Below are 287,747 nucleotides of genomic sequence, written 5' to 3' on the forward strand. Positions count from 1 at the left end.
GGAGACTTCAGGGAAGTTATATAAGACTTATTTTTTACTTTTTTTGTGGGGGACGGGGAGTGTGGTCTCTTTATCCTGATCAATGTCATAATCAACTCCTTTACATCCTCTTTGTATTTTTTAAAGGTAGTGGTAACCATTTACCACTTGATGGTAACCCTTCTTCTTGCATCCCTGAAACTCACGTGCCCTCCCTGGAATGCTGTCATTTACGATAGCAGTTTCTATCCAACATGAATTTTGAAAGCTGTACTTCCAGAGGCCAAAACTATTTTAGCATCCTTTTAGCAGCTAGTATGCTCTTCATGAACACTGAGTGTTCTCTCACTGTGATTCTGAAAGCTTACAAGAGCCCGAAAGGGGCTCTGCAGTTGGTTTTTTAATCTGGATTTTGAATTCTTACTGCATTAAAGAAGCCCAGGAAGAGATGAACAATCCGTAGTCTTATACAGGATGACTGTGGTCTTTGGGGCCTAATACTGAACTGCTTCGGGTCAGAAACTTCTCACTGGAATCGGCTGCAAAATGTAGTTTTGGTACTTGGCACGGAGCTGCGCTGGTGCGGATAACATTTGTTACTCCAAGGCTGATGACCAAGCACACGACGTGAACTAAAGAAGCTTTGCTTCTTTTCAGACCCTGTTCTAAATCCCCTGACCCAAAACTCCTTTCAGATCCAGCCTCTCGAAGTAAATGCAGAGAAGTTTGTCAGTAGGGAGTGGGAGGAGGGGTCCATCCAAGAGTGCAATCACCTGCAAGGTCTTGGACCATGAAGGTGTACGACACCCAGAATGAATCTACCCTAGTACAACACTACTGACGGTGCGATTCTTTCCAAAAGATGAAAGTGAGCCTATGGCACACTAAGCATAAATGGTTGAATAGGAAAAACAGTTCTGACTTGGCCTCTCTGGAGATGTCTTTTGCCATCTTCTGCCTGGAAGAAGCAGCAAGTCCCAGACCAAACTTCCTCATTCAGTTGTTTCCTCACTTAAAAAGAAAGAGCGGGCTTCCCTGGTGGCGCAGGGGTTGAGAGTCCGCCTGCCGATGCAGGGGACACGGGTTCATGCCCCGGTCCGGGAAGATCCCACGTGCCGCGGAGCGGCTGGGCCCGTGAGCCACGGCCGCTGAGCCTGCGCGTCTGGAGCCTGTGCTCCGCAACGGGAGAGGCCACAACAGTGAGAGGCCCGGGTACCGCAAAAAAAAAAAAAAAGGAGCAACTGAGATCCCTCCAGCTATATCGATTTTTGATTCTAAATTCTCAGTCCCTTGGTTATGGCCCGATGGGCCAAAAATTCAGACTTTCGCTAGAGGGCTGGGAGAAGGCGAGTGCCATTAAAAGAAGGTGGTGTTTCCACCACTTGAGATACGTGCTTGTATCACTTTACATCATTACCATCGTGCTTCACACCAAAAGGCTGCGGCGCTAACTGAAAAAGAACGCAAACTAATTTCTGGGCAGAAGAACAAATCACGGAGAAAGACCTATAACTGAAGAAGAAATGGAAAATTTCAGAAGGAATCAGGAGAGTTGCTCGCTTGGAAACACTCCAGTGGAGAGTGAATTGTGACTTATTACACACAGCCAGCGGGTCCTCCAGCAGCATTTTCCAGGAACTATCTTTTGTGAAGGACCTAGCCCTCATCGTAGCTATGCCCACTCACACATTCTGATGAGTTTATGCTCACTCGGAAACTATGAGCCCAAAACCGTTTGCCAAAGGGACTGCAACAGAAGAGCCACGTCACAACTTCCCCCCCTCCCTGCTCCACCTGTCCTTGGGGAAACAAATGAAAAGCCTCCTTTCAAAACGCACACCTCAGGAAAACAGCCTTCGTTTCATTTGTTTCCAGGCTGCACAAAATCAACACTGACTGGCTTTGATCCCAAACAGGGCCAACTGCGGACGCCGAGATTCTGCAGCCTCCGGCGCCCTCCCCCCAGCACATTCAACTTCAATTACGTGGGAACAGGCCCAGGCTGGGGGCTGCCGCCAGATTCTCCTGGCCCGGTTGAGGAGGCCCCGTGCTGTGGCCCAGAATCTTTCCTAAAAGTCTATACAGGACCTCTTGGTTGCTGCCAATGCTGCACTTTCTCTTTGGCGAGATTCCTGGCTCTGCTTGGCCACAGTCAGGCTAAAGCTCTCTCCTGTTCCTTTTTTTTCCTGTATGCCGGGATCTCCTCTCCCTGGGGCCCCACTGCCCCTCACAGTTGTAAATAAGGATGTTCTGCTGCTTTTCAGAACCAAAATAATCCCAGAAAGATAAGCCCCACTAAGCAGCGTCTCTCTTCTCCGTTAGCCCGCAGGAAAGGGCTGCCTTTTTGGTGAACTCTTAAAAACACTTTTCTCTCACCTTCTGAGAGAACATTCTTGTGGGAAGGGAGGTAACTGATGCCAGAGAACGCTGATTGGATTATTGTTTGCTTGTGTGAACCCAAGTAGACTAGAAAAAACCTAAAAGAACATCCCCTTGAGAGACCTCTTTTCCAGCCCTGGTTACCTCAAGTACACAGTCCAGAGGGGCAGACCCCCGATCTCTGTTTTCTTTGGTAGGACCCAGAGCTGATAGAGTCACCTTGCTCTTGCCAAGAATTAGAAGCGGAAGCAAGTCCTGTCTTTGTTGAGGCGTTTGATTCCAAGGCAAGCTGGCATTTGTTGAATTCCCAACCATGTACCAAACTACAGTTACTGCGTTGAGTGTGCTTTCCTTGTACTCAACACCAGTCTGTAAGGTAGGTAGAGTTATCCCATTTTACAAATCAGGAAACCAAGGCTCAGTGGGGGATATTTCAGCATTGACTTGAGGTCACATAGCTGAAACATGTGAAAAGGGTAGCGCCCCATCTCAGCATTGTCTGACCCCAAAATCTGGTCTCCTCACCACTCTGCTCTGCTGCTCCCCTAACATTGGAACTTGGGAACAAAGGACACAGCCCCCAGTTTTGTGATCGCTTTGGGAAAAGAGCAGAGTACTGAGTTGAGATTACTTTTGTGTGAGGACAGCAGTTCTGCACACCCACCCTCTGCAAGCCTTCCCCTCTCCTCATGGAACTTTCTGACTTCTCCCTGGCTCTCTCCCGCTTTAGCAGGGCCTGAGCCAGAGCTAATAAAGAAGGACGAAGAAAACAATGCCACTGCTTCCCCTGTTACACCTGAGGGCTGGCTCTGGGAAATTGCCTGTCGTGGCCCTTCACCCTGGGGGACTCGGGGTCCAGGCCATACCAAATAAGTAAGCTGACATCTCAGTTCTTTTATATGGAGCTTCATGGGAGCCGAGGTGCTTCCCCAGCTGGAAAAGTTGCTTCTGGAACAAAACTATCTAGACCCTAAAGAGTCCTTTCTTTGAGCGTGTAGACTCAGTAACTGCCCCCAAAGGCACAGTCAAACAGGCATAAACAGGCTAACTGGAAACTTTAAATTCTGGAGGGATCAGCTTAATTTGTGGCTTCAATTTATTACAGAATAAATAGGGGAAAGAGAAAGCCTAGAACAAGATTTTTATAAACTACTGAGGGATATTATAAAGCAGTGTTAATTTGGCAGGTATAGACTGGTATATGTGTCTGTGCACAAATATTTCCAAGAGTTTTTTCTGTTTTGTTTTAATTGAAGTATAGTTCATTTACAATGTTGTGTTAATTTCTGGTGTACAGCAAAGTGATTCAGTTATACACATATATACATTTTTAAAATATTCTTTTCCATTATGTTTTTTTAAATAAATTTATTTATTTTATTTATTTATTTTTGGCTGTGTTGGGTCTTCATTGCTGCGTGAGGGCTTTCTCTTGTTGTGGCGAGCGGGGGCTACTCTTCATCGTGATGCGTGGGCTTTTTATTGTGGTGGCTTCTCGTTGCAGAGCACGGGCTCTAGGCGCGTGGGCTTCAGTAGTTGCAGCACGTGGGCTCAGTAGTTGTGGTTCGCAGGCTCTAGAGCACAGGCTCAGTAGTTGTGGTGCATGGGCTTAGTTGCTCCACAGCATGTGGGATCTTCCTGGACCAGGGATTGAACCCATGTCCCCTGCATTGGCAGGCAGATTCTTAACCACTGCGTCACCAAGCGAGTCCCTCCATTATGGTTTATCTCAGGATATTGAATATAGTTCCATGTGCTATACAATAGGACCTTGTTTATCCATTCTATATTCTTATATTCTATAAGAGCTTTATTTCTTCTTTTATATTATCACAAGTCAAATTTAGTTTATTTATTTATTTATTTATTTATTTTGGCTGTACCGGGTCTTAGTTGTGGCACGTGAGATCTTTGTTGCAGGTTGCAGGATTTTTAGTTGTGGCATGCAGGATCTTTAGTTGTGGCACATGGGCTCCATAGTTGTGGCACATGGGCTCCTTAGTTGTGGCATGTGAACTCTTAGTTGCAGCATGTATGTGGGATCTAGTTCCCTGACTAGGGATCAAACCCGTGCCCCCTGCATTGGGAGTGCAGAGTCTTACCCACTGGACCACCAGGGAAGTCCCCAAACTTAATTTATGATAGAGATTCAGTACCAATTTTTGTTATGTACCTCATATCTCCACTTATTTCTACTTATCCTACTTACAATTACATATTCTAACTGCTGTACAACAATAGTAGGAGCTTTCTCTTCTAAAACACATGAGTATTGGACTTCCCTGGTGGCGCAGTGGTTAAGAATCGCCTGCCAATGCAGGGGACACAGGTTCGAGCCCTGGTCTAGGAAGATCCCACATGCCACGGAGCAACTAAGCCCGTGCACCACAACTACTGAGCCTGTGCTCTAGAGCCCAAGAGCCACAACTACTGAGCCTGCATGCCGCAACTACTGAAGCTTGCATGCCTAGAGCCCATGCTCTGCAACAAGAGAAGCCACCGCAATGAGAAGCCTGCGCACTGCAACGAAAAGTAGCCTCGCTCGCCGCAACTAGAGAGAGTCCACGTGCAGCAACGAAGACCGAATGCAGCCAAAAATAAATAAAATAAAAAATTTATTAAAATACATGAGTATATTGTTTGTATGTTTATTTTTTAATGAGATGTAATTAACATATAACAGAATACAGCCTTTAAGCATTCAGTTGGATGAGTTTTGACAATTGTATACATCTGTGTAACTGCCACCCAAATCAACATGTAGAACATTTCCATCTATCCCCAAATAGGATGTTTTACTTTTAAAGCAGAAAAATAGAAAGAGGAAAATTAAAAGTACCCTTATCTCAACACAGGAAGTCATTGTTTCTTCCAAGATTTTCTATACATATTCTTTTTTTATGGTTTATTTGTTCTTTCAGTAATTAGAGGGCCTACTAAGTGCCCGATACTGTCTAGGTTCTGAGGATATGATGGTGAATACAACAGTCCCAGGCATCGCCACCCTAAAAACAAACAAAGTTGGGTAAAGTTTCAGATAACAGTAAGTGCTAGGATGGGAGTTCCCTGGTGGTCTAGTGGTTTGGACTCCACGCTTTCACTGGGAAGGGCCCGGGTTCAATCCCTGGGTGGGGAACTAAGATCCCACAAGCTGTGCAGAGTGGCCAAAACAAAACAAAACAGTAAGTGCTAGGAGAAAAAATGAAAGCGTATAAGGAGATAGGAGGGAAGGGCCATTTTAGGTTGGATCGCTGGAGAATGCCTCATGATTTACTGTGTGCCAAAAATGCTTGATTCAGACCTCTGGCCTCCAGAACCGTGAGAGAACCAACTTCTGTTGTTTCAAGCCCCTCAGTCTGTGATACTTCATGAAACTAACCCCCTGCTCTGTGCTTCTGTTTCCTCCAGCAGCTACACCTTCCCCCGGCCAGCCCCTATGTGTGCAGTCAACCGACTTTAACTGCCGCCTCCTCAGGAAGGCCCTCCCTGGTCTCCTGGGCCGGCCTGGCAGCCCCAGGCCTTAATTTCTCCCTCACATCAGCAATCAGGCCTCCTCCTCAGTTACACCAGCCCCCCGAAGTAGGGGATTCTCAGGGCTCAATCCTGGCCTTCCTATTCTTTCTCCTCTCTCTCTAGGTGAGCTCACCAACTCCTGTGATGTGAAAGACTACCTTGATGCAGTCAAATCCCCAAATTTCTACCTTCAGCCTAGACCCTGCTCTGAGCTCAGAACTCACAGATCCACCTGCTTGCTTTATATCTCTATTGGGATGTTGCATCTGTTATCTCAAACTTCACGTGTTTGAAAGGAATTCATTCTCCTCCACAAATCTCCCCCCGACTCCCACATCTGGTCTTTGACTCAGAATAAGAACCATCCCCGGGAATTCCCTGGCGGTCCGGTGGTTAGGACTCCACACTCTCTGCCAAGGGCCCGGGTTTGATCCCTGATCCAGAACAAAGATCCCGCAAGCCATGAGGCGTGGCCCAAACAAGCAAACAAAAAACCATCTTCATCCATCCAGGCGTCGCCATTGATTCCTCCCTTCTCTTTCCCCCTCACTAACCGTCCAGATGGACCTGGCCCTCAGATGTCTCTTCTTTTTTTTTTGGCTGTGCCGCACAGCCTATGGGATCCCAGTTCCCCGACCAGGGATCGAACTCGGGCCCTCGGCAATGAAAGCACGGAGTCCTAACCACTGGATCACCAGGTAAGTCCCTATGGAACCTCTTCTGTCTTCTAGACCCCTGTGGCCACCACTTGATCCAAGCCACCATCTTCTCTCACTGGGATAATTGCAGTGGCTTCCTTTCTGGTCTTTCCGCTGTTACTTTGCTCCCTTCCAAATCATTCTCTACACAGCATCACTTCTCTGCTTATGACAGTTTGAAAACCAATCCATGGTTTTCCTGGATCTTAGAGTAAAATCCGAAGTCTTACCCGAGCCTGAAAGGCCTTGTGTGATCTGGCCCTGACCTGCCTTTCCCATCTCACCTTCTACCACACTCCCTCTCCTTTCTGTCGTCCCAGCTACTGTGAGACGTACATGGTGTATTGCTTTGCTGGGGCCACAGCAACAAAGTGCCACAAAACGAATGGCTTAGACAACAGAAATGTATTGGCTCACAGTCTGGAAGCAAAAGTCTGAGATCAAGGTGTCTACAGGGTCGGTTCCTTCTGCAGGCTGTGAGGGAAGGCTCGGTTCCAGGATTCCCTCCTATCTTGGTGTTGCTGCCAGTCTTGGGCGTTCATGGCTGATAGAAGCATCATCCTGCTCTTGCCCCACCCCCATCTTCTGGGTGCTTCTCTGTTTGCAAATTTCCCTTTTTAAGGACACTAGTCATGGGACTTTCCTGGTGGCACAGTGGTTAAGAATCCACCTACCAATGCAGAGGACATGGGTTCGATCCCTGGTCCAGGAAGATCCCACATGTCGTGGAGCAACTAAGCACGTGCGCCACAACTACTGAAGCCTGCGCACCTAGAGCCCGTGCTCCTCAATAAGAGAAACGACTGCAAGGAGAAGCCCGCACACCGCAATGAAGAGTAGCCCCCACTCACTGCAAGTAGAGAAAGCCCACGTGCAGCAACAAAGACCCAATGCAGCCGAGGAAAAACTAAGACACTAGTCATAAATCGGTTTAGGATCCACCCTAATGAGCTGATTTTAACTTGACCACCTCAGGCTTCCCTGGTGGCACAGTGGTTAAGAATCCGCCTGCCAATGCAGGGGACATGGGTTCGAATCCTGGTTCAGGAAGATCCCACATGCTGCAGAGCAACTAAGCCCGTGCGCCACAACTACTGAGCCTGCGCTCCAGAGCCCGCGAGCCACAACTCCTGAAGCCCACACGCCTAGAGCATGTGCTCCGCAACAAGGGAAGCCACCGCAATGAGAAGCCCGCGCACTGCAATGAAGAGTAGCCCTCGTTCACCACAACTAGAGAAGGCCTGTGCGCAGCAACAAAGACCCAACGCAGCCAATAAATAAAATAATTAATTTTTTAAAAAAACCTTAAAAAAAAATAATAACTTGATCACCTCTATAGAAACCTTATGTCAAACCAAGCTACATTTTGAGGTACAGGGGGTTAGAATTTCAACATATGAGTTTGAAAGGGAAACACTTCAACCCATAGCACGTGGTTTTGACTTGCCCAGCATTTTCCCACCTCTGCATGTGCTGTTCTCACTGTGCAGAAGGCCCTCCCCACACCTTTGAAGGACTGGGGCCATCCCTTCCTGTACCCCTCCTCGGAGAGGCCATCCCTGACCCTTGCCTCCCGCTGGATAACGAGTGCTCCCGAGCTACCCTGGGCCCAGCCATTTGCTTTATTCTTTGTCTCAACTCTGTTTCCTTCATAACATGTAAGACAACCTGCCACAGTTTTATTTCTCTGTCTGTATATACATTTTTCCTGTCTCTTTCCAGTGACTGGAAACTCCCTTGAAGCCAGGCTTCATGCTCTCTCCTCACTATGTCCCTAGTTTTCTGGAGAAAATGACTGAATAAAAGTAAAGTTTACCTCGTCACACCACAGAGCTAGAATCAGAACCCAGATCTCTCACCTCTAAATTTCCATGGCTTCCCACATTCCCTGCCTAAGAAAGTCCCTTTCCAATTGAGCATTACTATGAAGTGAGCCTCCAAAGAAGCTGTTTTGCATAATCATTACAAATAAGTTATTAAGCATCTGTGGTACCTGGGTTCAAATCCCAGCTTCTCCCCTTACCAGCTGTGTGAGCTTGGTCCAATTCCTTACCCTCTCTGTGCTTCACTTCCATCTCTGTAAAAGGCAGGTAATAATACACACCTGTTAGGGCCAGTATGAAGACTGAGTTAGTCTGTAAAGTCCCTAGCGTGAGTTCAGTAAATGTCAGAAGAAACAGGCGATCTCTTGAATCAATATTAACATTCAGGAAATAATATTATCTCCTTGAATATTCAGCTAGTGCTCTCTAAGTGCAAGGTGCTCTGGGGGACACAGACGAGCAGCACGGGGTCCCTGCCTTCAAGGAGCTCACTGTGGATGAGCAGAGATCTGGCAAGTAGGCCACCGAGCCTGAACAGGCGGTGTGGTGCAGAGCTTATGTGCATGGGCCTGGAGTTAGCCTGTCTGGGTTCAAGTCCTAGCTCAGCTACTGTCTAGCTGTGTGATCTAGGGGAAGTTACTTGACATCTCTGAACAGTGATTTCATCCCCTGCAAAATGGATAATAGTGTCTGCCCTTACATGACTTTTGGGAGGATTAAAGGAAGTAGGTCTTAGCTCAGTGGGCACTTTTTTTTTTTCTTTTTTGGCTGCGTTGGGTCTTCGTTGCTGCACGCAAGCTTTCTCTAGTTGCGGTGAGTGGGGGCTACTCTTCGTTTCAGTGCACGGGCTTCTCATTGCGGTGGCTTCTCTTGTTGCAGAGCACAGGCCCTAGAGCATGTGGGCTTCACTAGTTGCAGTGCGTGGGCTCAGTAGTTATGGCTCATGGGCTGTAGAGTACAGGCTCAGTAGTTGTGGCGCACAGGCTTAGTTGCTCCTCGGCATGTGGGATCTTCCTGGACCAGGGATCGAACCCGTGTTCCGTGCATTGGCAGGCAGATTCTTAACCACTGCACCACCAGGGAAGTTCTCAGTGGGCACTTTCTGTGGTCTCTGTGTTAGAGCTTTCCCCACCCCTATTCTCCTCCAGGCTGTGTTAGGGGCCCCTATCCTGCTCCCTGGTGGCCTGGCTAGACAGCATGCATTTTGCAGGTGGGGACCATTTTCCTTCATCTGCACAAGGCCTGGCCCAGAGAAGCCCCTCAACAAAGGACTGTTGGGAGCAATAAATGAAGGAATGAATGAACAAAGGCCAGGCAGAGTAAACCCAAGCAGACTTCGCACAGCTGAAGGCAGGCACCGGGCATGTTCACCCATATGATGCTGGCACCTAGCTCCTCCCCAGGAAGGTACAGTGCTTTAAGAATCCAGGACGGGCAATGAGAAGAATGCACAAAAATGCCGTGGGATTCAGAAGAGGGCAGGATGACTATGACTGGGCATGCCAGGATAGTCTCTAGGGACAAGGCTGCAGTTGAGATGGACCTTGGAAGGACAGAGCCGGCTGGCCCGCCATGTGCCCTCTGTCTTTGGAGCCCTAAGGCAAGTGTGCAAAGTATTGCCTCGAGCGAATTCTGCCTGAGTTAGAGGATAGTGAGGATGCCTCCAGCTGCAAGTAATAGAATCCCAACTCAAAATGACTCATAAAATAAGGGGATTGATTATTTCACAAAACAAGAATGGAGTTAGGTCAAGTTCTGGATTGGTTAAATGAGCAGCTCAACAACCTCACCAAAGACCTGGTACAGAAGCCCTCCCAGAGACTTTCCCCCACATTCCATGAGGGTGATCATGACTCACCTCCCAAGACTGGGGATGGGACTCACCAGCCCAGAAACTCAGAGAGGGTGAATATCTGGACAGCTGTGCTGCTCTCGCAGCAAAGAGGTGAATCATGATTGGTCATAGTTGATCATGTCAATCCTATTCCCCTGTGCAAGAGATCGGTCAGAGATGGTCAGGTGACTTTATTTTGTCCAATGAGATGGAGAAGGAAGTCTGCTGGGGATTTCTGGAAAAGGTTTTACCCCCTGAAATGAAAAACACGAAAATGAGAAAGCTGTTTTTGCTCCTGGCCCCTTCCTTCTTTCCGTCCTTCTCAGAATGCCTCTAGGCATTGTGAGGATATGAGGCTTGGTGTCACAGCAGCTACTTTGTGATCCAGAGGGACAATGCTGCTGACAATGCTAAGGATGGCAGAGCAGAAAGAGAAAAAGAACCTGGGCCCCTGGCATGCAGGGAGAGCCAAGCTTGGAATTACTTATCTCCAGACAACTAATATATGCAATAAATAAACCTTTATCATTTAAGTCCCATCAGTAGGGTGTTCTATTACTTACACCCTAAAGCATTTCTATGTTTTCTTTCTATGTTTTTTTCTTTCTTTTTCTTTTTTTTCTTTTTGATGTGGACCATTTTTAAAGTCTTTATTGAATTTGTTATAATATTGCTTCTGTTTTATGTTTTGGTTTATTTGGCCACGAGACATGTGGGATCTTAGCTCTCTGACCACGGATTGAACCCGCACCCCCTGCATTGGAAGGCAAAGTCCCAACCACTGGACCGCCAGGGAAGTCCTAAAGCATTTCTAATTGATGGGGTCTCCAACTCTCTATCTAACCTTACTGCTCTCTACATACCACACATTCCTTCTTTGCTGGTAACAAATACATTTGGGGCTGCTGGTGACCATCTTTTCTCCCATGTGGGAAGAGACCACCCGAGAATAAAACCAATGCAGAAAAATGCAGAGGAGAGAGATAGAAAGGGGCCAATCCCTCATGTCATTGTCTGAGCTTCTGGATCCAGCTATGCCTGAAGTCAGACCTACTCCTGGACTTTGCAGTTACATAAGCCAATACATTCCATTCCCTTATTTATTTATTCTCTTAATCCAGGTTCTCTTGATTTTCTGTTACTGAAGGAGTCTTGATTAATATACTGTGCCCCAAAGTGCCACTTCAGGGCCTTCCCTCACATCACAGATCATCATAAAGTATTTGTATAGGAGATGAACTCACTACTTTCCCTCCTCATTCCTGCTTCCCAGACTTTTGAATGCTACCTCTATCAGTATCATCAGTATCACTCCCTCAAGAGAAGGGCAGGAGAGGTGAAAGGAGGAGACGCCTGGCACTTCAGGGCAGTGGGAAGGCACCGTTGCTGGGTTTCCATAGCGTGCAGAGCGTTACACCATGAATCCTTACAAAGGTAAAAGGTGTATTAGTCAAGATTCATTCAGGTACAGGTGTCAGAAATCCAACCCCAACCGATAGAAGCAGAAAAGAGAATTGCTTAGCTCTTACCAAGGCCAACTTCAGGGGTGGAGCTGGCCTTCAGGACCGTTGTCCCACATCTACCATCTCACTCACTGCCCAGAGCTCTCTGACTGCTGGAGAGCTTCCTCCAGGTGGAGGGGGATGGGAGCCGCAGGGCCCTAGAGAGCCCCAGGTGCTGCTCACACGAGCTGGGGGGCTCCTTCTCTCTCCAGCCTCTGTGGAATATCCCAGGACTTCATTCTCTTTAGCCCGGTCTGGGCCACACACCCCTATCTGGGATGATCACTCTGGCTCTGACTGGCCAGGCCTATGCCATGTCCCAGAGCACTGTGGCCTATAGGGCCGCGTAACCACCTTGTGTGGGGAAGGGGAGTCCCCAGAGGAAGGATGGACGGGAGCTGTTATGCAAACAAGGGGGTCAGGAATGTCCACTGGGCAAGGTGACACAGCTGACATCCACCGTAAAGCCATCCCTCTACAAACTGGAACTTAAGAAATCTTAATGCATTTCACTAACAGTTGTTGGATTCAGCAAATATATTTTTGCACTCTATTAAATGCCACGAGCTATGTGTTGGGAGCCTGGGGCAATAAAGATGATCAAACAAAAAAGCCCCTACTCTAAAGACTTCAAGTGATCAGATCAAGTGATCAAACAAGTGATCAGATAATGTAAACCAGCTACTGTGATTCAGTGTCATAAAATGCTAGGCTCTGGGAACAGGAGAAAGGGTGTGCTTCATTCCACCTGATTTGGGGGTTAAGGGAAGCTACGAAAGAGAAGTGCAATTTGAGCTAAGCCTTGAGGAAGTGCCTCGTGGATCCTGAGAGTGGCAGGGGATGCCCAGCTGCCTAGAGCAGCGGTGTCACCTGTTTGAGTGACATGTAGGGTGATGGACCCTCAAAGATGTCCACGGCCTAACCCTCTGAACCTGTGTGAATTACCTTACTTGCTAGGTACTGTTATCAACTCCATTTTATAGATGAGGAAACTGAGACAGAAAGAAAAGTGAGGACTTCCCTGGTGGTCCAGTGGTTAAGACTCCATGCTTCCAATGCAGGAGGCACGGGTTTGATCCCTGGTCGGGGAACTAAGATCCCACATGCCGCATGGTGTGACCAAAAAAAAAAAGAAAAGTGAGATAACTTGCCCATGATCACCCAGCTAGCAAAGAGTAGAACTGGCGTTCAACCCAGGCAACCTAGACTTGGGAGTGAAGTGATGCTGGCCAGCAGGAAGGGTAACGCCTGTGCTCTTGGACATGCAGGTCTGAAGGTTCTGCAGGACTTCTAGGTGGACATGAATAGCAGGCAACTGATGGGATGGGTCCAGAGCTCAGAGCAGGAAAGATTGGGGGACTCATCATTGTACATGTGTGGCCAAGGCTATAGGTGTAAGAAAGAATGCCTGGAAGAGAGTGTAGATGTAAGACGACATGAAGGCTTAAGACAGAGCCTGGAGAACAATGGCAGTTGGGCAGGAGTGAAAGAAACAGAAAAAGAGCATCCTGAGAGGTCAGAGGAGGGCCAGTTGGGAAGATGTCCAGAAACCACTCTTATCAGGGGAACAGGAAATGGTGGTTAGTGGTTTAGTATGTAGACAAGAGGCCAAGCAGGATAGGGACAGAAGGAAGGCCACTGCACTGGGTGTTGGGTCACTGATGGCCACTGCTGGAGCACTTTGAGTGGACTGGTGGGGCTGGAAGCCTGGTTATCCAGGACTGAGGAGGGCACAAAAAGTTGGGAAATGGAGCAGCCTGTGTAGACTAGAAGTTTGGCAGCAAAAGGAAGGAGAGCGATCTGTAGAAGCTCGGGGGAGATGCTATTGTTCTGTTGTATTTGTAGGTTGGAGGAGACTTGGACATGTTTACAGGGAGCAGTAAAAGATGTTGTTTTCACTTTCTCGCTCTTCTAAGCACAGTTTTCCTTTGGGAAACTGTCTTTCTCCCAGTCCTTGATCTATAGCCTGCCTCTACTCTGGAAGTAGTCATGTGACTCAGGTCTGGCCAATTGGGACATTGACTCCCCAGCTACAGTGATAGGTTCATGAAACAACATGGGACAGTTCTGCCCAAAGAGCATTGGCCCCAGGACTTATTAAAAAATATTTATTGACTTATTTGGCTGCGCCGTGTCTCAGTTGCAGCACACATGATCTTCGTTGCCTCGTGCAGGATCTTTTAGTTGTGGCATGCGGGCTCTTAGTTGCAGCATGTGGGCTCTAGTTCCATGACCAGGGATCAAACCCGGGTTCCCTGCATTGGGAGCGCCCACTGGACCAACAGGGAAGTCCCGGCCCCAGGACTTTTTTTTTTTTAATTTAATTTAATTTTTTTTTTTATACAGCAGGCTCTTATTAGTTATCTATTTTATACATATTCGTGTATATATGTCAATCCCAATCTCCTAATTCATCCCACCACCACCACCACCCGCCACTTTCCCCCCTTGGTGTCCATACATTTGTTCTCTACATGTGTGTCTCTATTTCTGTCCTGCAAACGGGTTCATCTGTACCATTTTTCTAGGTTCCACATATATGCGTTAATATACGATATTTGTTTTTCTCTTTCTGACTTACTTCACTCTGTATGACAGTCTCTAGATCCATCCACGTCTCTACAAATGACCCAATTTCGTTCCTTTTTATGGCTGAGTAATATTCCATTGTATATATGTACCACATCTTCTTTATCCATTCGTCTGTCAATGGGCATTTAGGTTGCTTCCATGACCTAGCTATTGTAAATAGTGCTGCAATGAATATTGGGGGGCATGTGTATTTTTGAATTGTGGTTTTCTCTGGGTATATGCCCAGTAGTGGGATTGCCGGGTCATATGGTAATTCTATTTTTAGTTTTTTAAGGAACTTCCATGCTGTTCTCCATAGTGGCTGTATAAATTTACATTCCCACCAACAGTGCAAGAGGGTTCCCTTTTCTCCACACCCTCTCCAGCATTTGTTGTTTGTAGATTTTCTGATGGTGCCCATGCTAACTGGTGTGAGGTGATACCTCACTGTAGTTTTGATTTGCATTTCTCTAATAATTAGTGATGTTGAGCAGCTTTTCATGTGCCTCTTGGCCATCTGTATGTCTTCTTTGGAGAAATGTCTATTTAGGTCTTCTGCCCATTTTTGGATTGGGTTGTTTGTTTTTTTAATATTGAGCTGCATGAGCTGTTTATATATTTTCGAGATTTGTCTGAGGGTTGTCTTTTCGTCTAGTTTGTAGTTTCCTTTGCTTTGCAAAAGCTTTTAAGTTTCATTAGGCCCCATTTGTCTATTTTTGGTTTTATTTCCATTACTCTAGGAGGTGGATCAAAAAAGATCTTGCTGTGATTTATATCAAAGGGTATTCTTCCTATGTTTTCCCCTAAGAGTTTTATAGTGTCTGGTCTTACATTTAAGGTCTCAAATCCATTTTGAGTTTATTTTTGTGTATGGTGTTAGGGAGTGTTCTAATTTCATTCTTTTACCTGTAGCTGTCCAGTTTTCCCAGCACCACTTATTGAAGAGGCTGTCTTTTCTCCATTGTATATTCTTGCCTCCTTTATCAAAGATAAGGTGACCATAGGTGTGTGGGTTTATCTCTGGGCTTTCTATCCTGTTCCATTGATCTATATTTCTGTTTTTGTGCCAGTACCATATTGTCTTGATTACTGTAGCTTTGTAGTATAGTCTGAAGTCAGGGAGTCTGATTCCACCAGCTCCGTTTTTTTCCCTCAAGACTGCTTTGGCTATTTGTGGTCTTTTGTGTCTCCATATAAATTTTAAGATTTTTTTTGTTCTAGTTCTGTAAAAAATGCCACTGGTAATTTGATAGGGATTGCATTGAATCTGTAGATTGCTTTGGGCAGTACTGTCATTTTCACAATATTGATTCTTCCAATCCAAGAACATGGTATATCTCTCCATCTGTTTGTGTCATCTTTGATTTCTTTCATCAGTGTCTTATAGTTTTCTGAGTACAGGTCTTTTACCTCCTTAGGTAGGTTTATTCCTAGGTATTTTATTCTTTTTGTTGCAATGGTGAATGGGATTGTTTCCTTAATTTCTCTTTCTGATGTTTCATTGTTAGTATATAGGAATGCAAGAGATTTCTGTGCATTAATTTTGTATCCTGCAACTTTACCAAATTCATTGATCAGCTCTAGTAGTCTTCTGGTGGCATCTTTAGGATTCTCTATGTATAGTATCATGTCATCTGCAAACAATGACAGTTTTACTTCCTCTTTTCCAATCTGTATTCCTTTTATTTCTTTTTCTTCTCTGATTGCCATTGCTAGGACTTCCAAAACTATGTTGAATAATAGTGGCGAGAGTGGACATCCTTGTCTTGCTCCTGATCTTAGAGGAAATGCTTTCAGTTTTTCACCATTGAGAATGATGTTGGCTGTGGCTTTGTCGTATATGGTCTTTATTATGTTGAGGTAGTTTCCCTCTATGCCCACTTTCTGGAGAGTTTTTATCATAAATCGGTGTTGAATGTTGTCAAAAGATTTTTCTGCATCTATTGAGATGATCATATGGTTTTTATTCTTCAATTTGTTAATATGGTGTATCACATTGGTTGATTTGCACATATTGAAGAATCTTTGCATCCCTGGGATAAATCCCACTTGATCGTGGTGTATGATCCTTTTAATGTGTTGTTGGATTGTTTGCTTAGTATTTTGTTGAGGATTTTTGCATCTATATTCGTCAGTGATATTGGTCTGTAATTTTCTTTTTTTGTAGTATCCTTGTCTGGTTTTGGTATCAGAGTGATGGTGCCGGCCCCAGGACTTTTGCTGGAATCTTGTCTTCTGGGATTGCCAAGCTGGTCAGAATGGAAGCCTGGATCTTTAAGGGGCCATCTTTGCTACCACGGAAGGAGGACCTACCTGGGAATGAAGTCAACAAAGACGATAACAGAGCTGAGAAATGGAGAGGAACTTAAGTCCCAATGACATCATTTGAGTCCCCAAGTCTAAAACATTCCTCAACCAGTTTGTGCTAGGTTTTTGTGCCACTTACAACAGAGAGTCCTGGCTTAAATTCGGGAAGAGGGGTATGAGTTGTACTGGATAGGGGTGACACCTGTTCTCAAGCTCACATGTTTGTTGGCCTCATTTCCTCACTGGCTGTCGTAGGCGGCTTTGGCTCCTTGCCATGTGGGTATGTCCACAAGTTGTCTGAGTGCCCTCATGACACGGCAGCTGGCTTTCCCCCTGAGTGAGTTTTCTGAGGAAGAGACAACCCAAGATGGAAGCCACAGTCTTTTTAATAACCTAATCTAGGAAGTAACATACCATCACTTCCATCATATCCAATTTGTTTGAAGCTAGTCACTAAGTCCAGCCCAGTCACAAGAGGAGTAGAATTAAGCTCCACTTCTTAAAGGGAGGCATATCGGGGAATCTGTGGGCATATTTTTTAAACCACCACACCACCGGTCAAGCTTTCCCCTAACATATCATTCATGAGATTTGGGTCACATGGTTATACTTGAATCAGTCACTGGTAAGGGGAATAGATTATTCTAAGATTAGTCACTTCTGGGGCTGGGGACAGCTTCCTGGAAGCGTAGAGCTGTGTGGGGGAAGGGAGATGCCTGAATGAAATCTGGGAGAAAGAAAAGAATAGATGCTGGTGAGGAACCAACAGTGAGTGTTGCAGGCAGTCTGCTGGGAGTGAGTAACTGTGATAGGGAAGATGTTTCAAAGAAAGAGGAGCTAAATTTAATACTTAATTAAGTCCCAGATTCTTTAGTAGTATATATTTACCAGAAGGAGAATAAGATGAATGGAGTTTCCTTTCTGACTTGGAACTCTGTTTTGTCCCCTCTGCCCTAGAAATTTTGTAATTTGTGTTCTCTACAGAGACACACAATCCTTTTTATCACTGGGTCGTTGCAAAAATGCTAACTATTTCATAATGGAAGTCAAGGTTATGCAAATTAAAGGATCTAACATGAAGCAAAGACAGGGTTTTTTTCTTTTAATTGAAGTGAAATTCACATAACATAAAATTAACCATTTTAAAGTGAAGAGTTCAGAGGCATTTAGTACATTTACAATGTTGTGCAACTACCACCTCTGTCTAGTTCCAAACCATTTTCATCACCTCAAAAGGAAACCCCGTACCCACTAGCTGTCACTCCCCAACCTCCCCTTCCCCCAGCCCCTGACAACCACCAATTTGCTTTCTGCCTCTCTGGATCTGCCTATTCTGTATATTTCCTAGAAATGGAATCATATAATATGTGGCCTCTTTTTTTTTTTTTGGCCGTGCTGAGTGGCTTGTGGGATCTTAGTTCCCCGAACAGGGATCAAACCCAGGCCCTCAGCAGTTAAAGCTACGAGTCCTAACCACTGGACCGCAAGGGAATTCCCAATACGTGGCCTCTTGTGTCTCGATTCTTTCACATAGCATACTGTTGTTTTTTTTTAAAGGAAGGTATTTTATTTATCTATCTATCTATTTATTTATGGCTGTGTTGGGTCTTTGTTGCTGTGCGTGGGCTTTCTCTAATTGTGTTGAGCAGGGGCTACTCTTCGTTGCGGTGCACGGGCTTCTCATTGCGGTGGCTTCTCTTGAATTGTGGCTCAAGGGTTCTAGAGCACAGACTCAGCAGTTGTGGCGCACGGGCTTAGTTGCTCCACAGCATGTGGGATCTTCCTGGACCAGGGCTCGAACCTGTGTCCCCTGTGTTGGCAGGCGGATTCTTAACCACTGAGCCACCAAGGAAGCCCCGCATAATGTTTTTGAGGTTCATTCATGGTGGTATGTTTCAGAACTTCATTCTTTTTTTTTGTTTTTTTTGCGGTACGTGGGCCTCTCACTGTTGTGGCCCCTCCCGCCGCGAAGCACAGGCTCCGGACGCGCAGGCCCAGCGGCCACGGCTCACGGGCACAGCTGCTCCGCGGCATGTGGGATCCTCCCGGACCGGGGCACGAACCCGCGTCCACTGCATCGGCAGGCGGACTCTCAACCACTGCGCCACCAGGGAAGCCCCCAGAGCTTCATTCTTTTTTATGATAGAATAATATTCCATGGTATGGAATATTACATTTTGTTTATCCATTAACCCAGTTATGAACATTTGAGATGTTTCCACATTTTGGTTATTGTGAATAGTGCTGTTATGAACATGCGTGTACATATATTACTTTGAATACCTGCTTTCAATGTTGGGGGTTTATACCTAGGAATGAAATTGTTGGGTCATATGGTACTTCTATGTTTAACTTTTTGAGGAACTGCCTGTCTTCTAAAACATCTCCACCATTTTACATTCCCACCAGCAATGTACAAGGGTCCCAATTTCTCTACATCCTTGCTAACACTTGTTATTTTCTTTTTTTTTTTTTTTTTTTTGCGGTACGCGGGCCTCTCACTGCTGTGGCCTGTCCCGCTGCGGAGCACAGGCTCCGGACGCGCAGGTTCAGCGGCCATGGCTCACGGGCCTAGCCGCTCCGCGGCATGTGGGATCCTCCCGGACCGGGGCACGAACCCGTGTCCCCTGCATCGGCAGGCGGACTCACAACCACTGCGCCACCAGGGAAGCCCAACACTTGTTATTTTCCATTGTTTTCAATGTGGCCACCCTAGTGAGTGCAAAGTGACAAGACAGATTTTAGAGGTGCCCATCAATTTCCTAAATATTTATTTCAACAGGGTCAAAATCTTGCATTTGATTTTTCTAAAAAGAAAAAAATATGCAAGGAAAAAAAAACTAGGCTTCTACCTTTCATCCATTCCAATAAGGCTTGGATTTTGAACAATTTGAGGTTGGAAATACCCTCATAAATGCCCTTATGAGGTTAAATTCACTGAGATGTGCTTAAAAACAAAAACCAACAAAAGAAGAACAGTGGAAACCTATACTGACAACTTTGAACCCGGCTCCTAAATAACTATCAGAATAGTGGAAAGAATTGTGATATACTTGTTACAACTGAACAAAGCAGAAAAGAAAAGAAAAAATCCAGAAGCCAACCTGTTACATATATTTGTATTAATTTGACCATGATCAGAAGAATTTAATGGAAATGGACTCAAATATTTATCTAAAGTGTATATTTATCTGCCTATCTATATAAATATGGATACATACAAATATAGATGCAGATACAGATATAGCTATATCTGGGTCCATTTCCATTAATCCCTGTGTGTTGTCTGTATTTATACAGATAGATATAGATAAATGAATATATCTTTTTTACTTTGTCAATCATTTTCCTGGTTCTCTAGGAGTGCATTCAAAAAGCACAACCCACAAACACACACACAGAACTTCATTTAAAATCCATTAATTTAAGTATTCATTAACTCAGTAAAATATTTGTGGAGGGGACTTCCCTGGTGGCACAGTGGTTAAGAATCTGCCTGCCCATGCAGGGGACATGGGTTCAATCCCTGGTCTAGGTAGATCCCACATGCCGCAGAGCAGGTAAGCCTGTGTGCCACAACTACTGAGCCTGCGTTCTAGAGCCTGCAACCCACAACTACTGAGTCCACGTGCCACAACTACTGAAGCCCGCGTGCCTAGAGCCTGTGCTCCGCAACAAGAGAAGCCACTGCAATGAGAAGCCCGCACACCGCAACGAAGAGTGGCCACCGCTGGCCGCAACTAGAAAAAACCCCGCATGCAGCCACGAAGACCCAACGCAGCCAAAAATAAATAAATAGAATAAATTTATTTTTTAAAAAATTTGTTGAGCATCTATTAAGTGTCAGGCAGTGTTCCAGGCACTACAAGCAATAAAGTTCCTGCTTTCTAGTGGGAGGCAACAAATGATAAAGGAAAGACCTAATATATATTTAGTAGTGATAAGTGGTATGAAGAAAAATGTAGCAGGTTAAGCGGGTACAGAGTGATGAGGTGGGTGCAATTGTATATAATAGGGTGCTCAGGGAAGACTTCTCCAGTAAGAAGAACCCAAAATGAGGTCAAAGATCTGAATGAAGGGCATGGCCATATGTATACCCGAGGGAAGGATATTCCAGCCAGAGGGAGCGGCGCATGCACAGGCCCTGAGGCGGGGGTGGCCTTGGCAGGTTGGAAGACACTCAAGGAGGCCAGTGTGTCTGGGCTTGGGTGAGCAAGAGGAAGAGTGGAAGGAGTGGAAGATCGAGGAGGTAGTGAATGTTCAGATATTTAAGACCTTGGAAGTCAAGGTGAGGCATGCGGCATTTACTGTGACATGGGAGCCATCTGAAGATTTTTAGCAGGGGAGCCACGCGCCATGGCTTGTGCTTTTAAAGGATTGCTCTGGACATTATTTGGAAAAGAGACTTAATGAGGGTAGGAGTGGAAGCAAGGAAACACATCAGGAGATCCCAGCAACCATAAGGTTGAGAGATAATGGTGGCTTGGACTAGGGTGTGAGTGATGGAGGTGGGAGAAATGGCAGATCCTGGGCATGTGTGAAGGTGGAGCCAGCAGGATCTGCTGAGGCACTCGGGGCGGGGAGTGAGCAAAAGAGGGGCCAAGGACAGTCCATTGGTGGTGGTGGTGGTGGTGCACCTGAGCGGCTGAAGAGTGGTGGTAGAGCTTCCTGAGGTGGGGGAACCGGGACGTGCAGAGTTGAGCTCTGGAGACATGCTGAGTATGAGAAGTCTGTGAGAAATCTCAGTGGGAGATGTCAAGGAAGCAGCCTGTCAGGGTCGGGGCTGGAAGAAACAACACGGGAATGTTCGGGGACTTTGTGGTACTTGAGGCCTTAAGTGTGATTGGATGAGAAACCATCTAGGGTGTGTGGAGGGGCTGACCCGAGGGTGTGTCCATGCTGAGAGGTCAGGGAGGTGAGGAGGGACTAGTGAAGGAGCCACAAGTGGGGGAATGGGGAGAACCATGGGAGAGTCAAGGCCAGGGAGCCAGGTGACCAAAGTGTCTCCAGAATGAGGAATGATCCATAAACTAAAAAAAAAATTTCATCCATGTTGTGGCCTGTGTCAGAATAGCCTTCCTTTCTAAGGCTGAATGTTATTCCATTGCATGGGTAGAACATGTTGTGTCTATCCATTCATCCACTGATGGACATTTGGGTTGTTATTGCTACTTTTTTCACTTAAAAAAAAATCAATACTTGGGCTGTGGGATGGATTACAAAAGGGCACAAGGAAACTTTAGAGGGTGATGAATATGTTCATATCTGGATTGTGGCAATGTTTTATAGATGTATATATGTCAGAGGTCATCAAATGAAACACTTTAAATATATGCAGTCTGTTGTACGTCAGTTATACCTCAATAAAGCTGTAAGAAAAGGCAGTATTTAATTAATTCAAATAGTGCCAAAAGGTCCCCAGTAAATGACAGGTCTCCTTTTTTCTAATCTCCAATACTCCTTCCCAGGGAGCAACCAATGTTCGCAGTTTGTTGCCTTCCAAAGGTAGCCTAGGCACACGTGACCTTATGTTTATGTTATTTCCTGCCCTACCTTTTCGAAAACCTTAACGTTAGCAGCCCACACTCACTGTTTTGTACCTTGTTTTTTCCTCTTGATAACATCCTAGAGACCTTTCCTTATTTATCTAGATACAGCTGCTGCATTATTTGCCACGTGTGCATCCTATTCGGCTGTTTGGGCGTCTTACACTGTGTCTAACTGGTCCCCTGCTGATGGGCACTGAGGTAGTTCCTGGTTTTGGTTATTGCAGTGCTGCAGGGAATATCTTGGTGCAAATGTCTCTCTGTCCATGGGTACAGAGGAGTTCAGATCTGAAACTCAGCATCCCATAACCTTTCTGCGACTGAGTTTTCTCCTCTGAAATACAGGGAAATAGTGGGTTGTGATATATACACAATGGAATTTTATTCAGCCTTAAAAAGGAATGAAATTCTGACACATGCTACAACATGGAAGAACCTTGAAGACATCATGCTAAGTGAAAGAAGCATGAAGGTCACATACTGTATGATTCCACTTATATGAGGTCCCTAAAGTAGTCAAATTCATAGAGACAGAAAGTAGAATGGTGGGTGTTAGGAGCTTAGGGGAGGGGGAAATGGGTACCAGGTGTCAGTTTGGGATGATGAAAAAGTCCTGGAAACAGATAGTATTGACGGTTGCACAACAATGTGAATGTACTTAATGTCACTGAACTGGACACTTAAATATGGTTAAAATGGTCATTTTTTGGGACTTCCCTGGCAGACCAGTGGTTAAGACTCTACGCTTCCACTGCAGGGGGCGCGGGTTTGATCCCTGGTCCAGGAAGATCCCACATGCCGCGGAGCAACTAAGTCCATGCGCCACAACTACTGAGCCCACGTGCCACAACTACTGAAGCCCGTGTACCTAGAGCCCGTGCTCCGCAACAAGAGAAGCCACTGCAGTGAGAAGCCGGCACGCAGCGATGAAGAGTAGCCCCCGCTCGCCGCAACTAGAGAAAGCCCGCGTGCAGTAGTGAAGACCCATTGCAGCGAAAAATAAAAAAATAAATCAATAAAAATAAATAAATGACATCATCTATCTGAAGTACTTAGAAGAGAGCTTGGCAGAGCATATCAATATAGATCAAAAGATCAACGCTTGTTATTTGTTGGATGAATTCCTAGTGGACGATGGTTGTGTTATTTTGTGCTCCCTTATCCTTTGCAATGAAAAAGGCCGGTTCCAATTTCTGTATATTTTTGGTCATTCTACTCCAACATTAGTGCAGAATAGATAAAGGGGGTAGAGGTGGTAGTGGGGAGCACCCAGTGGAAGCGAATGAGGGTGTCACTATTACAAAGAACAACCGACAATATGTGAACCTCCTTGCACAATGCTCAGGTCAGCCTATTCAAAAGCAGTCCACAGAGGCTGCTCCCCAAGCGGGAGCAGCTCTCGAACACCAGGCTTTGGATGGGGGTTGAGATTTTTGAACCCGCCTCCTCAGTCCTGGCTATGTGGGGCTTTCCCAACAGGTCAGTTTCACCTGAGTCACTCCTGTCTGCCTGCAGAACATGGAACAGAACACTCAGCGCTCTGAATGCCAGGATACCCAAAGCCTCCTTAGGCCTGAGGTGGGTAAGGTCAGAAGGGCTTGGCCCTGAGGGATACATGCAGGCACAGGCCGCTCCACGCCCCCGTCATCTCTCCCTTCCCCACAGCCTCTCCTCTGTTACTCTCTCCCCGGGCCGTGTAGGATACAGAGGCGTAAGCTCAGCCTAACTCTTAGTTTTCGTTTGGAAGGAGATGGTGATGAGTGTGAATGAGTCCATTACTCAATTACTAGAGGTCAATCTAGAAAAAAATCACTCTCAAAGCTTGGTATAACTCCAAAGGGTTACAAACTATATGATTTACAGTATGTATGTATGAAATGACAGGCTTGTAGACATGGGGAACAGACTAGTAGCTGCCAGGGGTAAGGGGACCATGGGTGAGATAAAAGGAGGTGTGGCTAAAAAGGGCAGCATTAGGCATCATTGTGGTGATGGTAAAGTTCTGTATCTCGACTGTATCAATGCCAACATCCTAGTTGTGATTTTGTACTATAGTTTTACAAGATGTTACCATTGGGGAAAATGAGCAAAGGTACATGAGATCTCTGTATTCTTTCTTACAACTGCATGTGAATTTACAATTGCCTCAAAATAAAAAAAAGCAAAGAAACAAAACAAAGAAAACCTTGGCATAATACAGCCCGAGTTAAAATGTAGTCTATCCACACTTTGGGGAATGATTCAGCCTCAAAAGAGAAGGAAATTCTGACACCTGCTACAACACAGATGAACCTTGAAGACGTTATAGTAACTGAAAGAAACCAGACACAAAAGGACAAATACCATATGATTCCATCTATATGCGGTATTAAAGCAGTCGAAGTCAGAGACGGAAAGTAGACTGCTGGTTACCAAGGGCCGGGGGAGGGGGAACTGGGGAGTTAGTGTTTAATGGGCAGAGAGTTCAGTTTGGGATGATGAAAAAGTCCTGGAGGTAAATGGCAGTGATGGTTGCACAATAATGTGAATGTACTTGATGCCACTGAACTGTACACTTAAAAATGCTTAAAATGGTAAATTTTATGCTATGTATATTTTACCACAATAAAAAGAAATAGCCCAAATGTCAGAAAGTAGATTAGTGGTCGCTAGGGGCTGGGGAAAGGAGGTAATGGGGAGAGATTGCTAATGGGTATTGGATTTCTTTGGGGGACAATGAGATGTTCTAAAATTATACTCTGGTGATAGTTGCGCAACTCTATATATGCTCAAAACCAGTGAATTGTACACATTTATTTATCTGTATGATTCCGCTTTTTTTTTTAATTGGAGGATAGTTGCTTTACAATGTTGTGTTAGTTTCTGCTATACAGCACAGTTAAGCAGCCATATGTATACATATAGCCCCTCTTTTTTTGGATTTCCTTACCATTTAGGTCACCACAGAGCACCGAGTACAGTTCTCTGTGCTATACAGTCTGTTCTCATTAGTTATTTATTTTATACATAGTAGTGTATATATGTCAATCCCAATCTCCCAATCAATCCCACCCCCTCCTCCCCTCTTGGTATCCATATGTTTGTTCTCTACTTCTGTGTCTGTCTCTATTTCTGCTTTGTAAATAAGTTCATCTATACCACTTTTCTAGATTCCACATACATATGTTAATATACGATATTTGTTTTTCTCTTTCTGACTTACTTCACTCTGTATAACAGTCTCTAGGTCCACCTACGACTCTGCAAATGGCGCAATTTCATTTTTTTATAGCTGAGTAATATTCCATTGTAGATATGTACCACATCATCTTTATCCATTCCTCTGCTGACGGACATTTAGGTTGCTTCCATGTCCTGGCTATTGTAAATAGTGCTGCAATGAACATTGAGGTGCATGTATCTTTTGAATTATGGTTTTCTCTGGGTATACACCCAGGAGTGGGATTGCTGGGTTATATGGTAGTTCTATTTTTCTTTTTTTAAGGAACCTCCATACTGTTCTTCATAGTGACTGTACCAATTTGCATTCCCACCAACAGTGTAAGGGGGTTCCCTTTTCTCCACATCCTCTCCAGCATTTATTGTTTGTAGATTTTTTGATGATGGCCTTTTGGACCAATGTGAGGTGATACCTCATGTAGTTTTGATTTGCATTTCTCACTTCTCTTTTTTAAATTGAAGTACAGTTGATAGACATGTGGCTAAGTTGTCCTTACCATCTGCAACTGACATAGAGCCAACTGCCAGACATGTCAATGAGACCATCCTAGACCATCCAACCCCAGTCAAGCCAGCCCAGAATGGAAGAATTATTCAGTCAACCCACACAATTTTAAGAAATTTTAAAAAGTTAATTGTTTTAAGCCACTATGTTGGGGGTGGTTTGTTACACAGGGAATGCTGATACACAAATACTCAGAATGTTTTTTAAAAGGCTTGTGTAACTTAAAAAAAAAAATCATGTGTCTAGATCATTAGAAATTGCAGTAATAGGATTTCTGAGTCATTTCCAGGATACTAGAAGCCTGTCAATTGCTTACTGCTGCATGAAGACTTGTCCTGTATTGACCCTCTGAGGACAGAAATGAGCCACATGTGCAATGGAAGAGAACCCTGATCAAAGGAGAGTGAAACCAACTCTCATAGGGACTCAGCTGCGACCTCCTTCAGGCCTACAGAAGGCTGGTGACTTAGAATAGTTCCCCAAAATGCCCCTCATGGTTTCTTGGCTCCAATGCCTACAAGACCACATTACAAGCTATTAACTGTAAGAGAAGGAAGCTTTATCCAGTGGGTGAGTGCAAACTGGGCAAATCACATATGATGGAGACATGTGCGTAAGGAAGGCTAGCTGTTCAACCGTCCCCATCACTGCCTGGAAATGCTTGGGTCATTAGGGGGTGACCTTGATGTTGGCCCCATCATTGTGGCCCATGGCTGGTAGCCATCAGCAGGTCTGAATAGGAAGCATATGCCATTTCAAGCTCAAAGAAGCAAATGTGTATAAACTGAGAATTAGTCTCTGTCAAATCAAATCAGCTGAAGTTTATTAAGTGCTTACCACATACAGATGGACTCTGTTTGGGTGGTGGGAGTGAAGGGTTCTACCTGTTTCTGCAGCTCCTATATTTGACCAATATGGCATTTCAGCAGAAAACAATACAAATGTGGCAGAAAGGGATGCAGGGGTGAAAAGTTCCTGAAACAAGCCTTTCTTTTCCATTTCTATGTGACCTAGGATTGACTGCTTAGAGTTTGAGAATGGCAGTTTGTGGCTGAATAAAACAAAATTAAAGTGGTAGAGATAGTAATTGATCTTACTTTGGGAAATGAGAAAGGGCAGTACCCAAGGTTAGCAGCGAGTGACCTTGGATAGCTCATGCCACTTTTCTGTTCTGGTGTTGCCATCCCTATAATGGGGTCAGTGCCAAAGGAAACAATGCAAATAAAAGGGCTTTGTGGGAGTTCCCTGGTGGTCCAGTGGTTAGGACTCAGCGCTTTCACTGCTATGGCCCTGGGTTCAATCCCATAGGCCTCCCACAAGCCGCGAGGCATGGCAAAAAAAAAAAAAAAAAAAGTGCTTTGTAAACCACAAGGTGCTATACAAATATTAGTTATTCCTACTGATGTCCTAACATGTTTTTTTTTTTGGAAAAGGTAATATACAAGGTATAAAAGGCATGGTAAAATAAGTTTTCAAACAGTGTAAGGGGTCCCTAGTCCCCTAGTGTCAATTTTTTGTGCCTCATTTAGAGATATTCTAGATGTATGCATATATACACAGTAAAAAAAAAAACCCCACACACAAACACACACACACACGCTCACACATACTTCCCTTTTGTTTAACACAAGTACGTGTATACCATACAAAATATTCTACACATTTATGTTTTGTTGTTTTGTTTCATTTTTTAATTTTCTGCTTTTTGGCTTACCAACAGGTCTTTCTTCTCCTCAGCTTTTTTGAGGTACAACTGACAAATAAAATTGTATATATTTAAAGTGTACAACGTGATGGTTTGATATTTGTAGACTTTCCAAAGTGATTACTGCAATCCAGTGAATTAACACATCCGTCACCTCACATAGTTACCCTTTTTCTTTTTTTTAACAACAGGTTTTAAAGATCCTTTCAGATCAGTGTAAAGATCTACGTCTTTCTCACTGAACAGCTGAGAATATTCCATATTCCATTGTATTTGGGACACCCTACAAGGCATTTATCTGTCTGCCGCTGATGGAGTTTCTATTCTTTGTTCCAAACAACACTGCAGTGATTATCCTTGTACATTCATCTTTTCACCCTTATTGGGCCAAGGGGAAGGTGCAGTGTCACTTTTGATAGGCACTGCCAGCTTGTCTCTTGCAGATGGTGACTTTTACAATAGTCAGTTATTTCTCTAATCAGGAAACAGGCAGTAATCTGTGGTGCCAGCTCCCCAGAAGATTGCATTTGATGAAACCAAGGAGATTAGTTTATTTTCCCAGAGAGCCAGCTTGGGCCATCACTATTTCAAATAGCAAAGTGGTTTAGAGTCCAGATGTTGGAGACAGACTGCCTGGCCTCAAATCCCAGCTCTGTCATTTAATGAGTCTAAGTTTAGGCAAGGTGACTTACACTCTCTGTGCCTCAGTCTCCCCATCTATCAAATGGAAATATAACAATCCTGTCTACTTCATAGGGTGAATGCAGGGTTTCTCAACCAACCTCAGCACCACTGACATTTAGGGCTGGAAAATTCTCTGGTGGGGGCTGTCTTGTGCATTGTAGGGTGTTTAGTAGCATCCCTGGTCATTACCCACAGGATGCCAGTAGCATTTCCCCTTCAATTATGACATCCAAAAATGTCTCTCAAGATTGCTAATGTCCTTTAGGGTGAGGCAAAATTCTCCCCTCCTGACAAGAGTCAATGGATTGTTGTGAGGATTAAATGAGTTATTATGCAGAAAGAACATAGAACAGAGCTGGCACACGGTACCTGCTATAGAAGGAACTACAATTATTTTCATCATTAACATTCTCAAGTCCTGGCTTACCTTATAGAAAAGAAATAGTTTTGATAATATGGGATCTTAAGTAAGACAGTGGGTATTGTTAAGTCTGTATGTGTTCCACTTCCAAATAAGAATCTAAGTCCCTCTTCTAAGATCATAGGTCAGCAATGTTAGTATTAATTATAGTCTGATCCCTCTGGGGTTCCACTGTAGGGCTCACAGTATCCTGTAGCAAACTAACAAGATCACATGCTAAAGGCCAGCTCAGCTGTCACCGGTGCTGCACGCATCCATTTTAAATCCCATCCTGCATTCTCCAAATGGTGCATACCTCACATCTTTGGCTTTCCATAAACCTGTGGACCCTGAAATAACAGGCTGCCCAGGAAATTCACCTCCCAAAAAGAGGGTGAATGAAAACAGAAAGGGAGAACCAGGAAAAACAAATGGCCGAGTTTCTTTAAATTTCTGGCTCTGCACAGCACAAGCATTTCCAGTGAAAAATAAAGAATTCTTTCTTTTGTGTCTATTTCAGCCGGCATCCAGCTTTTGCCTTGTGAATAATGTCACTGCATCATTATTCTGTCCCACAAGGTAAAACAAAACGAGCAACTTAACAACCAGAAGTGTGCTTGTGTGGAGGAAATGGCTCATTTAAAAGCTTTTCAAATAATGTTGCTGTGTTCCCTATTTTGTCACCCTCCTCAGTTTTTTCAAACCTATGGGAACGTCGTTACTTTGCACACAAGGTGTGTAAATAATGCCCTCCTGGTAGCATCATACCACACTTCCTTCCTTCCTTCCTTCCTTGCTTCCTTCCTTCCTTTCTTTCTTTCTTTCCTTCCTTTTTTCTTTCTTTCTCTTTTTTTTTTTTATCGCCTTTAGTCTTTTGGGATTCCTGGAGTGTCTACAAATAGATTAGCCTCTAAGAATTCTGAGTAACCATGGTTAGAAAAAAAACACTGGTTTAATTAGCGATGGTCCTATTTTTGAAATTACATCTGCTCTTTTTTCTTTTTTCAAGTCTATGCAAAAACTTGAAGAGGATGGGTTTTGGGGGGGGTGCACGTTAGTTTTGATTTGAATTAATTTTCATGCTTTTGAAAGAGAAATCAAGAGTATTGAGTGAATAATGTATCATCATACATTAAGCATGTTCAAATGAAGAGAGCTGAAAAGAAATGATTGCAGAAAAATGAATTGCTGGAAATACTGGATCATCTGATGTGTGCTGCTGTACTGAGTGATCACAAATCACTCTTCCCATTTCTGTTTTGCATGGCTACATCACTTTTTCATCTCCAAATCCTCAGACTTGATTACTCATTGCTATGATGAAAATTAAAGGGCCGTGTGGCTCATTGAAGGGTCACTGAAAATCAGAAAGCAAGTATAGAATCCACAGGACTGGATTCCCAAGTTTGAAAGTCTTTCTTTATATGGTTTCTCACTTGATACTTCTTTCAGTTCTGAAATAGTGGTTGAAATGGCCACAGCTATTTTTGAAGTATTTAAGCAATACTTTTCTATATCTGAACTCTTTCAGAACAATGTTCTTCACTGTCTTCAATGACAACTCCCCAATGACACTTGTTGGTTTTGTTTAAACGGCTACCTGAAAATCATTTGGGGTGGGGGAAGCATTCAAAAATTCAACTTCTATTGGATACAATGTTAGTTCCTGACTTCAGCATTTGTCTTTAAAGAATTCTGAATGCACACAGAAATCATAGGAAATGCACTTTTTTGGGGGTTGTGTGTATTAGTTATCTATCTATTTATTTATTTATGGTTGTGTTGGGTCTTCGTTTTTGTGCGAGGGCTTTCTCTAGTTGTGGCGAGCGGGGGCCACTCTTCATCGCGGTGCGCGGGCCTCTCACTGTCGCGGCCTCTCTTGCTGCGGAGCACAGGCCCCAGATGCGCAGGCTCAGTACTTGTGGCTTACGGGCCCAGTTACTCCGTGGCATGTGGGATCTTCCCAGACCAGGGCTCGAACCCGTGTCCCCTGCACTGGCAGGCAGATTCTCAACCCCTGCACCACCGGGGAAGCCCATGTTATCTATTGCTGCATAACAAATTATTGCAAAACTTAATGACTTAAACAACAAGAGTTAGGAGTCTGGTACAGTTTAGCTGAGTGTCTCAGGCACGGGGTTTCTAAGAAAGCCTAATAAGGTACATTGACCAGGGCTAGAGTCATATCAAGGCTTGATTGGAGGATGATCCTCTTCCAAGCTCACTCACATGGCTTGTTGGTGTCCATCAGGTTCTCACTGTGGTTGGAGACATCAGTTCCTTGCCATGTAGGCCTCTCCATAGGGCAGCTCACAACATGGCAGCTAGCCTTCTTCAAAGCAAGTGAGAATGTGCAATCCAATACAAAAGGCACAGTTTTTGTAACCTAATTTTGGAGTGAAAACCCGTAATTTTTTCCAACTTTTTGTTAGAAGGAAGCCACTAGGTCTTGCTCATATTCAAGTGGAGGGGATTTCACAGGGTCTGAACACCAGGACAACAGGATCATAGGGGGTCACTTTAACGGCTGCCTTCCACACTATTTTGTCTTTTTTTTGGAGGGGGCTGGATTAGTTCCCCGACCAGGGATCAAACCCAGGCCCCCAGAAGTGGAAGCTCTGAGTCCTAACCACTGGACTGCCAGGGAATTCCCACACACCATTCTGTCTTACGGTGCATTATCCTGGCATTTTCATCTAAAGCTAAAGCCCTCTGACATCACAGTTGTTGTTAACCATGTCTTCAGAGATCCAGAATTCAGATGAAGGGTTTGCAATAAGTGATATTACTTCATTTTGGGTGGTGATCCTCCTTCCACAAAGAAAAAAAGAGGGTTGTATAGAATAGAATCAACAGTAGAGGTTCCCTTGGTTTCTATTTTAATATAAAAACAGAAATCAAAAAAAAATTTTTTTTTTTTTTGGCCATGCCGCATAGCTTGTGGGATCTCAGTTCCCTGACCAGGGATTGCACCCGGGCATGGCAGTGAAAGCCCAGAATCCTAACCACTAGGCCACCAGGGAACTCCTGAGAAATCAAATTTTAATGATAAACTCTCAAACATTCCAGGTGTGGATGTATTATGAAATGGCACAGTCACTTTGGAAAAGAGTTTGACAGTATCTTTAAAAAGTTAAATTTAAATTTACCATATCACCCAACATTCCATTACTAGGCATCTGCTCAAGAGAAATAAAAACATATGTCTACATGAAGACATATATTTACAAATGTTCATAGCAGCATTATTCATAATAGCCCAAAACTTGAAACAATCAAAATGTCCACCAACTGGTGAGTAGATACACAAAATGTGGTATAGTCATCCCTCAGTATCCTCAGGGAATTGGTTCCAGGAACCCCATGGATACCAAAATCCGAGTATGCTCAAGTTCTCTGTATAAAATGGTGTAGTATTGCACATAACCTATATACATTCTCCCGTATACTTTAAATCACCTCTAGATTACTTATAATAACTAATACAACGTAAATGCTATATAAATAGTTGCCAGAGCTTAGCCAATTCAAGTTTTGCTTTTTGGAACTTTTGGGAATTAAAATTTTGGGGGGGGGGAACTCCCCGGCGGTCCAGTGGTTAGGACTCAGCACTTCCACTGCCAGGGGCCTGGGTTCGATCCCTGGTGGGAGAACTAAGATCCAACAAGCCGCACAGCGTGGCCAAAACAAACAAAACAAAAGACAAAAACAAACCAAAAAAACCTGTAAGAAAAAAATTTTTGGGGGGGCTTCCCTGGTGGCACAGTGGTTAAGAATCCTCCTGCCAATGCAGGGGACACAGGGTCGAGCCCTAGTCCGGGAAGATCCCACATGCCGCGGAACAACTAAGCCCGTGCGCCACAACTACTGAGCCTGCGCACCTAGAGCCCGTGCTCTGCAACAAGAGAAGCCACCGCAATGAGAAACCTGCGCATCGCAACAAAGAGTAGCCCCCTCTCACCGCAACTAGAGAAAGCCCGCGCGCAGCAGCGAAGACCCAACGCAGCCAAAAATAAAATAAAAATTTAAAAAAAAATTTCTGTTTCGATCCATGGTTGGTTGAATCCAAGTATATCCATACAATGGAATACTACTCAGTGATAATAAGGAATGAAACCGTGATACATGCTATGACATGGATAAACCTGAAAAACATGTCAAGTGAAAGAAGGCAAAGAACACACTGTAAAATCCCATTTATAGGAAATGTATACAGCAGATAAATCCACTGAGACAGGTAGATTAGTGGCTGCTGGGGCTGAGGATGTTCTGGGAGTAACTGCAAATGGGTAAAAATGATTCTTTTGGGGTGATGGAGATGTTCTGAAATTAGTTGTGATGCAAATTTACGGAGAATCACTGAATTGTACACAAAATGGGTGAATTTCATAGTAAGATATATTTCAATAAAGCTGTTAAAATATAGTTTCAATAATAATAGGTGAAAACTTCAGCTTTCTCAGCATAATTGAAATCAAGTTCAGCTATGTCAGCTTCAGGTCTTCTTATTCCACTTTCTTTTTTCCTTCTATCTGTGGAATTTGGTCCTAGCATTGAATTTTGGGACCTTGGTCCCAGATATGGCTAACTGTCAAATCATTAAACGAGAGAAAGTTGATTGTATTTCTATTATGGTCCTTCTATTTTTTTTTTTTCCTCATCCAGTTTTTTAGTCTCAGTTTCCTTTGGGTTAATTTTTCAAGGAGTTTGCAACTGTTGGCTTAAAAGAATGCTCTTTCTCTCCTCAACCTCCTTTCTACCTCAGATGGAAGATAAAGTTGATATCCCACTTTTCAACTGTTTGCAGAATATGATAATCATTTTTGCCCAACTATCTAGGAGATTTTCAATTTGGCTACTGGAGGCTCATGGCTTAATCATTTTCTAAGTTTCTCTATGTCTTTACCTTTATTTGATAGTTCTGGGAGACTGAGGTACATGTTGGTGTTTCCTCCCTATCATTTCCTGAAGTAATTTCACTTTTTAAAAAACTAGATTCTTCACCAAGGGAAACAAAAGTTACCTAATCGCTTCCAATTTAATTGCAACACAGTAAAAAAAGAAAAAGAAAGAAAGAAAGAAAAGAAACACGGATTACTGTGCTGGCTACCAAGCTAAGTTAAAGTAAAACTTCTAAAGGGGCCAAGGTCTAAAGTTCGCACATTCTTGTGAGATCTGTCTCCACCGAAGGAAACCCCATTACCAATAGCTCTACCAATCATGTACACTTCTTTTTGAGTCTCATGAAGGAGGAAAAAGAAGTTCAAAGTGAAGGAACATGGGTTCAAATGAAGGTCAGATACCCAAAAGAGTTTTCTGGTCAGTGGTGCCGGGGTTGGAAAAGCGGGGAAAAGGTAATCAGATGTGGGTGGCCCCGGGAGGTTGTTCGATTCCTACCCTGTTGGTCTTGGCAAGGGAAGACAGGACGGACTGTCTTTGACACCCGGCTGACACAGTGAGAGCCTACTGTGTGCCAGGTGCCGGGGATACAAAGAAAACTATGGGAGGCTTGTGTTCCAGGTGCTTTATATGTAGCAAGACAGTCTCCGCCCTGAAGACACTTGCAGTCCATTTTCGAAGTTGCATCAGGTGGGGCAAACACGGATTCTCCTAGCAGCTTGAGAACGGTGAACGCTGCGCGGGTGAAGGGCGCCCAGAACCACTGCGTTTGGGTTCTCTACACTAGGCCGGCCCTGCAGGCGAACATAGACACTCCCTCTCCGAAGAGCAGACCCGCCTCGAAGAGGGCGGATCCGGGCAGGGCCGGCCGGCGCCGGGCCCTCACCCGACCCCAGCGAACGCGGCCCTGCGCGGCGCCCGCTCCTCACGTGTCCCTCCCTGCCCCGGGCCGCCTCACGTTCTGCTTCCGCCCGACCCTTCCGACTTCCGGTAAAGAGTCCCCATTCCGCACCTCCGCGCCCATCCGGCGTCGCCACGCGGCACCTCTGTGTGCCCGACCGCCGATGCGCTCGGCGGCCGCAGCTCCTCGGGGCCCCGCGGCGGCCATCGAGCCTCGTCGCTTCGCTGCGGCCAGGTGGCCCGGGCGGCGCTCGCTCCCGCGGCCGGCGCGGCGGGGCGGCGGCAGCGGCGGGGCTCCGATACCGTATCCCTCCGCCGCCCCTCCCCCGCCCGGCCCCGGCCCCCCTCCCTCCGGGCAACGCTCGCCTCCCTCCGCCTCAGACTGTTTTGGTAGCAACGGCAACGGCGGTGGCGCGCCCCGGCCCGGCTCCCGGCGGCTCCTCGGTTTCGGCGGGCCTCCCCGCCCCTTCGTCGTCCTCCTTCTCCCCCTCGCCGGCCCGGGTGCCCCCCCCGCCGCGCCGACCCGCGCCTCCCCGCTCGGCGCCCGCGCGTCCCCGCCGCGCTCCGGCGTCTCTTCGGCGCGCCCGGCTCCCGGCTGTCCCCGCCCGGCGTGCGGGCCGGTGTATGGGCCCCTCACCATGTCGCTGAAGCCCCAGCAGCAGCAGCAGCAGCAGCCCGCGGCCGCCAATGCCCGCAAGCCTGGCGGCGGCGGCGGCGGCGGCCTTCTCACGTCGCCCGCCGCCGCGCCGTCGCCGTCCTCTTCCTCAGTCTCGTCGTCCTCGGCCGCGGCTTCCTCCTCCTCCTCCTCCTCCTCCTCCTCTTCCTCGGTGGCGGCGGCGAGCGCAGGCGGCGGGCGGCCGGGCCTGGGCAGGTGGGTGTCGCGCCCCTGCCCCCTACGCTTAGGGGCCTGGACCAGCCCGGGCCTCGCGTCCCCTCCCCCGCGGCCCGCACCGCGGTCCCCGCCCCGTGACTGCCTGGGCTGGGGGGGCGGGGTGGGCTGGGGGCCTTCAGTGGGGGTGGCGCTCCTGTCTAGAGCCTGGTGCGGTAGGGTGAGGGGGCGCCGCGGAATCCCTCTGGGAATGTCAGGCGGTGTCCATCCTCCTGCAACATCCCCACCCCCTCTCTCAAACGGTCAAGATGGAAGGACTCGGCAGCCTCCCCCTCTCCATTTAAGTGTTCGGGAGGCTTCACAGGTCTCGGCGATTGTCAGCCCTCGATCACGTTTTTTAAGGCTCCTCTGCCCCCAGTGAGGGGGATGCTTGGGCAGCGCTCCCACCTCCTTTAAATATTAACGTGGAAGGGTCTTTAGGTTTAGGTTGTCTCCCGAAACTTGCCAACTCCCCCGTTTGGGAATAACGAGGGAGGGGGGAAAGTTAGGGCAGTGTCTCCCCCCCCCCCGCCTGTTAAAGGGGCAGCCACAGCCTCAGCTGGAGTCATGAGGGTCTGTGCAGTCTCCTTACCCACGCCCTTCTCTGCCCAGGGAGAGATCGAAGGACCGGGTGGAGGTGGGTGGGCAGTGACCCCCGCAGCCCTTCCCATTTAAGTCTGAGGCGGCGGCGGGGGCTCCAGAGCTCCGCGGGAATCATGGGGCTCTGTGCGGTTTCCCGCAGCGTTCCGCCCTCCCCCACGTGCGGAAGGGATGGGGGAGTGCCCGACCCCCTCCCGGCCTCCCTCCTTCCCCCGCAAGGCCTCTCTGGCGCGGGTGGCGGCCGAGCCGCATTGCTGTTCCGAGGCCGCGGAGGAGAAGGCGCCTTTGAATAGTGGTGGGCGAAGGCCGGCCCCAGGCGCGGCAGCTCGGGCCGGACCGGGGACGTAGCGGGCGTTGGCGGCAGGGGGCGGGCACGCTGTGTGTTTTTTCCCAGTCCTTGCCCCGATTTATAAATTTCCAGAGGAGAGGGATGTCAGCAGGAGGCACGGTGGGGTTCCGGAAGGCAGAAATGCGGTGTTTACTTGCGTCGCCTCCCCCACTTCACTTTGACCCAGGTTTGTGGTACAGACTGGGGGCTCACGTCGCCTCAGCCGACCGGGTCTGGCTCTGGAGGCCTGGTGCCGGGTGCGTGGGGGGGGGGGTTGTCAGTTCGCATTTCGCGAACTAAGAAAATGCTTAGTGTTCAGACGGGGCAGCAAATGTCAATAGATTGCGTTCCATTGTGGCCAGTGCCCTTAACTTGGGGATTGCCGCCAGAGATCACCAAGGGCAGGCCAGTCCACGTCCCCTGTGCCCCGAGCCCATCCGTGTTGCCGGCACTACCGGGCCTCCCCTTAGGCCTAGACGGGGTTGGCAGGCTCGGTGATGAGAGTCCTCAAGTAGACCTCCTGGCTTTAGCAGGTGGTGGGATAAGGGTATTTTTTGATGCAGAGTTTTCTCTTTTTCTTCTTTTTTTTCAGTTTTCTTTTTGAAAACAGGTTTTTAGCAATCCATTTCCAAAGAATTATCATTTATGGCAGGATAACTTATCCATCAAGATGATTCAGAGCTGATTTTTTTTTTAATAAATTTAAAAATTTTATTTTTGCAGCGCGCAGGCACGGGCTTTCTCTAGTTGCGGTGAGCGGGAGCTACTCTTCCTTGCGGTGCCGGGCTTCCCATTGCGGTGGCTTGTTGCGGGGCACGGGCTCTAGGCTCACGGGCTTCAGTAGTTGTGGCACGCGCGCGGGCTCTAGAGCGCAGGCTCAGTAGTTGTGGCGCACGGGCTTAGTTGCTCCGCGGCATGTGGCATCTTAGTTCCCCGACCAGGGCTCGAACCCGTGTCCCCTGCATTGGCAGGGAGATTCTTAACCACTGGACCACTAGGAAGGCCCCAGAGCTGGTTTTTTAAGGAGTTCTGCCTTCAGTGTGGGACAGTCAGGAACACTGGTTTTTTCTTGACTTCTACCCTACCCACCCACCCCCGCCCCCCACTCCCAGTTTTGCCTTTGAAGCATCTACAGTTGCTACCTATCAAAACTAGTTAAAATGAAGTGCTTATTTTCCCAGCTCTGTCCACATACAATTCTGTAACTTCAGTTCCCGTTTTCCAGTGGCATCCATAGTAAAAAAAAAAAATTCTGGAAAAAATTTAAGTATAATTTTTATAAAGAAGGATGCACTGTTTTTTCCTTTTTGGGATCAGATAGAAATCTGGCAGATATATTCAAATTGTTTAAATAATTAAAAATGAAAACTAAGGTTTTTAGATTGCATCAGTTTTCCTTAGGCTTAAAAATTAGAGAATTTGTTCAGAGTGGCTTGAGTGATCAAAAATATTTGGAATGTTTTAATACCACAGATCTTTTTTGTTTCTTGAGACTTCACAAACATTTAAGATTAATTTAGATTCTTGCTTGCTTTAAGTTCTTTTCTTTGAGTCATAAATTGTATGTAGCCCTTATTCTTTTTGATGAATATGTGAAGTTTCGTTTAATGTATTGGATTCATATAGTGTGAAATTTTGTTCTTGTACACGTTCTTTAGTTAATGTACTTGTGGAATTCCTTTCCATTTTGAATCGCTGTTACTGGGTTCTTTATAAACCAATTACAGTTTCTAGAGTTTCTTCACGTATGCTTGTGTGTATCAGCAGTTCAAATGTGTTTCTGGGACCAAAGGTGAATGAAAAAAATGCAGCATTGGGTTTGCCATGTTTATAGACAGCAAAATATTCTTGAAAGTCTAGAAACTCACATGTCTCCTTTAAATAATACAGCATTTCATATTCGAATTTTTTTGTTGTAAACTGGATTTTCATGGCTTTCAAAAATTTATTGTCTTTAATTGTCATACGCTTTAGAAGGTGGCTGTTTTCTCTTAGATTAATGTAAACACAGTGTTAAAGTGTGAACGTAATTTTACCTTAATCCAATTCTTATTTTTGCCGCTTTGATTTTTATGTGGCTTTAGTGATTGTGTATGTTATTTTGTGTTCAGCTTTTTTCTTCTTAGCACTGCATTATAAATTTTCTTTTTAAAGTTTCTGCTTAACCATTCTATTGTGGGGATTTGGGTTTCCACATTTTTGCTATTATAGATGGTGGTGCAGTAAACATCTTTATACTAAGAGCATTTTGCTTCAGTCTAATTATTTCCTTAGAGAAAGTTCCCAGGAGTGGTTTTACTAGGTCAGAGGTCTTCAAGTTTTTTATGGCTCTTGCTAGCTGTGCCATAATACTCTTCAGGAGATTTGTGTTAGTTTCCAGTGCTGAAAAGGTGGTTCTTTTATAGAACGGTTTTTTGTAGTTTGTCGAACACTTTGGGGGATTTTGAAGGGAAAAGTTGCATTTATTGTCAAGTGCATACATAATTAAGTGCTTTTATTAGTTACCTGTTTATCTTTCACTTCGGTTTCTCTGAGGATTTAATTAATGAATGTGAAGGTGGTTTGAAAATTGTAACTGTTAATATTAATGAGGATACATGGTATATCTATTGTGCTGATACTTCTGCTACGTAGAGGAATGACAATCCTGAGGAACTTATTCTGAAACTTTGTTTTTGGTTAACCTTCCTCGTTCATCTAAAAGTATTTTTTATTAGCTGCTAGTATAAGATGAAATTATTTTTTAGTACCTTTTTTTGTAATTTCATAGCACTATTGGGAATTATCACTGGTTAAGCCGTATCTCTTTCTTTTCCATGTTCCCTTCCCTGTTAAAATATATGTGTTGCATGTGTATGTATCCATAGATAGATAGATGTAGATACAGGTTTATAATCCTATTACTGTATTCCAGACCCTAAAATAATACAGTATTAGAATTTCTTTGGATACAGGATTAAGTGTGAATGAAAACTTTCTTAGTAATTTTCAGCTTAGTACTTTCACTGCTTCTTTCTCTTAAGGCATTGCAACTTAGAAATTATGCTGCAGTTCATTGTAATTGTTCATCATGCTTCCATTTAAATATTGGTGAGATTTTTGTCTCTTTAAATTAAGTTTCTTATAGAAGAGCCTAAAAAAACTACATTCATTCAATACATAAATGTATTGAAAATCTGTGTACAATGGAGAGGTAGGTGCTTGGGATATATTAATGAATAAAAGGAAAGATAGCTGCCCTCCAGTCGTTTACATTCCGGTGTGAGGAACCAGACAATAAATGAGACATTAAATTAGCAAACTGTATATATTAGTTAAGAGCCATAGGATTAGAGGAGAGCAGATTAAAGATATGATATGGGAGTGTGGGGGAAGGGAGTGGGTTGCAGTTTTAAATGGGTTAGCGGAGGCCTCTTGAAGAGGTAACATTTGAGCAAAGTTTTGAACGTGAGGTAGTTAGCCATTTGCTTTTAACCTAAATTAATTAATCATATGGCCCCAGTTGTAATTTATAAGGTTTGAACTGCATCATCCCTTGCTAATTCATTCTTTTATGTGGATTAATTAACAAATTAATCCACAGGTAAACTGTAGATGGCTGTTAAAAGAGGTACCTTTTTGTGTTTCTACTGGGCTTTTTAATTTTACCTAATCAGTTTAATTTTCATCCCAAGTACCTAAGGAAAATATACTTAAAAAAATTTTATTGGAATATAGTTGATTTACAATGCTGTGTTAGTTTCAGGTGTACAGCAAAAATACACTGTTTAAGATTGGGCAAAAACCTGCAACAAATAGCTTATCTTTGACAAAGGTAAAAGTAAGCCTATAGTTGCTTAAAGATTTTGCATTTTGAAAAGTCAGCGCATTGCATGGTATCAGTCATGGTGTTTCTTTTTTGGTTAAATATAAACTTGCATTTTCTGTGTTTCTATACTTTTACACAGGGGATGTTAACTATAGCTATTTAATAGCCATATGTTTCAGCTTTAAGGAGTTTTTTGTCTAAATAGATACAGCTGTGTTAGTACTTATTTTCACCATTGCAAAGTGTTTACCTTGAAAAGGATTTTAAGTTTTTATAGGATTTTTTCCCTAGAATTGTAATTTTCTATTTTGGCTAGATAATAATAGTATTTTGATATCATTTTAAAGAGTTAAGCCTAAACAAAACTCTCTCTTTGTAGCTATTTCAAATGATTGTGACTTCAGTGGAGATACAGTTTACTAACAGGCCTACCTGCTACTGTATTTTTTTAATTGAAAGTACTTGCCTTTTTTTTTTTTTTAGCCTATCTGGGTCATCTGTGAGTGTTAACCATACCAAGATTTAAGAGGTCCATATATTTTAGCAAGAGTGTCATTAAAACAAAAGTAGATTGCTCTTTCCTCTTGAGGTCTTTTTACCTCCTTAGATGTTAGATTTCAAAAATAAGGATGTGTTGGGACTTCCCTAGCAGTCCAGTGGCCAAGACTGTGCTTCCAGCGCAGGGGGCACGAGTTCTATCCCTGGTTGGGGCACTAGGATCCTGCATGCTGTGGGGTGGCCAAAAGGGGAAAAAAGGGGGGGGGCTTCCCTCGTGGTGCAGTGGTTGAGAATCTGCCTGCTAATGCAGGGGACACGGGTTCGAGCCCTGGTCTGGGAGGATCCCACATGCCGCCGAGCAACTAGGCCCGTGAGCCACAACTGCTGAGCCTGCGCGTCTGGAGCCTGTGCTCCGCAACAAGAGAAGCCGTGATAGTGAGAGGCCCGCACACCGCGATGAAGAGTGGCCCCCGCTTGTCACAACTAGAGAAAGCCCTCGCACAGAAACGAAGACCCAACACAGCAAAAATTCATTAAGTAATTAATAAAACAAAGGACTAGTCTTTAAAAAAAGCGGGGGGGGGGGCGGAGAGTGTTCGTCAGAAAATTTACTCATCAGTAAATATGAAGCTGGTATCAAGCTTTTGAAAGATTGTAGCACGTAAATCTAGAATTTGTAATGTAGACACTTTAGATCCCATAACTTTACTAACATTACTCATGATTAGAAACAGGTTGACCTATATCTTAGGCAGATTTTTTTTTTTTTTTTTTAGAAGATGTTGGGGGTAGAAGTTTAATTTATTTATTTTTGCTGTGTTGGGTCTTCGTTTCTGTGCGAGGGCTTTCTCTAGTTGTGGCAAGCAGGGGCCACTCCTCATCGCGGTGCGTGGGCCTCTCATTATCGTGGCCTCTCTTGTTGCGGAGCACAGGCTCCAGACGCACAGGCTCAGCAGTTGTGGCTCACGGGCATAGTTGCTCCGTGGCATGTGGGATCTTCCCAGACCAGGGCTCGAACCTGTGTCCCCTGCATTAGCAGGCAGATTCTCAACCACTGTGCCACCAGGGAAGCCCCTGACCTATATCTTAATGTGTTTTTTTATATCTTTAAAGTATACTTTTCTACTCAAAACCAATTTCTTTTATATGTGTGTGTGTGTGTGTGTGTATGAAATTTAACACTTTGGGGCATACAGACATGTACAGAATGTGGTCCACACTGCTTATTCTTATAATAGAGATAAGAGCTGTACTTAAACCAGTGTCCAAAACAGATTCTTTCTTCAGATTAATAAATTGAGAAAGTCTTTGTATAAGTATTACCTCATTTGTATTTGAAAGTTCTGTCTTTTATAATTTGAAAAACAGTACGCTTTAAATATTTAATGTAGAAGAGTGCACAGAATTTAAAAAAAAAAAGCCCAAACTCCTTTAAAATTAAAATCTCCCACAGTCTTTCCTTTGAGGTAACCACTGTTAGAAATTTGGTGAACAATTTTTCAGACTCTGAAAATGAGATCATATGGTGCCTACTGTTTTGGATTCAAGAGTATATATTTTCTTTTTAAGGATTTATTTTTTCCCTAAAACTGTAGAATTTTAGAGCATAACAAAATAACAAAGTCTTAAAATAGAAGGGAAAAAATTTTAAGCTTTGAGAGGTGAGGGGATTTGCTCAAAGCAACATATTTGTAGAATTTTGTTACATCCTTCCCATTAAATAAATGCAGAGATAAACAAGATCGTACTGTGTGGGACTTCCCCGGTAGTCCAGTGGCTAAGGCCCCGAGCTCCCAATGCCTGGCGCCCGGGTTCGATCCCTGGTCAGGGAACTAGGTCCCACGTGAGCATGGCAACTAAAACCCAGTGCAGCCAAATAAATAAATAAATAGATCATGCTTTGTATTTTAAAGAAGACACAGCCACAGACAGTCCTTGCCCTTCAGGATAGCTTTTGTAACCTTGAATTCGGCTGGATAAAATAGAAGGTCTAGTTCCTTTTAAAAATATATATATAATTTTGTACATATGTGGTGTGAAATCTACTTAAATGTGAAGTCCTTGGTTTTGTTAGTTGTAATTGTTTAGTATTGTGGATCTGGGGGGTTTATGAAAATTTGCTACAACTATTAACCTTAGGTTTTATTTGCTAAAAATTATTTGCAGTTGTATTCATGTGAAAATTTGAAATTCCCTTTAATTTAAAATAATACTTACGTAGATTGCTTGTACTTTAAGCCTTGAAATTTAGTCAAGTGGCCATACAATAACAATTTCATGCCATGATTAGTAGCTAAATGCATTTTGGGAACTGGATAAAATGGCATGCTGTAATGGAGTCTTTGTAATTCTCACCAGTTTGTGGTATGTGGCTTATTTTTATTAAGAGTTTCAGAACTGGGGGCTTCCCTGGTGGCGCAGTGGTTGAGAGTCCGCCTGCTGATGTAGGGGACACGGGTTCGTGCCCTGGTCCAGGAAGATCCCACATGCCGCGGAGCAGCTAGGCCCGTGAGCCATGGCCGCTGAGCCTGCGCGTCCGGAGCCTGTGCTCCGCAACGGGAGAGGCTGCAACAGTGAGAGGCCCACGTATTGCAAAAAAAAAAAAAAGTTTCAGAACTTTAGAATGTTGTCCTCTTAAAAATATTACCTTGAGAGACTTTTTAACAGGTTGTCAGTGTCAGATATTTTTGATTGCCACTTTATGTTCATATTGCTTTTTATAAGTCATATGTTAAAAGATACTCTTAGCAGTAATTGTTGTAAATAGAGTATCTTGATTATAGTTTTATTTTTATTTATTTTTAAATTTTATTTATTTATTTTTAAAAGTTTATTTACTTATTTGGCTCTGCCGGGTCTTAGTTGTGGCACGCGGGATCTTCATTGTGGCATATGGGATCTTTAGTTGCGACATGCATGTGGGATCTAGTTCCCTGACCAGGGATGGAACCTGGGCCCCCAGCACTGGGAGTGCGGAGTCTTAGCCACTGGACCACAAGGGAAGTCCCAGTTTTAGTTTTAAAGAAAGAAAAGGCTGGTTTTGAATCAAATCGTGCATTCTTCTTTTGGGACTCATAAACATTTCTTGTGGACCTTGTGTAGTTACCTCTTTTTCAATCCTGAAACACATTTGAAAATCAGGTAGAGAAAAAACTTAAGGTTGAAGCTTGTGCAGATTACAGAAAGGTGAGCGCTTTTGGGCCTTTTTCACTTTATATGTGATTCTGCTTAGCTTGCTTTTTTGATTTACAGATTGCCAGCAAGTAGGTAAAACTTTCAGGGGCAAACACACTGGTAGCGATGAGAAGTAATAATAGTATGATAGAAGGTTAAGAGATGGGAAAATTATAAAAAAACACACAAGAGCTCAAAAATTTACCATCAAGGGCTATAAGTGTATAGCTCCATGCCTTAGTAGACCCCAGAGGCATTACTGTTTTATGGCATAATATGTTTAATTGATGTGCTCATAATGGTGACTCATAAGACAAGGTTAAATTGTTTTTCATATCTTTCAAAGAAGTAATTTCTCAAAGGTTAGGTGATGACCCCTTAGTAGATTGTAAAATCACTTTAGTGGGTCATGACAAGCATTTTTAGAAAAAATGAAAAAAATAGAAGATATTACAGTGCATTGCATTTTAAGGGTAAGAATTGTTTTAAGGAACTTCTGTAACGTATATATACTGTGTTGCAATTTAAACTGTAATTTTTCATTGGTGTAGTCAAAGTCACTGATTTAGAGGCACCGAGATGCAGTAAAAGGATTGAGGAAGGGTTTTGGAGTTTTTTTCTACTCTAGGGTTGCCAGATTTAGCAAATAAAAATACAGGATGCCCAGTTAAACTTGAATTTTTTTTTATTTTATTTTTTAAGTATAGTTGATTTACAATGTTGTGTTAGTTTCGGGTGTATGGCACAGTGATTCAGATGTATATATTCTTTTTCAGATTCTTTTCCCTTATAGGTTATTATAGAATATTGAGTATAGTTCCCTGTGCTGTACAGTTGGTCCTTTTTGGTTATCTATTTTATATATAATAGTGTATATAGTTTAAAACTCGTAATTTATTCCCCCCCTCCCCAACTTGCATTTCTGATAAACGACGACTGATTTTTTGGTATAAATAGGTCCCAAATTGCATGGAACAAAATTATTATTTATCTGAATTTCAAATTTGACTGGGTATCCTTTATCTGGTAACCCCAGTCTGGGCTAGAATTGGGATTCACCCCCTGGTGACTAAAATTTAAGCTCTGTGAGGGCAGGAACTTCATTTTGTTCGCTATTGTATCCCAGTCTCCTGGAACAGTGCTTGGCACTTAGTAAGTGGTCAGATGTTTGAGTGAATGAATGGGCAGGTTACTCTCAGGCTCAGTTTCTGTACTTATTAAAAGGGGGAAATAATACCTTCTTTAAAAAGTGAGATACTAAATTTTTATTACATGTCATTCTTGACACATATTAAGCTCTGAGTATTTTATTTGTTTTGGCACGCCACGCGGCTTGCAGGATCTTAGTTCTCTGACCAGGGATCGAGCCTGGGCCCTTGGCAGTGAAAGCACGCAGTCGTAAACCACTGGACCGCCAGGGAATTCCCTCAGTGTTTTAGAAATACAGATCTGGAGTTGGAGGTGGCTCTGGTGAGTATTTACTTCTCATTCTCTTTACTGATGAGGAAACTAAGGCCACAGAGATTATTTGCCAAAGTTCTGCCATCATCATTGGCTGCATAGCTGGCTTTGGAATCTTGTTCCCTCTTCTTTGTAATATGTTTCTTAAGACTTATTTTCAAAATTTGATACTCATTTAGTAATCTAAGAAAAGATCCACCTGTCCAGAAAAAAATTTTCTAAGTATTTCAATTAGCAAAGGGTCTACTGTGCTATTTTTTTAAATTTATTTATTATTTATTTTTGGCTGTGTTGGGTCTTCATTGCTGCACGCGGGCTTTCTGTAGTTGCGGTGAGCTGGGGACACTCCTAGTTGCAGTGCGCGGTCTTCTTACTGCAGTGGTTCTCTTGTTGTGGAGCACGGGCTCTAGGCACTCGGGCTTCAGTAGTTATGGCATGAGGGCTCAGTAGTTGCGGCATTCAGGCTCAGTAGTTGTGTTTCATGGGCTCCAGAGCACAGGCTCAGTAGCTGTGGCGCATGGGCCTAGCCGTTCTGCGGCATGTGGGATCTTCCTGGACCAGGGCTCGAACCCATGTCCCCTGCATTGGCAGGCAGGTTCCTAACCACTGTGCCACTAGGGAAGTCCCCTACTCTGCTATTTTTTGTTTTCTGTCACATTTAAGTGGAAGAGTGTCTCTTTAGTCCTTTTAACTTAGGAACTTGAATCCAAAATGAAGTTCCTCTGTTTCTACCAGGCATTCCTTTCCTCTGTGACTGTCCTTTCTTAATCTTTAACCTAGCTGGCAAATAGGTTTCACTTTATCTGGTAATTATGATTGATTGTTGTGTTGTTTGAAGGATTCTGAGATTTCATGTTGTTTGGAGGATTCTGAGATTTCGTCTGGCTTTAGAGAAGAGATGTAGATAGAGAAGGGGGTGGGTTGAGTCTTTATCATGGGCACCGGAGGGATTTGCTGACTGTAGCTTAGCAGACTTTCTGATTGGTCTCTTTATGCCTAGACACTTCCTATATACTCTATAGCCATAAAAATCGTCCCCTCCACCCCGCCCCGGCAAAAAAAAAATCTCCCCCAAACATCTTTCATTGTGTACTGTTTCTATTAAGAAACTTTTAGTAGCTTTCATTACTAGCTGAATCAAATCGAGACTATTCATGAATAGTTTTAGTCAAGTCGCTCCACAGACTGTGCATACTGTATTCTCCAGAATAAATCAAATTATGTCAATCTAGTCATCTTGTCCTCTTAAGCATAGGTTTTTGAAGGCTTAGCACAGATCTTTTCTTACACAGTCCCTCACCATATTTACCCTAGGAAAATGGGATTCTTCCTGTGCCCCTGTGATTTTTGGCAAGTATCATTCCTGTGGCATTCAATGTACAGTGTGTTTTTTCCCCCATAAATTTATTATTTATTATTTATTTTGGCTGCGTTGGGTTTTTGTTGCTGCACGCGGGCTTTCTCTAGTTGCTGTGAGCGGGGGCTATTCTTCGTTGCAGTGCAGGGCTTCTTATTGCGGTGGCTTCTCTTGTTGCAGAGCACGGCCTCTAGGTGCATGAGCTTCAGTAGTTGTGGCTCACGGGCTCTAGAGCGCAGGCTCAGTAGTTGTGGCGTACTGGCTTAGATGCTTCGTGGCATGTGGGATCTTCCCGGACCAGGGTTCGAACCCGTGTCCCCTGCATTAGGCAGGAGAATTCTTAACCACTGCGCCACCAGGGAAGTCCCTCCAATGTACAGTGTCTTGCATTTAAGTGCAGCAGCTCCTCCACTTACAAACTTTCTCAGGATGAACTCTGAGATTAGGAGTAGAGCTACACCACAGATCAAAAGTGGGTTCATCCCACCGACAGATGGCCTTTTTTTTGTTTTTTCCTTTTTTGGGGTGGTTTATGGTCATTTTGCAGTCAACCATTCTTGTCATTTTAAAATTCTCTATGTGTTTACTGTGTTTGAGTTTAGTTTATCGTTGTTAAAGCTGTCATTTTCAAAAAGTGCAGCATCAGTGAGTACTGATAGTGCCAGTCAGAAGAAACAACTTAATTATGGTAGAAATTAGAGATTTTTAAAAATTATAAGTAGTAGGAAAATGATGGCTTGGGATGGGATGAATTATTCTGAAGGACAGAGAGCAAAAAGTACCATGCATATTTAGTCAGTAATAATCAACAAAAGATAAGGAGAATTAGTGGATGAAATGGAAAAACTTGGAAGTTGCAGCTAGTGGTGTTAATTTGGGAGAAGGCTAAAGTAGTTAAAATGCTATTACTGAAATTTTTGTCAAGACCTACAAACAGTGCTACGGGTTCAGAGTACTTTGAATAAAGAGTCTAAGGAATCTCCAGTGACATTGGAAAAGATTATTAAGAGGTTGTCTTTTGGGAGAAGATGCCAAATAGAATGTTCATATATTGGGTCTATAAGCGTTCAAACTTCCTCCTGTCCATTTTGGACTTAGGATCACATGGATGTACAGAGGAAACTTTAAAAATTTCATTGTTCAGTGTGCCGTGATTTAGCTTAAATTGCTAGACAGTTACTGTGATAGATTGTATTTTAATTAGACGTATTGAAATATAATTTACAAAAAGTAAAGTTCACCCTTTTTAGTGTATAGTTCTTGAGTTTTGAAAAACGTACAGTCTTATATCACCACCACAATCAGAGTATCATCCCATAAATTTTCCTTGTGCCTCTTTTCAGTCAGTCCCCTTTCTCCAAACCTGGTAATCACCGATCTGTTTCCTAACATTATAGTTTTGTCTTTTCTAGAATGTCATATACATGATATTATACAGTATACAGCCTTTTGTGTTTGGCTTCTCTCATGTAACATAATGCTTTGAGATTCATTCATGTTACTGTATGTTAACAGTATCTTCTTTTTTTCTTGCTGAGTAGTATTCCATTGTGTGCGTGTACAATGTTTATCAAGTGATGCACTTTTAAGTTGTTAGCAGTTTTGGGCTATTATGAATAATGCTGTGAATATTGATGTACAGGTTTTGTGTGGTCATAACAATTTCATTTCTCTTGATTAAATACCTAGAAATGGAATTGCTATGTTGTATGGCAAATGTTTATTTAAATTTAAAAATAATTGCGAAACTTTGCTAAAGTAACTGATTTCTAATTGCTCTAATTTCTTGGCAACACTTAGTATGCTAGTTTTTAATTTCAGCCGTTCTAGTGACTGCAGTGGTATTTCATTGTGGTTTGAATCTGCATTTCCTTATGTCTAATGATATTGAACATCTTTTCATGTGCTTGTTTGCCATTTGTTTATCATCTTTGGTGATGAGAAACTATCAGTATTTGGGGTCTAACTTGTTTGAAAGTAAAGGAGCTTCTGTATTTGCATTGCCTGCCTTCTAGATTTAGAACATCTTGAGGATAGGGACGAGTGCTTTGTACCACTTTGTATACTTAGTAAGTGGTAAATTTTTTATTAACTGCATGAGCACTGATCTCATTATTAAGCAGACGAGTTTACCCTGCCAAGGAAAAGTTGTCATCTCAAATGGAACATGGCATTTATTTTATAGGCATACCATAGTTAAACTTTTTGAGTACCTCCTGTTTGCCAGGCTCTGGGGACACAGTGGTGAACAAGCCAGATGAGGTCTCTCCCTTCCTGGAGCTTATGTACTAGTAGGGGAGACAGGGCAGAAAGTTCACACCTTTGCTTCCCCTTATCACTAACGCTTAGCATGCTTCTATCTTACACAATATGGCAAATCTTTTAGATGAAGGGAGAAAACTTACTGCTTTATCAGAAGATAGGTCCTCTTATGAGAGTAGTCTAGTATGTTGCTAAGGTTCTTATTCCTTTCAGTGCTTTTGGGATAGCTACTCACTAGTCATAGAAATCAGTATGTTAGAGAAGCCTCCTGGTCTAAGCTTGTGAAAGCTGACTAGGGTCATAATTGAAAGGGAGAGGGAAAACTGTATTTGAGTGGACCCACCATGAGCTTGTTCTGCTAGGGCATATACATACATTTTACATATATATAATATATATACATTCTTTCTCATTTGATTATCACACAGTCCTGTTAGATAATCTGTTGCCCCATCCCGTTTTACCCATGAGGGAGCTAAGGCCCAGAGACGATAAGTGACCTGTTTTAACGTTACTCAGCTAGAAAGTGGCAGAGATGGAATGACTTACTATTGTTGTATTTAGGATCTCTGAAAAGGTGTATGCAAGTGAGAACAGAAGAAAACTGGTGATGGATTTAAGGAATGTTACAATTAGTTTTTTACTTTAATTGACCAGAAACCTGAGTCACTAGCTTCCCTGGGTGAAGGAATGTAAGTCAACAGGCTCCTTAGGATGAAAAGTGGAAAAGAAAATGAGGAACTTGCATTTGTGACAGATAAGGAATTTAGTTATTCATAGTCTGTGAATGTTATATAGGAAGTCTGCATTAGTTTTAACCCAATCTAAAAGGTTAGAGAATAAATGAGAATTCTTATTTATTACTAATACCTTTTTTCCTGTGTAAAACATGTTAGAAAAAACTAGCATTTCTGAGCCAAGTAGAAGCCATTTTTCTGAAGAAAAAAGTTTAGATATGTATGTATGATGTGAAAACAATTTATGGAGAGCTTTCTGTTTATATAATGTTGGTTACCATTTATTTTGTGCCTGTTAGGTTTCAGGAACTGTGCCAAGTGCATTACTTATATATCCTTTAATCCTTACAACAGCCCAGCCTGTCAGGTTGGTAGTGCCATATCTATTTTAAAGATGAGGGAATGGCACTTCAGAGAAATTAAGGAACTTGCCCAGGGTCAAAGGGCTAGGAAGTGATGAAGCTGAGATTCTAACCCTGTAAGACTTCAGAGCTTTTGCTTTTTAGTAACTGTGCTCCACTGCTTCTAGTTAAGCTCTATGGCAAAACTAAAGCAGATAAAAATCAATGAAGAAAACAATTCAGTCATTATTGTGAGCCATAAAATGGCTTCCACTACCCATGCCTTAATCCTGGCAGTTCTATTTATAAATGAATCTGGTTCCAAAAGCTTAAGATTTTTATTTTAAAATTTGTAAACAGTGTTATAAATGGTGGCTAGTTTTCTGCACCTATTTTATCAGATAGTTGTTACGCATAATTAATTTGAACTAAGGAGTAGCATACTATATTGTAGGTTAAGAAGGCATTTTTGGCTTGATCTAAGAATTCCAACACCACTTAACGATGTTTCTGTAGGAGAATTAGAGTGCTAGAACCCACTTCTCCACTCTCCCTTTCTTAGTCAAGTTGGAGGCTATATAGCCCTGGGGCTAGAAAAACACACTGAATAAGACTTATGCAGCACACATTAGTCCTCCAAAGAGAAGGGATTAAATAGTTGAAGAAATGATTCCTATATTTTGTGGCTTTAGGGAAGTTCCTGGCTATGCTGCAGTTATTTCTATGGGCCAAACAATCATGTTAGGCAATCATACATTTTATTTGTTTTTTTTAAATATTTATTTATTTATTTATTATTTTGGCTGTGCTGGGTCTTAGTTGCAGCATGTGGACTCTTAGTTGCGGCATGTGGGATCTAGTTCCCTGACCAGGGATCGTACCTGGTCCCCCTGCATTGGGAGTGCAGAGTCTCACCCACTGGGCCACCAGGGAAGTCCCCATTTTATTCTTAACTTTTGCAACACATTAATTGTGCCCACCTGTTTAACCTAGCCTTCCTTTTGCTATTAGATTTAAACTCTACTTTTTTTGGGTAACCCCTCTGCTCAAAAATCATCCTATTCCCAAGCCTAAGGTCCTTTTCACTCTCAAGGCTTTCCATGATCTAACCCAGGGGTTGGCAGATGTCTTCTGTAAAGAGCCAAATAATAAATCTTTTAGGCCTTGCAGGCCACATGTAGTTTTTTTGCATATTCTTCTATTTAAAAAAAAACAACTCTTTAAATGTAAAAAGCATTCTTAGCTCTGAGCCATATAAAAACAGGCCACAGGACCATGGACATTTGCCAACCCCATTTTATCTTTCCGGTCATGTTTTCCATCAACTCTTCAAAACATGGCCTCCATTTAAATCAACATGGCCTCCTTTTCTCACTGCCTCTGCAGGTATCAAACTCAGCCTCTACTGCCTGCCTGCCTGCTCTTCCATCAGTATTCTCCTTTTCCACATCTTCATACTTATCCTCTAAAATCTAGTTCAGATCTTCCATGAAGCTAATTCTCATTTATTTTTCTTTTTATTAACTCTTGGTAGAACTTAGCTTGTCCCATATGTTAGCTTTCTTATTTGAGAACATGTTCCATGTTTTTTCATAGTAGCTTGCTATAAACTACAAGAATAAAAAGATTCACATTTTCCCTCAAACAATTTTCTGGTGAATGTCTAAAGTTACTATTTCTTTTCACAAGACAGTGTTCCTTCTATGTGGCATCCTATACTCCTCCCCCAAATCTGAATTTTAGAATTGGAAGCTAGCATTTGAGATCATCATGACTCATCCTCTTTATTTTGGACAGGAGCAGGAACTTTAAATGACTTGTCCAGAGTCACACTCAATTTATTTAGCACCCTAGGCCTTTTCTTACTTAGTGGCTTACAGCAGGTTATTTCACTTGTGCTTGAGTTTCTTCCTCTGTGAAATGGGGGTGATGAGGATTAAATGAATTATATGTGTAAATTGCTTAAATCAATGCTTGGCATGTGGTAAGTGCTCAGTAACTTTCAGCTGTTACTGTTAGCATGTTTGGAAATCAGTAAAGGGCTTCCCTGGTGGTGCAGTGGTTAAGAATCTGCCTGCCTAATGCAGGGGACACGAGTTCGATCCCTGGTCCGGGAAGATTCCACGTGCTGCGGAGCAACTAGGCCTGTGCCCCTCAACTACTGAGCCTGCGCTCTAGAGCCCATGGGCCACAACTACTGAGCACACGTGCCACAACTACTGGAGCCCATGTACCTAGAGCCCGTGCTCCGCAACAAGAGGAGCCACTGCAGTGAGAAGCCTGTGCACTGCAATGAAGAGTAGCCCCCGCTCGCCACAACTAGAGAAAAGCCCGCGCGCAGCAATGAAGACCCAATGCAGCCAAAAATAAATAAGTTAAAAAAAAGAAAATCAGTAAAAACTACCTGAGCAAATTAAGGCTGAAAACTGCTTGTTGGTGGGTTTGGGGTAATGCTATATTAGTAGACACAGTTTAGCATTTTGTTGAGCTTGTATGCATACTGTTGATTAATTCAGTAAACGTTTGAAGCTATCAGAATGGGATAGTTAAAAGATGAATGAAGCATCTCTGCTTCCAAGTTAACCAGTGAGTGTAGTGGGGGAGGGCAGGATGCAGGTAGTATAAACTGGTAGTACTGAGAAGCGAGTAAGTGACTGCTTTGGGTGGGTGGTGAAGAAAGTGGTGAGTATTGAGATGGATCTTAAGAAATGATAAGCAGTTTCCAATGAGGCCATGGAAGAGAAGAGGAAGTTCCAGGCAGGGAGAAGTTTGTGCCAAATTACAGAGATGCTTGTAAACATGGTTGTGGGTTGAAAAATTTGCTTCACAGTGTGGTAGAAGAATTGGAGGAAGTAAGTATTGAAAGCAGGGAGACAGGTTTGGAAGCCCTTGTAGTTAGAGAAGAAACGAAGTGAGCTTGAAATAAATGCTAAAGAGAATTTTTTTAATAAGAATTTTTTAATAGAAATTTCAACATAGATAAAAATAGAACAGTTTAATGAGCCTATGTATCTGTCACTCACTTTCAGCCATTATCAGTGAGTGATTCATCTTGTTTCCCCTTATTCCCCTCTTCCCCATTACCACTTGTAGTCTTTTGAAGGGGAGTGAAGTTGTTTTGAGGCCCCAGGAAAGATTAATGACCAGTGGGTAAAACCATTGGGAGAGAGAGTAGAGTTCACTATAAGGAAGCACTCTTGGTGTATTAGAGGGGATGGATGCTTTGCAAGGTAGATAGCACCTACTTCTGGAGAAGCTCAAAGAGAGGACTGGAACTGCACTGTCCAGTATGGTAGCCACTATCCATCCACATCTGGCTATTTACATTAAAAAAATTTTTTTTTAGTGTGGCCCACATTTTAAATTTGGTTAATTTATTTTTGCCTGCACTACACGGCATGCAGGATCTTAGTCCCCCCACCCCACCCCAGGGATCCAACCCGTGCCCCCTGCAGTGGAAGCATGGAGTCTTAACCACTGGACCTCCAGGGAAGTCCTGCTATTTACATTTAGAATTAAGTTAATTAAAATTTTAAAAAAATCAGCTCCTCAGTCACACTAGCCATATTTCAAGTGCTCAGCCACCACATGTGCCTAGTGGCTACCATATTGGGCAACATGATTATAGAACTTTTTTTTTTTGTGCAGTATGCGGGCCTCTCACTGTTGTGGCCTCTCCCGTTGCGGAGCACCGGCTCCAGACGCGCAGGCTCAGCGGCCATGGCTTACGGGCCCAGCCGCTCTGCGGCACGTGGGATCCTCCCGGACCGGGGCACGAACCTGTGTCCCCAGCATCGGCAGGCGGACTCTCAGCCACTGCGCCACCAGGGAAGCCCCTAGAGCTCTTTTTTTTTTTTTAATTCATTATAGAAAGTTCTGTTGGACAGCACTGGACTTGAGCACCCAGGATTCCTTTTTATCCGAGTCTTCTGGAGCTTTTGGTATGTCTAGGTCACATCTAATTGTGCATGACTTTATGGCCAAGCCCCCTTATCCCTTCCTCGAAGTAAAACTTCATTTGAAGAGTTGTCCCTGCCCCCCCCCCTCGCTGCACAATTCTAGTGTGTGCTGTAATATGAGGAAAGTAATTGTATTAGCTAACAATTATTAAGCAGTTAATAACGTGCCAGGCATTGTTCTTAAGCCAAGTTGTCTATATGGAATATCATTTAATTTTCACAACCTAATGAGAAGGTATTATTATTATTTTTTTGAGAACGTACTATTTTTGTCACCATTTTGTAGATCTTGAAATTAAGGCACAAAGAGCTGAAGTCATGAGGTTAAGGTCACAGAGCTAGGAAGTGATAGGGCCAGAATTTGAACCCAAGGAGTTTGCAGCAAACTGAAATAAGTTCTTGTGGGGATGGTTCTTGAAACATTGATTCTAGATGATTATGTGGCTGCATTAATTTGACGGTTGTTCTGTGTGAATTTAGAGTTGCCAGCCCTCAGTTTGCTAAAAAAACTCTAGCTTTTTACTAGGTTTGGGTTGTCATGACCTGCTCCCTACTGCCATCTTGTTTGACTCATCTTTTCAGTGAGGAAGTATTCAATAAGTATTAGTTATAGAATTTCCCTTTCTAATAAAAAGACTGAAATGGGAAGAACAAAATGACTCACCTAATTGAGTTAACTTTAAGAACTGGAATTAGATTTCTAGTTTTTAGTTAATCGTCCTTTCTCTTGACAGCTGTAGTTTTTCTGTACTATAAAGAGAAATTGAATTAGTCAGTATTTGTCATAATTCACATAAATTATACTACATACTTAATTTATTCAACAATTCAGAGTACTTACTTTGTGCCAGGCTCTGTTCTTAAGCCCTGGGCACTCAGTGGTGAATGAGACAGAAGTGTTTGCCCTCATGAGGTATATATTCTGGAGGTGAGGGATGGACAGAGACAGAAAGAAAATAAAGGAACATGTAATAAACAAAATTTCAGGGTTTTTTTTTTGTTGTTTTTGTTTTGCGGAACGTGGACCTCTCACTGTTGTAGCCTCTCCCGTTGCGGAGCACAGGCTCCAGACGCGCAGGCTTAGCGGCCATGGCTCACGGGCCCAGCAGCTCTGCAGCACGTGGGATCTTCCCGGACCGGGCACGAACCCGTGTCCCCTGCATCGGCAGGCGGACTCTCAACCACTGCACCACCAGGGAAGCCCAAAATTTCAGTTATTAAGTGCTGTAATATACTAAGTATTAGTTACTTAAGTACTAAAGCAGAGTGATATAATAGTAGTTGGGGAGCTACTTTTGATGGGTGGGTCTGGGTAAGCCGCTCTGAGGAGGTGACATCTAAGTAACAAGAAGCAGTCAGCCATGTGAATATTTGGGGGAACAACATTATTACAACTCTATTGGAAGGGAGTTTGAGGTATATAGTATTCTTACTATGCCAAAGAGTATCAGTTGTATCCGTACAAGTAGTCTGGTTCTAGAAATTTGGATCAATGTAGTATTTTGGGTATTTGTCACCCAGGCTTGTTCAAATAGTTGTAGAAAATGGTGAATGACATGTATAGGTGCTGTGTTGAAAAGTGGTGATGAATGACCAGAATGGTGAAAAATGAAAAAGTAAACAGTTTTTCAATTACATTGCCTGTTGGCAGTACCAGTAGAAATTGCATGCCCTTTGCATTTTAGTATGCTCTCTGGTGTCCTAGTGCTTTCAGTTTCCCTTAGTCAGGGAATGTCTGAAATCTTTATAATTTATCCACAGTCCCTTCTTACTTGTTTCTTTTGCTCTCGGTGTATTGATGATGTCCTTTGCAGCAAAAAAGTTTTAAATCTTGATCTCAAGTCCCGTTTATTTTTTCATCTGTAGTTTGTGCTTTTAGTGTCATATCTAAGAATCCATTGCCAAATCCATTGAAGATTTATTCTCATGTTTTTTGCCTTAAGAATTCTATAGTTTTAGCTCTTACATTTACATCTTTAATCCATTTTGAGTTAATTTTTATATATGATATGCAGTAGGGGTCCAGATACATTCTTTTGCAGGTGGATATCCAGTTGTCCCAGCACTATTTGTGAAAATACTAATCTTTCCCCATTGAATTGTCCTGGCACTTTTCTCAAGAATCAGTTGACCATAAATGTAAGAGTTTATTTCTGGACAGTTAATGCTATTTCATTGATCTGTATGTATGTCCTTATGCCATTACCATACTGTCTTGATTACTCTAGCCTCCCTAGATTATTTTGAAGCAATTCCTGACATCATGACATTTCTTCTGTAAATATTTCAGTATAGTATCTAAGAGAATGGAAACCATTATCACATTTTTTAAAATTAATTCCTTAGTATTTTTTAATGTCCTATTAGTTCAGGTTTTCCCTTTTTTGTCTCTTAAAAGAAAAACAAGGGCTTCCCTGGTGGCGCAGTGGTTGAGAGTCCGCCTGCCGGTGCAGGGGACACGGGTTCGTGCCCCGGTCTGGGAGGATCCCACGTGCCACGGAGCGGCTGGGCCCGTGAGCCATGGCCGCTGAGGCTGCACATCCGGAGCCTGTGCCCCGCAGCAGGAGAGGCCACAACAGTGAGAGGCCCGCGTACTGGGAAAACAAAACAAAACAAAACTCCTTTACTGAGGTATAATTAACACAATAAAGTTCACCAATTTTAAGTTATAATATGAATTTTAACTTCACATTTATTTGGTTATAATTTACATACCATCAATTTCAATTTTTTTTAATACTATATTTATTTATTTATTTTTGGCTGTGTTTGGCTGTGTTTGTCGTTGCGGTGCATGGGCTTCTCACTGCAGTGGCTTCTCTTGTTGCAGAGCACGGGCTCTAGGTTTGCAGGGTACAGAAGTTGCAGCATTGCAGGCTCAGTAGTTGCAGCACGTGGGCCCTAGAGTACAGGCTCAGTAGTTGTGGCGCACGGGCTTAGTTGCCCTGTGGCATGTGGGATCTTCCTAGACCAGGGATCGAACCTGTGTCCCCTGCATTGGCAGGTGGATTCTTAACCACTGCACCACCAGGGAAGTCCCTCAATTTTTTTTTTTTTTTTTTTTAAGTTTAAGTTTTAGGGTTTCTTTGGATCTGCCTTTAGTTTGGGGGGTGTGTGGCAGGTTTTTTGAGGTATAATTTACATACAGTAAACTCATCTTGTTTAGTGTAAAGTCCTTTTAGTTTTGACAAATGTGTATAGTCATGTTGTCAATAACACAGTTAAGATATACTACCCTATAAAGTTCCCTCTTGTGTCTTTATATTAATTAAATCCCCTCCCTTGACCCTCAGCCCTTAGAATCGTTCATCTGATTTCTACATCTGTAGTGCCTTTCCAGAATGTTATGTAGATGGAATCATGGATTATGTAGCTTTTGGTGTGTGGCTTCTGCTTAGTCAGTAAGCACAGTGCTTTTGAAATTCATCCATGTTGTGTGTAGCATGTATCAGTAATTTGTAACTTTATAACCGAGAAGTATTCCATTGTTAAGGATATGCTACCACAGTTCGTGTATTCATTCACTAGGTAGTGGACATTTGGGTTGTTTTCAGTTTTTGGTTATTATGAATAAACTAGCTACTAACATTCATATTCATTCCTCTTGTATAATTACCTAGGAATGGGGTTGCTGGATTTTAAAAGTATGTTAAACTTTATAACATACTGCCAAACTCTTTTCCAAAGTGGCTGTACTATTTTCCATTTCTACCAGCAGTGTATGAGAGTTTCAGCTTCTTGGTATCCTCACTAGCAGTTGGTGTTTTCAGTCTTTAATTTTACCCAGTAAATCTTATTTGGTTAAATGACTGTATAAGACTTTTTTTCCCATTTATTGGGCTATTTGTCTTTTTAAAAAATATTTATTTATTTATTTATGGCTGTGTTGGGTCTTTGTTACTGCATATGGACTTCCTCTAGTTGTGGAGAGCAGGGGCTGTTCTTCATTGTGGTGCATGGGCTTATTATTCTCTTGATGCAGAGCATAGGCTGTAGGCACACTGGCTTCGGTAGTTGTGGCTCGTGGGCTCTAGAGCACAGACTCAGTAGTTGTGGTGCACGGGCTTAGTTGCTCTGCGGCATGTGGGATCTTCCTGGACCAGGGATCGAACCCGTGACCCCTGCATTGGCAGGCGGATTCTTAACCACTGTGCCACCAGGGAAGTCCGGGCTATTTGTCTTATTAATAAGCTTTCTGTATAGTCTGGGTAGAAGTCCATTATCAGACATATTTTGCAAATACTTCCTTGTCTGGGGATTGGCTTTTTATTTTCCTAACAGTGTCTTTAAAAAATTTTTTTATTGGAGTATAGGTTTTTTTTTTTAATACCGATAACATACATTTTACCATCCAAACCATTTTAAAAAAAAATATATTTATTTATTTGGCTGTGCCGTGTCTTAGTTGCGGCACTCGGGATCTTCATTGCTGCATGGGGATCTTTTAGTTGTGGCGTGTGGTATCTTTAGTTGTGGCCTGCAAACTCTTAGTTTCAGCATGTGGAATCTAGTTCCCTGCCCAGGGATCAAACCCAGGCCCTCTGCATTGGGAGTGTGGAGTCTTAGCCACTGTACCACCAGGGAAGTACCCCGGAGTATAGTTGATTTACAATGTTGTGTTAGTGTCAGGTGTACAGCGAAGTGAATCAGTTATATTGAATACATACACATATATCCACTCTTTTTTAGATTCTTTTCCCATATAGGCCATTACTTAACAGTGTCTTTAAAAGCACAGAATATTTTAAAATTTGATGAAGTCTGATTTGTCAGTTTTTTGCTTTTATGGTTTATATTTTTTCTGTCTTCTCTGAAACCTTTGCCTAACCCGAGATCATAAAGATTTACAACTACCATATGATCCAACAGTTCCACTTCTAGGCATTTATCCAAAGAAAATGAAAACACTTGAAAAGATACATGTACCACATGGTCATTGCAGCATTATTTACAATAGCCAAGATAAGGAAACAATCTAAGTGAAATATATGTATACAATGGACTATTACTCAGTCATAGAACGAAATGTTGCCGTTTGCAACAACATGGATGGACCTCAAGAGTGTATTGCTAAGTGCAGTAAGTCAGACACAGAAAGACAGATATTGTAGGATCTCTCATATATGTGGTTATCTTTAAAAAAACAAACTAAAAAACCAAGCTCATAGATACAGAGAGCAGATTGATGATGGCCATAGGCAGGGGATGGGGGGGTTGGGAGAAATTTTTTTTTTTATATGATTAGGTCATTGATCCATTTCGAGTTAGCCTTGCTAAGCTTTCTTCTAGTAGGGTTTTTTTGGTAGATTCTCTGCATAATAATCATGTTGTCTTTTATTAAAGACAGTTTTCCTTCTTCTTGTCCAAACATTGTGCCTTTTATTTCTTTTTCTTACGTTATTACGTAAGCTAGAAACTCCAGTTCGAGTGTCTCATCATTTTATTTTTCTTTTACAATTTATTCTAATGAGGGCTCACATGAGGTTCACAAGTTGTTTGCTATGTCTCAGGTCTATTTTAATCTACAGTTTACCTTACCTCTTCATCATTTTATGCTGGGTGCTTTTGATTTGGTGGCCACTACAAAGTTCTTGTCTTTCTGGAACTTGCTCATAGTATTGTCATCAAACGTACATTAGTAAAATACCTTGATTTTTTTTCCCCCCAAATAGGTGAATCAACCTCAATTGAATTGCATTGTAAAACCTAAAAATAATTAAATGAGAGCAAGAGTACTTTCATGACATTTCTCAATTATGTGTACATTAAACTTTCGTGGAAAGTATATAGTGCTAGTAAGTTTCTTGTAGAAGTACTAGTTTGTGTAAAACAGCAGTAGGCTTTATTATTTTTTTAAATTAATTTATTTAGGCTGTGCTGGGTCTTCATTGTGGCGCTCGGGCTTCTCCAGTTGCAGTGCAATGGCTGCAGAGCTCGCAGGCTTAGTTGCAGTATCGTGGGCTCTAAGTTCCCCGACCAGGGATCGAACCTGGGGCCCCTGCATTGGGAGTGCGGGGTCTTAACCACTGGACCACCAGGGAAATCCCCAGTAGACTTTATTTTTAGATTGCACTTATTGACATTGCAGCCACATTTTTTCAGTTCAGAGGTCAGAAAATTCTGCTTGTAATGACCCAGATATTTTAGGCTTTATGAGCCGTGTAACTTCTCTATTGCATATTGTTCTTGGCTTTTTTTTTTTTTTTTAACGCTTTAAGAACTTAAAACCATATTCACTCAAAGCCCAGACAAAAACAGGTTTGTGGGCTGTAGTTTGCTGATGCTTGATTTAGAGAATTATTACAGATGGTCCCTGACTTAGGATGGTGTGAAAGCAATAAGCGTTCAGTAGACACCCTATTTCGAATTTTGAATTTTGATCTTTTCCCAGATTAGCTTTATGTGGTATGATACTCTCTCATGATGTTGGTCAGTGGCAGCGAGCTGCAACCACATGATTATGAGTGGTAAGCACTTACAACCATTCTGTACCCATATAATCACAATGGTTTTCACTTTCAGGACAGTGTTCAGTAAGTTACATGAAATCTTCAACACTTTATTATAAAATAGGCTTTGTGTTAGATGGTTGTACCCAACTGTAGACTAATGTAAGTGCTCTGAGCACATTTAAGGTAGGCTAGGCTAAGCTATGATGATCGGTAGTTTAGGTATATACATGTATTTTCCACTTTCAGCTTACACCACGGGTTTATCAGGACATAATCCCATCATAAGTTGAGGAAGATCTTTACTTTGAAAGCTTTCATGTTCATTTTTTTCTTTCTTCTTTGACTGGGCTTGTTAATTCATTAAATATTTATTGTGTATTATCATATGTGAGGCACAGTTCCTCTGTGCTAATTTTGGTAGATGGTAGAAAGATGGACAAGATCCTGTCTGCCAGTCTTGGTTATTTAGCTTTCATTTCATCCACGAGCTCCTGACCGAGGCCACAAATGGGTTTTGAAATCCAGGAGTTTCTTTGGCTATGTGATGTGCCTTTTGGGATGGCATCTGCTCTGGTACCTTCTAATTTTCTCAAAGGTGTTGGCTGCTGACCTCACGGTTTTCTCTAGTGTGGGGCTCTGACTCCCTGGAGGAGCCGTCATTATCTGCTTTGCACAAAAGCACCATGTTGTCAGGTGATGGCCCTGAGTTGTGGGTATATGATAGGTTTACTGGTAACTATAATGCCGAGCAGATTATGCTAAATTCCAGTCTAGAGAGTTGAAGAGAGCACCGTGTATTTGATTGGTATGGCATAATCCAAGGGAGGCTTCTTGAAAAGGTGGCATTTAAGACTGGGCAAGTTTTTTTATTACAAAAATTTAAAGATACTTTAGACAAGTAGATAGAAGTTAATGAATCATTCACAGTTCCTAATTTTAAAAAATTTTGTTTATAAATGACTTTAGAGTTATAGAAAAGTTGCAACAATTGTACAAAGAATTCTTCTATACTCTTCACGTATATTCTTCAAGGAACTTTTCACTGCATTTTTTTCATTTTCTTTCTCATTAAAATTAATATATATGTATATAATTAATATAAAATTTAAATAGTTTTATTAAACATATGAGAGACATGGTGCCCCTTAGTTCTAAATACTTCAGAGTGTATTTCCGAATAACAAGGATATTCTCTTACAAAAACCACAGTACAATTGTCAAAATAAGGAAATTAATATTGTGCCAAATTATTATCTGTTGACCTTATTCAGATTTTACTAATTGGTCTTCTAATGTTCTTTACAGACCCCAGCCCCCGCAAAAAAAAATCTGGTCTAAGAACCAGTCCAGGTTTATATGTTACATTCAGTTGTCATGTCTTGTTGGTCTCCTTTAATCTGAAGTAGTTCCTTAGTCTTTCGTGATTTGACACTCTGATATTGCAGGTTATTTTGTAGAATGTCCCTCAGCTAGGGTTTGTCTGATGTTTCCTCATGATTAGATTCAGTTTACACATTTTTGGCGAGAATACTGCAGAAGTGATGCATGTGTTCTCATTGCCTGAGAGGAGGTGAATGATGTACATTTATCCCATTGCTCATGCTGTTAACTTTGGTCACTTGATTAGGATGGTGCTGGGCTCCTTTTCTATAAAGTTATTTTTCACTTTGTCATTAATCAGTATCTTGTGACGAGTTGCTTTGTGATTATGTAAATATCCTGTTTCTACTTTACTAGATTAGCATCCATTTGGTGATTTTTGCCTGAAACAGTTATTACTGTGGTGGTTACCAAATGGTATCCTTCTAATTCCATCATTCCTTCTACATTTATTAGTTGGAGTTGTTCATTAGTTTATTAGTTCAGTTGTCAGGTTGATAGTATGACAAGGAAATGGAGCATGAGACAACTCTCTAGGTGAAGGAGCAGGGCTCTGGGTCAGTATGGTACAGATAATTTCTGTGAAGAGTTCATCTCCAGTGGCCCAGGACTTATGTGAGAATGGCACACAGAGTCCAGTTGGAATGCTTCTTCCTTCTTCCTGATGAGTTGACCTTTTTATCATTATAAAATATTCCTCTTTATCTCCAGTGATATTTTTTTTTGTTGTTTTAAAGCCTATGTTGTCTGATATTAGTATACCCACTCTAGCTTTCTTGTTTGCATGCTATGTCTTTTTCCATCTTTTTACTTTCAATCTATTTATATCTTTCAGTCTAAAGTATCTCTTTTATAGACAGTTTGTAGTTGATCTTTTTTTTTTTTAAATCAAGTAAGCCTATGTTAAGCAATGATTTTACCAATTTACTCTCAGTTGCCTTTGACCACAGTCTGCACTATTTTTGAGAGCACCCTTAGGCATGAACTTCTCTACGCACTGTTGCAAATGAATTTCATTTGGAGCTTACCTTTTTTTAAAATTTTTATTTTTTTATGTTTGTTTGTTTATGGCCCCTGTGTGGCTTACAGGATCTTAGTTCCCTGACCAGGGATCGAACTCGGGCCCTTGGCAGTGAAAGTGCAGAGTCCTAACCACTGGACCGCCATGGAATTCTCTGTTTTTTTTTAATTGTGGTAAAATATACATAATGTGAAAGTTACTGTTTTAACCATTTTTAAATGTGTGGTTCACTGTAGTTAAGTACATTCCAGTTGTTGTACTAGTACCACCTCTATTAAGTTCTAAAACATTTTCACCCCCAAAGGAAGCCCTATACACATTAAGCATTTGCTTCTAATTCCAACAGTCCCCCAGCCCCTGGGATCTACCATTCTACTTTCTATTTCTATGAATTTGAGTCCTCTGTGTATCTTACATAAGTAGAATCATGTAATAGTTGTCCTTTTGTATATGTCTTATTTCACTTTGCATGTCTTCAAGGTTCATTCATGTTGTAGCATGTATCAGAACTTCATTTAAGACTGAATAATATTCCATTGTATGGATGGTACCACATTGTGTTTATACGTTCGTCAGTGGACATTTGGTTTTTTCCCACCTTTTGCCTTTTGTGAATAAAGCTGCGATGAACATTGGTGTACAAATATATGTTAAAATCTCTGCTTCCAGTTATTTTGGGTATACATTCAGAAGTGAGATTCCTGGATCATATGGTAATTCTATGTTTAGTTTTTGAGGAACTGCCATACTATTTTTCACAGTAGCTGCACAGTTTTGCATTCCTAGAAACAGTGTACAAGAGTTCCAGTTTCTCCACATTTTTGTCAACACTTGTTATTTTCTGTTTATAATAGCCATTGTTTGTTTATAATAGCCATCGTAGCTCATTGTGGTTTTGATTTGAATTTTCCTAATTACTAGTGTGATTTGAGCATCTTTTCATGTACTTATTGGCCAACTGTATAAACTTCTTTGGAGAAATGTCTGTTCAAGTCTTTTGCCCATTTTTGAACTGAGTTGTATGTTTTTTTTTGATGTCAAGTTGTAGGAGTTTTTTTTTTTTTTTTTTTGCGGTACGCGGGTCTCTCACTGTTGTGGCCTCTCCCGTTGTGGAGCACAGGCTCCGGACGCGCAGGCTCAGCGGCCATGGCTCACGGGCCTAGCTGCTCTGCGGCATGTTGGATCTTTCCGGACCGGGGCACGAACCCATGTCCCCTGCATCAGCAGGCGGACTCTCAACCACTGCGCCACCAGGGAAAGCCCTGTAGGAGTTCTTTATGTATTCTAGATATTAACCCGTTATGAGATATATGCAGGTATTTTCTACTGTTCTGTGGGTTGTCTTTTTACACTCTGATACTGTTTTTTGCACAAAAGTTTTTAATTTTGATGAAATTCTTTTTATACATATTTTTTCTTATGTTGTATGCCTTTGGTGTCACAGTTAATAAATTATTGCCAAATTCAAGGCCATGAAGATTTTCCCTTTTTTTTTTTCCCTAAGAGTTTCATAGTTTTAGCTCTTAGCTCTTAAATTTAGGTCTTTGGCTCCTTTTTTTTGGGGGGGGGTGCTGCGTTGGGTCTTAGCTGCGGCAGGTGGGATCTTTCATTGCAGCGTGCAGGCTTCTCTGTAATTGTGGTGCATGGGCTACGTTGCCCCGCAGCATGTGGGATCTTGGTTCCCTGACCAGGGCTCAAACCTGTGGCCCCTGCATTGGATGGTGGATTCTTAACCACTGGACCACCAGAGAAGTCCCCAGAATCATTTGTTGAAGAGACCTTCCTTTGAATGATCTTGACCCCCTTGTTAATAATCAATTGCCCGTAAATATGAGGGTTTATTTCTGGGCTCTGTATTCTATGCCATTGGTTTTTAGGTCTGTCCTTAGGCCAAGACCACACTGTTTCAATTACTGTAGCTTTGTGATGAGTTTTGAAATTGGGAAGCCACACTTTGCTTTTGATTTTTGTGTATCTTTAAATGTTATAATAATTTTTCCTGCACATTTTGTTTTCTTCACATGCCATTATTTGTTGAAGGAACTGTCATCTCTTAAGTGAAATTTAGCACATCCTGGATTTTACGGACTTGTAACCTTATGGTATCAGTTAACTTACTCTTCTACCCAATGTTCCCTCTAAACTGGTAGATAAATACACTTGATTAAATCCAGGCTTCCATTGTGTCATATTTGAAGGCTTTTTTTTTTTTTTGACTTAAGGAAATTGTAAAAAGCAAGAAGAATGATATAATGAACCCCTGCACACCCATCACCTGGCTTCAGCAGTTACCAACTCATGCCAGTCTTTTTTCATTTATAACCCCGTCTATTTTCTCCCTCCTGTATTATTTTGAAGCAATATGAACTCTTTATTATTATTTTTGTAAATTTCTTTATATTAATTTGACTGGCATTTTGATTCACATTTTAACCTCATGTTCAGTGGTTACTGGAAATTTAGAATCCTGGATATTGTTGTTTTGCTAAATCTGATCTGTCACATTATAGGTATATTTAGGACTAGGATATGACCTTAGCTTTTTTTGAGTCTTTTTTTTTTTTAACTGTATGAAATATTAGAATGCTTTTCCTGAAATACTAAAGGAAAAGAGTAAAAGTCAAGCATAATCTCAGTGGATCCAAAAAAGAAAAAAACAAGAATGAACGTGGGCTTTACCAGTTTCAGAGAATGTTACTGTGGTATGCTAACATTCCCTTTGGGTGTCCACCCACCTGGTAGATTAGTGGAAATCAGTGGTTTCTATACTGATTTTGTACGTTTATACCACTCTGAGTCTTTTATTTTCCTTACTGACCAGTTTGTTCTACTAAGTAAACTGGATTGATTCAAAGATACAACTGTACAATCAATAAAAAAATAATGTGACTTCTGTAACGGAGTTTTATGTTTTAAATTTTTTCGCGGGCCTCTCTCTGTTGTGGCCTCTCCTGTTATGGAGCACAGGCTCCGGACGCGCAGGCTTAGCAGCCGTGGCTCACGGGCCTAGCCACTCCACGGCATGTGGAATCTTCCCGGACCGGGGCACGAACCCATGTCCCCTGCATCGGCAGGCGGACTCTCATCCACTGCACCACCAGGGAAGCCCATATTTTAAATTCTTTTAAATAGCATTGTGGGGATGCTGCATAAGTTTAAGGGCACTTAATTCGTGTCATTTGTTTAAGTCTTTTAACTGTGGCATCACAGCAACCACTAGGATAAGATAAAATGGCAAGACTTAGCCATTTTTTAGTCTTTGACGGGACTTCCCTGGTGGTCCAGTGGCTAAGACTCCACGCTCCCAATGCAGGGGGCCAGGGTTCAATCTCTCGTCAGGGAACTAGATCCCACATGCCGCAAGTAAGAGTTCGTACGCCACAACTAAAGATCCCACACGCGGCAACGAAGATCCCACATGCCACAACTAAGACCCAGCGCAGCCAAACAACAAACAAATAAATAAAATCTGTTTGTCTTTGGCTGCAGACTACAAATAAATAGAAAAACAGTACATTCAAATGGTATTTAAAAGATGTAGAAATTGGGTTAGGCTGTATTGTCAAGTTCATTCCTTGTGATACAATGTCAGAAAGGCAACATAATCTAGAAATGAAAAGTCTATACTTCGGATCACCTGGTTTAAATAGCAGCTCTGCTGCTCTTGAACTGGATGATTTTGGTCAAGATATTTAGCTGCTAAGGTACAGTTTCCTTACCTGTAAAGTAGGGGAGAGATTTGACATAATGCTTATCATAGTGTCTGGTTTGTTATGTTTTATAAATGATAAATTATTGGTCATATTCCTTAAGAATAAGGAATTTATCTGTGCTGTGTGAGAGGTAGAATGTTAGAAGCGGAAGGAATCTCAGGTGATTTGATTGAAGACATTATTTTCTGTCTTCTTTTCTTTTTTTTTTGGCCGTGCCACACGGCATGTGGGATATTCCCGACCAGGGATTGAACCTGCGCCCCCTGCTTTGGGAGCACGGACTCTTAACCACTGGACCACCAGGGAAGTCCAAAGACATTACTTTCTAGATGAGAGAAGGTAAATGAGAGTTGGAGACAATCAGCTGACATTGGATTGCAAATATCAGTACCGCTTTTCTAAGAATTGGCACCATTCATACTGCTGGGCTTTTTCACCTGAATTGTGCTTCTCTTTGAATGTTTGAAGTTTGTGGCTTTATTTGAGTGTTGTGATTATTTTATTAGAATGAGATTCCAATACTGTTAAGAGTAACTAATTTTACTTTATTAATTTTTTTATCATTTCATAAAGGGCCTAATTTTTTCCATTGGAGCAAGCCTTACAGTGTATTATGTTTTCTAAGTTCACTTGAAAATAGAGTTCATGTTACTGGAAATTACTTGACAGCTGATGTTGGTGTACTGCACTGTTTCAGAGGGAGGGGTTTGGCAGGGAAAGGCACTTGTTATAGATCCTGAAAGAGGCACTTATTATTTAAAGTGAAAGTTCTTTGAATGATTCAACTTATTTTCAAATGTCTATCTGCAGTTGTAAACACAGTACCTATTTTTAGAGGTGAGAGAAAAATATGGGCGGTAACTTGATGTTAGTCAAATATGTCAGTTAAATCAGGAATAGAATCTATATTTTGCTCCTGGGTAGCTTTTTATAACAGAGTGAGTGGTTACTTTTGGAGTAGAGATTATTATATTTGGTATTGGTTATTTCTTTAAATAGGTTGTTTTTATTTTTACTTTATTTCATTTTTATTGTGGTCACATTTCTTTCCTCCTTCCTCCCTCCCTTGACCCCTACCTGTTCTGGGCCTCTGAGCCAGCAAAGCGCAGCGAGAGTCATACTTATGTAGCCTTTATACTTAATATTAGATGAGCCCTCCCCACAGATAGCCTGTGTGTTTTTGGATGGAATTATAAGATATTTTAAATTTGAAAAAAATTTTTAGCTTGTTTAGCCTGTTGAATTTCATAAATATAACATTTAATCTTTTCAGAGGCCGAAACAGTAGCAAAGGACTGCCTCAATCTACGGTGAGTAACTTTAATGTTACTTGTTTGGAAAAATTGATAACTAAAATGTGATTTCTAAACCACAGACCAAAAGCCAAGGCCAAAAAATAAATAAATAAATTGTCTTCTATCTCAGATAACCTTTGCAGATTAATATGGTTAGCTGTAAGACCATTAGCTATATCTATTGGTTTTTTTAAAAATATAAATTTATTTATTTATGGCCGTGTTGAGCCTTTGTTGCTGTTCACAGGCTTTCTCTAGTTGCAGTGAGCCGGAGCTACTCTTCGTTGTGGTGCGTGGGCTTCTCATTGTGGTGGCTTCTGTTGCGGAGCGTGGGCTCTAGGCGCGCGGGCTTCAGTAGTTGCAGCGTGTGGGCTCAGCAGTTGTGGCTCGCAGGCTCTAGAGTGCAGGCTCAGTAGTTGTGGCACATGGGCTTAGTTGCTCTGCGGCATGTGGGATCTTCCCGGACCAGGGCTCGAACCCGTGTCCCCTGCATTGGCAGGCAGATTCTTAGGACTTCCACCTGCCACCAGGGAAGTCCTATCTGTTGTTTTTTAATGATGACTCTATGTGTAAAATGCAGAATTATCTGTAAATTATATTTTTATTTTTCATGCTTAATCATAACAACTCATTTGTTCTTTTATAAATGACTAAAGGCAAATATAAATGATTAATGAGGTAAATGGAACACTGGGACTGGAGTTTTCAAAACTTTGGGGTTTTGTTTTTGAAATAATGTGCTTTTATTTCTTTCATTTTTCTCCCTTGGAAAAGGGCCTTCTGGTTTTAAATTTTGGAACTTTATCAGTGAAATTAAGCTGGGCACAAAGGACAGAAGGTGCAAGTTCCACAAGATGCAAGAAATATAAATGAGAAGCTGTCACTATTTTTTGAGACTTCACCTTTATTGTGGACAGATTTTCTTCTTTAGAATCAGGACACATGCTTATGTAGTGTGTAATAAGGAGTGATGTGGTTTATTAGACCTTAGAGCAATATCATTGATTCAGATATGCTAAGAGAAGATAGTCAAGGGTCTTCTACAGAGGTTCCCCTTCTACCCCATTTATTTTATTTTTTTAAGCATAGGATTGATTGATTGATTGATTTACGGCTGCATTAGGTCTTCGTTGCGGTGCACAGGCTTCTCATTGCAGTGGCTTCTCTTGTCACGGAGCACGGGCTGTAGGTGCGCAGGCTTCAGTAGTTGTGTTTCGTGGTCTCCAGAGCTCAGGCTCAGTAGCTGTGGCACATGGGCTTAGTTGTTGTGTGATATGTGGGATCCTCCTGGACCAGGGCTGGAACCCGTATCCCCTGCATTGACAGGTGGTTTCCCAACCACTGTGCCACCAGGGCAGTCCCTACCCCATTTATTTTTTACGGTATATTTAACCCTATTTAGTGTACAGTTCTGTGAGTTTTGATGTATACAATTGTGTAACCACCACCACAGTCAAGGTAATAGAACAGCTTATCACCTCCAGAAATCCCTCATGCCAGTTTGTAGTGAATCCTACTCTTCAGTCATTGACCTGTCTTCTGTTCCTGTGGTTTTGTCTTTCCTCATATATGGAAGTTCACTTTTGATTTTTTGTATCATGTATAGTCAAAACATTGTTAGTTGTTATGACTGATTTCACTTTTGAAAACTTACACTCCATAAGGAGGCAAAAGATTGTAGTAAACCAAATCTCCCTTTAATGAGTGTAAGGTATTATAAACCTAACTAAATATGTTGTAACAAAAGAAGTGTTAACTTTAATATATATACAGAGATAAATAATGAGTGCCAATAATGTTTTTTCTTAATATTCCAGATTTCTTTTGATGGAATCTATGCAAATATGAGGATGGTTCATATACTTACATCAGTTGTTGTAAGTTATCAGAGTATTGGGGAGAAACTGCCTTGTGAGTGGAATAAAATAATTTCATGAAGTTAAAATGTGAATGATTCTCAAAGTAACATTTCTTAGGTCATGTTTAATCAGGATGATTTAGAAAACAGATGAGAACTCTATTCAAGCCATTGCAACTCACTATAAAAGTGTTCTTGTTAACCCTGCTGTGTACGAAATAATGTTACTAGTTGATTGTCTTTAGTGCATTATTTTGTCACTTAATAAAACTGGAGTCAAAAATACTAAATTTCACTACTTAAACTTATACTGCAGACTCTGAGCAAGGCCTCCTGAAGAATTTTGAGAATTTGGTGTATTGTTAATGTTTTAAAATTTTTTTATTCTGTCAGTGGTTACGTAATATGTTGAATGAAGCTATTAAAAAGTAAAATGAAAGCAGTTATCCCCCATGACTTCATAGCACAGTGTTTCTTTGATAAATTAATTGTATGTTTTTAGGGATCCAAATGTGAAGTACAAGTGAAAAATGGAGGTATATATGAAGGAGTTTTTAAAACATACAGTCCTAAGGTAATTTTTACTTTTTTTCTTTTTTTTAAATGTAAACCCCCTTGAATCATCAACTACTGTATATGTTTGTATGACTTCCTTGTAGTGTTTTATTAGTTTCTGATTTATCAATTTATAGTTGTGAGGCAGATATGTTTGTCACATTTTCATGCTTAGTACTTTACTTTTAATGCGCTGTTTAAAACTACTTTGAATGATTTCGCTCTTCAGTTTCAAGTACTGATTACTTTATAGACGGGTTTGTGTATTCAAAAAGACTTCTTGCTCTTTGTGCTTATTAAAATATTTTTGCCTTTGCAAGTATTATGGACTAGAAGAGTGATCTGGCGTTCCATTGTTTTCCTCTTTACCACTATTGTGCTTAAGACAGACCATGGTAGTAAAGACCAACTTTTAGATGAGAGGATTTTTGAATATTGGAATAGATAGTAGATCATATTTCTGAGAAAAAGGTATGATTATAAGGATGTCTTGAGATAATTTTTTACCAAAGGCATATAAGAAATAGTACCTTGATGTGCTAAAGTATTCTTGTCAGATTTTATTTTATAAATGTTTTGAATATTTACTTATGTTATTCTTCCTAGTGTGATTTGGTACTTGATGCTGCGCATGAGAAAAGTACAGAATCCAGTTCGGGGCCAAAACGTGAAGAAATAATGGAGAGTATTTTGTTCAAGTGTTCAGATTTTGTTGTGGTACAGTTTAAAGATATGGACTCCAGTTATGCAAGAAGAGGTGAGTTTTGATTTCCTAAATATGCTTCATGGTTTATTAGATATATTCAGGCAAAGACTCTCTGCACTAATCATACAGACTTTTCTTTTTTCTTTTTCTTTCTTTCTTTTTTTTTAAAGAAATAAGAACTTTTTTGATTAAGACAAATGGAAATTTTAATGGACTTTTTTGATTAAGAGAAATGGAAATTTTAATGCACTTTTGCTGGAAAATATTTAAAACCTCGGGGGAAGATTCCTTGGTACTTTTGGTAGGATGAATAATGAGAGTTTGTATTCTATTAAAAAATAGTTTGTAAAGAATTTTCTAAAGTTTTATGATCAAGAATGCTACTGATGATACTCAACTAAAAATTTCTTGTCCCATTTGACTTAGTGTTTTAGCTTATATGTTTTTAGTTTTATAATGTTTATAAATAATACTTATAGTTTTACTATGCTTATTGTTCTATAAATACTTTAGTTTTCTAAGTTGTAAAGAAATCAAAGCACTGGGCTAAGGGAGAAAGGCAGAGAGCTATGGATAGAAAATGATTGTCTAATGAAGTTGAAAAATGTAAAGAAGTAGAACATGTATACTGGAAGAAACATTCAGAGTATGGGACTATGTTTTAAGAATATAAAAGCGGTGATGCAGTTATGTTAAAATTTAGTCTGTTTCAGGTGTCTGTTGAGGAGGAAGATATGGGAATTGCTGTTACTCATTTGGAGAGCATACTCTGCAGTATTGAGTGTTCAATAACACATTGAAAGGCTCTCCTGAGCAGTTTTGAAATTGGTTCTAAAATTCTCAAATGATTTTTTTGGGGGTGGGGTTCAAATTCTGTAGTCATTTCTATTGCAAATTATAACAGCAGTTTTTGATTTTCATTATTCAGTCTATACCAACAGTTGTTTTCATTGTTGCACTGATTCTTCTATGCTGTTATTTAGAAATTACAAGCCTCCAGAAAGTTAAAGTCTTTCCCTTGGACCTCTTAATAAGGTTTTCACCTTTAGTTAGATTGCTTTTTCAGAAGCTAGCCAGGCTAGATACTCTGTAACTGCTTTTGCATTGCTGATGAAAGCACTGTGTTTTGATCTTGTGTTTTCCTAAATGTCTGTGTCTTTGATTCACAACTCTTTGTCTAAGAGTCCTTCAGTGGCCTGTACAAGGAAACAAGTCTGTTTTTAGCGACTGCCTTTGGAGTTGATTATGTCCAGGAGCACAAAATTATTTATATTTATACTTAATACTATTGAAGTATTTCACTGTTTTAAATTTAAAAAGTGACTTGGATCATAAGTCAAAAGGAAAAATAAAATTTTAGTTGAATTTAGCACTCTGGAAAAAGTATTGGCAACAACAGCAACAGATGTTCCCTGGTCTATTGGGTACCAGGCCATTTAGCTAAAAGCCATTCACAGTATGCTTTGGTTTTTGTTCTTAAAGGTAATTGGCATTTCCCAAGTTTGGAAAGGTAAATATTGCTTGAAGACATGTATGGTATCCATCCCATTCATTGATTCCATTAAAAATTAATGCCTTTAAATTTTTACTTTATTTTATTATTTTATTATGCCTTTGTTTCTCAGGTAATGTGTGTTTATTGTAGAAAGCCAAGAAAATGCAAATCAGAGCAACAGCTTTGACAGTGTTCAGTACACTCATAAGGGGATGGATGTATTTTACTATGTACAAAAATAGTTTTTTTGATGAGGACATCTAGTAGTGGAGTAATTTCAGGTATTTTATTTAAAGACTGTAGTGGTTTAGTGAATTATACAATTCTGTCCAGTGCATAGTATCCTGAAAATAGTATTAAGTCATGTGTTTAGGATTTCAGTTCTCTTAATCCTGATTCTTAACACTATCCTGGCAGAAGTTGCCTTTATAAAAGTATTATTTTGGAGATACTATAGAGAAAAAATTTTTAGAGTAATTAATTGGCATGATTTATTGTGAAAAGGCACTTAGTACTACTTTTAGATTTATATTATTTTGTGTTAAACACATACTCATATTTCTAGTTTCCTTGAGTAAAGGAAGGTAGGATTTAACTAGTGATTCTTAGTGCTGGTTTCACATTTTAGTCTCCATGGGTTTTAAAAATTGCCTAGTTCTCACTTTTGGAGATTCTGATTTCATTGTAATTAGCCTGGATGAGGCTCTGCCTATTTGATTCTGAGGTGTAGTCAGGCATGTGACCCGTGAGTTTCATATGATAAGATCCTAGGAATGGCTCTGTTCTGGAGGTCATGAGGATTTGTACTTTCTTTCCTTACCTCACAGTGCCCTTTCTGTCTCAGAATTGTAGATTATCTTGAATAGTCCCCACTGGTATCAGTTTGATACCACTTTGCTACGTTTTAAATGGGTAGATGGATTGAGGGTTTTTTTTTTAAGGATTAATGGAAGTGAATGAGTGTTGATTTTCACAAAAAAACTAATATTACATCGTAGCTTCCTAAAAGAAGAGGGAAATTTGTTTCCTTTCTGAGCTTTTATCTTATAATTCTGTTCTGTAGTAGTACTGTCAAAATCTTAAGCTGATCATACGTAACTAAAATCAAGTGCCTATTCTATGTGTTGGACTCTGTGCTAAGCATTTTATGTGCATTTTTTCGTTTAATCATCACACCTTTCTGAAATGGGTGTGATTATTATCCACATGTTGTAGGTGAGGGAACTGAGACATGATTAATTAACTTGATAAAGTGAGGACACAAACCCAAATGCTCTCTAACCCCAAGTCATGCTCTTAAACATTGTCCTATAGTGACATAAATTATGTGGTCTAATTTATTGTTTAGCTGAGCTGGTTCAGAATTAATCTGGATTTACCTTAAAGGATTTCCCCACAAATAAAGCCAAAAGTAAAAAACAAAATTCTCATGCAGAATAAATATGCAGATTATTATATTGTTCAAAAATTCTTTTCCTTTTTAAATGTTTGGCTTTCTTTTGGGGAAAACTTCTTAGAGTTAGTAAGGTCAATGTGGCTTTTAAGTTTTTAATGCTAACTTCACTGATTTTAATAAGGTTTAAAAGTCATTCATATACATATGCAAATGAATAATAGGCCTAGAAATAATTGATATCTTAGGATATGGTGAATATCTGACCTCTTGAATGTTGTACACATACCAGTTTGATTTATGGGCAAAGTGAAAAGTAGCTTTACATCTTGCAAGCCGTGGGTTCATTTTGCACATGTGTAATTAGAAGAGACCATCAGATTATCACTGGAAAATTAGTGTGTGTTTTATCTTTTATTTGAATTCCAGTGCAGACAGATCTGGGATGCTCTCATTTTCCCCTTTTCATTTTGCCATCTTTTTTTTAGGGCATTCAGCTGCCTTTGTATCTGTCTACCTTGGAATTGGCATATTGTCGCTACTTGATTTTTACTTGGTTTTCTGTCTCTTTCCAACATCCCTTTCTCATCTCCTTTTTTCCTTTATTCTCTTTCTGCTCTTCCTGTTGCTCCTTTATTCATATTTTGCTCTTTGATTTAATACCCCAACTCAACTGTATTTTAGTTCTGTGGCTTCTCTTCTTTTGTACTTCCTTATCCCATTCTCTCTCATGCTTCTTTCTCCTGCTTCATTTCCTTTGTACTATTCTCAGCCTGTAGAACAGGGATCAGCAGACTTAAAGCCTGTGGACCAAATCGACTCATCAATAAATAAAGTTTTATTGAAACACAGTTATGCCCATTCATTTATGCATTGTCTGTGGCTGCTTTAATGCTACAGCCATAGAGTTGAATAGTTGTAATAGAGACTATATGGCTTTCAAAGCCAAAAAATGTTTACCATCTGGCCCTTTATAGGAAAAGTTTGCCAAGTCTAGACCTAGATTATTTTCCCTACTGCATTTCAGCTGTTACGGTTGTTCAAAAACACATATTGTACCAGCTTTAGTGAAATAACACAGAACATATTTTGTCTCAACACTCATCCTTTGACTCTAGATTCATCTAGTACAGTGTAATTTCATCTAATTCCTTATTTCAAGTTAGATTTAGTCTTAAGAATCACTTTTGCTTGCCAGCTCCTTTGTCACAGTAAGTGAAAAACCATACATGAGAAAATTGGTTATTGGGAATGCGCTCTATAATCAACTGTCCCCTCCCCCATCTACAGATTTATCTTCCCCCTTGCCATCACTGTTCTCTTTCCTTTGGCTTTAGTAGAGGAGATATCTCACTTCCTGTTTAATCCCAGCTTCTCCTGTCATGCCCTTGACTCTGTCCATTTTACCATTCCTGCGTTCTTGCTCTTTTATGTCACCTCTCTGTGTCCAGACTCTTCAACCTCTTCCTTTCCACTTACTCTTTCCCTTTAGCCTGACAACTGGTTCAAGTCCTTCTCATCCTAAAAAGGATCCCTTTTTATCTTGAATTCTTCTAACTACTGTTCTATATTCCTTTCTTATCCAAATTTCTTAACTCGCATTTTCTACTGACTCCTCCCATGAGGAGTAGTCTGCCTTTTATGCTCACAACTTGGAAACTTCTGAGGCTACCAGTAACCTCTAGTTGCTAGATCTTTTGGACTGTTTCAGTCTTTACTGCTGCATTTGACACTGTTGATTTCACCCTCCTTCAGAAGCTACTCCTCTGTTTTTCATGGGTCTTATTAATCAGTTCTTTCCTGCTTTATTCTTGGGCTTCATTTCTGTCACACTGCCCTTCAATGTGTTTGTGTTCCCCTAGGGTTTCTTTTTTTCTTTCTTTCTTTTCTTATGACATGAACTTTTTTTTTTTAATAATAACAATTTTTAAAATTGTAATTATTTGCTTGAGTGTCTCGCTCTCACTTTTTCCCACCCCTCTTTTGTTTGTTTGTTTTGGCCATGCTGCGCGACATGGCGGGATCTTAGCTCCCCGACCAGGGATCAAACCTGTGCCCCCTGCAGTGGAAGAGCAGAGTCCTAACCAGTGCACCACCAGGGAATTCCCTGACATGAGCTTTTAAGGTTTAGTCTCTTTAACAACTTTATTTATTTATTTTCTTTCTTTCTTTTTTAATTTTATTTTTTTATTTTTGCCACGCCTTGCGGCTTGCAGGATCTTAGTTCCCTGACTAGGGATTAAACCCGGGCCATGGTAGTGAAAGTGCCAAATCCTAACTACTAGACCACCAGGGAACTCCCTTTCTTTCTTTGCCCACTACTCTTACCCACGTGTCAGTCGCTTATATACTCTCATAATATCGGCTATCACATAGAAGCCTCCTCTCCAGCATCTCTCCATCATTGCCCTTATACCATGTCGTATTATAATTAGATGTTTCTGTCTCCCCCATTATGAGTTCTGTGTGTATGGATACTGTATTTTTTTCATCCTTGGAGCCTAGTATGGTGTTTTGTCACACAATATGCTCTCAATATAAATGTATTTTTTTTTTTTTGGGCTGAGTTGGGTCTTTGTTGCTGCGTGCAGGCTTTCTCTGGTTGTGGCGAGAGGGAGCTACTCTTTGTTGCTCTGTACGGGCTTCTCATTGCGGTGGCTTCTCTTGTTGTGGAGCACGGGCTCTAGGTGCGCAGGCTTCAGTAGTCATGGCACATGGGCTTCTATAGTTAATGGTGCACGGGCTTAGTTGCTCCGCAGCATGTGGGATCTTCCTGGACCAGGGATTGAACGCGTGTCCCCTGCATTGGCAGGCGGATTTTTATCCACTGCGCCACCAGGGAAGTCTCAATAAATGTCTTTTGAATGTGTGAAATTAGGGCCTTCATATACTTTTTTTTTAATATAAATTTATTTATTTATTTATGGCTGTGTTGGGTCTTCGTTTCTGTGCGCAGGCTTTCTCTAGTTGCGGCGAGCAGGGGCTACTCTTCATCGCGGTGCGCGGGCTTCTCATTGTCGTGGCTTCTCTTGTTGTGGAGCACGGGCTCTAGACGCGCAGGCTCAGTAGTTGTGGCACACGGGCTTAGTTGCTCCGCGGCATGTGGGATCTTCCCAGAGCAGGGCTTGAACCCGTGTCCCCTGCATCGGCAGGCAGATTCTTAACCACTGCGCCACCAGGGAAACCCCATATACTTTTAAAGAAGCAGTTTCATGCAAAGAACAAGAAAGCCATAAGTGGTCTTATGTCTACAGCCAGGCAGCAAATACTTACTGAGCTCTGTAATGTATTCATTGCTATGCTAATTGCTATAGACAGTACAGAGAAATTCAAGACCTAATATATTTTGGGTCCCTTTTGAGAACTTAGGGATGCTGTATGCCCTCACCCTACACAAAACACATACGCAGAGACTTCTAATTTAATTCCGTGGTGTTCACTGTTTCCTAGGGAGTTCATGTACTCCATGTTAAGAAGCTCTGCTCTGGGCATTTTCAGAGTTGGAGATACCAAAGCATGTGAAAGAATTCAGGAAAATGGAAAGTTGAAATTGGTGGCATTGAATCCCATATGGAGTTCAGAGACATGAAAAATTGTGTATGTTGTAGTAGTTGGAGGAAGTCGGGTTGTGAATGTGTGATTAGAGAGCAGTGAGAAATAAAACTGTACAGATTATTTTATTCTGGCGTTACACTGTTTTGTTTTCATGTGGTCATCCTGTATGTCTGATAGGGTGGGGTCCTATGAGTAACAAAGAGGGATCTTTTCTGAAGGGCATGACATTAGGAGTGCCATGTCAATCGCTAAGGAAGAGGCAGATCCCAGAGCAGGATATGGCCCGAGAATCCTTAAATTCTGTGTTCCAGATTCATTCATGGGTGGTGCTCTAGTATGGTGGGGCTGGCCACAGCCTTGCAGCTGAGTAGGCACATTCTTGGAGCAAGGAGTGCAGTAGGTTCTATAGATGGGCAGGAGGTGCTAACATTGGACAGGCAGGCGGCTCTAAAGCTGGAGAAGTGATTGGGATCGACAGCCTGCCCTTTGGGCAGGAGGTAGGATAGGCCCTGTGGTAGGTAGGCAGGTGGGGTGATAGATAGGCAGGTGATCTTGTGGCTGGCGTCTGTCCAGGAAGCTGAGCAGGAAAGCCCTGTCAGGGGGTTGTCTTGGGCCTGTGGGCTTTGGGAGTAGCTTTTCTAAGTAAGTCCATGTTCTCATAGTCTTCTGTTAAAACTGTACTGTTAGAAAGTTTACTACCTCAGCCTTGCTGTGGGCTAGTTAGAGAAGGATGTATGTCCATGCCAGGGCCAAATAGTAAATGGAGATCCATCAGCATTTACTGAGGCCAGTATGGAGGTGGCACAGAGTTTATTGAGATTAAAAAAATTAAACAGGTATGGTGGAACAGGTGATGGAAACCTAAGCAGAGTAGTTTGAGGTACATAATCGGGAAGTATTGCATGTTTATTAAAATATATGGTTTCATTTATTAAAATTTTATCTCTATATGTTTTTAGAGCATACAGAAATTATCTGCTATATTCTTCATGTCTATAACTCTTCTATTTTTAGTTTTTCAAGGAACCTCCATACTGTTCTCCATACTGGCTGCACCAGCTTACATTCCCATCAACAGTATAGGAGGGTTCCCTTTTCTCCATACCCTCTCCAGCATTTATTATTTGCAGACTTTTTGATGATGGCCATTCTGACCAGTGTGAAGTGGTAGTTTTGATTTGCATTTCTCTAATAATTAGTGATGTTCAGCATATTTTCATATGCTGTTGGCCATCTGTATGTCTTCTTTGGGGAAATGTCTGTTTAGGTCTTCTGCCCATTTTTTGATTGGGTTGTTTGTTCTTTTGATACTGAGCTGTATGAGCTGTTTGTATATTTTGGAAATTAAGCCTTTGTCGGTCTCATCATTTGCAAATATTTTCTCCAATTCTGTGGGTTGTCTTTTCGTTTTGTTTATGGTTTCCTTTGCTGTGCAAAAGCTTATAGGTTTGATGAGGTTCCGTTTGTTTATTTTTGCTTTTATTTATTGCCTTGGGAGACTGACCTAAGAAAACATTGCTGCAATTTATGTCAGAGAATGTTTTGCCTGTGTTCTCTTCTAGGAGTTTTATGGTGTCATGTCTTGTATTTAAGTCTATGAGCCATTTTGAGTTTATTTTTGTGTATGGTGTGAGGGAGTGTTCTGACTTCACTGATCTACATGCAGCTGTCCAGCTTTCCCAGTACCACTTGCTGAGGAGACTGTCTTTTCTCGATTGTATATTCTTGCCTCCTTTGTTGAAGATTAATTGACAGTAGATGTGTGGGTTTATTTCTGGGCTCTCTATACTGTCCCATTGATCTATATGTCTGTGCCAATAAAAAAGGTAGCATTCCTGAACTCCCTAGTAGGTAATTCAGACAAGTCCAGGACATTTTCAGGAAGACAGTTTCCTTGGTAGTATTGTCTAATGCAAGTACACCCAGTTACTGTCTGGTTTTAGTTTTATTTTTTCTCTTGCTCTGCAGAGTCTCAATAGAGTCTTATGAACGCCAAATATATTAAAAAACTAGTAATACAGCAGGGCAATAAAGGAGTGTGGATAAATTGTCTCCACCTTAATTTCTGATCAGACCTGGCAAATAGTTTTAAGTGAGAATGTGCACTTGAACAGTTGGTCTTCTAATTTATACTACAGAACAACAGTCTGAATCTGTAAAATGTTTTATATATCTGCAGAGGAAACAGAATGGTGTTTGTATAGCTGTTTAAGAATTGGAATTAATTTTGTCTACTAACTTTTTCTTAACCTATTGCCAAACACTTTTGCTATAAGTTTAAGAGTTAGTTGTTGTAAAAAGACTACTCTATTGGCTAATAGTATTGGAAGACACTTCCCACATTCTGTTTTCTGATTCCTGAATATTTCTGAATTTACCTTGGATTTTTTTGCCCTAAATCTTCTATAAAATCACTTTCTTTCCCCTTTCCTTTCTGTGTCTTCCCTTAACTTTTGACTTGAAAACAGTACCTTTTATTAAAAAAAACCCTCAAACAAAATTAGACCATTTCATTCTTTCGGATGGCAAAGGCTAAAGGCTCCTCCTCCCCCCTCAAAATGGGGCTCTGAACCAGGAGCCTAATGGAGAAGCTGAAAACAGAATGTTCACCTCCGGATACCACTCTACAAAGTGTATCTTTCTATTGAGATCTTTGTTAGAATTTTGCCTGACCTATTTTGGAGATAATGTAGGAATTAGAAATCTAATGTTCTGTGGCATCTATCACCTTGTTTTTTAAATACAGCAGGCCTCGCGAAGTGGACTTCGATTTTTCTCTTGTTCTTCTGTGTTACATTAATCTGGCTTTGCTGTAGAATTGGTTGTGCATTTGATCCTGTGGAGTCTTGACTACTCATCTTCATTCACATTTTTCAAAGGAATCTGGTTTGTGGGTTTAAATTTTTTTCCCTGGTACTTGGTTGATTTTTTAAGTCAAATATAGCAGCATTTTTTTAAGGTATTTTCAATTATTTTATTTTATTTTATTTATTTATTTATTTATTAATACATCTATATTGGAGTATAATTGCTTCACAATACTGTGTTAGTTTCTGTTGCACAACAAAGCAAATCAGCCATATGCATACACATGTCCCCATATCCCCTCCCTCTTGAGCTTTCCTCCCATCCCCCTACCCACCCCTTAAATCATTGCAAAGCACCGAGCCAATCTCCCTGTGCTATGCTGCTGCTTCCCACCAGCCAACTATTTTACATTCAGTAGTGTATACACGTCTGTGCTACTCTGGCTTCACCCTCCCACCCCATGTCCTCAAGTCCATTCTCTATGTCTACCTCTTTATTCCTGCCCTGCAACTAGGTTCATTAGTACCCTTTTTTTTAGATTCCATATATATGCATTAGCATACGGTATTTGTTTTTCTCTTTCTGACTTACTTCATTCTGTATGACAGACTCTAGGTCCTTTCACCTCACTACAGATAACTCAGTTTTGTTCCTTTTTATGGCTGAGTAATATTCCATTGTATATATGTGCCACATCTTCTTTATTCATTCATCTGTCGATGGATAATTAGGTTGGTTCCATGTCCTGGCTATTGTAAATAGTGCTGCAGTGAACATTGTGGTGCATGTCTCTTTTTGTTTTTTGTTTTTTTCACACACACACACACACACAAACACACACACACACACTGTATCTTATTTTTACAAGAGATAAACTGACACCAAGCATTTTAAATGGATGACCACAACAAAAGCAACAATGATTGCAATTACCAAACATGAAACACACTCGTACTATGTCATAATATTGATATTCAGTCCAGTAATCCTCCACTGTAACAGCTCCTTTACTTTGCAGTGAAAATTGATTTGTATATATTTTGCCTCTGAGTCCTTGTGGGATTTTTTTTTATTATTATTATTCAAACAAAGTCACAAAAACTATAATCATCCTCATCAGTTCACTCAGTCCCATGTAATTAATTTTTTTTTCTTCTTGATCTTTTGTTAGCACTTTTATGAATTCATCAGTTTTCCATTAGAGTTCTGAAAATGCTTATTCATTCAGTTCAGCAGTATAGTCAGTTACCAGAAACCTGTACTTGTCAGAGTGTTTTCCATGAATTCCTTGAAGATGAAACCCTTTTATAGGAACATTTTTGCAAAAGCATCAGAGTACCCCCAGAACTGTCTGTAAATGACAAAAGACTTAAAAATGACCACGGTTAAAGATTTGATGAAAGTTCATAATAATGCAATTGACAAGGAAATTTAGTTATTTCTGAGATATACATTTTAAAGTAATAACTAGAATTATGACTTATAACATTATACCAGAACATAAAAGATTTTTAGGAATTTCATGTAATGTCTGAGACATTTATATTAACATATTTCCATACAAATAAACCAAAGAAAGTTTAGTATTAGTTGTTTTTTGGTTTGTTTGTTTTTTTATACTGCAGGTTCTTATTAGTCATCAATTTTATACACATCAGTGTATACATGTCAATCCCAATCACCCAGTTCAGCACACCACCATCCCCACCCCACCGTGGCTTTTTCTCTTTTTGAATTATGGTTTTCTCGGGGTATTGTCCAGTAGTGGGATTGCTGAGTCATATGGTAGTTCTATTTTAAGTTTTTTAAGGAACCTCCATACTGTTTTCCATAGTGGTTGTATCAATTTACGTTCCAACCAACAGTGTAGGAGGGTTCCCTTTTCACCACATCCTTTCCAGCATTTATTGATTCTGTCTTTTTTGATAATGGCCATTCTGACCAGCGTGAGGTGATACCTCATTGTAGTTTTGATTTGCATTTTTCTAATAATTAGTGATGTTGAGCATCTCTTCATGTACCTCTTGGCCATCTGTATGTCTTCCTTAGTGAAAAGTCTATTTAGGTCTTCTGCCCATTGTTTTAACTGGATTGTTTGTTTTTTTGATATTGAACTCCATGAGCTGTTTGTATATTTTGGAGATTTGATCCTTTGTCTGTTGTTTCATTTGCAAATATTTTCTCCCATTCTGAGGGTTGTCTTTTGGTCTTGTTTGTGGTTTCCTTTGCTGTGCAAAAGCTTTTAAGTTTAATTAAGTCCCGTTTGTTTATTTTTGTTTTTATTTCTGTTATTCTAAGAGGTGGGTCAGAAAAGATCTTGCTGTGGTTTATGTCAAAGAGTGTCTTTCCTATGTTTTCCTCTAAAAGTTTTATAGGAAACTTTTTTATGTCAAAGAGTGTCTGGTCTTACATTTAAGTCTTTAATCCATTTGGAGTTTATTTTTGTGTATGGTGTTAAGGAGTGTTCTAATATCATTCTTTTACATGTAGCCGTCCAGTTTTCCCAGCACCACTTATTGAAGAGGCTGTCTTTTCTCCATTGTATGTTCTTGCCTCCTTTGTCATAAATTAGGTGCCCATATGTGCATGGGTTTTATCTCTGGGCATTCTACCCCATACCATTGATCTATATTTCTCTTTTTGTGCTAGTACCATACTGTCTTGATTACTGTAGCTTTGTGGTATAGTTTACGGTCGGGGAGCCTGATACCTCCGTTTTTTTTTTTTTCCCTTAAGATTGCTTTGGCTATTTGAGGTCTTTTGTGTTTTCATACGAATTGTAAGATTTTTTTGTTCTAATTCTGTGAAGAATGCCGTTGGTAGTGTGATAGGGATTGCAGTGAATCTGTAGATTGCTTTGGGCAGTATAGTCATTTTCGCAATATTGATTTCTTCCAATCCAAGAGCATGGTATATTTCTCCATCTGTTTATGTCATCTTTGACTTCTTTCATCAGTGTTTTATAGTTTTCTGAGTACAAGTCTTTTGCCTCCTTAGGCAGGTTTATTCCTAGGTATTTTATTCTTTTTGTTGCAGTGGTAAATGGGAGTGTTTCCTTAATTTCTCTTGCTGATTTTTCATTGTTGGTGTATAGGAATGCCAGAGATTTCTGTGCATTAATTTTGTATCCTGCAACCTTACCAAATTCAGTGATCAAATCTAATAGTTTTCTGGTGGCATCTTTAGGATTTTCTATGTATAGTATCATGTCATCAGCTAATAGTGACAGTTTTACTTCTTCTTTTCCAATTTGTATTCCTTCTATTTATTTTTCTCTTGATTGCCATGGCTAGGACTTCCAAAACTATGTTGAATAAGAGTGGCGAGGGACTTCCCTGATGGCGCAGTGGATGGGAATCCGCCTGCCAGTGCAGGGGACACAGGTTCGAGCCCTGGTCCAGGAGGATCCCACATGCCGCGGAGCAACTGAGCCCACATGCCGCAACTGCTGAAGCCCTTGTGCCTAGAGCCCGTGCTTCACAGCAAGAGAAGCCTGCGCACTGCAATGAAGAGTAGCCCTCACTCGCTGCAACTAGAGAAAGCCTGCGCGCAGCAATGAAGACCCAATGCAGCCAAAAATAAATTAATTAATTAATTAAAAAAGAAAAAGAAAAGAGTGGCGAGAGTGGACATCCTTGTCTTGTTCCTGATCTTAGTGGAAATGCTTTCAGTTTTTCACCATTGAGTATGATGCTTGCTGTGGGTTTGTCATATATGGTCTTTATTATGTTGAGGTAGGTTCCCTCTATGCCCATTTTCTGGAGAGTCTTTATCATAAATGGGTGTTGAATTTTGTTCAAAAGCTTTTTCTGCATCTATTAACATGGTCATATGGGTTTTATTCCTTAATTTATTAATGTGGTGTATCACATTGATTGATTTGCATATATGAAGAATCCTTGCATCCCTGGGATAAATCCCACTTGATCATGGTGTATGATCCTTTTAAAGTGCTGTTGGATTCGGTTTGCTAATATTTTGTTCAGGATTTTTGCATCTATGTTCATCAGTGATACTGGTCTGTAATTTTCTTTTTTTGTGATTTTTTTTTCTGGTTTTGGTATCAGGGTGATGGTGGCTTTGTAGAATGAATTTGGGAGTGTTTCTCCCTCTGCAGTTTTTTGGAAGGGTTTGAGAAGGATCTGTGTTAGCTCTTCTCTAAATGTTTGATTGAATTCACCTGTGAAGCCATCTGATCCTGGACTTTGGTTTGTTGGAAGATTTTTAATTACGGTTTCAATTTCATTACTTGTGATAGGTCTGTTTATATTTTCTAATTCTTCCTGGTTCAGTCTTGGAAAATTGTACCTTTCCAAGAATTTGTCCATTTCTTTGTTGTTGTCCATTTTATTGGCATGTAGTTGTTTGTAATAGTCCTTTGTATTTCTTCAGTGTCAGTTGTGATTTCTCCTTTTTCATTTCTAATTTTATTTATTTGTGTCCTTTCCCTTTTTTTCTTGATGAGTCTGGCTAAGGGTTTATCAATTTTGTTTATCAAAGAACCAGCTCTTAGTTTTATTGATCTTTGCTGTTGTTTTCTGTTTCATTTATTTCTGCTCTGATCTTTATGATTTCTTCCCTTCTACTGACTTCGGGTTTTCTTTGTTCTTCTTTCTCTAGTTCTTTTAAGTGTAGGGATAGATTGTTTATTTGAGATTTTTCTTGTTTCTTGAGGTGAGATTGAATTGCTGTAAACTTCCCTCTTAGAACTGCTTTTGCTGCGTCCCATAGGTTTTGGGTGGTCGTGTTTTCATTGTCATTTGTTTCAATGTATTTTTAAAATTTCTTCTTTGATTTCTTCAGTGATCTCTTGGTTATTTAGTAGCGCACTGTTTGGCCTCTGTGTATTTGTGTGTTTTTTTACAGTTTTTTTCCTGTAATTGATTTACAGTCCTATAGCGTTGTGGTCAGAAAAGAAGCTCGATATGATTTCAGTTTTCTTAAATTTTCCGAGGTTTGCTTTGTGACCCAAGATGTGATCTATCCTAGAGAACGTTCTGTGTGCACTTGAGAAGAAAGTGTATTCTGCCACTTTTGGGTGGAATGTTCTATAAATATCAGTTAGATCTATCTGATCTGTTGTGTCATTTAAAGCTTGTGTTTCCTTATTTATTTTCTGTTTGGATGATCTGTCCACTGGTGTAAGCGGGGTGTTAAAGTCCCCTACTATTATTGTGTTACTGTCGATTTTTTCTTTCATGGCTGTTAGCATTTGCCTTATGTATTCAGGTGTTCCTGTGTTGGGTGCATAAACATTTGTAATTGTTATATCTTCTTCTTGGATTGATCCCTTGATCATTATGTACTGTCCCTCCTTATCTCTTGTAATAGTCTTTATTTTAAAGTCTATTTTATCTGATAGGAGTATTGCTACTCCAGCTTTCTTTTGATTTCCATCTGCATGGAATATCCTTTTCCATCCCTTCACTTTCAGTCTGTATGTGTCCCTGGGTCTGAAGTGGGTCTCTTGTAGACGGCATATATATGGGTCTTGTTTTTGTATCCATTCAGCCAGTCTGTGTCTTTTGGTTGGGCCATTTAATCCGTTTACATTCAGTGTTACCAATATGTATGTTCCTATTACCATTTTCTCAATTGTTTTGGGTTTGTTTTTTATGGGTGTTTTCCTTCTCTTGGCGTTTCCTGCTTAGAGAAGTTTCTTTAGCATTTGTTGTAAAGCTGGTTTGGTGGTGCTGAATTCTCTTAGCTTTTGTTTGTCTGAAAAGCTTTTGACTTCTCTGTCGAATCTGAATGAGATCCTTGCTGGGTAGAGTAATCTTGGTTGTAGGTTTTTTTCTTTCATCACTTTAAGTATATCTTGCCACTCCCTTCTGGCCTGCAGAGTATCCACTGAAAGATCAGCTGATAACCTAATGGGGATTCCTTTGTATGTTGTTTTTTGTTTTTCCCTTACTGCTTTTAATGTTTTTTCTTTGAATTTAATTTTTGCTTGATTAATATGTGTCCTGGTGTGTTTTTCCTAGGGTTTATCCTGTATGGGACTCTCTGTGCTTCCTGGACTTCGGGTGACTATTTCCTTTCCCATGTTAGGGAAGTTTTCCACTATAATCTCTTGAAATATTTTCTCAGACCCTTTATTGTTTTCTTCTTCTGGGACACCTGTAATTCGAATGTTGGTCTGTTTAGTGTTGTCCCAGAAGTCTCAGAGATGGTCTTCAATTCTTTTTATTCTTTTTTCCTTATTCCACTCCTTGGCAGCTATTTCTGTCATTTTGTCTTCCAGCTCACTTATTCATTCTTCTGCCTCTGTTATTCCTTCTAGTGTATTTTTCATTTCAATTATTGTATTGTTCACCTCTGTTTGTTCCTTAGTTCTTCTATATCTTTGGTAAACATTTCTTGTATTTTTTCAATCTGTGCTTCCGTTGTATTTTCGAGATTCTGGATCATCTTTACTATCATTACTCTGAATTCTTTTTCAGGTAGATTGCCTATTTCGTCTTTATTTATTTGGTCTTGTAGGTTTTTTACCTTGCTTCTTCATCTATGACATGTTTTTTTGCCATCTCTCTTTTTTTTTTTTTTTTTTTTAATGAGTGGGATTGTGTTTCTGTTTTACTGGTTGTTTGGCCTGAAGCTTCCACCACTATTGGGTAGAGCTGGGTAGGTTATTGGGTAGAGGTGGGTCTTGGTGCTGAGATGAGGAACTCTGTGAGACCTCACTCTGATGAATATTCCCTGGGGTCTGAGGTTCTCTGTTAGTCCAGTGGTTCGGACTTGGAGCTTCCACCGCAGGAGCTTCTGCCTGAACCCAGGCTCGTGAATCAAGATCCCGCAAGTCATGTGGGGCAGCAAAAAAAAAAAAAAACAAAAAAAGAATTAAAAAGAGAACAATAACAAAGTAAAAAATAAAATTAGACTAGGAAACTAACAGATGTTAGAAAGAATGTAAAAATAATAATACAGATGAATCAGCAACCGGAAGGTACATCAGTACCGCAGTAGTAAAAAAGAGAAAGGGAAAAGGAAAAAAAAAGGGGGGGTGGGGGGGGAAGGCCTTGGCCCTGGAGAGCAGGGCCTAAACAAGAGTGAGGTTTGGGTGGTGGGCAGAGCCAATGCTCAGGACCCACAGGGCTGGAAGGAACAGAAGGGGCCCAGGTGTGCCCCCCACCCCTGGTGTCAGGGCAGGGGACCTCACCTGGGAGCCCAGCAGCCTTCCTGGGCTCGAGTGGGCACGACAAAGGCCCTCCTCTCCTCTCACCTGCTCCTCCGGTCTGAGTTCTGGGAGGGCCCCTCCCGCCTGCCTCTCCTGATCTCTTGGGCCTCCCTCCTATGCCCCCAGGACCAGTGTGGCTGGCTGGGGGTGGGAGGGGGGGCCTTGGAGGGCAGGGGACTGGCCTGGGAGCTCAGCAGGTTCCCCTGCCCCCAGTGGGCGGGGCAGTTGCCCTCTGCCCTTCTCCTGCTCCCCCTGGACGGCCCCTCCCACCTGCCACTCCTGATCTCCCCAGCCTCCCTCCTGTGCCCCCAGGACCCATGTGGCCTGGATGGGGCTTTGTGCGGGGGGCGGGGGGGACTGGCTTGAAAGCTCAGCAGGCTCCACTGCCCGAGTGGGCCAGGTAATTGCCCTCTGCTCCTTTCCTGCTCTTCCTGGAGAGCCCCTCCCACCTGCCTCTCCTGATCTCCCTGGCCTCAGGGGCACCAATCTTGTTTGGCCTCCACTTCTCTCCCCTTGGTCCCCCTACATCCCACTGGTTCCCTCTGGGGTTCCTCCTGTCTTCTTGGGGGTCAGAGTTCCCCACCAGCAGCTGGCAGGCGCCCTAGTTGTAGGGAGATGCTAAGTCTGTGTCTTCCCACACCACCATCTTGACTCCTCCCCCCAGCAGCATTTTAAGTGATAAAATTTCTGAACAATTTCAGCTCAACTTTTAATTTAGCTAATTTAAGGTTTTAAGAAAATTGCTTTTCAGATGTTAAATTACTAATTATAGTGCCTTTATGTTACATAAAGGGCCCAGTAAAACTAAGGTGAAATATTTTATCTTACAAATGTTTTGCCTAAAGTTTTAACTAGGGAATCCAATTTGTACATCTCACAAACAGAGTTTATTAGTAGGGGAAATAAGAACTATTGCATATTTATTTATTTGTTTATTTACTTTTGGCCATGCTGCGCCACATGCATGCATGCGGAATCTTAGTTCCCGGACCAGGGATCGAACCCTTGCCCCCTACAGTGGAAGTGCAGAGTCTTAACCACTGGACCGCCAGGGAAGTCCCCAGAACTACTGCTTTTTAATATTTAAGTAGGATATGTTTTTCTCTCAGGAATATTTTTTTATCTCATTTTATCATAGTACTATAAAATTTTGTAATTCGTTTTGTATAGGAAGAATATCAGGTTTCTTCATTATTGATGCATGCTGGTGCAGATTGGTGCTGCCTAAATAGAGCTTCTGGGTCCAATTACTTTATTCAAACTTGTGATAAAGTATATTGTAACATCAAAAGCATTTGTATGGTTGTTTATTGTGGAAGCCCTGTATCCTTTGCACTTTCTGAATGGTGCACCGATCGAGATGTCTGTCCTGTTCTTTAGTCATATTCTAGGCTTTTCCGTTGGTTTCCATCAGAGGAACAGAAACACAAATTAATTTGTAAATTGTATTTTTAACAAGAACAGAACTTAGGTATTTGCTTTTCCACATCAGTTAATTCTTTCCAAACTTTGGTCAAAGGGGTACTTAGGTCAGATCTCAGAAAAGAACAAAAGAAAATGATTTGGGTGGTTTGGTTTGATTCTAACTAGAAAACCATAGAGTCTCTCTTTAAATTTTTAATTAATTTATTTTTAACACAAGGAGTGATGTTTGGACTGAAAATAAAAGAGACTCTTAACGTGATACACTGTACTTTTCCTTGAAGCTGCTTGTTGCTCAGGAAAGAACTTCTTCATGTGGCATACTGTGTTTCTTAGAGCTCATTATTGCTGCTTTTCCTCTCCTGTATTTGCACTTTTGAAGCTGACATCCTTGAGCTCTCTTGCCTACTTCAGCTGTTCCAGTAGTCTCCATCTCAGTTCTCTTGCTAAGGCTCTGTCATTTCTTCCTTGAATGGTAAATTTACTTTGAGTTACAGGACTCAGAAACTTTCTGTAATGATCACAGTCAAAATAACTATTGCTCTAGGCTATATTATTTTGTTGTCAGACATCTCATCCCTCGTTAAAAAATCTACAGTGACCACTGTTGCTTACAGAATAAAGTTGGGATGCCATACCTTGGCATTCAGGGCCCTCCCCAGTGGAACTTCTCTTTTTCAACCTCATCTCTCATTATTCCCCAGTATTAATCCGCTTTTTGACCTAAGGTGGTGTTTTCTGCATGCTAGATATTCTTCTCTCCATTTTTGAGCTTGGTTATCTTACTGCTGGATTTATTCTCCACTCTGAATATCTTCCTTCCTAACTAGAATTTTAGATACTTTTTCAAGACCAAGCTCAAATCTCCTTTCCTCTTTAGAGTCTTCCCTGACCTTCCCAGCTCACTGTGGTCCGTTGTGATTGCCTATAACAGTGTATTCTGAGCTTTACTACATTTTATTTTCAGCACAGAATAGTTTGTTCCCCCCTACCCCCAAGGAAATCTCATGCTGAATCCCACTTATAAGGCAGTGCTGGGGGAGGGGATTGGGAATTATCCTAGAACCTTACTTATTCAGCTTTTGCTCTGTCTGCTCAGGTACCCTTAAGAAATCAGATTTCATGGCGCACAGTTGAAAAATCAGTTGTCTTACCTCATGTACTGAACACTCAGCTTTACAAAGCAGTGTATATCTTTTTGTGAGTGTATTTTGTCTCTCCCAATGCATTATAATTTTCTGGAGTTCAGACATCATGTTTATAGAACCTAGGGATGTGTACACCCTGTGGTATCTAGCATAATGCCTTACAGATATGTAGTAGGTACTCAATGTATACTGATTCTTTCAATTGATATTTTTAAAGTTTTATAGGTCTTTACACACACTGCACCCAAGCCAGGGAAAAACTAGTAGTTTTTGGCGTTTCTTTTTTTTTCTTCCTTACGTAGACATTGCCATAGACAACTGGTAATTACCACTCATTTCCAGGAAACTCAAGAAAGCAATTATTCCTAGCCAGACTAAAAGCAGCTTTCCTACAACATGACATATCCAGAGTATATTTTTCTGACAAAAGGTTGCTTCTAGTAGGCATTTTAATACCCTTTTGAAATACAGAAAACAAAATCCCAGGTGCTAACTTTGAAAACAAGACCCAAATGATTCTGGTACAAGTGAGAAAAGTCAGAAGCACAGGTAAGGGAGTGTGAAGTATTAGAACATGCATGCGGGCTATTTTGAAGGTCTTTTTCTTTTTTTTTTTTTTTTTGCGTTACGCGGGCCTCTCACCATTGTGGTCTCTCCCGTTGTGGAGCACGGGCTTTGGACGCACAGGCTCAGCGGCCGTGGTTCACGGGCCCAGCCACTCCGCAGCATGTGGTATTCTCCCGGACCGGGGCACGAACCCGTGTCCCCTGCATCAGCAGGTGGACTCTCAACCACTGCGCCACCAGGGAAGCCCTTGAAGGTCTTTTAAAGTAATTAATTTGCCTTAGTTGCTGTGTATGTTAGAAATGCATACATACTTGAATTTATGTCAAAGGACACAATGTATTCATTTGTGAAGAACAGTATGAAATCAGCTTTACTTCGGTTCAGTTTGAAATCATACGAGTAAAAGATCCCACACCTTAGAGATTAGCTTATTTTATTTTTGTGCTAACCAGGGTAGAAATAAACCCCTTTCTACTTATGGGTCACAAAACTCATTTTCCTTGTTCAAGTACCCTAGAGGCAAATATATGATTAGGTAGTTCTCTGTTTGGAAAAATGACATTCTTTTCTAGTAAGATAAGAAATTATTTTTTAAATTTTCAAAATTTTGAGTAAAATGCAGGGTGCAGGTGGTTGGCCTATTGTTCTTAATTTTGTCATGTTGGTCTGTCCTGTGCAATGTTGTTAGGTGTTGCATGGATTTGCTCACCAGTGCGCTCTTCTTTATTGTAACATCTCCATCCACTAGAAAGTCATGGTTTTGCCATTATTTGCTTTTATTTTATTTGCACAAAAGACTTTTTTTTTTAATTTAATTTAATTTTTTTGGTTGTGCCCTGTGGCTTGCAGGATCTTAGTTCCCCAACCAGGGATTGAACCAATGCCCTTGGCAGTGGAAGTGGGGCATCCTAACCACTGGACTGCCAGGGGATTCCCCCAAGAGACTTTTAAAGACAGGTGTTTGGTCAAGAATTCTAGCTGCTGGGACAAGAAGATTTTATGAGCAGGGAAGTCTTTGTTGCCTGTTTGTAGGGGACATGTGCTATAGAGATGGATCCTGATTTTCTGTCCTGACCCTATCATGTGTGAAGTCAGGATGACCTGTGTTTTGTTTTTCAACACTTTATACTAGTTCTTCCTGATTCATTTTCTCCTTTAAAGCTTAAAGTTGAAGAAAAAACTGAGTTTTGTGGATGTAACCTCAAAGACTTGAATTTTGTGGTTACATAACTGTCATCATATGGTGTATCAAACAAACCACTTCCAGCATTTTAAATGTTAAATAGTTCTGCTTAATAGGCCCAGAATTATGATTAGAAAATAGTTGTGGTTGTTCAAAATGAACATTATCCACTTCTGCATTTTTTAATAGGCAAGTGCTATTGTCTGATTCATATTGTAATGTAATTATAACTTCTTGGTATTTAGAACAGAGGGGTATATACATTTGGAATGTATTTAAGTTTCCCATAGTTTTGTGGCTAAGACCCTTAATATCTTCAAATGTTAGTTTGCAAATGGTAGATTTTGCAAAATTTTATTTTCAAGTTGATCATTTGGAGCAGAACACTATTCCTGCAGAAATTTAGCTCTGTTACTTCAATATCATTCATTTCCATCTTATTTTAGCAGCCTGCTTTCATGACTTTGTCATCACTTCTAACTGCTTCTCTTCCAGAATGCCCTCCAAGATCTACTCTGACCATAGCCACCTTGACCTTTACTCTTCTACTCCTTTTCTTGTTACCTCTCACAGGGCTCTCTGACCCTTCCCTGGCCTTCCATTTTTAAACTCCTCTCTGTCTACTCCTTCAGCTAAGTAAAGGAGTGTGGCTGGGGAGAATACCATTGTGATGCTGGTTAGTTAGGAATGTAGGGTTTCTAGCTCCTGCTGGAGCTTCAGCTCAGCAGACCCTTTTCTAGTCTGTTTCTGCAACCCTAATTAATGAGTACCACCTCCAGTTCCTTACTCTGTTTACCTCATTTCCTTTATCCACAGCAGAATGCTCTTTCTTCCTTTTTTTTTTTTTGCGGTATGCGGGCCTCTCACCGTTGTAGCCTCTCTCGTTGCGGAGCACAGGCTCCAGACGCACAGGTTCAGCGGCCATGGCTCACGGGCCCAGCCACTCCACGGCATGTGGGATCTTCCCGGACCGGGACACGAACCCGTGTCCCCTGCATCGGCAGGTGGACTCTCAACCACTGCACCACCAGGGAAGCCCAGCTTTCTTCCTTCTTTTTAGAACACATAGCCAGTGTTCTTAACCTGGATCCATGGATTTCCAAATGGCTCATGGAGAAGATTCAGGGCATTGATGAACTTGGGTGGGAAAAAAATATCACATCTTTATTTTCATTAATCTTTAATTGAAATGGAGCCTTTCTTTTTTTTTTTTTAAGATGTTGGGGGTAGGAGTTTATTAATTAATTAATTTATTTTTGCTGTGTTAGGTCTTCGTTTCTGTGCGAGGGCTTTCTTGAGTTGTGGCAAGCGGAGGCCACTCTTCATTGCGGTGTGCGGGCCTCTCACTATCGCGGCCTCTCTTGTTGCGCAGCACAGTCTCCAGACGCGCAGGCTCAGTAGTTGTGGCTCACGGGCCTAGTTGCTCCGCGGCATGTGGGATCCTCCCAGACCAGGGCACGAACCCGTGTCCCCAGCATTAGCAGGCAGACTCTCAACCACTGTGCCACCAGGGAAGCCCGGAGTGTTTCTTTCTGTTATTAATGCAGACAACAAACCACTAGTGTTAGCAGTATCTGTGACTTCCACGCCTATAGAATTCAGTTAATTTTATATCACTTGTATAGATTTGGATTTTTTAAATTAATTAATTTGGTTGCGCTGGATCTTAGTTGCAGTAGGTGGGCTCCTTAGTTGTGGCATGCAAACTTTTAGTTGCAGCATGCATGTGGGATCTAGTTCCCTGACCAGGGATCGAACCTGGGCCCCCTGCATTGGGATTGCAGAGTCTTAACCACTGCGCCACCAGGGAAATCCCTAGATTTGGCTGGGTTTGTTTTTTTTATTAAAAATTTTTTTTCTATTATTTATTTTTGGTTGCGTTGAGTCTTCATTGCTGCACACATGCTTTCTCTAGTTGCAGTGAGCGGCGACTACTCTTTGTAGCAGTGTGCAGGCTTCTCATTGTGGAGCGTGGGCTCTAGGAGTGTGGGCTTCAGTAGTTGCAGCACGTGGGCTCAGTGGTTACGGCATGTGGGCTCTAGGGCGCGTGGGCTTCATTAATTGTAGTGCGTGGGGCTCAGTAGTTGTGGCTCATGGGCTCTAAAGCGCAGGCTCAGTAGTTGTGATGTACGGGCTTAGTTGCTCCACAGCATGTGGGATCTTCCCGGACCAGGGCTCAAACCCATGTCCCCTGCATTGGCAGGCAGATTCTTCACCACTGCACCACCAGGGAAGCCCTCCTTTAATTTTCTGTGTATTTTTTGCATTTAAATCCATAGGCTTTTTGCAAATGCTGAAGGGGTCCATAGATCAAAGAAAAAGCTTAAGAATCCTTAACCTGTAGGCTCCCTGTGCCCCGTTTCCCTGCAGTTTTCTCTCTCTTGCCTGAGGACAGCACCTCCACTTGCCCCTTTGCTTTTGTTCCGTTCTGCACACCCTGGGCCCTTACTGTGTTCATTATTCCTATCTTATTTGTTTATCCTATTCTTTAATACTGTGTTCTTTAATATTAACTGTATAATAAAATACATGGTTTAGTATATATTCATAGTGTAAAAACTTACATAGAACTGAAGAATATAAAATAAAAGGGTAATCGCTCCTCTGGCCTCAAATTCCATTTCCCTGGGGGAATCCTATGGACTTGTGTGCAATTCAGAAAAATATTATTTTTAACTCTACTCTAGTCTGTATTAGAACACCTTTTACTTCCCCCTAAATTATATTTTAGCGCTTTACACATTAGATTCTAAAAGATTTACTCCACCTCTGTAATTACTCTCCCTTAGCTAGGGGCTTCTTCAGGAAAAGACGGGGATTGTGTCTTAGTCAGAAATGAATCCCCAGCTCATCCAAACTGAATGACCAGCACATACATTATCGGTACTCAGCAATGCTAAAATTGAATTAAAAATGGCCTCTTAGTTGCTATGTTGGCACCCCGTGTAACTGATGCTCTGTTGTGTATAGATTGGTCCATATAAAACTCATGGTACATGATGAGAAAATATTTTTTTTTAAATTATTTATTTATTTAATTTTGGCTGTGTTGGGTCTTCGTTTCTGTGCCAGGGCTTTCTCTAGTTGCGGCAAGTGGGGGCCACTCTTCATTGCTGTGCACGGGCCTCTCACTATCGCTGCCTCTCTTGTTGCAGAGCACGGGCTCCAGACGCGCAGGCTCAGTAGTTGTGGCTCACGGGCCCAGTTGCTCCGCGGCATGTGGGATCTTACCAGACCAGAGCTCGAACCCGTGTCCCCTGCATTGGCAAGCAGATTCCCAACCACTGCACCACCAGGGAAGCCCGAGAAAATATTTTTTTTAATTGTTGAAAAATGTCACAGTATTAATAATTGATCAAAACAGAACAATATCATTGAAATAAGTTTTTTTAGTTATCTGGGATGTCAGTGTTTGAGAAAAAGTAGATTTAATTGAGAGATGAAATGGGTAGCTGAGGATTTTGGTGAAGACTTTTCTGAAAGTACATTTGAGGGCTTCTGATGTCAAGTCTGATAATGATTTTTTAATTTCATTCACTTTTATGTCATTTTGTAGTTATAATTTTAAATTTATTTTTATTAACTTAAAGCCTGTCACTAGCACATTAGTTTTTTCACCACTATTCTGGCCATTTAAAAAAATCTCAGACAACTTTGATTTTTCATAGTCCTAATTGACTGAGGATATATTGATAGAAGAGGAAAAGTTGAGCAGAGAACATTTATTTCCTGGGTGTGGGGCTGAAGAATGCCTAACAGAGAGGCTGCGCATTGGTTGAGACATTTCTTTCTGATTACCACCAGGTGGCAGCACTGGCTCAGAACGACTGGGTTTCTGCCCTGAATCAGAAGGAAGGGAAAGTTTAGAGGCAGGGGACAACATTATGCCCTTTCCCTCTGTCTCCCCCTTTCCCTAAATTGGATGTCATAAGGCCGGGAATGAAGCACATCTTCGTTATATTTTATTATCTGATCATTTTATTGTTTTCTTTTTTTCTTTCTGTGCTTGTAGTTCCTTCAGAAACAGGTGACGTTTTTCTGCCAGTCACATTGTATTCTTGCTTCTTGCTTTTATAATGCTTTTGCTTCTTATCGTAGAGGATAATGGAAAATTAATATATTCTGACTTTATGGCATTGGAAAATCTGCACACAAATTCGCACAATTGCAATTAGATTATAGCCAGTTGATTTTCTGAATTTTGCAGAAATCCTGGCAATAACATTTTACTATTTAATACCAACAATGATTTTTCAAAAATCCAAACATGGCTGTTAATAAAATAACATATTCAGGATTTACAGTATTAGATAATGGTAATAGTGTAGAATGGAATATCCTGGTCTTGCTTCCTTCTAACTAATGATACTATGTTGACCTGAAATACAGTATTTAGGATCAGGCTTTTCCCCGCCATCTTGACACTTTAGCCTCATTTCGCTGATTCTCTACTTCTGCACATCTTATGCACGTCTTTCCCTAAACCATTTGCTCATCTTTATTTATTTTTGGGGGGAGATTTATATCAACTTTATTTCAACTTTGCGTATTTTTTATGACGTGCATTATTGTTTCATCGCTTTCAAACCTGCCTCATGTTTTTCACAGTTAACTTTGATTTATTCTTGTGAGCAGACTTGAATCAAAGCACTACATTTACTAATGATGGTAGATTCTTCTGAAGCTCTTTTCTTAAACATCTTTATTGAAGTATAATTGCTTTACAATGATGTGTTAGTTTCTGCTGTATAACAAAGTACATCAGCCATACATATACATATATCCCCATATCTCCTCCCTCTTGTGTCTCCCACCCTCCCTATCCCACCCCTCTAGGCGGACACAAAGCACCAAGCTGATCTCCCTGTGCTATGTGGCTGCTTCCCACTATCTGTTTTACATTTGGTAGTGTATATATGTCCATGCCACTCTCGCACTTCATCCCAGCTTACCCTTCCCCCTCCCTGTGTCCTCAGGTCCATTCTCTATGTCTGTGTCTTTATTCCTGTCCTGCCCCTAGGTTCGTTAGAACCTTTTTTTTTTCTTTTTTAGATTCCATATATATGTATTACCATATGGTATTTGTTTTTCTCTTTCTGACTTACTTCACTCTGTATGACAGCCTCTAGGTCCATCCACCTCACTACAAATAACTCAATTTCGTTTCTTTTTATGGCTGAGTAATACTCCATTGTATATATGTGCCACATCTTCTTTATCCATTCATCTGTCGATGGACACTTAGGTTGCTTCCATGTCCTGGCTGTGGTAAATAGAGCTGCAGTGAACATTGTGGTACATGACTCTTTTTGAATTATGGTTTTCTCAGGGTATATGCCCAGTAGTGGGATTGCTGGGTCACATGGTAGTTCTATTTTTAGTTTTTTAAGGAACCTCCATACTGTTCCCCATAGTGGCTATATCAGTTTACATTCCCACCAGCAGTCATTTGCTCATCTTTAAAAAGGGACTTTCTTCGGGGGAAATTTTAAAATTAAGGAATATCATTCCTTACTAATAGATACATACTTTTGTGTTTTCCCTCCCCTGCTTTTCTGCCCTCAAAGGAAAATGTGATGCTAAGTAACAGTCTGTGAACAGTTAATTCCTTTATAAGGTTGGTATTGTAAACAGAAGATTTAACATGAAAATGTAGCATTAAAAAAATTAGGTTAAAAAAAAAAAAATTAGGTTGTTTAATAATGGCCTCTTAATACCACCTAAATTGTAATTAGCAGAGTATAACTTGGTTCAGTGAAGTTTTAAATGCTTGCTTTTTCACATTGGCTCCCTGTTCGGGATTCTTTTTGATTTTGTTTAAAATAATACTGATAGAAATATATTTAAATTATTTTTATTGTATTATTTCAGTCTTTCAATTTGAGGACAGCTTGGCTCAGTCCCTAGTCTTTCCTAAATACTTTGACATAGGACACGTACCCTACAATGATAAAAGTCCACTTATGTGGATCTGTTAAAAAAAACCTTCTAGTCTGGGTTTTAATTTCTTGAATAAAAAACATATTTAATGCTGGGTTTCCATCTAAGTAAATGCTTAACTCATTTAAATATATGCTTTTCAAAAACTAGTGTGATTAAAACATTAACAGGATCTTAAATATGAATTAATAATCCCACTACTTCTTGTAGAACAGTGGTCCCCAACCTTTTTGACACCAGGGACCAGTTTCGTGGAAGACGATGTTTCCGGAGGTGGGTAGGGGATGGTTTTAGGATGATTCAAACGCATTACATTTATTGTGCACGTTATTTCTATTATTATTACATTGTAATATATTATGAAATAATTATACAACTCACTATAATGCAGAATCAGTGGGAGCCCTGAGCTTGTTTTCCTGCAACTAGATGGTCCCATCTGGGGGTGATGGGAGACAGTGACACCTGAAGTGTGTTGCTTATGTCCAGTCTACTCTGTGATCTCGTTTTGGTCGCTGTCACTGCAGAAAACCCTGCTTCACAAAGATAGGATGTTGGAAATGGAAGCAGGCTTTTCACTGCTTTTGTGGCAATCTCAGGATATTCCACCTTGACTTAAATAATCCAGAATGTATGGAGATTTGAAGTTATCTCAAACATACTTTTAAGGCCACTGTCATTTGCAGTCTCAAGCAGTTGATCGTCTTCTAGCACGAACAAAGTTGATTCACCTGGTTTATTCACAAATGGGTCGCGGATCCATTCCTTCCCAGTTCGGGGGTCTTTTGTGTTTGGGAAGTAATGCTCAAACTCTTTTGAAAGCTGAGATAGGTGATAATGCATCAGCTAGGAGAAAGAAGGCCCTGGCTCAGTTTCTTTCAAAATCTCTGCTAATGTTTGAAACATGTCAAAAATCCCAGTGTTCACTTGTTGCCCCCATAATTCCAGTTCAGCTTTGAATGCAGCCACCTTATCTGCCCACTTGAACACAGTTATCATTCTCCCTCCAAGTGAGATTGAGTTTGTTGAGCTGGTTGAATATGCCACACAAGTAAGCAAGTTTTGCGACCCATTCTGTGTCACTGAAATGTGCTGCCAGTGGTGACTGTTTTTCTAAAAGAAATCTCTGGAGTGGCTCTCATAACTCAGAAACTCTGGCCAGTGATCTACCTTTGGAAAGCCATCTCACTTCTGTGTGTAAGAGAAGACATGTGTGCTCTGCGTCCATCTCCTCACAGAGCTGCGTGAGCAGACGTGAGTTAAGGGCATGTACTTTAATGTGGTTGATAATTTTAATCACATCCTGCAAGACGTTGTTAAGTTCAGGTGACATTTTTTGGCTAGCCAGCATTTCTTTATGGATGACACACGGTGTATAGACTGACATTCAGAGGAAACCTCTTTGACCCGACTAGTGAAACCAGAAAACCGTCCAGTCATGGCAGCCACTCCGTCCGTGCATATACCGACACAAAATGACCAGCTGAATTTTCCTGATGTGTAATCATTCAAAGACTTGAATAGTTCTGCAGCTGTGGTGGTGGTTGGCAACAAAAGTGCACATAACATATCATCACGCACATCCTCCTGAAAATTATATCGCACAAAAACAAGCGTTGTTGCCTTGTCAACATTGGTAGACTCGTCAACCTGGATTGTGTACCACAGCGACTCATTAATCCTCTCTAACAATTGTGCCTCAATATCCTCTGCTATTTCATCAATTCGTCTAGTTATAGTGCTAGCCGAAAGAGGAACACGTGCCACCTTTTGAATTGCAGCCTCTCCTAAAAGTTCACGACAAATGTCCTTAGCAGCAGGCAGGACACCAATAGTAAAGGGCTTCTTAGCTTTAGCAATGCGGTTAGCCGCTAAGAATGATGCTCTCAGTGCAGACACATTTGATGAAGTGGTGGCCTTCAGTAATTGCTTCTGTTCTTTGTGTTCACGTTTTTTTCTTTTGAAAAACTCCAGAGGCTTGTCTTTTAATTCAGGGCGCTTGGTCTCCATGTGGCAAAGCAGTTTTGAAGGTTTCATGGCTTTGTTGGATAGCTGGTCACCACATGTTATACAAGTGGGCTTGGAGAATGTGAATCACCTGTTGCAATGAACCCATAATTTAAGTAGGACTCTTGGTATTTTCTTTTCAGTGCAGCTTTCTTTTTGTTGGCAGTCTCAGAGTCTTCTGCTGTCTCATCATTGGGTCTTTCCCCCTTTTCAAAGAAGCTCTCCAGTGATGTTTGTTTTCTACTCATTTTGGCTAGGGTTAGCTTATGGGCTTACCAAAACTGTGACTGAGACAAGTGCACAGTGCGGGAAAGAGGCGCAGACAGAAGTGGTAATTAAAATAATGGGCGGGCCACGCACGGACTAAAATAAGTGTCGAATTCTGACTTAAAGCCTGCCACCAGATACAGCTGTACAATTGAAGTACAACAACTCACTTGCCTCTATAAGCCTGCCACCGGATGCAGCTTAATTGTCACTTGCCACTCACTGGCAGGGTATTGATACGAGTCTGCAAGCACTTATGGTCTCTGTGCAGTCAAACCTCTCCGCTAATGATAATCTGTATTTGCAGCTGCTCCCCAGCACTAGCATCACTGCCTCAGCTCCACCTCAGATCATCAGGCATTAGATTCTCATAAGGAGCACAAAACCTAGATCCCTTGCATGCGCAGTTCACAGGTTTGTGCTCCTATGAGAACCTAATGCTGCCACTGATCTGACAGGAGGCGGAGCTCAGGCGGTAGTGGGAGTGATGCGGAGTGGCTGTAAATGCAGATGAAGCTTCTGTTGCTAGCCTTGCTCTCACCTCCTGCTCTGCAGCCTGGTTCCGGTACCAGTTCGTGGCCCGGGGGTTGAGGACCCCTGTTGTAGAAGATAACATGACTGGTTTATAATTTTTCTGTGGTCTAGTTTTTTGTTCTAATTTTGTGAGAATTAAAGTAGGGAATTTCAGCCACCTAATGTAAGTCATTATTTGATGTTTTTCTTGGAGCATCTCACATTCTTGAAAATACACATGGCAAAATCAGTTTCACCAAGAATTTCTGTAACTTTAAGATGATGTAGAGTAGAACTTGACTCAGGCAAGTATCATATAAAGCCAAGTTTTTAGGGCCATCAGTGGCTTACAGCTGAAGATGGCATTATGAAGATAACATCAGTGGTTAGAACCTCTTAGCTTTTCCAAAATGCAGTCATCTTCCAGTGAATGCTAATCCCACTCGCAGCTGAGGCCTGCTGCTTTGGGGATCCCCCTTGGTACGCTCTTAGCTCTTATAATTGCTAGCAACAGGAGCCATGCTGCCTGATAGAGCTGGCAGCTAAGCCCATAGGTGCAGTTATGCTTTCATTCCCTAGTGTGCATGAATACACACCCACATCCACTTATCCACCTGTAGTTTGAGATGAGAGGAGGTAAGAGATAGTTAGGCTTATAGTGCCATGCCTAAATTTGCTGGCTCAAGTTTCTTATTTCACCATCACCTTGCCCACTGGGGAGCCAATGACAGTTTTAGAAACAGTACCAAATCAGAAATCCCTCTGGAATTATCTCTTTTGAAGGAGACACAGGTGTTGATTTTTCCCCTTCCTCCTCCTCCTTGATGGCAGCTTGAAGTAAGGGTGAGGGTGTGGTGACTGGGAGCCAGTACTCTCTAGGAGAGCCAGATCAGCAGAAGTATTACTCCGCAGCCCTGTGCTAGGTGATACCCTATAGGTCCGGACATCTAAATGTAAGCCGGTATCTCCAAAGCATTTCCTAACACTGTCATTGCCCAAGTAGACCTTTATTTAGCTGGGTCCTAACTTCCAACTAGAGATTTTCTTTTCTGGACAGCAGCTATGATATATATAGTTCCTGTCATGTGAGCATACTAATGCCATTCTGCTCTCACAAGCTAGTGCTTTTCAGTAACGTTAGCAGAGGAGGAGAGGAGGATACATTAGGTGAGAAAGTATTGACAGGAAGTCCAGGTAGGCCTGCCACCTGAACCTTCTGGGGACAGGTAACACTGTGGGGCCTGAGCTTTGTATTGGAGTGGCTCTAGGGAAATACGGGTTCTGTGTGGGGGTGGGTCACTTCGAATGGCTTTAGTTACTAATGGCAACGGTATGTTAGGATACTGACCCCTGCGTGTAGACGTGGATTTGGAAAGTTAAAAGATCAGCATACGTTTGGCTGAAGGAGCTCTGAGGGCATATCTAATTACTGGGTCTGTTAAACAAAAGAGATCTTGTTTTAGATGGATTGATAGAAAATTTCTGGATCAATTCTGAAACACAAAGCAATTATTTTTAATACAATTGATGACTTGTGTGACTACATTATAACATTTCATGTGGCTTAAAATTATATGGGTAAAACACACCTTCACCAGTAATCATCTATGATGCCATTTACTGAATTAAGTTTTTTGAAGGTTATAGTATTAGAAGCATTACACATCTGAAAGCATACTGTTAATGAATGCTATTCTTTCTGTATCAGAAATTCACTTTTCATAATTATTTTTTAGCATACATCTCTGTTGATAAATCCATGTATGTATTCACGTAGCCCATTGTCTGGTTGTATGATCTTTCAACCAAAACCATCCTTTGCAGATGCTTTTACTGACTCTGCTATCAGTGCTAAAGTGAATGGTGAACACAAAGAGAAGGACCTGGAGCCCTGGGATGCAGGTGAACTCACTACCAGTGAGGAACTGGAGGCTTTGGAAAATGATGTTGTAAGCAAAATCTTTTCGATTAGTAACGCTATGGTCATGTGATATGGTATGACAGCCTATCACTTGGTTTTAATTTAAGTATGTTGTTGTGAATATATTTAAAGTAGCAGTTTTATTGTGTAAATAGACTTTGCCCTAGGCAGTATATACAGAAAAATGTTTCTTTGGGATGCTTATGAATTATTTGTATGTTTTTAAAGTAAGTCCTAATAAGCAACATAAAAATTTAAATTGGAAACCATGGGAAACTAGAAATGCTGGCATGTTTTGCTTTGAGTACTCTGCAGAATAGGCAGCCTAAGGAAAGTGGTGTCTTGTCTGTTGACTTTACCTAGCGGTGAGGTCAAAGTGTGACTTTTAGGCTTCTTGTCTGTCAGAGAGGCACTCATTATTAAGATATATTGTTAGATTACATTAGAATTAAAGCAATAAGTAAATTTCTTTGTCTTAAAATTAGGAACATACTCAACAAAAATCTATTTCCAGAAGGCTCTTGGCATATATTATTTTTACTTTTCCCATAACACATCATCTATAAATCAAATACTTAATAATGACTCTGTCATTAGGATTCTGTAAATTCTGTTTCTAAACTGTGGAGATAGAAGCAAAAAGTCTCTTGCCAAAAATGAGTGTTTAGATAGTAAAATTTGAATGGGATGGGGGACTTCCCTGGCGGTCCAGTGATTAGAACTTCACCTTCCAATGTAGGGGGTGGCGTGTTTGATCCCTGGTCGGGGAGCTCATGGCCAAAAAACTGAAACATAAAACAGAAGCAATATTGTAACAGATTCAATAAAGACTTGTAAAAAAGTGGTCCACATCAAAAAAACTTTAAAAAAAAAAATTTCAAAGGGATGAAGAATCTTTCATTGAATATTACAGAAAAGTCTTATTTAACAAATCTGTGTTTGATGTTTAAGCCATTGTCTAGTTGCAAAACTGGAAATACATAGACAATGCATCATTATTAATTTTCAAACTTTTTAAAGAAGCATATATAACTGAATGTGAAGGTTCTCAGGTTTGTGCAGCACATCACCTCTGTGGAAGATATGGAAAAGCAGGCACTCTTTTTGTTTTTTTTCTAATTGATAGCGAAGCAGTTAAATTGATAGATGCTTTCTAGAGAGTATTCTGGCAATGTTTTATCAAAATTTAAAACACACATACACTTTATTTAATCTACGCTGGGTCTTAGTTGCAGCACGCAGGCTTCTTAGTTGTGGCATGCGGACTCTTAGTTGCGGCATGCATGTGGGATCTAGTTCCCCAACCAGGGATCGAAGCCGGGACCTATGCATTGGGAGCGTGGAGTCTTACCCACTGGACAACCAGGGAAGTCCCCACACATACACTTTGGTCCAGCAATTCTACCTCTGAGAATTTATCCATAAGACTTTCAAATAATTATGTATGAGGATGTTTTTCACAGCATTTTATTCTAATAGTGAAAAATAGGAAACATCCTAACTGTCCATCAATAGCGCATGGGTTAAATAGATTTATTGTACCTCCGTTCAGTTGAAGTACTGTATGTCCACTGGAAAGAAGGATATTCTGGGAAGATATCTAAAACTTACTAAAAGAAAAAGCAGGGCTTCCCTGGTGGCGCGGTGGTTGAGAGTCTGCCTGCCGATGAAGGGGACACGGGTTCGTGCCCCGGTCTGGGAGGATCCCGCGTGCCGCGGAGCGGCTGGGCCCACGAGCCGTGGCCGCTGAGCCTGTGCGTCCGGAGCCTGTGCTCCGCAACGGGAGAGGCCGCAACAGTGAGAGGCCTGCGTACCACAAAAAAAAAAAGAAAAAGCAAGTTGCAGAGAATTTTCAAAAAAGAGAGCTGATGATAATAATCATATTCTTACATATGCACAGAGAATGTCTGGAATTATGCCCAAGAAGTTGTTAATGGTGGTTATCTGTGCACACTGGGATTGGCAGATTTTACTTTTCACTGGATGTCTTTCTGCACTGTTTAAATTTTTTACATGGAGCATATACTAAAAGAGCATATTTTAAAGCTTCCATAGGTAACTGATTTCCTACCCGCATGTGTTAGGCCGAAGTAGTTGATTTAGTTGTGGAATTACATTATAGTTTTATCTGGAGTAGCACAGAGGGAGCCAAGGTTAATGGGTGACCTTAGAGGCAAGTTTTAGTCTTGAAATTGCCATCAACATTGCTCAGATGACGCTGTGCCCTCTTCTGACATGGATAACGATAACCCCTTTCTACCAGTCAGACCTGATGATCAGTCAACTCAAAAAGGTTTCAGGTAAATACCTTGTAGAAAGGTCACCGTTAGGGAGTAGGGAAAGGAGAGAACCCTGACCTGAGGATATTTTATGAAGTAACTAAAATGTTCTGAACTTTTACTAATAACGTCTCAAATAATTGTTTCGTATACAGTTGACCTTTGAACAGCACAGGTTTGAACCACACTGGTCCACTTACACGCATTTTTTTGCAATAGTAAATACTATAGTAATGCACTATCCAAGATTGGTTGAATCTACAGATTTTCGACTATGCCTGGAGTCAGTGACCCTAACACCCCACCCCCTGAATTGTTGAAGGTTCGACTGTAGTTATTTACCAACTTGTAGGGGCTGATGTGTAGAAGAAAGTTTTTCCTTAAGACATTTTTAAAGCAAATTTTTGCCTGTTTTTTAATTTTGCTAGATTTTGCTTGAATAGTACGATAGATATTGTTAATGTAGATATCGACTATAACTGAATTAAAGAAGACAAATACTTTGTCATTTTGAAAAATGAGCTTCATTTTCTTCTAGTCTAATGGATGGGATCCCAATGATATGTTTCGATATAATGAAGAAAATTATGGTGTAGTGTCTACATATGATAGCAGTCTATCTTCATATACGTAAGTTTTAAAAGTTTGCTTTTGTTTTAATACATATTTGCCTTTGATTTTCATCAACCTAAATTACGATGTTGAATAAATGTTTCTGTTGGATTTTAAGTTAAACGATTATGTGAAAGAATTATCCTTTTACTACCTACGCTGATAAATTCCCATTAAAACAGGGATTAAATATAGTTTACTTATACCCTAGTTTTTTGCTCTAAATAAATTTTGTTTCATTTTTACACTGTAAAAACTCTAAATTGGTAAGTGCAGAGGTTATGGGGGAATAGTCAATTTAACCAGTTTTGGAAATGTTATATTCCTCTAGGGAAAAGGTAACAAGAAAAATCAAGTTTTGATTTATAAATAAATAGATGACTGTAGCTCTCTTACAGTTTTACCAGCATTTTAAACTCTGAACTCTCTTAATAGTTGATTGTGACAGATATGTAAACTATGACTGAAAAATACTCACTTTGCTTTTTCTTTTCTTCATGTTTCAGGGTGCCCTTAGAAAGGGATAACTCAGAAGAATTTTTAAAACGAGAAGCAAGGGCAAACCAGTTAGCAGAAGAAATTGAATCAAGTGCCCAGTATAAAGCCCGGCTGGCCCTGGAAAATGATGATAGGAGCGAAGAAGAAAAATACACAGCAGTTCAGAGAAATTCCAGTGAACGTGAGGGCCACAACATAAACACTAGGTATTTAAAGGAAATCATGATGCAGTATTTTGGATACACAACTCAAGGTCTGTGTGAGAAGGTGTATTATTATTATTATATCTCATCTTCCTTTAATCTAGCTTAGGTAGAGAATGCAAATGGAGTTGGTTTCAGGTTCTTTTAGAGAAAAGATTACAGTCATCTTGGAAAGTATTTTTTGAGCATCACCTCTGTGGAGCCAAGTGTTGGATATACAGTGATGAGCAAGTCGAGGTCTGGAAGAGCTTGTTAAAGAATAATGAACAGGTTGCGGGGGGAGTACATATAATTACAGTTCATTATGATTTCCTAGATTAGAGGGGTGGTCAGAGTACTAGAAACATGCAAGTGAGGAGGAACTAGCATAACTTTGTGGGGTGAGAGAATGTCTAACAGAGGAGGTGATGTCTTGTGATAGGATAGTAGATCTGTCTGCCACTCAAAGAGACATAAAACAGAAGAGTTCCTTGTATGGTGAAAGACAGGTGAAAGAACTTGTCCAGTTCAGGGAAAATCTAGTTGTTTCATATGTCTGGAATACACAGTGTATGTTGAGGTTGCAGTGGTAACAGCTGGTGATAGGAACTGAGGTAGTGAAACTCTTTCTGTGTCATGTTAAAAAGCACCCTGTAGATAGGGGATGGCATGAACCAACTATGGGACATTGAGAACTGGCTGAGACATAGAGATCAGTTATTGTATTGAGGTAGTTCAAGTATGAGAACTTGGTGACCAATGAGACCAGAACCAGTGATAGAAAGGTTAGAAAAACCAGGAATGACCCTGAGTTTTATTTGATAACCAAGCAGATTGGTGGTTGTACTGGTAATGGCGGTAGAAAACATGGAGCAATCTTGAGGGGAGATAGAGTGAGTCCATTTGTGCAATTTACTGCATTTGAGGGGCTCACAGGTCCTCTATGCATTTATTCATAAACATGTTGAGAAACAGCTGCTACATACCTGGTAGAATAAGATACACATTCTGTCTTCAAGGCACTCACAGCTTAGGAGTCGTGATTTGAATTAAAGTGTTCAGGGAGAGATGTTGAGGCTGTGAGACTGACAGTGTGAATTTGGGGGATTGATGTTGAAGCCATGAAAAACTAATGAACAGCCACCAAGAGAAGAGATCACAGAGAAAACAAAGTAGAGAAAACCAAGGAAGAACAGTTTCAAGAAGACAGATGTTGATTGATAGAAACAGCCATAAAGAGGCCAAGTGGATAAGAATGAATACACATCTGTTATATTTTGTCCTTAGCAGGAATATCTGAGGGAAAGGAAAGGCCAGAGGCTAGAGCTTAGAGTAAGATGGAAGAATAGGGGTGTCTGGAAGTGGGGCCGTTTGGTTTTAAGTGTTTAACCTTTTAATAACAAGCATTCCCTTCTGCCTAAATTACTTTTAGATATGTTTCATTGGCCTGGTATCTATTAGGATAAAATGATTTAAAGGATCTCTCATTTTCAGGGAAAATAAATATATTCCTCCTGGACAAAGAAATAGAGAAGTCATATCCTGGGGAAGTGGGCGACAGAATTCACCGCGTATGGGCCAGCCTGGATCGGGCTCCATGCCATCGAGGTCCACCTCTCACACTTCAGATTTCAACCCAAATTCTGGTTCAGACCAAAGAGTAGTTAATGGAGGCAAGTATTTTGACCAAATTTGTCAATGTCATTGATCAAATACATAGTTTTCTGAATATTTACAGTTTTACATTGTTGATAAGAACATGCATACCTTTAATGATTTCTGTGGAGTAGTTTTCACTTAATTTAAATTTGCCTTTGTGGATATCAAATTAGTAAAACTAGTAAAAATTAGTATGTTATTGGCATATACAGCATTTAGCATGATGAAATACTCATGTATTCAGATAAAGTGCTAAATGTAACCGAAGACATTCACTTGGCAAAAAGAACACTCCACATATGTGAAGAAATTGGAAACTTTGGGTAGGTTCTCAATTTTAAAAATACTGGATGATAAAATTATTTAGATATAGTTTACATGGAAAATCCCAATCTGTGTGAGACACTCAGTGGTTAATATAGATTCATTTTTATGAACTGTTTGTTTATATATTTATATTCTGCTTACTTCAAGAAAGGATTTGAGGTTAACTTGCAATACAAGACACAATCAAGAGTCATGTGAAGATGGTGAAGAAAAAATGTGCTTAAAAAAAATAGAAACAACTCTTAGTGTAAGGGTGAATATTGTAGTTTAGCTTAAGTAAAATACAGAAACTTGAGTCTTCAGTAGGAAGATATTTTTTTCTATTCTGCCTCCATATATAGGTTAAATATAGCCCACGGGTCATGGATCTCTCATACAAGTCAGGGATATTGGACACAGCAGTGCCATAGACTGTATGGAACCATGGTAATTAATAATACTGATGGGGGACTTCCCTGGCAGTCCAGCGGTTAAGACTTGTGCTCCACTATTTACAATAGCCAGGACATGGAAGCAACGTAAGTGTCCATCGACAGATGAATGGATGAAGAAGATGTGGCACATATATACAATGGAATATTACTCAGCCATAAAAAGAAACAAAATTGAGTTATTTGTAGTGAAATGGATGGACCTAGAGTCTGTCATACAGAGTGAAGTAAGTCAGAGAAGAACAAATACCGTATGCTAACACATATATATGGAATCAAAAAAAAAAAAAAAGGTTCTAACGAACCTAGGGGCAGGACAGGAATAAAGACGCATATGTAGAGAATGGACTTGAGGACACAGAGAGGGGGAAGGGTAAGCTGGGACAAAGTGAGAGTGTCATGGACATATATACACTACCAAATGTAAAATAGATAGCTAGTGGGAAGTAGCTGCATCGCACAGGGAGATCAGCTTGGTGCTTTGTGACCACCTAGGGGGGTGGGATAGGGAGGGTGGGAGGGAGACACAAGAGGAAGGGCATATGGGGATATATGTATACATATAGCTGAAAAAAAATAAAATGGGAAGCTTTTTAAAATTTATTAGCCTAAAATTAATTTTATCTTATTATTTGAAAGTAGTTATAAGGCCAACTCATGGGATTCTATTTATATTAAAATTGTAATTACTCATGGAAAAAAAAAAAGACTCAGTGCTCCAATGCAGGGGACATGGATTCAATCCCTGGTTGGGGAACTAAGATCCCACATGCTGTGCAGCACAGCCATAATAATAATAATAATAATACTGGTGGTGTGTTAGTTACTAACTCAGGGCTAACAGTGGACATTCAATTTTAGGTATTTAAGTTTGGAAAGTTAGAAAAATAGAGAACACTAAGTTTCCAATTTCATTTGTTTTCATTGAGTCTTTCTCCAGAATTCCTCTCCAATGAACACTCTTGAGTATTTTCTATACATTTGTATTGGGGGTGAAATTTCTTTGCTCACTGAGTAAAGAATTTTAGTTGTTCATGAACAGAATTTTCAAAATAAAAAACCTGAAAGGGGCTGGGAAATGTATGATACTCAAGTGTGTGGAACCCTATGGAGAGGAGACCTGGACTGTTTCCTAAGATTAAGGTAAGTGATATGTCATGTTACACGTTAGCTGTATCTTGACCTGTGCATATCCCTCAGTGTCAGTTTATTTGGTGATGACTGCTTTGTAGTTGCATTGTTTATTAAGCAGTCTCTTAGATGAATGTTTAACTGCATAAATTATTTAGAAGGTCCCCTTTTTCTAATTCGATAAGATTAAAATATGTGTTCTGAAAAAGCAATGAATATTAACCTGTCACTCCTGTGACTCTAGAAAATAGTAGAAGTAATGTTCTATTTCTACTTAAATGTACCTGCTTAATGAGATTTCAAACTCAGCCTTACATTAAAGTATAAACTAGATGAAAACCACAGACAGTTATAAGAAACCAGCATTTTTAATAAGATATAATAGCTGATGTGTCAAGCTAAAACTTTTAATAATAATCTTATTCCTGAGTTTTGTGATTTATTGTGTGAAATTATCTGGTGTATGTTATACTCCTTTTAACAGTTGATTACCAAGAAACAGTTATAGAAGCAGAATTAATAGGCAAAGTCTTAACTGTCTTCTTCAGTAGTATGTGTAGATCTTAATTAACCCTTTGGGAACGTGTATTCATTTAAACAGACTTAATTTTAAGGAGGTTAAAGTAAAATGTGAATTTATGTCAGTTAAGTTATGCTAAAACTTATCACAAATCAAATGACTGTCCTCAAAGGGTTAAAATGTGCAAGAAATCATTTTTGTCATTTTACTTTTTTTTCTGTTTACTTTTTTCCCTCATTTTTTTCTTTAGTTTTTATACTTTCCTTCATATCATTTGTTCTGTCAGGTGTTCCCTGGCCATCGCCTTGCCCATCTCCTTCCTCTCGCCCACCTTCTCGCTACCAGTCAGGTCCCAACTCTCTTCCACCTCGGGCAGCCACCCCTACACGGCCGCCCTCCAGGCCCCCCTCGCGGCCATCCAGACCCCCGTCTCACCCCTCTGCTCATGGTTCTCCAGCTCCTGTCTCTACTATGCCTAAACGCATGTCTTCAGAAGGTACAATACCACAATTTGTTCATGTTTTTGTTTGTCTTTGTTTAACTCCTATGTGAGTTTATAATTACAAAATAGTTTCCTCTTCATTATTTAATAACCTATAATTTCTGTGTTTTAACTTCAGTTTATTAAAACTATTTCTATTAACCTTTTGTTCATTAGAGAGAAATTTGATAAATGCTGTGTGAAGCTATGAACTATCCTGAATTGTAAGAATGAGGGTTTTGTCTCTGCCTGGTAATGATGCTCTTTTACAGCCCAGGGCCTTCTCCCTTCCACTTTACATACAGTGTACAGTGGTTAATGGTAAACAGTGAACTTTCTTCATCAGTCTTGGACTTTTTGTAGAACCTATCGTTTTATAGCTCCTTGGCCAAGGTACTAGTGAATTTGCCTGTTGGCCATAGGCAGGAGTGATGGTTTAGGGGTCCTTTTTGAGAGGGGCATTACATGTAGCTGCCTTTGTGTGTTTACTCTTAGATTACAATACAGAGTTTAAATTTGTGTTTGGGGAATTAAAAAAAATAGTTTTGTAATATTTCATAGTGAAAGTCTTTAATCTGGAAGAAGTTCTTGATCTAAGATAAAATTTTTATCTTAGAAAGCTATGTATGAATCTTTAGGGTTTTATTTACTTATTTATTTCCCTTGTCAATAAAAAAGAATAAAATACTGTAGTTCTCATTCATTGATGCTAAATCCACCATTGCTACATATCAGATACATGGATGTGTTGTAGAAAGGTCACATTTTAATCTAAATGTCATGCGTAAGTAAAAAACCTTTTTTCTGAATGATAATGACCTTTGACATTATTTCAGAGTATTTGATATGTTAAGATTTTAATCTGATTTGTTCATTAAAATTACAGTTGATATTGCTTATGTTGAGACTAACACAGTTTTCTGGCATAAAATGCTTCCCTGGAGAAAACTAGTTGGCTCTTTTTTAATAAATTGTTGTCATCCAGGCAGGGAGGTCATGTGATCTTGACTAAAGCAGCTAACCTTGTTAGCTGTTGAACAGCATGGTCAACAGCATGTTGAAAGCAGGTTGAATGGCATGATTTTCAAGGTGACTTCCTTACTCAGAAGTGCCTGTGATGGTGGCCTCTAAATGAAAAGTTACATTCTGTTGACATATTTGTTGTGGTCTATTGTTTGCATAAGTGATGTTCGTGAGAATATGTTAGATAAAATAGAACTCATTAGTGAGTGTGAGCGTGTTCACGACAGTTAGATGTAAGGACTCACACAAAAGTACACCTTCTGCATATTCAGGGATGCTGTGTTATTCAGTTTTTCTTTTTAAATAATTTGAATTAAAATGTTTTCTAGTCATGTAGTTAGGTGACACTGAAGCATTTTTGAAATGTGAACTTCAAAATAAAACTATTAAATATAGTGGTTTTCTGTGTTTAATAAGGAGACTGTATTTTGTTTCTGAAAGTATTTTACATATTGCCAAAGACTGAATTTTTTTAAGTTAGAGTTTGATTTCATTGAGCTATGCCAGCCGTCTTTCTTGGTCTTTTTCTGTAAAGGGACGTAAAAATTATGTATAAATATGCAAATACCCAGTTCTTAACTCATTCTTCAATATAAATTGTATCTCCAGTTGAAAATTATATAACATTAACATTCTTTGTAAGATCGTGCCCATGATTGAATTCCTACTCAGGGCACAAATTAATGTGACATTCTAAAGAGTTTGGCAAGGGACTTCCCTGGCGGTCCAGTGGTTAAGACTCCACACGTCCTCTGCAGGGGGCACGGGTTCGATCCCTGGTTGGGGAACTAAGATTCTGTATGCCGCATGGCACAGCCAAAAAAATAAAATAAAAAATAAAGAGTTTGGCAAGGTAAGGGTAAGGGGCCTTGGCTTTGGCATTAAGAATGAGTTTTGCCAGGTGTTATCACTGTCAGGTTTCTGTGGTAAGAGTCATTGTGTCCACTGTTTTCGCCTGACAGTTTTATTTGAATGCACAGTAGACTTCTTTATAAATAGAAATTGCTAATGGGGTGACAGAATTGATTGATGTGGAATTTTGACAATTTGTATAGTGCAAATTTCTTCCCCAAATGTCAGTTATTCTAGTCTATAAGTCATGCCTTAACGGTAGAATTTTCAGTTCACAGCCTGTTAAGTATGAGACACTTCCTACAGGTGAGGACTGTTTTAAGACATGGGTCGTGAAATTGTTCACCATGGCAGAAGAGGTAGATAAATTAAGGTTTTGGAGAAATTTAAGAAGGAAAATGTGCATCTTTTTACTAGTACAAAGACATACCGCGGTCAACAGTTTGTTGTTTAAAATTTTTTTCCCCAAATTTTAGAGGTAATATATTGTAGAAAATTTGAGGGAAAAAGGTAAAAGTATGTGTTAAAATAAAAATTATTGCATCATGTAGCTATAACTCTGTTAATATTTTATTATATTTATTTTTATATGCCTACAAATAATGGGTATAGATTAAAGAAACTGCTAAGATCTCTGAGGAGTTATGACATCTTATTGTTAGATTTCTTACCACCAACTGCATCCCTCCCTTTCTTTAAAAATAAAGGGAAATAAAATAAAATTTATTTGTAAGATTTTATGGCATTCCACAAAATAATTCTGAAAGAGTATGGGCAAAAATATGTGTGGTGTTTGTTTCCTTTTTCTTAACCAAGAAGAAATGAGAGAGAGGGAATGTGTGTGTGTGTGTGTGAGAGAGAGAGAAAGAGAGAAAGAGAAAGAATGGTCTATGTGTATTTAGCAAAAAAGTAGTACTGATGGACATTGTGGCATTCATGTGATGTTCGCTGTTTCTTTCTTAGGGCCTCCAAGGATGTCCCCAAAGGCCCAGCGACACCCTCGAAATCACAGAGTTTCTGCTGGGAGGGGTTCCATTTCCAGTGGCCTAGAATTTGTATCCCACACCCCACCAAGTGAAGCGACTGCTCCTCCAGCAGCAAGGACCAGTCCCGCAGGGGGCACATGGTCATCAGTGGTCAGCGGGGGTAGGTAACACTTGGCTTGGAGCATAATGACAAAGTTCATTTTGTTATTCTACTAGATGTAAAAAGGGCTGAGCTTGAGCTATGTTTGAGGAACTCTTAAGTATATATATGAAAAATAGTGGAGTAACCAGGAATTGGGAAAACTATATTTTTTTTCTGGGCTCTACCACTTACCATATGTTAGGGCAAATCATGTGATCATTCTGAATTTCAGTTTTCTCAGTGAGTAATCTTTAGCTAATCTACTTTATGGTCTTCTGATGAAATTCATGTGGGGTTCATAAGTAAGAATATACTTTATAGTTTTATAAAGTATCACTCAAATGGAAGGCAAATATAGTACATAACATCTGGAGGGATCATATTTCGTGTCTTCTTAGCAACTTTGTTCATTGATTCATTCCATACATTCATTCAAGCCCATTTTGGGCTTACAGTGCTGTGTGGTTTTTTTTCCCCCCCATTCATTCATTCCATACATTTTTATTGACATCCTGCTTTATGCCAGGCAGTATTCTGGGCACAGGTCCTTGTGTTTCCTAGCACCAATATATGGCACTAATTCCTGACCATATTTCCCTTTTAAGGAATAACAAACATGGGGGCCCAAGTTTTATCTCTGATTAGTCTGAAGAATATGCTGATGGCAGCTATAAAAGTGTGAAAAATATACTTTGACAGGATCTTACAGTTAAGACTGCTTTTGGGGCTTCCCTGGGGCTTCCCTGGTGGGCCTCTCACTGTTGTGGCCTCTCCCGTTGCGGAGCACAGGCTCAGTGGCCATGGCTCAGGGGCCCAGCTGCTCCGCAGCATGTAGGATCTTCCCGGACCGGGGCACGAACCCATGTCCCCTGCATCAGCAGGCGGACTCTCAACCACTGCCACCACCTATTTTAAAGAAACAGTCTCACTTTTTAGTAGAGAATGTTATCTTTATCCTAAAAAGTAGCATTTTTCCTGCCTTAGAAATCCAGTTTCTAAATTCATTTAAAATACTTCGTTTTAGAATTAATACAGTTAGTTAGGAGGGAAAACTACTGTGGGACATAGGTATTAGTAATTGCTTTCATTCTTCAGATATTTGTATTGTCCATCATCACTGCTATTCCTGAGACTTTGGAAAAGAAAACAGGGTGATGGGATAAAAAGTAATTGGGGAGGAGGTCAGATAGAACTATTTTACCTAGATCTTCAGAAAAGCCTTTTTGAAGAAGTGACATTGAACAGAGAATATAATGGGTAACTTTTCTCTTTCTTGTAGTTCCAAGATTATCTCCTAAAACTCACAGACCCAGGTCTCCCAGACAGAATAGTATTGGAAATACTCCTAGTGGGCCAGTTCTTGCTTCTCCCCAAGCTGGTATTATTCCGGCTGAAGCTGTTGCTATGCCTGTACCAGCTGCATCTCCTACGCCTGCCAGTCCTGCATCCAACAGAGCTGTAACCCCGTCTCTTGAGGGTATGTAAGAAAGGACTTCCAGATCCGCAATGTCATTTGTGAAGTTGAGTGTTAGAGGTTTAAAAGTTTATGAAAAATGGCTATGTTGTTTTATTCATAGGTATGTATCAATATTTGAGGGTACATTTAAAATTTTATACAAATGAAGTTAGTTGTTTAAGTAATGCTACTAATTTCATGTTATTCTTGAATGTGTGTTGTTAAGATAGTTTACATTCCTGGGTAGTAAATGTCAATATAAATAAAATTATTAGTGTTTCATATGTCTGCAGAGTTGGAAAGCCTCTGTTTAAATGTTCTTTTCCAAAAACATGGGATCAAAATTGTTGAATATTTTCCCCTTTTACTTCTATAGCTCCTATCTAACTTTGAGTTTTTGTAAAATATTATTTTCTAGCTAAAGATTCCAGGCTTCAAGATCAGAGGCAGACCTCTTCTGCAGGGAATAAAGAAAATATGAAGCCCAATGAGACATCACCTAGCTTCTCAAAAGCTGAAAGTAAAGGTTAGAGCTTTAAAAAGTCTTTGGGTATAACTGTAGAAATAGGAAGGAATATGTCTTACTCTCATGCCCAATACAGAGTATTTTTGGTCAGTACTTTTTCTTAGGATTGTGCATACTTAAATGCATAATTTAACATGTCAAAATCTATAATTAACATATTGAAATTTTTATTATTTTGATAATAGAGTTTATTTTCATTTCTAACATCCCATCCTAAAAGAATTTTAAGTTAAAGATTAGAAATAAATCTGGATCTAACACTTCTTAATTTTACAGGTATATCACCAATTGTTTCTGAACATAGAAAACAGATTGATGATTTAAAGAAATTTAAGAATGACTTTAGGGTAAGTATCGTATTGACTGATGAATTAGAATTAAAAAAAATTTTTTTAAGCATTACTAAAACTTCTTATATCATCCATTTACAAAAATGCATTATATATACACCCAGAAAAATCAAACCATGTGTATAGAAAGCTAAACATCTTTTTTTTTTTTTCCTTTTTAATTAATTTATTTTTTGGCTGCGTTGGGTCTTCGTTGCTGCACGTGGGCTTTCTCTAATTGCTGGGAACAGGGACTCCTCTTTGTTGAGGTGCGCGGGCTTCTCTCATTGTGGTGGCTTCTCTTGTTGCAGAGCACAGGCTCTAGGTGCGCCGTCTTCAGTAATTGTGGCACACCGGCTCAGTAGTTGTGGCTCGCGGGCTCTAGAGCGCAGGCTCAGTGTTGTGGCGCACGGGCTTAGTTGCTCTGCGCCATGTGAGATCTTCCCGCGAACCCGTGTCCCCTGCATTGGCAGGCAGATTCCCAACCACTGTGCCACCAGGGAAGTCCCTAAACATTCTTAAAGTTGTTTTTACGTATGCTTTAAGTGAAGTAACTAAAATCGTGAGATTTGGTAAGAACAATACAGATATTAAATGAAAGAGAATGTAATTCTGACATTGGAAGTCACCATAACGTAAGTTATTTGATATTCATTTGACTACTACTTTATTCAGTGACAGTAGAGCAAGGCCAAGGCGTTGATTATCTGATGTGGCATGTGGAAGATGTACTGGACCCTGGTTTTACAAAAGAGTTGCAGATTTACACTTCATGCACAAATGTATTGTGGTAGACATCCTTCTATAGTATCATTTCTCTCCCTTAAGACTTGCTGGATGTACTCTGATCTCTCCTGGATGACTTTCATTCTTTTGCACAATATTTACTGTTAACATATTGTGCATATCAAGGTGTATTTTGAGACCAAATCAAGAAATCATCCTGAAACTTAGCTTCTTAATGGAGGAAAATCTGATTATCAGCCTTTGAAAGAAGACTTAAAAGATGAATGGATCAAAAGCAAAAATCAGCCTTTTCCTAGCCTGTGTTGTTCTAGCTTCCTAAAAATTAATAAGTTTTTGCCAGTAGCTTCATTCCTGACTTTTTGGCACCGTTTAAAATATTAAATATTATTTCATACTTTAGCACATTTATCTATTCAGCTTTAATGCTATTAGCAGTTGTAAATTTAATTTTTTAAGCTATAGTTAGTGCATGGACACGATACAAAGAATGCCCAGTGACTGAATGCCCAGATGCCCACTACCAGGTTAATACATCAAGCACTCCAGCACAGTTAAAGTCTCCTGTGTACTTGCCCACCTCAGCTGCATCCTCCTGCCAGAGCGAAGGGTATCTTTCCTTGCAGTTCTTTATACTGCAGATGAAGCGATCCCTAAGCAACAGATGGTATTATTTTGCATAATCTTCAGTTTGATATAAGTGTCATGTTCTTGCCCATACTTTTATTTCCTCAGCATTATTTTTTACAGTCAGTCATTCATTGCCTTCTTATAGTACACTTGCATGAATTTATTATGTTATGAAGAAATTTTTTTACTTTGAAGCATATTAATGTTATTTGTAACAGTTTTATTGAGGTATAATTTGCATATCATAAATTTAGCCGTTTAAAGTGTACAATTTAGCAGTTTTTAGTATATTCACAGGGTTATACAGTCATCACATAAGCCCTTAGCAGTCACTGCTCATTAGCTTTCAAACACTCCTCCCCTCAACCCCCATCCTAAACAACCATTAATCTGCTTTTTGTCAACATGGATTGCCTGTTCTGGACATTTCATATGAATGGAACCATACAATAAATGGCCCTTTGTGAGTGGCTTTTTTTCACTTACCATCATGTTTTCAGGATTCATCCATATTGTAGCCTGTGTCAGTACTTCATTCCTTCTTATGGATGAATAATATTCCACTGTATGGATAGACCATATTTTATTTATCCATTTATCATCAGTTGATGCCTCTGGGTTGTTCCCACTTTTTGACTGTTATGAATAATGCTGCTATGAATATTAGTATACAGTTTTGTGTGGACATATGTTTTCATTTCTCTTGGGTGTGTACCTAAGAGTGGAATTTCTGGTTCATCTGGTAACTCAATCCTTAACCTTTTGAGGAAAACTTCTGGACTCTTTGCCAAAGCAGCTATGCTATTTTACATTCCCATCAGCAGTATGGGAGGGTTTCCGCTTCTCCACATCCTTACCAGCACTTGTTATTGTTTGTTTTTTTGATTATAGTCTTCCCTGTGGTATGTTGTGGTTTTGACTTGCATGTCTCTGATGGCCGATGATGTTGAGCATCTTTTTATATGTTGATTGCCCATTTGTTTTTTGTTTGTTTTTATCTTTCTGCACATTTTAGTGAAGTAATTCATAACTACTGATTTTATTAGGAGATATATGTTGATGAAAGTATCCCCAAACCATCACTCATGAAGATCATTGCCTGCTATTTTTCACAAGAAGTTTCAGCCTTATACATAAGATGTTTACATATAACAGAACTGACATTACCACAATATACATCAGTATTTATAGTCACAATATGGACATAAATGTCAACATCTATCAAATAATGATAATTAGATATCTATGTGAATGTCATTTTCCTTGTATTTCCTTCTATTAGACATACTAAATAATCAACTAATTATAAAGTAATGGGACAGGCAAAATGCCAAAAAATACTTCTAGTTATGAATTAAGGAAAATACAGTCATGATAATTGATTGCCCATTTGTATGTCTTCTTTGGAGAAATGTTTATTCAGATCTTTGCCCATTTTAAAAATTGAGTTGGCTTTTTATTGAGTTGTAAGAGTTCTGTATATATTCTATGTACAAGTCTTGCATCAAATGTGTGGCTTGCAATTTTTCCCTCCCATTCTGTGGGTTGTCCACTTTCTTGATGTTGACAACTAAAGCACAAAATTTTTTAATTTTGATGAAGTCTAGTGTATCTATTTTTTCTTCTGTCCCTTGTGCTTTTGGTGTCATATCTAAGAAACCATTGCCTAATCCATACTCATAAAGATTCAAAGATTCACTCTTATTTTCTTCTCAGAGTTTCAATTAAGGCTGTGATCTATTTTGAGTAATTTTTTTTAAAATTTCAGTGTAGTTGATTTACAATGTTGTGTTAGTTTCAGATGTATAGCAAAGTGATTCAGTTAACACATGTGTGTGTGTGTATATATTCTTTTTCAGATTCTTTTCCATTATAGGTTATTACAGGATACTGAATATAGTTCCATGTGCTATACAGTAGGTCCATGTTGTTTTTCTATTTTATATATAGTGTGTATCTGTTAATCCCAAACTCTTAGTATATGCCCCTGCTCCTTCCCCTTTGGTAACTGTAAGTTTTCTCTGTTTGTGAGTCTGTTTCTGTTTTGTTCATTTGTATCATTTTTTTAGATTCCACATGTAAGTGATGTCATGTATTTGTCTCTGACTTACTTCACTTTGTATGATAATCTCTAGGTCCATCCATGTTGCTGCAAATGGCATTATTTCGTTCTTTTTTATGGCTGAGTTTGTGTGTGTGTGTTTGTGTATATACATACACACCACACCACATCTTCTTTATCCATTCATCTGTCGATGGACACTTAGATTGCTTCCACGTTGTGGCTGTTGTAAATAGTGCTGCTGTGAACGTCGGGGTGCACGTATCTTTTCAAATTAGAGTTTTTGTCTTTTCCAGATATATGCCCAGGAGTGGGATTGCTGGATCATGTGGTAGCTCTAGTTTTAGTTTTTAAAGGAACCTCCATACTGTTGTTCTTAGTGGTTGCGCCAATTTATATTTTGAGTAATTTTATTATTTTTTTAAAAATAAATGTATTTATTTATATTTTGGGGGGTTGCATTGGATCTTTGTTGCTGCGTGCAGGGTTTCTCTAGTTGTGGCGAGCGGGGGCTACCCTTCATTGCAGTGCGCAGGCTTCTCATTGTGGTGGCTTCTCATTGTGGTGGCTTCTCTTGATGCGGAGCACAGGCTCTAGGCACGCGGGCTTCAGTAGTTGTGGTGCACGGGCTCAGTCGTTGTGGTGCAGGGGCATAGTTGCTCTGCGGCATGTGGGATCTTCCCAGACCAGGGCTTGAACCCGTGTCCCCCCCGCATTGCAGGCAGATTCTTAACCACTGCGCCACCAGGGAAGTCCCAATGATCTAGGTTTAAATCTTGCCCTCTGTACAACATTGAGGCATGTTGTCTACATCTCCCAAGCCAAAATGGGATAATTGTAGAACTACTTCATCGTGTTCTTCTGAAAATTAATGAGATACTGCCTGTAAAGGGTTTAATATAGTTCTTGACACATAGTATATACTCAACAAATATTAATTTTTATTACCAAAACATAGATGAACCAAAGTTGTACCGGCAATCACAGGTTTCTTTTCCTCTGAGTCACATAAGAATTTTAGTTTTCCCATAAAAATGTCCATTCTACCCAAAGCAATCTATGGATTCAGTGCAATCCTATCAAAATTCCAATGGATTTTTTCACAGAAATAACGCAAACGATCCTAAAATTTTATATGGAACCATAAAAGACCTGAATAGCCAAAGCAGTCTTGAGAAAGAACAAAACTGGAGGTATCATGCGCTCTGATTTCAAACTGTATTACAAAGAGATAGTAATCTAAACAGTATGGTATTGGCATAAAAACAGAAACAGATCAATGAAACAACAAAGAGCCCAGAAATAAACTCATGCATATACAGTCAATTAATTTATGACAGAAGAGCCAAGAATATACTATGGGGAAAGGACAGTCTCTTTAATAAGTGGTGTTGGGAAAACTGAACAGCCACATTCAAAAGAATGAAACTGCACCACTGTCTCTCTTTTTTTTTTTAATTATTTTTTGGCTGCGTTTGATCTTCGTTGCTGCAAGCCGCCTTTTTCTAGTTGGGGCGAGCGGGGGCTACTCTTGTTGTGGTGCGTGGGCTTCTTATTGCGGTGTCTTCTCTTGTTGCGGAGCACGGGCTCTAGGCATGCGGGCTTCAATAGTTGTGGCTCACGGGCTTTAGAGCACAGGCTCAGTAGTTGTGGTGCATGGGTTTAGTTGCTCCATGGCATGTGGGATCTTCCAGGGCCAGGGCTTGAACCCATGTCCCCTGCACTGGCAGACAGATTTTTAACCACTGTGCTGCCAGGGAAGTCCTGCACCACTGCCTTATACCATACACAAAAATCAACTCAAAATGGATTAAAGATGTGACAGTAGGATCTGAAACCATAAAATTCCTAGAAGAAAACATAGGCACGAGCTCCTTGACGTTGGCCTCAGCAGTGATTTTCTTATTTGACAATAGAAACAAAGGCAACAAAAGCAAAACTAAACAGCTGGGACTACATCAGATTAAAAGTCTTCTGCATAGCAAAGGAAGCCATCAACAAAGTTAAAGGGAACTACCAAATGGGGAAAGTATTTGTAAGTCATATATCTTATGAGTTAATATCCAAAATGTATACAGAACTCATACAAGTTAAATAGCAAAAATACAATCGATTTTAAAATGAGCACAGGATCTAAATAGACATTTTTTCCAAAGAAGATGTAAAGATGGCCGACGGGTCCGTGAAAAGGTCCTCACTAATTATTAAGGACATTATTAAGGAAATGTAATTATTAAGGAAACGTACATCAAAACCACAATGAGGGGACTTCGCTGGTGGTCCAGTGGTTAAGAGTCTGCCTTCCAATGCAGGGGATGTAGGTTTAATCCCTGGTCAGGGAACTGAGATCCCATATGCTATGGGGCAACGAAGCCTGTGCACCACAAATAGAGAGAAGCCTGCCCGCTATAACAAAGAGCCCACATGTCACAACTAAAACCCGATGCAGCCAAATAAATAAATAAATAAACAAATATTTTAGAAAAACAAAACCACAATGAGCTATCTCACACCTGTTAGAATGGCTATTCTCAAAAATACAAAACAAGAAATAACAAGTCCTGGCCAGGATGTGGAGAAAGGGGAACCTCTGTGCACTGTTGGTGGGTAAATTGGTGCAGCCACTATGGAAAACAGTATGAAGGTTCCTCAAAAAATTAAAAATAGAACTATCATATGATCCAGCAGTTCCACTTCTGGGTATTTATCCAAAGGAAGCGAAAACACTAACTCGCAAGATATCTGCATGTATATGCACACACACAATGGAATTACTCTTCAACCATAAAAAAGAAGAGTAATTGCCATTTTTGACAACATGGATGGCCCTTGAGGGCATTATGCTAAGTGAAATAAGTCAGAGAAGTTCAAATATTGTATGATCTCACTTATTTGTGGAATCTTAAAAAAAAGAAAGAAAACAAAACAAAACCCAGACTCATCAGTACTGATTGGTGGTTGCCAGAGGCAGTGGGTGCAGCAAAATGAGTGAAGGTGGTCAAAAGGCACAAACTTCCAGTTATAAATAAGTCATGGGGAAGTAATGTACAGCATGGTGACTGTAGTCAATAATACTGTATGGTATATTTGAAAGTTGCTAAGAGAGTAGGTCTACATAGTTCCCACCATAAGAAAAACATTTTTAACTGTGTGGTTAATGGCTGTTAACTAGACATTTTGATCATTTTGCAGTACATACGTATATTGAATCACAGTGTCGTACATCTGCAACTAATACGATGTTACATATGAATTATTTCTCAATAAAAGGAAACAGTGGTTCAATTTTGAAAAAATAAAAAGGAGGGGCTTCCCTAGTGGCGCAGTGGTTGAGAGTCCGCCTGCCGATGCAGGGGACACAGGTTCGTGCCCCAGTCCAGGAAGATTCCACATGCCACGGAGCGGCTGGGCCCTTGAGCCATGGCCGCTGAGCCTGCATGTCCGGAGCCTGTGCTCCGCAACGGGAGAGGCCACAACAGTGAGAGGCCCACGTAACGCCAAAAAAAAAAAAAGGAGAATAATCTCAGTTTTCTTTTGTTTAGTATATTGCAGATAGGAAATACGGAAGAATGTTCAAAAGCATGAATAATTGTGCCTTATTTTCCTCATTTATAAGATTGCGCTAATAGTATGTACATCAAATAGGGCTGTTACAATGAATGAATGAATGAGTTTGTAAATAGTTTAGAACAGTGTCCAACCCATAGTGAGTACTATAGGTATGTTTGCCATTATATGAATAACAACATCCAAAGCCTTATTTTTGCCTCGCTCAAAGACCCTTGTGACAAATATTTAAAGTTTTATGCAATACACAATTGGTCCGTTACGCATATAGCCTCTACTAAACATTAAGTACCTATATTGTGACTTAAACTCCCACTGTGTCCAAATGTTGCTTTCACCTTCTGCCGTCACCTTCTGCTGTCAACTACTTTATAACTATATTGGTGATGCAGTGAAGCTTGAGAAGCCCCTGAGATGTGTGTTGCTGCTTGCCAGGATACCAAGGGCTCCGGTAGTGAGAATTTGACAGTGGTCCGCCTTTCCTGGGGCTGAGGAGGTAGTTTGTCTCTCTAGTCTTGCAGCCCCTTCTGCTGCACGATTGCTCTTTAGCTTATTCTCACTGCCTAGGGCTGCTGCTTGGATTTATTCTCATTTCCACCATGGCTCCTTCTACTTGCTGCCCTTTTCTTCTCTTTTTCTTGTCATTTCCTTCAGCTATTCCTGTTTTCTTTCTTCTGTGGAGTAGGGCATCTTAAATCATCATCAGACAGTAGTAGCATTGACTGCTTCTGGTCTGCAAACTGTAAAACCCCATCACTTATTTTACTAACGTTTTTGTCTTCTGGTCTTCTTGTTGGTGCTTCTGTTTTGTGGTTTCCTTTATGGGTTACAAGGTCTAACTGACCTACATGTCTAGCCAGGTCTCCCTTTGAATCCACCTACTTCAGACTTTCCACCTCACCACTTCTTAAGGTCAAGCCCAGGTCTTAGTCCAGCCGCCATAATGGTCTCTCTACACTCTTACTTGGCTTCCTGCAGTTCATTTTCCACAAAGCTGCTGTGCTCATCTTTGTGAACTATAAATCTTCTCAGTCTGTACCTGCTTAAAATTCTTCAGTGACTTCTCATTATCCTGAGAACTAAAATTAGAGTTCTTAACCTAGCTTTCAAGTTCCTTTATCATCTCGCTCCTCCTGGGTGAATTTGTCATTTCTTGACTCATCTTGTGCCCGCCAGTACTTTTCTGTTCCACAGCGGGGCCATCTTCTCCCTTTCCTATGGGTCTTTAAACATGCTGTTTCTTGTACTTAGACTATTAGTCCCTTTTCCAAACTCCCCCGCAAACCCCCAACATCTTTCACACTTTAGATGACATTTCCATTGGAGAAGCCTTCTCTTTCCGTGAGTTGCTTTTTGCCATGGGATCCTATAGCATTTACCCCAGTTTGTCAAGTGTCTGATCTCATCCAGATGGAAAGCTTTGGGAGGATAGGAACTATTTCATATTTCCATTCCTAGCACACACAATTTCTGACACATGGTATGCACTCAGTAAATATTTAACTTTTCAGGCTGGGACATTTTAGTGCTTGGATGGCTGTAGTTGTGTTGTATAGACATTTTGTTATTGTTGCCTTATAATGAAAACATTACTCGTAAAGTTCGAAAAAAGCCTTATTCAGTTTGTGCTCATGGAAAAAAATTGATTACTAGAGTTATTTAAAATATTTAAGTATAATTATTTCCTTTATTTAGTTACAGCCAAGTTCTACTTCTGAATCTATGGATCAGCTGCTAAACAAAAATAGAGAGGGAGAAAAATCAAGAGATTTGATCAAAGACAAAATTGAACCAAATGCTAAGGATTCTTTCATTGAAAATAGCAGCAACTGCACCAGTGGCAGCAGCAAGCCGAGCAGTCCCAGCATTTCCCCTTCAATCCTCAATAACACGGAGCACAAGAGGGGACCTGAGGTCACATCCCAAGGGGTTCAGACTTCCAGTCCAGGATGTAAACAAGAGAAAGATGATAAAGAGGAGAAGAAAGATGCAGCTGAGTGAGTAAACCTGGAATTTAGCACGCCTGTTACTTACTTAACTTTTCCTTAAGGTGTCCAGAAGGCTTCCAACTCAAGAATCTATCTAGACTTTTAGACTGCTTTATAAGTAGCTCTCAACTTAAGAAAAAACTGGTCTAAACAAATGACGTCTTAAGTCATTTAGGTCATTGCACCCTATACTCTTCTTCCCTCCTCCATCGTTTTTTCACCCTGTGGCAAAAAAACCCTATGCATAAATTAAGAATGGCTTATTTATAAATGTACAGGGAGTTGAAAAATCACTGGCTTTGGGACTGATATCCCCTGTATGCTAGTCAGTACCCACCTCCTGGCTGTGCTACTCGACTAAGAACTTACACTGCCAAGAAGAGAGAGAAGTCTCTGGTGCCCCTACTTGGAATTTGATGTGTTTTCCATCAAAAAAAAAAAAAAAAAAGTTTTAGTTAATAGTTAGATTTGTTAAAATAGAATTAATTCTGCACATCCAATATATTATCAATTAAATGGGCTTTTGTGGGCTAGTCTCAGAACCTAACCACACCACCATTGATTTATTTGTTCTGGGTTCCATACAACCCAGTTACGGATGAACTTTTGGAATGCAAATATTGGTAAGTCAAGGAGCACTTATTCTTAATTTGAGGCAAAAATTTTTTGTTAGAATCATGGTTTTTCCCAAGATATTTCATATAGGAAACAATTTATCACATAAAAAATACTGCATGCTAGAGAATTGGTATATTAAGGATTGCTTTTATGGATATTTTATAAGGGGCTACTGTCTTTTCAGTTTAAGTTTTGTTGATTGCTTTTGAGAGACCCATTCGTATTACACTTTTTAAAAAATTTGTCCTTTTTTGGCTAGTAATTATGTATATGTGTGTTTTAATTAAGAGAGTTAGTGATCTTCTAGTGAGAATTGTTTAAATGTTTAGCAATTTTAAAAAAACTGTCAGGTATAAAAGACTTTACAGTAGCATAAGTTCCATGCAGATTTCACTGGGCTTTATTTTTTTTCCGGTGTAGGCAAGTGAGGAAATCAACGTTGAATCCCAATGCGAAGGAGTTCAACCCTCGTTCCTTTTCTCAGGTAAGTTTTTCTCTCTCTTTGAAGTAATCTAGCCTCTTAAAAAAAAAATTATTTGTAGTAATATTCCCTTTCCCATTCCTGCCATCTAAATTCAGTTATAGTATGCTAAAACAACTTTTAGTTTAAGTTCTTTTTTCTTCTGTAGTCATTAATGAATATTTTTGAGCCATAGGAAAAAATGCTAGTTTTGTCATCAATTAGATGTAGTCTAGGGCAAATTTTTTAATCTTTCTGACTCAGAATTTGAAGATGGTTGGACAATGAGGCTCTCAGGTTCACAGATATACAGTTATTATTCTACTGACTTTGTAGGATGATGTGTTTAATTTTTAATTTTTAAAAACAGTCTCCAGTTCCTTAAAAATCACCACTGCTGTTTTTAATAGCATTGTTGATTAATTGGTAACATTAATCAACCAGTAATACTTGGTTATTGGTAACATAACCAAGTATTTTTTTCTTTTATTTGAAACGTGTGGAAGTTTATTTTCTGTGAGATGTTTTCATTAAGAGGTACTGCTTATCAACAGTGAGTAAAACTGAGAAAGATGGGGGCAATCAGTCCTCAAATTGCAGTAATGGTTAGCTTTTCACCTGAAGGTAGTTGATTTTTGTTTTTGTAGCCAAAGCCTTCTACCACCCCAACTTCGCCTCGTCCTCAAGCACAACCTAGCCCATCTATGGTGGGTCATCAGCAGCCAACTCCAGTTTATACTCAACCTGTTTGTTTTGCGCCAAATATGATGTATCCAGTCCCAGTGAGCCCAGGAGTGCAAGTAAGTCATAGAATTTGGTGTTCATTTACCCTCTCTAAGTTATTTGTATTTGACACCAAACACTCTGTAGGTATGCAGTGATTTGAGGCAGTGATGGTATAACAGAGGTATTTAAAAAGTGGAAGCTTGCAGTGTGGTGTGTTGTTAGTTTAAGGACCTAAATCTGAGAATGTTTCTGGTAAGAAATATGATTTAGATTTACTGTAGTTTGGGGTTTGTCCTTTTAGCTGTGGGTGTGATTTTATTTTTTAATGACTCATAAAGAATCAGGAAACCTCAGAGCTAGCTCTCTAGCAATATGCAACTAAGAGAGAGTGATAAAATACATTCTTACTATCTTGAGAGCCTAATCTTCAGTTTTTGTTTTTGTTTTTTTTATTCCCTTAAGCCTTTATATCCTATACCTATGACGCCCATGCCCGTCAATCAAGCCAAGACATATAGAGCAGGTAAAGGTGAGAATAATCCTGCCTGTATTTGCTTGTAGTTTGCATGCTGCATGAATTAAATAACTCAGTTTATAATGAATAAATATTTGTGGTTCAGTTTTGACTTTCAATGAAGCTGTTCATTGACTTCTGTTGCTCAACGTTACATCAGGTATTTAGATGCATTTTTATGAACAAAAACAGGAGGAGAAAATACCCATCAGTCGTGAATTTCGGGATCCTCTTCACAAAAAGTGATTTAATTTTGAAGTTTTCAATGTTAAATTTGGAAAGAGGGTTCACTACGTTAATTAACTAGTTGCTGACGTTCTTATTTTATATAATATATGATTTTTTTCCCAAAAATTTAGAATTTCTTTTTGAGCAGAGATGGCTCACTTCAGAAACCATCAGAATGCTATTAGAGGAATGTTTCCTCATCTTTAAAATGAGAGTGTTGTATAATCTAGTATTCTCTGTGTAGAAGAGCCTTCATAGAAAAAAAACACATATTTATCTTAAAAGGTAATTTCTTAATGTTGAAAAATGCTAAAGGGTTCCCCTCTTTTGCCATTTAGGTAATTGAGAGCAATTATTTGCTATAATTTTATTGAGAATAGAAAGTAGAATGGTTTATATAGTAAAGTCATTTCTCAGTGCCCAGTAATTAGCCCCATCATGCAAATTTCACTCCTTTTTTTCTTTTCCATTATAGTTTATTGCAAGGTATTGACTGGAGTTCCCTGTGTTGTCTGTCTCATATATGGTAGTTTGTATCAGCCAGTCCCAGGCGCCTCATGTGTCCCCACCGCATTCCCCTTTGGTGACCATAGTTTATTTTCTGTGTCTGTGAGTCCGTTTGTTTTGTAAATAAGTTCGTTTGTGTCATATTTTAGGCTCATATACATGATATCGTATGATATTTGTCTTTCTCTGCCTGACTTCCTTCACCATTACTATGATAATCTCTGGGTTCATCCATGTTGCTGCAAATGGCATTATTTCATTCTTTTTTATGGCTGAGTAATATTCCATTGTCTATATGCCACATCTTCCTTATCCATTCATCTGTTGATGGACATTTAAATTTAAGTTGCTTCCGGGACTTCCCTGGCAGTCCAGTGGTTAAGACTCTGCGCTTCCAATGCAGGGGGCGCAGGTTCAGTCCCGGGTCAGGGAACTAAGATCCCACAAGCTGTGTGGTGCAGCCAAAAAAAAAAAAAGTATGATATCCTTTATCTTTCCTTAGAACACTGGAACCTATTGGAAGAACTCTACCTTAGATCATTTAAAGTTATCTAGTTACAGGGTTAGTCTTATTCTGAGGACCTGCCATTTCATTTCTACATACTTTTTCATTTCTACATACATACGTGTGTATCATATATAAAAGTATGGACATTTTTGTTAGATAGCCAGAGTCTGTTATCACACTTTATAAAAATAAACAGTAATTCCTTTTTATCATCTAATAACCATCATAATCAGATTATCCTGACTGGGCCAAGAATATATTTTTACAGTCCGTTTGTTTTGAATACGGATCAAAATAAGATCTTCACATTATTATATTTGTTACATGTCTTTGTAGTTCCCCTGCTGTTTTTACCGCTGCTGTTGCTTTGTGGCAGAAACCAATTATTATGTAGCATGTCCTGTATTCTAGATTTGTCTCTTTACTTCTTGTGATGTCATTGTTTACATTCAGGTTTAACTTTTTTACGGGAAGAGATAAGAATACTTGATAGATATTTGTGAGTACTCTATATTGGATCATTCGAGAGCTGTACAATATCTGGTCCTACTTTGAGTTATGGTAAGATTTATTAAGGGCTCAGGTGGTGATAGCCTGATCCTCCCCTCCCCAATCGTAAAGTTTTCTATTAGTCTTTCATCTAATTCATTAATGATTGATACGTAACATCACCTTTTCATTGGGCTGTGGTTCTCAAATTTTAGTGTACATTAGAATCACTTAGAGAGTTTGTTAAAAACACCAATTGCTTGGCCCCATCCCCAGAATTTCTAATACAGTAGGTTTGGGGCATAGCCTGAGAATTTACTTTTCTAGTGCAATTTATAAAAAAACCAATTCCCTAGTGATCCTGCTGGTACAGGGCCATACTTTGGAAATCACTGTAATTAGGAGTTTGAAAACAGCGATTTCTCAATTTCTAGTATTTCTTCTCCATTTATTAGCTAGAATCATTCTGTAAGGGACTGTTCTTTTTAACAAGGGCTGTTTAGGTATCCTGAAATAGTTTGTACGGGAAAGTTATGAATACATGGATTTTCATATAATTTTATATATTCATTGTATTTCAGTCAGTTATTTTCTTTTTGCTGCTCCCATTGTCCCATCTTTGATCGATGCTAATCCCTCAGGTTGGCTCCTGTGTCCTTTGGGTACTACTCATTTGTCTCTGATAGCTTCCTTTCTGCTACAAATTTGATGTCTCAGGCTAATCTTCTTCTGACTTTAGACCTGGATCAGTAATCCTCCAAGCAACCCTCATTCTCTTTGCTGGGAAATAGTAATTAGAAACCATTTTCTGGTCATTGGATATATTCATCGCTATTGAGTTAATAATATCTGTCTTTGAACAAATTACCACAAAGCTTAGCTGCCTAAAACAACAAACATATATTATTTCACTTAGTTTCTGAGGGTCAGGAATCCAGGAGCTACTTAGCTAAGTGGTTCTGCCTTAGAGTCTCTTAAGTTGCAGACAAGATGTTGGCTAGAGCAGTGGTTATCTGAACTGGGGCTGGTGGATCTGCTTCCAGATTCAGAGCTGTTGGCAGGATAGTTCTGGTTATAACATGACAGCTGGCCTCTCCCACAATGAGTATTCAGAGGGAAACTGACCTAAATGGAAGCTACAGTTTGTTTAACAATCTAACCTTGGAAGTGACGTATCTTAACTTCTGTCATTTGCTATATAGATCAAGCAGAGCAAATCTGGTGCTTGTGGGAGGGGACTGCATAAGGGTGTGAATACCAGGTGGCGGGATTGTTGGGGGCCATCTTAGAGGCTGGCTTATTTACATTTTCCTATAATGTGTATTAGATGTTTCCAAACTATTTGTTGTCTAACTCCTGGACTACAGAATAAAATTTAAGATTTCTTTAGTATCTATTTCACTAAGAATTCTTTAAGTGCCAATTTTCAGAGTCAGGAGTTGCTACCCTTGTTACTTCCAAAATACCATTTTCTGTAGTCACTGAGTTATGTCAACAGTTTGACACATAGGTAGGTTAATCTGATTGAGTTCGTTATCATTTGTAAGGATAGTTTTTTAAATTAATTCTGTTTTTTATGTGTGAAATATATATTTTCAAAGTGGAAATTACATAAAAAGATTATTCAGGGTTTCCCTGGTGGTGCAGTGGTTGGGAGTCCGCCTGCTGATGCAGGGGACGCGGGTTCGTGCCCCGGTCCGGGAAGATCCCACGTGCCACGGAGCGGCTGGGCCTGTGAGCCACGGCCGCTGAGCCTGCGCGTCCAGAGCCTGTGCTCCGCAACAGGAGAGGCCACAACAGTGAGAGGCCCACGTATCGCCAAAAAAAAAAAAAAAATTATTCAGAGAAGTCTTGCTTTCATCCCAGTCTCTTCATTTGTCCTTTCCTCATCACTTCCATCCCAGATGTGGATCATCCCTTCCATCACCAGCAGGTGATCATTTAAAGTTACTTTCTATATATCCTTACAGTGTCTATTTTTGCAAGTATACATTTATTTCTTGGCAAATAATCCGTTCTATTTTTTTTTTAATGGTTCTATTTAGGATATATAGTTGATCTTTGAACAACCCAGGGGTTAGGGACACTGACCCTCTGTGCAGTCAAAAACTGAATATAATTTATAGTCAGTCCTCCATGTCCGCAGTTCTAGATCAACCAACAGTGTATCGTTTAGTGCTGTATTACTTACTGTTGAAAAAAATCTGCGTATAAGTGACCCACACAGTTCAAACTTCTATTGTTCAAGGGTCAACTGTAATTCGAATGCCATAAAATTCATCCCTTTGAAGTATACAGTTCGGTGGGTTTTAAGATATTCTCAGAGTTGCCCAATCATCACCACAGTCAATTTTAAAACATTTCCATTACTCCAAAAAGAAACCTCATACCTTTTAGTAATTGTTCCCCTCCCACCCCATGCGCATATACACTCATACCCTAGACATGCTGATCTACCTTCCTTTCTCTATAGATTTGCCGGTTCTGGATATTTCATATGAATGAAATCATATTGAATGCAGTCTTTGTGACTGGGTTCTTTCACTTAGCATAATGTTTTCAAGGTTTATCCATGTTGGAGCATATATCAGTACTTCATTCCTTTTTATGGATGAATAATATTCCATTGTGTAGATACCACACTTTATCCATTCATTCATCAGTTGATGCTTCTTTGGGTTGTTCCCACTTTTGACTGTTGTGAAATAATGCTGAACATTAGTGTACAGTTTTTGTGTGGACTTATGTTTTCATTTCTCTTGGAGTGGAAGCAGTGTTGAAACTGCCACACTGTTTTCCAGAGTGGCTGCACCATTTTTTATTCCTACCAGTAGTGTACAAGGTCCTAATTTCTCCACATCCTCACCAGCACTTGTTGTCTGTTATAATCCTAGTGGTTATAAAATAGTATTTCATTATGGTTTTGATTTGTATTTCCCTAGTGACTGATGATGTTGAACATATTTTCACGTGTTCATTGACCATTTGCATATCTTCTCTGGAGAAATGTTTATTCACATATTTGACCTAGTTTTTAAGTTATTTGTCTCTTAATCACTGAGTTGTAAGAGTTCTTATTATAGTCTGTATACACATCTTTTATCAGATACAGGATTTACAGGTATTTTCTCTATTTTATGGGTTGTCTTTTTACTTGCTTGATGGTGTCCTTTGCAGCACAGAAGTTTTTTAATTTTGATGGAACTTCGATTTATTTGTATTTTTGTTGTTGCTTTTGCTTTTGGTGTCATACTAAGAAACCATTTCCTGACTCAAGGTCACAAAGATATACTGTGATTTCTTCTAAGAGTTTTATAGTTCAGCTCTAACATTTAGGTTGGTGATACATTCTGAGGTAGATTTTGTGTATGGTATGAGGATGGGGTCCACATTCATTCTTTTGCATGTGGATATCGTTATCCCAGCACCATTGGTCGAAACGATTGTTCTTTCCTCATTAAATTGTCATGGCATCCTTGTTGACATTTATTTTTCTTCCCTCATACACAAAACGAAGCACACTATATGTACTGTTCTGCACTCATGAGTTTTTTTTGTTTGAAGACATCATATTCCTAGAAATTACTATATATCACTGTATCAAGATTTTCCTTATACTTTTTTTAATTGAGTTATCTTACTGAGTTGTAGGAGTATGGGTGAACATAATTCCTTTTTCTGTATTTCAAACATTTTCTTGTAGTCTATAGCTTATTTATTCATTTTGGAGTCCATTTGATCAATTTTTTTTCTATGGTTGTGTTTTTGTTTCCTATATTTGCATACTCCAGGGTTGCAAAGATTTTCTCCTGTGGTGGTTTTTCTCCTAGAAGTGTTATGATTTTCTCTTGTGATTTACCTTTTGATTTTTTGGTTTATGGTTTTTAAGATTTTTGCCCACTCATGTGTAGTGAAAGAATTCATATGCTTTCTAGAATTTATATAACTCCCTCTTTTTTACATTTAAATTTCTGATTGATCTGGAAATTACCTTATACACCGTATAAGGTATGAATCCAGTTTATCTTGTTCCAAATGGCTATTTAAAATTTTTAACCAGTTTTATGGTTCTGTAATTTACATACAACAAAATGTCTTTCTTTTAAGTGTACATTTTGATGAAAACTCTACTCCAGTGCCACCCACTCTAGGCAACCACTGTTCTACTTTCTCTTACTGTAGATTAGATTTGACTTTTCTAGATATTTTTTATTTAATAAATGGAATCGTTTATTGTATTTTGTTTGTCTGGCTTAAACAACATCATAATTTGAGAATATTTCATATTATCATCTGTATCCGTTTATTCCTTTTCATTGCTGAAGAGCATTCCATTTTTATGATCATACCACAGTTTACCCATTACCAGTTGATTGGTATTTGTATTATTTTCTGTTTCTGGCTGTTCTGAATAAAGCTGTTAAGAACATTTTTGTACAAGTGTTTGTGTGAACATTTGCTTTCATTTCTCTTGGTTAAATATCTAGAACTAGAATTTTTGAGTTGTATGGTGTGAATGCAATTTTAAATTAATAAACTGGTAAATTGTTTTCCAAAGTGATTGTGTCATTTTACATTTCAACTGATCAGCCATGTATGAGAGTTACAGTTGCTTTGCATCCTTGCCAACAATTTTCTGGCTTATTTATTTATTTATTTATCTGGTTGCACCAGGTCTTAGTTGTGGCAGGTGGGCTCCTTAGTTGCAGCTTGCGGGCTCCTTAGTTGCAACTCGTGGGCTGGGCTCCTTAGTTGTGGCTCGCCAGTTCCTTAGTTGTGGCATGTGAACTCTTAGTTGCAGCATGCATGTGGGATCTAGTTCCCTGACCATGGATCGAACCCAGGCCGTCTGCATTGGGAGCACGGAGTCCTATCCACTGCACCACCAGGGAAGTCCCTCGTCTGTCTTCTTAATTTTAGCCCGTCTGATGAGTGTGTTACGCTACCTCACTGTGGTTTTAATGTGCATTTCTTTAATGATTACTGATTGTGAACATCTTTTCATGTGTTTATTGGCTGTCAGTCTTCTTTTGCAAAGTGTCCAAATTTTTTTCCTTTATTTACTTTTGGTTTGTTTTCTTACTATTAATTGTAACCGTTATTTATATATTCTGGATACAAATCCTTTATCAGGTATAGGTATTATGAATATTTTCAAAGAGCCTGTGTTGTTTATTTTGATGAAGTCCCATTTATCATGTTTTTCTCTTATGATTCATGCTTTCTTATATCATAACTAAGAAGCCTTTGCCTGCCCCAGGTTGTGAATATTTTTATGTTTCTTCCAGAAGTTTGTTTTTGTTTTTTTGTGTGTGTGTTACGCGGACCTCTCAGTGTTGTGGCCTTTCCCATTGCGGAGCACAGGCTCCGGATGCGCAGGCTCAGCGGCCATGGCTCATGGGCTTAGGCGCTCTGCGGCATGTGGGATCTTCCCGGACCAGGGCATGAACCCGTGTCCCCTGCATTGGCAGGCAGACTCTCAACCACTGCGCCACCAGGGAAGCCCTCTTCCAGAAGTTTAATACAAGTCTTAGCTTTTACAATTAGGTGTATGATCGACCTGAAGTTAGTTTTTGTGTAGGGCATGAGGTAAATGTTGCAGTTCGTTGTTTTTTTTTTTCCATGTATGTATATCCAGTTTTCCCAACACCAGCCTCTGTTTTGCTGTTATCTTGTCATCTTCATAGAATTCAGTTGTCTGTATATGTGTGATCTATTCCTGAACTATTTTGTTGTGTTTATCTGTGTATCCTCATGCCAGTACTCGCTTTTTGATTATTGTTACTTTATAATAAATCTTAGAATCAGTTCATGGAAGTCCTCCAGTTTTAGTCATATTTGTTAAAATTGTTTTAGGTATTCTAGGTTCTTTACATTTCCAAATAAACTGTAGAATCAGCTTGGAATTATCTGTGTCTGTATCTGAAGATCAGTTTGTGGGGGAATTGACCCCATTTAACAATATTTAATTTTCCAATCCACAAGCATGTTGTATTTCTCCATTTATTTAAGTGTTCAATTTCACCAATATTTTGTAGTTTTCATTGTATAAGTTTTGCATTTGTTTACTAAATTTATCACTTAGTACTTCATATTTTTTATGGCGTTGTAAATTTTTCAGCATTTGTTTACCTAGTATATCGGGATATACTAGATTTTTTACTATCAATCTTGTGTCTTGCCACTTTGCTAAACCCATCTGTTGTTTCAAATAGCTTCTTTTTAGACTTACTTAGACTTTTCTTCGTACACAGTCATAATCCAGTCAGTATATCTGTCTTTTTTTTTTTACCGTACTGCACTGGCTGGGTCTTCTAATACATTGCTTACTGCATAGAAGGGATGCATTCCTTACCATGCCCCTGATCTTAGGGGTGAAACAGTATCTTTCACCCTTTGGTATAGTGTTAGTTGTGGTTTCAATTCATAACTTGCTGAGGATGTTTTTTGTTTCGTTTTGTTTTTTAGTGATGAATGGTTATTGAATTGTGTCAAATACTTCAGCATCTCTTATGCTGATCATATGGTTTTTCTGATTTGCTGTGTTATTTTGAAGAATTACATTGCTTTTTTTTAATTGAACACTTCAGTGGCTTTTTTTTTTAAAATAAATTTATTTATTTGTGGCTGTGTTGGGTCTTCGTTGATGCACATGTAGGCTTTCTCTAGTTGCAGCGAGCGGGGACTTCTCTTCATGGCAGTGCGCAGGCTTCTGGTTGCGGTGGCTTCTCATGTTGCAGAGCATGGGCTATAGGCATGCAGGCTTCAGTAGTTGTGGCATGCAGGCTCAGTAGTTGTGGCTCGCAGGCTCTGGAGCACAGGCTCAGTAGTTGTGGCACACGGGCTTAGTTGCTCTGCGACATGGGGGATCTTCCCAGTCCAGGGCTCAAGCCGGTGTCCCCTGCATTGGCAGTGGATTCTTAACTGCTGCGCCACCAGGGAAGTCCGATTGATTTTTGAATATCGAACCAGCTTTGCATTCCTGGCACCCCATTTATACGCTTAGTCATGGTGTACTATCTTTATATGTTTTCCTGGATATGACTTCATAGTCATAGTATGTTATTAAAGAGGTTTTTGTCTGTGTTCATGGTGGATGTTGGTCTGTAGTTTGCTGTGTATTGTCTTTGTAGGATCTTGATACCAAGTTAATGCTGGCCATCTCATCTAATTTACCAGATTTAATGGCATAAAGTTGTTCATAATATTCCTTTATCTTTTTAATGTCTTTAGGATCTGTAGTGATGCTCTTTCACTTCTGGTATTGATAATTTATGTCTTTTCCCCCATTTTTATTGATCAGTCTTGTTAGAGACTTATTGACCTTTTCAAAGGCCAGCTTCTATTGTCTTGGCCAAAAAGTTCCTTCGGTTTTTAAGTAAAAATAAGACACAGGGACTTCCCCAGTGGCCCAAATGGTTGAGAATCTGCCTGCCTGTGCGGGGGACACGGGTTAGATCCCTGGTCCGGGAAGATCCCACATACCACGGAGCAGCTAGGCACGTGCGCCACAACTACTGAGCCTGCACTCTAGAGCCTGTGCTTGCAACAAGAGAAACCACCACAGTGAGAAGGCCGTGCACCACAACGAAGAGTAGCCCCCGCTCACTGCAACTAGAGAAAGCCAGCACGCAGCAACTAGGACCCAATGCAGCCAAAAATAAATAAAATAAAATAAATTTATTTTTTGAAAAAACACATTTTTTCATTTTCACCAAGAACTTTATTGGAACAGCATATTCACCATTTTGTTCCACTGCCTTCTGCCATTTTTCAGGCAACTTCATAATTCCAGCTTCCCAAAACTTACTACCTTTTTGAGCAAAGAACTGTACCAGGTGCCTTTTACAGTCTTTGAGGGAATTAAAATTTTTTTCCATTAAGAGAACTTTGTAAAAACCGAAATAAATGGAAGTCCAAAGGTGCAATGTCTGATGAATACAACAGATAAATCAGAACTTCCCAGCCAAGCTGAAACAGTTTTTGCCTGGTCATCAAAGAAACATGTGGTCTTGTGTTATCCTGATGGAAGATTACACCTTTTCTGTTGACTAATTCCAGACGCTTTTCGTCGAGTGCTGCTTTCAGTTGGTCTAATTGAGAGTAGTAGTTGTTGGAATTAATCGTTTAGTTTTCCAGAAGGAGCTCATAATAGAGGACTCCCTTCCAATCCCACCATTTACACAACATCACCTTCTTTGGATGAAGACTGGCCTTTGGTGTAGTTAGTGGTGCTTCATTTTGTTTGCCCAACGATCTCTTCCATTCCACATTATTGTACAGTATCTCCTTTTCATCGCCCGTCACAATTTGTTTTAAAAGCAGAACGTTTTCATTATGTTCAAGTAGAGAATCGCATGCAGAAATACAGTCAAGGAGGTTTTTTTTCACCTAACCTATATGGAACCCAAGCATCAAAGCGATTCACATAACCAAGCTGGTGCAAATGATTTTCATCACTTGATGTGGACATTTTGAGTGTATCGGCTATCTTCCACATGGTAGAATGTTGATTGTTCTCAATTAATGTCTCGATTTGATCACTATCAACCTCAACTGATGTACCCGACCGTGGAGCATCATCCAGCAAGAAATCTCCAGCACAAAACTTCGCAAATCACTTTTGACATGTTCAATCGGTCATAGCACCTTCTCCGTACACTACAGAAATCTTTTTTTTTTGCATTTCAGTTGCGTTTTTACCTTTCTTGAAGTAATAAAGCATAGTATGCTGAAAATGTTGCTTTTTTCTTCCATCTTCAGTATTAAAATGACCCACAAAAATTCACCAGTTTTGATAAGTTTTTTTAAAAATGCACGCTAATGTGATAGCTGCCACAATACAATCTAATAAAATTGTTTCGAGTGAAGTTATAGACAGCTAAGCACTACTAGAGCCATTGTACAGAACAAAACCAAACAAACTTTTTGGCCAACCCAATACTTTCATTGATTTTTCTCTTTATCATTTCCTTTCTTTGTTTTCTTTGGATTTAATTTTCTATTCCTTTTCTAGTTTCTTAAGGCAGTTGCTTAGATCATTGATTTTAAAACTTTCTTTGTTAGAATAGAAGATTTAAAGCTATACATTTCTAATCATTGCTTTAGCTACATCCCTAAAACTTGATGTGTTTTATTTTCATATTTCATTCAGAATATTTTCTGTCTTATGATTTCTTCTTTGACCAGTGGGCTATGTAGTAGTGTTTTGTTTTGTTTTGTTTTTTAACATCTTTATTGGAGTATAATTGTTTTACATTGTTCTGTTAGTTGCTGCTGTATAACAAAGTGAATCAGCTATACGTATACATATATCCCCATATCCCCTCCCTCTTGCATCTCCCTCCCACCCTATCCCACCCCTCTAGGTGGTCACAAAGCACCGAGCTGATCTCCCTGTGCTATGTGGCTGCTTCCCACTAGCTATCTGTTTTACATTTGGTAGTGTATATATGTCAGTGCCACTCTCTCACTTCATCCCAGCTTACCCTTCCCCCTCCCCGTGTCCTTAAGTCCACTCTCTACGTTTGTGTCTTTATTACTGTCCTGCCCTTAGTTTCATCAGAACCTTTTTTTTTTTAGATTCCATATATATGTGTTAGCGTACGGTATTTGTTTTTCTCTTTCTGACTTACTACACTCTGTATGACAGACTCTAGGTCCGTCCACCTCACTACAGATAACTCAGTTTCATTTCTTTTTATGGCTGAGTAATATTACATTGTATATATGTGCCACATCTTCTTTATCCATTCATCTGTTGATGGGCACTTAGGTTGCTTCCATGTCCTGGCTATTGTAAATAGTGCTGCAGTGAACATTGTGGTACATGACTCTTTTTGAATTATGGTTTTCCTCAGGGTATATGCCCAGTAGTGGGATTGCTGGGTCACATGGTAGTTCTATTTTTAGTTCTTTAAGGAACCTCCATACTGTTCTCCATAGTGGCTGTATCAATTTACATTCCCATCAACAGTGCAAGAGGGTTCCCTTTTCTCCACACCCTCTCCAGCATTTATTGTTTGTAGATTTTTTGATGATGGCCATTCTGACTGGTGTGATGGCCATTCTGACTGGTGATACCTCATTGTAGTTTTGATTTGCATTTCTCTAATGATTAGTGATGTTGAGCATCCTTTCACATGTTTGTTGGAAATCTGTGTATCTTCTTTGGAGAAATGTCTTCTGCCCATGTTTGGATTGGGTTGTTTGTCTTTTTGATATTGAGCTGCATGAGTTGCTTATATATTTTGGAGATTAATCCTTTGTCAGTTGCTTCTTTTGCAAATATTTTCTCCCATTCTGAGGGTTGTCTTTTCATCTTGTTTATGGTTTCCTTTGCTGTGCAAAAGCTTTTAAGTTTCATTACATCGCATTTGGTTTTTTTTGTTTTTATTTCCATTTCTCTAGGAGGTGGGTCATTAAGGATCTTGCTATGATTTATGTCATAGAGTGTTCTGCCTATACTTTCCTCTAAGAGTTTTATAGTGTCTGGCCTTACATTTAGGTCTTTAATCCAGTTTGAGTTTATTTTTGTGTATGGTGTTAGGGAGTGTTCTTATTTCATTCTTTTACATGTAGCTGTCCAGTTTTCCCAGCACCACTTATTGAAGAGACTGTCTTTTCTCCATTGTATATCCTTGCCTCCTTTATCAAAGATAAGGTGACCATATGTGCATGAGTTTATCTATCCTGTTCCATTGATCTATATTTCTATTTTTGTGCCAGTACCATATTGTCTTGATTACTGTAGCTTTGTAGTATAGTCTAAAGTCAGGGAGTCTGATTCCACCAGCTCTGTTTTTTTTCCCTCAACACTGCTTTGGCTATTTGTGGTCTTTTGTGTCTCCATATAAATTTTAAGATTTTTTGTTCTAGTTCTGTAAAAAATGCCACTGGTAATTTGATAGGGATTGCATTGAATCTGTAGATTGCTTTGGGTAGTACTGTCATTTTCACAATATTGATTCTTCCAATCCAAGAACATGGTATATCTCTCCATCTGTTTGTGTCATCTTTGATTTCTTTCATCAGTGTCTTATAGTTTTCTGCATACGGGTCTTTTGTCTCCATAGGAGTGTTTATTCCTAGGTATTTTATTTTTTGTTGCAATGATAAATGGAATTGTTTCCTTAATTTCTCGTTCAGATTTTTTGTCGTTAGTGTATAGGAATGGAAGAGATTTCTGTGCATTAATTTTGTATCCTGCTACTTTACCAGATTCATTGATTAGCTCTGGTAGTTTTCTGGTAGCATCTTTAGGATTCTCTATGTATAGTATCATGTCATCTGCAAACAGTGACAGTTTTACTTCTCCTTTTCCGGTTTGGATTCTTTTTCTTTTTCTTCTCTGATTGCTGTGGCTAAAACTTCCAAAACTATGTCGAATAACAGTGGCAACCTTGTCTTGTTCCTGATCTTAGTGGAAATGGTTTCAGTTTTTCACCATTGAGAACAATGTTGGCTGTGGTTTTGTCATATATGGCCTTTATTATGTTGTGGTAGTAGTGTGTTTTTAATTTCCAAATATTTGGTTATTTCTGTTTTTTATTTTTCATTCCATTATGATCAGAGAACAGACTGATATGAAATGCCATTTTCATCATATATTAAGTGTCCATGTGTAGTTAAATCTATATCTGGATTTTCTGTTCCATTCTGTTAAACTATCTATCTGTTAAGACTACTTTCCCATCCATCCACTCCCAACATTGATTTTCCCCCCCTCAGGTTTTCTTGACTTTTTTCTTTCTTGTTTATTTTTCCATATGAACTTGATATTCAGGTTGACTACTAAAAAAATAAAATCAGTTGGCATTTAAGAACGTTTTTATTACTGAAAATTTCAAACGTATACAAGTAAGCAGTTAGACTAGTACAATTATGTAAAAGTACTCATCAGTCAGCTTTAATAGTTAGAAACTCATGGCCAGGACTTCCCTGGTGGCGCAGTGGTTAAGAATCCGCCTGCCAATGCAGGGGACACAGGTTCAAGCTCTGGTCTGGGAAGATCCCACATGCTGTGGAGCAACTAAGCCTGTGCGCCAGAACTACTGAGCCTGCACTCTAGAGCCCACGAGCCACAACTACTGAGCCTGTGTGCTGCAACTGCTGAAGCCCATGAGCCTAGAGCCCGTGCTCCGCAACAAGAGAAGCCACCGCAGTGAGAGGCCTGCCCACCACAACGAAGAGTAGCCCCTCCTTGCTGCAACCACAGAATGCCCACGCGCAGCAATGAAGACCCAATGCAGCCAAAAAGAAAATAAATAAATTTATTTTTTTAAAAAAAAGAAAGAAACTCATGGCCCTCTCTCCTCTCAGATTGTTTTGAAGCATGTCCTGGATACACCATTTTATTTGTAAATACTTTATTTTAAAATTCTTAAAGATAAGGGGTCTTTTAAAAACAAACATAAAACATTACTATACCGTTACCACACCAAAAAGACTTAACAGTAATTCCCTTTTATCCTCAAATTTCTGTGGCTATTTTTAAAGTATATATTTTTTTACGGTTAATTTGTTCCAGTTAGGATCCAAATGAGATTTACAAATTGCATTTGTTTATCATGTTTAAGTCATTTTTTTAAATTGTTTTATGTTGTGGTAAATTTTTATTATGACGGTTTCAAAGACATGTTTTGTTCATTCATACCCTCACAGAGTTGTGGACTCTTTTTTTAAACCATAGTTAAAATACAATTTTTCACACCTAAAAAAAATAGCAGTTATTTCTTCCTATCAAATGTGTAGAGCACAAGTTTTTCTTACTGTCTTATGAATTTTTCTTAATAGTTGGCTTGTTGAGCCACAATCCAGAATCCACACTTTTCATTTGATTGGTTTCTCTCTCTTAATGTTAGCTCTCTTATAGGTTTCTTCTTAGTTTTTTCCGTTTCTGTCTTATTTAAATCTAATTTGTTTTGTCCTGTATTCTTTCCCACCATCTGAATTTCATGGATTGTGTCCCTGTGATATTGTTTAAAGTGTTCCTCTGTCCCCTGTAATCCTTGTGAACTGATTGTAGATAAGAAAGATTAGTTTGTATTTTTTAAAACTTAACCTGGAATGTTTCATAGATGATGTGTGTACTTTTATTAGGAGTCAGTGTCTTACCTCTGTCTTTTTTTTTTTTTCCTGGATAGTAGGAGTAACTTGGCTGCCTTATCTATCCAGGATAACGTTTCATACCAGCTCTTCTCTGTTTGTTTTGGCAGCACTGACAATCAGTGTCTAGCGCTAGATTCATTATTTCATTAAGGATTGCAAAACGGCATTCTCATTCTGTCATCTCTTTTTCAATTATCAGCTGGACTATTTCTATAAAGAAAAACTTTACCTTGTCAAACTGTTTGGTTACCATGAGGTACAGTTTGTGATAGAAAGGCAGCTAAACTGCCCATCATTTCAAGGCAGTTCTCAAAATAATGAGTTGGTTTCCTATTATCCCTAAAGGTTGACCAGTGAGGGTTTGTTGTTGTTCTATTAGAATGAACTCCTGGGTTTTAATATTCAGTTTGCCAATTGGGATTTTCATTAGAACTACATTAAATTTATAAATATATAATTTAGAAATTAACTTAGAGGAGAATTGCTATCTTTATATTGTCTTCCTATCCATGAACAAATGATGCCTTTCTGCTTGTTTAAATCTGCTTCTCTACCTTTAGTAGTTGTTTTGTTTGTTTCTTTCTTTTTTTAATTTATTGGTTTTTATTTTTGGCTGTGTTGGGTCTTCATTGCTGTGCACGGGCTTTTTCTAGTTGCAGCAAGCAGGGGCTACTCTTCATTGCGGTGCACAGGCTTCTCATTGTTGTGGCTTCTTTTGTTGTGGAGCACAGGCTCTAGGCACATGGGCTTCCGTAGTTGTGGCACGTGGGCTCCGTAGTTGTGGCGCACGGGCTTACTTGCTCCGCGGCATGTGGGATCTTCCCGGGCCAGGGCTTGAACCCGTGTTCCCTGCATTGGCAAGCAGATTCTTAACCACTGCACCACCAGGGAAGCCCTGTCAGTAGTATTTTTAAGTTTCTCTTAAAAGTTTTATGTGTTTCTTCAGTTTTTGCCTTAGGTATTTTCTTTTTTTATTGTTAATGTAGAGTGGGTTCATCTTTTCCATTGCATCTTCTATGTATATGAAGGCTATTTGCCATCTTTATGTTAATCTTATATCCTGCTGCTTTACTCTTCAAATAACAGGGAAAATTAAGGACTTGCTTCTGAAATGCAGCCGTAGATCATATAAGGCATATCTTTCCTTCATGATAGTAGTGCCTTTTTGCACAAAACCACCTCTTTGTCTTCTTGGTACGTAATGCAGCGTTACCATTTTTGCGTCCTGTGAGAAAAATTTAGTTGTATTTGAAAATATGCTGAAGTCAGGAACATTTTGGGACAGATATTCTTTGTGTGGGGGGTTAGACTGGGGTGGGGTCTGTGCATTATAGGATGTTTATTAGCATCCCTGGCCTCTACCCATTAGATGCTAGTAGTATCCTCCCCTTCTCTAATTGTGACAACCAAAAATGTCTCCAGATGTTGCCAAATGCCCCTTGAAAGGCAAAATTGCTCCCAGTTGAAAACCATTGATGTAAAGAAATAGCTGAAGTATGGCCAGTCTAAACTGTGGTTTAAGATTAAGGTAGATTCAGTTTGGGTGGGTGGGGGGTAATACAACCATAAAACCAGGTATATCTCTGTATATTTTATCTTTTAAGGTTTTGTTCAAGCATTGTTTGTTTTTTAATTTTTAGTTTTTGGCTGTGTTGTGTCTTCGTTGCTGCACGCAGTCTTCTCATTGTGGTGGCTTCTCTTGTTGCGGAGCATGGGCTCTAGCTGTGCAGGCTTCAGTAGCTGCAGCACATGGGTTCAGTAGTTGCGGCTCGCAGGCCCTAGAGCACAGGCTCAGTAGTTGTGGCGCACAGGCTTAGTTGCTCCACGGCATGTGGGAATCTTCCTGGACCAGGGCTCGAACGTGTGTCCCCTGCATTGGCAGGCGAATTCTTAACTACTGAGCCCCCAGGGAAGTCCCAAGCATTGTTTTTATAACTAGAATTTTTTATTTTTAAAAATCAGTAACTTGGGCTGCCCTGGTGGCGCAGTGGTTGAGAGTCCGCCTGCCGATGCAGGGGACACGGGTTCGTGCCCTGGTCCAGGAAGATCCCACATGCCGCGGAGCGGCTGGGCCCGTGAGCCATGGCCGCTGAGCCTGTGCGTCCGGAGCCTGTGCTCCGCAACGGGAGAGGCCACAACAGTGAGAGGCCCACGTACCGCAAAAAAAAAAAAAAAAAAAAAAATCAGTAACTTGACTGGCTTTTTGAAAAAAAAATTTAATATGTGAGAGTTGTAAAGTATGAAAAGAAATAGTGATAGTAAGTTAAGCTTATTTAGCTTAATTAGACAAACTTTCATGTGATAAAAATGATATTTGAGTTTTGGGTGGCTTTTCTTTACTAGAAGGATGTACTTTTTCAATATGTGGGACTCTCAAGATTAAATTCAGAACAATATCACCTAATTGGTTTTCTCTGTTTTCAAGTTTGCTTTTCTGACTAGATAACACAGTGTGTAACTAGCTCTCCTAAGTATCAGCAGCAGTCATTAAATTTTTAGCAAAAAACTTCAAATATTTTTTTAAAAAAGACAAATTCTGTCTCTACATTAGCAGTTACCTGTGTAGTCAGTTTTGATGATTTTGTGAACATATGAAGTTACACATTCTTTGTGTCTTGCTGTAAGCAGTGGTTCACAACTTCTTCCCTCAAGTGGCTTGGTTAACATAAACCCATCACAGACAACAGTCAGTGCTGTAATAAACATGTGAGGAAAAGGTACACAGAGCATGCAGCTAGCGCTTTTGTGGGGGACTGGGAAAGACGATACAGAGGAGATGACAGTTGAGCTAAATTGTTAACTAGAGCTTTAATGGAGCAGATTACAGGCAGAAATTTGTGTGGAGTAATAAAAGACAAAAAGTAATGTTTTAAAAGAGCTACTACAATTTTTTAAAAGCGCTACATGGTAGTGTGTGATGCTATGTTTGAAAAAGCAAGAGTTCAGTGGTAAGAAGTTTAGAAAGATGGAGTTAAGATAAGTGTTGGGTCTGTTTTGGCTTTTTTGTTGTACTTTTGTTTTCCTTTGAATAAAATCCAGTGCCCTTCTCTAGCAATGGCATAATTCAGTGTCTCAAACAGAGTGTATATGAGAAGTATGAGGGAAATGTTGTTTCATAGTGCTGTAAGAGTCTTGTAATTACAGGGACTTGATGAAGTCTGGGGGTCATCACAGAGTATCTCTCTGAGAATGTTGCTTTCAAGCTGACACTTGATGGATAAGTAAAAATTTTCCAACCTGGCAGTAGGGGATTGGGGTTTGAGGCTGAGGAATAGCATATATGATAGGAAAACAGCCCATAGTGGCTGAAGGGGGATGGGTGTGGTATAACATGGCATTGGAGAGGTAGGCTTTGACCCAATCAATGCAGAGCCTTATGGACCATGTTTGTGTATTTTATGCTAATAAGGAGCTGCTGTGTTCTAATATTACGTCGTTTTTTCCTGCAGTACCAAATATGCCCCAACAACGGCAAGACCAACATCATCAGAGTACCATGATGCACCCAGCCTCAGCAGCAGGCCCACCAATTGTGGCCACCCCACCAGCTTATTCCACACAGTATGTTGCCTATAGTCCTCAGCAGTTTCCAAATCAGCCTCTTGTTCAGCATGTGCCACATTATCAGTCTCAGGTAAGCCTGATATGACCTAATAACTCTTAATTGTTGTTCCATTGAAGTAACTTTTAGTATGGTAAAGGGGTTTTTCCTTTATATTTTGTGCTATGCGTTAACGGTGGGGTAGGCAGCTAAGGATTTGGGGGTACTTTTTAACCTAATAGAAAGTTGCTGATCAGTGTAAGTGTTTCAAAGGCTAAATCCTTTCTAGCCAAATAAGGATTTAGGAGTTGTTTCTGGAAACCTGGAAACCATGGAATTAAGACATAATTAAAATCTACTTGACTATATCTGGTACTTTAATGTTTTTTTCTTTATTTTTTGTTTGAACACAGCATCCTCATGTCTATAGTCCTGTAATACAGGGTAATGCTAGAATGATGGCACCACCAACACATGCCCAGCCTGGTTTAGTATCTTCTTCAGCAACTCAATACGGGGCTCATGAGCAGACGCATGCGATGTATGGTAGGAAGCAGTTTGTTTGTCTTTTTCAATGTGTGTGACTATTCTTACTGTGTTTTTAAGCGCTGAAAAGATGCTCTGTTTAAGAATAACTCTGCCTTTTATGACATTGAGGGTCAAGAATCTAAAGAAAAGATGAATCCATTTCTCTCTCCGACCTGCTCTATAAGTCTTGGCAAATCATTTCTACTTTGAAATTTCTCTCTGTTCCATTGTCTCTCTTTAACTAAAATGTAATAATGTGTGTAAAAGCATCTTTTGTGGAGAAAGGTATCTTTCTCCTCTTCCTCATCAGTAACATCATTTGGTATACCCTTCCTAAGGCATGCAAGAAAGTTTTACCGTAATGAAAGCAAGAAAACATTCTGCTTCACTCCTTACTCTGGGGGTCACTGACATTGCATATTTTATTGCTATTTGTTACAATGCTACTATGTTTCTGCATCATGCTGTATTTCAGGTGGTCGGAATTGTGTAATATTAGATCTGCTTTTGACAGATTCATACTTTAAATGAGTATACAGTGATAAAATGGAAATGAAAAGTATTCTATATAAAATTAAACGATATATCTGAGTAATAAGCTAAAATTACCATCTTAGTTTTGTGGCCGGAGAACTTTGTGTAAGTCAGCTTTGCAACTGTCTAAAGTATTAATATTGTTTTCAATGTTAGAATTTAAAATAAGATTTCTACTTATATTTTGTAATATAGAATTAATGGGTCATTTTATATTATGTTTTTCAAAATGCACCTTTAATTAGTACCAGTTTTATTAAGATCTAAATTTTGTTTTGAACTTTTCTGAGAACTCCTGTACTGTCATTTAGGTTTTCCCATTGGCATTTCAGTTTTTTGGAGAGGGAGAGAAATTTAAGGTTATTCATACAATTGAAAAGTGAACCACAATGAAAATGAAATTAATATTACATGTAACTACAAGGACATTTCATTTTTTAAACCTCTTTCAACTTTTTGAGTGACTAATAAGAATATAAAGGCTTTCATTTTTTTTTAACTTTAGATAACAGTTTATAACATTTTGTAGGTTTATAGGAATATAGGACTCAGGCAGCAACAATCATTCTTGTCACCGGGAACCCACTGCTAATGTTTTCTTTCTGGAGGCATGCTCCTTTACCACTGGTTCACAAATGATAGGAATTTTACATGATTAAAGGCTTTTTTTTTTTTAATAAAATACTTGTTAGATCTTAATTTTCCGCACTTAAAATTTTCTCTTGTTGACTATGCTCTTTAAATTAAAATGATGTGATTGCTCCAATTTTGAAAAACATTTCTTTCAAGAAGCCCATCTATAATTTAATTGAAAGATTGACATACTGATTTGGCTTATGATTTTGGTTGTGATCTCCTATCATTGGCTTGTCTTTAGTTGTCTTAACCAGGACTAAGTATGTGTGAAAAGGCACCACTGATTTATCACACTAACTTTTATGCAATTTGTATACATTGCAATAATTTTCCAGTTTGCTAAAGTCTTAGGTGACACAGTTTATTATGATTGTTTATTATACATATTACACATTTCTGAATACATCTTGACGTAACAAATGGAAAAAACATTTCTTTCTTCCCATTTTCTGGGATACTCCCCCTGGAATAAGATCTGAAACTTGAGCTAAAATTTCCATTGCTTTTAAAGAATAGCTGTTTGTGTGCCCACACCTTTGAGACATTGTAGTAATACTGTGATGTCAAGCAGAATCTTTCTCCTCAGTGTATATTCACTCACTATCAACATCTGACTTTGTCTGCTGATTGGATGTTCATTGGTTTGAAACAGCCAGTACAGTAAATACTGTATTTGAGGCACTAATGGTTTTTATAACTACCTTCCCAGAATATTTCCATTTGAAAAGCAGTTGATCTTGGACCCTGAAGTCCTTTCAAGTGTGGGTAAATAGTAAATATTGCAAAGAAACAAAATACTAGACCTAATGTCCAGTGAAATCTAGAATGAATTAGTCATCAAAGCTAGTTCTTTGATACCAGGAGAAAGTTGCTCAACCAAATCTGAATTACTCTCCTGCAGTTTACACAGATTGCATTATATTTCATTGATGTGTGTTGATGAGGGCAGCTAGGGGCAGAGCTGTAGATTTGGTATGATTGTTGCTGGTTCTGTTTTGGATACTTCATACCCTAAAGAGAACACTGGGAAATGAATTGGTTTGTTCTTTACCATAATAAGCCATAATTTAATCTGCTGTAGCAAGTTCATTAATTCTTCAATAATTTATTTCAGTTATTTTAGATCTTCCAAATACAATTATGCTGAATATAGACAAATTTTAAATACGTTATTTTAAACTGTAAGACAAAACTCGCATAGAAATGCTAATTTTATTTTCATTTCCCTTGAACAGTTTATATTTTATATTCCAAAAGGAACCAGATAGTTTGAGTATGAATTATATTTATTCTTAAGCTACATCCTATCTAGATTTTTTTAAACTTTTAATGCAAACAAAAGAATATGCACCCAGATGTTAATGACAATTATATGTCACCTTTTTGTCATTCATTAATTGTTATGGTCATAGCAAAAGGCTTTGCGAATAGAAATGACTACAAGATGAAAGGCTGGTTATTGTTTTTTAATTTTTTGATGTATTTAATATAAATATGCTAACAGATCACTGAACATTTAAATTATTAGGAGATACATTCTAAGAATTGTTGACCTTGTACTCTTTCTAGATATCTTAGGAAGGACTTTGATCACAAACTTCATCTCTTTGACCTTAACTTTAACTTCACTTTCATCATTGCCTCTGCCCTCTTCCTCCTAATAAGTTACTCTTTGTTTCCTTAATATCTGGTCTTATAATTCATCTCATTTTGTTTCATTCATCTAACTTTGTTTTCCCTTTTAGAAACAGTAATAATGAAATTTTCTCTATTCAGAAAGAGTTAAATCCAGAATCCTTTTTTTGGTTTATTTTTGGTAGTTTAATGCGGATAAATTCGAAAATACAGTAGGCAAAAAGATTTAAAATGCACCTATTAATCTTCTCCCTTACAATCACCAGTTAACATTTTGGTGCATATCCTTACAAGTGTACTCACACACACACACACACACACACACGCACACCTTTATGTAGACAGTTTAATAAGAAATGATATTGTACCCTTGTTTAATATTATTGTTTCTGAATTTTTGGATCCATTACCAGATGCCTAGTAAACACCTTACAGAATAAGGTGTAAGGTGACATTTCTATTAATGATTTGCAAAATTGGATTAGTCTTTTAAACTTGGTAAATATTATTTTGTTTTGGTACATTTTATATCAAGGTTGTTCAGTGGAATGCAATGTTGGTCTTTTTATTAGATAATAACTTTATTCCTTTCATTTAACTAAGTGAGCATGTGGTACTTGACAACCCAATACAGAAGAAAAGTGTCTTTTGCTTCAGCCCTATCTAATTTTGTAGTGATGTTTAAAGTGCTTGTCATCTCTTGTAAAATAAGAAAAATGAGTTATGCATGAATACAAAAAGAAATTACTAAATATGTCAACCTTTCCAGAAAATTAGGAAAATGCACACCTTAAAAGGCTAATTAACCTTTCTATTTCCCAAATTCAGCATGTCCCAAATTACCATACAACAAGGAGACAAGCCCTTCTTTCTACTTTGCCAGTGAGTTGGGTTTTTTATACTAATTTTAATTGAACAGTAAAACACTTTTTAAAGAATACATGTTAAGGGAGTAGACTTGTTGAGCAATCTTTTCCTTGTGCCAGACAAAATCATTTAAAAAAAAAATATATATATATATATGAAAATAATTCAGAGTTTTTAAAAAGGAAATATAACCCAGCTTAAGAAAGCTGGAGTTAATTTAAAAATTGAGTTGTTTCAGAAATTAATTTTTGCATACCAAGCAAACATGTGACTGTTTTGGAAATGCCTAATACTCTCCTTGTTCAGAGAAACTTTTCCTGAACAGCCGTTTTTAAAACAAAGCGCAAAGCAAGCCACAAGCTTAAAACATTAGGGTTTTTTTTAGTATCCTGGTAAGAAAACATTTATCCTTACAAGGATTTTTAATTGAATAGGGTTGAAATACTAGGGGAGGAACGTTTCTGTATTTTCAGTCTTTGCATGACTACAGGTTTATGATATTCAGGTAGCAGACACCTCATGGATGTCTCGAGTTTAAGCAGGAAAGCATGACCTAGCAGCTACCAGAGATTGTCTTTGGCAACACCAGCCCCCTCTCACCACCAGTGGAAAGGTAAATGATTGCTCCTAAATGGAGAAAGTCTGAGCAGGGATTGCTTTTGGAAATGAACTTGTAAGGTTTGTTTTCTCTATTTGTAGGGAAATTTTAAAATAAGGCTTATTCATGGGCTTTTGGTATTTGGATGGGAAAGTCACTAACTTGCAGGAATCCTTTAGAAATGTATGACAGTATAATATATGTCGCTTTATGTGAAATACTATATTCTAGGGGATATTAAGGATTAAAATTTTGTTAGAGACTAAATTTTTAATTATTGTAGAATGACTGAATGTCTGAATATACTAGATGCCAAATTTTAAAAAGCATTTAGAAAACATTTTGACTTAAATTTTCATTAATTGTGCCTTGACTTGGTATCCAAAAATAAGTGCATACATACTATTTATTTGGTGCTAGGAAATGTTAACAAATTTAATCCTTTAATAGATGCTCTTTAAAAAGGAGTCTTGCTGTATATATAACTGTTAAAGGGAAACTATGTATGTGGTATAGTATATAAAAGACACTGTCAGTAATTCTATTATGTACTCAGTTTGAGGTCTCAAATGTAGTTATCCTCACCATCTTACTGTCTCTGTTAGTAGTTTTGGAGTCAGTTTCCTGGTAAGTAGCTAAAAGGTCCTTAATCATCACACCTAAGCATTAACTGCCTTAGCACAACTTTCCCTATGAGAGAGTATCAGTACTTTTAAAAGAAACTAACAGTGGGGCTGCTATTTGTCATTTAATTTGCTGTTTCATACCCCACCCCACCCCCTTCTAAGCATTTTGTCCTGGTTTGTTTGGTCTAGTTGCCTTTTATTCCCCTTTTAAAGAGTTTTCAACGTTCCTTTACTTCCTTTTTTTCTGAATTTAACATCAGATTTAAAAGTTGGAAGATTTTGTTTTGTTTCATTTTTAAAGTTTTGCTGTGCTGGTGTTCTCTCATGTCTTGTGCATCCAAGGTCAAAAATGACAAAACCTAGTTATTAAATTAGGTTTAATTTAATAACTTCTATATTAAATTAAACGCACATCTCTATGGACTGCATTGGCTTCAGTAAGATCATGGCTTAGGAAATGATTTTTGGATTGTGGTTAGTGTTCCGAGGATTTGACAAATCACATAATTAGAGTTTTAAACATTTATACCGAGGAACACAGTGAGCGGGAAACTTCTGGACTGGGTCTGGCCCAAAAAACAGTTATTTCTTTGATTAGCTTGAACTAATCCAGGTTTCATGAAGGCAACTTAGGTGTTATAAATAGAAGTTTAACTGATGGATAGCTAAATCAGAATTTTGAAGAAAAATCACTTTATTTTTAACCTCTCTGGAATCTTTAGCTAATGAGCATGTATAATAAAAGCAGTTAAATGATAGGCTTAGGTCAGGAAAGCCCAGAATTTACTGCCTTTCACTCTCCACTTCTCCCTTTCCCTAATTCTCTTAGATTTTTCCCCTCATTTACTCCATCTTGGTTCCTTTCTCTTATCTCTCTCTCCCCCCTCCCCTCTTCCAGCCTTCCCCCCTGCCCCCCAGCCTTTTAATTTCCCTCTTATCCTACTTGTCTTTGTCTCCTTCTTAACTGGCCTTTCAAGGAACCAAAGTATATTTTTGTTGTTTTTACTATTAAAGTGTATAAGTTCCACATTTTCCCCAATTAGCTACTCAGTTTTCATATTTGAAGGGGGAAAAGAATTCCTGGGTAAGGTACTTGCTTAGCAAACATCTTTAAGCAAGATGATGAACAAAGGAAGATCTTTCTAATCAAACATCCTCACATTTTATTTGTAGCCTATGATGTATGTTTACATCTGCTTAATTTTTCTTATAATGCATTACAGTTTATTGGTGTTTAGATAGGGAAAGGGTGTTTTTTTTTTTAAACACAAGCCCATGTAGATGCATTCAGCTTGGATTACTTGAAGTATTTATGCTATGAATGCAAATGACATATAGATTAGAATACTCTATCTTATAACCTTTCAGTATTGGTAAACTATCACAGAGATGCCTTTTTTAAATACATAGTAAAAAATACTTCCATCTTTAATTCTCTCCAAGTAATTTCAAGATTTTAACATTTTTCTAATTGATGAATAAATTATGAGACTTCATGGGTGTAATTCTCTTTGTGATGGCCATGCTTTTTTATGTATGAATATTAATAAAATAGCACCCAGCTAGAGTTGATTATTGTTACTTTTTATTTCCTTAATACTTTGCTTAAAAGGTAATTAAAAATGAAATTTAAAACTTTTTGGTACAAAAGTTTCTTGAATAAAGTTAAATAAATAGAAACTCTGAGATTCTGTACTCTATGAAACCTCATAAATAGAATTTGGATTTGGGAATTGCTTTCCCCCAGACAGATTAGAATTGTTACAAATGAAACATTTAAGAATTTATAGTAGGGAGGATTTTAATGCAAGTGGTTTGAAAATAAGGGAGAATGAATGACTCTAGATATCACTATTCAATAAAACTTTCTGTGCTGAAGGAAATGTGCTACAAATAATGATGTCCAGTCAGTAGCCACTAGCTACATGTAGCTGTTCTAATTATTTAAAAATAAATTTGAAAAATAAGTGTAAGATTTTTACAAGAACAAGAGTTCAAAATTTATCTCAAGTCTTTTAGACTAAGTCAGTGCCCAGACAGTTTTGGGGGTCAGAAGCTTAACAATGAATATGATGGTGAAGAACGGCCTTTTAATAAACCAATGAATTAGAAAAACGACAATGACTACTTTCATAGATTCATGGGACTGTGAAACTCAAGAAAGCTGTTAGCACATTATTTTTCCCATGTCCCAGAAAACTGTCACTGACTTCTTGAAAAACACCCAAAGAATACGTTGCCAGTTTTCCTTGTTAATATGTTCCAGTGTATGTTAACTGTTATAGCTAGGGGATTTTCCCAGTGTATAAACAAAAATGCTTTGTTTAATCTAATCTGGGAGTTAACTTAGTATAGATGCCCACTGTGGTGTTGGCAGTGGATGCACAGGTGATCCTAGCACTGCTCTTTGCCTCACCCTTCTCTCTTTAAAGGATACATATACAGTTGAGGAGATAACCAGTTGGGCTGGAATGTTGGTCCTTGGCCCTACAATGTCAAGCATTATAGAATTGTTTCATGTGCCTAACCCTCTGCATAACATTTACATTGGACTCATCCAGAGTCATCTATGCTGGTAACTCTCAGCAGCCGGCCTATTAGACTGCTGTTGTTAGGGTACCTGATCCCAAAGCAGTGCTTGCTTCTCCCCATCAGCCCCCTATATGTAACACCATATGAAGAATGTGAAGAGCTGTTCTGGAACTGACACATTGACTTCCAAGAGGAGATACATCTTGAGAACATTGTCCTCAGCTCATTGCCACATCATGCTTAGATTTGTATCAGTGTGCCATCAGTAGTCACTGGAAGCAATGAACCCATCTTGTGCTTTTGAGTCTCAAGTTGCTGTTTGGGGATGACATGAACAAATGAATTTATACCTCATCTCCCTGTTTTGTGCCAAAGTATGGTCTGTGCTGAGATTCACAAAGAATTGGTTTTGGGTTCTTAGCTTTAATGAACACACTTGTACTTAAACTAGCTCATCGTATTTCCTTTGAGGTTACTCTAGCTAGTAAAATTCTTTTTAAAGGCTAGGATGCTTTGAAGGGAATTCGTTTTTCTACATAGTTTAGGTAATCCCATTTACTAGATTTTATAAAGCAAAGGTGACAGATCTTGAGCAGGGAGGCCTAGAGAATGAACTGAGTGGCAGAGTGGCTTCTGTGATCAGCTGAGAGAGATTGTGGTCATTTGGCCCTGAAGATAGAGCCCTGACCTTGCCACACACCTTATCCAGCCCCTTACTACAGCCCTGATATATAGTCTGTGCCCACGGGACACTGCATCAGGTCCAGGGCAGTAGCATGGTGAGGTTAGCCAGATGATGGCCTTGAGCTAAATGTGTGTGTGTGAGAGACAGAGAGACAGAGACAGGTCGCAGACGGGGGATTGTTTGAATTGTTTCTGTCTATGCTTTTCAGTTGCCTTTTCAGGAAACCTAGTGACTGTTTTAGAAGTAAATTTAATTAGATTTTGATATAATGTGTACAGCTATGTTATATGAATAAAATGCTAGCCTGACTGTTAAGCAGTAACTTCCCACTTAGTTTTTAAGAACAGAGATTGGTTAGGCACTGAGCATCAAGAAGACTGTGGATGAGCTGAAAGTTGATGAGGCATAGAGGAGCGATTAAGAGCATGACACCTGTCAATTATACACATTTCTTTTCCTTTCACTTTAGTTTCCACTGGCTCCCTTGCTCAGCAGTATGCGCACCCTAATGCTACCTTGCACCCTCATACTCCACATCCTCAGCCTTCAGCCACCCCCACTGGACAGCAGCAAAGCCAACATGGTGGAAGCCATCCTGCACCCAGTCCTGTTCAGGTAAGGAGGAACTGAGAGGCCTTCACCAGAACTGCTTCATCGTTCTATTTATTGAGTGTTTTCTTCAGTGCCAGGCAAGATGCTAGGTACCACGTGATCAAAACACCGAGCAGCCCTGCCTCATGGAGCCAGTGTACAGCTCTGCAGGCTGTGCCCCCAGGGTTAAATCACCTTAAGGTACATATTGAGAATAAGGTGATGGGGTAAGTTCTGGAAACTTAACCAATATTGAAAAATCTAACATAAAGTAAGGAATTGGCTTGGGACTTTTAAAAAATCTCATTTCTAATGTTTACATGATGAGGGTGTTTTTTTTTTTTCCTATTAGCTTCTTTAATCATGTTTGTTAAGAAGGCACTTAAGGAGCTCTTTGACATCTGTCAGGCCCCTGGAGCAGTAGTCCTGTTTTACCACTGCTGGTTGAGGGCTTGTAGGCTGAGAATCAGGCTTGCAGCCCAGACAGGAATGTTTGTGAACAGGAGGCACCCCCACCCCAGCCCTGCTCCTACTCCCTGTGTATTCTCTGGTACCTGCCATTGCCCCTCATCTTAGATAGGCCCAGAGGGAGCCTGTTGTCATATGCAAAACTCAGCTTTGTGTGTGACCCTTAAACTGCTCTTCCTTAAAGAAAATTTTCTCAATTTTTTCCTGTTACTTTGCAGCACCATCAGCATCAGGCCGCCCAGGCTCTCCACCTGGCCAGTCCACAGCAGCAGTCAGCCATTTACCATGCGGGGCTCGCACCAACCCCACCTTCCATGACACCTGCCTCCAATACACAGTCGCCACAGAATAGTTTTCCAACAGCACAACAGACCGTCTTTACGATTCATCCTTCTCATGTTCAGCCGGCTTATACCAATCCACCCCACATGGCCCATGTACCTCAGGTAAACCCGCTTTAGCCAACTTTCTGTGAAGACCAAGTAGGAAATGAAGGTTGTCAGATAAGCAGCAAAGAGCCAGCTGCTCTTCGAGCCAGGAACCCCTGTGTGTGATGCCATTTGCTTGTCTCCTTTTTTCCACTCAAATACATGTGATCTGGCCCTAAATGAATGTTTGTGTGGTTTTGTAATGGGATCAGTGAAGTTGCTGATTGGTCAGTCTTTTAACATTTCCCAACTGAGACCTTAAAAATATCTTTGACTCTGGAATGCAACCTAATTCTTTCCTTGCTGTATCTGCTTTGCTATGTTTATATAGCTTCATTGCTATATATACGTATACTTACATATATTCCCCCCCAACACAGACACACACAGACAGACACACACACATACACACGAGTCTAGCGAGGAGGATGGGATTTCACAAATTCTCAACTCTGAGGTGACTACACTGGGCCTGACCACTTGAACGTTAGTCACATGAGTTCCTAAGAAATAGCTGTACTTGTTTTCCCTGGCTGTTCCTACATCCGCTTTGACCATATGTTGTACTTCTTGAAAGGGCTTGGCCTTGTACATTCGTGCAGTGTAACTTGAAGCTGGAAGCACCCAGGTGTTCCTATTTTTCTTAAAGAGCAGCCCTGGAAGCCCTTTGGAGCTCACCTCCAGCAAAAGCTTCTAAGGGTTGAAAGGTGTGGCTGCTTTCTGCATCAGCTGCTGACAAAAGTCCAGTGCAATCCAGGGCCAATTTGGATTGTCTTAATGAGAAGGAGCTGCACCGAAGTTGGGCTCCAACACTGTCCTTTTAGGCCCTCCCTAGAGCTGTTAAGGGTGAATTGGCTGTATTTGTTGTCTCTTTTTGCTGCTTTCATAACAGAACTCTTCTGGGTCTCAGTTAGCCTGCCTCACTGAACTCTGTTTCATGTCAAGCAGTGCACCACTGAGGCTCTGGCGTGGTGGGGCTGGAGATGGTGCTCAGTTGGAGCTAACTCTCAGAGGCGACCTTGTAACTAGCGTTCCACAGCTCTGGGAAGTTCGGGCATTCTCCCCAGCAAACGTGTAGGTTCTGTAGTGTGGCGCACTGCAGTGGATGATTTGCTTTTGATGGTGGGGAGGGGAGCCGGTTTGGTCAGGTGTGGGGCAGCATGGTTTGGCTGAACCAGGAGCTCATGAGACCAGGGGGCCTGTAGATGTCTAGCAGAGGCTGGTGGCTAAGTAGGTATGTGAATTTACATGTAAGTTGGGGTTCCTAAAACCTCACTTTTGTGCTTTTGTGCTGAAAGAGCAACAAGGTTAATATTTGCAGGGAAGCCCAGATATGCCCTGGGTCCCTTTGAATATGTAAGAGTCAAAACAGCATTTCATTCAAGGCTTATCCTGGTCTAGAACAGTGCACAGCATGGGAGGCAGGAAACGAGGGGTCTTCCTGGCTCTGCCAATTCCCTGCAGAGCTGCGATCCAGCTATTTGGGCTGACTAAAACCTTTCCAACTTGACAGCGAGACCAGGTTGAACTCATTATCACCTGGTACAGAGAGACACTGGGCTGGACCAGATAATTTTAGATTACCCCTTCCCACCTCACTGGAGCCATTCACTGCAACTTCTGCTGCTGCTGCTCTATCAGTGGATCTTTCAGCAGAGCAAAGGGGCCTGAGAGGCTTTTCTGACTGCCTTGACTCATTGTTCACTGAGGTGTGCTGGTGAGCAGGCAAGAAGCAGAGGGGGAAAGGCAAAGAGAACCTAGAACAAAGTTAACAGTCCCTGCTTATAATGTAATAATCTGCTTTCTTACTTGAAAGAGATGTTATCTGTAAAACTAATTCAGGCCCCACATGGAAGCCAGAGTCTAAAGCATCATTGCAGGTAGCCTCCTAATTTGAGAAAGCTGCGCTTGGATCAGGGATCTTTGTGAAGACCTTGCCCCATACATAGAATCCAGTCTTCAGAAATGTTGAAGGCTAGGACACTGCAGCCCTGACTTTTACCCAGGCTCGCTGGGTGCCTGCTCCCTCAGCCTTGCAGGATCTGCTAGAGGGTGAAGCATGTCTATAGGTCAACTGACGGATCCACTAGGGAATGTCCCCAGAGGAAAGAAAGGGCCCTGAGGGCCCACTGTTGCCCTTTCCTGAGAGCCCCAACCCAGTGAAAGGGACACAGTTGACATGTTGTTTAAGCTGGAGATGTTGCCTGTATGCGTAAAAGAGCTCTCTGTTTCAGGCTCATGTACAGTCAGGAATGGTTCCTTCTCATCCAACTGCCCATGCGCCAATGATGCTAATGACGACACAGCCACCCGGCGGTCCCCAGGCCGCCCTCGCTCAAAGTGCACTACAGCCCATTCCAGTCTCGACAACAGCGCATTTCCCCTATATGACGCACCCTTCAGGTGAGGCGTGTGTGTGCAGGGGCCGCCGGGCACCCCAAAGCATTCTGCTCGCACAGGTCGAATGGCAGGCCGGGCCAGCGCTTCAAGCCCCGCATCTGAGAACTAGCAAGACCCGTCAGAGTGTACACAGTAGGGACTGTGATGATCAGTTCAGTGTCAGGGCCTGAGGCTTCCGGGAGCCTAGTGTGTGTGTGTTCTGATGGTATACAGGATTTGGCTTGATGAGAAGCAGCAGCAGCATTCTGTGTAGCTGATGCATGCTTAGGACTCAGTTGGCCTTCCTTGTTATGATAGGTTGGACAGGGCAGTGTTTTCCTTCCTGAGTCCCAACAGTCTGACATGTGGGGGGTTACTACCATGGCAGAGTTTGATTGTAGCTCTGGAGACTACCACTGATGAGATAAGTGCTGTGTATGGATTGGTTTCGAGTATAGTATTAGCTCCAGTCTATGCCCTGACAGGTAGAGAATGCCCCGTGATTGTGCTCTAATACTTGATGGTGGCCATGGCGATATTTCACAGTCTAACCTGTTATTCTGAAAGCAATATTGGTGCTTGGCTATTATTTGGGGAGGGGATATGTTAAGGCCTTTTTTGTACCCCATGATCAACAACTCTTCTGGGAGTTTTATCTGAAATGGTTTTATGTCTGACTGGTTCGTTTCTACCCACCCACCTACCTTCTCCCCCTTTTGGTACAGATGCGGGGGGGGTGGGAAGGGTAAAGAGTGAATTAAATTTTGAGTCTTGTTCAGGTAGCACAAGGATAGCTTTACAGACATGTGCTGCAGAGACACTAGGCTAATGTGCGGTGTTGCCAGTTTTCTGTTTAAATATTCACTTTTCTTTTTTACAGTACAAGCCCACCACCAACAGCAGTTGTAAGGCTGCCCTGGAGGAACCGAAAGGCCAAATTCCCTCCTCCCTTCTACTGCTTCTACCAACTGGAAGCACAGAAAACTAGAATTTCATTTATTTTGTTTTTAAAAAATATATGTTGATTTCTTGTAACATCCAATAGGAATGCTAACAGTTCACTTGCAGTGGAAGATATTTGGACCGAGTAGAGGCATTTAGGAACTTGTGGGCTGTTCCATAATTCCATACGCTGTTTCCAAGTCCCGCAAGTACCCCAGCTCTGCTTGCTGAAACTGGAAGTTATTTATTTTTTAATGACCCTGAAAGTCATGAACACATCAGCTAGCAAAAGAAGTAACAAGAGTGATTCTTGCTGCTATTACTGCTTTAAAAAAAAAAAAAAATCAAGACTTGGAACGCCCTTTTACTAAACTTGACAAAGGTTCAGTAAATTCTTACCGTCAAACTGACGGATTATTATTTATAAATCAAGTTTGATGAAGTAATCACTGTCTACAGTGGTTCAAGTTTTAAGTTAAGGGAAGAACTTTTACTTTGTAGATAATATAAAATAAAAACTTTAAAAAAAATCAAAAAATAAAAAAAGTTTTAAAAACTGATATCAAGTTAATGTGTGTTTGTATGAGCTATTTCCATTGTAGGATACTGAATATCAGGGCAGGAGGGCTGACTCTGCTGTCTTAATACCTCGAAGGTTAGCTGTCAAATGACTTTTCTTCTTCACCTTTAGTTCTGGTTCAAGGTATCTCTAGAAAAAGACAAGACTGAGAGATGTTCTCTTTGGTGGCTAGAGGTCTGCTTCAGAAGGAGGAAGGCTGGCCAGAGTTGGGCAGTGCCGAAAGTCCACATCCTCACCCTGACGCTGATTCTGTAAGCTTCCTTTTTAATATCTCCTGAACCCAAATGAGTTAGTCAGAAGTTGTCCTGATTCAGGCATCTGTCTGTTTTACCAGTAGGGGGCAGGAGACACACACACATCTGTAATAAAGAAATCCAGAGGGCTGAAAAGATGCAGCGATGCACAAAATAGCATACTCCTGTAGACCCCTAAGCATTCGTTAATGTCTTCAGTTTGTGGGAGCAGGACAAACAGGAAAAGCAAGTATTTTGCAGAGACTACAGTCATAATAGATAGATAGAGCCTTTAAATACTGTGGTACCAAATCAAGATTCTGAAAACTTTGTTTTAATTCACATGTAGCAATTTGTACATTTTAGCAAAATTTGCATTCTTCAAGAATAAGTTACTTATACAGTACATAAACAATGCATACAAATTTGCCAAATACCTTCTGCCTATAATGATACAAGATGAATCCATTTTCTGTGTTGTCATTACAACGTGCTGCTTATTCCGCTAAACACTGGATGTCAGATGTGTCCTTGTTAAGAGTCAGTGGATAATAAACTATCAAGTTCCTCTAGCCTGTGGGAGATGTTAGCGTTCACATGACATTTGTGATAACAGACTTAGCCCTGAATAATAGCATAAAGGAATCTAAGGCAACCCTTAGGGAAGGGTTCAAGGCCTTGATTTTAAGTTAAGAAACTGTTATGTAAAAATAGTGTTCTCTGGTTTAAGATTTTAATGATTGCTATTCCTTTCTCCTACACGGTCCAGAAATGATCAAAGGCAGAAGATTTATACCAGATAAAGCCATATGGATTGCTGGTCTAAAATTCAAGGCAGGTTAGTTGACTTAATTCTTTGGTGCTGGTGACTGTTAGTTTGTAAAAGTTCATTGAAGTCAGGCGAAGGAGGTGATGATGCTGGGAGCAGTTAAGCTATCCTTGTTGTCTGTAATTAGAGATAACTGGAGGGCTTGTGATGCTTACTGTCCAACTGGCACTCAAGAGTCTGGCTCTCAGTAGAGGCTGCTGGCTTGGCCTCTTGCCGCCAGCAGTGGTCACATTGAGGCTGGAAAGAGGGTGGTGGAATGTGCTATGACTGCGGTGGGCTGGCTGCAGCCGTCAGGGTTGCTGCCTCACTGCCTATGACAGCATCAAGCCCAGGGACCCACTGCCCCCGTCCCTCCAGCTTAACCTGCTCTAGCAGAAAGAAAAGGCATTGACTTAGTGTCGCTTCTTCCCAGGCCATGAGGGGCCTTTTTGTCGGAATGTATTTGAGCTGTCCTGGTAACTCAGACACATTTAGTAAAGAAATGTTTTTCTTGAACATTTTACACTGAAGCAGTCTGGAAGTGGATGACTGTGTCACAGATTCTGAGCTTGTACTTTGTAGCCAGTCGGTCAGAGCTGCTGACTTGCTGTGCCTGGCTTGCCTCTTGGCACTACCTGAGAATTGTATGTTGAGCGGCTCTTAAGAAGTGAGTGCCCCTGGCTTGTGGATATCATATCCCAGATGTCTGTTTACCCTTCTGGTTGGAGGGAGGGAACTTACTTGTTTGGTTCATTGTCTGCTTGGCCCCTTTCCTGTGCAGACAGGGGAAAATCTGTACCAGTGACTTGTCAGCATTTACTTTCTATGATGAGCTTTCTCTTGTAAAAGAGAAATCCAAAACAGTGCTTACTCCTGGTCTACACTTTGCTTAGCATTCATTAATCAGACCTGCTTGATGTGTAGAAAATGTGGCCCTTAGAAATAGACCACAACTCTAGATCAGGGTTGGTTATGCTTTACCGTCTGTGAAAACACCCAGGACTGTTGGTTTTATCTGTATATATAAGGTGGGGGGAGGGGCACGCCACACAGCTTGCAGGATCTCAGTTCCCTGACCAGGGGTGGAACCCACGCCCCCTACAGGGGAAGCACAGAGCCCTACCACTGGACCACCAGGGAAGTCCCAGGAGTGTTGGTTTTAAAAGTGGAAGAGAGGTGGCTCCTGACCTCCCTGCTGCTCCCAAAGTCTGACCTCTGACCTCTTGGAGTGGAGAATGGCTGGAGGGAACAGACACACGCCTCACCCCAGATAAGGCAGGCAAGTAGTTAGTTTAGGCCGAGGTTTAATTTTAGCTTTTGACTGATGTATGTATAAATGTTAAGCTGTGCTGAACTCCCAGTTTCCTAGAAGCCACTTCGAGGAGCCCAGTGGCTATACTGAACGGCTCTGCTCGCACCCACAAGCAGCTGACTCCACTCGGTCACTGCCTCCCTTGTTTCTGAGCCTCTGCATGAAAGTTCTGGGAGGAGCCAGCCCCCATGAATTGTATCACTTGTGAAAGGCAAGTATAGATGGAGATTTGACTGCAGGACCTCCCTGCATGGTAGAGGTTATGTGTGCCTATGTATACATGCACACATGCTTCATCAGATGAAGCAGTGGTTACTGCTGGAACAGAACACTGATTGTGGGCTATTAAAGGAGTTTCGGAGTTTCTCATTAGCTGTGGCACCAGATTCCTAGCTTCCATTTTGGCTCAAGAATGAGCCTAAAACCTTGTGGGATAATTTAATAAGCCTTTAGACACTTGGAGGCTCTGAGCCAGCCCTGTTGGTGAAGGATTTACTAGAAAGGGCCCAGCAGCCCTTTATTCCTTTTTCCTTGCCCCTCCCTTACCCCTCAGTTTAACTCTCACCATAAAGCTGCTGTAAACCAGAATCCAGTTTTTTATTCATAAGGCACCAGGGTGGAATTGTTCCTTGCCACCCTCCTATTTCAGTAATTGCCTGAATTTCCCTGAAAGGGTGACACACTTCACTTCTCTACATTTAGGAAGGACAGTGGCTCCTCGGCAACAGGTGACTGTCCTGAGGATGCAATAGACAAGGAGGCCAGGCATGCTGGCTCGAACCAGGAACTGGTCAAGTAGGATTTGCATAGCTGTCTCTGACTACAAAAATCGCATGGGTATTAGTTCAAACAGTGCAATGAAATAAGCAGTGGTTTAATTTTGAAACCTGAATCCTTTGAAAAATTAATCTGAGGTAAAAATGTTTAAAATCATTTTTGACCTTTAGCTTGTCCATCTGCCAGAACTTTGTCCTAAAGTTGAGAGTCGAAGCAGGATAGGTGTGGTCACCTGTGGCTTGGGTACAGCAGACCCGCCACGTGGACTGAAGCTATAACGGGAAAAACCACAGGAGAATCCAGGGCTTGTTAGTGTTTTGGGCTTCCTGATGGGCCCCCCTCCCCCCTCCCCAAGTAGAAAGTCTGCCAGCTGGGACAGTGTCAGTGAAAAAGAGAACAAGTTTCCACTGCCAACTCCAGCCCTCACCCCACTGCCCCCTCTAAGAGTGATGGGGCCTGGTCCTAGGGACCCAGGGCAGGAGCTGGCGACATCCACGAACAAGAACTACATCTGTAAACAATAAGGAGAAAGCCAGGTGAGAATGGAACTTCTAGGAGGCCCTTTAACAGGCCTAATTGAAGGGTCACATCCAAACTGGAATGAACAGTTAACAGTGTCCCTTAAATCTCTTTCTGGAAGGAAGGAAAGAAAGTTACATTCAGAAGTTCACATCTCTGCTTGTGCTTCTCAGGGGCCTCTGGGAGGCCTGTCAGAGAGGCGTGTACTGATTGTCTATGGCCCGCAGGTGGCTCCGGGAGGAGGAGTCCATTTCATAGTCCGAGTCCCGGGCTCGACTGGTGGGCTCGGGCTCCAGGTGCCGCAGGCTGTTGGCCAGTTCCTCAGGCGAAGGCACCAGGTGGAAGATCTGATCTGGGGGAGAGGACCGGCCTGGGAGACCCTCTGGGCCGAGCCCCCGTGGACAGCCAGAAGCGCTAAGGTGGGGAAGGCCCAGCTCTGAATCCCAGCGAGAGAGGGAGAAAGGGAACAGGACAGTGTTGGAGGAACCTGGGGGACAAGTGACCAAGAGAGAGACCACACTGTCAGTCTTAACGGGGTGGAGGCAAGTGTTGGAAGGACACAACACGAGGTCTCGGTTCCCAGTGCCACCACCCCCTTTATCAAGGGGCATTAGGGTCACACCTGGCGGCTGGGAGACGACTACCACATAGCTGGACAGCCGGACGTCACAGGCAGCCCCGCACTCGAGTGGGATGGGTGAGCGCTGGAAGTGGTGGAGCATGTCCACAACCGAGGGGAAGTGGAGGTGTTGCACGCGACACTGGCCCCGCTCAGTCAGTGACAGGCGCAGGTGCTGCAGGAGAGGAGGACGGTAGGCTCAGGCATTGGCCCCTAAGGGCCTTGAACCTGACCAGGGTTCAGCCCACATGCCTCGCCCCATACCTTGGCTATGCCCTGGAAGTTGAACGTGAGCACGTACTCCCCACGCCGAGTCTCACTCTGCCGTACCAGGAACACTCCATGAGCGTCAGGACCCTGCAGCTGAACCAGCTGAGCTGCCTTCACTCGGGAGATGGGGCCATGGAACCAGGGGTAGCAGGACAGGAAGTGATCTGTTTTCTGGCAGGCTGGATCCAGCAACCCCCCAGGAGAAGCACCTGATAGAGAAGGAGACAGGTGACGGTGATCCTTTGTGTGTGCCTTATGTCCGGGCTGAGTTCTGACACACCGGAGGACAAAGGCCCTGACCCCTCACCTTGGTTCAAGGAATCTGTGCTTCCCCTTGGAGAGTTAGATGTGCCGGGCTCTAAGGCTGAGGGAATATGCATCTCTGGGTCTGTGCTGAGTCTGCTGGAGAAGGGTTGGGGTTAAGAATCTGGGTAGGTCAGGAGGAGCAAGCAGTAAAAGCTGTGCCAGGAGTGGGGCCCTAGGGTCTCACCCTTGGCCTGCGCACTCCCGGAGCTCGGCCATCCATGAGTTCAGCTGCTGCTCATCTCCCACCTCAAAGATGATGTCTGTCCGATCCTTCACCTGGCAGGGAGGGAGGGGAGAGCTGGGTGGGATCCCTGAGGTCTGTGTCTATTCCTCCCAGGTGTGGAAAGCTGTCACTCACCTTCAGCACAAAGGTGTAGAGGTTGTCAGGCATCTCGAGACGTGTGCATCGCCGAATCTCCTGGATGCTGGAGCAGGCTGCTTGTAGCTTGGGCTTTGAACTCTAGGAGACCAAGGCAGACATTCAAGGCCTGTCTCTGATGGCCCTTCACCCACCCAGGCCTCTGCCCTTTTCCACAATCTCCCCAGGGGCTAGCTTGCTGAGTGCATGCTCGTGGTGCTGCTGAGCAGGCACCCCAAGCCTGGAGTGCGTTCTAGCATTCTGCCTTGCAGGAGCCTGCAGAGGGCCCTCTGCCTGTAGCCACAGCACCGTCTCCCCCGACCCCAACACACACACACACACACACGCACTGAGCTCCCCAGCACCCGATGTGGCCTAAGGGCCAACCTCTGCTTCACCTGGACCTGTGGACATTCCAGCTCTGACATGTCTGTTGGCTGACACCTGTTTCTCTTCCCACTGGTGGAGCAAAACCCCCCAACCCCCTACCCTTGCCAGTCACAGTGGCTGCTGGCCACCTCATCGCAGTAAACCCAGAGAGTGGACGTGAGGGTATCCAACCCAAGTTCCCTCTAATGGTGCTGGCTGACTCTGCCTGGGGGCCCAGGACTTTATCATTGAACCTTTAGCTCTGCTCCTCCGCAGCCTTAGGAAGCAGATACTATCACCACATCTTAAAAAGAAGAAACTCAAATCTTGGAAGTAAAGTCATTTGCCCCACACCTAGCTAATCTGTCCTGCCTTCAAGTCTTAGGGCAAGGAGGGGGTTGGCTGAGTAGCTTAGCTATGGGCTCTTGGGGCTCTTTTGCCAATGTGCCCAAAGGGGCAAAGCCTGGCATGGCTGGTCTCAATTATAGCCAGCCAGAAGCCCACACAAAACCTGGGGCCCAGCAGTCTCCATGACATTCAACACACGTGGGGCTCAGAGTGGGTGGGAGATGACCCCCTACCCTTTTGCCAGCAAAAGGGTCCTGACTGAACCTGGCTGACCCTGCAGATGCTTGTTCCCGGGGCCCAGGAGCTCTCATCGTTTTCTCAGAAAGGAGATCACCCCTTCACTGCCCCCATCTCCTCCACTTCCTCCTGTGATAAGACTGGTAAGATTGTTTCTCTGGGGTCATGAGATGATCGATGGCTGCTTCCAGCAGAGGCCAAAAGAAGATAAGAGTGTGGGGGAAGGAGCAAGATGTGGGAAATGGATAGAGGAGACCCAACTGGGCCCTCTCCCTCCAGCAGCTTTTCCTAAGAGCCAGGAGACAGACAGCAAGGCGCACCTGGAGATACCACAGCTCTCACCAAGGCAGTGCCGGCTGGGGAGGAGGAAACAAGAGGCAGGACCAAAGGTGAGTTCCAGGCACAGTGGCTTTGGCAGACCTGACCTCCATGAGGGGCTGACTTTTCAAAAGGTGGTGCAAGAGTCAGTCCTTAAAGCCATACGCTTAAGCATGCTTCAGACACACAGGTGCCAGGGTTCTGATAGAAGGATGGTGACCCCAGGACTGGGCAGCCTGGCAGGAGAGGGTTGGTCAAACTGGGGCTCTTCCTGGTCCAGGCCCACCCACAGAAGGTCTTGGAGCTGCCAGTCCTACCCTGGTTGTTGGACACAGCAGGCTGGGGAGAACAGCTCTGGGAACAAGCTCAGAGAGGTTGCACAGCTAGTAAATCCCAGCCCTAAGTGACCAGCACCAGCCAGGGCCTCTTCACCCTTCAAGTTCTTATATGTCCCCCACGACCAAGTTCCTCAGCCTGGGAGCCTCGCCTGGCACTACACAAGCACTGGACACACTGGAGCGCATGGGAAGCAGGGCCTCTGCTCTCCCAGAAGTTTTCACTGTCAGCCAGCCCCTCTGTCTCTATTTCCCGTCTGCAAAACGGGTTAGGTGCAGAGGGCTCCTTCCTTCTCTTGCTTTTGCAGTCAGCCCTGCCTGGACCCCCAGCCTCCCCACTGTCTCTAGGCCCTCAACATCACTGGGAGGAAGCGGGCCAGGCCGAGAGGGTAACAGGCCTCATCTCCCTTTCAGTTCTGCTCTGGGTCCTGGGCCCTGTCCCCAGTGTGAGTGCCCAGATTACTGGCAGAGCCTGGTTTTACTATGAAAGTGGGGCCCTCCATGCCAGCTTCACCCCCAGCAGCTGAGGAACCGCTGACCTGACAGGCAGTGAAGAGAGCATTCCCCTCCTCCCCCCACAGCCAACCCTGGCCGCACAGACATCCTGGCTCCCCTCTGCCTGCTGGCTGAGCATGATACAGGTTCTTTGGTATCTTCATGGTGGCCCAGGCTCACACAACCCCAGAGGCTGAGCTGGGGTCTGAACCCCAGCCTGCCAAGGACCAGAGCCAGTGCATCTAACTACCATGCTGCCTGGTGGGGGAGATGCCAGGGGCTCTGCCCAGATTGGAGGGGCAATTGAGAGCACAGGGACAGACATCCCCACCTATGGCCACAGTCCTAGCTAGACAGTCCAGAGCAGGACTTGTGAGCGCTGGTCACTGTGTGGATGGACCAGTGACTGAACAAGACTGAACAATGTGATGGAACAGAGCTCTGGTGGAGAGAGCCGAGCCCGAACCGCAGCCGCAGGAACACTTGGGGCTTCAGGTTCCCCTCCTCTCACACACCCTCTATTCCACCTGCCACGCAGAGCAAGCCAGGCCAGCAGCTGCTCTCTGGACCCACCTCAGAGTCACACTGTGCTTGGGTGATCAGAATGACCAGACCATCCCAGTGTTTGCAGTACAGGCGGTAGTAGACTGTCACCCGCCACATCCTGCATCATCCCTCCTGGGGAGCTGTTCTTCTCGTTCTTAGCTCCAATGGCCACTGTGCCTCCAGTGGTAATCCATTTCTTTGTTTGCTCTGGCTGCTAGGAAGCGTAAAGACAAAGATGTAGACCGGCTCTGACACTGTCCTCACAGTAGGGCTTGCATTTCTAGAGCTAACTTTATCCAGGCTTTTTAATTTTTCTTATTCCTCTAGGCACTAGGGTTCAGTCTTGACCCTTACCCTTCTTGTATAACCTTGGACAAGCGACTCAACCCTCCATGCCTTAGTTTTGTCATATATATGTATGGTGGAAATATTTAATAGTCCCTCTTTTTTCACAGGGTTGGTATGGTGATTGGGTGAACTATTGCAAGTGAAAGAAATACCTGATAAACAGCTGTTGTTAAATTTCCAGGCTGGGGCCAGCCAAGATGGGAAAAGCCTGCTTGGGTTGACTGCGGCGTTACAGTGCTCCCGTGTCACAGGACTGCAGTACGGCAGCATTACAGTGCTCTTGTGTCACGTGCAGGACTACAGCTTCCCCTGAGCACACACCTGCTTTCTCTCAACCTTACAGACCCCGTTTGTAACGTGCTCCCTTTCTACCTGCAACGAAGTTGACACATAATATAACCTCCCTCCCTACGTACATACCCTAAGTAAGATAAAAGGGGAGTAATGGAATGTAATTGATACTAAAATAAAATGTATATCACTGTGACTATGCATAACACACAGGGAACTACTCAGGTGCTTCTGGGTTTGAAGAGATCAAGGACATGAAGGTGCCAGAGGGTGGGTAGGGTGAACCCTGAAAGGACAATTAGTCTGTTCAGTGGACATGGCAGGAAGTTCCATGTGCTTCTACATAAGACAGAGCAAAGTTCTGGCCCTAGGTTTGTTCTCGTGCTTTTGGAGGGCGTTTTGGTCAGCTCTGCCTAGCCCGCGGGTTCATCCGGTCTTCCTCAGCTCCCACTGTCCAAGGACTCCTTTCTCCCATGGCAGGGGGCCGGGGGCGGGCGGCCTTTTGGGCCTCGAATCTGCCTGGAGGGGATGACTGGGACCAGACCTGGCCTTTCTCTGGAGGCCCTGCCTTCCCTAAACCTGCTGCCACTCCCTGTGTGCTCAGGGGTGGGGATGGCCCATCCAGAGTCTTCCAGGGTACTGGGCTGTACCCTGCTCTGCCGTGAACTCATGGCCATTCATACCCACGAGACCCTGGCAGAGGTGCCGGTGCCCCAGCAGGAACAAAATACACACAGGGTCACAGAGCTGTGAGAGCTCCCAGAGAAGGGAGACAGACACCCAACAGGCAGGGGACGGTAAGGGCCGGGACAGGTGGGTGGGAAGGCAGTGAGTGAGCTTCCCAGGTAGGTGCCAGGATGACCCTGGCAAAGGCCCTGAGGTGGGGAAGCACAAAGGCACAGTGAGACTGGCACGCAGTGAGGCAGTCCCCACGGGACCTTGAGGCTGTGGGAGTCCGTCGGCTTATTCTAAGGTGGAGCTGTGGAGGTGGGCAGCTGACACTCACATTAAATACTTGGGCAGAAGCAGGCCAGCTAGTTGGGCCCGACCCTTCTCTTACCCGCTGCCTCCGTGGGAGGCTGGAGGGGAAGACAGACAACATCCAATTCACACCCAAGCACTAAAGGGCCTGGCACGGAGGGTCCCGTGGTATGGGCAGGCCGAGCCCTCACAATGGCCTTATTGCATCCACTGTAGGGGCCTTTATCCTTCAAGGGAAAGCCTTGAGGGGAGGCCTCCCACCACCATCTGGAATCCCCCAGGCCACACCAGCCCCTTAGAAGTCTTGCCTCTCCCAGGGTTTTGGGACCCTCATTCCTGTCCTATAAAGAGCAGCAATGGGACAGGAAGTAGGACATAGTATACAGCCCGAAGGTCTAGGTCCAAGCCACGCTCCTCTGCCATGGCCCGCATGCCCTCAAGGTAGCATCCCCGTGGCCGGGAGGCAAGGTTAGACGAGCCCTGGCTCCACCACTTACTACCTTTGGGATCTTGGGCGTGGCGCTAACTGGCAGCCTCAGTTTTCTCTTTGGTAGCGTGGGAACAGTAAGCAGACTCCAGGAGGAGGAGGACGAGAGTGCAGTCTTTGATGGGGGCCTGAAGACTTAAAGGCCCAGAAGAAATTCTAGATCCCAGTCATGGATAACTGAGTCCCCCAACCCCAGGCCACAGCCCAGAATCGATACTGCCTGTATGGATGAATGAACAAATGGACGAAAAAACATTATGGGAAAGGCTTAATCATGTCTTACTGATTGTATCAAAACAACCTTAAAAAAAAAAAAGAAAGAAAATACCCTGTCTTGTTCCAAAAATTTTAGTCGGGTTATAGGGATACTCAGAGTGGGAAGGGAGGCAACTGCTAGAACACAGACCAGAGTTTCACTTGCCACCAATTTGATTCTGAGCTTCCTGGCAGCCAGTGCAAAGAGGGATTCCCCAAGAGAAGGCAGCCTCTTGTGCATGGAGAATCACGTGCACAGTAGCACATTAAAGGCTCTGAGAAGACCTGAAGCAGAGAAACCTGAACCCATGTGTTCCCCAGACTTTGGCCACCCTGTGTCCTGCTCAGAAGCCTCTCTGGGGTCTGCACAACCACCGCAAGCAACACTGCCATCCTGGTTTTTGGGAATTAGACAGTCCTGGCTTTGAGTCCCAGCTCTGCCTCATCCTCCATGGACAAGTGACTCACCTCTCCTAGCCTCAGTCTCCACTTTTGCAAGGTGGGGTAATAGTGCCCCTACCTTCCGTGAGAATTTGGCAATACAGTGTGTGCAGGGTATGGAAAGGTCCCTGGGGACACGGCACAAGGTGGGGATGAGCACAAGGCCTTAGGAATGCAGTCTTAGGAATACCTGATCTGCTCAGAAGCGAACAGTAGGAATACCTGATCTGCTCAGAAGCGAACAGCCCCTCCTGAGGAAGCTTTCAGCTTTCACAGCTATTTTTCCACAACAAGACCATGAGTCCAAGGCGGCCTCCCTGCTCCCTTTCCATCTTTGTGTGTCCTCTGCAGGGCATAGAGTTAGCGACTTTAAATGTTTGCTGAGCACTCTCCAAAGTGGAGAAGGTGGAGGAAAAGGCACTGGAGGCTAAGGGTACGGCAAGAGCTAACATCCAGAGACCAGAAAGTACAGCCAAATCCACAAGCTGGCAGGGGAGTTTGCTGTGGCTAGAAATGGTACTAACAGACCCCCTCACACCACCTTTTAGTGAGCACCTACTAGGTACCAGGCACTGGGGCCTGGGCTATCCATCCAGGACCCCTTTGAACTGCTGAATTCACAGGCCAGCACCATTTCCAGAAAATTCAAATTTCAAAGAAAAAAGCATCATATTGAGGAACGGAGGTGCCAGGACCAAAGAAGTAGGAAGGTCACTGTTTCAGGGTGGAGGGCAATCCCTGACATGACTATGGTGATACTTTGAGACCACCCTGCTCTGGGGCACCTGTCTGAGGAACAGTGGTGGGCGCCTCCCATGACCCCCCCCCAACAGCCCATGAGGCTGGTGTTTTTATCCCCACTTGACAAATGAGGAGCCAAGGCTAAGGGAACCTCCCAGAGGGGCTGGTCACAACACAGGATGCACAACCAGCAGGCCTGGGTCCTCTGGAAGTCAGCCCGGGATCCGTGTTTAACGTGGGCCCTGGGTGCGTCTGGAACCCACGGCATCCGAGGGGAAGGCTGGGCAGGGGGGCCACACCCACCTCCCTCCCCTGCCCCCCTTTCCCCAGGCACAAGAGACTTGGAGGAGGGAGGGCTCAGTCCATCCCACAGCGGCAGAATGGTGGATGCTGGGGCAAGGGCTCTGGAACCAGCTGGTCTGGGGGCAAAGGGGGCGCTCACAGGGAGTCCCCACTAAGCGTGAGGCGTCAGAAAACAGGGTGACACCCTGAACCCCCTGCGAGATGGGCAGCATCAAAACTGAGTTGCTGGGCTTCCCTGGTGGCGCAGAGGTTGAGAGTCCGCCTGCCAATGCAGGGGACACGGGTTCGTGCCCCGGTCCGGGAAGATCCCACATGCCGCGGAGCGGCTGGGCCTGTGAGCCATGGCCGCTGAGCCTGCGCGTCCGGAGCCTGTGCTCCGCAACGGGAGAGGCCACAACAGTGAGAGGCCCGCGTACCGCAAAAAAAAAAAAAACGAACAAAACAGTTGCTGTCCATCAGTCCCGCCATTGCTACTCCCAGACACATCCAGAATCCAGCTACTTCCCATCCCCCTCCTCTGCTCACAACTCTCCTGTGGGCCCCATCTTGCTGGTCCTTGCCGTGGCCCGTGAGACGCTGCATGACCTTGTTCTTGTTACCTCCTCAATCTCATCTACTGTTCCTCTCACTCCGATCCAGCCACACTGGCCTCCACTGTTCCTGCGATGTAGCAAGCACACTCCCACCTTGGGGCCCACCTTGGGGCCTTTGTGCCTGCTGTTCCCTCTGTCTGAAAGGCAGTTTGCCCACATTTTCACAAATCGGGCTCCTCTCGGATTCAGGTCTCAGCTCAAGGGTCACCTCCTCAGGAAGGCCCTCCCTGACCAGGTGTCTAAATACACAGAGTCATCATCACAGAACCCCTTTACTTTCTTCACTGCACTTGTCAACCTGTGAAATGCTCTCTGTGGGGACTTGTTCTTGTGGCATCCCCGGTACCGACCACGGTGCCTGGTAGGTTGTAGATGCTCACTTCATTCCTATACAGATATTCATCACAGGCCCCTTGTTCGCCAAGTATTGTGAGTGCTGGGGATAATAAGTAGGGCCCAGGATATGGCCCCCACTGCAGACCGCCCATCGCCATGAGGGCTCTGGAAGAGTGGCAGGGATACATCAAAGCAGGGTGATCGGGGCGAGGACGGAGGACGCGAGGTTGGGCCTCCAGGGGCTCGAGCCGGCCAGGGGAGAGGACTGGCTGAGAGGAAGGCTCTGGACACCTCACGGAACACATCAGGCTCGTGTTACAGATGGAGGAACGGGGACCCTGAGAGGCAAAATCACTTGTCCCCGGCCACGGAGAAAGAAGCCAAGAAGAGCTGGGGCTCAGACCCTCGTCTGCCAGCCCCAGAGCCCACACCACCCACCCCCAACCAGCCCACTCCTCTCAGCTCGTGTTCTCTCCCACCACCAGGCCTGACCCAAACTGCGGGTCTCAGCAGAGAGAACCTCCCCTCCTCCAGGGAGCCTTCTCTGATCACCAAGTCGTGGTCAGTGCGATTCCTGTGCCTCTCCCTCAGCACGGGGCTTATCAGCCCTGGCCATAATTTCCTGAAGGTGCAGCTGCCCCCACCGCCTGCCTGGGAGTTCCTCGGAGGGTGGGGACAGGGCACCAGGCCTTGTTCCCAGCTGGGGCCCAGCACCGGGTCCAGCCCAGAGGAGGTACTTGGAAAGGGTTTGTCAGATGGATGGGTGAGTAGCTGCTAGGTGCCTGGGGCCCCAGCCCTCATGTCTCGGGAGCAGGGGCAGATGCGGGGGGTGTGGTGAGTTATCTCACCCCCTTGTTCCCCGGCTCCCTAGGGGGCAAAGCGAAGGCAATGAGCCGTTCCAGGGGCTGAACAAATGTTGGAACTACAGGCCACAGGTCACTTCCTTCCTCTGCCCCCAACCAGAGCCCCGCAACACACACACAGGCCCTTTGAGTGCCTGCTTCAGCCGCTTTTTCTCCGCATGAGCCTGAGCAAATCACTTCACTTCTCTGTGCTTTTGTTTTCTCATCTGTAAAATGGGGGTGATGTTGGAGTGCAACCTCAGGGCTTCTGTACGTGAACCTGCCTGTCGCCCTGAGTACACAGGAGTCTCCCAGGTCTCCCCCTTGGTCTGCTCCCTGTTGCCTCAAGCTCCCTCTCCCCGCGGGGGAGCAGGAAAGGGATGGGAGAAGCTTCCTTAAAAGCCACATGGATCAAGTCAGTTTCCCCTTTCTGGCAAGTGAGAGCCCGCCAGTGCCAGAAGCAGAGCTTCTCCAGAGCCGACACTGACATGGTGAGACATCCCCCAAGCATAACCACCCTGCTCGGAGTCCACATCATTTCGCCTCCCTCCTCTGGGTGGCAGCCCCAGATCCCACCCTGAGCGACCAAGCCTGAGGGTGGGGGCCTGCGCCCCCCACTATCGGACCCAGAGAGGCCCTGTAGGAGGGGTAGCCAGCCAGAGATGCTGAAACAGACAGCGGCTGGGGGCTCGTCTGAACCCCACCTGCAGTGAGCTCCCCCTCAAGCCTGTAAAAGTCCCCCCGCCCCGACATGTCCGAAAGACAGACTCTCAGTGACACAGACACAAAGCCCCTTCTGAGAGAGATGGCGACCACCCCCCCACACACACCATCACAGAGACTGGGACACAAAGCCCCTCTCAGATGCTGGAGCAACCATCCCCTCAGAGACAAACTCCCAGAGACAGAGACCCCCCATAGAGAGAGACAGCCCCGAACACACACACACAACCAGTCTGGGACCCCCTGACAGCCACTCAAACCCCTCCTGAGACGCAGTTGTCCTAGTTCACGCCGAGTGGTTGAATGTGGATGACCCAGCTGTGAAGACGGGCAGGCACTTCCGCTCTGAGGCCGGCTGGGTGGGGGGGTCCGTGGCTTAAGAGGGACCACACCTGGAAGTCCCACTCCCTGCACCCCGTCACAGGCGTGGATGAACTGGCGAACCAAGGAGCTTACGGACCCCCCGGCACCTTCGCTAGCTGACCTCGCCTCCCCCCTCGGGGTGACAGTGGTCCAGGCCACATGGCCCGGTCTGGGGAGGCGTGTCCTGGGATGGGGCCTTGCAGAGGCGGGAACAGAGGAGCCAGTGCCACCACCCTCACTAGCCGGGCCACTTGTCCACACCTCCTAGGCCTCTCCCCGCTACACCTTTCCTCCACGCGGGGCACCACTCTGGGCCAAGACCTTTGGCAAATTAGGATCAACCACTTTCCAGGGCCTGGAGCTGCTCAGCAGCCAGCCTCCATCAGCTCCCCTTCAGTCAGTTACCCGCTGCCCTGCCTGAGACGGTCTTGAGGACAGAGCGGTGTCTCTGTCTGGGAGCGCTGAGCTGGCACTTGGGCCTGGGCCGACCGTGGGTCCGGAGCAGGGTCGGGGCCCAGCCAGAACCCCACCCCCACCCCAGCCCCCCGCCGGCTGCAAAGCAGCTGCCACCAGCCCACGCCTTGGGCGACCGCATCCTGCTCCCAGTATCGCGCCAGGAATCCTCCCTGCCCCGCGTGGCCGAAGAGCTGCAAGGCCCGTGCACCCTGTCCCCATCCACCTTCATGCAGGCTACGCCTTCCTCTCGTAGTGCTGCTCCGGCTACCTCGGTGCCAGGACACCCCGGGCCTCGCGTACCGGGCTGTGGTCAGCCCCCAAGACAGGAAGCCATGGCTCCTTGCCACGTGCCCAGGCCCCGAGCAGGAGGGGGCACACCGGCCCCGAACCTGGCACTGCTCCCCGGGCTTTCCTGCTGCACGGGAGGGTGTACTCAGTGCTCTCGAGGGGAAAGCAGAGGAGCACCTGAGTCTCACAGGACCAGGGGTCCTGGAGCTGGCCGGCCCCCCAGGGCCTTTTGCAGCAGGCCCACCTCCCGGCCTCTCTGTGGAGCCAGCCCAGTGGGGGAAGCCCCTCGCCCCTGCAGCACAGCCCTCAGCTGCACCCTGGGCCCCGTGTCTGTTCCACACCTGGTGAGAGTGGAAAAAGATGTGGTTAAGAAACAACAGATAACCTCTGTCACCGGCCTCCGGTAGGGGAGTGCACCGGAGGGAGGGGGGTCTCGTCACCACCAAGATCCCCAAAAGCCCCGATGGTGGCCACTGCCTGCCTTCGAAGAATGATGATTCAGAAGAAGAGGTGAAAGCGAGGGCCTCTGGGGCTCAAGGGGCTTCAGGGATGCCAGGGAGGCTCAGAGTCGGCTGAGCAGAGCCTTGGGCTGAGCTGACAGGGAAACCAGGGCGAGAGCCCAGGAATCTCCACCCTTCCAAGCTCAATCTGCCGTGAGTTGTTGTCGTTATCCTTAGCCCACGTTTAGTGATATGCCTTGACACACAGCATCTCACTGACACCAAAAAACAACAGGAAACTGTACCAGCCACAAAGAATAAAAGCTGGCTGGATTAAATAATTAAATGTGAAAAATAAAACCAAGACAAAACTGGAATAGAAGAACCTAAATAATTATCTGATCCCAGGGTCGGGGAGGCCTTCCTAAGCAGAAAAAGCAAAGAACAAAATCATAAAGGAAAAGATCACTGTATTTCACTGCCCAGACTTAGAAACCTCCATAGGCCAAGAAACTCAGGACCAGTCGAAAAGCCAAATGGCAAACTAGGGAAATATTTGCAACGTGTGACAGAGTGCTAATGTCAGTGTAAAGAGCTCCTGCAAGTCAACAGGAAAGAGGCAGGCAGTGCAGGAGAGGAGCACACAGAGTTAATGGCCTGTAAGTCACAGAAAATGTCTATGACCAAGAAACATTGGAGAAAGAGTCAAAATCCACAGAGACAGAAAGTAGGATTAGTGGTTGCCAGAGGCTGAGGGGACGGGGATGGGAATGGGGACCGATGCTAACAGATACTGGGTTTCTTTCTGAGGTGATGGAAATGTTCTGGAATTGGATAGAGGTGATGGTTGCACACACAGTGAGTATACTAAAAACAACGAATTGCACTTTAACATGGCGAATTTTATGTTATGTGAATTATATCTCATTGTTTTTTAAAAAGAAAAATGGTTCGTTCCATTCATAAGCAGAAAGGACAAGATAACCACTTCACCTAGAAGTTGGCAAAGGTTTTTAAAATAATAGCCAGTGTTTGCACCACTATTTGAAGATAGATGGGTGTAACCTTCCTAGAAGACTATTTGGAAAGGATATATCAGAAGCATTAGAAATAGCTAGTGAGCACATGAAAAGATGCTCAACATCATTAGCCATCAGGGAAACGTAAATCAAAGCCATTCACACCTGCTAGGGTGGCTACAATCAAAAAGATAGATAGTAACAAGTGTTGGTGGGACTTCCCTGGTGGTCCAGTGGTTAAGAATCCACCTTCCAATGCAGGGGGTGCGGGTTTGATCCCTGGTCAAGGAACTAAGATCCTACATGCCGCGGGGCAACTAAGCCTGCGTGCTCTAGAGCCCACACGCCACAACTAAAGAGAAGCCCGCGTGCCGTGACGAAAGATCCCACATGCTGCAACTAAGATCCGACGTAGCCAAATAAATAATAAAATAAGAAAAACAAGTGTTGGTGAGCATGTGGAGAAATTAGAACCCTCATACATTACTGATGGGAATATAAAATGGTGCGGTACTCTGGAAAACAGTTTGGCAGCTCCTCAAAATGTTAAACGTAGAGTTACCATATGATCCAGCAATTCCACTCCTAAGGTATATACCCAGGGAAAAATGAAAACGTATGTCCACACAAAAACTTATTCACGAATGTTCGTGGCAGCACTATTCACAATCGCCCAAAAGTGGAAACAACCTAATGTCCATCACTGAGGAATGGATAAACAAAATGTGATCTATTCATACAATGGAATATTATTTCCAATAAAAAGGAACAAAATACTGACACAAGCTACAACACGGACGAACCTTGAACATGTGATGCTGAGTGAAAGAAGACAGTCGCAAAAGACCACATATTATCTGATTCCATTTATATGAAAAGAACCAACTAGGCAAATCTATAGAGACAGAAAGTATTGATAGATTAGTGGTTGCCTGGGGGTGGGGGAGAGGAGCAATGCGGAGTGACTGCTGATCAGCACAAGGTCTCTTTGAGACGATGAAAGTGGTCTAAAATTAAATCGTGGAGATAGTTGTACAGCCCTGTAAATATACCAAAAATCACTGTACCCTTTAAACGAGTTAATTTTATAATTTGTAAAGTATATCTCAATAAAGCTTTGAGAGAAAGAGAAAACATGAGAAGTGCTCACAAAGCCTTCCACCCAGCACTTCCCTTCTAGGAATATGCTTCTAAGGAAATAATCAGAGATGGGCAGCAAGATTTATGTACAACATGTTTGTCACAAGGTTGTCCAGTTGAGCAAAAGAATTAGAAGTGATTGAAATAGGAGTCTAGATAAGCATAGATAAATATATCATGGCCTATCTGTGTAAATGAAATATCGTGCAGCCAGTATTTATTTTTAAGACATTCTTGAAAAATATTTAAGAGAACAGAAAAATGTTCAAGACATGTTAAGTGACAAAAAAGCAGGTAACAAAAAGGTAGGATGAGTGTCAGTCCCACAAGGGCTGGGGGTTTTGTCCAAAAGTTTCTGCCTATGTTTCCAACATACCTGGCACACAGAGGGGGCTCCCTAGCTAACTGCTGAATGAAGAATTAGTAAATGTGGACGGAATTGCAATTTGGGGGAAAAGTTAGAGAAAGAAATACAAGACAGAAGATTACAAAGGCGTCTAAGTGAAATGGAAATTCTCGTTCTCTCTGGGTAGTAGGATTGTGGGTGGTTTTTCAGTTACTGTTCCATAATTTCTGCCATGAGCTTTATTAATTGAAAAATCAAAACCAGAAACACTAGGAACTCAAACGTGGAGGCCCTCGGTAAGGTAGACAGTTTCCTAGATTACACGAAGATTTGAAAAGAGACACAGCGGGGCCTCCCATTCCAGATGGTTCCCTGGAGAGAGGTTTCTCTCTCTGCTGCGCCATGGACTTCAGACTGGGCCGCAGTCAGGATTCAGGTCAGGCCCAGGAGGGGAGGGTCAGCCACGGTGAGGGAGAACCCAGAGGCCAGGTGCCGCCGTGATGGGCCCCCTCCCCCGTATGCCATCACCCACCGGTGCCAGAGGCTGAGCAGTCAGCGGGGTCCACGGCCTGAGGAAAACAGTGGCCTCTTCCCCAGCCCAGAGGGGAGAGAGGAAAAAAGGGTGTGGGGCCCCAAAAAGGAAGCTGAGGCGGCCCCTCCAGCCTTGGGGAAGGAAGCTACCTCCGCCTCCACCCCCGGGGGGGCCAGCGCTCTGAACGCAGAGACCTCTGCTTGTGCCTTTTGCTTTCCTTTTCCATATTCGCAAAGGAGTGGGTGGGGGATTTCCAGCGGGCCCGCCTGGCAGCCCGCTGGCGGCTGGTGCCCAGTCCAGGCTACCGGGAGAGCTGGCTAGGTTGTTGCCCATCCCAGGGAGGGCATCTGGGGACCCACCCCTGGGGTCTGGTGACTTCCCACGCAGCAAGCCCCTTCTTCTGCCTCTCAGGGAGGAAACACATTGTGTCAGGCCCTCCCAGAGCCTATTTTCGACTCAATCACCCAGCAAGGCCAGTACTGACATTCCACTTTCCAGAATGGGAAACTGAGGCTGAGACAGGCTGAGTTCTCAGCCCAAAGCCACGTAATAAGGACACAAGAGCCAAGATCTGAACCCAAACCTGTCCATCTGCCCTTCTCCCCGGCCGCCAAGCCCACGGCCCAGACTGCAGCTGTGTGTCCCAACACCCAGTCCCCCAAACAAAGGAAAACAGAAAAGCAACTTCCAAGAAGCTGGCGACAGCTAACAGGCCCCGAGGAGCAAGGGCGTGGGGGTGGAAGCAGCCCCCAGAGGCTCTGGGGGGGGGGGGGGGGGGGGGTGTGATGATAAATGACTGTCGTTTGCCACCCTCCCCCTGTCGGATTCGGGGGCACCTTCCAGTCTCTGGATTCACAGAATTTGAGCTGAAAGGAAGCACGCCGATACCATCTGCCCGTGGTTTCAGCGTGGTTGGGGGTTTCTTCTAAGCAGCAAAGTACTTTTCAAAACACGACCTTACACGAAAGCCCAATAAGGGGCAGATGGGGCGGCTGTGTGTGCGCGGCTGGGGGCCCCACAGGAGCCACGGGAGCCCTGCCCACCACCACCCCTTCCTCCCTCCCCCCACTAGCCCCGGAAAGCCCGGATCAAGCCCCCTGGTTGCCCATTTCACAGCTCAGAGAGGGGCAGGGACCAACCTGGGTCACTAAGCAGCCCCGGGCAGAGTGAGGACTGAAACCCCACTCTCACCCTGGGAGCCTTCAGCCCCTGGTTCCCCTGGGAGAGGATGGGATCGGGGAGCTACTGGCCTCCGACGCACCTGTCTCCCCCGGGACATCAGGGCTCTCGCCAGCCCACGAAGATCTACCGGGCTGTAGGCAGAAGGTGGGCGGTTTCTCGGGCTGCTAGGGGGCTAAACACACCCCCTGGCCTTGGCAGGCCCACACCGGCCTCCATTCCTGCTCTTCCATCTCCCAGCTGTGTGGCCTTGGGCAGGTCTCTCTACCTTTCTGTGCCTGTTTCCTCATCTATAAGATGCCTTCATCACTGTTCCCGCCTCCCAGGGTTTGTGGTAATTGCATGGGATGTGTCAAATGTAGTGCCCATCATGCTGAAAATGACTAATAAAAATAACAACAACTACATGGGACTTCCCTGGAGGTCCAATGGTTAGGACTCTGTGCTTCCACTGCAGGGGGCACGGGTTCACTCCCTGGTCGGGGAACTAAGATCCCACGTGCCGCTCAGCCAAAAAAAACAAAAAAAACCCACAGCAGCTAAGATTTGCTGAGATCACCTGCGCCGGGCACAGCTCCCGGCACCCGGCACCACGCGGACAGCAGCTAGTTCACCATTGCCCTGATGTGGGTGCCGTCACTCAGCTCTTTTTACTTGAGGAAAATGAGGCACAGAGAGGGTGAAGTGCCTTTCCCAAGGTCACACAGCTCAGAAGGGGCAGAGGCAGGACTCAGGCCCAGCTCTGTCCGGGCCCCAGGAGGCTGCCCCGCCCGCCCGCCCGGCCGCTTCCTGCCCAGCACTCCTCTTCCTCCTCGCGCTCCTGCCTCTGAGAGGAAACCGCCAGGCCCCCCGGCGGACGTCCCTTTCTTTCTGCTTCCTCTTTCCCACACTTGGGGCATGGGCTCCAGGCTCGGGCCCCCAGGGTCCAGCAGTGTCTCCTTCTGTGTCTCAGAGCCTCAGTGTCCTCATCTGTGAGGCAGGCACAGTGGCCATGCCTACTTTGCAGAGTCAGGGGAGCATTAAGGGGGCTAATTCGGCACCGCCCTCGCCCACGGTCAGTGCTCAGGACACTCAGCCCCTTCATCAGCCGGGCTGCCGGGAGCACCTACTGCCCACAGGCTGCCCGGCCACACTCATACCCAGGCCCCTCACCTACCCAGTCAGCATATACTGTATCCACAGCCTCCCTTACACGTGCAGGCACTGGGACCACCGCCCATTTTACAGATGAGGAAACTGAGGCCCAGTCACTTGCCCAAGGACAGCTCAGAAGGAGCAGAGGGGGAACAGCTCTGAACCATATTGCCCAACTGGCCCCCGGCCTAGGTCAGCCTAGGTCAGGCTCTCCCTAGGACCAGCAGGTCCAGCCACTGCCAACCAGACCACTTCTTCCTGGGGGTACTAGAGGCCTGTGATGCAGGAGGGGAGCTCAGGGATGTGGGCTGTGAGTCCCCCCTCCTTCCTCTACCTATTCTCTGGGCTGAGCAGCAGAGACCAAGGGCAGAGCACACTGGGTCCACCAAGTCTTACATGCTGGGTGAGAGGGGCACTGGCCAGCCCCCTCTGGGCCTCAGTGTCCCCATCTTTGGTGGCACTAGACAAGATGGCCACAAGGAGCCTTTCCTGGTCTGAGAACTCAAAACAGACGCACCCCCCCACCCCACTCCCAAGTAGGGCCGCTGGCTAAACACCACCAGCACCGCTACCCATGATAATAAATCCTTCTGGAGACCTGCTAGGCACCAGGTGCAGCCCGAATACCTGGGTCCCAACCCCATCTCAGCTGCTCAGAGCTATGTGACCTTGGGCAAGTCACCTACCTTCTCTTAGACTCAATTTCTCCATCTGTGATATGGGGGTAATCACAACAGCACCCTCACAGGACTGCTGTGAGGATTAAATGAAGCCAAGGCAGTAAAGTGCCTAGTATGTAACAAGTGCCAAACAGATGCTAGCTAAAAAGGCATTTTTTCAACAACAGCTACTAGAATTTCATCATTACCCCCACTTTAAAGATGAGAGAAGCTGAGGCTCAGCCCCTGGACCCAGTAGGGCTGGCAAGGCTTTGAGACCATCTCAGCCAAACCAGGCTTGGACATGTGGGGAAACTGAGGCCCAAAAGAGCAAAGGGCTGGCCCCAAGGCCATGGCCAGCCCAGATGTGCTCCATTTGAAAATGGACCCCCAGCTCCCGGCAAAGCTCTGCCCTAAGGCCAGCCACCCTGGGCCTGGTGGCTGGTCCTGTGATCTCTCCCTGACCCTGGGACAACCCCCTGACCTCCCAGTCAGGCTCTCCCTCCACAGGGGCCAGGCTGGGATGCACGTCAAGTGATCCTGGCCCAGCACTGCCAAGTCCACCAATTTATAAGAGAAACCAGAAACTGGGTTCTTATATGAAATCTTTCCATTTTATGGTTTTTAACTATTGGCAACCAATCCAACTTTCTTGCTTTTCTGGGTTTTTTTTGTTTTTTTTGCGGCATGCGGGCCTCTCACTGTTGTGCCCTCTCCCGTTGCGGAGCACAGGCTCCGGACGCGCAGGCTCCGGACGCGCAGGCTCAGCGGCCATGGCTCACGGGCCCAGCCGCTCTGCGGCATGTGGGATCTTCCCGGACCAGGGCACGAACCCGTGTCCCCTGCATCGGCAGGCGGACTCTCAACCACTGCACCACCAGGGAAGCCCCAACTTTCTTGTTTTTAACTGCTGAGTGGGATGGTATGTCTCAGGCCTGGCCGGCTGGAAGCTACTACTCTGCACCCCGTGGCTGGAGGGAGGTCGTTCACAGTGTGGCTGGGGGCTCGGGAGCAGGGACCTGTTGGATCAGGGGCTCCGATCTCCTTAGCAGCATGATGCTGAGCGAGTTTCTTTGCCTCTCCCAGCCTTGGTTTTCTCATCTGTCAAATGGGCCAACAAGCTTGACCTCATGGGAAGGACTTGAAGTCAAGTGTTTAGGGCAATGCCTGGCGCACAGCAGGTGCCTACTTAAGGTAGTAAACGTACTGTTCCCCCATCCCAGCCTGGGCTCAGAGATGCCCAAGGAGAGGGAGGTGCCACAGGACAAGCGGACATGGGGACCAGAGGGTCTTCTAGGAGAAGACTCAAGCCACACTCTCCCAAAAGCCAGAAGACCAGAGCAGCCCCAGAGGGCTCCTCTAGCCCATTCCTGCTGCTGGATAGGTGTCCCAGCCCCTCTGGCCCTAAATCCTCCAAGTGCTCCCACTGCTCTTCGTGTAAAACCTAAAATCCTCACCATGCTCCATAAGGCCCCAAGTAATCCAGCCCCATCACCTTTCCAACCTCATCCCTCCTTCCTCCTTCTACTCCGGCCCCTGGCCACCCGGTTGTTCCTCAAAGTCTCCCGGTTCGTGTTCACTCCAGGGCCTTTGCACTTGCCATTTCCTCAGCCTGGGACTCCTTCACCCAGATCTTCCAGGATCGGCACCTGCGCTCATCCCAGATGTCACCTCTTGCCAAGGGGCCTTTGATGACCACCCCCCAGCCGAGGCAATCCCTAGCTTCCCCCGAGGGCCAGCGCGTAGTACAAGGAAGGGTTGCCCCACCTCCCGTCCATCTGCAGTGATGCCACTGAAACCAGACTTCAGACTTTGGGAACTAGTCACACAGGTCTCCTCCAACCGCCCTCCAGCCACCCACTGCAGCAGCCTGTGGCCTCCGCTTACACTCCACCTGTTGTGGCAAGCTCCCTCCCACCACAGCCCTCACGGTGACCCTTGACGCTTGGCTGCTGCTATCACCCCTACTTTACAGATGACTAGACTGAGGCTCCAAGTGGGGAAGTGACCGGCCCAAGGTCAGAGGTTCTGGTCAGAGGCGGAGCTGTGACCCAAGTCCAGGTGAGGCTGACCCATGAGCAGCTGGCCACCTGGCCTCAGACTTCTGGGTGGCGTTAGCTTGGCTGAGGCCTGAGTGATATCTCTGGGCAGCTGCCCACTCTCAGTTCTCGTCCTCCAAGCCTCTCCCCACTCTGGGCAGCAAGGGCTTCTCCAAACAGGTGCTGAGTACCCTTTCAAGTGACAGAGCTCGGGTATGAACCCAGAGCTCAAGCCCTGGCTGTCAAACCTTCCTTTGCCTATGTTTAAAGCTGCTCCCATAGACAACTCCAGGGTCAGAGGTTGGAGGTCAAGGCTACCCTCCAGGCAGGCACACTCAGGACTTCTAGTCTAGGTATCCTTGGCCCAGAGACTGGAGGCTCCAAGTCACTCCAGGAAACATTCAGGAAGAGCCCCAGACTGTTCCAAGCACAAAGGGAAGCTGTCAGAAGCTGACGGAGCTGGGGCCTGCTCTGTCAGGCCAGGCACTCTGTGGAGGGGACAGGAGAGGCCCCACCAGGGCTGCTCACTTGGTGGGGGACACCCCAGGTCACACAGCGACCACCAAGCCTATGGCAGAGGCCCAGGCGGCCTGGAGGGAGGGGCGAGCCTCAGGGACCCAGCTACCACTCCGGGTCCCGTTTCTCCAAGGCCAGACACCACTTCTGAGCCCTGAGGACTCTGACCAGGGCCCCACCCTCAGGGTTCCCAAAGAACAGGAGCCTTGATCATGCATCCCAGCTGGGCAATGAGGGCCCAAACCAGCACTAGAAGTAAATCTGCATCCTTAGCCCCCAAATCATTTCACTACCATGGCAACCAAAATAACAAGGCGGGCCAGTAACAGTGAGCCTCCCCTGCGCCAGGCGCTCAGCAGATGTGCCCTCCCAGTTATCACAACAGCCACACAAGGTGCGAACTCTGAGTAGCTCCACTGTACAGAGGAGGACACTGAGGCCCAGAGAGGTGATGTCACTTGCCTAAGGCCCCAGAGCTGAGAAAGAAGCTAATTCATTGTTTGAACCTGGGTCCATCCGACTCCTGACACTAGGTTTTCCAAGATGGTTTATTTTAAGCAGCAGCAGTTGTTTTTAAAGTTTTATAGGGAACCCCACCTTATCATGCAGATAAGATCATGTGTCTGGGACGTTATTTGCCTTTCATGGTGTCAGAGCCTTGAGACGTTTTAAAAATGAGTAAAGTTTTTATCTGCACTTGCGTTTTTCCAAAGGCTTCGTGTTACACTTGGAATAAAATACTGACTCCTCACGGGACCCTCTACCCGCACATCCTCCCGCACGCCCCATCTTCCCCATCTGTGCTCCCAACACACTTCTGTTTTTCTTTCTTAAAAATATGCAAAATGCTGGGGACTTCCCTGGTGGTGCAGTGGTTAAAACTCCGTGCTCCCAATGCAGGGGGCCCAAGTTCAATCCCTGGTCAGGGAACTAAATCCCACATGCATGCTGCAACTAAGAGTTCACGTCCCACAACTAAGGAACCAGTGAGCTGCAACTAAGGAGCCTGCCTGCCACAACTAAGACCCGGCGCAAACAAATAAATACATAAATAAATAAAAATAAATACATTTTTTAAAAAAACATACAAAATGCCTTCCCATCTCAGCACCTTTCCCTATGCTGTTCCTGCTGCCCAGAGGTTCTTATCTCAGTATTAAGATCTCAGTTCAGAAGTCACCACCTCAGTGGGAATTCCCTGGTGGTCCAGTGGTTAGGACTCTGTGCTTTCACTGCTGAGGGCACAGGTTCAATCCCTGGTTGGGGAACTAAGATCGCATAAGTTGTGTGGTGCAGCCAAAAAAAAAAAAAGTCACCTCCGCAAGACTCACTGTTAAACTTTAGTGATTAAGAGAGTGTGGTGTTAACATAAGAATAGACACATAGGCCAGTGGAACAGAAGGAGGGTCCAGAAGCACACAGACAGACACTAGATTTAGGATGAAAGTAGCATTGCATGCAATCCAATAGGAAAAAGAGAGTCACATCAGCATGTAGTGCCAGAAGTGGAAGAAGTGTGACCCCTACCTCACGCCATACACAAAAACTAATTCAGGATGGATCTTGTGAAGGCCCATCAATATGACTCAGCCCAAACAATAAAGCTTCTAGAAGAAAAGACAAGGGACGTGTCTGGTGGTGCAGTGGTTAAGAATCTGCCTGCCGGGACTTCCCTGGTGGTCCAGTGGTGAAGAATCTGCCTTCCAATGCAGGGGATGCGGGTTCAATCCCTGGTTGGGGAACTAAGATCCCACATGCCACGGGGCAACTAACTAAGCCCAAGTGCCACAACTACTGAGCCCACGTGCCCTGGAGCCCTCAGGCCACAACTAGAGAGAAGCCCGTGCACCATAACAAAAGATCCCACACGCCTCAACGAAGATCCCGCATGCTGCTACTAAGACCCAATGCAGCCAAAAATAGAAAAGAAGAAAAGAATCTGCCTGCTGATGTAGGGGACATGGGTTCAAGCCGTGGTCTGGGAAGATCCCACACGCCACGGAGCAACTAAGCCCGTGCACCACAACTACTGAGCCCACGTGCCACAACTAATGAAGCCCGCACACCTAGAGCCCGTGCTCCACAACAAGAGAAGCCACCGCAATGAGAAGCCCGCGCCCCGCAACAAAGAGTAGCCCCCACTTGCTGCAACTAGAGAAAGCCTGCGTGCAGCAACAAAGACCCAACGCAGGCAACAAAAAAAAAAAAGACAAGAAAGATCTTCATGACCCTGGGTAGGCAAAGATTCTTTAAATGGGACACAAAAAGCACTAACCATACAGGAAAGCAACCGATAAACTGGACTTCATTAAAGTTAAGAACTTAGGTTCATGGGACTTCCCTGGTGGCGCAGTGGTTAAGACTCTGCGCTCCCAATGCAGGGGGCCCGGGTTCGATCCCTGGTCAGGGAACTAGATCCCGCATGCATGCCACAACTGAGAGTTCGCATGCCGCAACTAAGGAGCCCACGAGCCGCAACTAAGGAGCCCATGAGCCACAACTAAGACCGGGTGCAACCAAATAAATAAATAAACTAGTAAATAAAATAAATATTTTTAAAAAAGAACTTAGGGGGCTTCCCTGGTGGCGCAGTGGTTGAAAGTCCGCCTGCGGATGCAGGGGACACGGGTTCGTGCCCCTGTCCGGGAGGATCCCACATGCCACGGAGCATCTGGGACCGTGAGCCATGGCCGCTGAGCCTGCGTGTCCGGAGCCTCTGCTCCGCAACGGGAGAGGCCACAACAGTGAGAGGCCCGCGTACCGCAAAAAAAAAAAAAAAAAAAAAGAACTTAGGTTCATGAAAAGATTCCATTAAAGGAGTAAAAAAGACAACCACAGAGCAGGAGGTCATACGTATGATACAAAGAAAGTGCATTCAAGTGTGCTGAAGTACATTCAGGTATAAAAACTTTTATAAATCAATAAGGAACGGACAGACAACTCAATAAAAATGGCAAACACTTGAAAAAAGAGTCAATCCCAATGGCCAATAAACACATGAAAAGGTACTTAACCTCATGAGTCATAAGGGAAATGCAAATTAAAGCCAAGATTTGAGATACCAGTATACATCCACTAGAAGGGCTGGAAAGAAAAAAGACTCATTCACTGCTGATGGGGATGCAAAATTGTGCTGCCACTTTGGAAAATGTTTAGAAGTTTCATATAAAATTAAACTTGCACTTCCCATATGACCTAGCACTTCTAGGAATCTACCGGAGGGAAATGGAAGCGTATGTCAATACAAAGACCTAAGAGCAAATTTCATTACAGCATGATCTGCAAAAGTACCAAAGTGGAAACAACCCAAATATCCATCAACCGGTGAATGGATAAATAAACTGTGGTTCATTCACACAACAGGCTGGATTTACTCAGCGATAAAAGGAAACAAACTCTGATGCCCCCAAGAGCATGGACAAATCTCTAGAACATGCTGGGTGAAAGGAGCCAGACACAAAAACCAATATACTATACGATTCCATTTATATGAAGTTCGAAACAGAGAAATGCAATCCGTGGGGGTGGGAGTCAATGTGTGGGAGGGGGGGAGTGTTGACGTGGAAGAGGCATGAGGGAGCCCCTGGGGCACTGGGCCACCGCGTGTACTAACACAGGGACACTCGTGGAGCTTCAGACACACTTCACACGCCTCAGCATGTGCATGGGACCCCACAATGAGTCTAAAAGGAAAGGTACTTCACATAAGGGGGTTCCTTGACAACACCCCATCCCAACCCCCAAATTAGGGCCCCTCAGTTATCCTCCCAGAGGCCTCATTGCTTTCCTTCAGAGCACAAAATACACTTGATTCCATGTTCATCTGTAGGTTTAGTCCTTCAATAGCCCCACCAAGACGCCAGCTCCCCCAGCACCTAGAGTGTGCCTGGTACAGTGTAGGTGCTCAACAAGTATGTTTTGAATGAATGAATAATCATTTGGTCTTCTCCACCCAGACCGTGACCCCTCAGGGCTGGGATCTGCTTTGCTCACTCTCTAGACCAAGGCCCTAGGACATAACAGAACCACAAAAAGAAGAGAAAGGAAGACCACATGGTCCCATCAACTTGACACATCTGGTCAAAGATGGAGTCCGGCAGGTGTGTAGACCACAGTGACATTCAGCCTCAACTGCACGGCCGGAATTAAGTGGGTCGCAAAGGAAAAAGACAAAAAGATTTAAACTTGAAAGAAAATAAGACATCCACAAAGCATGGGAGGCTCCAAGGAATTCCACGACGTTTTGAAATCCCTAGGAGAAATCTTCCTGTTTGTCAGGGTCAATCTGGGTCAGGGGTTTCAAGGACCTTGGACCAGGCTGCCACTAGCCCACATGATGCCCATGTATGGTGTCCCTGGACATTCTACAAAATCCCTGACCAGCGCTCCTCAAAACTGTCAAAGCCATCAGAAACAAGAAAAGCCTGAGAAACTGTCACAGCCAAGAGGTGCCTAGGGAAACATGACAGCTAAATCTAACATGGTGTCCTGAAGCAGAAGAGGGACATTAGGGGAAAACTAGTGGAATCCAAAGGAACCTCGGAGTTCAGTTAACAGTAATGTACCAATGTTTGTCCCTTAATTATAAGATGGATGTACATGGTACTGTAGCATGTTAACATGAGGCAAAGCTGGGTGCAGTGTATAAGGGAACTCTGTACTATCTGTAAACGGAAAATGATTCTCAGAGGAAAAAGTTCACTTTTAAGAAGGCGCGCTTTCCGCTGGGCACTTTGTGGCCGCCTGCTGGAAAAGTGTCACCACCCGTACCCCCGTAACTACGTGCGCGGGGTCTTACCTTGGGCGGGTCGAAGAGCTCCAGCAGGCGGTCCGCGCCGTCGGGGCCGGCGCGCCGCAGCGCCAGCCGCCCCCTTTGCCAGCGCGCCCCGCTGTCCATGGAGGCCTCGTCGGCCAGGCTGTACCGCAGCGTCGCCTCCTTGAGGGCCTCAGGTGGCGGCTCCCGGGCCAGGCTCCAGGGCAGGAGCTTCCTGGCCAGGCCGGGCCTGGCCGGGGCCTCGCCTGCCTCCCCCGCTCCCGCGCTGGGGGCCGCGGGCAGCTCCCCGGCCGAGCGGTGGCGGAAGATGTGGCGGAGACTGTGGCGCAGGTGCTGGAGGGAGCAGGCCGGCCGCGGTGGGGCCAGCTCCTCCGAGCTGCGGGCCTTGGGAAGGCCGGGGGCGGGGGCGGGGGCGGCGGGGCCCGGCTCGGCTGGGGACGCCTCGGCCTTGGCCGGGGGCCCGCGGCCAGTCTCACGGTAGTCGCGCGCGGGGGCGGCGGCCCGGGTGCCCGACAGCCCGGGCGCCCGGCCCTCGCGCACCTCGCGGCAGAAGTAGAGCTGGAAGAGGTCGGTGAACTGCAGCGACACGAGCTCGGCGCGCAGCGGCGCGTGGTGCGGGTGCTCGCGGGCGAAAAGCCAGTACTGCCGGGCCAGCTCCCGGGCTGCGGCCACCGCGTGCAGCTCGCAGAACTCGCTCCAGCCTCGCGGGGATGGGGCCGTCGCCGCCGAGGATGCGGAGGAGGCCGAGGAGGACTGCAAAGTGGGCCCGTTCATGGTGGAGACCAAGGTAGAGCTGCCGGGCTGAAAGACACAGTGGGGAGTGAGTGAGAGAGGAGGGAGCGGATGGGTGAGCGACACCCACTTAAAGCCACCGCCAGACACCCTAGTCACCAGGCACAACGTCAAAAAGCGAAAATTACTGTTAATACCCAGTGCTGGTGAAGATGCAGCAAAACGGGCACTCCCTTCAGTGTTGCCAGTACTGTTAGGGGTACAGTCTTTTTGGAGGGCAATTTGGCAGGATCATTTTCAGACCTAGTAATTCCACTTCTAAGTATTCAAGAGAAATAGTTGCCCCCATGCGCAGAGAGGCATGTACAAGACAATCCCCTGCTAGGCGTTTCCTGCCCCCACATTTATAACAGGAAAAAATAAATACAACCTAAGGCCCTATCAGTCAGAGACTGGTGAAATAAACTGTGGTACATCTGCAGGCAGGAATATGCTTCAGCAGTGGAGAAGGAGGACGAAGATCTATGCTACCTTGGGGAATCACCAGGGCACAGCATTAAGGGAAAAAAGCAAACCACAGAGCAATACAACCGTGCGATCCCATTTACGTGAACACACAAAGCGAAACTACCAGTTCTTATGTGTACGTAAATGTATTTAAGTGGTGGGCAGGAAACATGTGGCTGGAGCAACGCCATCCAGAAACAGTGGTGACCTGTGGGGAGGAGCCAGAATCTGGGGTGCAAGGGGGGAAGTAACCAAGGAAAACTGTTACTACTTGTCTCTAGAAAATATGGCTAAGAACCTGGCGCCTGGAGCCTGGACTCAAATCGCAGCATGAACCGCTTACTAGTTGTGTCACCTTGGGTGTGTGATTTCTTTCTGCCTTGCTTTCCCCATCTGTAAAATGCGGACCATGATTGCACCTACCTCATAGGAGTGTTATGAGGACTCATTGAGTTAATAAATGTAAAGGCCTTAGAACCTAGGAAAAGCCTAATAAGGCTTATGATGAATGTTACAATAAGAGTGCATTATTAGTGTCAATAAAAAGAAATATAGGGGCTTTCCTGCTGGTGCAGTGGTTAAGAATCTGCCTGCCAATGCAGGGGACACGGGTTCGAGCCCTGGTTCGGGAAGATCCCACATGCCTTGGAGCAACAAAGCCCCTGCGCCACAACTACTGAGCCTGCGCTCTAGAGCCCGCGAGCCACAACTACTGAGCCCGTGTGCCGCAACTACCAAAGCCCACATGCCTACAGCCTGTGCTCTACAACAAGAGAAGCCACCACAATGAGAAGCCTGCGCATCACAACGAAGAGCAGCCCCCGCTCACCGCAACTAGAGAAAGCCCACACGCAGCAACAAAACCCAACGCAGCCAAAAATAAATAAACTTTATTTTTTAAATAAATAAATATAAAACAACAAATAAAAAGGGATAAATTAACAAGACTCACAAGGAGTGCAAAGGTACTTCCTATTCTGATGGGGGAACGTCAGGACAGGCAGACCCTTGCCTGCTCATCCCAACTGGGGCTCCCACACAATCAAAACGCAGAAGCCCCCTACCCTCTGCTGTCCACGGTGCTGAACCCTGGACCTCTCTAGTTACCATCAGTACTGTCTGTCCTTCCAGCTAAGCCTGGCTGGGCCCAGGCCCCTGCTGGGGACCACACAGTCATGGCTGCTCATTCACACACAGACACCTCCACCTAAATATTACTGAGGGCCTACTGTGTGTCAGCCACTGTGCTAGGCCCTGGAGATAACAGCAGTGAACCAGAAAGAAATTCCTGCTCTCCTGCTGCTACATTATACACACACCCACACACCCAAGTGTTGGCTCTGTGCCTCTGACTGGACCTCTCTGAACCCCTGTTTCTTCATCTGTCAAATTGGGAGCAACACAGTATCTACCTCCTAAGATGGCTGCAAGGAGTCCTTGAAAGGGGACTCAAGGTGAAGATCTGAACCTAGAAACTGGGGTTCTTTCTGCCACACCCCACTCCACATCTCCAGGCCGTGGTGGTGACCCTGCAGCCGATCACAGCAAGACAGCCCAGACGGCACAGAGTGGGTGCCACTGCACCGGCCGGGAGGGTGCTGTGCACACATTTGACTTTTTGCGTATCACAGGGTCCTTGGCACCTATACACCGTAGGCACTTTGTACACAGTGGGCAGAAGGGAAGGGAGAGGGGCCACGTGTGCCCTTGGCCACCACGCTCTGCCAGGAAATCCACACCTGTTGGTGAAGAGGAGGGTTTTACCTGCATGTGTGGGCGACCTGTCCTCGGTTAAGCCCTCGGCCACCCCACGCCTTGACACAGGTGAGGCCAGCACTGTCCTCACAGGTTGGGGAAACCAGATGCCAGACCCGAGCTCCTGTCCCATCCACGAGACCCCATGTGACGTGCCCTCGCACCAGCTGCCTCTGGACAACTGCCTCAGGTGTCCCTTTGCCCTGCCTGCTCCCAGTCTGCTTCCAATCTCACTCAAGAGAAGCCTCCCCTGAGCTCACTGGCGACTGAGTCCTGAACTTGTCTTTCGGCACACTGGTCACGTGCTCTCATTCAATAGCAATGATTGTTTAATTAGTGAGTATCTCCCCACCAGACACTGAGCTCCACGTGCCAGGAGCCACTCCCAGCTCCATCCCCGGTTCCTAGCATGCAGCAGGAGCCCAATAAATGCCTGCTGAATGAATGAATGTAGGAATGCAAGAGGTCGGCTGGATTTGCAACCTCTGGCTCCTCTGGCAGATGTGTGGTGGCCAGCACCCACCAGTGACCACCTCTCGCTGGGCCAACCCACCTCCTGGGCACCCAGGCCTATCCGTTTGCGTGGAACACCTGACCCTGTCCACCCATGTACATCAGAGTCCTGAAGCCCAGCTGCAGGACCAAACCCTGGTAAGAGCCTTCTCAGAACAGCTGTGCCTGCTCCAAGCTCCCTCACTGCCCAGGCAGTGGCTGGCAGCCCTCCTCACCAGGCCCCCTCTTCCAATTCTCCATAAGAAGAGTGGTGTGTACTCAGCACATGCTATACCTCAGGCGTTTTTCTAACTGCTTTTGCAAAACATCAACTCTCCCAAGCTTCACAACAGTACTAGGAGGTAGGGCCAATAATTGCTCCCATTTTACAGGTGGAGAAACTGAAGCACAGAGGTCCCACAGCTAGCGATTAATGGAAACCCCACACACAAGGCCCCCCAAAACACTTGATCAATGCCCAAATGCACACAAGGAAGACGCACTGCCCAGTGAATGTTTATCCAGAGGAGGGGATACAGAGGTCTCATTCAGCTCCTGCTGGAGTCAGGAGGCCTCAGCTCCTCCGTCCAGGTCATAAACCCACCAGGTGGTTGGAAAATAGCCACAGGGTGAAAATTTTAAAACATCAATAAATGACACTATTTCACGCTTTCTACGTGCCCTGCTCTGTGCTAAACACTTTGCATTTATTCACTTATTTATTCCCCACCAGAGTGGGCAATCCTAGCATTATGCCCATTCTATGGATGAGAAAGCCACGGTGCGGGAGGAATGGCTTGCCCAGGGTCACGGGGCCCTCGAGGGGCAGAGCTGCAATTAGAACCCGCTTGCTCTGCTGGAAGCGCCAGCTATACATGAGCAATACTGCCTACTGTCCATCTCCCTCAGCCCGGGGATCTGCCCCCAGCAGGCCGAGGGCCATCACACTCCTGCACACTCCACAGGGCCTGGTCAGAGCTGGTGCTCCAGAAATATTAGTTGCATGAATTAATGAACTCCTAGGGTTGAGGCAGGCTGCTATTTGACAGTCGTACTCTTGGAATCACGCTCCTGACCTTTGTGGACTGACAGAAAGGGCTGAGGGGCTCCGAGAAACCCACCACAACAGATGACCTCTCTACGGTGGAGCTACCAACCAAATCTGGGTTCACATCCTAATTCTGCCACTTCCTCGCTGTGTGATGCAGAAGAGAGGGCTTCCCTCTCTGAGCCTCAGTGTCCCCATCTGTAAAGTGGGCTAATGTACTTGGCATTCACTGGGAGCATTCTAAGAACTGATGTCTGAGGGGTGCTTGGCACAGGGCTCAAGAAACAGGTGGCTGTTGCTATTTCATTACTATTATTGTTAGAAGAGAGGAGCGCCTGCTACAGAGAATGTCAGACCTGCCTGCTGCAAGAAGCCACAGGCAGAGCCTGACTTCATGGGCTGGGCCAGGCAGGGAGGGTCATGGGAGCCCGAACACAAGGCCTTCTCAGGGGTGAAGCACTGCTCAGGCAGCTCCGGGCAGGAGCTCCAGGCAGGAAGTCACCAGCCAGAGCACTCAGCTGTGGCCTGTGCCGGGGAGGGGGCCATGCCTGGGAGGTTTCCTGGCTGGGGCAGGCAGCCAGGCCACAGGAAGGTGGTCCCCTCCTTGGGCCTTGGCCCAGGTGGAAGCATTTATTGAGTGTTTACTATGCGCCAAACACAGAGGAAGAGCAATTGATCAGATCACGCCAACCCTGGGAACAGGGCCTAAAAGCTCTTGGTAGGAAGCAACTACTAATCACCTGGGGGTTCCCAGGAGCCCCCAGGCTTCAGCTAGAGGGTATAGGGAGTAGAGGGATCTTTGGGGCATTTCTATCCCCTCCAACCCCCCACAGGAGCATCTGGGAGCCTGGGCGGCCACAGGGATGAACAGCCTTCCACAGAGAGGGGCCTGCAAATCCAGGGGGTCCCTCCCACCTTCTCATCCTGGGCTTTTGGGGCAGGGAGATCTGCTGGGTAAGGGAGTCGGAGTCCAGGATTTCCCAAAATCCCACATCAGGGCGAGGGATGAGGATGATGTGATGTGGAGCAGGAAAATCAGACCGCATCCCAGCAACCCCCCGCCAAGTCCCCATGGCAAACACGTGGAGACGGAGGCGGCGACCTCTGTGCCCATCCTGGGGGCTCATGTCAGGGCGGGGGTGGGTCTGCCTTTCAGGACCCCAAGTTTAGAACAATTGTGTCCACAGAGTCCCTGCTCAGGGCAACCTGATGAGGGCTTTGAAGCCTTAGCCAGTACCTGGTGTCCCCTGTTCAAGCATATACATCCTACACCAAGCCGGGGAGAGTTCAGGCTCTGAAGAGCTGGGAATCCTGGCTCTGAGTTGTGGGGCTCACTCTAACCCAGGACCCCAGAGATCGAGGCTCATCAGCCTCTCCTCTAACCAATCACCCTGGGTAATAATGTAATCTTGGGAAGCTAATATTTCCTGTTTAATTATCAGGCCCAGGTGCAGAGAAGGCCTTTACCCACCTGTGGGAATTTCACCTGCCAAGGCTTGGGGAGAATATTTTAAATTGTGATAAATGAAGTTAAAATGAGCCAGTCCAGAGCCTCCATTCTCCCCCAGGTCCACAGCTCACAGATGTTTGGGCAGAAAGTCTTATACCTTCAGAGGGAGACACCTCCTCCAGGGAGGCCTCCAACTTCACTCCAGGCTGCTGTAAGCATTTCTGCCTTTCCTACCCACAGCACCAACTTCTCCAGGAGCCCAGACCCGCCCCCCTCACCCCATCCAAGGAGGCCCAGAGAGTTGAGGGGATTCCAACACACACTGCCTGGCAGGAGGCCCACTGCCCTTTCACACCACTCGAGCTGGCCAGACTGTGTAGAAGCCTACAGGCAGTACAGAGCAAAGGTTCTGGGGCCCTGGGGAAGCTGAGAAGTGGGTTCTGCTCTAGCCCATCAGGCAGCCAGGGGGCCGTGATGCACTCTCGCCGGGGTCGCCTAGTGCCTGGGGACATTTATCACACCAGCACAGTCTCAGAACAGGAAATATCCTCTGGCTTCCTCTGCCCCCACCCTCAGCCTGACACCCTGGCCAACAGCCTTTGGGAGGTGGGGAAAGCCAGGGCCACCGAAGAACAGGCAGAACTCTCTAAGCCACCCCCATCCCAGCATGTGACTTCTTCCTTTAACTGCCCCTGGGTTGAGGGGAGAGAGGGGAAGCCTCTCCGTCAGCTCTGCACACCCCATGCCCCCAGACGGTGTTGCTTCCTCAGGATATCAGGACGGGTGCCCTCAAGCCCTCCTGCAATCCTCTCTCCACACTCATCACCCTCTCGGGGCCTCTCCTCCTGCGAGATGACACCAGAGTGCCAGCTCTCAAAGGACAGATCCCATGCCGAAGGCCCTCCTTTGTGTCCACTCCCCTAATTGCATTTCCAGTTCCCCAGCCCCTCAAGGCCAAGGCCTCCCCCTCAGGCACCCTTGTGAGTCAGCTCCCGGGTGAGCAGGGCACAGACTTCCTCCCTCCCAGGCCTCCCTGGGGACCCATGGGGCAGTGGCAGGCTGCCCTTGGCCAGCCAGGATGGGGGCCCACATCCGGGCAGGCCCCCAGGGGCTCCAGGCCTGGTTCATGAGGAAGCCTGCAGCCCGGCCCCCCTAGCCGACCCCTGACAGGGTGGCGTGGGAGGAAAAACCTTCCAGCCATCTGCGCAGCTGCCGGGTTTCCGGGCGGGGCGGGGCCGGGGGACGCCAGGAGGACTTGCTCTCCTGGGGAAGTGCCCCTTGCCCCTGCTGGGAGGAAGGATGCTGGGCTGAGCAGCCCAGTGGTGGCCAATGGGACTCCGAAGCCCCAACTGAAGAATGCTGGTCGTCCAGGCTTTGGGGCCCAAGTAAGTGGGTGTCCAACTGTGGTTTGGACCTGCCCAGTCCCCGAGGGACCTCAGGCCCCGGAAGCCAGGGAGCTGAGGCACAGGGCTCCTGGGTCCAATTAGGACTGACTCAGCGAGTGACCCCAGCTGAGTCACTTCCCCTGGGCAGCCTGCCCGCCTCAGTTTCCTCAGGGAGGGCGGGTAGCTGGGAACAGGGTCTGGCTGGGAACAAGTAACTTGTATTACACCTCTGGATTCTCCAGGGCAGGCTTCTCTGTCTGCCAGATGGAAGCAGCTTCCTGCTCCGCCCAAAGACGCTGAACACCCAGGATCCCCTAGGGCCCATTTTCCCAGGAAACCTGGCAATTAAGTGGCAGCCCCCCTCTTGGGCATTAACAGCGTAGCTCTTATTGAGCACTGACTGCATGCCAGGCACTCTGCATGCCTCTTCTCAAAACCCTATTAGTACACTCATTCATAGATGAGGAGACCCATAGCTCAGAGAGGTTAAGGGACAAGCCCAAGGTCACACGGCCATAGCAATTATACCCAACATAGTTTGAGTCCCTACTCTGTGCCAGACTCATACACTTCACGCATGCACTCACATGCAGGCTCATATACCCAGGAGAAGCTGGGACTCTTGGCCCCCGCTGGGCAGGTGCGCCCCAGAGAGTTCAGGTAACTTGCCCAAGGCCTCACAGCTAGAAGCTGGCAAAGCTCAGATTTGGCTCCAAAACCCACGCTGCTACTGGGAGAAGTGAGAACTGAACAGAAGAGACCTCTCATTTTAATAATAATAACAACACTATCTATTAATTGAGTGCCAAGGCCAGCACTGAATGCTTTATGTGCCGTCTCCCCCACTCGGCGTGGGCAGCGCTGGGACTAGCAGCTGGGCGGTCCCTCCAAGTGTCTCCAGCCCTGCCCCCTCTGCCCTCGGGGAGACTCCATCCAGGAGGTGGCACCGCCGGACCCAGATATCCAAGGGTCCGCACAGGCTGAACTGCTGCAGGGCTACCCAGTACCTGCTCGCCCAGGCTACCGCCATATCTGGAGTGCCTCTACAGGATCTAATTTGTATTAGAAAGTTCTGTTTACTGGAGAAGGATCAAGTCCAGGGTTCAGAAGAATGGGGGGGGGGGGGCGGGTGGATCTGGAAGGAAAACGAGCAGAGCTAACATCCAAAACAAAAAAGATAATAACAATCTCATCCTTATTACTATTCCTCCTCCTGACCAAGCCACGCTAAACACTGTAAATTCACTCATTCGTGGTTCCAATGGCCCTAAAGAAGTAGGTACTATTATCAACCCCATTTGACAGATGAAGAAACTGAGGCTGGGGTGGTTAAGCACGGCCATATAGCCAGGAAGCACCATCACCTCATCCTGCCTGGGTCTCCAGAATTCTTCTCCCAAACACTCAGGAAACCCCAGAGCTGCACGTGCAGGGGATGCTCAAGGGATGCTGATGAACAAACATTCCACAGCCAGTAACAATAACACTAATTGTGGTAATGATGAAAACCACCACCACCACCTGGAATTGAACCCTTTCAATGCCAGGCTTATTACATACCCTACCACAAACCTATTATTACCCCATTTCACATAGGGGAAACTGAGGTTCACAAGTATCACTGGCCCATGCCCTCAGCAGGAAAAAAGGCAGTGAGGGAATGGAACCTAAGCTTCCAGCACACTCCTCTGCCGCTGCTGAGCCCCTGAAGGTCCTCAGACGCCAGAAGCTGATACTTTAGTCCAGCCCCTTCCCAGCTGGCTGCCTCTGTGGCCCACGGGGACTCACACAAGTTCTAGGAATGTTCACCCTTTGGCTCGGAAGGATTTTTCCCTCCCAGAGGGGGGTTGTGGGAAAAGGCTCAGAAAACGTGTATTAAAAACCCTTCCAACTTCCCAAAACAGGCCCTGGCCTCTCATCTGCTGACCCCAGCCTGACAAGGCGGCCTCAGCCGGCTCTCCCCACTTTAGAGCTGGGTCTCTGGCCCCCGCAGGCCCCGGAGAGCCTCCAGGGCTGTTTCCGCTCTGGCAGCCAGGTCAGCGATGGGAAACCCAGGTACAACTCGCACCCACAACCCCGGAGATCCATACACCCACAGCCCTGACAGGGGCCTCAGAGTTGGACTGTAAATGGGGATGGGCCGGCTGCCCCAGCTGAGGCTGGCAGTTGGTGGGTGTCAGAGGAGGCTCATCTCCCAGGCCAGGGGGTGCGGGTCAGATCTCTGCCCCTCCTGCCCCCAAAGCTGGACCTTGGCCCTTCAGACTTGGCCTTGCCAGGCCCTCTGTTCCGAAGCCCCCCGCCTGTAGCCCAATTTCACTTCCTCCCACTCAGTCCAGCCTGGCCATTCCCCTCCCTGGAAGCCCCCAGCTGCAGGCAGTGACCTCCTCATCTACATCATTGTGGCCCGGGAATGGGGAAGAGAAACAGGAGAATGAGGAAACTCAGGAAAAAAAGTGGAATGGCAGGCAGCCCCCCCCCCCCCGCCGCAGTTCCTCAAATGCAGTCCCCATTGCCCCAAAAGCCCCCAGGAACAGAATGAGGGAAGGGAGGGGATTTCTGCACCAGGCATTAAGGGCCTCTGAAATACCTTCCCAGCCCTGCTGACCTATTAAGCCAATGACCTGTGTCCCAATTTTTTTGGTGGGAGGATTCCCCTGGAGCCCCAGGTCCAGGGTGGGAGGGTACCAGCCCAAAGAGACCTGAGCTGTGAGAGCCCTAACCCTTTTGAACCCCCAGATTCTATAGCATGGGGGTGCCTGGGCCACCCCACCTCCCTGATGCAGGGAATGGGGAGAGGGGCTTCTGGAATGGGGGGAGGGCTCCCCTCTTAGCCACACGGCCTGGCCTGGGAGAGTGGGGAGGGGCCTGCGCCCCACTCCAAGAGGACTCTTCCATTATCATGGGCTCAGTTTCACTACTTTCACTTTCAAGGTACCAAGCCGGCCGCCCCCCCCCCCGCCCCCCTCCTCACCAGGCGCAAGTTGACTGGCTGGGCTACGTTAAGAGGCGGACTGGGAGTATTAGCCATACCCTCTCTCAGCGCCTCCCCCACTGCCTCAACTGCCCCATTACATCCCCAACACGTGTGTGGCTGGGAGTGTCGGCTGGCAGGGTGTCGCAGGAGCTGGGGAACGGTCACCCCTGAACACCTCCATCTGAGTTAGCTTCAGGACAATATTTTAGGCTGTTGTGGGAGTGAGCAGACACTGGGCAGAACTGGACACGGGGCCTCCTCTTCCCCCATTAAAGCCCTCCCAGCCCCGGAGGAGGGGAGCGCTGGGAAAGGCGGGCTTACCTGAAAGAGAGGGGGTCCGGGCCCGGCCGGCCCATGGCGTCGCGCGCCCCCGGCCCCCCGAAATCCCTAGGGGGCGGGAGGGCCCCCGCCCCGGGCGCGTTCTCTCCCGCGCGCCGGCTCCTGGCTCGCGGCTCGCTCGAGCTGGGCTCAGGCAGGAAACCCGGGCTCGGAAAATGGCCAGCGCCTCATCATTTCCGCCGCCAGCGCTTGACAGTTGCGGGAGGATGCGCCTCCGGGCCGCCACCGGGGAAACTTTGCTGAGGCCGCCGTCTCCACCGCGGGCCGCGACAGTCCGGGCGGGCGGCCGGGCGGAGGCGGTGGCCCGAGCCCATGCCGCCCCGCGCCGTTATGTAAAGAGGAACCGGCTGTGCGAGCGGAGCCCGGCAGGGGGCGGGCCATGGGGTGGGCGGGGCCACACCAGGCCCCGCCCCAGTCCTCCCGTGAACCAGACTTGGCAGGGGGCGGGGAGAAAACAGGACCAGGGGCAGGGCCAGCCATCGCCCCGCCCATCAGCCCGGCTCCTCTGCGACTGACCAGGTCCTGGGGTCTCAAAAGCCAGCCCGGGGAGAGGCGGGGCCTTGTAAAGCCACGCCCACAGATCACCCTCCCGATTTCGTAGCGTTAAACCTAAAGAAGGGAATGAACGGCAGGAGGGGCGGGGCAACCTTGGCCCCACCCACCTAGCGCCAGGGGCCACCGGGTGCCTCCACACTGCGGGGGCGGGGCCAGATGAAGGAAAGGCGGGGTCTGAGGGCGGGGCCGGGCCGAGGCGCCTGGCCTCGAGGGGGCGCGACCCTGCCGACTCCCTCCTGCAGGGCCTTATCTGCGCGCGCCGGGCCGGTCAGTGCAATAGCGACCGCAGCTTTCATCATCACCCGGGGAAAGATCCCAACCCGGCCCGGCCCCGACTATCCGCGACTGTACTGAGCAGACCCCCATAGCGCCACCCTCAGCTCTGCTCTTGTCGCAGCCCATGCCCCTGTAGACTGGCCTCTATGGGCCCATCCGTCCCCCAACTCCAGGAGTGCATCTTTCTCCAGGAAGCCCTCCCAGATCGCTTGCTCCCATAGCCTCTGGGCCTCCCTTTCTGCTCTCCCCGGGGCTACTTTCATTTTATCTATGGGCCTTATGTGGGGTGAGGTTCACAGGGGGGTCCCCACTAGCCTGAGGGGGAGCATACACCCAGCCAGCCCTTCCCCCAACACATGGGAGGGAGGGGAGAGAGGAATGTCTGCTCTTCTCTCCCTCCCACAACAGGAAACAAGTCGCTCACACCCCCAGCTTGCAGGGGCCACATCACCCCTTTCCTCAATTTCCTCATCTATGAAATGGAAATAAGAGTACCCATTTCACAGGGTCATTGTGAGGATTAAGTGAGTTAATGCATTAAAGCACTTAGCAAGGGGCTCTGCCCAAGGGAAAACACTGCTACATGAGTGTTTGTTAAACAATCAGGCCTGAGTCCTGCCGTTGGAGCTACAGGAAGGGGTTCCCCCAGAAGGTGGGGATTTCCAGATTTCACCCAGATGGCGGAAGGGGGCCTGTCGGCTGTAGGATCCTTAGAGTTCAATAACCTTGAAGGAACCGGCCACAAACATGTGCTTTCCACAAATATGTGTGTCAGGCATGGTTCTAGGTGTTGGGGACACAGCACTGAACAAGACAGACAAATATCCCTGCCCTCATGGGCATCCCTTGTCCTCAGCTGACATTCTGTGAGGGGACACAGAGCATAAATAAATAGGTAAATGGGATAATGTACTACGAAGATGACAAAACAGTTACAGGATGGAGAGTGCTTCCCAGGCTATCTTAGACTGGAGGCTTGGAGGACCTCCTGAGGAGCTAATATTTGGGATGAGACCACCTCTCCCCTCCACCCCACGATAAGAAGGATCCAGGAGTGATAAGGAACAGCAAGTGCAAAGATCCTGAGATGGGAATAAGCTTGGTGCATTCAAGGAAAGTCAAGAAAGCAGTGGTGATGCCTAGACTGATAGATGGGAAGAGATGAAGGCGGGCCCATCACATGGAGACTTGAAGGTCCTGGTGGCAAGTTTGGGAATTATTTTGGGAGCAACAGGGAGCCATGGAGGGTTTTGCACAGAAGGACCTGTTGAGCTTTGCATTCGAGCTGCAGTGTCTGAGTTGGCAAGACACTGAGGTGCCCCAGTGATGTTCACACAGCCGCTGAGGATGGGGGGCAAAGGGAGTAATTTATCGGGGAAGCCTAACCTGATCACCCCATATTATTATCTCTTTCTTATACTTGGGGAGACTGAGGCCCAGAGAGAGCAATTACTTGACTGCAGTCACACAGCTGCCAGGTGGCGCCAACAGAGCAGCCAGGTACACAGCAGTTGTCAAATGGTTGCTGAAATCTGCCAGCCACAAGCACTTTCCCTCTCACAGCAGCTCTGCTGACTTAAATGGAGACTTGTGGCTCTTCCCCTTTTTAATCACAGTGCAAGCCTTCTCTCGCGCCAGATTTCTCTGAGGCCCAAAGTGGTTTCCTTTCTCGTTTAATTTCTTCTCACCACGCGTCCCCTCCAGAGTCCACTTTCTTGTTTCAATGCTCACCGCGATCGAGACTTCTCACTCTGTTTTTGTTTCTCCTTAGAAAGGCAAAGGGTTTGCAGCGAATACCCCTCCACCACCTTGCCCTAGATTTAAGAGCATCACGGCTCTGAGCAGCGATTTCATCTTCTCTGCGGGTAGGCTGCCCGACCTTGGCTCCTCCCACTTCACAGGTCATTGGGACCCAAAGGGAGAAAGAGGTTTATTCGAATTCCCCGGAAACAAGCAAAGCGGTCCTGGGGGAGCAGACCGCCCTTCCTTCCGACCGTGAAAAACGCTGAGTTGGAGCGCACCTACTGCCTGCCAAGTTCCAGGGGTCAGAGACTCTCAGGACTAATAACAGTAACAAAACAGTAGTCAACAACTATTAGTAAATGCTTATTCGGACTATTAGTAGTGATAGTAACAGCTGATATCAATAACAAAACAAAGTTAGCCAGTACAGGGTTAATAATAAAAGGATCAATAGGGACATCCCTGATGGCGCAGTGGTTAAGAATCCGCCTGCCAATGCAGGGGACACCAGTTTGATTTCTGGTCTGGGAAGATCCCAAATGCTGTGGAGCAACTAAGCCCGTGCGCCACAACTACTGAGCCTGTGCTCTAGAGACTGTGAGCCACAACTAGTGAGCTTGTGAGCCACAACTACTGAGCCTGTGTGCCACAACTACTGAAGCCTGAATGCTCTAGGCCCCGTGTGCCACAATTACTGAAGCCCACGCGCCTACAGCCTGTGCTCTGCAGCAAGAGAAGCCACCGCAATGAGAAGCCCACGTACCGCAACGAAGAGTAGCGCCCGCTGGCCACAACTAGAGAAAGCCTGCTCCCAGCAACGAAGACCCAAAGCAGCCAAAAAAATGAAATTAAAATTTAAAAATAAATAAATAAATAAAAGGATCGATAACAATAAATATAATAATGTAACAATAGTTATTAGGTCTAATTAACAATAACACTGTTAACTATTACAGGATTAATAGCAAATACAAAATAACAATAGGATATTAGTAGTAATAATAAATATAATAATAACAGTTAGGTCTAAGGTTAATAGTATTAATAGTAGCTTATAATAATAATGGTGATAGGATTAATAATAATAAATATGAAATAACAATAGAATAGTAATAAGATTAATAATCAATGTAATATTATCATATTAACAGTTCTAGGACTAACAATAATAGCACTTAATAGTATATTACATATTAATAATAAATATAAAAATAACAGGGACTTCCCAGGTGGCGCAGTGGTTAAGAATCCCCCTGCCAATGCAGGGAACATGGGTTCAAGCCCTGGCCCAGGAAGATCCCGCATGCCGCGGAACAACTAAGCCCGTGCGCCACAACAACTGAGCTTGCGCTCCAGAGCCCGCAAGTCACAACCACTGAGCCCAAGTGCCACAACTACTGAAGCCCATGCGCCTAGAGCCCGTGCTCCACAACAAGAGAAGCCATCGCAATGAGAAGCCTGCGCGCCACAATGAAGAGTAGACCCCGCTCACCGCAGCTAGAGAAAGCCTGCGCACAGCAACAAAGACCCAACACAGCCAAAAACGAAAACACAAACAAAAAACCCAATAGGCTAGAATAGGATTAATGGATACTAATAGGGCTTCCCTCGTGGTGCAGTGGTTGAGAGTCCGCCTGCCGATGCGGGGGACACGGGTTCGTGCCCCGGTCCGGGAAGATCCCACATGCCGCAGAGCGGCTGGGCCCGTGAGCCATGGCCGCTGAGCCTGCGCGTCCGGAGCCTGTGCTCCGCAACGGGAGAGGGCACAACAGTGAGAGGCCCGCGTGCCGCAAAAAAACAAAACAAAACAAAAAAAACTAATATAATTACAATAGCTAATGATCTAGGATTAATTATATTGTGATTAAGTTTTTGAGGCTTGCTTCATGCCATATATTGCTCTCTACCAGTGCTGACAGATGGAGCTTTCTGTGATGATGGAAATATTCTATCTGTGCTGTGCAATATGGTCACCACATGAGGCTACCGAGCACCTGAAATGTGGCTAGTGTCACCGAGGAACTGAATTCATAACTTTATTTAATGTTAATGAATTAAAATTTAAATAGCCACACGTAGTTAGTGGCTACTGTACTAGCTCTGAATGTTTTAAGTATGTTAACTCATTTAAATCTCACATCAGCCCTGGGATAGGTACTATTATTATTATTATCCCTATTTTATGATGAAGAGACTGAGGCACTGAAATATTAAATCATTAGCCTGATAAGAGTCTCTCCCCACTTCAAGGGCAGGAAGCCATCGTCTGAGGGGGCCCATAATTGAGAATGAAGGCTCTAGGGGTCACTCAGACAGGTTTAGAATTGAGTGTTCAGCATCTTCTTAGCTGTGTGATCACTTAGACTCTCTAAGCCTCAGTTTCCTCATCTGTAAAATGGGAACAATTACAATTACCTCATTGGGTTGTGGGGGAGAATTTGATGCATTAAGAGCTTGGGAGTTTGGGTGGCACTTCCACAGAGCATGTGCTCAATAAAGAGTGTTGATTATAATCTATAATTGGATGTGAGTCATACATCCCTCAAGGGTTGTGAAGAGTGGTGGCCACAAATGAGGACACTGAAGCTTGAGAGTCAAGGCTGTTGCCCAGCCAGTGAGTGGAGGCCTTGGTGTCTGCATCTGTAAAATGTGCTTCTGCAGACTGTTCCCTCCCTACTGAGAACAAGGTCTGGGCTGCAGGTGGGGAGGAGGCCTGAGTGGCTGGTCTGCTCCCTAGCTGTGTAATGGCTGGTATAATTGCCTGAAGGTTTATGTCCCCCCAAATTCATGTTGAAATCCTAACCGCCAAGGTGATAGTATTAGGAGGTGGAGACTTTAGAGGTGGTTTGATCATGACAGCAGAGATGTCAGGAATGGGATCAGTGCCCTTGTAAAGAGACCCTCTAGAGAACCCTCTCTGCTTCTGCCACATGAGGTTACAGCTAGAGGACACCACTTTTGAATCAGAAACCTGGCCCTCACCAGTCACTGAATCTGTCAAAACCTTGATCTTGGGCTTCCCAGACTCCAGAACTGTGAGAAATAAATGTCTGTAGTTTATAAGCCACCCAATTTATGGTATTTTGTTACAGCAGCCCAAACAGACCAGGACAGAACATCGGTACCAAGAAGCGGGGGTTCTGCTGTAAGAAATACCTAAAAACGTGCCAGCAGCTTTGGGACAGGGTGATCGGCAGACACTGAAAGAGTTTGGAGGTGCGTGCTAGAAAAAGCCTACACTGCCATGAACCCATCATTAAGGGTGATTCTGGTGAGGGCCCAGAAAGAAAAGAGGGATGCTGCAGAGGCCTGTCCAAGACAATGGAAGAACGACCCCACAGGCATTTCGGAGCTCATCAGGGCTGCCCTCTGCTGCGCAAGGGCCTGGGTGGGAGGAGGATTTCGGAGGAGGGGCCTTCGCTGCAGGGCTCCGCTCTCCGCACAAGGTCGGGGGACTGGGCACCACTCCCGCAGGCCCCGAGCAATGCAGCACACGCTGCAACAAGCCAAGCTGCGGCGGGCGTGGCTGCCTCCACCCAGACGTCGGAGGGGCTGTGGAGGCACCAGCCAGCCAGAGGGCCGCCAGCTGGGTGGAGCTACCTGTGCGAGGTTCCAGCCCAGGAGAGCCCGGCAAAGCCATGGGAGCATAGAATCTTGGGGCCCAACTCCTGTCCAGCAAAGTTCCGGGGGCAAGAACACCAGCCCGTGTGTCCAGGAGGCAGGCCAAAGAGGATTATTCTGGAGCCTTAAGGTTTTGGACTTGCTGAGGCCCTTTCTTCTTTCCTATTTCTCCCTTTTGGAATGCGAGTGCCTGTCCTATGCCTGTCCCACCACTGTCTTTCGAAAACACATAACATGTTTGACTTCACAACTGGGAAGGAATTTGCCTCAGAATGAATCATACCTTAAGTCTCACTTATAACTGATTTCGGTGAGACTTTGGGCTATAGACTTTTGGGTTGATGTTAGAAGGAGTTAAGCCTTTGGGAGCTCTTGGGATGGAATGAATGCATTTTGCATGTGGGAAGGACGTGCATTTGGGGAAACCGGGGGCAGAATGCAACGGACTGAATGTTTATGTCCCTCCCAAATGGACTAAGACAGCTGGTGCTGGAGCTTTCCAGGCCCGGGTTTTTATCCCAGCACTACTGTGTTACTTCTAGCAAGAGACTTCTATTTTCTGAGCCTCAGTGTCCCCAGTCTGTAAAATGGGCATCATAGTAGTGGGTAAAGGAAAGTGAAATTGTGTAGGACATTTAGTCCTTAGTGGGCACTCAGTGAATGCTCTGTATCTGATTGTTATCGAGGGATAACTGGATCTCACTGGGCTCCTCACCGTTCCTCAAATATACCTTCATGTTCCCACTTCAGAGCCTTTGCACTGGCTATTTCCTCTGCCCAGAATGTCCTTCCACCAGATGTTTCCATCCCTCACTTCATTCACTCCCTGGAGGTCCCTGACCACCAAACCTAGAACAGACTCCTCCCCACTGCTGTCACACTCTATCTCTGGCTCTGCTTCTTTTTCTTCCAGCACCTCATGAGGACACTCAAATGTGCGGCCCATGTGGTGAGGAACTGAGGCCTCCTGCCAACAGCCAGGAAAAAACAGAGACCCCCTGGCAACAGCCATCTGAGTGCACCATCTTGGAAGTGGATCCTCCAGCCCCAGTCAAGCCTTCACATGAAGGGAGCTCAAGCCCATGTTTTGACTACAACCTCATGAAAGATCCTGAGTCAGAAACACCCAGCTAAACTGCTCCTAAATTCCTGAAATCATATGAAATAATAAATGTTTACCATCTCAAGCCACTAAGTTGGGGAGTAATTTGTTACATAGCAATAGTAAACTAATACAGAGCTCAAGACAGCTCTAGGGGTGTCCAACCACCATATTCCCCACCCATCAAGGTCCAGCTGAGGCTGGAAGGTTCAGGAAAGGGCATCCTTGGTCAGAAAAGAATTATGTAACTGGGCCCTTCCTCTTTCCTCCTCGGCTGTCAGAACTCTCAGGGCTAGATTCCTGGGCTGGGGTCTAATCTGCTGAGCCCAGGTGCCTGATGCCATCTACACCCCCTGCTTCCTTGCCAAAGATTTAGTTCCCTTTTCTGTCCTCCCAGTGCTTTCTAGTCTAAAATTGCCCAAAGGGACTTCCCTGGTGGCGCAGTGGTTAAGAATCCGCCTGCCAATGCAGGGGACACAGGTTCGAGCCCTGGTCCAGGAAGATCCCACATGCTGCGGAGCAACTTAGCCCGTGGGCCACAACTACTGAGCCTGCGCTCTAGAGCCTGCTGGCCGCAACTACTGAAGCCCGTGCGCCTAACAGCCTGTGCTCCGCAACAAGAGAAGCCACCACAATGAGAAGCCCGTGCAGCACCCGCCCCCCACGACTGCTCGCCACAACTAGAGAAAGCCCACGCACAGCAACGAAGACCCAACACAGCCAAAAATAAATTAAATAAATAAATTTATAAAAAAATAAAATAAAATAAAATAGCCCAAAGTCCTTGCCTAAAAAAGAAGTCCAATTTTTATAATCTGGACTCCTCCAAAAGTGTGTGTCCAGCTGAGACCATCACCGGCAATATTATATCCCTCCACCCCCTCCCCACTGTGAATGGTTTGCTATGAATTTCCCTACTTTTCAGATGATGAATCTGAGACACAGGACAGTGAAAAAAGCCACACAACTGGCAAGTGATTGAAGCAGCTGGTCTAGACGCAGGTCTAGCTGATTGCAGAACCGCAGCTCTTAACTACCTACTATACCCAAGTAATAATAACGGTGATAGTAAAAACAGAATTAACTATTATGAGAGCAGTATGTGCCAGGCATCATTTTGAGGGCTTTCTATGGGTTTAACGATCCCAGCAAACTGTATGGAGAGAATGTTGTTTCCCTCCATCTGACAGAGGAGGAAACTGAGGACGATAGAGGCGAAGTATCCTAGCCGGTAAGTGTCCCAGCACTGATTTACACTCAGGCTCCAGAATTCAGACCTTGACCAAAATCGTCAGCGCCGGCCCCACACCCCACGCCCACCCCAAGGATCCCCCAGCCCAGGGAGCCATGAGCCACCCCCTCTTCCGCCCAGGGAATCTGGTTTCTGAGGGGAAGTGATTCAGTGGCCTGGGGCACCGCAGATAATTATTCACTTCCAATCCCGGTAATTAAAGGTCCTAATGGCTCTGCAGAGAACGTACAACCTAGTTACTCCAGCGATCCCCACCCCGGCCCGGGGATCAGCGTGGGGCGCACGAACTTCCCCCGGCAAGAGTTTGGCCGGAATCCCAGGCGGCGGCCTCACGGGCTGCAGCGAGTTTGCTCGATGCTCTGGCGCCCCCTGGTGGCCCTAGGTGGTGGAGGGCTGGGGAGCTGCTTCCTGGGCAGCCTTAGGCCCCCCAGTCGAGCTGGTTGTCCACCTACTGGACCCCCTACGAAGAGTAGCCCCCGCTCGCCGCAACTAGAGAAAGCCCACGCAGCAACGAAGACCCAACGCAGCAAAATAAATAAATAAATTTATAAAAGTAGCATCAAAATGTTAACTAAAGTTATAGACCTCAAAGAATTGAAAACAGGTACTCAAACAGATACTCATACATGAACGTTCATAGCAGCACTGTTCACAATAGGCAAAAGGTGGAAACAACCCACATGTCCATCAATAGATGAAGGGACAAACAAAATGTGATCTACCCTCAGCCATAAAAAGGAGTGAAGTACTGACACATGCTACAGTGTGGATGACCCTTGAAACATTATGCTGAGTGAAAGAAGCCAGACACAAAAGATCATGTTGTGATTCCATTTGGATATGATTCCATTTACGTGAAATACTCAGAATAGGTAAATCCATAGAGACAGAAAGCAGATTGGTGGTTGCCAGGGCCTGGGAGAGGGGGAGACATGGAGAGTGACTGCTCATGGGCACTAATGGGTATGGGGTTTCCTTTTCGGGTGATGAGAAGGTTTTGGAACTAGACAGAGGTGGTGGTTACACAACACTGTGAATGGACTAAGTGCCACTGAGTTGTACTTTAAGGTGGTTAATTTTATGCTATGTGAATTTCATCTCAATTTTTAAAAAAGTAAAGAAAAAGTGTTAGCTAAAGGAGCGAGGATTTGGAGGGAGTTTGGAGATGTGCCCCTCCTATTTCTCCTGCTACCCATCCCCCCCATCCCCCCAGGCTGGTTTTGACTCCAAAATGGGCTGCTGGAGGCTGGGAAGTTGCTCTCTTACCCCTGTCCTGGCAGAAGCTGGGGATAGTCCCACTCCCACAGAGGATGTACGGGAGTGTGGGCCTGCAGATCACTGCTCACCTGCAGATCAGCCAGGCTGGCTCCCTGATCCCCGTCAACGTGCTGTGGCCACGTGACCACTCGCCAGCATCCAGTAATTGAGCCTGGCCTCAGGGTGAGCCAAAGGAGCCACAGGAAGCTTGTCCAGCAGGGGCGCTAGAATCAGAAGGGGCCGCAAGGCAAGCAGGTCCTCTCTGGAGAGTAAGACCTTGAGATACATAGAGAGGAGCAGAAAATGGCTAGAGGGTAGGAAGAAAATGGAGCCACAGGGTAGGAGGAACCTTGAGGGCAGAGGCTGCTGGCTAAGGAGGCTGCCCTGTCCTCTGCTATGAGGGCTATCAGGACCATTAACTACCCAGACTGCAGGGGATTATCTTCAGAGCCTCAGGCTGCCTGTCACTTCCCTTCAGCCACTGGGGAATCAGATCACCTCAGGCTATTCCCAGGCCAAGAGCTGGACTCTGGGGCCAGCTGCCTGGGTGCACCTCTGGGCTCTGCCATGTATGCTGGCTGTGTGACCTCGGGCAAGTTACTTCACCTCTCTGAGGCAGTGGGAGCCACAGGGCCAAGGACAGGAGGAGAGGAGAGGAGAAGAGGAGGGAGGGAAGTGTTTGGCAATACTTTTTAGAAGCAGAAGCAGGGAACTGAGGGCAGAGGGGTGTGCAGAGAGCAGCTGAGCCACACACTTCCATTGTCCCCAAGCTGGGCTCCCTTCATTGCTGTGATTGGTAGCCATCAGGGTGGCTGCCTGACTTACCCTTGTCATGGTGATATCAGGTAGCACCTGATTTTCCATGCAATCTCGGTTCAAGCTGTTCCCTGGGGCTGATCTTCCTCTCTCACCCCCAATGATTGGTTCAAGGATGGCCAGGTCAACCCAAAGACCCAGTGAGAATCAGTTTCAGGCTTGGGCAGAATAGTCTGATAAGAAAATGACTCATTCCATTCCCTTGTAGCTGGGAGGACATGAGCTCAGAGCTTCCAGGGGCCATGTTGCCCGAGAATGACTCCTCTCAGAGCAAAGCAAAACCCAGAGACTGGGAGAAACTGAGTCCTGACGATAATGGCTTTGCACCTAGATCCAGCCATACTGGAAAGCAATTACTCTTAGACTTCTCAGCCATGTGTCAGTTAATTCTCTCTTTGGCTGAAACCTGTTTGTGTGCAGCTTTTAGCCACTTGGCAACTAAGAGAGTCCTTCCAAGCACCTACGGGTCCTTCTAGTAACCATATCACCCACAGGTCCCTCATGGGCCACTCATGCCTGAAATAGGAGACTAGGATATGGTCCTGGGGTTGACTGGAGCACCAGAACATTTCCCATATGCCCTATTACCCACAATGCCCTATATTCTGATTCCCTTACCCCAAATGACACATTTCCCAGGTAAGGACCTAGTTGTTTTAAAATTTTCTATTACTCAAAGATGTTTGAAGTGCCAACCAAAACTTGTGAGCAGGAGAAGGGGATAACACCTAACAATTATTGAGCACTTACTACATGGTGGTGCTGTTCTGCGAGCTTTATATTATTACTCAGAGGGGCAACAAGGAGTAGACTCAAATTCCGGACTGCCTGGATTCAAGTCCACTTGCTCATTGTGTGAGTTCAGGCAAGCTATTTCAACTTGCTTTTAAAATTTGTAAAATGGGGATGGTAAAATTACTTCTAAGCATTTTCATGAGAAGCAAAACACACAGCAAGTGCTTAGTAAACATTAGCTATTATTCTTGAAATCCCTCATAACACCTTATGAGATGGGGCACTGTTACTTCTTGTGATTTACAGATGAGGAAACCAAAGCACAGAGAGGTGAAGTGACTTGCCGAAGATCACACAGCTTGAAAATGGCAGAGTGGGGACTGGAAGCCACTTAAAACATTAAATCCATTAATTTCCAGCTCAAAGCATGGTCACAGGTTGCTTTATGAGTCTGGGGCTTCACAGGACAATGCAAGATCTCCCCCTGCTCTTCTGTAGTCCCGGATGTGGCTCAGGGACCATACCCGTCAGCCTCCCCTCCCTTCAGCCCCACCTGACCAGAAAACATATATAAATATACACACTTAATATACATACCAAAGGCAGCCATTCTGGCCTTCTGGGAAGGGGTGTGATTTATGTCTTGGAAGGGGCTATTAGTCCTGTGAGTTTTGCTAGGGCAGTACTGGGATAGGTTTCTTTGGACTTGAACAGGAGGTGGCTAGGTGGTTAGGAATAGGGGCTTTAGAATCCAATAGGCTTGGGTTGTAGTCCTAGCTCTGCCCCTTCCTGTGTGACCATAAGCATGTCACTCCACTCTCTGAGCCTTGGTTTGAGGATTCAATATGAGGGTCTGTGTAAAAGGAACTTGGCCCTGGGCCAGTATGCAATACATCTTGGTTATTAATAAGGAACAGGTGAAACTCAGAGGAGGTTTAAATTGCTCCTTTGGGAGAAAGCATTCAGGAACCACTGGGGGATCTGTGGACCTGTGGCAGACAGGAGGGTTTGGGGAGGGGGGATGAGAGGCCCCATAAATAATAGAGGGGAAGAGGAGTCTGCAGTGCCACCTTTTTTTTTTTGGCTGCACAGCATTCGGTATCTTAGTTCCCTGACCAGGGATTGAACCTGTGCCCCCTAAATTGCAAGTGCAGAGTCTTAACCACTGGACCACCAGGGAAGTCCACAATGCCACCTTTTAAGGCAGGGCTCTCAGATCCTCCCTTTGATGCTAGGGAATGAGATAGCAAGAAATCCCAGGTCTCCACGCCTTTAGCAAAATTCGTCCATACTCTGGACCCCGGCTCTGGGCTGGTGGTGCACAGGTTTTGTCCCAACAGAGGAGGGGGGTCCTTGAAGTCAGGGGACTCTGGCCCTTCCTATCACTCCCCCTCCCCCATGACCCTCCCAGTGTGTGGCCTGGGCTGACGTGTTTGTGGCAGAGGACAATTTCAGTTCCTTCTTGGGGCTGGCTGGTCCTGCCCACTTCTGCAGTGGGGCAGCCACTGTGGAAGGAAACTCTGCCTCAGGCCCTATCTTGGACCACTGTCTTCCCCAGCAGGTGGCGAAGGGGGGGGGAAAGGATCAGTGGAAAGGGTTGGGAGCCCAAGGTCTGGATGCAAGATGGCGGGTCGTATGGGCACCTGCCTGGGAGGACTGGTTCAGGCCGAGTCACGTCCCAGTCACCCAGCACCTACTATGTGCCGGACACTGTGCCAGGAGCTGGAGATGCTGCAGTGAACAAAGCAGACAAAATTCCCTGCCCTCAAGGACCTACCTTCTCCTGGTGGAAGGAGGGGGTATCACAGGTTAGGCAGAGCCATCAGACCCAGGTATGCTACCTACAGTTGGCTTCTCCTGGTTCTTCTACCTCATGTACCTTCTCACCTCACCTCATTTCCTCAGCTTCCTGAGAAAAGCCCACAGGTTTCCCTGATCTCACCTCTCCTCTCGCTCTCTTTGCTCCAGCCACACTGGCCTCCTTGATACGTTTCTTGCCTCTGAGCATTTGCATTTGCTGTTCCCTCTGCCAGGAGTGCTTGTCCCTCTGGATATCTGCATGGCTTGTGCCCTTATTTCCTTCAGGTCTTTACTGAAAAGCCGCTTCTCCAGGAGGTCTTCCCTGGCCCCTCCTAGCTAAAATGGCAACCCCACCATCCTCATGCACAATTCATATGCTCTTCCCCTGCTTCATTTTTCTCCTTGACTCTTAACTTCACCTAATGTACGGTACAAATGTTGCTTTATATTTTCCCTCTCTGGTAAGGGAGGGCAGGAGCCCTTGTCTTTCATTTTTACCAGATAATTTATTGAGGTGAAACTTACACGACATAAAATTCACCATTTTAAAGTGAACAATTCAGTGGCATTTAATACTATGCTGTGCAACCATCACCTCTATCTAGTTCCAAAACATTTTCATTGCCCCCAAATATAACGCTGTACCCATTAACCAGTCACTTCCCATTCTCCCCTCCCCCTAGTCCATGGCAACAACCCATCTGCTTTCTGTCTCTATGGACTTATCTATTCCAGATAATTCATGCACATGGAATCACACAGCATATGGTCCTTTTGCAACTGGCTTCTTTCACTTAGCATCATGTTTTCAAGGTCCACCCACATTGTGGCATGCATCTGTAATCCATTCCTTTTTATGGCTGAGTAATATTCCATTGTATGGATGTACCATGTTTTATTTATTCACTCCTCTGTTGATGGACATTTGGGTTGTTTCCACCTTTTGGCTACTGTGAATGGTGCTGCTATGAACATGAATGTACTTGTATGTCTTTTTAACTTGTATCCCTGGTGCCTCAGAAAGAGTAGTGCTCAATAAATACTGGTTGAAAGAATGACTGATTGGAGGAAACAACGGCATTTGACTCAGCAGGGTGGGGCTGGGGGGTCATATGCCTTCCCAGAAGGGGCGATGGCTGGGTGAAGGCTTGAAGCACCAGCCCTGGAAGGGGATCAGCACGTGCAAAGGCCCAGAGCATGGTGCATTCTGGGAACAGAGAGAAGCAGCTGGCCAAAGCTGAGGGAGTGGGGATAGGAAACCATGCATGAGGAGGCTGGAGGGGGAGGTAGAGACCAGGACTATAGGGCCTTGTCACTCAAGGGGAGGAGTTTGGACTTGCTCCTGAGGCAGTAGGGAGCTATGGAAAGGCTCTGAGCAATGGAGTGCCATGACTGGATTTGACTTAAGTTTTACTAGGATGCCTCAGTGGAGTATGGATTCGGAGGGCACAGAGGTCAGAGTGACAGAAAGGAGACCTGAGAGAGGGCTATTGCCGACATCCTGCTGAGAGAGAGATGGTGGTAGCTTGGGATGGGGAAATGGTGGCCGAGATGGAGAAGTGACAGACTCGAGACATGGTTTGCAGGTAAATCATCAGGATTGGTAATGGTAGCCACAACCCAGTTCTAGTTGTCAAATTCCCATTTCCAGTCCTTCTGAATCACTGTCCCTATTCACAGTAGCCAAAAGGTGGAAACAACCTAATGTCCATTACAGATGAAAGGATAAACCAAATATGGTACATCCACACAATGGAATACTATTCAATCATAAAGGAATGAAGTACTGATAAATGCAGTAACACTGATGAACCTTGAAAACATTATGCTAATTAAAAGGAGCCAGACGCAAAAGGCCACATATTGTATGATTCCAATTATATGAAATATCCAGAATAGATAAATCCATAAAGACAGAAAGTAGATTGGTGGTCGCCAGGGGCTGGCAAGAGGGGAGAATGGGCAGTGATTGCTAATGGATGTGGGGTTGTACTTTGGAGTGACAGACACGCTTTGGAACCAGGTAAAGCTGGTTGTTGTTCAAAACTGTGAATGTATCAAATGGTACTTGAATCGTTCATTTTATTTTATTTTTTGCTGGTGACTTTTAAAATTTGGGAGCTGTATCTTTTTTTCTTTATTTTCAGCTTTGTCGAGGTGTAATTGGCAAATAAAACTGTAAGGTATTTAAAGTATACACTGTGATGATTTGAAATACATACACATCATGAAAGGATTCCTCCCATCTAGTTAACTAACATCCATCACCTCCCATATTTGTGTGTGTGTGTGAGAACATGTAAATTCTACTCTCTCAGCAAATTTCAATCATACAATACAGTGTTATCAACTAGTCACCATGTTATACATTATGTTCACTTTAAAATGCTTAATTTTTTTTAATGCTTAATTTTTTTAAATGAGAATTTCACCTCAATTAAAAAAATAAATGATAAGGACTCCAAAAAAGAAAAGATGCCAGGCTCTTGGTCTCAGATTTCTGCCTTTTTTGCCCCTGTCAACCCTTGCTTCCAGCATAAGGGGTTCTGAGAACCAAGACTCATAGACTTCTGGGAAATTTTCCCCACACCAAGGACCAAATGCCCATGTGCCTGACATTTTCCTTATCTGGCGAACACCCAGATTTGGGGAAATTCCAGTTTGCCTTTCCTGTCCAAGAAATTATGGCACCATCAGGTACAGCTGGATCCAGGGGCTCAGATGATATCAGATATCATCATGTATCTGTCTCTCCCTATGCCATGGGTCTTGGCCCTACTTTCCTCTGTCCTGGCTTCACTATCAGGCAGGCTCTAGAATTCAACCACTTCTCTCCACTTCCACTGCCCCCACTCTGCTCTTAGCCACTATCATCACTCACCTGGCCTACTGCAAGAGCCTCCTCCCTGGCCTCCTGGCCTCTACCCTTGCTCCCTACAGTCCATTCTCCCCACAGCAGCTAGGAACCGCATTGAACCTAAGACAGAGCATGTCCCTCCTTTGCTCAAAACCCTCCCATGACTCTCCATTCCTCTCAGAGTAAAAGCAAAATCTTTTCCACGATCCACAAGACTCTAAGCAACCTGGCTTTGCCAATCATCTCTAACCTCATTTCCTACTATTCTTCCACTTGGTCGATCGGCACCAGCTCCACTGGCCTCCTCCCTGTTCTACAAACATGCTCAGATGGTCCCACCTCAGGACCTTTGCACTTGCTGTTCCCTCTGCCTGGGACATCCTTCTCCCAGTTATGAACATGGCTCCCTCCCTCACTTCCTTCAGGTCTCTGCTCCTCAGAGAAGCTTTCTCTGACCACTTTGTCTAAAATTGCACTCACAGTCTTTCTACCCAAATACCGCGGATTATAGTCTTCCTAGAGAGAATCACTTCTAGATCTCATCTTATTTGTTTGTTGATTGACTCAAGGACAGCACCTGGCACAGTGCCTGGCACACAAAGGTGCTTAGTGAGAGGCTGTAGAAATAGATCATCCTGATCTGTCCTGTTTCTCTCCTGCTCTCAGGCCAGGACTGGACAGTGATTGAGTCCTGGAAGGTGGTGGGGACGAGGTAGCAAGAGCAGGAAGTAAAGACAGGTCTAGGGAGGTGGAACTGTGTTATTTTGGATAGAACAAAATGAACAGCAATTCCTGTTTATTGAGAGCATCTACTGTGTGCCATGCACTTTATATACTATGATTGTCTTTGACAGATGAGGAAACAGAGGGCTAGAGAAGTGTATTGATTTCTTTAAGGCCTCACAGTGATTAAATGTGACTTACTGGGACTTGAACCCAAGCCCGCCCAACTCTAGAACTTTCTCTCTTCACCTGGGGCCAGGGGTAGGGTTGCCAGGCTTCCTGTCCATATAGAACAGTCCTGTATTGACTTTGTCATGACGCCTGAAATGTTCTGTATTCATCTTTTTTCAATAAATCACACGTTTTCAGCAGAGTTATTTTTCAAATTTAGCTGGGCGTTAAATTTGCTAAATCTGGCAACCCTAGCCAGGGAGGAGCTCGAACTCCAAGCCTAGAGCTTGCTTCAGCGAGTGGTCTCGCCCAGGACCCCGATGGTTTTTCTGGACGAATTCGCCCCCTATCCATACCCCTGAGAGCGCGGAGTCTCCGGGGATCTAATCCCGAATTGGACACTGGGAATTCCTAAACCGGTTGCTGTTCCTTTAAGAGTGGTTTCGAGGGCGGGCCCACAGGGTGTGGCGAATCCGGGTGTGGGTCGGGGCCGGGTTGTCCAATCCGGGAGCGGGGGACGAAAGCGGGGGCGGATCCGGCTCGGGCTGGTTGGGAAGGGTTAAAGAGGCGAGTTTGTGGGTCGCCGACGGTCCGGCTGCCCCCGCCTCCTTCCGTCTGATCCGCGCTCTCCCGCGGCTGCGCCGGCTCGGCCGCCCGGGAGACAAAGCACCGCCGATGCCGCCGCCGCAACCGAGCAGTTCCCGGGCCATGGCCGGGCCGCTCCCCGGCTCCGCGTCTCCCGTCCTGCCACTGCTGCCGTCGCCCTAGTCCGCGCCGTGAGGTAAGGCCGGACTGGCGGGGGGACTTTCGGGCTGACCTGCGAGGGTATGCGGGACCGGGCTCGGGCCGCCATGGGCCTCGGGGTCCCCCAGCCGTCTGGAGAGATCTCTGCTGGGGATATGTCCATTTTGCGATTCCACGCCAGTGGTACTTTTCCCATCAGGGACCCCAGCTCCAGGAGGCGTACTTGGCCGATGACCCTCCAGCCCCATAAAAGACCTCCGCCGCTGCGGGAACTCTGAGGACTAAAGCTCCACTTGGCTCCCACATTCTGCCGTTGACCACCTCTTCCAGGGCTCTGGCTGTCCTTTAAGGAAAACACCACACACAAAAGGATAGAGGGCAGCTAGGAGCAATGGCCTGGGATGGCGGTCCTGGCTTCCTTGTGGCCCCTGCCCAGGGCAGCCCTGGACAGGAACTCTTCAGGGTTCTCAGTACATGTTTTTCTGCCTGGACCTGCCACACCCTCTCCAACATGCCCACTGCTCGGGGACACTTGTGGCAGCTGGATCCAACTCCAGGACCTGTGGTTCTGGCTTCTTTCCTTGAAATGAGTGGCAAAATGCCATGCCTCAGTTTCCCCAGAGTCCTGGTTTCTGGGCAGTCTGTGTCCTTGGAGACCTGGAGCTAATTATTTGCCTTTTTAAAAAAAATATATAAATCTTTTTTTTAAATTTATTTATTTAAATTTATTTATTTATTTATGGCTGTGTTGGGTCTTCGTTTTTGTGCGAGGGCTTTCTCTAGTTGTGGCAAGCGGGGGCCACTCTTCATCGCGGTGCGCGGGCCTCTCACTATCACTGCCTCTCTTGTTCTCTGCAGAGCACAGGCTCTAGACGCGCAGGCTCAGTAATTGTGGCTCACAGGCCCAGTTGCTCCGCGGCATGTGGGATCTTCCCAGACCAGGGCTCGAACCCGTGTCCCCTGCATTGGCAGGCAGATTCTCAACCACTGCGCCACCAGAGAAGCCCTATTTGCCTTTTGACAGCTTCTTGATTGAGTGTTCACTACCTGTTCAGCATTTTGCAAAATTTCTCTTCAGGATTAATCTTTTCAATTCTGAGAGGGATGGATGTTAATATAGATGAGGCTGTGTTCTCAAGGCCCATCCAGCCTGGACTGGAGGAGGCGAGTTGGCTCTGAGACCAGAGAGGGGCTGGGTTGGTCCCCGCCAGCTTCCTGCCTGGCCAGGGACTGTTGTATTAGCAGCAGTGCCCACAGTGGACTCTGAACTTCTTGGAAAAGTGTACGAGCAGGGCGAGATAAGCGGGGGACCAGGCCCTCCCGGAGGCTGGAGACTGTGCCCTTGCTGCTTCCTGCCCTCCCCTCCTTTCTTGCTGGGCTGGAGGAGGCAGGGCCATGGGCAGAGAGGGGTCCTGTGCTGGCTGGTGACCTTGGGCTCAGGGTGGGGTGGCTGCGTGGAGGGGAGCTGCTGAGTGTGAGGGAAATTGCTCTTCCTTTGGCCTTAATGGGTGGTGAGACTCCAAGATCAGCCCCTTTGGGCTGGTTGCCTAGAGCATGAGATTCTAGGCACAGAATTGTACCTTTGGGCAAGTTACTTAAGCTCTCTGTGTCTCAGTTTCCACATCCATGAATGTGGGATGGGGAAAAGACTCCTCATGGGGCTGTTGAAAGGTTTACGTAGGTAACTGTTTGGTTCATTTTACAGGTTTTTGAGCACCATCTACGTGCCAGGCACTGGAATTCAGACAGAGAACCTCCGCCCTCCTAGAGCAGCAAAAATGACCCAGGTAATTTCCGGCGGAGGTATGGGAGAGTGACTAGGGGGGTCTCTTGTATACAGAGACCTCCTCCTCCTTGAGGAGGTGATGGTCAAGCTGAAACTGAAGGATGAGGAGTTGGCCATGTGAAGATACAGGGAAGGCATTCCAGGTAGCGGGAAGAGCCAGGGCAAAGGCCCTCAGGTGTTTGAGGAACACCAAGGAGGCCAGGGTGGCTGGAGCCGAGTGAGCAAGGGGGAAAGAAATAGGGGAAGGGAACTTGGAAGACATGGGGAAGAATGAATTTTATACTGAGAGAAGTAGGGAGCCATGGGAGGGTTTAAAGTAGGGGAGGGGTGTGATAGGGTTTAGTTTTAATAGGATCCCTCTGTGGGGGATGGATCCTCTGGGGGGCCAGGGGAGGGGCCTAGGAAGGAGTTATGATCTTACCCTGAACAACACGGACAAGGAACGGGCAATGGTGGAGGAAGGGAGACCAATGAAGAAGCTACTGTAGCTGTCCAGGCGAGCCACGATGGGGGGCCTAGAATGGAGGTGGCAGTGAGCAGAGATGAGGCCACTGATTTGGAAGAGGTGGGGAGGGGATGAAGTGGACTTGATAAGTGATCAGATGTGGAGGTGGGGGGAAACCAAGGGCCTTTTGCCAAGACAGAGAGCACTGAGGGGAGCATTTGGAGAGGCTGAGAAGAATGTCATCAGCTACCACAGCTAAGCACGTACTATGCCTGGCACCGTGCTTAGGGCTTCTATGTAGCCATTGTGTCATCGTCACGACAACCCCGACTTAGGTGCTGTTATGATCCCATTTTACAGATGTGGAAGCAGAGGCCCAGAGAGGCTTAAAGCTTGCCCGGGGTCACACAGCCTGGACACTACAGAGCTGACATTTGAACCCAGAGAAGAGCAAGCCGAAACCAGAACTGAGCAGAGGGCAGGGAAGTAAGCAGTGGCCTGAGAGGTAGGAGGGAAATGGGGCGAGTAGGGTGGGTGGTTCCTGTGAGAAATGGGGCTGGGGTCCACATGGGAGTTGTTGGGGGGGTAGGGAGGAATCCCTCCCATTTTCCAGAGAAACTGAGGCTCAGAGAGGGGAGGCCCATGTCTGAAGTCACACAGCTCAGGGACGTAGAGCAGAGATTAAACACCCTGAGTCTTCAGGGGTTGTGGCCTTGGTCAGGTCAGCTGCTAGGTCAGGACAGGCACTAAATCACGGCTCATGTTGCTTCTTCCAGGAAGCCTTTCTTGACTGTGTAGGCTGGTGAGATGAGGTGGATTGGGTTGGGAGCAATTGCCTCCTCCGCCCTGGGTCAGGTTGCCTGTCTGGGCCCCACTGTGGCTAGCTGCTCCCTGGAGAGGCACCACCCATATCTCATTACTCCAGGTCCTAAGCACTGCCCAGGTCGGGGAATGAACATTAACTGAGCACCCACTGCATTCCAGCGACTTTATATACTTTGCTTCTTGAACAATGTGGCCAATGTCCTATGTAGAGTGAGATTTTGAAGCAGGAACACAAGGTACATTTGCAGAGTGGCCATGGAAAACCCAAAGGGAGGGTGTAGCCACCTTGGGGACCCATGTGCCACCTGAGTCCTACCTGGCCAGTGTTTCCCTCATCATATACTCCTTGGAGGAAAGTGGTAAAATCACTGTGGCCAAGTGCATAGAGTTAGATTCCTCTACTTCAAATGGGTGCACAATGCTCTCCCCCCAGCCCCTCCCTGTAAGTGTGGGCCAAGCCCTGGGCCCTTTATCTGGATTATTTCGTAACAGTCTTTTCTGCCACTGTGACTGCATCACCCACCTCTCCCCTTCCTCACTCTGCTCCAGCCTCACCAACCTCCTCAAGCACACTAGCAGGTTCCTACCTCAGGGCCTTGCACGTGCTATTCCCTCTGCTTGGCATGTCCCAGGGGCTCCCTCCCTCACCTCCTTCAGGTCTCTGCTCAAATGGCGCCTTCTCAGTACAACCTTTCTTGACACCGACCCCCCCCCTTTAAGATCAAACACTCCTTTTGTCCTTAACACTCCTTACCCCCTCCCTGTCTTATATTTTCCAGACCGCTTAAGACCATGTGGCCTTTATCTGTTAAAGTACAGATAATGTACTCTATCTGTTTGTTAACTGTCTGCTCCCTTCACCTGCCACTAGCACATCAGCACCAAGAGCACAGCAACCCTCTCCCTCTTGTTTACTGCTAGTGCCTAGAACAGTGCCTGGAACACAGTAGGTGCTTAATAAATGTTTGATGAATGAAGTCCCTACAGTCCTCTGAAATAGGTTCTATTTATCCCTGTTTCATGGACCCGCAAATCAAAGCTAAGTTATGAAATCAGCAGAGCTGGAACCTGACCACAAAAGGTCAGCTGGTCTGGAACCTGGGGATGATGGAAACAGCAGCAGCTGAAATGAGGCCTGGGTTTGAATTTCAGCTCAGCCTAACTTGCTTTTTGGCCTTGGGCCAGTGACTAACCTCTCTGAACTTTGTTTCCCCGTCGGGGGGGGGTAATGCTAGTCCCTGCCACCTAAGGTTTGTTTTGCGATTAAATGAGTTAACATATATAAAATGCTTGGCATGCCCTAGGAATCCTCAACATTATTTGGGGGAGGTAGGACAGCAGGAGAGTTACCAGCCTGGCTTCTGGGGCCAGTCAGACCCGGGTTCGAGTCCTGGCTGTGCTCCTGAAGAGTTGTGTGAGTCTGGGCAGGCTGCTTCTGGTCCTTGAGCCTCAGTTTCCTCATCTGTGAAACGGGGGTGATGAGTGCTGTGGCAGCCGAGGGTGGTGTGAGATCACCCGAGGCGGTGGCTGCGTGAATAACTGCCGCCCCGGTGGGGACAGGTCCCGAGCCCCCAGGCCCCGCCGCCATGAAGCTGAACGAGCGCAGCCTGGCCTTCTACGCCACCTGCGACGCCCCGGCCGACAACGCGGGCTTCCTGTACAAGAAGGGCGGCCGGCATGCGGCCTACCACCGCCGCTGGTTTGTGCTGCGCGGCAACATGCTCTTCTACTTCGAGGACGCGGCCAGCCGTGAGCCCGTGGGCGTCATCATCCTGGAGGGCTGCACTGTGGAGCTGGTGGAGGCGGCCGAGGAGTTCGCCTTCGCCGTGCGCTTCGCTGGGGCCCGGGCCCGCACCTACGTGCTGGCAGCCGAGAGCCAGGCCGCCATGGAGGGCTGGGTGAAGGCGCTGTCGCGGGCCAGCTTCGACTACCTGCGGTTGGTGGTGCGCGAGCTGGAGCGGCAGCTGGCAGCCGTGCGCGCAGGCGGCGGCCCAGCCCCGCCCCGCCGACCCCGCGCGCTCCCGCCCAAAGAGAACGGCTGTGCCGTGTGGAGCTCGGAGACGCCCGCCGCCCCCAGCCCCCGGCCCGGCCCCGAGCCCCCGCCACTGCCGCCCCGCCGGCGGGCCTCGGCGCCCAACGGGCCTCTCGACTCGGCCTCCTTCGCCCAGCTGCACGAGTGGTACGGGCAGGAGGTCAGGGCGCTGAGGGGCCAGTGGCTCCGCAGCCAGGCCCAGCCCTGAGGATAGGGCTGAGGGCCGGAACCAAGAGGAAGCGGTCAAGGCCAGCCTTGAGGCCAGCACTGGTCCTGGTTCTGGTGCCACTCCAGCCCCAGGCCCTGCTCTGACAGGCCCAGCCCTGAGACACGGGGACCTGGTCCTGAGGGCGGTTGCAGTCGGCGTAAGGCCTGAGGTCCCTGCCTGATCTTCTCTCGGGGACTCAGGCTCGGAGAAGATGCTGGGTTCTGAGGGGTGCTTTGGGACCTCTGTCATTCAGAGAAAGCCCAGCCTTGAGGAGGCCATCGTGCCTGATCCTCAGGAGAATCCAGGCCCTGGGTGATCCTCAAGCAGCCGGAGGGCTGGTTTTGTGGGAACTGTAGCCCCCAACCCAGCCCTGCAGGTGCCTCCATCGCCTGTCCCGAATCACCTAGCTGAGGCTTGTTGCTGGCAACAGGCATCCACTGGGGCAGCTGGGACCTGTGAGGATCTGTGGCCTGGAAGGCACATGCCCAGTCAGCGCTGGTCCAGAGGCTCCAGACTGGGCCTCACGCGGACAGGAGGCTGGGCTGGGCTACACCACACCTGGGCCTGACCCTGTGGCTCCAAGACCCGCCGGAGGAGCTGCCTGGCTGCCGCCTGCCTGCCTGCCTCCATAAACGTGGGCTTTCATGTGTGCCCAGCACCGTGGGATGGCCGGGTCCCCGGGGCTCCCGGCCCGGAGTGAGGCCGAGGCAGCACTTTCCCTTGGGGCCTCAGCCAGGCCTCAAGGTGGTGCTCCTGGGACCGTAGCGGCCCTCTGGCTTCGGGCCACATCTGTGCTCCTGTGGCAGCCCTCACGCTCTCCCAGCACTGCTTAGCCACATCCTCTGTCTTTTCCCAGAGCCAGCCTGGGGCGGGGCCTCTCGGGAGCTCGCCTGACCTCGTCCAGTCCTGGACTGGGCAGCTGTGGCCTGAGCTGACTTTCCAGCAGCTTCCCCTAGGGAGGAGGGGCCATGAGCTGATTCACGGCCCAGAAAGGGCCCAGGTGCCAATCTGACAGGGGCAAAGAAGCAGCTGCAAAGCCGTATTTGGCTTCCAGAACCCTCTCCCTCCATCACAGCCCCTCTCTGAGCTCACAGACTCAGCCCCCTTCTCGCCCACAATATTCCAAGAGGGAGACCAGGTCTCGCTTTGCTTCGAGACCAACTTGTTTTTCACTCACTACAGTGGTCGTTCTTCATCCAGGGAGAATCTCGGGGGGCTGGGACACCCCTGGCCCTCAAGCTGGGTCATGTTTACAGTCCTCAGTGCCCCCAAATTGGGACCCCCTGAGGACACCCCTGCCCTAATCTTTATTTCCCCTGAGGCTCCCTCTTGGTGACAGACAGACTCGGCCCTTAGCCCCTTCCTGCTGCCTTTGGAGACCTCGGACCTTGGGGAAGAATGGGGAGCTGTCTGTGTGTCTGCAATCACCAGCTCACTGCTGGCTCAGTTGACTGGAGCTTCAGGTTTAATTTAAATACTTAGGGTGTTTTTTTTCCTAGCAACAAAGCTTGGTGTTTTCACTGCTTTTGTTCCTTGTTGGCTGGTGGGAAGGGATAGGGTGCCTGGTTCTGGGTTTGGCCAGTGAGGGGGGCGGGGATAGTTGGCACTGCCCCCAGGGAGAGGGCAAGGAGCCTTGGCTGGAGACACAGGAACCTCAAGAATCTCACCTGGTTCTTTGCCTTCTCCCTGGCAAGCCCTGCTCTCCTGCAGGTGCTCTGGGGGTCTTGATACGCTTTCCATGCCCCTCTTCCCCAAGTCCTCAGTGGTGGGGATGGGGATGGCAGCTCTTGTCCACAGGCTTTGGGTCTCAGGGGGTGTTAGGAACTGCCCAGTGCCCATGTCCTGGCCAGACCTAGCTGGTGTGGTGAGGTGTTGGCCCCAGTCCTGGTGTAGGTTTACAAGCACTAAAGGTACAATCTCCTCCCACCCACCCCCAAAGCACAACCTGCGGTCAGGCTACCTCCAGAGATGGGCTGGGGAGAGATAATCAGGCAGCCTGGGAGAGGGATATAAAGGCTAAAATAAAATAAACAAAGGTTTGTCAAGTAATGGCTGGTTATATCATTCTTTTCCCCCATCAAAGTCCTGGATTGATTTGCCTGGCAGAGCCAGGGGCAGGCCCTACAAGAGAAGCGGCTAGAGTGTGCTGAGTGCTCCCTGATGCTCTGTCAGGCACATTCTTACAACCTCTATGGCAGATACTGGCCCCCTTTTACAGATGAGGAAACTGAGGCTCAGAGGGGTTAAGAAATCTTCCAAGTTCACACAGCTGAAAAGTGTCAGAGCAGGGACATAAACCTCTGGAATCCTGTGGGAAAAGGCAGAGTCTTTGAGAGGAATATGAGGAAATGGAGTCCCAAAGTTCCTTTTCAGAGGGGAGAGAAGGCAGGGGTAAAGATGAGGATAAAAAGTCAACTGTGGGCTGAAGACCTGACAGTTGGGAGGGATGCCAAAGGGAAAAGCCAAAATTTGGCTCTTCTCACTGATCAGTTCCTGGTGGCTGCCTCTGGGCCTGGAGTGAGGAGGATTCTGGCACCAATGCTAGTTCAGAGGGAAATATCCTGTGATTGATTAGTGATGTCTGCTGTGAGCAAAGGGCGGATGGTGGCAGTATTTATGATGTATATCTGTTATCTCAGCCCCAAGTGTGTTTGCTGGGCTAATGGAAGGTTTACAGATGGGAAGGGGCTGGCCCAAGGTCATCTAGTATGATAGACTAGGCCCTAGGTCCTCTTGATGTGGATCCAGAGCTTGGTCACATGTCTCTTGCCAGCCTGGAAAAATCATGCACATTCAGGAAAATGTGCCTTAGGATGAGCAACCTACAGTCCTTGGTCTGCAGAACAAGTTCAAAGAGTGAGAAAAATACCAAGGTCAGGGAATCACATTACTCGTGAGCAAACAGTACATGCTGAGTAATTCCTTCCACCTCTCCTGGGACCCCAGCTGATAGACGGGGTTGGGGAAGTGCCTCCCCACATAGGCTGAGTCAGGATGCTGCCCGTGGCATTTGTGACCGCGGCCACTGCAAGGCCTGAGGCACAGAATGGGGGAAATAGCCGGAGAGGCAGCCCCAAGAGGGAGGGTCACAGGTGAGCCCTCACCTGCCTGGCTTCTGAGGAATGAAACGGGGAGGGGTGACAAGTCAGTGTTGTGTGTCCACCTGCTAACAGTGTTTCCTCTTGACCCCGGGGAGGTGTTCGGGCCATGAGCCTGAGGAAGACCACAGCATCCCAGGAGTGTGACAAAGTTGAGGAAGTTGTCTTCACTCGAACAGTGTTTGGAGGATACTGTATGTGTTCAGAAGGAATATTCTGAGAAGCCACTTGGGGTAGGGGATGAGAACCTCAAGGAGGGCAATTAGGCCGGAAGTAATGGGCTCACTGCCCAACATCCAGCCACGCTAAATGATTAGTCAAATTCTGTCAGTTGTGCTACTCCCATTTGATATTCAGGGACTGGCTAAACTTGACCTGCTAAAGATGGCTGTGTGTTGGGGGTGGGTGAGATGAGTGAAGGGGGTCAACTGTATGGTGATGGATGACAACTAGATTTGTGGTGGTGGTCACTTTTAGTGTATATAGATGTCGAATTATTAATGCTGTGCACCTGAAACTCATATTAAAAAAAAGATATATACAGGGAATTCTCCAGTGGTCCAGGGGCTGGGACTCTGTGCGTTCAGTGCCGAGGGCCCGGGTTTGATCCCTGGTCAGGGAACTAGGATTCCCGCAAGCTGCAGCCAAAAAAAAAGAAAAAAGAAAAAAAAAAAAATATATATATGTGTCTATCTGTGCCTGACAGATAAGAGTAGAAGGGCATTCTTGCTTCTAAAAAGAGACACAATGAAGAGCTCTGGAAGTAAGCTATGTCTGAAGCCTGGAGCCATGGTAGCCATCTTGTGATCCTGAAGTAGGCCATGTTAAGGAAAACATCCCCTGCTGAGTTTAGCACACACTGGAAAATATCCTTGACCTGCTGCATCAATGGACCTGAGAACCCGCCCTTCTTCTGGAAGTCTTGTTGTTTGAGGTAATAAATGTGTAAAGCTTCGAGGGGGACTTTTTTTGTTATTTGCAGTCAGAGGCTTCCTAACACATAAGCTTGAGTGACTGCAGCTGTTCCCTTTAAGGAGCATGGCTCTGGGTAGCCAGCCACAGACAGGGCTGTTGTCAGCTCACTGGGGTGAAGGTTTGGGCTAGAGTGGGATTCTCTAGCACAGTAGAAGGGCCGCTGTTTTCCTCATCCTCTCCATGGATGCCTTCCTCTCTCCTCTTCTGAGTGGGACAAATATTGAAAGAATAGCACTCTCTGCCTCCCCCACTTGTGGCTCAGTATCTTGTATGTTCCTCAGCAGGGCTGTTTTGTCTCTACTCTGGCTAGATCTGGTGCCAACTGTCCACTCCCCCCTCACGCAATCCCTCCCCAGATCACCTTACCTCACCTTACGCAAACTTTGTTATGGAAAAGGCCCTGCTACTTGTCCCAACTTCTAAAGTCGCAGCATTCAAAATAACTCCTCCAGGGCAGTAAAACAATAAACCGCTTAAGCCCAGCTGCAGGCTTCGCATTTTCTGATGAGGACTGGGCCCGTGAGCTGTTTTCCACTTAGGGTTTCAAAACAGTTGCCCGCTCCTGACAGAGGGGTCAGAGCTGCCTCGGCTTGGTCTCCCCGTGCTTGGGGCCATGGCTCTGTCTGTTCTTGCCAGGTGCAGCTCTGAAAGCACTTGGGCACCGGGGCTGCTGCCACTGCCCTCTCTTCATCGTTCAGGGGCACTATGGTCATTGTTTCTCTAGCTATGGGGCCAAGAAATCCTGGGGTGGCGCAAGTAGGCCCCCTAGACTGCAGCTCCTTGAGAGCAGGGACAAGTCTGCCTCCCATGTGCCCCCAAGGCCTGGCACAGTGCCCGGCACAGGTATGTCAAAAATTGCCTCCTGTGCCCATTCAGCTCACGTGATTCTACCCTCCCTGACCACAGCTGCTTGGGCAGGAGTTGGTCCCGAGACACAAGCTGAGCCAATCAGGGTCCAGGGAATTTTGAATCAGCGGGGAGTGGGTGTTGGGGGGGTGTATGGATGGACAGACTAAGTTGGGTATGAGGCGGCCTTAGAGAGAGAACAAACGGCTCAAGATAGACTGCAGTGTTCCGAAGCCTGGTTGAATTTCCTGCCTTTGGGTTTCACAAGGTTTACTCTGGATCTTCAAATAAACGGTTTGCACATCTTTAAGTGGATCACAATTTCTTTCAACCCAACAGTTGCCGACTACACCAAGACACCCAGTGAACGTTTGTTCTGCACTCCTATGCTCTTCTGTTGCACCAGCATCCTTCGTAGGGCCTGGCACACACAGTGAGGCCAAACGAAGCAGAATGAATTAGAACTGCCTCCCATTTACTGAGACCTATGATGTCTGAGTCACCTGGTTGGGGTGGGGGGGATAGTTCTTAAAATACAGATTCCTGGGCTCTGGCTCCAGGAATTTTGGTCAGGAGGTTGGAGGAGGATCCAGGAATCTGCATTTTGAGTAGGAAACAAGGGATTTTAGAACCATAGCTTAAGAAATGCTCATTTAATCTTCAAGGAAACTTATAAGGCAGTGTGGTAGCCAGCCTCCCTGATGATCCTTGCCTCCTGGGGTACACACCCTTGTGAAGTCCCTTCCCACACTGAAAAACGGCAAACCTGTGTAGCCAAGAGGATACTGTGGAAGCAACAGTGGGGCTTCCAAATCTAGGGTATAGAAGACACCACAGCCTCTGCCTTGCTCACTCTTGGCTGCCATGTTGTAAGGATGCTCAAGCAGCCCCATGGAGAGGGCCACTTGCAGAGGAACTGAAATGCCCAGCCAACAGCCAGCACCTGCTCATCCACCATCTAAGTGTGCCTTCTTGGAAGTGGGTTCTCCAGCCCCAGAACAGCCTTCAGATGACTGTAGCCATGGCTGACAGCTTAACTGTAACCTCATGAGAGACCAAGGAGCCAGAGCCACCCAGTCAAGCCACTCCCAAATTCCTGACCTACAGAGATTTTGAGATAAATGTTTATTGTTTTAAGCCACTAAGTTTGGGGTTGTTATACAGTAATAGACAACAAATACAGGTAGAATGGACAAATACATGTCCATTTTACAGATAAGGGAACTGAATCTCATTAAAGGGTCCTCAGGTTACCTAATAGTAGAGAGTCAAACCCAGGCTAGGATGAGTTCAAAGCTATTGTTTTTAATAACTATACCCCAGGGGGCTGGAGAAGGTCACAGACCATTAAAGAGATCAACTGTTTTATCCCTCTCATTGTTGGCCAAGGTAGTCAGGGTGGTCCGTGCCCCATCTCTACTGCTCTGGGGTTTTGAGAGGTGGCTCCAGCCTCCTGGGTACCTGCAAAGCAACACACACCCTGTGCTTTAGCTATGGAGGTCTGTCCTTTAGAGTGATTTCTAGGATAGTCATGCCAGCGGTCATGGGCCAGTCAGCCAGGTGAGGTCTAGCTTTTTCATTCCCCAGGAGATGATGGGAGATGGGGCTGCTGGCCCGATGCGAGCAGCATAATTAGGAAGAAAAGGAGGGCAGGGGTGGGAAGCAAGGACCGCAGAAGCCTGAGGTCAGGGCCTGCACTGGGAGTGGGCCCGGCCACTCTCCTTTGGTCTGCCGTCTCCTCAGGCAGATGGGACCTCCTAACCTCCTGGAAGTGCAAGTCTGACCACAGCAACCCCCTGCCTCATACCACCCATGGCTCCCCAGTGCCCTCAGGAGAAAGGCCTATTTCCCACCATGCCCCAGGGGGCTTCAGGATCTAGCCCTTGTCCCTCTTCCTCCCTGCACCTCAAATTCTAGCCTCCTTTGGATTTGTTTCCCCATGTCCTTGTCCCTGTCCCATGTCTTGCCAGCTATTCCTTCTGCTCTCCTCTTATGATTCTCTAAATCCTATTGTCTTTCAGGTGTCAGCTGAGATGCCTCCTCCTCCAGGAAGCCTTCCGGGATCCCCCTTATTCACACTCTTGTGGTGTTTCCACCACTGAAGCACTGAGCACACAGCAGGTACTCAATCTATACTTATTACCTGGATGAACAGTCGCCAAATTGCCCCCAGCTCAGCTCTCTCCTCCCTTCTGTTCCTTGATCTAAACCTGCCTCTGCCTGTAAGGCCTCCCCTGCCTTCTCATTCCTCTCTGGTCTCTCCACTCTTGCTCTCCCATGGTCCCTAGTTCAGAATTCCACATTTCTGTGTTTTTGCTGCATTTTCCACTCCAGATGGACAGCGACTGCAGACACAATGTCAACACCAAAGCTAATGGTCCAGAGGGAGCTTTGGTTCCCAGAGCCCAGGGGGCATCTACTTCTACAGGTTCTTAGGTGACTTGTGTGTGTCAGATGAGGCTTCCTGCTCCACTCCTGCCCCCACCTACAACCCGCGGCCACATCCTGAGGATTTCTGACTTCTGACCTCCGGAGCTGCAAACCAAGTGTCCAAAACGCCTGTCTTTGGCTTTACTTTGGAGCAATTAGTTACCCTAACCAAGGAGGAGTTCACTCATCATTTCATTCCCACCGCAAGGACGTGTGGAAAAACTGGGGTGATCAGAAGGTTTCCAGACAAAGAGGAAAAGGTCTGTCTTGGGATGCCACGTGCCCTTCGCTCACGGGTGAATAATGTTTAATGCCACTTAGGGAACTCTCTTGACATTATTGGTCAAGAAAAAACAAACCTCCTGCAGCTTGATACACAGAGAGACTCACCATCATGGGTTGAAGGAACCCAACCCCCACTCATGAAAACAGTACGGAACACTGAGCCCTTGTGTGCCACACACTGTCTTATGTGTTTTACATGCATCATCATTCCTGATAATGACCCTTTGAGTTGGCTGCTGTGATACCCCCATTTTACAGATGGGGAGACTGAGGCCCTAGTTATACAGCTGGGAAAGGGGTGCTGCTGTGTTGGTCACCAGAAAGCCCCTCTTGGCACTTTTCCATCAGGAGTCTAGAGGCACCCGCCACTCACACACTCCACTGAGGTGGGCACAGCTTGTAAACTGGCTGGTCTTAGGGCCACAGCCTGTGGCCCCCGATTGGGGCAGGGCACAGTCTCAGCTCCTCAGATCTAGACCCCAGAGTCTAACCAGCTTCCACCTTCTGCAATGAGTGGAATGTGTATTCCAATCCTTCCATCTTCCTTTGTTGGAGCCCACAGCACAGTCACCAACCGAGATGCCCACAGGACCTGGGCAGGTGGTACAGGTGCAGACAGAGGCAAATCATGGGCACATGTCCTAATGGGGAGGGCCACTCCCCAGCTACCTGCTGTCATGTTGGAATTTGGGCCCTGTGTGGCCAGATCTTACTGTTTTCCAGTGAAGCCAGTAATCAAGATTTTTAATGAAATTAGAACATTCTTTAACGCCATACACAAAAATAAACTCAAAATGGATTAAAGACCTAAATGTAAGACTGGATACTACCAAACTCTTAGAGAAAACACTCTTTGACATAATCGCAGCAGTATCTTTTTCGATTCGTCTCCTAGAGTAATGGAAATTAAAAAAAAAACAACAACAAATGGGACCAAATTAAACTCAAATTCTTTTGCACAGAAAAGGAAACCATAAACAAAACGAAAAGACAACCCACAGAATGGGAGAAAATATGTGCAAACGATGCTACTGACAAGGGATTAATCTCCAAAATTTACAAACAGCTCATGCAGCTCAATATCAAAAAAACAAACAACCCGATCAAAAAATGGGCAGAAGACCTAAATAGACATTTCTCCAAAGAAGACATACAGATGGCCAAGAGGCACATGAAAAGATGCTCAACGTCGCTAATTATTAGAGAAATGTAAATCAAAACTACAATGAGATATCACCTCACACCAGCAGAATGGCCATCATCCAAAAGTCTACAAACAATAAATGCTGGAGAGGGTGTGGAGAAAAGGGAACCCTCCTACACTGCTGGTGGGAATGTAAATTCATACAGCCACCATGGAGAACAGTATGGAGGTTCCTTAAGAAACTAAAAATAGAGCTACCACATGATCTAGCCCACTCCTGGACATATATCCGGTGAAAAACACGGTTTGAAAGGATACATGTACCCCAGTGTTCACTGCAGCAGTGTTTACAACAGCCAAGACGTGGAAGCAACCTAAACGCCCATTGACAGATGAATGGATAAAAAAGATGTGGTGCATGTATACAATGGAATATTACTCAGCCATAAAAAGGAACGAAATGATGCCATTTGCAGCAACATGGATGGAACTGGAGATGATCATACTAAGTGAAGTCAGACAGAGAAAGACATGTCATATAACATCACTTATGTGCGGAATCTAAAAAAATCATACAGTTGAACTCATTTACAAAACAGAAACAGACTCATAGACGTAGAGAACGAACTTACAGTTACCAGAGGGGGAAGGATGGGGGGGAGGGGTAGATTGGGAGTTTGGGATTGATATGTACACACTGCAAATTTAAACTAGATAACCAACAAGGACCTACTGTATAGCACAGGGAACTCTGCTCTGTAATAACCTACATGGGAAAAGAATTTGAAAAAGAATAGATACATGTACATGTATAACTGAATCACTTTGCTGTACACCTGAAACTAACACAACGTTGTTAATCAGCTGTACTCCAATATTAAATAAAAATAAAAAAGAATATATTAATACAAGAAAATCACGATTTTTTATGTGACAAGCCCCCATATTTTCATGGTGGCAAATGAATTTAAAAACCAGTTTTTAAAAGTACCGTAAAACACCTAAGGGCCAGATCTGACCCCCAATTTGTACCCACAGATCCAGAACAAAGCAAGCAGGACACGCAGATGTTATTATACAATTCTGTATTGAGCGACGCATTTATTACAGAACGTGTTCCTTTTTTTTTTTTTTTAATTTAAACAAAGTTCATCAATCTCTCATAGAAACAGTCTTGTGGGTTTTTGTTCTGTGTTTACCGTTATAGGACGTGAACCTGACAAAGTTGTTCACAGGTCTGCTAGCTTTAAGTACAACAGGATTTCCGTGTTCAAAAGACTATACTAAGTGCTTAATCAAATCCCGTCACACAAAAGCCAGATTTAGTCCTCTAAGGATTGCAGTCTGCATGTAAGCCTGGATTTCAACGCTGCGTGGGTTTCAACAGTAAAAAGTGGCGTGTCCCCCACGGTTGCCTTAATTGGGACAGGGTGGCTAAAATGAGATGTTTCGTTTGTTCCAGATTTGATTACTCTGAAAATTGGTCACTGTTTCCTATTGTCAAAATATAAAAATACCTTCATCTGGATAAAAATGTATACAGTGGAAAACTCTTCAATGCATAGCCTGGGTGTATGGAAAAGGAGGTTTTCCTGCAGGGTTTGCATTGTTCCTCATTGATTGGTGTGGAGACTGCAGCCTGGGCTGGGTGCATGAGAGTTGAGATTTCTGGAACACCCCTCAAATGACCCCTTCTGGTCACTGGATTTTGCTGGCCTGGGTTTCAAAATGTTCGCTGCATCCTTGAAACCCCTGTCAGCCATCTTTCCCCCTGGTACTGGGTTGGCACCGATTATGACCACCTTTTCATCGTCATTCTGGATTCAGCTGGGAAGTCACCCAACTCAACCTTCCCACAGAGTTTGAAAAAGTAAAAGAAATAATAACAGGAGAGATTCAACAACCAATATGGTGGCTGTTCCATCCAAATTGGGAACTCTTCCCCTAAAAACCAGGGTGATGAAGACACTGGAGGGTGGGCTTCTTTGAGTTGAGGGGTTGAGTCTTTGTTCTCAAAAAGGTCATGTGTTAGAAGGCAGGAAGTTGGACTTGAGACAGGGATATGGTGGTCATGCTGAGGTGAACTCAACCTTTTAACTTCATTCTGCATAAACCTGGAGGTGCAGACGCTTTCCGGAAAGCATCAGGGTCAACTTGAGAAAGATGATGATGAGAAGGGGAGCTGGGGTCTCTAGTTGGATGAATCTACTTCTTGGTGCCGGGTGCTGAGCTGGGTGTTTGTGGGATGACCAACGCTGTTATTTTCTTAAAACACAAAGAGAGGAAGATGGCGGCCAGTCTTGCTCTGGAAAGCCAGTGGGGAAACTTCCTGCACTGTGGCCACGATTCAGGCTGGGGGATGGGGTCACTCTGGTTCGAGCGCCACCCTCTAATCACCTACCCCCATACCTGGCTTTCCAAAGGATTCGGAACCACATCTTGTCTACAGACGGACGAGATGGACTGTCTACCCCCTGCGGTCCACAGGTTTCTGAAAACAGGGAGTGTAAGCAGTTTGTTTTGTACCATGTTACATCTCAGATAGGATGGTCGGCCACAGCCCACACCTCTACAACATTTACAGCGGCATGGGACATTCTGTGTCATCAAGGTTGCATGACAGACCACCAGAATGAAACACATCCTCAACGGCATCAAGGTTTTCATTTAGAGTCTTCTGGACTTTCTCTTTTCAGCATGGTTTCTGGAAGGGCAGTAGCAATGGACTGTGTCTCACAGACAGACATGGGAAAAAACCGTGGTTCAAAGGTTATCTGAATTTTGGTCAGTCTTATAGTGTTTTGTGATGGCTTTGAACAACTGTCTCCTTTTAATCTCATCTAGTGGCAAAAATGACACAACTTCAGTGTATACTTCGCAACAGTTGTGACGGTATCCTGATTTCATAACTCTCTGTAATATCAAAACAGCATCAGCTGGGAATAAATTCCAAAGGATCCTTTATTAAAATATCTAAAAGAGGTCTATAAATATTTACTTTTCTAAAAGAGTTTGGAGTTTCCAGGGGAAAAATGTGGCGCCACTTTGCTTCTGCCTCCTGTAGAGGGGCCAGAGTGGAGAAGGGGGTGATCCCCGGGGCAGGGGCTGCTGAAAAGGGGAAGCAGAGGCACCTGCCTCACCTGCTCACTCACGACTTCACGGAACCGGGATCACAACCAAAACTGTCAAGCGGCGCGACACTGCGGTCCACGTTTTGATGGCTGAGCTCCTCCCTTCCTTACCCCGCCCTGAGTGAGAGGGAAGGTGGCCCCCGCGGCGAGCCCCTTGCCCCCACCTTTAGAACTCCCACTCCAGGGCCTCCTCGCGATTGGCAGCCCTCTCCAGCCGGTAGATGATGCTGTTCAGGTTGGCCATCTTCTCATGCCGCCGCTGCAAGTTGGGGTTCACCTTGGTGCTGGGGTGCAAGGCCCCGGTTGCGTCGGCAGTGGGGCTGGCACTCGGCGCTTTGGCAGGGAGGGTGCCGGCTGGGGATGGGGAGATGGGGGCTGAAGAGGAAGGAACAGGTGACACAGACATCACGAGGCCCGGCGAGGAGGCAGCTGAGGGTGAGTTCAGTGACACCTCTAAGCTGCAGCGTGAGGACTCCGAGGCCGACTTAAAGCTTAGAGGGTCCGGGTGTAGCCACTCCCCGCCCTCGCTCTCCTGGAGGGGCTGTAGCGAGGGGCAGGCTGGGGTGGCCCCGCCTGGAAGAAGGAGCCCAGGGGCTGCTTTTGGGAGTCCGTCGTTACCCAGAGGGTCAGGATGCACCTCTCTGGGGGAAACTTGGCCTTTGTCCAGCTCCTTTGAGTCCTGGCTGCCGGCCTCTTCCTCAGCATCCTCAGTCTGTTCCTGTTTAATCCTCACTTGCGTCTTGTCCTGGGTGGTCAGGGGTGTGATGCTCTCCTCGGGACCCTCCTGAAGCTTTAGTTCCTTCACAGTAGGCTTTTGGTCCTCAGCCTCAGAGTTGGGGCTCTGTGGAGTGGGGTCTGGGTGGGAGTGGCCTGGCGGTAGGATGCCAGGACCCCCACTGGGGTCGAGATCTGGTTCCTCTTGGGTCCCCTCCACCAACATCTCCCGGCGCATCCGGGACCTGGGGCAGAGACGGCGGTGAGCAAGGGGCTGGACGGGGACCGCCTAACCCTGGAGTCAAATCACATGAGTGGCCTTCTGACCCCACCCACTTCCCTGGGGGCCCACTAGGCATAAGCGTCTCCACATGCAGCATCTTAGTAAGTCCTCTCAACAGCTCTGCAAGGTGGGCGCTATTATCATCCCCACTTCATAGAGGAGGAAACAAGGCTCAGAGACGTTGAATGACTTGCCCCAGGTTTCACAGCCAGTAAGTGGCAGAACCAGGACTTGAACTCAGGATTGTTGGATCCCAAAGCTCACAATCTAGACCTGTGCTGTCCAGTGCAGTGGCCACTGGTCACATGTGGCTCTCTCATTATTAAAGTTTTTATACTGATTACATGTTGAAATGGTTATATCTGTATATACTGAGCTAAATAAAATATACTATTACATTAATTTCATCTGTTTCTTTTTATTTTTAATGTGGTTACTAGAAAATTTTATATTATATATGTGGCTTTCACTGTATTTCTATTGGACAGCGTTGTTTTAGAGCATTTTTCAAAGTCAAACCCAGATCTAGTTTGTGCCAATAACCCCCTGCTTCTTTCCTGGAGGGACTCTTAGACATCAGCCCCGAAGGGGAAACTGAGGCACACAGAATAACTTGTCTGGGTCACCAAGGCACACAGAGGCAGAGCTGGGACCAGAAGCTGGGAACCCTGAACTCCAGTCCAGGACCCATCCTCTCTTCACTTCAATGGCCTCCCTGTTGTCAGAGGGAAACTTATATATTATGTTTTAGAGCAGGAAATGATAGGAATGAGTCTAACTCCATTAACTATTTTCCTAATAGCATGAGGTCCAGAGAGGTCAAATCACTCGTCCAAGGTCATAGAGCGACAGGGCTTCCTCAGCATCTATCTTCAATGCTGTAGCCCTCTGCCCTTTTTTATTAATGACATCATATATTAATACCATTATTTATAATATTAATAATAAAGTACATGTTACTGATAAATAATACTCACATTTATAAATTTTAATTATAAACATCATAATGATGGGTGCTTATCGTGTACCAGGTACGGGGCCAAGCACTTTTGCAGGTTATTTCATTTATTTTTCATAATAACCTTATGAGCAGGATACTAGTCTCACTCCCACTGACAAAGATTACAAGGCTCAAAGAGGCACTGCGACTGCTACGGTCACACAGCCAGCAAGTAGTGCAGTTGGGCCCTGAACCCAGCAGTCCGGCTACACTCTCCTGCCTCCCTGGCTCCCTGCCCAGGTGGGGGATGGGGCCTCATCCCAGGATCCTGAGCCTGGAGGGACTGTGAAGGGTGATCTGGTTCACTTCTCTCTCTCAGTCCCTAATCCCTCCACAAAGGTGGCCTTGCCCACCTTCCAGGAGATTCTGTCATCTCCTTCAGTCCCCTCTAGAGGGAAAAGCTGCTGGGACCAGGGGAAGCACTAGTCGTTTCCGGTAAGGTGGGATCTGAGGGTGTTTTGGGATGGCTCAATGCTTGAGCCTCTGTCATTATAGCTTCCAAACTGTAGATCAAGTATAAATATGAGGCTAATAGTCATTTACACCATAGTAAAAATTAGTCTTTTTCTTCAATTCCTGACTCCCAAATCTATAGCAAATCTGGTAATTTTTTCTGAAAACATCCTATTGTTCACCTTTCCTAGAGCTCACTGAAGGTTGTAATGATACATTAATGTAAGTACTCATTTAATAGTGACCTTCCCTGCTGGTCTGTAAGAGGTGCTAAGGGCAAGGACTTTGTCTTGTTCTCTTTGGTGCTTGGTACAGAGTTGGTGCTCAATAAACATTTACTAAATGAAGTAATGTATTCTTCTACAATTAGAACTCTTTGAGAGTGGTTTCTTTTAGGAGTGGAATTCTCTCTGCTCATTCAAAGCCCAGCTCAAAGGCCACCTCTCTATAAAGTTTTCCCTAGGTAGAATTCCCTTTTCCCTCAGCCCCGTATTCATTCCTGTTTTACAGATTTTATTAGGTTGTTGCAAAATTATCTGGTTTGTGATTTTAAGCTCCCTAGGGCAGGGATGATAGCTTTAAACCCCTGTATCTCCTGACCCTAGCTCACTGTGCATACATGGCAAATATTTATTGAATGAGTACATTGAATAATAATGGAGGGCTCAGTTCCTGTGGGAAACAAGAGGGGAGAGAATGTCCCCTGGGAGGGAAGGAGGGCATGAGGCTTTAAGGACCTATGTCATTTGCTGTTTGGCAGGCTCTGGGTCTGAGCAGGATAATATGCAATATTTTACCAAGTTATGTACGCTTGAAGTGTTTCATTTGATCCTCAATTCAGCACTGTGGGGTTAAGTATTAGGTTCCTTATCTGTAAAATAGGGATGAGACTCAGAAAGGTACAGTGATTTGCTCAATAACACACAGCCAAGGTGGGACTTGAACTCAGGTCTGTGTGATGCCCATGCCTGGGCTGTGGAGAGAGACTTCAGGCATTCCACCCTTCCAGGCTCCTCCTTCCTCTTCTCTCTTGGGGGTCAAGAGACTCTCCTCTCTGGCACCACAGAGGCACCAGAGACATTTCTTGCTCAACAGGCTTGGTGGGGAGTGCCTCAGAGATGGTCCTCGAAATCCCATCAACCCTTCTCTGCAGGGCTCTCAGGAAGCCCTTCTGCGGTCTCCTTGGAAACTGCTGGACTCAGCCAGTCAATGCCCTCAGCCAGCGCCGGGACTAAATTCCCGGGCAGCCCAGCCCACCTCAGGTCAGCAACTCCTAAGACTAGGGACTGGTGAGTGGGAGAAGGCACCATAGAAATAGGAATCACCCATTCCCTGAGGTGGATGGTGCCCGAGGGGCTGCCACAGGGGTTTCCTTTGGCCTTAGGAGTGGGAGCGGCCAAGAGCCCCAAATCGGGGCTCTGACACAAGGTTCAGTGGGTAGTTAAGGTTCCTCAGGCCTGTGCCCCAAACACCATTCCCTGTCCCTTCATAGACGCGGAGCAAGCTGGGTGAAGTCATAATAAAGACAGTGACAATAATAATGTCAACACCTACCACAAACTGTGTGCCAGGTATTTTATGTAAATACGTTGGCCCATCAAATCCTCAGGACAACTATATGAAGTAGATCCCATTATGGTTCCCATTTTATAAGTTAGAAGACTTGACGCTCAGGGAGGTGAAGTCCCTTGCCCAGGCCTCACAGCTGGAAATGGTTGAGCTGGGATTTACCAATAGATCCAGGTCTGCCTATGTTATAAAGCAATATGGTCCTCTTATCTCCCAGAGGCCACGCTGGGCTCCCTCCAGGCCCCGGGACAGGGAAGGGGGCCCGGCTGAGACCCCTTCCCACCCTCCCAGTGGCCACCCACTCAGTATCCCTACCTGTAGTTGTGGAACCAGTTGATGACGGTGTTGGTCTTGAGGTTGAGCTGGAAGGAGAGGAGCTCTATGGTCTGCTGGGAGGGGTAAGGCTCCAGCTGGTAGGCCTTTCTCAGCGCCTCCTTCTCCTCAGGGGCCAGCACTACTCGCGGCTTCTTGATTTGCAGGAGGCTCAGGTCCTGGGGCTGCAGGCAGGGGCTGGGGCACTCGGAGCGGGTGGCTGGAGACTCACTGTCTGAGCCGGTGCTGATGAGGCCGTACCTGCGCTTCAGGTAGGCTGGGGCGGGCGGGCGGGTGGGGGAGGGAGTGGGGGAGGGCTGAGAGCGGCCGACCAGAGGCCCATTGCTACCCGAGCTGAACCAAGCATCAGCTAGCGGTCCTCAAAGCCCTCCATGCCCCAAACGTTGGGACCCCCACGCAGTCTCAGCCTTTTCTCCTTACTCTCCTTTCACTTCCTCCGAGCGAGACGCGCTCGCCTACCCACACCTGGTCATTAGCACTCTAATTGTTAACATATGTAGAAGGTTCGCCTCACAGACAGGAAGGAAGTGCTCGAAAAAGGGTGCTCTGGAGCATTCTCTTGATTGTCAGAAGTATCCCTGAATTTCACTACTTTTGTTGGGGGCAGGGGCAGGACATTAATTTTAAACGAACACAGTAATTGCATGATGCATCTCAGCCTCAAATTGTCAAAATGTAGGGGAAAAAAGGCACACCTCAGAATGGAGGAAGTAAGGCATTAGCGTCTCATTTAATCCTCACAGCAATGCCCTGAGGTAGATGCTGTGACTCTTACTTTCAGATGAAGTAGAATGAGGCACAGAGAAGGGAAGTAACTTGCCCAAGGTCACACAGCCAGGAAGTGGCAGGACAAGTTCTCAACTGTACAGCTGTCTGATGCCAACAGCCAGACTCGGCCCTGCCCCATGTGCCGCTTACAGCTTGGCTTGACCCTGGGCCCTCATCATGAACTGCCTTGGCGCCCTGGATGATGACTTTCCAACTCCTTGTATCTTATTTCCCAACTGGACCCTGAGCTTTTTAAGATCCAGGAATCCCTTATTCACAGCATGAGACTGGGAGGGCACAAACAGGTACTCAATATCAGCTCATTTTTTCAGGGATATAAAATAATATTAGACCATGTAAGAATCTGCAATTTGTTGTCCACTTCCACAAGGGAGGATTCTTGTTTGCTGGGTCAATTCTGTGCTTTGTTGTGTAGAAGCTGGGTAATGGGCAAAGGAGGTAATACAATAGGGAGGTGATGCAGAGGATGGAGGGATCAGAGAGAAAGGGGGTTTTGCGGAATATACAAAAGATTTTGGAGTAGCTGTCGGTGTGGGGAAGGATGCTGAGAGATGGGCTATTGGAATTTTCAGGGGAAAAGTAGTAAATGTTTTAATGGCTTGCAGTTATATTCTGTGGAATTGCTATTTCTTGCAGCCCCACATCAGACTGAGACTGGACTCACTGGGACCCTGAGTTTATCTGGGTTTACCTGGGACCCTGAGTTTACCCGGGACCCTGAGTTTACCCAGTGCTTACCTTTTTTCTCCAGCTTCTTCATGTCCCTCAGCTTCTCCACATTGTGGGGGTCATTGAGCCACAGCTGCATGCGCACAAAGGGCTCCCGCCCCTTCAGGCTCAGCTTGTGCCAGGGTTTTGGTCGGGACAGCAGGTCAGACACGGAGCCCTGTGTCAGCCCCAGGATGCTCTCCCCAAATAGCCGCTGCCCTGGAGACAGGGGGGGAGGGCGACCTGTAACCCCCAGGCTGGGCAGAGATGCTCCCAGGAGACACAAGAAATAGGCCAGAGACATGGCAGAACCTAGGGAATGTCTCCACTGACTCAGAAGGGAGGACTAGACACATGGGGGAACCCACACCCGGTGTGTATCTGGAAGAGACCTTTCTGCAAAATATGAGATGGGGGCGGGCAGACAGCTACCAAACAAAAATGCTTTCATGATTTAGATGTTCTTCACTCCTAGGGGATCCCTGAAATTGTCTGCAAACTTCATGTGTACAAATTAGTATCACCTTGTCAGAAAGCAAGTTGACAGGTTTTATCAAAATGTCAGTGTGCATATCCTCTGATCCAGCAATTCCACTGCCTGGGATTTATCCTCCAGTTGTATTTGCCCAAGGGCACAAAGACGCATACAGACACAGTTTCAGAGGCAGCAGGAAATTGGGAACAAGCAAAATGCTCATCAGTTGGGTAAAAAATGTGGGGCATCCATGGCCTGAAAAATTTTGCAACAGTGACAAAGAATGCAGGTGGTCTATTCATTCTAAACTGGAAGGGTGTCCACAAACAGTGTTAATTTTTAAAAAAGCAAGTATAAGGACAGCCTGTGTGTAATTTCATCTATCTAGAAAAAAGAAAAGAAGAAACTAGGTGAACATATATTCTTGTATGTGTTCAGAAAGTGTCAGAGAACGGGGAGGCAGGGGAGATTTTACTTTTTTATTTAAATTTTAATTCTTTTTTTCTGTACTATTTGATATTTTTAAATAAAGATGCCTTATTTTTATTATAGAAATTGTAGTGAAAAGTTGGGGCTTGTGAGTATCCCTCTGGGAGGGGGGCTTGACGCCCATTTGAGACTTGGAGGAGTTTGTGATTCAAAAAAATTAAAGAATCCAGATTTCTCCTCTGTGCCCCCAGCACTGGATCAGGATTGTGTTAGAGTCTCACTGTTACTGGGATTCTCTAAGTCCTCCTGGAAGGCAGTTTTGAAAGCTGTGGGCTCAGGATTTTAGGTCCTTTTCAGGCCCGTATTGACCTCCCTTGTGTCCCACTCTAGAGACCCAGTCATTGTCAGATGCCTCCCAGAGGGTCCTGGATGCCCCAGGGCTGACTGGCACCTGCAGGCAGGACCCCAGTGCCTGGGATCTCACTGCCAGCACTTTCCTTAAGGCAAGTAGGAGCCAAGCATCCCTGATTCCCACCACCCTGTACCTAGGTTGTTGTCTGTGAGGACCTCTTTGACCCTCTTGGTGATGGAGTACGTGTCCAGCTCAGGGGACATGGCCACAATCTCCTGGATGCCCCCTGTGGTCTGGCTGCCTGAGTACATCTTTCCACCCAGCGAGGAGCTGGAGCGTCCCTCCGGCTGCTGGTTCTCCTTGCTGCTCTCCAGTGTCAGACTCAGGGGCTCCTGGGATGTTTTCTCCGGTGGCTCCGTGGGACTAGGGGGTGGGGATGGCGAGGACCTTGGTTCAGTGGGACTGGCTGTGGGCCACAGAGAGACAGAGAAGGCGGTTACTGCAATCTGGCATTGACACACATGGTTTGGGCAGGCTTGTTTGCTAGAGCCAAGAGTTGGCAGCACCCCTTTTGCAACCACCATAGTAATATCTCAGGCAAGGACTGTCCTGGATGTGAAAACTAGCGGATGAAAGTTAGATGAGGAATAGGATATCCACATAGTCCCAAAGTATCTCCCCACAAGATACTTATTAATTACAAAGGGAAAAATAGTAACTTTACAGTACAGCTACCTGCCAGACACCACCTTAACCAAGTGATCAAAGTTAGCATCACCAATCATAGGACAAATAAACAACTGGTGCCTCCTGATACAATGTACTGAGAAGGACACAGCATAACTTCTGTGATATTCCTGCCCAAAGTGCACAGTCTGAATCTAACCACGAGGAAGCATCAGACAAAGGTGAACTGAGCCAGTCTACAACATAACTGGCTTCTAGTCTTGAAAAATGTCAAAACTGAAAAACAAAGAGAGGCAGAAGAATGGTCCAAACTGAAAGAGACTGAAGAGACATGACGACTAACTACAAGTTATTCTGAATCTGATCCTGGACAGGGAAAAATAAAATTATATAAAGGTGATTACTGGGACAACAGAGGAAAGTTGAATATAGATGGTGGGTTATGTAACAGTATTGTTATTATTGTAAAATTTCTCATGCTTGGGAAATACTTGTTGGAAACATTTAGGGGTAAAGGGACATGATGTCTTCAATTAATTTCTCAAATGGTCGAGAGAGAAAGAGTACAAATATGGCAAAATTAGCAACTGGTGAATCTGTGTGTAGGGTCTAGGAAGTTGGTTGTTCTATGGCTTCAACTCTTTGGTAAATTAGAAATCACATCAAAATTGAAAGTTAAGGAAAAAAAGGAGTTGGTAATGACCTACAAGCCCAACTACTGGGCGTCAGCTAAATAAAATACAATGAGTCCCTGCAGCAATTAAAAATAATGTAATGAAAAGATGTCCACATAAGATGAGTAAGTTCTGGGATCTGATACACAGCATGGTGGCCGTAGTTAACAATCCTGTACTATATGACAGTTGCTGTGAGAGTACAGCTTTAATGTTCTCACTATAACAACAAAATGGTAATTATGTGAGGGGAAGGATGTGTTAACTAACCTTACCATGGTAAACATTTTGCAATATATACATCTCTCAAATTGTTACATTGTCTACCTTGAACTTACACAGTGTTCTATGTCAAATATATCTCAATAAAACTGAAAAAAGAACAAGAAAAGATGTCCACAGTACCTTGGCATGTTAAAAGAAAGTGAGTTTTAAAACCACATTTTTCATTTGTCGAAAGACATTTTGTGTGAACGTATATTTAAAAACCACTTAGAAGTTATCTTGGGTGGGATGACTTTGTCGAACCTCAGTTCTTGAATCTGCTAAATGGGGCCGTGAGACAAACAGCGCTACACTTGCAACTATCCTACTCAGGGCCTGGAGAGGACTCGAGATGATGCGGATCACCTCTTGAGGAATCAGTCACCCACTGGACTTTCCAGCGTGAGCTGAGCCTCTGGACAATCCAGGGAGGGCAGGGGACGTGCCTAGGGAGGTGCCCTAATAGGGAGGGGCGTGTGGTACAGGGTGTCTAGGAATCCCTGTGCCGGTCCACAAGGTGCCTTCCAGCGAAGTAGGAAAAGGTACCTCTTCATCAAAGTGTTTAACTGGTGCCTGATGGAAATTTGTTAAGATAAACATAAAAATGTATGATAAGTAGGAAGTAAAGGGAGCCCCATAACCATCCTGCAGTGGCTTTGATTCTAGAAAGGACATCCTGAGCCTCTCTCTGCTCTAGATGGGTTCTTCCTTCCCTGTGGCCAACAAGTAGATCACTCTGATCAGACCGCTCTCATGCTTCAGAACCTTCAATGGCTCCCCACTGCCCCTTGCACAAGAAATGTGTACCTCCTTGTCCTGGTGTTTAAGGCTCTGGACTCTGTTGTCCCTGCCCACCTCACAGACCTGGAGCAATTCACAGTCCCCTCAGTTACCCCTCTCCCCACAAACCTCCTAGGCTCTTCTAAACCCCTGTGCCTTTGTTTAGGCTGGTCTTCCCACTCTGAAAGCCTTCCTCCTAACCTTGAACTCCTATATATCCTTGAAGACCCAGTCCCAAATGCCCCTTCGCTGAGGTGTACACCTTTGGGGTCTAAGAGCACCTTGACTACAAATTGTCACGCTTCACTCTAATTCCTTGCTTGTGCCAGATCTCTTCCTTACTAGATACAACAACAACAACGATGATGGTGACGACAATAATTCATGAAGCTTCCTTTTACTGAGCACTTACATGCCTAGCATAGTGCTATGTGTTTTACACCCATGATGTCAAGTCTCCTTCATAACACCCCTAGGAGGTAGGTATGATGGTATCCCCTTTTACAGATGAGGCAACTGAGGCTCAGAGAGGTCAGGCAATATGTCTAAGGTCACAGAGTGGCTAGTGGCAAAACCAGGACTTGAGCTCAGGTATGCTTATGCCCGACATGGTCTTTTCATCCACTAAATACCAGCCCCTGGAAGGCAGAGAACATACGTTAGTCTTAGAGCCTGGGGAAGCAGGAGGTGCTTTTGAGTGAATACATTTCAGTCAGGACCACTCAAATCTCTGTTTCCACAAAACTGGGGTCCTGGTGTCTTGATCTGTGGGTAAGCAGGGGACAAGATGTCCACCCTCATCTGCACTTACCTCCCTTCCCAAACTGTGTATGATCCTGCCTCCCAGCCTTTGCTTTTGCTGTTTCTTATGCCAAGAACACTATTCTTGATTGTCTTTGCCTAACTCTATCCCTACCTCAAATCCTTCCATTACAAAGAAAAAACAAACAATTAGACATTGGGGAAATGCCAATAAAAATTATGAGATACCACTTCATACCCACTAGGATGGCTACAGTAAAAAATGGAAAAATAGCAAGTGTTGGAATGTAAAATGCTGCAATTGCTATGGAAAACAGTTTGGAAACTCCTCAATAAGTTAAACATAGAATTACCATGTGACCCAGCAATTCCACTCCTAGATATACAGCCAAAGGAATTGAAAACGGGTGATCAAAGACATGTTCATGTTCAACATTATTCACAGTAGCCAAAAAGTGGCTTACCGCTCCAATGGGATATTATTTAGCCATAAAGAGGAATGAAATTCTGACACAAGCTATAGCATAGAAGAATCTTCAAAACATCATGCCAAGTAAAAGAAGCCAGACACAAAAGACCACATATTATCTTGATTCCACTGATATGAAATGCCCAGAACAGGTAAATCCATAGAGTCAGAATGCAGGCTTGCTGGTTGCCAGGGGCTTTGGGGGAGGAGGAAGTGGAAGTGACTGCAAATGGGTATGGGATTTCCTTCTGGGGTGATGAAAATGTCCTAGAATTGTACAGAGGTGATGGTTGCACAACACTGTGAATGTACTAAATGCCACTGAATCGTACACTTAAAAAAATGGCTAAAATGGTAAATCTGGTTTGTGAATTTTACCACAGTGAAAATGAATTAATTACAATACACCACCACACCAAAAAAAAAAAAAAAAAAAAAAAGGATTTGGGACCCTTTCACAAGTGTAGGCTCTAAGGTGGAAACCCTAGGAGGCAGGGGGGTCTAACAGCTACCAGTCTTGCGTTCTAATCCTGGCTCTGCCACTAACTGGCCAGTGACCTTGGGCAAGTCACTGTGCTATTCAGACCCTCGATTTCTTCTTTTGTAAAACTGAAGGACAACGAGTCCCTCTGGTCAAGATTAACACAAGGATTAAAGAAGAAAACACTGTAAGTGGTTAGCACTGTGTGTGACAAATGACCACCGTCATTGTAACAGTTGTATTAGTCCTCAATTATAAAATATTTCAAAGCTATAGAAATGTACAGAAAAGTCCTCCCTCCCTTCCCTGGGCCTATCACCTTAATAGATGTTAACACTGCCCTATTTGCTTCAAATTTCCCTGTTTGTTTTAAAGAAAAAAAGGAACAGAGACAGCCAGAGCCCTCTGGTCCCCTCCCAGTCTCTTCCTGGCCCCTCCCTGCCCAGAGCAGCCCCTCCTCGCAGGCAGGTGGGTGGTGGCACCTTTTTTCATTTCTTGTCTGTGGGCATTAACTTCTAAAATAAACACCATCACTGGGAGGTAAGATTTTGTTCCCTGACATTATGTTTCAGGTACTACTCCTGTTGATACCCATTGATCTGGTTCATTTCTATGAACCTGAGATATGGTTTTTGTCCTACTGACCAATCCCCACTTTAGAAATGGACAAACTGACTGAGCTGAGGTGCTTGGACTCGGAGTCTGGCGTCTCTTTGTCTCTGCCTTTCTCTGGCCTCAGCAGGTAGGTCAGATGTCCTGTCCTGGCAGCCATCCCCGTCACGGTCTGGGTAGGCATCTCACCAGGGCCTTGATGGATCTGCCCACTGACTGTCACTGGGGAGGGAGCTTGAGCTCCCTGGAGTCCCCACCTCAGGGCCCCAATCCCTCTACTCTCAGGCTCTGTAACTCTGGGCAACTCTCTGAGCCTCAGTTTCCTCACCCAGGAAAAGTTCAGACTCCACCCTGCCTGTGCATCATTAATGGATGGATAACAGCTGCCCAAGGCCCTGTGCTAAGAAGGATTCTGAGGCTGCATGCTGGATTGCTGGGAGAAAGAGATCAATCGGCAGACTCCTGACGGGATGGGAAGGAAGGTGGGGCTCCCCATGCAAAGCATTTTTTCCACTTGCTCCACGCACCCGGGTGCCACCTAGAGGTTTAAAACCAGTGCCTGTCTGGCTGAAGGAAGGATGAAAGGGGAGCAGGGACACCAACTAGGAGCAACCTGCACTCTTTCAGGGCAGCAGCAGTGGCGCCGGGGCTGTGGGGACGCAGAGGGGGGCAGACCCGGGCGGTGAAGCCACTGCACAGACTGGAAGAGTGAGGGCTCTTGGCACTTCTGGGGCCCTGTCTACACTCACCCTGGGAGGCGCTGGGCTGCTGGCTGACGGCCTGGCCGAGCTGGTCCGAGAGCCACAGCTGCATACGGATGAAGGGCTCCCGCCCCTTCTGCGTCAGCTTGCTCCACGGCTTCGGCCGGGACAGCATGTCACTCACACTGCCCTGAGACAGACCCAGCACCTGGGGATGGGCAGGGCAGGAAGGGTAGGTCAGCAGGTCTCCCCAAGAACCTTAAGGCCCACTGTTCACTCCTGTTCTGAGAGGCCAGGGCTGCCTTCATGTGTTCTTCACTCCCCAGGTGTCTGCTGTGTGCCTGTGCTGTACCCCCCACCTGCAGTGCCCTTCCTGATTTCCCTCCATCTAAAAATCCTGCCTCAGGAGTTCCCTGGCAGTCCAGTGGTTAAGGCTTTGCCTCCCAATGCAGATTCCTGGATGGAGAACTAAGATCCCACATGCCACACGGGCAAAAAACCAAAACGTAAAACAGAAGCAATATTGTAACAAATTCAATAAAGACTCTAAAAATGGTCCACATCAAAAAAATCTTAAAAAAAAAAAATCCTGCTTGGGCTCTAAGACCCCTTAAGTGCCCCCTCCTCCAGGAAGCCTTCCTGTGTCTCCCATTCAGGTCATTTCGCCTTCCTCTGAGCTTATGACCCTTTGCCTGCTCTTTTGCTATGGCCGGAGGTGATGTTTAAAACTACTTAACACGGACTTCCCTGGTGGCACAGTGGTTACGACTCCACGCTCCCAATGCAGGGTGGCTGGGTTCGATCCCAGGTCAGGGAACTAGATCCCACATGCATGTCGCAACTAAGAGTTTGCATGCTGCAACTAAGAAGCCGGTGAGCTGCAACTAAGAAGCCCATGAGCCGCAACTAAGGAGCACGCCTGCTGCAACTAAGACCCGGCACAACCAAATTAATTAATTAAAAAATAAATCTACATTTTAAAAAGAAATAAAACTACTTAACAACTGGTACCAACCAATCAGGAGACCACCCCCCTGCCCCCGCAAGCTAGGCTGAGCCTTAACCCTTTAGTGGATGGACCATGGGAAGGGTGGAGGGTACCCGAGCAGGGTCGGGTAGGTGGCTATTTCCTAACCAGATGGAAGGGTTTCACAGCTTTAAAAACCGCCTTGCCCTTGGCTCCCCTTCCTCCAGTGCCCAGGGACAGCTGGAAACAGGAAAAAGGGCTTTTGGGGTCACACAGACCAGGGTCCGAATTCTGCTTCTGCCCAGTTCTTGCACACACGCACGCGCGCGCACACACTCACACACGCATTCTTTCCAGACCATGGACGTGGGATGGGGGTCCTCCCTCCCCAGGTCCCGTGCTCCAGGCCCCGGAGCCTCCGAGGGTGGGCCCCGCCATCTTCACCTTCTCCCCGAAGATCCTCTGGCAGATTCCATTCTTGGCCAGCTTCTCCTTGACCTGGCGCGTCAGCTCCAGGGTGTCCACCTCACGGTACATGTAGAGCTCGTATTGCTCGGGGGTCAGGGGCGGCACGGTGGGCTTCAGCGTGCGGGGCACGTAGGCCGGGTAGTAGGCCAGTCGCCCACCGCTGCCCCCCTCGGGGCCGCCCCCCTCGGCCTTGAGCTCACCCACCCTGGGGGGCTCGTCCTCACTCCCGGCCGCTTCCTCTTCGGGGGCCGTGGGCACCTCGTCCCCACGGGGCCAGGCCCGCCCGCTGGGCTGGCCGGAGTAGCTGGAGGAGGAGGAGGAGAGTGAGGGCGAGACGGAGGCGTAGGGGCGGCTGAGGAGGCCGCGGTCCGAAGCCCAGTGGTGGTCGAAGTAGCCGGCATCGCCGATCTCTGACTTGACCTTCCGGATGATGCTCTGCACAAAGGCGGCCGGGGACAGGACCGTGAGGGATGTCTGTGTGGCACTGCTGCTGGTCCCCCCACTGCCGACACCACCGCCGCCGACACCACTCTCCTCCTGCTTGACATGGGTCGGGGCCCCGTTCTGGCTCATGGCGGCCAGCGAGGGCCGCTCTGGGGGCGAGGGAGGCACCGAGCGGCCGCGGGGGCCTGCCTCCATCTCCAGTAGGGCCTGCTGCTGCGCTTGCATCTCGCGGCGCGCTTGTTCCAGAATGTTCTTGATGGCATCTTCTGAGGTGCTGGCGGGGGCTGTGCCATTGGTGATGCTCAGTGGGGCTGTCGAGTTCTTGGGCTCACCTGTGGGAAAGATGACAGGGTGGCTGGAGGCCCATGGTCAGAGCATGGATTGAAGGGCAAAGATGTTCACAGCACAGTATTTATACCAGCAAAATGTTGGAGGCAACCTCTTTGTCCAACAGCTGGGGATTGGTTAAGTAAATTAGGGTCCATCCCCATGACAGATATTAGGCAGCCATTAAAAATCAGGGTGACAAATTATACTCCAATAAAGATGTTAAAAAAAAAAAGGAAACAGAAAAAAAATCAGGTGGACAGTGAGATTTTAGCACATGTGGAGAAAGTGCTCATGGGGATAATGTAACATTAAAAAAAGACTTGTCTTTTGCATATGCTGTGATCCATCTATGCAGATAAAAGCAAGTCCCAGAAGAAGACACACAGTATAACCTGCTTTCTAACTGAGCTGCGAAATAAGCAATGTATCACTTAGTGAAAACTCTTTTTGTTTTGTTTTGTTTTGTTTTTTTTTTTTTTTGGCGGTACACGGGCCTCTCACTGTTGTGGCCTCTCCCGTTGCGGAGCACAGGCTCCGGACGCGCAGGCTCAGCGGCCATGGCTCACGGGCCCAGCCGCTCCGCGGCATGTGGGATCTTCCCGGACCGGGGCACGAACCCGTGTCCCCTGCATCGGCAGGCGGACTCTCAACCACTGCGCCACCAGGGAAGCCCTCTTTTTGTTTTTTAAGAGTGGTAAACAAAAAGGAACAACAGAACATTGTTTCCCTCTGCCCTGTTAGTGGCCTTTCCCATGCTGAGGTCTCCCCACCCCTGGACCAACCCATATCAACACAGCCCTTCCTCTATTACCTGGTTGTGCAGTCTATACCCTAGTGGATCTTCACAGCCCCAATTTTAATTTCCAATTAAAAAGCAATAGAGCAATGGAATATTATTCAGCCATAAAAAGGAATGAAGCACTGATACATGCTACCATATGGAATAACCTTGAAAACATCATGCTAAGTGAAAGAAGCCGGACACAAAAGGCCACATATTGTATGGTTTCCATTCCTATGAAATATCCAGAATAGGTAGATTCATAGACACAGAAAGTAGATTGGTGGTTCCCTGGGGCTTAAGGGAGGTGGAGAGTAGGGAGTGACTGCTAATAGGTACAGTGTTTCCTTTTCGGGGTGATGAAGATGTTTTGGAACTAGACAGAAGCAGTGGTTGCACAACATTGTAAGTATACTAGACACCACTGAATTGTTCACTTTAAAATGGTTAATTTTATGTTATATGAATGTTACCTCAATTTTAAAAAAAGTAGGGGCTTCCCTGGCTGGCACAGTAGTTAAGAATCTGCCTGCCAATGCAGGGGACACGGGTTCGAGCCCTGGTCCTGGAAGATCCCACATGCCGTGGAGCAACTAAGCCCGTGCACCACAACTACTGAGGCCCGCGCGTCTAGAGCCCGTGCTCCGCATCAAGAGAAGCCACTGCGATGAGAAGCCCGCGCACCGCAACGAAGAGTAGCCCCCACTTGCCACAACTAGAGAAAGCCCGCACACAGCAATGAAGACCCAACGCAGCCAAAAACAAATAAATAAAATAAATAAATTTATTTTTTAAAAAATAAATACATGCCTATTGTGGACAGCTAAGAATGCACAGAAAATTAAGATGAAAATAAAAATCCCCTCTAATCTTTCCCCCAGAGGCAACCACATGAAATTTTCTCATGTTTTTCCTTCCAGTCTGTTTTCTAACAACATTCATGGGATGGTCACACTTGATATGCGGGAGTGTTGCCTGGTTTGCCCTCACTTGGTGTCAACATGAGTATTTTTTCCTATGATTATAAGTTCTTCTATCTTTAATGGCTGCATATACCACTGAGGAAATACCCTGTGCTTTACTTACCTGATCCCCCACTGCTAGATACTTAGATTGTTTCTAGTTTGTCACTGTTGGAAACAACGATAAAGAGATAGCTTGTATATAAAATTTTGCCCCCATTCTGGACATTTCCTTTGACCCCCAAAAGTAGAGCTCCTAAGTTAGTGTTAACCACATTCATTTCCTTCCCAGAGGACTGCTAATTGCTCTCTGCTTAGCCTTCACTCTTGTCAGGGGCACGGGGGGGATAACCTGGCACTCTTCCTCTTGTTGAACTCTTCACAGACCCTTCACAGGAAACCCCCAACTATGCAAAGGTTTCCCTCTATGATGTTGCCTTTTTAATTTCTTTGCTGCCTTGTTTCTGACCCCACAGTGGGAGAGCACTGTACAGGGAGTCAGGAGACCTGGGTTCTCCTTTGGTCTCTGAATAACTGTGAGTATGTCTCCTCCTCTTTGGCTTCAGTTTTCCTGTTCAGTGGGAGAGTTAGATTAAACTGTTTCTCATGATTCTTTTCCCCCCAATACTGTGTCTCATCTATATGTGTAAGCCCTATCTAGCACACAGTAGGCACTTAATAAATGTTTGGGACCCGTTTCATGGAAGACAGTTTTTCCATGGACTGGCCGGGGGATGGGGGTGGGGGGATGGTTCAGGCCAGCGATGGGGAGCCATGCGGAGCGGGGATGAAGCTTCGCTCGCTCACCCGCTGCTCACCTCCTGCTGTGCGCGGCCCGGGTCCTAACAGGCCGTGGGCTGGTACCAGTCCACGTCCCGGGGGTTGGGGACCCCTGGTGTACACAGTAAGGGCTCAGCAGATTATATGGGTGGAGCAGTGTAGGCTCCCAGCAGGGTAAGCCCCTCTCTACCCTTTCCAGGGACGGGGAAGGGGAGGGATCTTGGGGAACTCCTGGCTTCCAGCAGCAATCAGAGGCTTGGGAATCGGGCATTTGCTCCGAGTCGCCACCATGGGGCAGCAGACAATGTAAAATGGAGTGGGAGTGCTGAAGCCAGCATCTAGTTCTAAGTCAGCTGTGGTCTACACTGTGTTGTACTACCTCATGCTGGGTGCAGGGATGTGACTAGGTCCCTGGCTGCAAGAATCCCCCAGGCTGGTGGGAGGGACAGCCACATCAGCAGAGTCATTTGCAACATGAATAAATGCAACAATGGAGACATAATAATGATAATGTAATGAGGACAGCTAACTTTTCAGGGGCACCTTCTACATACTAGACCCCAGTTGAGTGCTTGCCAGGCCTGATCTCATTTGATCCTCACACAACCTTAAGAAGGGAGTACAAATACTGTGTCCATTTTAAAGATGAGAAAATGAAGGCACAGAAAGGCTAAGCAATTTGCCCATGGTCACACGGTTAATAAATAGCAGAGACAAAATTTGCAGCCAGGTCACTCTGGCTCCAATGCACCAAACAATACAGGTCATTATGGGGGATCCAAGGAGGGGTGGTATCCAATCCACCTGGATGGGGATGAGGGGCTTCCTGGAGATGACTTCCGAGTTGAGTTGTAAAGTATAAGCAGGAGTTGGCCAGATGAAAAGTGGCTGGGGTGAGGATGGCATTAGGGTCACAGGGAACAGGAATGAGAATAAGCATGACTATAAACAGTTCATGTGAGAGGCACGGAGGGGTCAGGAGGAGTCTGAAGACTATAATAGGGCCTGTAGGCCTTGTTGGAGACTTGGGATTTTATCTGAGGGTAATGGGGAGCCATGGAAGGATTTCGAATAGTGATATGACCATGTGTGTCCTCTAGAAAGATCCCTCTGGCCTCTGGGTGGAGAATGAGCCAGAGCATGGCCTAGAATGTCACTGGCAAGACCAGTAAATAGGCTACTGCAATAGTCCCAGCAAGTGATGGTGGTGGCTCACTAGGCTGGTGGCAGTTGGGGTGGGGATGGACAAGCTTGAAAGAAGCACTCAGAAGTTAAGTGACCCCTGGATGGGGTAAGGGTTAGGGTTAGGGTTAGCGTTAGGGTTAGGGTTGTTGGAATTTCCAGGAGTGGATTAACTCATCTAGGAAGAGTAAGAAAGTCAGAGGGCCTGGGGTGGAGCTCTGGGGGAACCCCACGTTTGAGGGGGTTGATGAAGAAAGTGCACTGTGATAGGCTAAATAATGGTCCCCCAAAGATATCCATGTCCCAATCCCTGGGACCTGTGAACATGTTACCTCACATGGCAAAAGGGAGTTTGCAGATGTGATTAGAGTTAAGAATTTTGAGATGAGGAGATTATCCTGGATTATCTGGGTGGACCCCACATAATCACAATGGTGCTTATAAGAGGGAGGCAGAAAGATGAGAGAGAGACAGAGACAGAGACTAAAGATGCTATGATGCTAAGATGAAGGAAGAGGCCAGGAGGCAAAGAATCTGGGCGCCCTCTAGAAGCTGAAAAAGGCAAGGAAACAGATTTTCCCCTAGAGCCTCCAGAAAGAACGCAGCTGTAGCCCAGTGAGGCTGACTTTCGACTTCCGACTTCCAGAACTGTAGGATGATAAATTTATGCTGTTTTTAACCACTGAGCTCTGAGTGTAGCACCCACTGGGGAAGCGTAGGAGGCATGGTTTGAGAGGTGGGAGGAAGCCAGGGGAACAGTGTCTCACTGGGAACTAGAAAGTAAGGTGCAAGAAGGAAGGTGAGACCGATGGTCGGGGGTGAGGCTCAGGCCTCTGTGCTTGACAAGCTCCTGTGTGAATACTGGTCACTGTGCCTCCTGAAAGTTGAGGACATTTGGACAACCCAGACCAGGAATGCCAACAGAACTCCGGAGTGAGGGCAACGTTCTGTGGGCGTGCTGCCCAACATGGCCACCACTCGTCACCTGTGCGACGTGGCTACTGCGGCTGAAGAACTGAGGTTTTAATTTCACTTAATTTTAGTTAATTTAAATGGATATAACCATACGTGGCTTGTAGCTCCATACCGGATAGGACCTGGCACTTTCCAGGCCTAGACCTCACTTGGCTGCAGGTCTGGAAAGAGGCAAAGAGGTTCTGACCTGCTTGGAATCCCCTCTGGAGTGGATGAAGGTGGACAAGGGCTTGCCTCCTGCTCAGAGCAGGCCCTGGAGGCCTCGGGCCTCAGCTGCTGTGGGGTCACACTCACCCCCCTTCTGCGACTCGATCTCCTTCTTGGCCTGCTCCAGGATGCTCTTGATGGCGTCATCCGAGCCGGTCTCTGGTGTGCGGATTCTCGGGGTGATACTGCCTGGGGGAGGAAAGGAGGCATCTGCTGTGGGGACCTGCATGTTGGGGATCAGTCCCTGGAGCTGGGCAGGGTGACAGCCTGGTGCCCTCCTCTGAGGGCCAGACCGTATGTGTGGCGGGACCATCACTTTGCTAGTCTGTGTGACAAACTGTGGACCTACAAGTGATTCTAGCTTGAAATAATAATAACAACAACAAAACCCACTGACGGAAGCCACCATCAAAGCTAACAGTTCTCAAGAACTTACTACATGCTTTATGCTCATTTAACCTCCGCCATGAGGCTGACAGATGGGGAAACTGAGGCACAGAGCAGCTAAAGTGGATTGCCTGAGGTCACTCAGTAGATGAATGGCAGATCTGGACACAAACTCAGGTGTTTGTGAGGTCAAAACTTGGGCCCTTCACATGGATTACCCTAAAAACTGAGTCTGGCAAGGTTGGCAGTCACCCAGGCTGTCGTACAGATGGGTAAACTGAGGCTTGGAGGTACTCAGCGGGTATCTGCCAAGGCAGCCCCTGGGGCCCAGACTTTTCCCACCGTTATCAGCCTGAACGGCGTCACAGCGGCCAGAGGGGGAAACTGAGGCACAGAAAGGCAGAGTCACTTGCCCCGAGTCACACGGCTGTGAGGTGGCAGACCCAAGGCTCTGAACCCCGAGCTGTGCTCTCAGACCCCAGCCAGCCCCATGCCCTGGGCTGGGTCGTGGAGACCAGATCTGAGCCTGTGCGCTGCAGATGGGCCCTCGGCCGGCACTTACCTCGTTGCCGCACCTGGATGGTCCTCAGAGCCAGCACATTCTGCTCGTCCGACAGGAACTGCTTCATCTTGATGAAGGGCTCCTTGCCCTTCACCGTGAGCTTGCGCCAGGGCTTGGGCCGGGCCAGGATCTCGCTGACTGAGCCCTGGGACAGGCCCAACACGTAGTGGCCAAACACCCGCTGCCCGATGTTGTGTTTGAGCAGCTGCTCCTTCACCTGGAATGCGATCTCCGCCGTGTCCAGCTGCTCCTCCTCTGCCCCGGCCCCCGCTGTGGCCACGCCGCCGCCACTGCCCTCCGCTGGCTCAGGGCCCCCGGGCGGCTCAGGGCCAGGGGCTGGGGTGGCAGGGGCCGTGGGCGGCTTGGCGCCATAGAAGGCCGGGGGGAACACCAGCAGGCCTCCCGCCTCCCCCTTGAAGGCAGCCGGGGGCATCATGTGCTTGGACAGCAGCGTGTCCCCTGCCAATCTCTCCCCTGAAGCCAGGCTGGGGAAGGGGGACAGCGAGAAAGTCCGAGGGCCATCAGGGCCGAGGCCAGGGCCCAGCAAGGGCTGCCCTGGGCTGGGGGACAGGGGGTCTTCGGACCCTGGTGGCGGTGGGAGCTGTGGAGGGGATGGGTAGGACTGCTCCGTGCCCAGAGAATCCTTGATGGCAACATCCTCTGAAGGGTCTTCCTCTAGAACACCAAGGCAGACAGACAGAGGAAGAGAGGAGAGACAGAGAAAGAGAGAGAGATGGATAGTGATGGGGAGAGACAGAGACAGAGACAGGGAGAGAAATCACAGAGAGACACAGAGATAGGAAAACAGAAGTAACATGGGAGAGACAGAGACAGGCAGAGGCGGAGAGACAGAGACAGGCAGAGGCAGAGAGACAGAGACAGACAGAGACAGTGAAGGACAGAAAGCAACAGAAGGACAAAGAGATAGAAAGAGGGAGACAGAGAAACACATACAAAGAGACAGAAATTTGGAGGGAGAGGAAGGGGGCACAGGGCAGGAGGGAGTGGGGACAAGTGCTATAGGCGTCTGGCGGCGTGAGGCGCCAACACTGGCTGTTTCTGCCACACACACTCCCTGCCCCCTTCTCTGATCCCCATCCTTCAAGGCTCGGGCCAAATGCTAGTTCTGGGGAGCCCCCCTCCCACCATCAAGCACATCAACTGAGCACTCGTTATGGGCCCAGCACCTTGCCCTGGAAGGATTAACCCCCATCCCAGAGCAGGACAGCCCACTTCCTGGGTGCTCGCCCTGCACCCCTTGTCTATGCGTTTGTATTTCCCATGCTGCTAACTTACTCCACCCGCACAGGGCCCATTACCGCCCCCATCTCACAGATGAGGAAATGGAGGCAGCACACAGAAAGTGTCGGCTGGGGCCACATGGCTGAAAGGTCATGAAGCCACTGTGTGAGGAGAAGAGGCGATGTGGGGGAGACAGGCGTGTCTGCAGGCCGTGCCCAGGGGTCTGCTGTAGGGGGTGCGGTGTGAATGCCCTCCTTGTCCCGTGACCTCTTCTACTGCTCTCGAAGGCTAGGGCATAAGCAAGCCCTTCGGGGGACCTCAGGAGGCCCTGAGTGAGCTGTGTGTCCCTGAGTGTGGGCGTGGATGTGGGTGGCACCCTGTGGGACAGCTGCCTGCTGGCTTAGCTGTGGATGGCGCCCAGCTCAGCCCCTGGCACCCAGGAGGCACTCAATCAACATGCCTGCCTTTTATCCATCATCCTCCGGCCCATGTGGAAGGCAGTGGTCTGAGGGCATGGAGGAGGCCAGAGACCCACGGGCAGCTCCCACCCCCGCCCCTCAGTCCCAAGAGCACCCCTCCTCCCCTACCAGGGCTGGCCAAAAGACCAGGCTTTTCTAGAAGGAATTTCTGCGCAGGGAAGAATGCCTCCTTTGCCATGAGCAGGGAGTCTTCGGGCTTTGCCATGCCCTGAGGAGACAAGAAGCAGGGCTGAGAGGGCATGGCTGGTACAAGGCTCTCAGGGGCAGCCTGCCCTGTGGGGAAAGTGGCGGGGACACTCACCTGGGGGAGGCTGCAGGTGTTGGAGGCCAGCTTCATTGCTTTGAGGATGCTGCCAGAGAAAGTGGAGAGAGTGTGAGGCCAGCCAGTTCCCCAGGCCGGGGGAGAGGCACTACGACCTGCTATCTTCCCTGATTGACAGCAAGGACCCCAGCCCCCAGGACCCCATGTAACACGGGACTCAATGGACAACAGGCCTTAAATAGTGGGCTTGTGAACTGGTCTGCTGTCACCTGAAGGAGTGTGGCTTGAGCTCATCTGATTAAGGCATCATCCCCCTGCCCAGTTACAGCACCAGCAAGGCTATGTTTTCCCACAGGCAGCTCTTGATGACAAAGGTCCGGGCATGACACCCAAGGTGCCAGTGGAGAGTTGACAAGGGTAACACAAAGCGGGGTCTGGTGGGAGGGAGGAAGATGGTGAACTTTGCCGAGGGCCCCTTGCTATCTTCCCAGGCAGCCCCCAGTCAGGCAAGAGGGCTTGGCGGGGGGGGGGGTCTATGGAGCCCCGCCCCACACAGTACCTCAGCTCTGTTTTAATTTCTTCATAGTCAGACTGTGCCTGGAGCTTCTCTTCCAGCTTCTAGAAGAACAAAGATGGTGAGGCTGGTCCACGTCCTTCTGCCTGGGGACTCCCCGCCCATCTCCCATCTGCCCACCTCCTCCCCAAGACCTACTTCGATGGCCTCCGACTTGGCCATGAGCTGCCGCTCTAGGTCTGCAATCTGGTTGGCGGAGGTCTCCTCCAGCTCCTGCAGAGAGTTCTGGAGGTGCCGCACATCCTTCAGCAGCCGCAGGATCTCCCGATCCTTGGAGGCCAGGGCAGCCTCAAGCCGAGGGCCCGAGCACAGAGCGAAGTTCACCTTATCCTGGGCACAAACAGGGGCTTGGAGGGGCCGGGAGGTGTGGGGCAGGGGGCTGCAGAGCTGCTGTGCTCCCTGGGGTGACTCAGCCCCTCTTACAGGTCTGTGGCTTTCCCCTTACCACTTCTAAGCCTTTGCTCAGGCTGGTCCCACCTGCCTGGATGTCTTTCCCTCTCTTCTTGAAAAGAAATAAGGAGGGAGAAAGAGTGGTCAGAGAAAGTATTTTGGAGGAAGCTATGTCTAAACTGTGATGAAGTTCAAGAACAAGTTAGTGATTTGGAAAGTTGCTTGGCAGCCTCTGCTAAAGGTGAAAATTCGGTGCCCTAAGTCCTGGTGGAATATATGCAGGAGAAATGTGGGCACTTGTGCACCAAGACACAGGATGTGAACGTTCACAGCAGCCCTCTCTGTAATAGCTCCAAACCTGAAACCCCCCAGAGGCCTACCCACCAGAAAGTGGACAGATTGTGGAATACTCACACAACAGAATACTAGACAGCAACAAAAACGAATAATCTACATTTACTTGCAACACAGTATGATGACTCTGCCAGATATATCATAGAGCCAAAGAAGCCAGACACCAAAGTGTACGCGTGATTCTATTAAGATCAGACATCAAAACAGGCAAAACCCATCTGTGCTGTTAGAAGTCAGGGGGAGTGGCACCTGGATGGGGTCATGAGGGAGGCTTCCGGGTGCTAGAATGTTTTATTGTTTTTTTTTAATATTTATTTATTTATTCATTCATTCATTTATTTATGGCTGCGTTGGGTCTTCATTGCACGCGGGCTTTCTGTAGTTGCGGTGAGCGGGGGCTACTCTTCGTTGCGGTGCGCGGGCTTCTCATTGTGGTGGTTTCTCTTGTGGAGCACAGGCTCTAGGTGCACGGGCTTCAGTAGTTGTGGCACACGGGCTCAGTAGTTGTGGCTCAAGGGCTCTAGAGCACAGGCTCAGTAGTTGTGGTGCACAGGCTTAGTTGCTCTGCGGCATGTGGGATCTTCCCGGACCAGGGCTTGAACCCGTGTTCCCTGCATTGGCAGGCGGATTCTTAACCACTGTGCCACCAGGGAAGTCCCTAGAATGTTTTATTGTTGATCTGGATGCTGGTTATGGTCTGTGTTCACTTTGAAAAATTCCAAATGTTGTACACTTATGATATGCACGTTTTCCCTTGTGGATGTTATACTTCAATAACACATTTATTAAAAAGGAACAAAAAGAGCCCGCATGCCGCCAACTACAGAGCCCACGCGCTCTGGAGCCCACGTGCCACAACTAGAGAGAATGAAGAGCCCGCACACCACAGTGAAAGATCCCACATGCCGCAACTAAGACCTGACACAGCCAAAACCAAAATAAATAAATATTTTTTTAAAAAAAGAAAAAAAGGAACAAAAAAGAACTAGTCAGTTGGGTGAGGAAGTGGTAGTTATAGGATGTTCCTGGCTGAGAGAACAGCAAAGGTTTGGGTTTCTAAATCGGGCCCAGGTCCCACTCCCGGCAGCAACAGACCCACAGGATTAGACCTGAGACCTTGCAGCCATGAGACACGTTAGGGTGATTCCTTCCTCATCCTAATTTGCCACCAGCCCCAAGCCCCACAGCTTCTCCGGGTTTTAGGAAATGGCCCCTTTGTCCTGGTTGAAGATGAAGAGGTTTCTCTTTGAGGGGACGTGAAGTCAGGCTGCCCTTGAGCTCAGTTACAAATGAATCTCAGCAGCATTACATAGAAAAAAACCCAAAGAACAACTGACCACTACCAACCCCAGCTATTCTTCTATGGAGCTAAATGCCAATTAAAACAGGAAGCGGATGCCATTAACACATTAAATTAATTAGCATCGAGCACCACTGTTGTGCCCAGAAAAGCTCATCCCCCGGCCCAACCCAGCAAAGTTCCTCATGGCTGATTACCACAGGCATTTGCTGGCTTCCACGGGGGTTAATTAAGAACCACTGGCAAATTCTCTCTGAGGCATCCTCATGAGCGCTCTTGCTCTCAGTCTTTCTTGTGTTCATTCTCTATGTCGTGCAGACATCAGGCACGTTGATACATACACACTGCCTCCTGGGACACAGGCACAGGTGCACACACCTACGGACACACACTGACACATGTACCTGTGGGGATACTCATGCTGAGAAGCACACGCACGGAAATGCATAGGCACCAAAGAGACGTGTCACCATCACACACACAGATGTGTATGTGCTCAGAGGCCACATGCTCACGTGGGCAAAAACACCCTGGACATACCCCAAACACACTAGTAATAGTAACACTGCATTAAATATTTACTGAGCGTAGACTATAAACCAAGCACCATGTAATCCTCTCAAAAACCCTATAAGGCAGGTCCTATTTATACAGATGAGGAAACTGAGGCACAGTTAGGTTAAGGATACAGTTATTTGCCCAAAGGTCACAAACAGACACACATACACAGTAACACATGTTTAGAGAGACTCATTCCAATATTTAAACAGAAAGACAGATACAGACACAGGTCTATGTATCAGGGTGTCAGGTGAAATGAAAATTATGCCAGCCACTTCAGGTTCATGAATGGAGACTGCAAATCACCCTGGAGCAGACCTGTTATTATGTAAGCAATCATGAATTTCATTCCTTGATATCTGGAAAGAAATCTGGAAAGAAGGTGGACCAATTTACATAAGGAAGCCAGGCTTTCTGGGAGAGGAACAATGAAGACTCTTATTACATGACAGAAGGGTAGGTTGGGGTGGGCCTGATTAAAATCCCTTGGCAGGGGCTTCCCTGGTGGCGCAGTGGTTGAGAGTCCGCCTGCCGATGCAGGGGACACGGGTTCGTGCCCCAGTCTGGGAGGATCCCACATGCCGCGGAGCGGCTGGGCCCGTGAGCCATGACCGTGCCTGCGCGTCCGGAGCCTGTGCTCCGAAACGGGAGAGGCCACAACAGTGAGAGGCCCGCATACCGCAAAAAAAAAAAAAAAAAAAAAATCCCTTGGCAGGAAATGTCCCCAGGACCCAAAGGGGCACCAACCTGGAGGAATGAGAAAGATGTACTGACTAACTGGCTTAACACAGGAACCTCAGGGTTGATGACTAAAGATTGGTTCTTTGTAACATGTGGCTGGTTGGGAAACCTCATTAGAATCACCCTGATACATTTTAGGAACCCTTGGCTGATATGAGTGTCAACCTCAGCTCTCGGTAAGCAGCTCCACTGCTGTCTGGGAGGGACTGAGAACCAGTGGGGCATCCCTGTAGCAGTCCCCGCACATCTTCCAAGCAGTGTGAGACCAGTGGTCAACAGCAACACCTGGTGGCAGCCACCAAAACTGCATGGCTGCTCTACTGATCAAACTCACCCTCCTACCCACTCTTGCTAGGCATCTGGCAACTAAAATGATCCTCTTTGGCCTGACTAAATTCCAAAGTATATGGAATCAAGGTATGTGGAAGCTTGAGCTTGAAAAGTTAAAAGAGCTGTGCTGTTTTTGACCCTCAGCTGGTGAAGCAAGTCACAGTGATTATGTTTAACTACACACTGACCTTGGCAATTAAAATGCTATGCCCACAGTATGCACACAGAGACCCACACCCATTCATGTGCACAATTTCACACAAATGCGCAGGGTCCACCCACAAAATGTCACCCACATATTCAAACCCACAAACCTGGCCTTTCCCAACCTTTCCCCGTGGCTCCTCCACCATCCTTACCCCACTGGGTCCCTGAGGAGAGCAGCAGGCCAGGCGGATGGAGCTGTTGACAGAGGCAAGTTGTTCCCGAAGACTTTCCACCTCCCGCTGGGCAGCCTCGGCTCGCTGGGAAGGAAAGTGGGGCAAGTGTGGTTAAGAGGTGAGCGGGGCCACACTGGATCCCACCCTGGCCCTCCACTGCTTCCCTGCACCGTCTCAGGCAGCAGCTGGGAAGGCAGGTCTGAGGGCCTGGGGTCCTCCTTTCTGGGTCCTGGACCCTTGAGTTGGCTCTTGGTTTCCCTGGTGTGTATCCAAGAGGAGCTGGAACATTCCCTCTTCACTAGGGCAGGAAGGGAGATGCTGTCTTGATGGAACTGGCAATTTTTCCCACGTTCCCAGGCCACTTCTGTCTGCCAAGTAAACTTCAGGCCTGGCTAGTCAAAAGGCCACAGTTTGTCCCCAGCTCCTGTGCCATATGGTGTCTGCAGAGGTGGCTCACAAGCTGTTGCAGGCCCCTGGGCAAGTTACTTCCCCACTCTGAGTCTTAGTTTTCCTTTTGTGAAATGGGGGCAATGAAACTGTAGAGGAGTGTTGAAATACATCTAAAATCAGAATGCCACAGTTTACTAAACTGAATCTTAACTCTTCAAAAATTTCTAAGAAAAAGCTTGGAAGGAAGCATCCAAATGTTAACAATGTAGACTTGTGGCCTGGAGAGAAATCTGTACTTTGTCTCTCTTTCTGGTTGTATGACCTTGGGCAAGAATCTTCATATCCTTGGCCTCAGTTTCCCTGTCCGTAAAATGGGCATCATAAGAGCAACTATCTCATAGGGTTGTTCTGCAAGTAAGTAATTTGGTAAAATACAACTCATTAGGTATCTCATCTTGATGCCTGACACATACAAATGTGTCAATAACTGGTTTACTTTATTAACAACAACAGGGTGTATGGGATCTTGAACTATGGAAAATTAAAAGAGTTGCAATTGTATCTTGACCTCCAGCTGGTGATGCAGGTCATAGCAATTAAGTTTAACTTACACACTGACCTTAGCAATCAGGATGCTGTGCCCACTACATGCGCACAGAGATCCACACACTTCCGCGCGCACATTTCATTGATTTATGTTTTAACTGATTTGTTTGTTTATTAGTATCCTGCCTTGTTCCAGGAATGGTTTGAGTTAGGAGTCAGTTTTGTTTTGGGAAAGGTTTTGGGTGTGTGGGGTTGTAGAGAAAACATTTTTATGTTTCCACAAAGGGCATACTGAGCAAATGTGACTGAAACTTGGGATCTGGGCTAAAAGACAAGCCTTGGAGTTAATACATGACTGATTAGCTAGTGAGAACTCCAGAAAGATTCACCTCCTGGGAGATGTCTGTTGACATTTCAAGGGGGGATGAGACCCAGACCGTGGAGACACCCCCTGGGTTGTAAAGCTGCGTTTAAAGCTACTAGTCTTATCTTCCCCTGGAGAGTATTTATATTCCAAATGCTAGAAACCCAGGATCCTTGCCCTTCTGTTCATCATGATACTTCGGAGTAGATTTCTCTCCCTTTCTCAGAAGGTCCCTCTACTATACTATACAACCACCCAGATTCATATTTGGTTGGTTCCTTGCCTACAGCACAAACTCTGGTGCATGCAGGAGGATATCTGGTTCTCGTCTTGTCACCCCAGGGGAAGAACTGGGGCAAACTGGCATGGTTTTTACTATACAAGTAATAATGATCTGCTCTGCTCCAGAATCCTCTTGTTCACATTTAGGATAGTATTAATAAATACAGATATTAAAGACTAATATGATGACATTTACTTTTTTCTCAGTACTCTACAATGAGCAGGTTTTAGTTTTATACTCAGGAAAAAATAAACATTATTAAAAATGCTTCCTATTCAAACTACTCTAGGATCGCTCTTCTTAAGCCCACTTGATTGGCAGAGATCCAAAAGTTTGACGACACACAGTGCTGGTGAGGCTATTGGGAAACAGGCCCTCTCAGGCCTTGCTGGAGGGAGTGCGTACTGGCACAACCCCATGCAAGGCAGTTTGGTCACATTTGCCAAATTATAAACACACAGCTCTTTCACCCAACGGTTCCACTTCTAGGAATTTGCCCTATACAGTGGCTTGGGTATGTATCAAATGATATCTGTACAAGGTTATTCACTGCAGTATGGAGGATGATGGTAAAATACTGGAAATACCATAAACATTCATCAATAGGGTATGAGTTAGACCAGAGGTTGGCAAACTGCAACCTGCTGCCTGTTTATGTAAATAAAGTTTTACTGGAACACAGCCATGCCCATTCGTTTCCATATCGTCTATGCTTCACTCTACCACTGCAAAGTTGAATAGTTGTGACAGTGACTTGCAAGGCCGAAAATATTTACTCTCTGGTCCTGTATAGAAAGTTTGCCTTCCCCTGGGTTAGACGATGGTGCGTCCATGTAGTGCAACACAACGCAGCTGTGAAACAGAAGGAACTGCTTTATATACAGATACGGAACAAGCTCTAAGACACATACACGGAAAAAGTAAGGTTCAGGAGGGTGTACATAGTATTAATAATTATTATTTTTTTTAAAGTTGCTAATTATTCTCTTAAGGATATGCATACCAAGGTTGTGATGATTTCTTTCTTTTATTTATTTATTTTTGGTCACACGGCATGTGGGATCTTAGTTCCCCAACCAGGGATTGAACCTGGGCCCTCTGCTTTGGAAGCGTGGAGTCTTAACCACTGGACTGCCAGGGAAGCCCCTCATTTTTGTTTTAGAAAGGGGTAAAAGTAGATATTCATGGGCTTGTGAAGGGATCTCTGGGAGGAGACCCCAGACACTGTAACAGAGGTTGCTAGGGAGAGGGGAACTGGGGGCAAGTTCAGGGAGGGGAGATGGAGTTTCCCGGCTATGCCCTAATGTACCTTTTTCAGTTTTGAACTAAGTAAATGGATTACCTATTCAAAAAATTAACCTAAAACACGTTATTTTTTCCAACCTTCCTCTGCAGGAGGGAGCACCCTGTCCTTAGGCTGGCATAGCCAGGCATCCGGGTCTTTGCCTCTGCTGTGCCCTCTGCCTGGAATGCCATTCCTCAAGAGAACGGCGCCTGGGCTTTAGAACCCAGCTGCAAAGTGTCCTCCTAGGAGGCCTCCCTCAACCACCCCCAGGGAAATGACCACTTGCCCTGTCACACTGCTGGCCCCTCCTGGTCATGCCCCTGGCTGCTGGTGTTGCAGGGGACCGGGGAGAGATACAGTAGGTCCGCAGGACTCCAGACCAGACCCTTATGGCCACATCTTATCTCCTTTCAAAGTCCTGCCCAACTTTGTCCTGCAGATGGCAACACATCTGAAGCCAGAGGAAGGCAGGACATGGGAACCCCATTTATAAATGTGAAAACTGAGACTCGGAGAGGCTGAAGGACTTACAAGGACCCGGGCTGGGGCTAGGATATGGGGCCCCCAGGGAAGGTTAGGGTCCACACAGTGCCTGCCTGGTGATCGAGTGAGGAGGTTGGTGGAGACCCCAGGTGGGGATGGAGGGAGAAAAGCAGCCCCAGGCTTGTCCCTCGTCACCGCCCTCGGTTCTATGGAACATAGCTCCTCACTCAGTCTGGTTGAGAGAGACCCATGTCCCAGCTTAGCCTGGGGATGGGCCTGGGATCTCTGGTCACTGCTCTGCCTTCCTCCCACGGGGAAGGGCACTCGTCATGCTCTGCAGGCTACTTCCTGGACTTTACCACGGCCGTCCCGTGCCTGGAATCCATCCCTCTACAGTCTCAAGTTACTTGTCAGGTCTCAGCTCCACGACCCTTCCTGTGGGATGTCTTCCCTGACCCCTGAGTCTGGGTCTGGTGCCCCTTCCCCAACCATTGCTGCCTGCATCACCCTATTTCTGAGTGTTCTGTCTGTACCCCACCCTCCTTCCTCTGGGAACTCAGGGGCTGGGTCCCAGACAGCTCCCAGCCCCAGCACTCAGCATGGCATGTAGTTCAATTAATACCGATTGAGCTCAGCTCCCTCCTCTCCGCCTGGCCCGAGACCCCCGCCCCGGGGAGAATGAGCCCCCAGCACACGTCTCCTCACCTGATTAGCTTTCTCCAGGTTGGTCATGATCAGGCCGACTTCATCTGCCCTGAGACAGAAAGACGAGGCCCTGAGGAAGGGATTCTGGCAGCCACCAGTGCCCCCGCCATTCCTGAAACCCCCCAGCCCCTGCCAACCGAAGGGTCTCGCAATGGAGGCCTCGAGAAGGCTGCCTTCCATCCTTCCTACTGGAGAGAAACCAAGCTGGGGGGGCGGGGAAAGAATCCAGGCTGGGGGGAAATGAAAATGGGGCCTTAGCACTGGACCCCTTCCAGGCAGCCTGGCCTCCCATCTCCCCCAGGGCTCCACTCTCTGAAGGTGCCACAGAGCTACACCTCTCAGCCTTTGCCTCTGCTATGCTTTCCACCTGGATGCCTTCCTCAAGAGAACAGGGCCTGAGCTTTAAACCCAGCTGCAGAGTGTTCTCCTAGGAGGCCTCCCTCAACTACCCTCATTTATTTTGCTGCATCACCACCCCCTTAGGTTGACAGCGCCTAAAGGATCGGGACAGGCCTCATCCACCTCGGCTGCCCCTTTGCCTAGCAAGGGGTGGGGCCACAAGGGGCCTGCAGGGAGCATTTGGTGACTGAACGCCACACATGTGCTACACGCATGTTCCAGTTCAAGGCTTTCTTTGCATAAGCTGTTCCCACTGCCCAGAGCACCTTTCCAAGCATTCTTCATGTGGCCATCTCCTTCCCATCTTTGAGATCTCATTCTGAAGGTCATCTCCTCAGGGAAGTCCTCCCTGACTACCTGGATAATAGGACACACCCCTCCATGTTATTCTCTCTTGCTGCTCCTGTTTTTTCCCTTCATGGCATTTACCATGTGGCCACAACAGTGTCAGGCATACAAGTAAGTGCTCAACAGTGTCTGTGAATGAAAGACTTTATTCCTGTCCATCAGCTAGTGTCTGTCTCCTCTCCTTGACTGAGGACAGGCCCATGTTCTGGTGTTTCCTCCAGGGACCCAGCATAGCACTGGGTAAACAGTAGGTGCTAAATAAGTGTTTGTGGATTAAGTTATATCTTAAAGCCTGAAGAAATGTTGAGTCCAAAGTAATTTAAGTTAATGACACTTGGCCCTAAGGGTTGGACTGTGAAGCTGGGGAGTGGGGACAGCCCCTGGAGGCTGGGGCAAGGCAGAGGCCCATGACCAGCAGAGTCCGCTTAGCTGGAAACCCAGAATGTCCTTTATAGCTTGTGCTACATGGATGGCACCACAAATAAATGCTGAACAGCTGTGAGCCTATGCGGGTGTGGAGCAGAGAGTACTTAATTAAATGGGTGTCTCAGGTAGAATCCGAGGGAGAATATCAGAAAGAGGAGGCATGTCTAGAGGGTGAGAGGCAGGAGGCGTGTCTGGGAGGGTCAGAGGGAGGAGGCATGTCTGGGAGGGTCTGAGGGAGGAGGCATGTCTGGGAAGGTCAGAGGGAGGAGGCCTGTCTGGAGGGTAGGAGGGAGGAGGCATGTCTGGGAAGGTCAGAGGGAGGAGGCGTGTCTGGGAAGGTCAGAGGGAGGAGGCCTGTCTGGAGGGTAGGAGGGAGGAGGCGTGTCTGGGAAGGTCAGAGGGAGGAGGCGTGTCAGGGAGGGTCAGAGGGAGGAGGCGTGTCTGGGAAGGTCAGAGGTAGGAGGCGCGTCTGGGAGGGTCAGAGGGAGGTGGCATGTCTGGGAGGGTCAGAGGGAGGAGGCGTGTTTCGGAGGGTCAAAGGGAGGAGGCGTGTCTGGGAAGGTCAGATGTAGGAGGCGAGTCTCGGAAGGTCAGAGGTAGGAGGCCTGTCTGTGAAGGTCAGAGGGAGGAGGCGCGTCTGGGAAGGTCAGAGAGAGGAGGCGTGTCTGGGAAGGTCAGAGGGAGGTGGTATGTCTGTGAAGGTCAGAGGGAGGAGGCGTGTCTGTGAAGGTCAGAGGGAGGAGGCATGTCTGGGAGGGTCACAGGGAGGAGGTGTGTCTGGGAGGGTCAGAGGCAGGAGGCATGTCTGGGAGGGTCAGAGGGAAGAGGCGTGTCTGTGAAGGTCAGAGGGAGGAGGCATGTCTGGGAGGGTCAGAGGCAGGAGGCGTGTCTGGGAGGGTCAGAGGGAGGAGGCGTGTCTGGGAGGGTCAGAGGCAGGAGGCGTGTCTGGGAGGGTCAGAGGGAGGAGGCGTGTCTGGGAGGGTCAGAGGCAGGAGGCACACCTCAGCATGGCATTCACTTACTTGGATGCCGCCTCCTCATCGTATTTCCGCCGCAGCTCCAGCAGCTCTGTCTGCGTGGCCTTCAACGCTGGGAAAAATTAAAGTGCCGGAGTAAGGCCCTCCACCTCCAGGGAGGTGGAACCTGCTCCCCTCCTCTGGGGCCCGTAAGGCAGAATGAAGCTTGGGGTAGTGAGGAAAGACTTTTCTCTCAGAACTGGTGACAAGCAGTGAGTTTCCTGCCCCTAGAAGGGCTTCGAGCTGGAGGGAGGGCTGTGGCATAGCCAGGGTGGGGAGGGCAGATGACATGATTCTCTATGAGTCTATGAAGCTCAGGGGACCCAGGTAAGTGGAGGGGGCAGTCTGTCCCGGGACCTGGCGTATGAGCCCCCTAACACCTTTAAGGTCACCGCAGGACCTGGGTGGGGTCGTCCGTGCATGAGCTCACCCACCCTGAGGCCCAGCCCTGGAAGTGAGGGGACGGGAGGGGCAACGAAGTCAACAGATACATGTATATTACAGCAAATGAGGGATTTCTCATAAAGTTCCAGATTTCTGATTTCTCTAGCAAAATGGAAGGGACTGGCTATACTGGGCAGTGCCTGGCTGGGGCTCAGCAGTGGCCACCTCTTTAGATCAGCCTGGGTTCTCCAGTATGACCCACACCCCACCCTTCCCTATTGCATATCCTAATCCAGCCAGCTTGGCTGCATGCCCGGCCCCTGTAGGCACTGCATTTGCCACCCCGGATTGAATTCTATCTCAAACCCTCTCTCCACAGTAGTACGACCCCCGGGACTGGGGCTCTGATCCCTGCTGGGTAATGTAGGTCTTTCCTCTCCCTTCCCAAACTCCTTTCTTGCCGTCCTGATTCTAGAACCCCCGACCCTGTGTTCAGTGTCGCTGCCCCCTCCCACTCCCCCTGGGCCTCCTGGTCTGACTGGCTGGGGCGCTGCACGAGGGCAGGGGACATGTGCCAGATACACACCTGAATGTAGGACCTTGATCTTCTCCTCGGCTTCCCCCAGTCTGGCTGCCAAAGTGAAGGCCTGTACTTCCTGAAGGCCCCTGTGAAAAGACCTGCTGTGTGGACCGGCCCATCCTGGCTTCCTGTCCCCACTCCCACTCCCTGTAAAATCTGCACCTCCGTCTTTTTAATGAGTCCTTAAACATGACACTCAGGCACTTGGCTGCCCTGCTGTTTTGCTGACTGTGTGGCCTCCATTAGAGCTGGTGCCCAGTTAAGGTTCTGTAGCAGCCAGTGACCTTGCCTCTCTGGGCCTCAATTTCCTCATGTATAAAATGGGTTTCTGATGGAGTCTGCCTCAGAGAGTGTTGTGAAGCACGTTCAATGTGGTGCCCAGCACCCAGAGTTCCCTCAGTATCACTGGTAACTATTATTGTCCCCTTGAGAGGCACTTTTTTTCCTTTTTCTGTGGCCGGAGTTTGGGAAGCCCCCCCAGCCCACTGTGGTCTAACTTGGGTGTGATGCAAGCATCCCAGCAGAGAAGGAGGACCCCTAGCTATGCTGGGGGAGGGTTTATGCAAAGCCTGAGCCTTACCTTGGCTGGCTCAGTGACTCTAGGGAAGAAGCCCTGTTTACCTTGATCTTATCCTGCCCCCTCCCCCTCGCTCACTCCATTCCAGCCACACTCCCCTCACACATCGGGCACATTTCCTACCTCAGGGCCTTTGCACTGATTGTTCCCTCTGTCCCTATATACCTGCAAGGCTCCCTCACCTCCTTACGGCTTTGCTCACCTTCTCAGTGAGGCCTCCTCCAACACTCTATTTAAAACTTCAGCCCCCGGGGACTTCCCTGGTGGCGCAGTGGTTAAGAATCCTCCTGCCAATGCAGGGTACATGGGTTCGAGCCCTGGTCCAGGAAGATCCCACATACTGCGGAGCAACTAAGCCTGTGCACCACAACTGCTGAGGCTGTGTGCCACAACTACTGAAGCCTGCACGCCTAGAGCCCGTGTTCCGCAACAAGAGAAGCCTCCGCACCACAACAAAGAGTAGCCCCCGCTCTCCGCAACTAGAGAAAGCGTGCGTGCAGCAACAAAGACCCAACGCAGCCAAAAATAAATAAAATTAAAAAATAAAAAACCAAAAACTTCAGCCCCCATCTTATCCTCTTCCTCTTCTGCTTTATCTGTCGTCACAATGCTTATCATGTAGCACACCACTTATTTATCGTTTTTGTTTGTGTTTTCCTCACTAGAAAGTAAACTCCAGGAGGGCAGAGAGTTTTGTCCACTTTGTTCATTGCTGTTCCCTAGGACAGTGGCTGGCACACAGTAGGTGGCTGCATAAATATGTGGAATGAAAAAATAAGTGAATGACAGGATAAATGTAACAATCATCATAAAATTGTCCTAGAAAGGCCCTAAGAATGCATATTTTATCACCACTGCACCAATTGTAAAGGCAAACATTTACTGACATGTGCTTCTCCCTGTGAGCACTGAGCTGAGCATATACAGGTGTCATTTCATTTCATTCTTATGGCAGACTAGGAGTTGACACTGCCTGTGACAGTTGGTGTTAATACGTCCATTTGGCTGGGCTATAGTACCCAGTTATTCAGTCATACACTAATACATGTACTGCTGTGAAGGCATTCTGTAGGTGGGGTTAACATCTACAATCAGTGGATGTTAACTAAAGGAAAATATTCGCAATAACACAGGTGGGCTTCATTCAGTCAGTTGAAGGTCTTAAGAACAAAACTGAGGAAGAAGAAATTCTGCCTCAAGATGGCAGCACTTACGCCCACCTGACAGTTTCCAGCCTGCTGGCCAGCTCGACCAATTCAGACTGGCCAGCCTCAATCGTGTGAGTTAAGTCCTTGAAATACAACCTTTTTTTTTAAAAAAAAAATTTATTTATTTGGCTATGTTGGGTCTTTGCTGCAGCACGCGGGCTCTTAGTTGCGGCATGTGGGATCTAGTTCCCTGACCAGAGATTGAACCCAGGTTCCCTGCATTGGGAGCGTGGAATCTTAACCACTGGACCACCAGGGAAGTCCCAAAATACAACTCTTAGTTAAAAAAAAATTCTACTGGTTGTTCCTCTGGGGGACCCTGGCTAATATACCACCATTAGCCCCATTTCTAGATGGGGAAACTGAGGCTCAGTGAGGTGATGTGACCTGCCCAGGGCTGGCCACTGAGCTGCTGACGTGTGGCTTGAACCCAGACCTGCATCTCCCTCTCCAACCTGCATCTGGATTCCCAAAGGGTCCTGGGCAGGGGTGACTTTCCAGGTCCCCCCTCCCAGACAGGTGGAGCAGCGGGAGCCTGCCTGTCCTTCCCCCACTCACTTTTGTTTCTCTGCCTCATTTCTCTGCAGCAAAGTTTCTGTCAGGAGGGCTTTGCTGGGAATGCCTGGGAGGCGGCTCCCGTCAGTCAGCGTGGGCGCAGCCGGCGACGTCCCCTCTCTCTGTTCTGGAGGGAGAAAAAGAGGGAAAACCGCCCATTGCTGAGAGTGGTGTGACAGCCAGAGCTGCTTTCTGCAAACCAGATCGATCAACAGTGCTGGGAGAAGAATCAATTTCCCAAACTCAGCGTTGGAGAGAGCGCAGCTGTCAGGACCTGTTGTCACTGCGATCAGCTGGGTTGAGCCTTCGCGAGTGCCTGCACAGGAAAGTCAAACTCCATCGTGCCGGCCTCAGACAGCACACCCAGAGGCTTCCTTTGCCCTCTCAGACCTGTTCCTGCCTCCTTGGCCTTCTGTATGATTAAGAAAAATCATGGTAAAATATACATAACATAAAATTCACCATTTTAACCATTTTAAAGTGCACAATTTAGTGATACGTAGTATAGTCAAAATACTGTGCAACCATTATCAGTAATTCCAGAACACTGGCATCACCCCAAAAGGAAACCTGTCCCCATTAAGCAGTCACTCCCCACTCCCTTCCCTAGCCCCCGGCAACCACTGTTCTGCTTTCTGTCGCTACGGATTTGTGTATTTTGGATATCTCAGCACTGGAATCATAACACCTATCCTTTTGTGACTTGATTCTTTCACTTAGCATGTTTTTGAGGTTCATCAAGGTTGGACCATGTGTCAGTACTTCATTCTTTTTTATGGCTGAATAATATTCCATTTCATGGTTATACCATATTTTGTTTTTTCCCTTTCATCCATTAATGGACATTTGGATTATTCCCACAATTTGGCTACTGTGAACAGTGCTGCTATAAACATTTGTGTACAAGTTTTGTTTGAGCACCTGTTTTCAATTCTTTAGGGTATATCCCTAGGAATGGAATGGTTGGGTCACAGGGTAACTCCAGATTTAACTTACTGAGGAGTCACCACACTGTTTTCCCTTCCCCAAAATTGATGGCACACATTCAGATGCTCAGTCATTGCCCCTTACCTGCAGGTGCCCTGGGGCAGGGCCCACGTCAGGTCCATCTTTACAGGCCCTGTGGCAGTTCATTTGGGGATCAGTGTGCGCCTTTGGCACCGAACTTATGGAGAGAGAGTTGCTCAGGGGCCAGCCATTGAAGGTGAGTGGCTCAAGAGTTCCAAAATTTGTTCTCCCAACCTTGGGTCCAAGTGACTCAGTTAAATCCTGTCCTAGTTTTTAAGTTTCTACTGTGATCCTGGCACAGGAGGGTGAGTGTAGAGGTGGGCGGTTTGTAGAGAGAGCCCCTCTACTCTAGAGGCTAGTACAGCAGTCAGCTTATAATACACACATGCACGCACACACACACACGTGCACACACGTACTGGGTACGTTCCAGGTGCCTAGGCCACAACAGTGAACAAAAAGGCAAGTTTTGACCATTATGATGCAGAATAACAAGTGTCCTCAAGGAGAAACACAGCCCAGGACCAAGGTCAAAAACTTCTGTTCTGATTCCCCACTTGGCCACCTGTGGCTTCTGTGACTCAGTTTCCTCATCTGTAAAATGAGGTCAATGACACCTCAGAAGATTGATGCCAGGAGACAGTGAGATGCTGTGTGAAAGGCACACTGCACAGAGCAAATGCTCTCAAGAGGCAATTTCCACAACTACTATTATTCTTACAGAAGGAAGTTTGAACCTCAGAGGGACCTCAGAGGAAGGAGTGACAATTTTGCTGGGGAACCTCAGAGGCTTCACGGAGGTGTGTACATATGAGCAGGGGCTGAAGAACTGCCAAGTCCTGGCTTGTCAGTGTGGTTGGAATCGTATTCCAGGTGCAGGACCAGAGTTGGCAAAGTGCTGTTATTTTAGTCACTGTAAATCTTCCCCAGAAGACCCTGCCTAGGGCCAGGCTTACATCAGGTGCTCTCTATGTAATGTGGGGAGGGGGAAGGGAGGAGGTTGTGAAATGGGGGACTGTGAGAGAGTGGTTGTTTCCTGAGAAAAGACTTTGTGTCATGCTTTCATTTGACAGGCCTCAGCCCATTTTATCTTCACTACGTGCCAAATCTGGCCCACTACCTGTTTTGTCAATAAAGTATTATTGAAACAAAGCCATGCCTACTCATTTACATACTATCCATGGCTGCTTTCACCCAGAGTTAAGTAGTTGTGACAGAAACTACATGACCTGCAATACCTGCGATAATTGCTTTCTGGCCCTTTTCAGAAAAAGCTTGCTGACATCTGAGGTAAATCCTACTCATTCGTTCATTAAACAAGAATCCCTTCACCTGACTCCCCCAATTCTCTGCTCAATTTTTTCCCCAAAGTCTTTCTCACCAACTGACACACTATATATTTTACTAACATTTATTGACACTCAGTCCCTCCCTCTAGAAGGTCAGCATGATGAGAGCAGAGATTTTTGTCTGTTTTGTTCCTGGCTGTGTCCCCAGTGCCTACGACAGTGCCTGCAGGTCAATGAACATCCAAAACTTGGACGGTTACCAATGGCTTTCACCTGCTATTTGCTCCTCCCTATGGTAACCTCCTACCTCACCTTCCAAAGGTAACCACCATGCTGAATTTTGTTCACCATTCTCTTGCTTTTAAACATTTTTATCACAACATATGTACACCCAAACACTATTATTTTTAGCTTTGCTAGTTTCTTAACTTGTCTCATTTGGGGCTGAGACAGTGCTGTGTTCACTACATCCTATTTCCCTTTCCTCCTGGGCACACAGCCAGACTACATTTTCCAGCCTCCTTTGCAGCAGGGATGTGGCCAAAGTGATGTGCGCCACTCCCACAACCTCGGTGTGATCCTCCACATTCTTTCTCTGCCTGTTGGCTGGGTGTCAACATTCACTGTGACTCTGGATGTCGAGGATTGACGATGACAGGACTACCACAGCCTGGGTCCCTGAATGACTGCGTGGAGTGTCCCCTGCAACTTCCCCTCCCTTCAAATATATTAACCCTCTGAGATTTGAGGTTGGTCTGTCTCAGCAGAAGTGCACCTTAACCCATCCCACATCTAAAATTATGATGGAGTTGAGTTCCCTGCCCTCCTTCCCCCACAAGGGTGGCCGAGTTTGGCTGCCAAAGATCCACAGCCCATTTGTTTATTATGGACATCCTGTGAAAACCTTATCAGTACCTTTGGGGCCGAGGAGCTCAGGGTGTCTCTTCCACGAACTGTGGAGCTCTCGCCGCGGCTGCCCGCTGGGGTCGAAGCTGGGGGACTGCAGTCTGTCGTCTGGGCTGCGTGAAGCCTCAAACACAGGCACGGGGTCTGCACAGAGAGAGGAGGACAGGGGTGGTGGGAGCCCTGGGGGCCAGGGGGTGCCCCGGCTGAGGCCACAGGGCCAGGGAGCTTGGGTGGGAAGAACCATCCATAGGAGCCATCTGGAATCGCTCTGGTGGCTTAGGGGAGCAACGTGGACTTTCTGCTTTATGAGGGAGCAGATCTCCGGGCACCTGCTCTGGAGAGCATGTGCCATCCCCATGGGTGTGGCTGTCCTGCCCAGCTGGGAATAATAATTATCATAATAACTTCATTTTCCTGATTCTATATGCCATCTGTGGTGGCCATGAGATTGTGTCCTGCACACCACCGACCACAGGGAACATCACTTAGCAAGGACCCTAGCAGGCACACTCTGAAATCCATCAGTTCAAACCTAGCCTTCTCATGGGACTTCCCAGACAAGGCCTGCAGGCAGCAAGGATAGAGGTAGGCCTGCTCCTGGGGGACACAAAACTGCTCTGAGGGCTGAGGACCGGCCCGTGGCCTTCCCCAGTGCTTCCTTCCTTAGGCTATAATGTGGTCTGGATGCTTTCACCCAGTTCCCCACCTCTCCTAGCTCCCTCCCTATTTTCCTTCACCCGTTGTCATCTTTGCACATATAACCCTTGGGGTGCTTTTCAATGGATCTGGGCCAACACACCATCATTTGTGACACTTGTGGCCGATTAAATAATAGTTTTTCTGGGGGCGAGATATACAGCTGGATATAAAATGTCTCCGTATTTCCCAATAGCTAAATTGAGGACTCCAGGTCCTTCCACCTGCAATTCTGTCCCCCCTCCCACCCTGTCACCTAGCAAGCACTTCCTCTTCCTTCAGATCTAGAATCCAACACCTCTTCTTCCAGCAACTCCCCACCTGGGGCAGGAGGTTTGGTGTAGCATCTTCCATGTTACAAAGCCAGTCCCTGGGAATAGGTTCCCACGATGCACCCAGCATCCCCTGGAGGCTGGCCTGGATCTAACTTGTTTTCACATATGAGGAAACTGCTCAGAGAAGCCAGGTGACTTGCTGAAGAGCAGAGGAGAGACTCAAGTCTGGGTCTCTTTCTCTGATGCCACAAAGACTTCCTGTCTCAGTGGTGTGGATATTTCGACCCCAGTAGCTGCAGGTAGGTAGGTGTTCATGGGGTCCCAAGAAAGCCAGGGCCTCCTCGCTTCAGACCAAGGGGGCTGGTCTGGTCCACATTTTTTCTAATGCCCCAGAGCCCTCTCTCTTCCTGGTCCCTCCTTTGGGATCTCCCACCAGCATCTGCTTGGCCATTGTTCTCTGCTGGTGTGGACCCTGGAGTCAGATGTCCCTGGTCCTGGTCTAATCTTAGGATTGCTGTGTGACCCTGGTACATGGCGCTACCTCTCTGTGCCTCACAATAAAAGTACCGACCTCGTGAGCCTGTGATGAAGATTCACGTAAAGTGCTCAACACGGTGCCTGGCACTTGGTCAGCTCAGGACAAATGGAAGCCCTCACTATTATTCCTGCCCTTCTGAGTGCAAGCCACACTGACCTTCTTCTCTCAGTCCCTCAAACGCACCCCAGAGACTTTGTACGGGAGGCAGCCTCTGCCAGGAACACCCTGCCCTCCCCTATCCCTTTCAGCTAGTTAATGCTTACTCATCTTAGCAACTCAAATGCCAATTCTTCCAGGAAGCCTTCCTTGACCAGTTGGTCTTCTAGTATGAGCTCTCCCAGCTGCCTGCACCTTTCCTTCACAGCACTCACTGTACTTCCAATTTTCATTGATTTGCAAGTGCACCTAATTAATACCCGCTGGACTGCAAACTCCACAACAAGGCAGGGCTGGGACTGCATCTGTTCTTGCTCCTCCACTGGACCCCTTGTGGGGTGAATGAAGCCTGACCCACAGTCCAACCCAATAAATATCTGCTGATGGAAGAAATGGGGCAGAGCCTATACTTGGGGACCTTCAGGTCCGGCTGGAACAAGGCTACCTCTGCATTTTATCCCTCCTCTCCCGCCTGTTTGTTTAGGCGGTGGGAGGCTCAGACAATGGGTGTTTGTGTCGAGGTAAGCAGGTGCACGGGAACGCTGCTGCTGGCTTTCCTCTGTCAGCACTCCCCCATGCCCCATCATTAGGCAGGGGCTGCTCAGCAGGGTATGCCATTATGTCTCCCCGGGCTGATGTAATTATACATTGACATAATTAACCCAGCAAGCGCATTAGGCAGGCCAGCTAAAAATTCATCTATAATTATTTGTTGTGTGCATGCTAATGAGTCCATCTGCACTGCCTTTGTACAACACGGACAAATTAATTTACAAGTCTGGATTTTTTAATAAGTTAAGGGAAACGCTTCCTATTGTGTCCTGGTTTTTGAGAAAGGAAGAAAAAGGCGACAAGCGCTTGCCGGGGTCAGGGAGGTTAGATAAACACGGGAGGCTGCAGCTGAGAGCGGCATGGAGGGCTCGCTCTGGTTCCAGGGAGGTGGGAAAGATCCAGCTCATGGCTCAGGGGCCGGCTGGCTAGGAGCCTGTCCAAGCCAAAAGATGACGCTCGGGTGAAAAAGGAAGTCATTCACCCCATTCCCAGGGATCAGAAATTGACGTTTGTTGTGCGCGGAGGCACTGCGGTCCCCTTGCTGCCCTCGGCCTCTTTGTCCAGGGGAAGCTGACTGCAGGTGGCCTCCTGGACAGACTGGAGGAGGTGGGTGGCGAGTGGACACTCAGTACGGGGTCAGCGGGTTCCAAGGCTCTCTTTGCCTTCATTTGCCAGTACAGGGTAGAACATAGTGGTTAAACTCTCAGAACACGAAGTCCAGCGCTGGTCTCAAGACTCAGTTTCCCCACTTAAAAAGTCAGAAAATATTACAGTTTCTACTTCTCAGAAGTTACTACTGGGAAGACTGAAAAAGATTACTGAGAGAGGCAGCACGATTTAAGGACTGCTGGTGTCAGCTCCAGCTCTAAACTGGCCATGTGACCTTTGGACAGTTAACCTCTCCAAGCCTCCATTTTCTTATCTGTAAAATGGGGCTGCAAGGACTGAATGAGAGAATGTGTATAGAGATTTGCACAGTGCTGGGTGCACAGTAGGGCTTGATAAGTGTTGGCTGCTGTTACTACCCTGAGAGGGGGCAGCACACCGTCCCGTGACATTCTAGGAGCTGCGGTCTACATGGCAAAACTCCACGGAGACTCGGGACAGGGTAAGGCCTCATATACTCTCATCAGTGCCTGGGAGGCTCAGAATCCAGTAATCCTGCGTTGAGCTCCACTCAGGGACTCAAAGGATCCAGCTTAGAAAGTCACACTGAGGAGGGACAATTTGTCAAGTGTCCAACACCCCTACCCCAGTGCACAGTTGGGGAAAAATGGGGTCCCGTGACTTCCCTGAAGTCTGCCAGTGAGTTGGTGATAGGGCCAAGATGGGGCCTTGGGCCTCGGCCTCTTCTTCCCACACTGTGCTTCCTCCTAGATCCTCAATTTGAGACAGGAAGTCAGGGAAGGTTCAGATGACTCAGCCGAAGTCAGGCTGTGGCCAAATCCTAACAGCCGGAGCACTTTAAATTGATTAGAATTCATACAGTCTTCACCACAACACTGTTAGTAGGGCTGTTGTGTTCCCATTCTATAGATGGGCAAACTGAGGCATGGGGGAGTGAAATCACTTCCCCAAGGTGAGGCCCAATAAGGTAGATGCTGCTATTTCCATTTTCCAGGCAAGGAAATGAAGGCCCAGAGAGGAGATTCCATGTGCCCAAGGTCGCCGAGTTCAGAAGTGGCAGGGGTGGGATTTGAACCCGGAGTCCCTGGTGATTCTTTGTAGTGGGCTAAGCTGCCTTGAGGCAGGGCATGGGGGATTACTAGGCCAGAAGCACGAGAATGAGGGCGCTGTTCTTGGCCTCGCCACAGGCTTGCTGTGTGACCTTGGACAAAGCATCAGACTTCTCTGAGCTCCAAATTTCTATCACAAGTATCCCTGAGGCACACACTCAATCAACATTGGTTATCACCAGATAGGGGTGTGGTCCTGCCAAAGTGAGTGCTTTTGGCCCTGGGCCTATTCCTTGGCGCTGGGATGCTCAGGGAGAGTGATTATTAAACGCCTTCATAGCTGAACTTGACACTTGAGGTTTGAACATTGTGAATCCTCCAAATTCCCAAAGCCACTCTCAGATAAAGGGGGAGAGGACAGGTTGGGAGGCTGATGGTCAAATCCTGGCTGTGACAACTTTAGGGGAAGTCACTTAGGTCCCCTGAGCCTCAGTTTCCTCCTCAGTAAAACAGGGATAACAACAGGACCTACTGTAGAGGGCTGTGCAGGGACTCCATGAGCACGCTGAGCCCCTGCGACAGTGCCTGGCACCTAACAGAGTCTAAGTGAGCATTACCCTTATTCTTATGACTTGTGGCAGTGTGGGCTGTGCCACCCAGCTCTCCCTTCAAGAAAGAACGTCCTGCGAGGAGTTGGTGACAGTCTCCAGGCGCTGCACCTTCGGATACACTGCAGTGTTGGTTTGGAGGTCAGGTTTCCCCAGGCCTGCTCCCAGCCAATGACCGAGCAAGACAGTCATGACAGTAGGGCTGGGCCACTCCTGCCGATGCTGGAAAAGGCAACCTAGTATCATAGACTAAAATGTTTTCCCCCAAACCCATATGTTGAAGCCTTAACCCCTGATGCAACTGTATCTGGAGACAGGGCTTTAAGGAAGTAATTAAGGTTAAATGAGGTCATTAAGAGTGGGGCCCAATCTGATAGGACTGCTGTCCTTACAAGAAGAGGAAGAGACACTAGAGCTTTCTCCCTCTGCACGTGCAGAAAGGAAAGGCCACGTGGGGACACAGTAAGAAGGCAGCCATCTACAAGCCAGGAAAAGAGCTCTCACCAGAAACCAACCCTGCTGGTACCTTGATCTTGGACTTCCCAGCCTCCAGAACTGTAAGAGAGAAAATTCTGTTGTTTAAGCCACCTAGTTTGTGGTGTTTTCTTATAGCAGCCTGAGCAGACTATTGCATCCTGCTTTGGGGCTCCTGTTAGTTTTAGCTTGGCTGAGATTTTTCAGAGCTGCACTGCAGTTTGAGGTTCCTCCTACCAACCCTCCTTCCTTCCCTCTCTCCCTTCCCAGGTGTTAGACCAGCATCACCAAGTGAAGGCTCTCCTGGTCTCCTCCTCTCCCTCTCTTTCATCCTTCACGGGCATCTTCCCCAATAAATCTCTTGCACATCCGGTGCCATCTTGGCATGTGAATGCTTCCAGAGGACCCAAACCAATATGTGATTACTCTTTTGCCTCTCAGAGCCTCAGTTTCCTGGTCTGTAAAGTGGGGATAGTCACAGTGCCTCTCCTGTGGAGCTGCAGCTAGACTCTGGAGTCTGTGGGTGTGGAGCCCATGTTGAGGTGCTGGTACATTCCACAGTGGTGAATCTAAAGTGGGCAGAGCTCACAGGGGGACCTATGAGTCCATGCACCTGCTTCACTCAGCAAGAGTTTGTTGAGCATCTACCTGTGGGGGGCACAGTAGTGTCCCTGTCTATGTGTAGCTGACATCCCAGTCAGATAATATGGATGGGGAAAGGACTTATCTTAAGAGCATTAGGAAGTGACATGTTCTAATTCGCATTTTTCAAAGGCTCATCCAAGCTGCTGCAAGAAAAATGGGCTGTAGAGGGAGCCAGACAGGGGCTACTGCAATAGTCCAGGCAGTGATGCTGGGATCAGGGTGGTGGCAGGAGGAGTTGGGGGGAAGTGCTCAGACACAAGATGTAGATAGGAAGAACTGATGGGGTGTGGTGTTCTAGGCTGAATAGCATTTCTCCAAATTCATGTCCATCCAGAACTTGTGAAACTGACCTTATTTAGAAACAGGGTCTTTGCAGATGAAATCAAGTTAAGATGAGGTCGACTGGATTAGGGTTGACTAATCCCAATGACTGGTGTCTTTACAATAAGAGGGGAAGACACAGAGAGACAACACACAGGGAAGGCCCCGTGAAGACAGAGGCAGAGATTGAAATGATGTGTCTACAAGCCAAGGAATGCCAACGATGGCCGGCCACCACCAGAAGCTAGGAGAGAGGAATGGAACAGATTCTCCCTGTGCGCCTCCACAAGGAACCAACACTGCCAACACCTTGACTTTTGGGCTTCTGGCCTCCAAAACCGAGAGGATAAATTTCCATTGTTTTAAACCATCCAGTTTATGGAAATTTGGCATGGCAGCCTCTGAAAACTAATACATTGTGTGTACTCTGGAGGTTCAAAGTCCAAAATCAAGGTGCTGGCAGAGCTGTGCTATCTTGATCTGTCCCACGCTTTTTCCTAGCAATCCTTGGCATTTCTCAGCTTGTGGTGGCATCACTTCAATCTCTGCCTCTGTCATCACTTGGCCCTCTTCTCTGTGTCTCTCTCTCCTCTTTTTATAAGGACACCAGTCATGGTGAATTAGGGTCTCACCCTAAGGACCGTCCCTTATCATCATCACATCTGCAAAGACTCTATTTCCAAATAAGGTCACATTCACAGGTACCAGGGGTTAGGACTTCAAAATATCTTTTGGGGGCACACAATTCAACCCATAATACATGGCAACTGGCTGGATACCAACTGTGAGAAAGGCAGGACTAAGGAGCTGCTAGACTCCAAGTCTCATAGGAAGGAAGTTCTTACTTAAGCCTAACCTACTTCCCTCCTGCTGCACCCATTTCACCAGTCGTCCAGGAAGACAAGTGTGCTTCATAAGACAAAGCAGCAGGTGCTGGGCTCTGATCCTCCTGTATGTTCATCCTCTCCAACTACTGAGGAAGAGGGCAGTGGGTTGAGTATGGTCCCTGCTCTGAAGAGTGCATAGCAACGATGATCACTTACTTCCCCAGGCATATTCCATTCTTTATTTCCTCCCCACAGAATTCCTAGGCTTTACGGCACATGGGTAAACTCATTTCTTCCCAACTCCCCCACCTGGGAGAAATCCACGGAGGTCTGAGCTACATTGCTGGGGATTGAGTCAGGTAGGAAAAAATATATTAGCATTCAGAGGACTGGAAGATTCCGCCAAGTTACGCATAAGTAAAATGCTCAGCTGGGGTAGCTGACGTATCCGAGGGCTTCCTGCTTACTTTGTCCAACTGTATTAGTTGACGCATCAGCTAAACGTCACTAGCTGCTCTTACAAATACAAAGTGAAAGCGACAGAAATGACAGCAAATCTTTGAAATGTTGGGAGGAGGCTTCTCACAGAACCTGACAGTCACAGGGGTCTGGGAGCATCTAGCTTTCATTCCTCAGCAACCCCTTTCTCCCAAGGCCTTTCACATAGTAGGTGCTCAAGAAATGTTGCTTGTTTTAAGCACCTAAGTTAGTGGTCATTTGTTACAGCAGCAGGAAAAAACGAATACAGTCTGTAATTCAGCCACTTATTCATTAGTGCCTTTTTACTGAGCACCTGCTATGTGTCAGATACCATTTCTTCGGTTGCTAGATACTTCCTGAGCATCTACTTAGGGAAGTTTCTGGGCCCTGGAGATACAGCAGTAAATAAGAGGAAATTCCTGCCTTCCTGGGGTTGACATTCTAGAGGGGAGAGATGGACAATGGACAAATAAACCAACGGCTGTAAGGGGGCTGAGAACAAAAACAGCAGGGTTTGGGGAGAGAGTGGCCTGAGGTGTGTGCTTGGGGGCAGTGTGCTAATTGAGGCAGCCTGGTCAGGGAGGTGACATTTGAGCAGAGCCCTGAAGGAAATGAGGAAGCCAGCAGGGGGCTGAGAGAGAATAATCCCGACCCAGGAAGCACCAGGAGAAACAGCTCCCATTAGACCAAGACATGCTGGCACACCATCCTGACCAATCCCCCCTGAGTTACTGTCCCAGAAACACAGCTTAGCTTCATCTTCACAACTGACCCATTTTACTGATGAGGACACGGGGCTCAGAGAGGCTGGCGATGCCTGGGTAATTCTTGGTGCCAGCCTCACCTCTCCTCCCTGTAGGCTGGTCTGGGCGCTGGTGGGTGGTGATTGGGTTCAGAGCAGGCTCTGGCTCTTCAAACACTAGTTTCTGGTCTTCATCCTCCCAACTCTAGCAAACATTCATTCTGGGGCAGATGGGGCACCCATATCCAGCTGGGGGGTAAAGAGCAGATGAGATGCCCACCCAGCATCTTGAGCCAAAAGCTCCAGGGAACTGACATTTCTTCACCCCCACCACCCCCTGCACCCCGACATACGCCAGGTCCTTTGCAGATATATTTATATCTCATTTAATCATCAAAACACCCACAGGAGACATTGCTATTCTCCCCATTTTCCAGATGACAAAACTGCAGCCCAGCAGAGGGAAGCCACTTGCTGAAAAAGGCGGAGCTGGATTTGAACCCAGGGTGGCCCAATCGTCAAATGCTGGTGACATGTCACACCTTAAGCTGCATCCACCTGCCCCCAAAATATTATCAACTTGATATCTGTCCTTACGTGATTTGATGTTTTTAACTTAAATATATTTTAAAGGAATATTTGTTTCACTATTGTAAGTAGATCATTGGGATTCTGTATCATAAAAAAGGGGTTTTAACCATTAAAATAAATACAAAGGAAAAATCAAGAAACTGATGTTATTAAATTCTAGTTACATCCCCATTGCCTGCTCAAGACCTTGAGCTTGAGGCCGGCTCTTCCTTGGTTAAAAGGAGAGATTCACAGGTGTTCCATAGGCATTTAAGATGCTTTGGCACCTGACCGAGACTTTCTCTAGAAGGAACTAGAAAGGTGATACCTGGTGAGCAATGTATTCAAAGTCTGTGTTGCGCCAGGTACACCAAGGCTGCTCCCTATGTCAGGTGACTCCACTTGGGGAAGCGCGGGGTCCCGCTGACCCCCAGTCTCCAAAGCGACCTGTGTCCCCCTCCAACGTCTGGCAAGCCGCATATCTCAGTGTCAGGAGAAGTGACAGAACATCCCTGTAGCTCCTCATCTGGAGCCACGGAGCCTGGCTTTCTGCCGGGCTCAGCGCTTCCACGGGAAACCTTTCAGCTGAGACACGTGGCTGCCCAGAGCTGTGAGCGGGACTTTATTTCCCCCACTTCACTCCTGCAACATACACACTGTCAATATATAGACAAGGGCAGTGGCAGCGGGAATCAAACGGCTTTAGATCCAACCTGAATAAAAAAGCCCAAAACAGGGGGCCCCAAATCAGAAGTGTTTGACTACATATCCTTTGGATTAATTAAGCACGTTGGCAGACACGGAAGATCAAATATGAACCATCCGAGGTGGCAGGTCCTGATGGGCACGCGGGGAGGGGGAACGTCGTCAGGAAATAGAGTGCCTTTGTCTTACAGCCATCAACTTGCTCTTTATGCATAAACCGCTTAATAAAATGACTGATTCATTTTGGTTACATTGGATCTAAACCCCTAGAGAATACTGCCAACGGATTTATAATATTTTAATCTCACACCAGTCTTTCCAAAGCCTCTGTAGGAGGAGATGGATAGAACATCATCTATTCCATCTTCTACCACTAGCTGATGCTGTTGGTGTTTTTTAAAAAAAGTGTCTCTATGGGGCTGTGTGGGAGAGTCGTGAGTCTAGGGAAAGCTGTCTCATTCCTCCCACTGTGTCCATCTGAAGGAAAGCGGTGCTCAGAGCTTTTTTTAGGAAAGCTGGAGCTGCAAAGGCTGTCCGAGAGGCTGTTTAGAAACACATATATGCAGAAGTATGCGTGTGTCCCTCCAAAGTATCTCTGAGACAGAAGCCTTCTCCCATCTGGGCCCCGGCTCCGGGCGCCTGTGTGGGCAGGAGGTTCAGGCTACTGACGGCGGCAGCGGGCCTAACTTTGATCCTTTAATCCTAACTTTTTGATAGCAGATGGGCTGCCCAGCCCTTGTATGCAAATGGGGGCCGTGCTTTCTTCCCTTCGTCGCTAGGGCTGGCGGCTTCCGGGTCTCCCGGCTTAAGCAGGGACAGAGGGGCTGGAGAAGGCCTTCCTTCTTGGCACTGGGCGGTGATGTAACAGTAACACCACCACCAACAGCAACGGCAACCACCGGTCTACTGAGCATCTACTGTGTGCCAGACACCAGCTTAGGATTTTATACTCTTCACCTTGCTTAGTCCTCCCAGAGGCACCAGAAGGTAAGTGTGCTTTTCCAGAGGAGGAAACGGAGGCTCAGAGAGCTAGAGCTAGTTACTCAAGGTTACCCATCCAGGGAGCAGCAGAGCTGGGACTCAAACCCGTGTCCATTGTAGTAAAAACAAAGTTTCCATAGACTAAGCTGCACAGAAAGTTCCAGGCAGGCAGGGACAGTGTCTGTTTTGCCTAACATTGTGCCCCTGGTGTCGAGTAGAGCGCCTATCAAACAGTAGGAGTTCAATGTTTGTTGAATGAATTGCATGGGGCTACTACTCTGTACCAGGCACCATGTTAAGTGTTCTCCATTCCCACTGAATCCACCCAATGGGCCCATAATTAGGTGAGATCATTATCCATACTTCCCAAGTGGGGAAACTGAGGATCAAAGAAGTCAGGTGCGATACAGGATGCAAGATGGCAGGACGGGGACTGGCCCCACTCTGAGAGGGTCCCTCAGCCTAGAGTCCCGCTAGTGCTCCTTCTGGCATCTCTCTGCCCCCTGAATTTGGAGCTCTGTGGCTCAATTTCTCCTCAACAGAAGTACCAGCCTTTGGAGCCCTGGGCCAGGAGGACCAGGTGTACGTGTCTGTTAGGGGTCATGTTCTTCCTCCAGCTAACACATCTGCATTTCTGCAAAGGGCTCATCCTCTCACCCTAGAACCTCTCAACCTACTGGCAGCAAAGACCCTTAGCTGTTTTTCACTGTATTTAGATGTCAAATCTCTAATGGTTTTGTTCCAATCTTTTCAATTTTTTTTTTCATTTTTGGCCACACTGTGCAGCATGTGGAATCTTAGTTCCCTGACCAGGGATTGAACCCGGGCCCCCTGCATTGGTAGCATGGAGTCTTAACTATTGGACCTCCAGGGAAGTCCCCCAACCCTTTCAATTTTAAAATTAATCCTGCATCTGGGTTTGGTGCCAGGGATCAAGATTCAGGCTCCACTACCTCTCTGCTGTGCGACCTTGGGCAAGTGGCTTGACCTCTCTGAGCCTGCATTGCCTCAGCCACACAGCAGGGCAGGATGGCAATACCTACCTTCATGGGGCAGAGGGGATAAGTGAAATCCTTTCTGTAAGGGGCTGAGCGCACTGCCTGGCACACAGGGAGCACCCAAGAAACCGCCCCACAAGGATGGTAGCTCATCGTTTAAATTCAAAGGCTGCTCTCCCTGAGGCACCTCTCCTGGCCTTCCCACCTTGAAGCCCTTTTTCTGCTGGGTGTTCTGGCCGTCTGTCTTCGGGTCATGTGGCCCCTGCTGGACTCCGAGGGCAGGGCAGGACTCAAGTTTGGGTTCCCACAGGGCTCAGCACATGGTAGGTGCTCAGAGAATGAGCTGATGAAAAGCCACAGCTGAAACGCCTGTCATCCCTTCTGAAAGGGAGCAGCCGTTTATTGAGCACCCACTGGGTACCAGCATCATGCTGGATGTTTTCCTTTAATCATCTTTCAACCCTTAGCTGCCAGGAGTAGTAAAAATCAGACAGGTGGCCAGGGGGAAAGGGCACTCCTGGCAGAAGAAATGGCAGAGGCAAAGGTGTGGCAGAAAATGGGGAGACAATGCCTTTTGAAGTTAAGTACCATCTCTGGAAAATCTGCTGTTAAACTTTTCCTTTTTTTATGGGTTAAATAACCTTTTATGTTACCCTTCTGTGCTCCCCTGAGCTCAACAGGACCAAATGGGCAGAGGCATATACAGGGAGGAAGGGAAGAAGGTGAGGGCAGCCAAAGACAGCGATGGGTCTCTCATTACACTAAAATCTGTATTGCCTTTATCTGCAAAGGTGGCTTATCCACTAGATGGCAGTAGAACTAGTCATTTGGGACAAACACAATGTTAAATTCTTAACCCCACTTTCTACTTCCATCACCATATATTTCAAATGCTTCAAAGATTCAAATTTCTAAAAATTGAGATCACAAAAGTACTTAAAAAATCCTACAACCTTCAGGTGAGAGGGTTTTTTTAAAATATGACAATAAATCCAGAAGCCATAAAGCAAAGGTCTGGTAAGATTTCCTACTTTCTGCTAATATTTTTTGAATGTGTGCCATGTATCATATACAAGAGACATTGTAAACAAAATTAAGAAACAAAAGGCAAACTAGGGGAGAAGATATGAAACACATTTACCAGGACAAAGGTTAGTATCTCTAATATACAAAGAGCACCTACAAATCAATAAGAAAATGATCTCTCTGATAGAAAAATGTGCTAAGGGTACATGAATCAGTGATTTACAAAATAATAAATATGAGTGGCTCACAACATGTGAAAAGATATTTAGTGTAACTAATAAACAAAGAAGTACAAAATAAATCAACAAGGGGGAAAAATTCTTATTCTTTCTGACCACTTTTCCTGGGTTTGTGGTCAATATGTGGCTACAATACATTCCCCTTCCCAAGTTTTCTTTCTCACTCTTATAACTACAGTACAGTACCAATATGCCTTGCATTCCCAAGAACCCCGAATACCCAGTGTTGGGAATGGGGTTCAGTAAATTACAATACAGCTACACAAGAGACTGTTACACAAGAGGAACCAAAGTTACTCAGAATTTGTAATCACACAGAGAAATACAGATGCTTGTAGTGGGTGAAAGGAAGCAGGATTGAAAATGGTACATGCAGAATGAACGACCATTTTGAAAAAGTACATGGGGAAAAGATCAGATAGGAAAACAACAAAATATTGCCACTGCTTTTCTAGTAGGTAGTTTTCCCCTCCTATTTCCGTATTTTCTGAATTTGACAGTAGGCATATACAACTTTTATAATTGCGGAGAAAAATTTAAAAATCCTAAACATTGGAAAGTATTGTCCTACTGCACGTTCAGTAACCCTGTAGTGTTAAACCTCTCACCCCACTTCCTTGATAATTGACAGAGCTGTATGAAATCCAAAGCCAATGCGTGTGACTCACGTAACTTATACCCTGATGGCAGCTTTGCAGTGGGCTGCTGATTATCCAACCTGCCAAACGCTTTCATGTATAGGTATAGAATCCTCACATTGACTGATGAACAGGTTCTATTATCCCTCTGCTAAAGACACAGAAACCAGAGTCAGAGAGGTTCAGGCCCCTGCCCAAGGTCACACAGCTCAAAAAAAAAAAAAACACCAAGCTGAGAGTCCCACCCCACTGTGTCTGATGCTACAGCTCGATCAACCTAAGCTGCCCAGCCTTGCCTCCTGAAAGGAGGAGCAGGGAGAGAAACGCCTGTGAGGAGTTGCCATCTCCTGCATCAGATTTTAAAAAATACAAAGTAAGGCAAAAAACAAAAACAAAAAACTGGGGGGACTCACCTCTCCCTTCTTATCTCTTCAGCAGTGTTCCTCTGCCTGTCCTCTTACTTGCTCTTTCCTTGTTTTCTCTTTAAATTTTTTTCTTTTTGCTTTTAACTAATCACTCAGTTAATAAGTTAGCTCTCTGAAACTTGGGTTGGTACCTAGTGACTCTATGAACGCAATAAAGAAATCAGCCGTCACCGGTACAGGAGTCAGAAAGGTTTAAATCAAATCATCCTCTACAACAATGACATTAA

The 287,747-nt window shown here is 45.3% G+C and overlaps 4 protein-coding genes and 1 non-coding gene across 24 annotated transcripts in view; 2 read left to right on the forward strand and 3 right to left on the reverse strand.

The window, feature by feature from the left end:
- Window positions 1-34,827: 34,827 nt before the first annotated feature.
- ATXN2 (ataxin 2) lies at window positions 34,828-159,368 on the forward strand. 10 transcript variants are annotated; one of them, XM_029222672.1, is made up of 25 exons: window positions 34,829-35,335; window positions 67,697-67,733; window positions 69,536-69,595; window positions 70,079-70,150; window positions 70,738-70,888; window positions 102,137-102,261; window positions 105,051-105,142; window positions 105,631-105,828; window positions 107,299-107,477; window positions 110,159-110,368; window positions 113,192-113,374; window positions 114,636-114,833; window positions 115,231-115,338; window positions 115,615-115,685; window positions 124,366-124,667; window positions 125,697-125,760; window positions 126,384-126,536; window positions 126,925-126,991; window positions 145,268-145,452; window positions 145,773-145,905; window positions 149,521-149,574; window positions 154,470-154,615; window positions 155,278-155,505; window positions 157,722-157,890; window positions 158,747-159,160. In XM_029222672.1, exons 1-25 carry the CDS (start codon window positions 35,103-35,105, stop codon window positions 158,773-158,775), a joined length of 3,447 nt encoding a protein of 1,148 aa, XP_029078505.1. In that variant the 5' UTR covers window positions 34,829-35,102; the 3' UTR covers window positions 158,776-159,160. The 10 variants fall into 10 exon arrangements, with proteins under 10 accessions (XP_029078498.1, XP_029078505.1, XP_029078515.1 ...); XM_029222682.1 differs by having other exon boundaries at window positions 126,925-126,985; XM_029222665.1 differs by having other exon boundaries at window positions 34,828-35,335; window positions 157,722-159,160.
- On the reverse strand, window positions 59,826-59,898 carry TRNAG-CCC. The gene has a single exon. It is a non-coding gene; the product is annotated as a tRNA-Gly (tRNA).
- Window positions 159,369-160,453: 1,085 nt separating the features above from the next.
- SH2B3 (SH2B adaptor protein 3) lies at window positions 160,454-199,460 on the reverse strand. 3 transcript variants are annotated; one of them, XM_029222767.1, is made up of 8 exons: window positions 199,129-199,460; window positions 188,489-189,265; window positions 164,591-164,692; window positions 164,417-164,508; window positions 164,234-164,325; window positions 163,921-164,135; window positions 163,660-163,831; window positions 160,454-163,524 (listed from the first exon to the last, which is right to left on the reverse strand). In XM_029222767.1, exons 2-8 carry the CDS (start codon window positions 189,236-189,238, stop codon window positions 163,229-163,231), a joined length of 1,719 nt encoding a protein of 572 aa, XP_029078600.1. In that variant the 5' UTR covers window positions 189,239-189,265; window positions 199,129-199,460; the 3' UTR covers window positions 160,454-163,228. The 3 variants fall into 3 exon arrangements, with proteins under 3 accessions (XP_029078600.1, XP_029078590.1, XP_029078579.1); XM_029222757.1 differs by having other exon boundaries at window positions 164,234-164,328; XM_029222746.1 differs by having other exon boundaries at window positions 160,454-163,831; window positions 164,234-164,328.
- Window positions 199,461-216,638: 17,178 nt separating this feature from the next.
- On the forward strand, window positions 216,639-230,580 carry PHETA1 (PH domain containing endocytic trafficking adaptor 1). Of its 2 annotated transcripts, XR_003792638.1 has the most exons (5): window positions 216,639-216,835; window positions 218,504-218,585; window positions 219,390-219,534; window positions 229,035-229,134; window positions 229,348-230,580. XR_003792638.1 is itself a non-coding variant. In XM_029216451.1 (4 exons), exon 4 carries the CDS (start codon window positions 221,441-221,443, stop codon window positions 222,092-222,094), a length of 654 nt encoding a protein of 217 aa, XP_029072284.1. In that variant the 5' UTR covers window positions 216,639-216,835; window positions 218,504-218,585; window positions 219,390-219,534; window positions 221,415-221,440; the 3' UTR covers window positions 222,095-225,899. The 2 variants fall into 2 exon arrangements, 1 of the variants encoding a protein (XP_029072284.1); XM_029216451.1 differs by lacking the exons at window positions 229,035-229,134; window positions 229,348-230,580 and adding an exon at window positions 221,415-225,899.
- A 1,373-nt stretch (window positions 230,581-231,953) lies between these two features.
- Window positions 231,954-287,747, reverse strand: part of CUX2 (cut like homeobox 2) — a 262,660-nt gene continuing 206,866 nt past the window's right edge. For 4 of the 8 annotated variants that reach the window (XM_029219252.1, XM_029219271.1, XM_029219284.1 and 1 more), the window contains 18 exons: window positions 273,958-274,092; window positions 270,749-270,872; window positions 268,412-268,491; window positions 267,448-267,514; window positions 265,253-265,301; window positions 261,176-261,280; window positions 257,279-257,470; window positions 257,126-257,184; window positions 256,606-256,654; window positions 256,413-256,533; window positions 254,584-255,258; window positions 253,722-253,823; window positions 247,950-248,749; window positions 246,587-246,746; window positions 241,302-241,574; window positions 239,883-240,071; window positions 238,338-238,611; window positions 231,954-234,962 (listed from right to left, as the gene is read on the reverse strand). In XM_029219252.1, the coding sequence (XP_029075085.1) occupies window positions 234,170-234,962; window positions 238,338-238,611; window positions 239,883-240,071; window positions 241,302-241,574; window positions 246,587-246,746; window positions 247,950-248,749; window positions 253,722-253,823; window positions 254,584-255,258; window positions 256,413-256,533; window positions 256,606-256,654; window positions 257,126-257,184; window positions 257,279-257,470; window positions 261,176-261,280; window positions 265,253-265,301; window positions 267,448-267,514; window positions 268,412-268,491; window positions 270,749-270,872; window positions 273,958-274,092 (4,247 nt within the window). In that variant the 3' untranslated portion in view covers window positions 231,954-234,169. Of the gene's footprint in view, window positions 234,963-237,250; window positions 237,325-238,049; window positions 238,203-238,337; window positions 238,612-239,882; window positions 240,072-241,301; window positions 241,575-246,586; window positions 246,747-247,949; window positions 248,750-253,721; window positions 253,824-254,583; window positions 255,259-256,412; window positions 256,534-256,605; window positions 256,655-257,125; window positions 257,185-257,278; window positions 257,471-261,175; window positions 261,281-265,252; window positions 265,302-267,447; window positions 267,515-268,411; window positions 268,492-270,748; window positions 270,873-273,957; window positions 274,093-287,747 lie in introns of those variants that run through there. The other 4 variants (XR_003792989.1, XM_029219254.1, XM_029219276.1 and 1 more) reach the window with 4 other exon arrangements.

This window comes from Monodon monoceros, unplaced genomic scaffold, assembly GCF_005190385.1.
Source record: "Monodon monoceros isolate NGI ecotype Baffin Bay Population unplaced genomic scaffold, NGI_Narwhal_1 Super_Scaffold_1, whole genome shotgun sequence".
Taxonomy (NCBI): Eukaryota; Metazoa; Chordata; class Mammalia; order Artiodactyla; family Monodontidae; genus Monodon; species Monodon monoceros.

Bases quoted from the DNA above. Each gene is read 5' to 3' on its own strand.
- PHETA1 (XM_029216451.1), top strand. From the start codon at position 221,441: ATGAAGCTGAACGAGCGCAGCCTGGCCTTCTACGCCACCTGCGACGCC.
- SH2B3 (XM_029222746.1), bottom strand. From the start codon at position 189,238: ATGAACGGGCCCACTTTGCAGTCCTCCTCGGCCTCCTCCGCATCCTCG. The intron at 164,136-164,233 runs GTGAGGGGTCAG...CTTCTCTATCAG, and splicing joins CACAGATTCCTTGAACCAAG to GTGCTTCTCCTGGGGGGTTG. The intron at 163,832-163,920 runs GTATGGGGCGAG...CCTCTCCTGCAG, and splicing joins ACTTCCAGGGCATAGCCAAG to CACCTGCGCCTGTCACTGAC.
- ATXN2 (XM_029222665.1), top strand. From the start codon at position 35,103: ATGTCGCTGAAGCCCCAGCAGCAGCAGCAGCAGCAGCCCGCGGCCGCC. The intron at 102,262-105,050 runs GTAAGCAAAATC...ATTTTCTTCTAG, and splicing joins AGGCTTTGGAAAATGATGTT to TCTAATGGATGGGATCCCAA. The intron at 126,992-145,267 runs GTGAGAATAATC...TTTTTCCTGCAG, and splicing joins GACATATAGAGCAGGTAAAG to TACCAAATATGCCCCAACAA.